The following is a 259,418-nucleotide window of genomic DNA, read 5'->3' on the forward strand; positions in this document are numbered from 1 at the left end:
CTGATGTCGCAAAATTCGATGTGCACAGTTCAGCTGTTGAAAGAACAGCTTTAGCTCAAATACTCCTCCTCAGAGAAACGCATATCCAAAAGCTTACTCACATGTCTATTTGGATATTCCATTGTTGCCCCAAACTCAGTATGTCCCAAACAGAACTCATCGTTCTCCATTTTGAGGAACTACCAATAATTACTCAGACGAGAAACATGAGGCAATGTCCTTTTATTTTTAAAACAGATTTATTGAGGTATAATAGACATACTTCAATAAACTGAAAAGTGACAAAGCAAGAGAGAGGCATGGACATATATACACTACCAAACGTAAGGTAGATAGCTAGTGGGAAGCAGCCGCGTAGCACAGGGAGATCAGCTCGGTGCTTTGTGACCACCTAGAGGGGTGGGATAGGGAGGGTGGGAGGGAGGGAGATGCAAGAGGGAAGAGATATGGGAACATATGTATATGTATAACTGATTCACTTTGTTATAAAGCAGAAACCAGCACACCATTGTAAAGCAATTATACTCCAATAAAGATGTAAAAATAAAAATAAATAAAAACAAAAATAAACTGAAAATACCTACCTGCTTTTCTATCACTATAGTTTGCAATTTTTAGAATTTTATATAAATAGAATCTTATAGCATGTACTCTTCTTTTACTCAGTGTAATTATTTTGAGATTCATTCATTCATTAAATACTTACTAAGCACCCACTCTATGTCAGGTGCTGTTCAAGGCACTGGAAATACAGAAGTAAACAAATCAGACATGGTCCCTGGCCTCAAGAAGCTTCTAGCCTACTACAGTGTGCTCCCTTACCCTCTATGGAGAATCCATACCTGCCTCCCTCCTTTAGCTTACCCAACATTATTCTCTCTTCCAATTTGATTTGTTGTTAAACAATATTACATCATAAAAGGAATTTTTAAAGAAAAACATTTCGTCTAAAATAGCTAGGTCTACAGGAATTCCCTGGCAGTTCAGTGGTTAGGACTCCATGCTTTCATCACTGCCGTGGGCCTGGGTTCAATCCCTGGTTGGGGAGCTAAGATCCTGCAAGCCGCATGGGGTGGCCAAAAAAAATTTTTTTTTAAATAGCTAGATCTTCTCATAATTATTTTGATTTTTCCATATGCTTTTCTAGTGTATGTTCATATATAAAAATTAGAAGCAATCTGAATGTCCATCAGTATGGAGTCATTAAATTCATACAACCATTAAAAATGATGAAGTAGATCTGTAAATGTGTGCATAGCATAAGTATATACTCAAAATCTGTTTAAGTCTTCTCAAACTTTAGCATGCATCAGAACGACCTGCAGGGCTCTGCATAGTAATAAGAGTGGGAGAAAATCTGAGCTCTGATGGAAAGTAGGAGAGAGGAAAAAAGAGGTAGGGAAAAAACAGCTAGAGAGAAATGGCCAAAGGGACTTTGGAAATGACTAAAATATTCAATTTTAAGTTAAGTTTTTAATTTTTTTAAGTTAAAATTTAATTAAGTTTTGCCCTCCTGTGCTGCATTTGTCTCTAAACATTTTGATATTTGCTTTGGTCAACAGTATTTTGGGGAGCGGAGGGATCATATGTGTCCAGTATGGGGTGATGTGGTGTGGAAAAGGTACAGCACATGCAGGAGGCAGGGACCAGGGCAAGGCTTGAGAATTCAGCAAAAGCAGGACTTCAGAATCAGAAGTAATTAGGAGAAATGGAAGTCCAAGAGTCTCTGGGGAGAAGGAGGGATGAAACGGTGCTCAGAGTCATTTTTAATTAAATATTATGAAGCGGTGTGCCCATAATGCTGGAGGACTTGGTGATACCATCAGCTGGGGAGTGATATTGAGCATAGACAACAAGGCCAGGTGTGACACTTGTATGTTTCAAATAATGGGGGCAGGGTCATGACTATAGCAGAGGGTTGAGACAGAATATAATTAAGAGAATATACTTACTCTTAGAATAGCCTCCGCCCCCCCCAAAAAAAAAACTGTGGTAAGTTTAAGTTGTAAAATAGATTAAGTAGAAAATAACTCCCTCAATACCAGCAAGGATTTCTTACTCAGTAAATGTCTAATTCCATACATAAGGAACGTTAACCTTAGGTTGCAATCTGTACCTTAATGCCACATGGCATCAGTGGTGGCTAAACAGAACAGCAGTAAGGTAAGAAGTACCTATGGTAACAGTGTTCTTTCTTTGTGCTAATAAATTAACACGGGCTCCAAAGTCAACAACCATTTAACATTCTGAAAAGTATTGTTTCGTGATGTATAAAATTTACTTTTCCACCAGCAATACAATGACTTAGCCTTGTGTGGAAGAAAGAGTGTACGGAGTACCCCGCCAATGCCTCCTGCAGGGCTAGGTACTTGCACATGTGCTCCCAGGGCCCCCTGTGCTTAATTCAGTCACAGCATTTATTATATTTTAATGTCTGATTGTCTATTCTCTCCAGTAGACCATGAGCAGCTTAGTCACAGGTCAGGGACTGTGTCTTGCATTAGGCCCTAGCATGTTATACATGCTCCTTAAAGGAACTGTTTTTGTAATAAGCGCATCAAGGGTTGTATGTGTCTTATACCAGCCAAAGAAAACAACACTAGGTCACAAAGTCCTTCTCTATAAAATGACAGAATTAAAATGCACCCTTGACAAAATCTCCTCATGTTGAGGGCATCATTTTTCTCAGATACTTGATATGTTGAAGTGATTTAGAACTTCCTGGAGTTTTCCCCCAAATCCACCCACTGTTGATTCAAGCATTTGATTCAAGCATTTCTTTAACAGAGGACAGCATCTGAAATCCTAGAGATCAGAGTCTCCCTTAAACATTGGAAAATTCCAAGCATATCAGAGATGATGGGATGATAAGATGGTGATTCTTTGGGGATCTGCAGTTTCCTCTTCAATAATAAGTCACTGTAAGTGAAAGGAGCCAGCACAAAAGGTCACATATCATGTGATTCCATTTATTTAAAATATCCAGAATAGGTAAATCTATAGAGACAGAAACAGTTTAGCGGTTGCCGGGGACTGTGGCGAAAGGCGAATAACTGCTTATGGGTATGGGCCTCCTTTGGGGGTGATAAAATGGTTTGTAACTAGATGGAAGTGATTCTTGCACAGAATTGTGACTGCATTAAATGCCACTGAATTGCACACTTTAAAATAGTTAATTTTATATTCTGTGAATTTCACTTCAATAAAAAGAATACGAGTCACTGATAACCTTGAGCTAGGTCAAGATATGTATCTAGGCTTTCCTGGTGGCGCAGTGGTTGAGAGTCCGCCTGCCGATGTAGGGGACATGGGTTCGTGCCGTGGTCCAGGAAGATCCCACATGCCGCGGAGCAGCTGGGCCTGTGAGCCATGGCCGCTGAGCCTGCGCGTCTGGAGCCTGTGCTCCGCAACGGGAGAGGCCACAACAGTGAGAGGCCTGCGTACCGCAAAAACAAAACAAAACAAAACAAAAAGATATACATCAAACTTCATTCTCTGAAGTTACAAAGAACATGGTGTTATCTGACTGCAGAAACTTAATGAGGGTCTACTTAAGTATCTTATTTATACTGGTTCTATAGTTCCAAAAAATCTCTTTGCCAATGGTCTTTAAAAATGATGATTCTAATAACTATAGGAGCTAACATTTATTGTGTGCTTTCTATGTTCTAGGTACTCTTCTAACCTCTCTGAGGACGTTAACTTATCTAATTCTCACAGTAACCCTATGAGATGGGTACTGTGATTATCCCAATTTTACACTTACCTGAATTTGGCCACCAGAGCAGTAAGTGGCAAAGCTGGACTCAAAACTCTGACCTGTCCCATTCAAAACCTATGCCTGTTGTTAATGTCTCTGGTTACACAATTGATACAGCACAGAGTGGTACATGCAACTGATCTAAAGAGACCTTGTGTGATAACCAAGCTCTCTATATGTTTTTCTAATAGCAAAAATATACCTGTCTAGTTTTCAAGTGAATGAATGCAATAATGGGGTCTAGTTGGTGAGCAACTCCCTTGAAAGAAGAGATGCCGGACAGACTTGATCCAATTAAAGGGGACAAAGCCAGAATGGCCCTTGTAAGTTCCCAGTCTCTTGGGAAATACCTTGAGAATTCTGCTGATGCCTTTTTCAATCAGACTTTCTAATGGCACAGATGCTGTGCACCCAGGTCCCTGTGTTCCTTCCCAGAAGTCTTCATCTCTAGAAAGGACAGGTGACACACTCTCCACACAGATGTTCTTGGCAAGATCAGCTGTGTGAACACTGTAATGTTGAAGAACTCCTGGCTTATTCAGTAATTCTGGCAAAAAAAACACCTCATGAGAAAACATTGTGGGCAAAGTCTCTATTGATTCTTAAAATGTTGTGGCTGAGAAAAATCTTTCATTTTTGGATGCGTGGCTATTTATTAATTCTGTTAAATACTCTGAAGTACCCTGAGGCATATATCCTCAACCTTCTAAATATGATGCAATCCTTGGACTTCAGTGTTCTGTAAATAATCTAGATCAACTGATGACAGGTGATGTGACCCTATGGCATAAGTTCTGGGCTTCCATCCAGCAGCATTTGAATAGTATGTGCTTTCAAGGTGGCCTTTCCACATCCAGAATCCACGCTCCACAACTTTAAATCTGTGACTCACCGCATCCTCTAAAAGTAGTTAATATGCCTGAAAAGGATCTGCAGATATTATGGAACATGCATTTCTGTGTTCAGCTACTTCTGTTGGCCAGAGTTTCTGCTTTATTTAAGGATAGTATTTAAAGGAGCACAGTGTCTCACTAGTTGAGGCCCTTTGGAAATGTCAAATATTAATTACTCAAGGGACACTATTGGAGGATTTGATGGTGAACACCATAAGCCTTAACATCTCAGTTAATACTCCCTTACATGTAGCATTGAGACAGAGAACAAATGCTTGCAAGATGGAGTGCAGTGCCCTTGTAGGAGGTGAATTCCATTTTTGAAATTCAAATCTCTATTGAATAACAGTGGTGGTAAGAAAAGTGTCTTAGTCAACATCACAGAAGATATCACCCCTCAATGTGCTCCAGACTTGCTTCACAACTACCTACTTGGCATCTATACTTGGATGTCTTAGGCAATCTCAATATGTGCAAAACTGAACACTTCATTTACTCTCTTCCTCCCAGACTTTTCCAATCTTAGTAAATGCCTCCATTATTCACCCATGGTTCAGGCTGCAAAGATAGAGGTGAGCTTGAATCTTCCCTTTCCCTCACAACCCACATCCAAATCCTTCAGATTCTTTCTGTCTACAGAATATATCTCACACCCAAGAGCCCTCATCCTCTTACACTGGCTACTGTAAGAACCTTTCCACTTGCTCCCCTGCTTCCACCCCTACTCACCAATGTCCATTATTTAACCAGAGGCCAGAGTGATTTTCTAAACAAGTCAGATCTTCTCACTATCCTACTCAAATTCTTCCAGTGACTTATCACATTTACAATCCAGTCAAAGCTATTTATTATAGCCCAGCAGGCTCTGCAAACCTCTGTGACAGTGCTTCTTTTCTCCGGGGTCCATTCTAATCTAACTGGTTTTCTTGCCCTTCTTCAAGCTCACCAAGCTCATTTCCATCTCACGGCCATTGCATTTGCTGTTCTTTCTGTGTAGAATATTCTTCCCCAGATGTTTCCATGGCTCATTCCCTTAATCCTTTCAGGGCTTTGCTTAAATGTCACTTTTTCAGTGAGGCCTTCCCTGACCATGCTATCTAAAATAGCCCTTCTACATTTTCTATTCCTTTACCAAACTTTAATTTTATTTATAGCATGTATCACTTCTGACATATTTAAATATACATTGAATGCATGAATGAATGCTGTAGCACTCTTACCAAGAGTGCTAGGGAGTGAATTTTACCACCTAACATTGTCCAACTTTCTACAATACATAACGGCTATGAATGTTTTCCTCTGAATATAGTGCGTATATTTCTCTCAGAACACATTTTCCTCTGGCAGTAAAAAGAATACCTTAATCCTTTCAAACCTATACCTTAATGCTTTTGAAACTGAGTCCAAACTAACCATACTAACATAAAATTTCAAGAACAGAAAGGCACAAAAGCACCAACCTAGATATCGGAAGGAATAAGAATTAATAGCACTGTGTCACAGATTCCCACTGCATGCAAACATCTTTCCCCTGCAGCAGTGGAATCGCAAGATGTTACAGGAGACATACTTCAAAGGATGCCACAGGGTCACGGGTGGAGTAGGCAAAGAGTCAGGACTGAGTTACACCTTTGAAAGTGCTGCAATGCTATCAACTGCTAACCCACAGGCCCTGGCTTCAGTGAGCATAGGGATACTGGATGCTTTGGACTTAACGTGTCTCACTCAGTTCATTTCTGGGTCTAGCAACGTAGTAATGAGTCACACTCCAGAGCCAGGACTGGCAGCTGTTTTAGGGCTGCATGCTTCCGAGTAGAGCATTTACAGGGTGAGAAAATAGGCAGAGAAGAAAAAAACTAAAGGATGGAGAGCAGGGAAAGGGAGTGGCAGAATGGGAAAGAAGAGCAGGAGAGAAAGAGAGACTTGGTGAGCTGGGGTGGAGACGGGGGAAGGGTAGGTGTGTGTGGGATTCCATCAGACTCCCCTGGACCCCATTCAGGCTTGAGTTCTCAGGAAGCATCTCACTATAAGGAAAGTGTGGTCTCCTTAGATTCCTTTGCTTGCTGTATTCAAATTCAAGTTCTGCCACTTTCTAACTATACTGGATCTCATGTAAGCTACTTTATTTACTTATTTATTTTTTAAATATCTGTGTAGTGGCTTTTATATTATTTTATTTTTTGGCCCTGTGGCATGCAGGGTCTCAGTTCCCTGAGCAGGGATCGAACCCATGCCCCCTGCAGTGGAAGCACAGAGTCCTAACCACTGGACCGCCAGGGAAGTCCCTCATGTAAGCTAATTTAGATATATGTCTCAGTTTCCCCTCCTGAAAAAAAAAAAAAAAGACAATAATTCCTCCCTCAAGGATCGTTGTGACAATTAAATGAGATGCTTTCTGGAAGGGGCTCAGCACTGTTTCTGGCACAATCAACTTAAGCTATTGTTATTATTACTATCAGCAAGGGGTCACTATGAACAGCCTTTACAGATCTTTATTCTTGACTGCCAGGGACTGACTGCGGTTCCTATTGTTTCTCTAAGCCTGTGAAATGCAGCTTGTTACAGTTCTGCACAGCTGGGAATCTAGAGACTCCAAGGTCTCTAGATGAAAGAGAGGCGAAAGGCTGGCCTGTTACAAGTCAACGTGAAGAAACAGGGCAGACAGCCAGAAGCAAAAAGCCCAGGATTGCTACTGTTGTCTTCCTTAAGAGTTCTGCCATCTCAGGTTGTGGAAGGACTGGAGAAGGAGGCTGGGGTTTTATAAGCAGGTGAGACAACAAAAAAACACCTTGCCTGTGTAGTTTCTTGTTGACTCTGGTGTTGAGTCTTTGGGGATGAAATCACTACAGGGAAGTATTTCCTGTATCTCCAACACAATTTTAGAATTTTACATTGTTACCCTTTTTCTTCTCAGCCTTTATCGAATACCACCTTATACCCACAGGCCAAGCTAATACAGGGCCTAGATGGTCTGGCAAGGGAGTATTGATTTGATGTAATTGTCAACATGGAGATTTGTTTAAAGGGATAGAAATGATATTGGAGATCTTGTGGAGAAACCCTGTTGTGTTCTAGGGTCAGTGACAGGTGTCTGGACCTCCTGGGTCATGCCTCAGGCTGAGTGAAGCATACTCTGGGATCAGTCATGGGCCTCATCTTTCAGATTCCCCCAGTCTGCTTCTGGTTCCTCCCAAGCTCCCAGATCTCAGTTATACAGGCCCCAGGGGAGGGAGGGCGGCGCAGTTATTTCTTCCTACCTCATTTCTAGAGAGTGGGCCAACATTCCATTGTACAATAGTCCTGAGAGCCCCTAGGTTACATGAATTAAAACTATGTCATATAGATGTCTATGCATGTAGATGCACGGAGACTAGAGAAAAAATCCTTCATCTGTTAAAAAGGTGAGGTGCTGAGTGATCTTTTTCTTTTTCATTTTGCTCTTATTGCTATGATATTATTTATGTAAAAACATTTAAAACTCAAGAAAAGGAAAAACAAACAAATTCTCTCATCCATAACATGTATTTCTTTTGATGGTATGTGGAGTGGGATTTTTTTCAGAGGCTTTATCTCTGCCAGCTTTAGTTATTTAACTAGCACTTCTTATTTTCCCTTCCAAGATTGGTGATACATGTCTTACTCAGTCAAGTTGGTGGAAACCTTAGGAAAACTTGGTAACATACCAAGGTGAACAAGAGTTATGTATTCACAGATTGAGCTTCATAAATTCCTGTCTCCAAAAATCAAGCCCTGCTGATAAGGTGAGCTCCTGCTTGTTCAGAAAGGACATTCCAGAAAGAACCTAGGTTTGGGGAGCTGAGGATATGAGTCACTGACTTGAAAAACCTAGATAGCTTGTTAACAAAGGTTGTTAAAGTCAGGGGAAAAAACTCTACATTGGGTTGAAGGAGATTTTTCAATTTCAGATTACACAGCACTTCCAAATGAAGGGGAAATGTCAGAGATTTATTGTTTTCACTATCATAAGAGAACATCCTCTAAAAAGATTGAGATTTGGAATAGGTCATAAAAATAATCTGAAGGACATCATAATAAACCTGGGAGGTTATTTCCTGTTTTTAGCTGGCTTGGCTTGAAGACCTCACCACCATAAAAATGAATGTCATGTCTGATTTTTATTTGGCTCTCCGAGTCCCTTTATGCAATAAATTCATTCCTTTTCAACTCACTCTTACCTAAACTATTCATAAGGCAGTTTATAGTTGTTGATCTTTCGTGTGGTTGACCTTACCATCCACAAATTATTTTTGGATGCTATCATCTTCTGTTTCTATTTTACTCACATGCAACCTGTATTTTTGCAAGAGCTAGGCGGGGTGGGGTGGGGGGCTGCCATTTAAACCTACCATTTAATTACCTCTCTTCCTTCTTTTGGTGAATGTCTGAGTCAGCTACAAAAGTAAGTTTATTCATTCATTCAACAAACATTGCTGAGTAACACTGTTTTCAAGAAAGGAAATAATTACATAAAAAATTATACGCAGTGCACAGACAATTTAAGGCAGGATGTGGCACAACCAGCTAGAGGAATTTTGAGGAGGATCTTTTTCATCCAGGAAATGGAGGAAATGAGTGTCAAGATGGGAAGGGCATACAGAGTAGGAAGAACCACATGAGTAAAGTCAGGGAGGTAGGAAAGCACAGAATATATTCGGAGCGGGCAATGAGCCATTACTGATGTTTTTAGGCTGGGTAAGGTGCATGCTCAGAGGATGCATTTGGAATAGCAACAGTAAATATATACTGAGGACTTCTACATTTTTAAGCACTGGGACTACCCAGCAGTGGACAAACCAAACAAACAAAATCCCTGACCTCATGGAGCTTATATTCTAGTAGAAAATGATAATCATTAAACAAAAAAAACAAATAAAGTATGTAGCATTTTAGGTAGTGACAAGTACTATGGAAAAAGCTAGAAGGAGAAAGAGATTGTGTGCATGCCTGATATTGTAAAGAGGGTGATCAGGGAAGGCCTCAGTCAAAGCCTTTTAGCCTTCCAGCTAAGGCCTGAAGTGAGAGCTTGATCCCTGTGGGATAACTGGGACAAGAGTGGCAGCAGCAAAAACAAAGGCTCCCAGGTGGGAATATGTTTGGAATGTTAGGGGAACTGCAAGGTGCCCGTGTGCCTGGGGCTGGGTGAGGGAGGGTGAAGAGGAGGAAATGAGGTCAGAGGTGGGGCCTCATCATGGGGCCTCAGTCGCCACTTTAAGGACTTTGAGATGGGAAGATCCACTGGAGGGTTTAAAGAGTCGAGTGTCATGATCTGACTTGAAATCTTATAGCCACTCTGGATGACTGGAAGATTATTTGCTCGAGAGTCTAACTTCATTGGTTTAAGGAAGGGCCTGAGCATCTTCGTTTTAAAAGTGTCCCAGGTTGAGAATCACTCCTCTAGAGCTTGCAATATGTTCTCTCATTCATTCTCTTAACTTGAGTCTCTCAACAACTCTGCAATGTGTACATGAGGAAACTGAGGCTCAGATAGGCTTACGTGACTTTCAAGGACACATGGCCTGGAAGGGGTATAGCTAAGATTTAAACCCAAGTTGTTGACTCTTAGTCCAGCAGCGATCTTTCCATCACACACTGATATTGTCAATGGGACCTTTTTTTCCTATCAGTTTGCCACTAATATTTAGGAATTTTGGTGGATTTATCTTATATGCTAAAAACATGCAGGTATTACCTCTAGTAATTTTTGGTTAATACTATCTTTATGCAGCTATGATTCCATGGTCTGTCACCTTAACTACCCTCTTGCCATTAGGTCATGTTACTCTCCTGCAAAAAAGTGAGATATACACTCAACTTCAGCTATGTTCTAGCCTTGTTATTTGGCCAAAATGTCAAATTCCCATTGGTGCAGCCACTATGGAAAACAGTATAAGGGTTCCTCAAAAAATTAAAAATAGAACTACCACACGATCCAGCAATCCCACTTCTGGGTATTTATTCGAAGGAAACAAAATCACTATCACAGAAAAGATAGCTATACCCCCGTTTGTTGCAGCATTATTTACAATAGACAAGATGTGGAAACAACCTAAGTGTTAACTGACAGATGAATGAATAAAGATGTGATATACATATATAAGAATATTATTCATTAAAAAAGGTAATTCTGCCATTTGTGACAACATGGGTGAACCTTGAGGGCATTATGCTAAGTGAAATAAGTCAGTCAGATAAAGACAAATACAGTATGATCTCACTTATAAGTGGAATCTGAAAAAACGCCAACCTCATAGATACAGAGAACAGATTGGTGGTTGCCAGAGAAGGGAAGAGGAGGGTAGGCAAAATGGGTGAAGGTGGTGAAAAGGTACAAACTTCCAGGTATATGATTAAGTCCTTGGGATGTAATATACAGCATGTGACTATAGTTAACAATGCTGTACTGTATATTTGCAAGTTGCTAAGAAAATAGATTTTAAAAGTTCTCATCACAAGAAAAAAAAATTATAACTCTGCGGTGATGGATGTTAACTAAACTTATCGTGGTAATCATTTTGTACGATATATCAATACATATATCAATCATTATGTTGTACACTTTTTTTTTTTTGGCTGCATTGAGTCTTCATTGCAGTGCGCAGCCTTCTCATTGCGGTGGCTTCTCTTGTGGCATGCAGGTCCTAGAGCATGCAGGCTTCAGTAGTTGCAGCACTGGGGCTCAGTAGTTGTGGCTTTCGGGCTCTAGAGCACAGGCTCAGTAGTTGTGGTGCACGGGCTTAGTTGCTCTGAGCCATGTGGGGTCTTCCTGGACCAGGGATCGAACCCATGTCCCCTGCATTGGCAGGCAGATTCTTAACCACTGCACCACCAGGGAAGTCCCTGTATACCTTAAACTAATACCATGTTATAATAACATTCATCTCTACATGAAATTATCTTCTTTTCTTTTTTAAAAAAAATATGCTTATTGTCTGTCGCCCAGACTAAATAGTAAATTCCATGAGAGCAGGAACTTTGTCTTGTTCACTGTTGTATCCTTACTACCTAGACTAGTGCTTGGCACAGAACAGGTGCTCAAAAAATATTTGTTAAATAAATGAACATGTAAAATGACATTCATGCTGTTTGTTTTGACTGGGTCCCCAAAGGACAGTAGATAGATGCCAAATACCTGTCTATCTAAAGTCAGATGTTGGTCCACCATGTAAGATATGGCAAGAAATGGTGGCTCCGTATTATTTGTCACTCATCTCCAGCACATAGAGGGGGTGTGAGTGAGGGGACTGATGACTCATGCAGGGTACTGCTTTGAAGATACTTGAAACCTACCCACACCTCCCACAGGGAAAAAAAGAGATGCTTCCCCTTACCTCAAGCTATGTGAGAGGAGCTTTCAGGGAAACACTTGGAGAACTTGATATATGTTGTCTGGAGTCTGGGGGAATACAGGGAACTGGGATCTGATACTTTCCTGAGAAAACCAAAGGCGATTAGAGACAGAGAATGCTGCAAACCAGCTGCACGTTCACCAACTGTGGATACGTGTGAGTCTTTCCCAGGAGAAAGTGTACTTATGTCAGCAACTTCCTTTGTTATGCACCAAAAACAAGATGGATTAATGGGATGCTAGAGGGATGGATGGCTGGATGGATGGATGTGTGATAAATCAAGTGTAGCAAAATGTTCCCAGGGTTGGTGATAGAAGCCATTTTACCAGACTTTTTTTTTTTTTTTTACGCGGGCCTGTCACTGTTGTAGCCTCTCCCGTTGCGGAGCACAGGCTCCGGACGCGCAGGCTCAGCGGCCATGGCTCACGGGCCCAGCCACTCTGCGGTATGTGGGATCCTCCCAGACCGGGGCACGAACCCGTGTCCCCTGCATCGGCAGGCGGACTCTCAACCACTGCGCCACCAGGGAAGCCCTAGAAGCCATTTTTAAAGAGAGTCCAGCAAGAAGGCTGCTTGGCTGAGCACCCAGAGGATCCAGCTGAGGGTTGAAACCTCAGAAACCCAAGGGCTGAAAGCTAGGATCATTAGTGACTGTCTGGAACTGACCATGCATGGCATACATCTGAGACATCTGAGAAGCTCTGTCACCTTCCCCTTCACAACCCAAACCTGGAGGAATCTAAAAGCTTGACCAGCGAGTAGTTAAGGAGGAGGAGGTGGAGATGTAAACATAGAAAACAAAATAAAAGTAGTCTGTGCAACTACCCCCATTGCATGTTTCCAGCCTGAAGCAGGACTGAGCTTGGGGAAAGGAAAAGCTTTAACCGGGAATGAAGTTTGTTTGACCTTCATGTGATTTCATCCAGGGCAGAAAAAGAAGCAGCCCTCAGAGGATTTGCAAAGACAGTGAAGTAAAAAATAAAAGAATTTTGTGCTCACACATTACTGAATCCTGATCATGTAATAAAACGCACAAGCCTAACAAAACCCAACCCTGGATGAAAGAATACTGATTTAATTAATATCATATCACATGTTCACTTATTCAACAAATATTTATTGAGCACCTGCTACGTGCCAGGCATTGATTTAGGTAGTGAGGATACAACAGTGAATAAGACAATCATTTGATATAAGTAGAGAAGATTTATTTGTTTATTTAATTTCTTTTAAAAAATTGAAGTACAGTTGATTTATAATATTGTTTTAGTTTCAGGTATACAACATAGTAATTCAATACTTTATAGATTACATTCCATTTAAACCTATTATGAAATTATGGCTATATTTCCCTGTGCTGTACAATATATCCTTGTTGCTTGTTTATTTATTTTTATTTGTGTATGTATGTACGTATTTATTTATTTTGGGCTGAGTTGGGTCTTCATTGCTGCGAGCAGGCTTTCTCTAGTTGCGGCGAGCAGGGGCTACTCTTCTTTGGGGTCCACGGGCTTCTCATTGCAGCGTCTTCTCTTGTTGTAGAGCACGGGCTCTAGGCACGTGGGCTTCAGTAGTTGTGGCACGTGGGCTCCAGTAGTTGTGGCACGTGGGCTCAGTAGTTGTGGCTCGTGAGCTCTAGAGTGCATGCTCAGTAGTTGTGGCACACAGGCTTAGTTGCTCGGCAGCATGTGGGAACTTCCCAGACCAGGGCTCCAACCCATGTCCCCTGCATTGGCAGGTGGATTCTTAACCGCTGTGCCACCAGGGAAGGCCCTATTTATTTTATATGTAATAGTGTGTGTCTCTTAATCCTATACCCCTATCTTGCCCCTCCCCCCTTCCCTCTCCCCACTGGTAAACACTACTTTGTTCTCATACCCATGAGTCTGTTTCTGTTTTGTTATACACATTCATTTGCTTTATTTTTTAGATTCCACATATAAGTGATAACATAAGAGTATTTGTCTTCTTCCTCTGTCTGACTTACTTCACTAGGCATAATACTCTCTAGGTCCATCCGTGTTGTTGCAAACGGCAGAATTTCATTCTTTTTAATGGCTGAGTAATATTCCATTGTATATATGTACCACATCTTCTTTATCCATTCATCTGTTGATGGGTACTTGGGTTGCTTCCAAGTCTTGGCTATTGTAAATAATGCTGCTATGAACATTGGGGTGCATGTATCTTTTTGAATTAGTGTTTTTGGGTTTTTTGGATATATACCCAGCAGTGGCATTGTTGGATCATATGGTAGTTCTATCTTTAGTTTTTTGAGGAAACTCCATACTGTTTTCATAGTGGCTCCACCAATTTATATTCCCACTAACAGTTTACAGGGTTCCGTTTTCTCCACATCCTCGCCAACATGTGTTATTTGTAGGCTTTTTGATGATAGTCATTCTAACAAGTGTGAAGTGATATCTCATTGTGGTTTTGATTTACATTTCTCTAATAATTAGTGATGTTGATAATCCTTTCATGTGCCTACTACCCATCTGTATGTCTTCTTTGAAAAAAATTTCTCTTCAGGTTCTTCTGCCCATTTTAAAAATCAGGTTGTTTGGTTTTTTTATATATAGTTATATGAGCCGTTTATATGTGTTGGATATTAACCCCTTATTGACTATATCATTTGCAAATATTTTCTCCCATTCCGTAGGCTGTCTTTTCATTTTGTTGATTGTTTCCTTTACTGTACAAAAGCTTGTAAGTTTAATTAGATTGCAATTGTTTATTTTTGCTTTTATTTCTTTTGCTTTAGGAGACAGATCAAAAAAATATTGCTATGATTTATGTCAGAGTGTTCTGCTTATGTCCTCTTCTAGGAGTTTTATGTTTTCAGTTCTTACATTTAGGTCAATTTTGAGTTTATTTCTGTATATGGTATGAGGAAATGTTCTAATCTCATTCTTTAATATTTAGTTTTCCAGTTTCCCCAGCAAAACTTATTGAACAGATTTTCTCTTCTCCATTGTATATTCTTGCCTCCATTGTCATAGATTAATTGACCATCACTGTGTGGGTTTATTTCTGGGCTCTCTATTCTGTTCCATTGATCTATATGTGTGTGTTTGTGCCAGTACCATGCTGTTTTGCTTACTGTAGCTTTGTAGTATAGTCTGAAGTCAGGGAGCATGACATCTCCAGCTTTGTTCTTTTTTTTTTTTTTTTTTCCCATGCTGTGTGGCTTGTGAGAATTTAGTTCACCAACCAGGGATTGAACCCAGGCCCTCAGCAGTGAGAGTGCAGAGTCCTAACCACAGGACTACCAGGGAATTCCCTCCAGCTTTGTTCTTTTTTTTTAATTAAAAAAATTTTTTTTCATCTTTATTGGAGTATAATTGCTTTACAGTGTTGTGTTAGTTTCTGCTGTACAACAAAGTGAATCAGCTATATGTATACATATATCCCCATATCTGCTCCCTCTTGAGCCTCCCTCCCACCCTCCCTATCCCATCCCTCTAGATGGTCACAAATCATCGGGCTGATCTCCCTGTGCTATGCAGCAGCTTCCCACTAGCCATCCATTTTACATTTGGTAGTTTATATATGTCAATGCTACTCTCTCACTTCGTCCCAGCTTTCCCTTCCCCCGTATCCTCAAGTCTGTTCTCTATGTCTGCATCTTTATTCCTGCCCTGCCACTAGGTTCATCGGCACCTTTTTCCTAGATTCCACATATATGCGTTTGCATACGGTATTTATTTTTCTCTTTCTGACTTACTTCACTCTGTATGACAGACTCTAGGTCCATCTACCTCATTACAAATAACTCACTTTTGTTCCCATTTATGGCTGAGTAATATTCCATTGTATATATGTGCCACATCTTTTTTGTTTTGTTTTTGTTTTTTGCAGTACGCGGGCCTCTCACTGTTGTGGCCTCTCCCATTGTGGAGCACAGGCTCTGGACGTGCAGGCTCAGCGGCCATGGCTCACGGGCCCAGCTGCTCCAAGGCATGTGGGATCTTCCCGGTCCGGGGCACGAACCCATGTGTCCTGCATCGGCAGGCGGACTCTCAACCACTGCACCACCAGGGAAGCCCGCCACATCTTCTTTATCCATTCATCTGTTGATGGACATTTAGGTTCTTCCATGTCCTCCAGCTTTGTTCTTTATCCTCAAGATTGCTTTGGCAATTCAGGGCCTTTTGTGGTTCTGTATAAATTTTAGGATTATTTGTTCTAGTTCTGTGAAAAAAGTCATGGGTATTTTGATAGGGATTGCATTAAATCTTTAGATTGCTTAGGGTAGTATGGACAAGTTAAAAATATTAATTCTTCCAATCCAAGAAAATGGGATATCTTTCCACTTCTTTGTATAATTTTCAAATTCCTTCATTAATGATTTATAGTTTTGAGAGTATAGGTCTTTCACGTCCTTGGTTAAGTTTATTCCTAGGTACTTCATTCTTTCTGATGTGAATGTAAATGGGATTGTTTCCTTAACTTCTCTTCCTGATAGTTCACTATTCGTGTATAGAAAAGCAACAGATTTCTGTATATTAATCTTGTATCCTGCACCTTTACTAAATTCATTTATTACTTCTAATAGTCTTTTGGTAGAGACTTTAGGGTTTTCTATATATAATATCATGTCATCTGTAAATAGTCACAGTTTTTCTTCTTTCCTTCCAATTTGGATGCCTTTTATTTCTTTTTCTTGTCTGATGTGGCTGATGTGGCTAGGAAAGTAGAGAAGTTTTAAAAGTCATTGAGTGTAATGGCAACCTTCTATATCTTGATAGAGATTTGGGTTACATAGGTACATGCATTTGTTAAAACTAGAGCTCAGTATTTATTTATAGTTTCTTTTCATGCAAAATTTACACATAATAACATGCACAAGTCTAAAATGCTTGCTGAGTTTTGACAAGTGCATGATCATCACAGCTCTGCTTCCCTCCTCTGTCAGCAGATAACCTGCCTGCCATTTCAGTGAGAAAACAGAAGCCATTTGGCAGGAATTCCCTCAACTTATAAATGTAGCTGTATCTATCCTTTCTTCCTTTCCTTTTGTCATTGTAAACAACATATCCCTACTCCCATCTGAGGTCAATTTCTTCCCCCGGCTTTTGCGTCCTATCCCTCCCAATCTTCTCAGAGGCCTTGCTCTACTGAATTAACCCTCTCCTCCAGAACTCTCATTTCAAGGAGAGAGCTTGTTTAACTATTAATGCTGGATTCTCTCTATTACCTCAGAGTCCTCACACATGCCATTTCCTTTCCTTGGAACAACTTTCCTACTTCTTCCCCCTCACTTATCATAACCCCTACTCACCCTTCAGGTGTTTGCTTAGATGCTGTTTACTTAGATATGACTTCCCTGACCTTCCATCCCACACTATGGTAGAACCTATTGAGCTTCCTGTTTCATGACACTCAGCTCACCTGTATTTACTTATTCTATGTATGTCTTGCCCTCAAGACAAACATGGTCTCTGCCCTCAGTGTCTTATTAACTGCTGTACTTCCAGTACTTAGCATAGCACCTGGCACATTAAATATTTGTTGCTGAATGAAAGAATTAATTAAAATTCAATCACATCATCTGTAAATGTAATGTTTTAAAATGTCTTCTTTTTCTTCATAGGTTTAAATTTTTATTCTAATAGCTATTGCAATCTTTCCCAGGATTGTGTTAAGTTAGAAGGGCATTGTGACATTTTTGTTCTTATAATTTCTTATAATTCTGTTCTGAAAATTTAAATCAATGTCTTGTACATAGAAGATTCTCAGCAAGAACTATTTCATAGTCATAAAAATCCTACAGTGTGGAAAGATCCTTAGAGATCCTATATTTCAATTTCCTCACAGGAATTCCCTGGTGGTCCAGTGGTTAGGACTCTGCACTTCCACTGCTGGGGGCACGGGTTCTATCCCTGGTCCGGGAACTAAGAACCCACATGCAAGTAGCACAGCCAAAAAAAAAAAAGAAGAAGAAGAAGAAAAAATTTCCTCAGGTCATCCTTTAAGGAAGAAAATCAAAGTACTATGGTATTTTTATGACTGTATTATTACTGCATTATTATTATCTTTTTACTCAGATGGGGGTATCTTATGGCTAGAGACCATAGGGGAACATCCTGAAAATTCAGAGTTCTTTTTATCTTTCAGTTGTGAAGGAGTATGATAATCTGTTAGTTTATAATTTGTATGTGTTTATTTATTTTTGGTTGCGTGGCATGTGGGATCTTATATATATACACACACATGCACACATACATGTAAAATTTGAGGAGGCAGCAGAGTTAAACCTAAATAAATGAGAGAGCTCTACATACAAATATAAATGTTTCTCCTTAGAAATGGTTTCCGCTGCCAGCCTTGATGTAAGTCTTATTAACCTACTATAGTTCCTTTCACCAGGTCAAAATATAGTATCAACTTAAGTACAGTTAGGGGCTCCACAGACCACCTCTTCTTGGAGTCCTAGTCAAATAAAACCAGACTACCAAGTCAGCCTAACTGAAAAGGCAATGCAACTTTTTACTGATGTCTCTTGAAGCATAACAAAGCAAACTTCTTAAAATTCTTTCCCAGCTGTGAATCTCCGCACCACTCTCCCTCACAGGAGCCACCTCTACTCTCTCCCTTCACTTAAGTGTGAGTTAGCTTATGTAGCTTTTTATTTTTCTTCCTCACCCTGGAACTGACCAGCAAGCAATAACTTTCAGGGTTTGTGTTGGAGGGTGTGTTCGAGGAGATACCCAGAGGCAATCCGCTATGCTTACCAAGTGTCCAATTTCATGGCAGTCTCTTTCCTCAAGGAACAGTTAATAGGCACACTGGAAAAAGCAACATACCAGAGTTGGGTATGTTACCTGTTGGGTGGTGGGATACAGACTCTGGGTAAAATGAGGGGTTCTGATATAGGGCAAATCAGCCTGAAGGTGAGCCTAGAAGTGGACCTGGACCTTGACAGAGAATTACCAAATCAGTATTTGTGGAGCCTCCTGTCTCCATTTCTCAGTGGTGGCCGTTCTGGGGTGTTTTCCTTTACAGTCAAGACTCCCTTTAGCCGGCTAACATAAGAAAGGATCATATGTACAGTCAGCTAAAAGCTCTTCCAGTATCACTAAGAGGTAGTTTGAGATAAGTAAGTGGTCTCTGAGGTCCCTGAAGACTAAAAACCGAGTGTCCTGAGTCCCAAATGGTCCCACGCTCCTCTAGTTTAGCAGTCCAGAGGGGCAGTTAAGTCCCGCGTAAAGTGCACAGTGGTTATGGGCACTTGCTCCTGAGAATCTCCAACCGGCCTCAGCATCCAGATCAGCCAGCTCTGGCTCGTTTACTGCCAGCTCACGCCGCCTGCGGTCACTCCGCCCACTGCCCCCCTCGGTCTCCTCCCCCTTCTTTCCCTTTTGCGCACCGCCATTTCCGCCTACGGCTTTCTCCAATTTGGGCCCTCCTCGGCTTCCGTCCCAGATGATCCCTCCGCGAGGCTGCCGCCGCCTCCTCCTCCCGGAGCTGGAGCCGCCTCCTCGGCCAGTGGCGTAGCCGGACTCTGTGTCGGGGCCAGATAGGGGCGGAGGTCTGGAGCCCGGTCTAGACCCGAGCGGGGGGCCATGGAGAAAGCGGCCCGAGGCGCTCTCGACACCGACTAACGCGGGCCCGTTGCGGCTGCAGGCGCCATGGACCGAGCCCCCGCAGACCAGGTACGCGGGTTTGGGCTGGGCCGGCCGGGCCGGGAGCTGGGGGTCGCTGCTTCCTCCCGGGCGGGCCCTGGTCTCCGAGCGTGGGCTCGGACGGCCGAAGCCTTCGGGTTTTTGCTGGCGCAGACCTCCTTTCCCCGGGAGCCTGGCGGCGCCCCACTCTCCTGCATTGTTCCAGCTGCTGTCTCGAGCTTGGGGGCTTTTCCAGCCCCGTTCCCCCCGGGCTGGGGACTCGCTTTTGCCCTTCCTCCCTGGCTTGGTGAAAGGGGCCAGAAGACTCCCAAGTTGTCCGTGCTCTCCCGAGAGAGGGTTTATAACTTCCAGAGAATACCACCTCCCCCCCCGCCTTCCCTTCCCTTCAGCTCTGGAATGTGTTTTCAAGGTGGAAAGGCTTTTGAAGGTTTCTCACTTAGAAAAACTGTCAGAGAATGTGTGATAACTACAGACGAAGGTGGGGGGAGGTTTATGGGCTTTTTTAGGATCTACGTTTCCTTGAGCGAAGCATTGTTTTTGCAGTGGTTTTAGGGAGGTCTTCCCTTTTAGATATGAAATACTACGGTTTCCCTTTGCCCTTCTAGCCAACTATTTCGCAAAAATAAGTGTTTTTAAAAAGTCGATATTATATTTTAAAGGTGTAGGACCGAAGCGCGAATTCATTTCCGAGCCCGTTTTCATATTCACAAAGCAGTCCCATTAGTGTTTTCAGTTGCATCAAATTATTGATTATCCAAGCCAGTAGGTGCTGGGAGGCTGGGATGGTGATAGTGTTAAAAAAATAATCTAAAATAATAGTTTTCTTCCCCCACAGAAGTTTCGGTATTTTCCATCCTGAGACCTGTGTGAAACGATTTAATTTGATGAAATCTAAGTTTACTCACTCTCCATTCCCCTCCAGTTGAAGGCCTTGCCCAGTGATGAACTAGGCAAATAGATGAAGGAAAAAGAGAGACTAGGGATTTGCCTAATTACTTTACAAATGGATAATTAACACCTGAATAATGAGACCAGATTTCCCAAATTCCTGTATCTGTATATATGTAGCTAGTGAGAGCCAGTTCTGATTTTAAATCGGGCTCTTTTAGCAGGCAAAGAGCAGCCTCCTGGTTGTGTGTGTGTGTGTATTTTTATTTTTACAAAATCTTTATTTAAAAAAAGCTTTATGTGAATATGCCTCTGAAAACACAAATGAGTTTTATGAAACAATATGTGTATTTACCGAAGCAAAATTGATTGGGGCCCCTTGGCAAATACATACAGGCTTTCCTGTGACCCAGGGTATTTTATATACACTCTATATCCAATTTAATGAAAAACAATTTTTCAAGGTATCTATCAAAAGTGTCTGAGATTTGAAAGCCTGACAAGTGAATAGGAAATTTTCTTGAATGATTTTTTTTGTATGTGTGTCACTAATGAAAGGGTTAAACATTTTGGTCGTTCTCTGTGATGACAGAACTGTAACTAGTAATGCTGCCATATGTATACTTATGGTTCCCTTCATCCCAGAGGAAATGTAATGAACTATTTAGATGGTAACCCTTAGCATAGTTATTTGTGTGTGATTATCTTAACAGCAAGTGCTATGAGCAAATTATTTAGAGAGCCTCTTCATCTTTCATCCTGTATCTTTCCAAAGTCGACAACCTATTAAAATCTTGTAGAAATTTAAGGTTCAGAGAAAAATCATAAATGTAGGTTTTCCGTTGAAGAATTTTTCTTTTTTTTTTTTCCCTCCAATACCTCTTGCCTCTTCCTTAGCCTAACCTTAAATGAGAGAATAATTTGAATCAATCCCCCTTTCCCCCCACATGCTCACAGGAAGCTGAGACCCCAGGAAGTGATGCCTGGTTCGTGCTGTAGGGAGTTAATTCAGGGATCCATGGATGACCTGGAAGGAGTCTTCTTCGTTTTAATTAGCACTTTTCTGGGGCAAGACTCCATTATTTTCATCATATGCTCATATTCATCATTGAAAAAAGGCACAGAACCATTCATTTCATGATAGATTAGGGGCTAGAACTGAGATTTGTCCACTTTGTGGAGTTTTGATTGTTTTCACTATACCACTGAGTAATGCAATGGCTTTTCCAAGTTATTTGGAATGTACTTTTATATTTTTAATAACGAAGTGAATTTAATAGGTAAAAGTCATTAAAAACAGATGCCATATGTGCTGAATTCCCATTTTTTTCTCACAAAACATCTATTTTTTTCATTTTAAACCATTGTTGGTTTATATTTAGAATTTCTGGGAATGTCTACAGCATTAAAACTTATAATATTGTAGTGGTTAGCCATTCATAGAAGTTTGATTTTTAAAAAATAGTACTAATACACACTTTCTGCATTTTGTCTTAATCTAAGCGAAATCCTTGTAGTATTGCACAAGTGTAACTTAAGAAAAAGACTCAGCATGTTTTGCCTGAAGGCATTCATGTTGCTGTTGTTGAATTACCTCTTTTTAAAAAAAAAAAATAAAATCTTTGTATAAAAGGATAAATTGTGTGTGCGTTGATTAAGATTATAAAAAATAAGTTACTGGGAATACATGCTAGCTGATAGTCTTAATTGTAGTAATGACTATTTGAAAGAATGTTATAACCAGAAGGGAATCTCAGGAGTATTCTCTTTTACCAAGACTATATTAAATCAAAACAAGTAGCTTAATTTTAATTGCCAGAGTTAGTTCTAAGAACTACTTGGTATTGTGCCTTTTTGTTGTTGTTGTTCTTAAGGGAAAAAAAGCTGGTATAAAGGGATGTGAAGCATAAATCATGGAGTTCATTTTGTTTATAAAGTCTTAGTGTTTCTATTTTTAGTAAATTTAGGACAGTGTTTTGAGATTTTTTTTAAATAAACAATAACCTTAGAAGTAACAGAACACTTGAGGTTTACTATTTCATTTGTATTATCAAATAATTTAAACATTGGCTTGATATTTAGTACATTAACGTTAGATAAGTTCTTTTAAAATAATTTGCAAAATTATTGATCAGTGATGTCTTTAATTCTTAGAAAAGCAAATGTGTAATAAATGCATATGGCTTCATGCAAAGTGCTGATTACCAATAAAGATATAAAATTATTTGGTTTATAATTTTTTTCTTTAAATAATTTATAAACTTCAAATAATATCAGCACTGCAAACTAAATATATTCTAGATAAGTTACTCTAAAATGTTTATTATTCAGCAATACTTACAGTTAGCTTTTATAGATCTAAGTAAATGATTGTCTTAACAGATTTTAAAAATAATACTTTTGTAATTAAAAAGAAGGTAAATAGTGCTCATTTACTGAAAATACCATTTGGAAATTTTAAAAGGCATTTTTCCCTAAGCTTTTAAGTCAAAGAGGAAATATAAAGTAGAATTTTAGATTTTTGAAAAAGTAATAAAATACTACACATGACAATGTATGGGATGTGGCTGAAGCTTACTCTGAGGCAAATGCATAGTCATAAATGTTTTCATTATTCAGCATTTTGAAAGGAAATTAAAAATTAAGCATCCAAGGCAAGAAGTTTGGGGGTAAACCCTTCAAAGAAAGAGAGGAAAAAAATGTAAAAGCAGGAATTAATTAATTAGATATTCCAAAAACTAGAATTAAATTTAGAAAGTTGGATGTTAGAAAAGTACCACCAGACTTTAACAGGATTAAATGTGGTCTATTTTAAGAAAAGGGGGAAAATGTATGGATAGGAAAGCAAGTGGTCAGAGTCTAAGGTAAACGGTTTTTTTGTTTTTTCAATATTTTCTAAAGTCTTGGCAGAACTCATATGTATAACTACTGTGATTTGTTTTGGCAAGTGGTTTACTTTCAGTATAAAACCTTCCAACCAGAAAACAATAAAGCCAGCAGGTATCTCTGAAGGATTTTTTCCTTCAGAAGACATTTTATCTTTGGCCATGATATGTAAAATAATGTTTGATATATCATATTTACCTTAACATAGGAAGAATGTGGAGGGTTTCCATGGTCATATTTTTTCTCTAGGTGTGTAGTACATACTGACATTTCACTGTGGGAGCGTGCCGTATTATGTTCTACTTCAGTTTTGATTTCAAGTGAGTGTCTTTTTTCTGTTGCTTAATTTGGGAATATTATTCACACTCTTCTGAATGTTCTGTCTCAGAGGAGTTTAGTATGCATTTTATGTTGATGTGTGCTTCGTAGTAATGTTTGCCCATTTTCCCTAAACTAGCCTCGTGTGGTGCTCTCTTCAGAACATGAACTCAGTGCATGTTTGTTGAATTATATATAGGCTCTCAGTGATCTGAATGCGTTTGTTCAATAAACTTTTAAATAAGGTTTTTATAGTTTTTTGTTCTGATAAATTCTTGGGTTTTCTAGATTATTCACATCAAAGAAATTTTATTGATGTTTGTTTTACTAGATGCAGAATTTTAAATGAATGTGAAACAGCTTAAGTTTTGTTTTTTCAAATACAGGTTTCTGGGATTATGATTTTTCATTAATTTGGAAAATTCTGAAATAATTTCTGAAAGATAAAGAAAATTTTATTGTGTAGTTTTTTTTTTTTAACAAAGAGTAGTACAGGAATAGATTTTGTTCTGTGTTTAGACTTCTTTCATATTTATATTTAAGGAGACAAAAATTTGCTATAAATTTTTTTTTTTGCTATAAAATTTTTGATTTCTAAAAAACAGATCATGGCAAAAGTAGAGAGACTAAACAGAAATTCAAACTGAGGCATATCATTGTATGAAGTAACTAGTCTAATTTTTTCATAACATTTTGTTGTCCACTATGTTAAAACATTTTTTCCTTTGATCTCTATGCTAATATAATTGAAATATTGCCAGAATTTGTTGCTTGCTTAACATATTGTCTCTATGGGCTTTATTATATGGAATTTAAAAAATATTTTGGGATTTTTACTTTTCAGGCCTGAGAACAACTTAGGCTGCATTTTGATGTATGACACTGAAGGCCCCAAAGTCACAATAAACAACTTATAAAACCATACGGAGTTGTAACTATAGGAGAAGGTTTGCCAGTCTGTTCCTACTAGTGACATCTTCTGTTTGTGCAGCTGTTGACTACAGCAGCTTCTCTTTTTTGCTAAAAACAAAGGATCGTTTCAGTGTTTGTGAGTTTTATTGTTGAATGCCAATATCTAGAATTGCACTTAGAATAGAAACCAATACAGACTTTAATTTTTAAGGACATATACTGTGTATATGTGCAGATATTAGTTATAAATTATGCATGACACTTTTTGAATAGTGGGTTGCCTAAATTCATAAAACATATAGAGTACAAATGAGACTAGGCATAAAAAATTTGTGGCACTGTCTCCCCTCCCCTGCGCGCCACCTGGCTTGTGGGATCTTTGTTCCCTGACCAGGGATGGAACCTGTGCCCCCTGCAGTGGAAGTGGAGTCCTAACCATTGGACTGCCAGGGAATTCCCTGCACCTTTTGACTTGAGCAAGAATTTGAATTTGTTGTTACCAAAGTAATTTATGAGTTGGTATTACTTGGGGGGATCAGGAAAAGTTATTTTTAAATTATTTCTTTATATTAGTATTATTCCTTTTTTTCATATTGGGCTGAGAATTTCATATAACTGCATACCTTGCATTAAAAAAAAACCTGGTGTCTTCTAGTCCAGATTTATAAAACTGTTCAGGTTCTCATATGTTCAAAGGTTGATATTTTATACCTTATGTAAATAAGTTTTGAATCATGTTGACTATCACAGTGACAATCACTGACTTACACTGTTAACATTTGTTTTTGCCTCTTGTGTTGAAATTCAAGAAACCAACTCCAGTTCACAGATATTTGTGAGTTCAATGACGTTATCAACTTCAGATTTGGTTAGTAGTACAGAAGTAGGCTTCAAAGTTAAATCAGGTGGGGAGGAAGGATATTGAATTGATACTGCTATATAGTTCAGATTTCTTCCCCCAGACACATATTACTGAATATTTACAGTGGACTCTTTGGAGAACAGTTTTTCTGAAAAAGGCTCTATATTTAGCATATCAAGTCTTTTCTTTAGATTTTCTTGGATTTGCTGATTACTTTTGTGAGAAACATGCATGAAATTTATTCTGAGAAATATGCCTTGATGGGAGTTTCTACTGAATGCCACCCTGGTGGGGAAAAAGTTCTGGTTAGGGCTATTGCTTTCAGGTAGTTGATTTGAGTTGTTGAAAAATTGGATTGCATTCCACTTACTGGTTTTGCTAAGAAGTGTTTAATATCTTTTTAGATTGTAATGTTTGTGGCTTTTAACATTCTGCTTTTACAGAATGTGCCTATAGATTATTTCTTTGTATAATTAAATTTTAAAAATTTGTTGTTAAATATAACAAATATAGAAAGAAAACTGCATAAAACCAGTGTACAGCTAAATGAATTATTGGATGAATACCTCGTATCACCCAAGTTAGGATATAGAACTTTGCCAGGTACCCCAGAAACCGTACAGGTGCCTCTTCCCAATCACAGCTCCCTCTTTCCTAAGAGTAATTCCTATCCTAATTTTCATGGCTCTTATTTACTTTTCTTTATAGTTTTGTCACCAACTTGTACATCCTTAGTATGGTAGTTTATTATGTCTGTTAAACCTCTATAGATTTATAAGGAGAGATACAAAATAAACTAAAATGGAGTACGTAGACTGGATTACTTTAGTTTACTCGGCTTGTCTACTGGGAAGCTGAAGTACTCATTTTTTCCCCAGTTTAACTGTGAAGCAAAAGTTTTTCTCCCTTATTTTTTTTTTCATTTATTGTAGACATTTTCCTTCCTTTTAATTTAACCATACTAATCTAATTTCCTGAAATGGACAGAAATAGACTATTTTTTAGACTATTCAAACAAATATAAAGTATCCTTCAGAACTCTGTTGAGTGATTTTTTTTCCCCTAACAAAATTAGTTAAAAACACATTGTTTTGTCTGAAGAGCTAGTTTGTTTTTTTTACTACCAGCTTTATTTTTGGACTGTGAGGTACAATTTCCTTGTATTCTTGATTGTTTTAACAGCTTTGGTTATGTAAGGAATGACTTCATTGAAATCTAGTAACCTTTGATAACTTTTCTCCTATTTGATGGCTTTGTTTAAATAACGTAATCATATTTAATTATTTTAATTTGACCTTGCTATTCCTTTGAATATCTTGTGACATTAGAGACCTAATTACTGTTTGTAAAGACTGTCTCTTTTATTGTTAAATTGTGAATTTGTATTATTTAAATTTTTGTTCGTTTGTTAGTAATGTGTTTCACTTTCTCTTTGAAGAATGTCAAGCTGTCAGCTGAGGTAGAACCCTTTATTCCCCAGAAGAAGAATCCTGATACATTTATGATCCCTATGGCACTCCCAAATGATAACGGCAGTGTTTCTGGTGTAGAACCAACTCCAATTCCCAGCTACCTGATTACTTGTTATCCATTTGTTCAGGAAAACCAGTCCAATAGGTAATTTGTTTACTATTATTTTCTTTTGGTGGGGGAAGAAATGGGTAGGGAAATATAGAAGTTGGCAAAGGATACTTCTTAATTTTTTCTTTTGTAACTTTTAAACATTAACCATTTCTCTGTTTTCTAAGAGGAGTAAATAAAACCAAATGATGTAGAAATTTAAAAATTGTTAACATGGATTATTGTTATTTTCTCATTCTTTCTAAGAGAAAATGGAGTTCTTTGTATGTGTCTCCTATAATAAGTCATTGAAATTTGTTTGAAATAAATTGACTCAAAGGGAGAAATGAATTATTCAGAAAGAGGGGTGAACAGAAATCCTTTTTTGAGGATAGGCATCTAATCATAATTGCCAAGACAGTCTGGCATAAGAAGAATATACCAAGGGGTAGCCCTTAACTTTGAAGCTTTTGTGTCTAGTTAGCATGTATGTGTTTAGACTCTGATTGTAGTTTAAATTTAGCTTCTGTGCTGTAGTCACAGGGTGATGTAGCAAAATGCTTACAGTTTAGATAATGTGTGACCTAGTGTTTAGGGTGTACCTTGTGATAGTCACGATAGCCTTTCTAACCCTGCTTAGACTGTCTGAATGATTAGCATTTCATTGGTGTCGTTCATTTTATTGCTGTATAAAAGTACTTTCAGCCTCTTTCGAGTTATATCACGCACAAAAAATTGTACTTCTCCAGCACTCTGGGGTAAATGGATGAGGGGACTAGGCTCTAGCCTTTGCCCAGCCACCCCTGAGGGCTAAGGCAATCAATATTTCTACACGTCTATAACCATTGTGGCACACTAGTGTGCCCAGGCACATTCGTTGAGAAATTCTGGTTGTATGAGATAACGGATCACTAAATTACTGTCTCAGATATTAAATATTCAAGTTAATAGTCTAAAACTCTTAATAGTTTTGGGCATTAGGCAAACAGTAGAAGCTAAAGGAGTCTTCTCAGTTGAGTCAAGTTAACATTATATTAAAAATCTTTGACCTGTATTGGATTATGTTTGAAGTGATTTGTAAACTAGATTAAAAATACTATTCTGCATTTGACAAAGTGGCCAAGTGTACAGTATGATAAATTTAATTTTTCTTACCTTACCAAATAATCTTTGAGAATTCATGAGTAAGCCAGCCATCAGATTATTTGAAAATATTTTTAGAATTGTGGCAGGGAGTATTTTTCCCTTTTGCTTTGTCATGGAATAGTGAGGAAAAGCTCTGTACTCCAGCCCCCTATGACCCCTCATTTGTCAGCAGCAACTGTCTGCAAGGAGAATTGCTGAGACAGGAAGGACTGGTGCTTTATAGGAAGGGATTGCACTAGGAGAACTCTAATGCTGGAGATAGATGGTAGTGAACAAGCTTGCCTTTTTCTTCTCTTCTTTCCCTTGGACCTGGTGCCTGCTTCCATTGCCAAGGAGGGGAGCCAGGGAAAGAGCTGGACTTGGCCAGGTGGTTAGGGGAGTATGGTAGAGGAGTAGGAGGCTGTGGGCCTGAGCTAAAGAATGGGAGGTGGAAGAATCAAACACCCGTTGTAAAGATCACCTTACACAATGATCACCTTACCCTGCTTTTTGCAGAAGACTGTCACAGTTGTTACCATTGGATGGGAACTTTGGACTGCCTTTAGTGGCAGATTCAGCAACTAGGTGTTTTAACTTTTAAGCAGAAATACCTTGAGGAGGTTGAGGGGAGTGTTACAAATAAGAAAGGTCCGTACCAAAATTTTTAAATTTTGGAATGCAGTAAGCTATCAGGTTGAATTCCTTTTTACTGTCAATTAAATTGTTATTACATGTACATAAAAATCTCTAGTTACAGCAAGGAAATTTATAAAACGGTAATTTTATCTCTTTCAGAATTACTATGAGGCTACTATTTTGTACTGTTTTTTCTTTTATTAAAATACGTTGAGATTTTGTTTTAGCATTACTTTTAGACATACATGTCAATAGATTTTTTTCTTTTTTGATTTGGTTTTACAGACAGTTTCCATTATATAACAATGATATACGATGGCAACAGCCTAATCCAAACCCTGCTGGACCATACCTTGCTTACCCCATTATATCTGCTCAGCCACCTGTTTCTACAGAGTATACATACTATCAGCTGATGCCAGCACCATGTGCCCAAGTTATGGGTTTCTATCATCCTTTTCCTGCACCTTACTCCAACACTTTTCAGGCTGCAAATACTGTCAATACTATAACTGCAGAATGCACTGAGCGTCCAAATCAGCTTGGACAGGTCTTCCCGTTATCTGGTCATCGAAACAGAAACAGTAATAGAGGACCAGTGGTACCAAAAGTAAGTGACTGAATTTGATTGGCTTTTGTGTTTGATATTTCTCTTGTTAGTAATAGTATAAGTAATTTGCTACTTGTATTGATTAGCCTTTAATCCTGAATTTACCTTTTAAAAAACAGTCAATGGTGTAGCATTTATAAAATAATTTTTTTTCCATTACTTTTGGTCCTCATTCTTAAATGGTGATATGATTTACAGTCATCTTCCACTTCCTTCAGAGAGTTTACATAAGCATAATGCACAGATATTTCCAAAGTATTTTAATTTAGTGATAAAAATTGCATAGTGACACCAGTTTTAATAAGTGATTAGTTTGGGTCCTTTGCTAGCAGTGTTGAGTGGCTAATGCACATCAAGACATTTCAGTCTTCAGAAATAAGCAGGAGATATTATGGAAAAGAACATTTGTCTCTTCAACTTCATTGTTTCTGTTCTGTCAATTTTTAGTAGGAATAGCACTTTGTTATTCAAGGGATGCTTTATTATGTGAATACAAGGTCTCCCAGGGCTAAAGAAAATTAAAGATAAATATGGGCAATGACCTTTTGTCAGCACCAGCCTTTGACTAAATTAAAAAAAAAAGACACAAAGGCCTTGAAATCACAGGAGGATTAAGGTTAATTCTAGGTGACTGTTTCTTAACTAAAAGGTTACTTTTCTATTGAGGCCATGATATCAAAGCACATAAGAAAAACCATGTTCCTTTTCAGCACTTTTGAGCTAATAGAAGGCAGAGGGATTAGATGCATTTTATGACTTATTGTCAAGGAGTTGATGCTTTCCTAGATTCCATTAGCCTAGCCTCTTTGGTGAAAAGTCTTTGCTATCTTCTGGCATACTTTTAACAGATTAAAATACAAACAAGCAGCAGAAGTTGCTTTGAAAAGTATTTTAGTCTTTGTTCATGGAAACATTCTGGATCAAGGGAAATCCTTTTGGGACCTCTGAGAATGAAAAGAAGACAATAGTATATAACTTTCAGAGTTTGAAGTAACATGATTTCTCAGAGTGCATTTCCAGCACTTGAATCTAAGAAGTTAAATTTGGAGTTGTATAAATTGCTATTAAGTGATGAATACCCATATTTTTTAAAATGAAGGAAAGGATCAGCTTTTTAATATTTTCTTTTTAAACTCTTAAACAGAAATTTCTTTTGTAATTCATTGCTAAAATTTCTCTTTTGGATAAGTTACCATCCTTTTTATTACCCTTTTAAATAAAAATTTGCAACCCCTAATTTGTCATGATTATACTCTTATTGTTTATTAGATATTGATTGAGAAAACTAAAAATGCAAATGACAATTAAAATGAATTTATATTTTATTATAGTAATATTAATGGTTATTTGAAAGTAGTATATAAATGTGTGTATAATACATTATTTACCCTGTTATCATTGGCTGCAGATAATTTCATGAAATCCTAACACAGTAACCCTGTTTCCTCATGGGTTGGGAGTCACTAATTTGTAGCCTACATTTAAGTATCTTTTATAAAGGATGTGTATTTTATAATATTTAGTACATTGAATAAGATCTTAAGTTTTTTGTTTTTTTTTTTTACTTCAATCAGCAACAGCTTTTACAACAGCACATAAAAAGCAAAAGGCCACTGGTGAAAAATGTAGCTACTCAGAAAGAGACAAATGCAGCAGGTCCTGATAACCGATCAAAAATTGTGCTACTGGTAGACGCTTCACAGCAAACTGGTAAGGCAAGATTTCTTACATATATACGTTATAGGTTTTTAAAAAAATTTATTTTATTGAGGGAATTCCCTGGTGGTCCAGTGGTTAGGGTTCCACGCTTCCACTTCAGGGGGCATGGGTTTGATCCCTGGTTGGGGATCCCGCATGCTACATGGCAAGGCCAAAAAAAAAAAAATTATTTTATTGAAGTACAGTTGATTTACAGTGTTGTGTTAATTTCTGCTGTGCAGCAAAGTGATTCAGTTATATATACATAATACATCCTTTTTTGTTTTCTTTTCCATTATGGTTTATCACAGGATACTGAATATAGTTTCTTGTGCTGTACAGTAGGACCTTGTTGTTTATCCATTCTATATATAATAGCTTGCGTCTGCTAATCCCAAACTCTCCCCATCCATCCCTCCTGCATCCCTCTTTCCCCTTGGCAACCACAAGTCTGTTCTCTATGTCTGTATACATCACTGATTTTCATCTGTTGTCATGCATTGACTTTATAATTGTGGACTCTACCACTTTTTTTTTTTTGTATTTCGGCCATTCTGCGAAGCAAGCAGGATGGTTCCCCCACCAGGGATCGAACCCGGGCCTCCACAGTGAAAGCTCCAAATCCCAACCAGTAGGCCACAAGGGAACTCCATGGACTCTACCACTTTTTAGGATTCTAGGCTTTCCTCCATTTATCCTGCCACTTTGTGAAAATCTCTAGGAAGGATAAAACAGTCCATGTCCTTAATGTTCTTTCAACTTGCATGCTGGCTTATGTACAGTTTTGGGCAGGATTTGATGTTTCCTTATCCCCTTATAGTAGTGGAGCAGTTCAGAAGTCAGAGATGGAATTTTGCAGACATAGAAATTTGAGGGACTCATTTTGGTAGAAATCAGAATTGTACGTGTTTTATAGCTAGATTAAAATCCTTTTTAAAACATCCTAACATCCTATACTATCTTTATAGACGAAGTTACCAAGTTTTCTGCACCGTATTTTAGCGTAGATCTGAACCAGATGTATGAGTGATACCTATATCCTCAAATAAGTAAATATTTTGGACTAGTTGGATATCATTTTGTCAAAAGTGTTTTAGAGGACTGTATAAGCATTAAATTACAAAGCTTTATCCTGGTAATAGATAAGAATTAATAAATAGTCTTAAAATATTCTTGCTATTTTCCAGTTTATATTGTGAAATTTCATTTTGTATCTCTGGTCTCAGCCTAATAGCTATAGAGTAGATGGCCGTCTTCTACTGTACACCCATTGTGATTAAAGAAATCCTTATTAATGATCCAAGGCTAGGAATTAGATCTGTTCAAAGGCATATTTGCTTTTTACCCCCTATAGTTTTCACAAAAATACTGTCTGGCTTAAAATGAATTAGGTGGTACATACATTCTTTCATTTGGACTGTACCTTTTCTGTTGGACGTCTGTTCAGTTTCCTTTTACAATTGCTTAGGTCTGTTAGGAGCAAGAAAGGATTTGGGAATCAGTTAAAAAACAATCTTGCTGATAGTGCAGTCATTGTGTGATTTGTAGGGCATAAAGCGATGAGATTAACAGACTGACAGATGGTTGGAGTGGCTATGGGAAAGTCACAAGGTAATATATGACAACATTTTCTATGTTTTGGTTGTTCCTAGACATAGTGACCCATTTCTACATGCTTTGAACCCTGGAACTGCTTTAAAAATTTATCCTAACGTCTTTGGTTTGCTCATTAAGTGTCCACAAAGACAGCCTTCTGAAGCACAAGAATTAGAAAGTGAAAAGATGAAGATATAATTTGAGTAGAAGATTATACCTTCTATCAGTATTCTTATTCTTTAGTTTGTTTTTAAGTTATCAGGATTAATTGGTATCAACTACAGGTAGAATGAAAATTTTAAAGGAATTTGTAACAATTTTTTACTCTTGAACACAAGGTCATATTATTTAAGAGTTTAGTAACATGGCTAGATATAAGATAATATACAAAAATTAATTGCATTTCAGTGTGCTGCCAACAAACAGAATTTAAGAAAAGATATTATTTACAGTAGCAACAAAAATACAGTTTCTGGCATAAACCTGACAAAAGATAATAAGACATTGATGCAGAAAACTGTAACTATATTATAGGACATTTAAAAAAATAAATAGCATGCTCATTCAGGACAATTTGATGTTGCAAATGGCATTTTTCCCCTAAGTTAGTCTATAGATTCAATGCAGTTCTAATCAAAATTCCTATGGTGGGCTTCCCTGCTGGTGCAGTGGTTAAGAATCCACCTGCCAATGCAGGGGACCCAGGTTCAAGCCCTGGTCCAGGAAGATCCCACATGCCACGGAGCAACTAAGCCCGTGTGCCACAACTACTGAGCCTGCGCTGTAGAGCCCGCGAGCCGCAACTGCCGAGCCCTCGCGCCGCAACTGCTGAAGCGCGCGCGCCTAGGGCCCATGCTCTGCAATGAGAGAAGTCACCGCTGTGAGAAGCCCGTGCACTACAACGAAGAGTAGCCCCTGCTCACCACAACTGGAGAAAGCCTGCGCACAACAACGAAGACCCAATGCAGCCAAAAATAAAATAAATAAATTTATTAAAAAAAAAAAATTCCAGTGGGGAGTTTTTTGGAACTTGACAAACTAATTCTAAAATAAAGGAGTGCACTGGCCAAGACATCCCTGGAAAATAACTTTTCCTCTAGATATCAAGACCTATTAAGCCATTTTATTTTTTATAGGCTTATACAAAAATATAGTATATAAAATTCAGTATGTGAAAATCAAACAGAACAGAGAGCCCAGAAACACATATAAGGAAAATGACAAAGATAGCCTCACAGACCCCTAACATATACATCATGCAAATCTATTCCAGATGGATTAAGGGCTTAAATGGGAAAACCACATGTAGTAGAAAATATAGCAGATATCTTTATGATTGCATGGAGAGAACTATTTCTAAAATTAAGAATTTCTGTTTATCAAGCGTGAGTGAAAGAACAAGGCACAAATCTTGGAAAAGATTTTTACCATGCATGTAACTGACAAAGGATTAGTGTGAGGACATATAAAGAATTCATAGGAATCAATAAGAAAATGATCCCACCTTGTGCTCAGGGCCCCTGGAATGCAGTGCTGCCAAGGGGCTGAAACAGTTTGGTAGAGCTATAGGAATATTTGGACCCAGTTGTCCTACTCAGGTGAATGTATCCAAGTGGAATCTCCCCCTAGAAAGAAAAGGAACTGTTTGATTAAAGGTGTGTACACTGCAGCAGCACCAAAAAAAAAGCACTGAAAACTTCTCAATGTCCAGTAACGGGCAACAAGTCAAAAGAAGTCTCCAGGACATCCACTCAGTGGAATAATTTGGGGCCTTCATATATTATAATTAATGAAGAACATAATATTAAACAGTGCAACTCAAAAATTATATTGGTTCTGTATAAAAATTATATATGGAAAAAATTGTGTATGTGAAAAAAGGCTCGTGGAAAAAGGAATATTTGTGATAGGAGATTGTAAGAGGTTTTTTGATGTCTTGTAATTACAATTTGTGAAATACAAAAATGAGAAACAGGCAACTTAGTAGAAAAATAGGCAGAAGTCAAACAAACCAAAAGTAAAATTAACAAGTATTTTACAGAAAGGAAAATGTGAGTGGCTAAAACCATGAGAAAAGATTCTCAATCTCGTTATTAAGCAGAAAAATGCAAATTAAAACCCACGATGAGCCATCTTTTTATACCCAACAATTGGCAAAAATTATAGCCTAGAGGACAGTGTCAAGTATTTGGTGAATATGTGCATCAGTGGGGATATATATATACTGCTGTTAGAGTGTAAACTGTTTTAACCACCTTCGAAAATGATTTGGCATTACCAAGCAAAGTTGAATATTATGTGTATCCCCTAAGGCCTAGTAGTAATAATCTTAGAGAAGCTTCACGTGCACACACACACATTTATATGTCTATATAAGAATGTTTACAGCAGTATTGTTGTTAATAGCAAAACCCCAAAACAACCCAGGTGTCCCATCAGTGGTACAAAGGATAAATGCATTTTGGTATATTCATACACAGACATTTTAGATTCCAGTGACCTTAATGATTACAGCCACATGCATCAGAATCTCAAAACCAGTCACTGTTTGGAGGAGGAGGTAGCAGCAGGGGGAAGCAAGTCACAGAAGAATATGGACAGTATGAATTCATTTTAATAAAGCTAAAACTGCAGAAGTATATGATTTATGTTTTTGGAATACAAAAATCCTTGGTAAATCTAGTTTAAAAAGTGAAGGAATGGTAAACACAATTCAGAATAGTGGCGACCTCTGAGGGAGAAAGAGAATACAGTGGTGGAGGAGGCATGCAGTGGACTTCAAAGGATTGGTGATGTTCTATTTCTTAAAATAGGTAATGGTGGTTTGCTTTAATTATTCTGTAATATTAATTATACAAATATTTTAGTTATACAAATATTCTCCTTTCATACTAAACACATTTTATAAACCAATTTCTCAGGAACAGCTTACCTTTTGATGATCTTTTCAAAAGTTTTCACCTGTTTTCTCTGTTTACAAAGTTAGGTATCTTTGTTTTCTTACAATTTTAATGATAACAAGAATTGATCAACTTGTCCTCAAAAAGAGTTGTCACACTTTCCTTGCCTTACAGATTTCCCATCAGACATCGCTAACAAATCTCTCTCAGAGAGCTCTGCCACGATGCTCTGGAAGGCCAAAGGCAGGAGGAGAAGAGCATCCCACCCTACTGCTGAATCCTCTAGTGAGCAGGGGGCTAGTGAAGCTGACATTGACAGTGATAGTGGCTACTGCAGTCCCAAACACAGCAACAACCAGCCTGCAGCTGGGGCTTTGAGAAATCCTGATTCTAGCACCATCAGTGTATGTGGCATTACTTTGATTTCCTCATCAGTCATCTGTGTCAGTATTATCTTTGTGTCCTCTGCTAAAGCTGAAGTATCTATTTTCATGAACAATTCCTATAATAATAGGATGGTTAAAAATGTATTTTGTATGTTTTATTATTAATATAAGAATACTCATTTATGCAGAAGTATTTTTTCTAAGATGATAATAAGCATGCTTCACACTAGACGGAATTATGAAATGTTTTGCAAGGTATATGGTGTTGACTCTTAAGCGGAAAATAATTGTCTTTTTTGTTTCTATTTTTAGCATGTGGAATCATCTATATGTGCAGGTACTTACTTTCTGCATAGTGTTTTTGCTATACTTTCTTCTTTGTCCATGTCACAGCTTTGTTTTTAAGCATGAGGCTTGCTGATGCTGCAGAAAAATTAGAAATCTTCCAAGGAAATTCAAGTTAATTTGAAAGTGTAGTTTTGTTGATGAAATTGAGAAAATTCCAGCTAGAGCTATTCTGAAAGATGACAACTTGTATTACTAAGAACTGGAATACCACTTAAAGTTTATGGAAAATTTTTCAGTATTACATTTATAGTGACTGAGTTTCAGTATGTGAAGTTAGGGGGCCCTTTAGGTTTTGACATCTTTATATTTTAAAATCTCATTTATTACAGGTGGTGTAAATTGGTCCAGTGTAACTTGCCAGGCAACTCAGAAAAAACCTTGGATGGAAAAAAATCAGACATTTTCTAGAGGTGGAAGGCAGGCTGAACAAAGAAATAATTCACAGGTAATTTGGATTAGGTTGGAGAAATTTGAGTAGTGTGAGATGCATTATTATAAATGGTATAGTGGTTTTGAAGGGCAGTGTCCTTAATTTTTGGTGATACATATTGTGGTGTTTAAAATAACATGATATCTGTAACTTTTAAATGGCTTAGCCAATAAAATTATTATTTAAATAATGAAACAAAATGGCAAGATGTTGAATGTAGGTGGGACGTATATTGTACCATTTTCTACTTTTCTATATTTAAGAAATATATTTGTATATTTTATAATTTTAAAAAAGAATACTCTCCAGTCCTGCTTCATCTTCTGTGACTGTTTCTTATCCATATAAAAAAATTTAAAGCATTTTAATACCTTAAATACTGATTCTTTGAACTTTAGGACTGTAGCCTGGTCCACGTGTCTTTAGTTGACTATAAACACCACAAGCCATACTCGGTGCTTGTTGCAGTACCATAGTGATGGCTGCCTCTGCCATAATGTGGCCAGACGGGGCAGCTTCCTGGTCTTGGGGAGCAAGACCTAGCTGCAGTACAGCAGAGCGAGTTATATACTGCTACGAACTTCTAATAATTGTCTTCCTGCGTTGGTTGTCTGTGATATCAGGGAGGTGTTGATTGGTCAGTATTTTTCCTTTTTAATTTTTAGATAGAGTTCCTGGATTCCTTAAATCTAGTTAAGGAATTAAAGTTACCATATGAATAGATCTGGATGAACTGAAGTAAGTGTAAGTTACCAATGGATTGAGGAAACCGAATACTTGCTGGTGTGCCTTTGCTTCCCTGACATGAAGTTCTTCAGATGTACCCTAATGTTAATTAGGCTGTCGGGAAAGCAAGTAGAATAATGTCCTCTTCCCTATGGTTATTGCGAAAATGAGTCATTGTTGTTTGTGGCAGGCTTGTGAGGCAGTCTACCTTTATTTGATTAAAAACAAAAGAGCTAAAACAAGACTTGTTCATATAGATTAGATAAACAAAATCTACGGAATGTTTGGTTAAGGACTGAAATTTTATATTGAAATCGTAACTGCTAGGCCTGCCAAGTTTGCAGTCTCATTATTGGTACTTTTGGTATCAGTAGCCCACTAGAGAGGAAATAATACTGATACAGAAAAACATTTTATCTCTGCCTCAAAACTGATGCGGAATGGTGAAAAAACACAAAACTTTCAATTATAGAAACGCATAAACGTTTGTTTATTTTGTCTCCCTTCATTCCAAAAGAACTGGAGCCAGATGTTGAACAATGTGTGTGTTTTCTTTTCTACTTCTGAGACTTTGTTATACTTTTCTTAAGTGTGTAGCTTGATTTTTGATATGCAGAACCTTTTCTTTAAGTCAAAATATTTTCCCCCTTTGCAATTTCTGATTGTTTTTAGGCTTAAAAAGTCTTTTAGAAATCTAGTAAATATTCACTTGTATTTTCTGCTGCTTTTTTACAGGGTAATGTTTTCAAAACTTTTTTATCTGAGGTTTTTTTTTGATGCATGGTACAACATAATGAGGTCGATTTTCACAGTAAACCAGTTGTCTTAACATTGTAATCCATTATTTTTTCTGATTTGTGCTGCCCTTTTAGTCATTTGCTAATTTCTTATGTCTTGGGTCCTGTTTCTGGGCTTCTTTGTTCCATTTATCAGATTTTTGCACCTGTACCATGCTGCTTTAACTACTGTACAATGCAGTGATTTTTAATGTTTTTACCAGTGTTTTAACATTTGAAACAGCAGATTTTTTCTATACTGTGATGTGCCCTTAATTGTAAATGAGGGACAGAATGTAAAAACGGCTTTATTTTGTGAATAGGTTGAAAAATAAAATATATGAAAAAGGTTATACAATGAACAATCTCATTTTTACCCTGTCTCCACTTGTCGTCTTCTCTTCCCTATATCTGTGTATTTTCCCAGAGTTTTTTTTTTTTAACAACTCCTAATGTTGTATGGATATATCCTTGTTAATTTCTGAAGTCCTGTCGTTGGACACTTGAATTATTTGTAAACTACTGCTGTTAATAGATGTGCTGCAGTATTAATTAGAAATCTGTGTGTATAGCAGTAGAATAAATTCCTAGATAAGGTATTGCTGAGTGAAAAGATAAAGTCATTTCTGTTATTTGGTAAATAACACCAGATTGTACCATTTTGCATTCTCACCGATAATGTGGAGGGTGCTTATTTCCAAGTAGCCTCAGTAATCATGTGTTTTCAAGATTTTGGATTTGTGCCAGTGAGAGAGGAATAGTGTATTAAAGCAGTTGAGTATCTTTCCATATGTTTAAGGGCCGTTTGTACTTTTCTGTGAACTTGTCATACTCTTTGACCATTTTTTGTATCTTGATCTATTTCTCTGTTTTTGTACATTAAAAAAATTTTTTTTAATTTAGAAATTTTTATTTTTCTTGGGCCGTGTGCCTTGTGGGAGTCTCGTTCCCTGACCAGGAATTGAAGACAAGCCCCCTGCAGTGGAAGTGTGAGTCCTAACCACTGGGCCGCCAGAGAATTCCCTGTTTTTGTACATTTTTAAATCAGTTTGATCAAGCTCTTATCAAATTTTTTTAATTTCTGGGAGCCGGTAGTCTGTTATATGAGTTGAAAATATTTTGCTAGATTTTCATTTTTGACTTTGCTTATTATTATTGCCATATACAAGTTTGTTTTAAATAGCATTAAGAAGTTTATTTTTATAAAGGATTTTGCCTGTTTTCCTCCAATGTGTTTATGCTCTTGTGTTTTTTTTACATTTAAATCTTTATTCCATTTAGAGTTTGTCTTGGTAGGTGTTGTGAGATATGGGTCCTATTTTGTATTTTTTAAGTGGCTACCTAAATCTCCCAGCACCATCTGTTGACAAGTCCATTACTTCACCTATTTGAGATAACTACCTTTATCACCTATTAAATTTCCATATATATTGAAATCTGTTTCCAGATTTTCTGTTTTGTTCCATTGGTTTTTAAACTAATCTATCAACTTAGGGAGAATGGATTGCCTTTATGATATGGCATCTTTCTAGAAAAACAATGTCTTCCTGCTTTTTTTTTTTTTCCTTTAATTTTTTGGCCGTGCAGTGCGTCATGCAGGATCTTAGTTCCTTGACCAGGGATCGAACCCAGGGCCCTTGCATTGGAAGCGAGGAGTCTTAACCACTGGACCGCCAGGGAAGTCCCCTGTCTTCTTATTTTTGAGTTACCTTTTTGTGTTCTTCAGAAGTATTGTATAATTTTCTGAAAATAAATTTGTACATATTCCTCATTTGTCAGTTCCTAGTATTTTTCTTTTTTGTTATGTAAGTGGAATATAAACACCTGAATCTTTAGATACTGATTTTGTGCTAGTCATTTAAGAATCTTAATATGTAGCTGTAGCTGTAGTTTCTGATTTGTTCCCTATGCCCACTTTCTAGCAACAAAACTCTTTTTTCTTAGAAGAATTTTTTTAAAAGGGGGGGTTATTAGTTCATTCCAGGAGGTAATGGAAATACTTGCATATTTGGTCCTCATGAACTTCGTTGGGACCATTAGCTTGGGGGTTTTAACTTAATCCTGGAACTTTATGTCTCCAAGTACAAGAATCAAGTTGCATTTATTTTTTTAAAAAATTGTTTTTATGTTTGTAACAACATTAATGCATATATACTAAGGCTGGTTTACAACAGGGCTTACATTTTTTTTTTTTTGCGGTATGCGGGCCTCTCACCGCTGCGGCCTCTCCTGCCGCGGAGCACAGGCTCCGGATGCGCAGGCCCAGTGGCCATGGCCCACGGTCCCAGCCGCTCCGCAGCATGCGGGACCCTCCCGGACTGGGCCATGAACCCGTGTCCCCTGCATCGGCAGGCGGACTCCCAACCACTGCGCCACCAGGGAAGCCCAGGGCTTACATTTTGATATAATTATAATGCTGTTTGGAGGGCAGGTTTACATTTACTTGTTTGTGATAGTGACTGTACAAAGAAATGAAGAGTTCTACTCAAGAATTATTCTCTTGCTTCTATTCATCCCAATATTGGGGCTTGATTATTGGTTTTCATTTCAGTGTTAATAATTTATGTGAATTCAGTTGTTTCTTTAGTACCTAGACATTGTAAATTGCATTTGTTTTAGCATCCTTGTATAAGCTGCTTTTTATGAGCCAATTTAAAAAATATTTTATTATGAAAATTTTTAAACAGACCTTAAAGTTGAAGCAATTTTATAGAGACCATTCATATAGTTACTAGCTTGATGCTATCGAAGATTTTACAGAAATTTGCTTCATCACATATGTATTCCTCTGTCTCTATCCATGTTCATGAGTTTATTTTAAAATGAGGTAAATATTTAAAACCACGGAACTGTTGGGTACCTGACAAATTATCAAGTTTCTTAACAGATGCTTATAGTTATAGGAAGTAGCCCCATTGTGCGTATTCTAAGGAAGATTACATTTGCTATATGACTATCTTCTGGCCTATAGTTCTGCCATACAGCCTACTCCCAAGAGAGTATAAAAATTCTGTTTCTTAAAAAAAAAAAAATTATGTTTCTTATCAGCAAGTCTTTTTAGACCAGTTGCTTAGCATGGGAATTGCTAGGTGCTTCTAGGTCTTTGTGTGCATATTTTTGATTTAATAATCCAAAGTCTATACGACAGCACCTTCAGTCCAGGTCTGCTTCACGTTCTGTGTATTGTTAGAATTCTTGGGTAACTGGTAAAGAGGATCATACTTTTCACATCTTATCTAGGTGTCGTGGTTCAGAGGCATTTCATCTAAGTTGCATTAGGTACTTAAGAGAGGGAACTTGGTTGTCTTAAGATTCTTAACGTGCTTAATGTGTTTTTTTCTTGCTTTTATGATAGTTGAACATTTTGCGAATGGGTCAATAGAATAATAATAATTTATGTGATTGAATGACACTTTTATTCTTTTAAATCTGTTTTCTTATAAACAAGATTTAAAATGTTTAATATTTCCTAGGAATTAAAACACAATAAAACTACAGATATTAAAAGACCTACGATAGTTTTATAAAAAGGTAATACTCAGTTTCTCCCAATGGTAATAACATCTTGCAACTATAGTGCAGTATCACAACCCTGATATTGACATCAATATAGTCGATTCAAAACAGATCCATTACTGCAAGGATCCCTCATTTTGCCCTTTTATAGCCAAACTCCCCCTTCCCTTCCCCACCAGCCTCTCCTTAACCCCTAGAATCCACTTATCTGTTCCCCCTTTTTATGATTTTGTCATTTCAAGAATGTTGTATAAATGAACTCATACAGTCTTTTCAGGATTGGCTTTTTTTCACTTGCATCGTTTTCTGAAGATTCATACAGATTTTTGGGTATTTCAGTAGTTTGTTCCTTTTCGTGACTGACTGCTGTTTTATAGGATGCATATACTACAGTGAGTTTACTCTCCCAGTGAAGGATATCTGGGTTTCCAGTTTTTGGCGTTACAAATAAAGTTGATATAAACGTTCATGCACAAGGGAAAAAAGTAACATGCACTAATTATCACATTTTTGTATTTTCATTATAATGACCTTATTTGTCAAAAGTTTTAACCTTTTGTAATAAGTTATGCACTTTATGAAAATTCATTGTGCTGTATACTTTGGGGTACATTTCTGTATGTTATACTTCAATAAAACATTTTACTTAAAAGTAACATATTTCCCCCCCCTCTGGGGTTTATTTAGGTTGGATTCAGATGCCGAGGACATAGTACTTCCTCAGAAAGAAGACAGAATTTGCAAAAGAGACAAGATAATAAGCAGTTAAACCCCAGTCAGTGTCATAGAGGCGACCCAAATTCCGAGTCTTTATATTTTGAGGTATTTTTTCAAACTGTATATTGTTATAGTACGATTATTGCCATTAAGAAATTAATTAATTTTTCTTACATTATGATAAGTACTTTTTATGTCTTAACATGTGACTGCAAGTAGATTGTAAGTTACTTAGATGTATTTGTCTTGTCATTTTTATCTTGGTTATATATAGTTAGTCTAACATTAACTTTATTAATGTTTATTTTCATAAATTTTTGTCATGAGTATTCATTTTGAGGTAACATATGGAGGTAGAACTTAGTTTTATGTGGACTTCACCTAGTTTGAAACTTTCTTCCTAACTTTTATTATGTTTGTTGAATCTATTTGTTAAGTTTTCAAATTTAAAAAGTTCAGTCTAGTCAATTTGTGCTGCTAGCCAGGGGAGTCTTGAAGAAGGAAGATAAAAGGCTATTTTACTTTTTCTAATAGGCAGACAGTTTATATTCTAATTGCAATGTTTCTATTATTCATCTAACTGGTGCTCATTGGAGGCTTGTTGTATGTTTAAAGTAAGGTGCTCTGCATGATACATTAAGGTGAATACACACACTGCCCTTAGGGAGGTTGCTGTGTAATAGAGGAATGTAGACATGTACACACCTGATACTTCTTGGGTGTGGTTGAAGTTGAAAGGAGAAATAAGTCCCTTTGGGTTTGAGGCAGGATAGGGATAACATTTGGAATAGGTTTTAAAGAATGAGTAGAATTTGATTGTGTCAAGATGGTGAACAAACATCCCAGGTAACTCATTTTTGTTATATAGTTTCTATAAAATGAGTTAATAGATGGAGTTTAAATATGCTTGAGGCCAGAGGCTTCAGATGAATAATATGTTAGATAAGCTTAGTAATTGACCTAAAGGACTTGAGGCTTCAGCTCAAGTAGTGTATCAAGAACAGTACATGTGGCAGATTTTTTATTTGCACTTAATCATATGATTGGTTCCATACTTATATTTAGTTAAAAATAATAGATATAAATTTCAGTGTAAAGGAGGATATTGGTTAAGAAATTACTTTGAATAGGGAATTTATTTTTATTTTTTAACTTTTAATGTTATTGACTGGTGTATGTAGTAATGGGACAGGGAGTATATTAATGAAATTCATACTAAGCCATTTGTTTAAAATCTTCTCAAAATTATGTGAAATGTGATAAAATCCTTTTTGAATTTCTTTTTATTTACTTACCCACCTTAGGGTAGAATTATTAATAAAAATGGAATAGTAGATGCAGAAATCTAAAGGATGGACACGTGTGGATGTATCCCCATCCTTGAATAATTAAATTAGCTATGTTTTAGCATGTGAGAAATGAGATTTCCTTTTTAAGACTTTTAAATAGTTTAATATTGAGTTAAAAAATTACTTCCCTGTCATTTCATTACTCTTAAGCATTATAAATGTTGTTCTTAAGAGTTTATTGCTTTGAACTCTGTTTTTACTTAAAATGTGGAACTATTTCAGGATGAAGATGGATTTCGAGAACTAAATGAGAATGGAAGTGCTAAAGATGAGAACATTCAACAGAAGCTTTCTTCAAAAGTAGTAAGTGACTCTTTTAAAAAAGATAAGCAAAATATTTGAACATCTTTTGAGCTATGGCAATGTTGAAAAGAAATATTACAGCTAAGTATAAAGACTTGTATGGCAGCATGGTATAGAAGAAGCACTGTATTTAGTACTGATCTTTAGTATTTCTTCTCAGCATAGCCAGAACAGAGACACTGTCCTTTGAAATCCATAGTTCCATTACAGGCAAGGAAATACCATTAATTAAATGACATCATAAATCATATAGTCCATGCTAAAATTTCCCCAGTTGTTGCAAAACTTTACCTTGGAGTTATTTTGTTTTCAGTCCAGGATCCAGTCAGTTATCACCTATTGCATTTTGCTGTTTTGTCTCTATTATTTTCCAGTCTCCCTGTCTAGAATGATCCCACCGTCTCACTCTGTTCTTTATGTAATTGAATCTTCTGAAGAGTCTAGTCCAGTTATACTGTAGAACATCTCACATTCTAGATTGTCTTTCCTTATGATTAGACTTTTATGGAATCACTAACAAATGTTTTTCTCTGGTTATCGTAGTTGGATGATTTACCTGAGAACTCACCAATCAATATAGTTCAGACACCAATTCCCATTACAACCTCAGTTCCTAAACGTGCAAAAAGTCAAAAGAAGAAAGCTTTAGCAGCAGCCCTTGCCACAGCTCAAGAATATTCAGAAATAAGTATGGAGCAAAAAAAACTACAGGTATGTATTCATTTTTACGAACAAATATGATAGTTTATTTGGTAGGTTTTGGGGGATGGATGGAAGACTGACAAATATAATTATCCTAAACTGTCACATTTTCATACTAAAATGAAAAATGTTTTCATGTTTACCTTGCAGGAAGCTTTATCAAAGGCAGCTGGGAAAAAGAATAAAACACCTGTACAACTAGATTTGGGGGACATGTTAGCAGCTCTGGAAAAACAACAACAAGCCATGAAAGCACGGCAAATTACTAATACCAGACCTCTGTCATATACAGGTGATATCATTAATCCTGGCAATTTGCTATTTGGCTTTGGTAATGTATTTTGGAAACTGTTAATCTAAATTATATATACCTACAAAAATCCAGAGTCTGATTACTCAGCAGCTTCTCTCCTGCCACTAGTAGCCTCCTAACTATTACCTGCCTTTCATTCCCCCTAACCCCCAGTCTGTCTTAAAAGGAGCGCTCTTTTTCAAACACAAGTTCAAAATCCTCTAGTAGCTCGTCATCTCACTTGGAGCGAAGCCAGGGTCCTAAGTCATATCTTAGCTGGTCCTGTTACCTTTCTGCCCTCATCACCATTCTCCCCGGCACTCACTGCTCTAGCCACGTTAGCCCCCTTGCTGTTCCACAGACACATCCAGCATGCTCCAAGCTCAGTGTCCTTGTGCTTGCTCTTTCCTTTACCTGGAACTCTCTTCCCTCAGGCATCAGTATAGTTTGTTGCATCAGGTCCTCCAGGTCTCTGTTCAAATGTCGGTTGGTATATGTTATGAACCAACCAAATTTTTCTCTTCTTCAAAGGTGTCAGTAAGAATCACAAGTAATTTGGCTCTATAACTGTTAAATTATCCAATTTAAAACCAAATGGAAAACATAGGAGTGTTAATCAGATTTTGTGTGTATGTGTGAGAGAGAGAGAGAGAGAAAGGGAGACAGGGAGGGAGAGAGGGAGAGAAGTGGGGGAAGGGAGGGCGAGGAGGGGAGGGAGGGAGAGAGAAAATGAGCTGGCTTTCTGCTGAAACAGTAATTTATATTTTAACAAACCTCGTCAGAGTTACAGCTCAGCACCTTTGACATGCTCCCTCATTTCTTTTCATAGTCTTTGTATTTAGAGGATGAGGAATAAGATAAAGGGAAAGGCACCATCAAAAAGCACTGATGTTGAGGGGAAGAATGGAATTTTCTCTTTCCTCGGTTCCTATGTAAAGGGTCTACTGCTTTTAAACAAAAATATAAGTAACAGTTTATAACTTTAATCGTGTGTGCAAAATGTTTAAACCTATAGCTAGTTACCATCCGGTATGAACCTTAGCTTTGAGTAACTGTTAGTAAAAATAATATTGAGTGCATACTGAGCTTTAGAGTTGCATGCTGTTGAGATGAGGGATGTGGCAGTAACATCTCACTAAGAGTAAAGGACTCTAGGGAATGGAACTGAGTTAGTGTTCCAGAGGCAGTGTGGTCTAGTGGCTGCATGCAGGGGCTTTGGAGTTGAGCTGCGTCTTGAATCCTGTTCTTCCATGTTTTTCCTTGGCAAGTTATTTAATCTTCCTGTGCTTCACTTTCCTTACATTAAAATGGAGATAATACAGTACCTGCTTCTGGATTGTTTTGAGGATTGAATGAGATGATACATGTAAAGTGCTTAGAAGAGCGTCTGGGTTATAATCATTCAATAAAGTTTAGCCAGTTATTTTGGGAAAGAGATTGTTAGGCTGTGATAACTTCAAGTGGCTTATTATTACAACTTTGGTTTGTTTAGCACATTAATATATACAGATGTAAGTATCTACATGCAAAGTGTGGTGTCAAGAACTGTGGAATTACAGATAGGATTAAGATATACCTGTGGTCAAGGAGTTTATAATCTAGTCTGAGAGAAAGACATACCCACATAACTAATAAAAAGCAGTGCCTTAGGAAAGATACCAGCAAAGTTTTAGGAACTTATAGAAGAAAGACTGATTTATGTCAACAGGGATGTATGTTACAAATGCCTTCATATATGATAGCATTTGGACTGGGCTTTAAAGGGGGAGTAAGATTCTTGACAGATGGAAGTGAGATTAATCTCTAATCTATCACCAGTGTTTAAATTGGGAAGTGTTGATTACAAAGAAATCAGCTTTCTTGGGAAGTCCAAAAGAAGGACGGGACTATGGCAGAGATGTAAAAGGATTTTAATGAATTAGTAGGGTTTTTTAATTGGTGGAATGTGGAAACAGGTCAAAGATGACTCCAAACTCTCTGACTTGGAGGACTGTGGTGGGGGTTAGGTATATGACGCTATCCAACAGGATAAGGATCACGGAAGAAGAATTTTCTTGGGAAGAACAGACTCTGGCCCTGTTGTATTTGAAATGCTGGTTAGGGAGGTCCTGGTGGTTCCTATTTAACTTATAGTTAGGTATGTGCAGTTCAGGTTAGAAGTCAGTGAATTTCAAATAGAGATGATTGTTGTAGCTGTGGAAATATATAAGATTGTCAGGGGAAAGAAAAATTAGGAAAAAGATGTTCAGGGATAAAGCCTTGTAGAATGCTCAGAGTTAAAAGACAGAAGGAAGAAGAACCAGAAAAACAGGTTTGAGAAAGAGTGAGAAAAATGGAACGTAATGTCACAAAAGGTGAGGATAGAATTTTGAGGAAGAGGATGTGGTCTTTGGTAACAAATGCTGCTTTGCTCTAGAATAGAGCAAAGAATCAGAGTTAGATTTGGCAGTTGCAAGGTTTTATGTGATCTTGGCAGTAGCAGTTTCAAGAGAGTGGGTAGGGCGGAGGCCAGATTATAATGATTTGGGAAGTAATGAGGAAGAAAGGGGAGTGATGGTATCTTAGAAGCCAGTTAGGGGACAGGTTTTGTTAGTTTGCCTGTTTTTTCTTCCTTTTATATAGAGGAGATTTTTAACTTCTTTTGGGGAGTTAGGGAAAAGAGTCAGGGGTCAAGTCAAGGAGGAACTTGAAAGATGCAAGGGGAAAGTAATAGAGCAAAATCCTTGAGGAATTAATCCTGAGATGGGATTATGAGAAGAGGTGGTTGGTAAGCCTTCGGTGGGAGTAAGGATGCCTGCTGCCTCCTCTCATGTGGCTTAGAAGTTTATATTGGAAAGCATCTTCTCAGGGAAGTAGCAGGAAAGCTTTTCTGCTAGAGTGAGAGAGTTGAGATTAGAGGCTAGGTCTGCTGAAGGTTGGGTGGTATCCACGGGAGAATGAGGGTAACAATCAATCAGGCATAAAAGAATTGCTGAATAGTACTGACAGTGCAGCCAAGAGGGGAAAATCATCATTCTTTACTGACAGGCTGAAATGAGGAGAGGAGTGATAGACTACTTATCTTATGTAAGGGTCATTGTTAGATTCATTAGGAATGAGGAGAGGTACAGAGTTTTGAAATTTCAGAGGTAGAATGGTTCTTTGGAGCTGTATCTGAGGGATACTGCACGGCCATGTACTGCTCCTGCTGTTATGATGTCTGTTTTCCACAAGAAGAGGATGTTGTTGTTGTTATAGGTTTATTATTAGAAATTTTGAAAATATGTGGAGTTGGCCATAATAGTAAAACTAATGTTCTTGTTTGTTTTTAGTGGTCACTGCAGCTTCTTTTCACACTAAAGACTCTACTAACAGAAAACCCTTAACCAAAGGTCAGCCCTGTTTGACATCCTTTAATTCTTTGGACATTACTTCCTCTAAAGCGAAAAAAGGAAAAGAAAAGGAAATTGCAAAACTAAAACGGCCCACAGCACTTAAAAAGGTAAAACAAAACCTGGGGATATTTATTTTACAGTATAAAAAAGGGTTTAAATCGTTTTGCAAAAGTAGTTGTAGCGTTTTGGCCAACTGATTATTGTGAAAAGTTCTTAGACATGCATGTTTATGATGACTAGTTAATTTAAGGTTGGGGATCTCAGCATCATGACTATCTTTCTGTGTTGACCAAGGCCCTGGGGAATGAGTTCTGTCTATAAGTTTAAAAGTTAAACATTTAGGTATCCAAAAACTTAAGACCCTAGGTATCAGAAGCCTGGGATTCTAGTACTAACTTCAGTACTTATTGTGTAGTTTTAGCAAAACTTTCTTATCCTCATCTTCTTTATCTATAAGTTGGGTATAATATCTGCTCTGTTTAACTCAGTACTGTTATTAGGAGGAGTGAATGAGATGATCTATGACCAAATAAATCTAACATAACTATGTGACCTGGTTTCCAAAGGTTTTATTTTATCCATTTTGGGGGAAACCCTAGTTTGTCTACTAGGATTTAAAGAATGAAGCAGATGTGGTTTGATAGCTGTAGTATTATATTGCCTTCCTTTATTTTGGATATAATACTTCTTTCAACTGCAGTGCCTAAAATTACATTCACCTTTTTGCCAGTCAGTTTCTACATAGCCAACCAAAATCCTTACATCCATTTTTTAAGTGAACACTACTATTCCTGTGTAATAGTGACCATTTTAATCATTCAGTACATACTTAAAGAGTAATTAGTAATTAAAGACTGGTAATGACTTTTAGGTTATTTTGAAAGAAAGAGAGGAAAAGAAGGGCCGTTTAACTGTGGACCACAGTCTTTTGGGATCTGAGGAACCAATAGAAATGCACTTAGATTTTATTGATGATTTGCCGCAGGAGATTGTTTCCCAAGAAGGTAAGATCACCTCTTTCCCCCTTCTTCTTATAAGATGGTCTGAAGTATTTTAATTAGTAGGTGACAACATATCACTAGTTATTCTCCTAAATATGCTCCATATTTTATCTAAATTTTTTAATCTTTGAGAGTGGTTTCTTTTGAAGATGCTTCTGTAGAGAGATATTTAAAGGGCAGGGAGGCAGGTGTTACATAGTAGGTCTATGGCATTTTTGAAGCTTAAATCCTGAATTTGTTGTAAACCCTCATAATTATGATCTTACTAATGCATCCTCTGTAACTGTCACAGTTCCTTTCATCTTGCCTTCTTTTATATCTAGAACACAATTGACTTTCTTTGCAGGACTACAGTTGACCCTTGAACAACGCAGGTTTGAACTGCACAGGTACACTTGTACACAGATGTTCTTCAATAGTAAATACTGCAGTACTACTCAGCCATGATTGGTTGAATCCACAGATAGTGGAGGAACTATGATACAGAGGGCGGACTATAAATTATATGAGGTTTAAATCCCCATATTGTACAAGGGTCACCTGTATATTTTATTGAATAGCTTTTGTTGATTTTCTTCCTTGCTTTTGTGAAATTAATACATATGCCACAATGAGTAGAGAATTGCAAAGCTTGTTGTAGTGTAGAGTCCAGTTGGTCAGTAAGATTCAGTCCCGTACAATGGGTAGCCAGCACATGATTTCAGATGGGACCTCAGCAAAACTGCAGATGCCTCCTAAAATTTATACTACTGTGGAAGAAAGATTTTAAGAGAAACCTGACTAGGTCCCTATTTCTCCTGGTATTTATTCTTCAACTTTTGGCAAAACATTTAAATCTGATATACACATAGATTTAGTAGCAGTGTTCCCTTGTGTTTAGAAAATAAGTTTACTTCTTCTAAGAATTGTTCCAATATGTTTGGTTAGGGTTCCCCTTTACTCTCAATTAAGTATCGTTGCCTTTGTATTTAGGTGTATCTGTTTATGCATTCCTTCAACAAGTGTGTGTTGAACATCCATCATATGTACTTCAGTAAGTGGGGTAGGGATGGGAAGGTCAGGAAATGTCATAAAGATATATAGTGGACTGGCCCTGTTACAAAAAGTTTACAATCCAGTAGAGAGATAAGATATATGTGTAACTTTGCAGATTAATGGACTGGACAAATACTAACTCATTTCCTGAGTTTTAGGGCTGTTTAGAAAAGAAGCAGTAACTAAAGGTGGCAGTTGAGTCAAGAGGTGGCATCTGCAAACGTGGCTGCCTGAGCACAGGAGCAAAGACCAAATGAAAGAGAAACGGGTGGTGCCTGGAGAACTGGGAGTGGTGTGGAGAGAATGAGTGAGGTAGAATTCATCATTGCCAGCAGCAATGGGAATTTTTAGACAGTTAAAAAAATTATTTCTAAGAAATAGGTGGAAAAATAGAGATGAAGGAGATGGGTAATATGATCTGGAAAGAGTGCAGAAGAGGATACGTCTTTTGTTCTTCAGTTTAGATCCCCTGGGAATACATGTTTTAGATAACTTGGCCTTCTTGCATCTCTTCTGTGGAGACTTGTAGGCTATGCTTGATGTTTTTCAGAGTATATTTTAAGACATAATAGGAAAATTTGATTTTTGTAGTATATGAGAAATGTTTGTGATACGAACAATGCCCAACTTGGTAGCTTCTGGAGAATTTGGAAGTGATAACAAAAGGTAACTGCCATTCTAAATTATGTTGAAGAGTATAGAGCTTTTCAGCATTCAGAATTTCTGAATTCTTTCCCCTCACCCCACGTCTCCACAGATGCTGGACTGAGCATGCCCAGTGATGCATCCCTCTCTCCAGCAAGTCAGAACTCTCCGTACTGTATGACACCTGTGTCACAAGGCTCTCCGGCTAGTTCTGGGATAGGCAGTCCAATGGCATCTTCGACGATAACCAAAATCCACAGCAAAAGATTTAGAGAGTAAGTTTTAGTCTCATTATTGAGGTTGAATAGCTTAGGTATCCTGACTGTAGTTCTGAATATAATATTGTCATTCTTTCTTGGTGGGTTGAACAGATAGAATACCAAAGATCTTTAAGTTCTGTCAGATTTTGTTTAACAACGGGTTTTATTATATGGAAAGTATTTGCCTTCCGTCAGCTGTCAGTGTTCATGTAAAAGTGATTTGACAGTAAATACATTCTTTTTATATCAGCTAGTGTTTATACCCATGAAATTTTACCTCTTACAGCTTATGTATTATACAGAATGTCATACTGTGACATTTTTCCTCTCCAAATGCTTTTGCTTTTTTGTTTATATTATTGGCCCTTCAAAAAAAACCTCTCTAACCAATTAATAACAAGTTTCTAAGATCCTCCTACATGTAGTGAACCTGTTACATAAACCTATTTGGTTTTTTTTGTTGTTCTTTTTTTTCTTTTTTCTTTTTTGCGGTACGCGGGCCTCTCACTGTTGTGGCCTCTCCCGTTGCGGAGCACAGGCTCCGGACGCGCAGGCTCAGTGGCCATGGCTCATGGGCCCAGCCGCTCCGCGGCATGTGGGATCTTCCCAGTCTGGGGCACGAACCCATGTCCCCTGCATCGGCAGGCGGACTCTCAACCACTGTGCCACCAGGGAAGCCCTAAACCTATTTGTTTTTAAGCATATATTTCTAAGTTTGAAAATGCCCATCTGTGAATAACCTTGAACTGACAGTTATTGCTGTGAAGGATTTTAGAATGTAAACATTTGTGTAGGTAAATTAATTTTACCTTTGAAATTAAGTTTACCTATGAAAGAATCCCAGGGTGAAGGTAAAATGTGTGTGAATCCAAACCACATTGGTTTGTTCTGTTCCTTTGTTGTTTTTGAGCAAATACTTGTTGCCTAGGTTTGGGAAGTTAATTAAATATCACATGTGTGACAAAGGAAATACTTGGAGAATAAAATCTTACATATGTGTGAAATAAACAGCTTGGAAGAAAAGCAGAGTGAAGAAAATTGCGTTTTTGATGTTTTATTCTTCAATTGCATTCTTTAATTTTCTATACTTTATGATAACCTTTCCTCAGCCTGTCCAGTTATATCTTCTGTTCTGAAGTAATGTCATACTTGCACTTATTTAAACACTTTTCACATAAACGTTAAAAAAATTTCCAAAGCAGAACATTTTTTTTCACTAAAGGAAGGCAGGCCTAGATTTTCCCACCATATAATGTATCAGTAATTTAGAACTGGTAATTTGCTGGCCCGGCATTCCTAGATTAGAAATTTTACCAATTTTCCTTGTTAAGTACCTGCTTATGGTAGAGAGAGATTATGGATGAAAACTAGCAAAGTGGAATATGTAAGGAGTTTACTTAAACTAGAATGACTTCCTTATCCTTGAAATTAAGTACTATAGTGACCTCACACTACTTGCTTTCTGGTTTTTGCGTTGTAGCCATATATGATATGATCTCACAAAGAGCCTCATTCAGTTACTTTGCCTGATACAAAGCCATATGACTTTTACCTCAAGACCTCTTTGGTTTTGGCTTCAGTTTAACTACTGAATTCATCCGCTGTAACCATAGATTTTCAGAGGTAGAGGGACCATTGAGGCTGTCATCCGTAACTCCTTATTTTTATGGTTGAGGAAGCCAGTGCTGGAGACTGTGATTTATCCAAGCATGGAGGATGAATGGTTGGTATTAGGGCATTCAGTTAGCTTTTATGAAATTAATTTGTTTCTTATTAGAAGCATCTTTAGTATTCATTGGAATGAAATAACTTTATACATTATCTCCTTACCAAAAACATTATACCTGTTTATCTAATAGCAGGTTAACATTTGATTTATATCCTTAGGAATTTAATAATTGGGTGTTTGATTAGTACTTCCCCGAGGTTAATCTGTCCTTTGCATAAAAGCCGATCTGTTGTAATTCAGGAAAACTCTTCTGTTTTTCTAATTGACTGAAGGATTTAGGAGATTTTTCAAGACTTGATTTTTTAATGAAAACCTGTTTACTGGATGTATTTTTTTCCTAAAATAATTTTATAATTACCTACTTTTGGGTTCCTTTACAGGTACTGTAATCAGGTTCTTTGTAAAGAGATTGATGAATGTGTGACTCTTCTTCTTCAAGAGCTTGTCAGCTTCCAGGAACGCATCTACCAAAAGGATCCTGTAAGAGCAAAAGCGAGGCGACGGCTGGTCATGGGTCTAAGAGAGGTTACGAAACATATGAAGTTAAACAAGATCAAATGTGTTATAATTTCTCCAAATTGTGAAAAAATCCAGTCCAAAGGTATGAACATTTTACTTTTGAAGTGTTTTGATATTTATGTAGTATAATTGTAGAATATGCAGTGAATTTTAAAGTGGAAGCCATATGTCTTCTTTAGCAGAGTTTAGGTGTAAAACATAATACTGAACATGAAGAAAGAAAATGAAATGTTTCAGCACCGGAGGTAGAGTAATAAAATTGAGATCAGATTGTAAAGAAAATTCCCATTTATGAACACTAGTGAAGGATTTAGTTGGGGCCAACCAAGTGTCCGCTGTGTTGTGATCAGAGTGGGAACTACTAAGCAGGCATTTCTTTACCTCTGCAAATATATTCTACTTTATTTTTTTTAACATCTTTATTGGAGTATAATTGCTTTACAATGATGTGTTAGTTTCTGCTTTATAACAAAGTGAATCAGCTATACATACACATATATCCCCATATCTCCTCCCTCTTCTGTCTCCCTCCTACCCCTCTAGGTGGTCACAAAGCACTGAGCTGATCTCCCTGTGCTATGTGGCTGCTTCCCAGTAGCTATCTGTTTTACATTTGGTAGTATATATAAGTCCATGCCACTCTCTCATTTCATCCCAGCTTACCCTTCCCCATCCCCATCCCCATGTCCTCAAGTCCATTCTCTACGTCTGCGTCTTTATTCCTCTCCTGCCCCTGTTCTTCATAACAATTTTTTGGTTTTTGTTTTGGATTCCATATATATATATATGTGTTAGCATACAGTATTTGTTTTTCTCTTTCTGACTTACTTCACTCTGTATGACAGACTCTAGGGCCGTTCACCTCACTACAAATAACTCAATTTTGTTTCTTTTTATGGCTCAGTAATATTCCATTGTATATATGAGCCACATCTTCATTGTCCATTCATCTGTCGATGGACACTTAGGTTGCTTCCATGCTGACTATTGTAAATAGAGCTGCAGTGAACATTGTGGTACATGACTCTTTTTGAATTATGGTTTTCTCAGGGTATATGCCCAGTAGTGGGATACCAGGGTTGTATGGTAGTTCTATTTTTAGTTTTTTAAGGCGTCCGTACTGTTCTGCATAATGACTGTATCAATTTACATTCCCACTGACAGTGCAAGAGGGTTCCCTTTTCTCCACACCCTCTCCAGCGTTTATTGTTTGTAGATTTTTTGATGATGGCCATTCTGACTGGTATGACGTGATACCTCATTGTAGTTTTGATTTGCATTTCTCTAATGATTAGTGATATTGAGCATCCTTTCATGCATTTGTTGGCAACCTGTATATCTTTGGAGAAATGTCTATTTAGGTCTTCTGCCCATTTTTGTATTGGGTTGTTTGTTTTTTTGATATTGAGCTGCATGAGCTGCTTGTAATTTTGGAGATTAATCCTTTGTCAGTTGCTTCATTTGCAAATATTTTCTCCCATTCTGAGGGTTGTCTTTTCATCTTGTTTATGGTTTCCTTTGCTGTGCAAAAGCTTTTAAGTTTCATTAGGTCCCATTTGTTTATTTTTGTTTTTACTTCCATTACTCTAGATGGTGGGTCAAAAAGGATCTTACTGTGATGTATATCATAGAGTGTTCTGCCTATGTTTTCCTCTAAGAGTTTTATAGTGTCTGGCCTTACATTTAGGTCTTTAATCCATTTTGAGTTTATTTTTGTGTATGGTGTTAGGGAGTGTTCTAATTTCTTTCTTTTACATGTAGCTAGCTGTCCAGTTTTCCCAGCACCACTTATTGAAGAGGCTGTCTTTTCTCCATTGTATATTCTTGCCTCCTTTATCAAAGATAAGGTAACCATATGTGCATGGGTTTATCACTGGGATTTCTTTCCTGTTCCATTGATCTATCTTTCTGTTTTTGTGCCAGTACAATACTGTCTTGATTACTGTAGCTTTGTAGTGTAGTCTGAAGTCAGGGAGCCTGCTTCCTCCAGCTCCGTTTTTCTTTCTGAAGATTGCTTTGGCTCTTCGGGGTCTTTTGTGTTTCCATACAAATTGTGAAATTTTTTGTTCTAGTTCTGTGAAAAATGCCAGTGGTAGTTTGATAGGGATTGCACTGAATCCGTAGATTGCTTTTGGTCATATAGTCATTTTGACAGTGTTGATTCTTCCAATCTGAGAATGTGGCATATCTCTCCATCTGTTTGTATCATCTCTAATTTCTTTCATCAGTGTCTTATAGTTTTCTGCATACAGGTCTTTTGTCTCCTTAGGTAGGTTTATTCCTAGGTGTTTTTTTCTTTTTGTTGCAGTGGTAAATGGGAGTGTTTCCTTAATTTCTCTCAGATTTTTCATCATTAGTGTATGGGAATGCAAGAGATTTCTGTGCATTAATTTTGTATCCTGCTACTTTACCAAATTCATTGATTAGCTCTGGTAGTTTTCTGGTAGCATCTTTAGGGTTCTCTATGTATAGTATCATGTCATCTGCAGACAGTGACAGTTTTACTTCTTCTTTTCCAATTTGGGTACCTTTTATTTCTTTTTCTTCTCTGATTGTTGTGGCTAAAACTTCCAAAACTCTGTTGAATAATAATGGTGATAGTGGGTAACCTTGTCTTGTTCCTGGACTTAGAGGAAATGGTTTCAGTTTTTCACCATTGAGAGTGATGTTGGCTTTGGGTTTGTCATATATGTTGAGGTAAGTTCCCTCTATGCCTCCTTTCTGGAGGGTTTTTATCATAAATGGGTGTTGAATTTTGTCAAAAGCTTTCTCTGCATCTATTGAGATGATCATATGGTTTTTCTCCTTCAATTTGTTAATATGGTGTATCACATTCATTGATTTGCATATACTGAAGAATCCTTGCATTCCTGGGATAAACCCCACATGATCGTGATGTATGATCCTTTTAATGTGCTGTTGGATTCTGTTTGCTAGTATTTTGTTGAGGATTTTTGCATCTATATTTATTGGTGGTATTGGCCTGTAATTTTCTTTCTTTGTGACAACTTTGTCTGGTTTTGGTATCAGGTTGATGGTGGCCTTGTAGAATGAGTTTGGGAGTGTTCCTCCCTCTGCTATATTTTGGAAGACTTGGAGAAGCATAGGTGTTAGCTCTTCTCTAAATGTTTGATAGAATTCACCTGTGAAGCCCTCTGGTCCTGGGCTTTTGTTTGTTGGAAGACTTTTAATCACAGTTTCAATTTCAGTGCTTGTGATTGGTCTGTTCGTATTTTCTATTTCTTCCTGGTGCAGTCTCAGAAGGTTGTGTCTTGCTAAGAATTTGTCCATTTCTTCCAGGTTGTCCATTTTATTGGCATAGAGTTGCTTGTAGTAATCTCTCAAGATCCTTTGTATTTCTGCAGTGTCAGTTGTTACTTCTCCTTTTTCATTTCTAATCCTATTGATCTGAGTCTTCTCCCTTTTTTTTTTTTTTTGATGAATCTGGCTAATGGTTTATCAAATTGGTTTATCTTCTCAGAGAACCAGCTTTTAGTTTTATTGATCTTTGCTGTTGTTTCCTTCATTTCTTTTTCATTTATTTCTGATCTGATCTTTATGATTTCTTTCCTTCTGCTAACTTTGGGAGTGTTTTGTTCTTCTTTCTCTAATTGCTTTAGGTGTAAGGTTAGGTTGTTTATTTGAGATGTTTCTTCTTTCTTGAGGTACGATTGTATTGCTATAAACTTCCCTCTTAGAACTGCTTTTGCTGCATCCCATAGGTTTTGGGTCGTCATGTTTTCATTGTCATTTGTTTCTAGGTGTTTTTTGATTTCCTCTTTGATTTCTTCAGTGATCTCTTGGTTATTAAGTAGTGTATTATTTAACCTCCATGTGTTTGTATTTTTTTTACAGATTTTTTCCTGTAATTGATATCTAGTCTCATAGCGTTGTGGTCAGAAAAGATACTTGATACGATTTCAGTTTTCTTAAATTTATCAAGCCTTCATTTGTGGCCCAAGATATGATCTATCCTGGAGCATGTTCCATGAGCCCTTGAGAAGAAAGTTTATTCTCTTGTTTTTGGAGAGAATGTCCTATAGATATCAATTAAGTCCATCTTGTTTAATGTATCCTTTAAAGCTTGTGTTTCCTTATTTATTTTCATTTTGGATGATCTGTCCATTGGTGAAAGTGGGGTGTTAAATTCCCCTACTGTGATTGTGTTACTGTAGATTTCCCCTTTTATGGCTGTTAGTATTTGCCTTATGTATTGAGGTGCCCCTGTGTTGGGTGCATAAATATTTACAATTGTTATAGCTTCTTCTTGGATTGATCCCTTGATCGTTATGTGGTGTCCTTCTTTGTCTCTTGTAATAGTCTTTATTTTAAAGTCTGTTTTGTCTGATATGAGAATCGCTACTCCAGCTTTCTTTTGATTTCCATTTGCATGGAATATCTTTTTTCCATCCCCTCACTTTCGGTCTGTATGTGTCCCTAGGTCTGAAGTGGGTCTATGGTAGACAGCATGTATATGGGTCTTGGTTTTTGTGTCCATTCAGCCATTCTTTGTCTTTTGGTTGGAGCATTTGATTGGAGCATTTAATCCATTTACATTTAAGTAAATGGTTGGAGCATTTAATCCATTTACATTTAAGGTAGTTATTGATATGTATGTTCGTATTACCATTTTCTTAATTGTTTTGGGTTTGTTATTGTAAGTGTTTTCCTTCTCTTGTGTTTCCTGCCTGAGAAGTTCCTTTAGCATTTCTTATAAAGCTGGTTTGGTGGTGCTTTACCAAAGCAAAGAATTTGGTGAATTCTCTTAGCTTTTGCTTGTCTGTAAAGGTTTTAATTTTTCTGTCAAATCTGAAAGAGATCCTTGCTGGGTAGAGTAATCTTGGTTGTAGGTTTTTTCCTTTCATCACCTTAAATATGTCCTGCCACTCCCTTCTGGCTTGCAGAGTTTCTGCTGAAGGATTAGCTGTTAACGTTATGGCGATTCCCTTGTATGTTATTTGTTGCTTTTCCTTTGCTGCTTTCAATATTTTTCTTTGTATTTAATTTTTGATAGTTTGATATGTTTCTTGGTGTGTTTCTCTTTAGATTTATCCTGTATAGGACTCTTGGCGCTTCCTGGACTTGATTAACTATTTCCTTTCCTATATTTGGGAAGTTTTCATCTATGATCTCTTCAAATATTTTCTCAGTCCCTTTCTTTTTCTCTTCTTCTTCTGGGACCCCTATAATTCGAATGTTGGTGTGTTTAATGTTGTCCCAGTGGTCTCTGAGACTGTTGTCAATTCGTTTCATTCTTTATTCTTTATTCTGATCTGCGGTAGTTATTTCCACTATTTTATTCTCCAGGTCACTTATCCGTTCTTCTGCCTTAGTTATTCTGCTATTGATTCCTTCTGGAGAATTTTTAATTTCATTTATTGTGTTGTTCGTCATTGTTTGTTTGCTCTTTAGTTCTTCTAGGTCCTTGTTAAGCATTTCTTGTATTTTCTCCATTCTGTTTCCAAGATTTTGGATTATCTTTACTATCATTACTCTGAATTCTTTTTCAGGTAGACTGCCTATTTCCTCTTCATTTGTTTGGTGGGTTTTTACTTTGCTCCTTCATCTGCTGTGTGTTTTTCTGTCTTCTCATTTTGCTTAACTTACTGTGTTTGGTGTCTCCTTTTCGCAGGCTGCAGGTTCGTAGTTCCTGTTGTTTTTGGTGTCTGCCCCCAGTGGCTACGGTTGGTTCAGTGGGTTGTGTAGGCTTCCTGGTGGAGGAGACTGCTGTCTGTGTTCTAGTGGATGAGGCTAGATCTTGTCTTTCGGTGGGCAGGACCTTGTCTGATGGTGTGTTTTGGGGTGTCTGTGACCTTATTATGATTTTAGGCAGCCTCTTTGTTAATGGGTGGGGTTGTGTTCCTTTCTTGCTAGTTGTTTGGCATAGGGTGTCCAGCACTGTATCTTGCTGGTCATTGAGTGGAGCTGGGTCTTAGCCTTGAGATGGAGATCTCTGGGAGAGCTGCCTTTTTTTTTTTTTTTTTTGTGGTACGTGGGCCTCTCACTGTTGTGGGCTCTCCCGTTGCGGAGCACAGGCTCCGGATGCGCAGGCTCAGCGGCCATGACTCACGGGCCCGGGTGCTCTGCGGCATGCGGGATCCTCCTGGACCGGGTCATGAACCCGCATCCCCTGCATCGGCAGGTGGACTCTCAACCACTGCGCCACCAGAGAAGCCCTCTGGGAGAGCTTTTGCCGTGTGATATTACGTGGAGCCAGGAGGTCTGTGGTGGACCAGTGTCCTGAACTTGGCTCTCCCACCTCAGAGGCACAGGCCTGACACCTGGCTGGAGCACCAAGACCCTGTCTGCCACACAGCTCAGAAGAAAAGGGAGAAAAAAAGAAAGAAAAAAAGAAAGTAAATTTATTAAAATAAAAAATAAGTGTTAAAAATAAGAAAAATTAAAAAGTAATTAAAAAAAGAGAAAGAGTGAAGAGACCAACCAAACGAAAAAACACATCCACTAGTGATAACAAGCACTACAAACTATACTTAAAAAAAAACTAAGAAGAACAGACAAAACTCTAGGACACATGGTAAAAGCAAAGCTATACAGACCAAATCACATGAAGAAGCATATACGTACACACTCACAAAAAGAGAAAAATGAAAAAAAAGTATATATTGTTGCTCCCAAAGTCTACCACCAAAATTTCGGGATGATTCACTGTCTATTCAGGTATTCCAGAGATGCAGGGTACATCAAGTTGATGTGGAGATTTAATCCGCAGCTCCTGAGGCTGCTGGGAGAAATTTCCCTTTCTCTTCTTTTTTCGCACAGCTCCCAGGGTTCAGCTTTGGATTTGGCCCCGCCTCTGAGTGTAGGTCCCCTGAGGACGCCTCTTCCTGCCCAGACAGGACAGGGTTAATGTAGCAGCTGATTGGGGGTTCTGCCTCACTGAGGCCCGGGGTACGGAGGGGTACGGAATGCAGGGCGAGCCTGCGAAGGCAGAGGCTGGCGTGCCATTGCAACAGCATGAGGCGCACTGTGTGTTCTCCTGGGGAAGTTGTCCCTGGACCACGGGACCCTGGCTGTGGCGGGCTGCCCAGGCTCCCGGGAGGGGAGGTGTGGATAGTGACCAGTGCTTGCACACAGGCTTATTGGTGGCTGCGGCAGCAACCTTAGCATCTCATGCCCATCTCTGGTGTCTGTGCTGATAGCCGTGTCTCACGCCCGTTTCTGAAGCTCCTTTAGGTGGTGCTCTGAATCCCTTCTCCTTGCACACCCTGAAATAATGGTCTCTTGACTCTTAGGCAGTTCCACACTTTTTCCCGGACTCCCTCCTAGCTAGCTGTGGCACACTAGCCCCCTTCAGGCTGTGTTTACACAGCCAACCCCAGTCCTCTCCCTGTGATCTGACCTCCAAAGCCCGAGCCTCAGCTCACAGCCCCGCCTGCCCCAGCGGGTGAGCAGACAAGCCTCTCGGGCTGGTGAGTGCTGTGCGGGAGTCTCCTCTGTGCGGGAGTCTCTCCACTTTGCCCTCTGCACCCCTGTTGCTGTGCTCTCCTCCGTGGCTCCAAAACTTCTCCCCCGCCACCCCCCGTCTCCGCCAGTGAAGGGGCTTCCTAGTGTGTGGAAATTTCTCCTCCTTCACAGCTCTCTCCCAGTGGTGCAGGTCCCGTCACTATTCTTTTGTCTCTGTTTTTTGTTCTTTTTTCTTTTGCCCTACCCAGGTTCGTGGGGAGTTTCTTGCCTTTTGGGAGGTCTGAGGTCTTCTGCCCGTGTTCAGTAGGTGTTCTGTAGGAGTTGTTTCCCATGTAGGTGTATTTCTGATGTATCTATGGGGAGGAAGGTGATCTCCACATCTCACTCCTCCACCATCTTGAAGGTCTCCTCTGGTGCACCCTGCCCCCCCAGCTCTTCAGGCAGGCCTGGAGCAGGGGCACTAGCCCCGCAAAGGAGCAAGTGAAAAACCCAGCAGTGGCGACCTGGCAGCTGGTTCCCGGAGGTGCTACCGTGTAGCTGGATGGCTCATTTCTGGCCTATTCTACTTTAAAATTTTTGTATTACCCTCCTTTGATGGCTCTTTTCTCTAAAAAAATTAGGAAAAAGGTACAGTTCTCCTTCTTGGTCTTTGACTGTGGACAGGAGTCAAGTGTAGGCCAAAACGTATTTCTCATTATGGACCCTAGGTTATGTAGGCCCATACAAACATAGTACCGTGCTTTGATTCTGAAGCCAAGGTCATTACGAGTGGTCTTTTAAAGGTCCAGTTAATAGTTTCCACCGTCGATAAAAAGGATAGACTCTGCTAACCAACTTTTTTTGAACGTGTTCCTTAATGATCATGCTACTTTTGAATAAGCTGAATGCTTCCCTGCTTCTCTAGATAAATGAGAGATAAATATCCTCTTTTATGAAGAGGATATGGATTTATGTGAGCATGGTCTGTGGCATTCTTAATAATAAATGGCCCTACTTTCTAATCATCCTAGAAAGTTTACAAATCAATTATTCTAAAAATAAATTATTTTGATAAACATTTCTGTCTTCTAATTGATGTATGGTTGACCTTTCCAAATCATAATTATTTTGAATGAACCTGAAAACATTTGGGCTATGTGACTTTATGATATCAATCAAAATTTTATTTAAAAATGTTTCTATTTTAGGAAGAAATACAATCTAATTTTGAAGGTCTGCTTTCCATTGTCCCCTTATAACTATTTATTTGCCACTATATTTAAAACAATTTCAAAATCAGTTTCCTGTCCTGAACACTTGGGTACTGAATTGGTCATTAGAGGGGTATATTATAAATATATTAAACAACATAATTAATGCTCCTCAAAGAAACACTTTCAAATATTTTTCCTTTTACTATTGGGGCATTCTGATCTTGCCAGAGAGACAAAAATAATTACGTCCATTGTATGAAAGAGAGAAGTTGAAAGACTCTCTCAAACTATGTAGTAATTAATAACAATACCTAAACATCTCCTATAAATCCCAAATTCCAGATCAGTTCTTACATAATGGTTATGATATATGCATTTTTACCATAGTTCACTGAGTTTTTCCAATTGGGAAATCAAACTCTCTCTTATTTAATATAAGCCAACATGATTGTAGAAACAATATGACAGCAGTGACTAATGTCAGAAATGAAAATGGGCTCTCTAGACAGTTATCCTACCCTATTTCAGAAAAAAAAATATAATTTGTAAGTTTTGTATCCTAAAATTAGTGTTCAGGATAGAACATGATGATTGTATGATGCAGCAATATTTTATATTCCACTAAGAAAGAAAAATTCTATCAATCCAAAGATTCCATTGATTGTAAAATGCTACCCTAGTTCAGAGTTGTTAGTATGTGGAAAAAATTTTGCATCTTAAAATCAGTTAAATACAATATTAAAAAAAAAAAGATACATGTCTCTGCCTCTGTTTATGGTGGAGATTTGTCTCTGAGAAACCAGCAGTAACAGAGGCTTTTGTACTATGTCGTGCACCGTTATTTGTCGTTTTTCATGGAGGAGCCATTTCAGGTGATTGGAGTAGACAGAGGCATCAAGTAGCAGTAGCAGGCAGAGGGGAAAAATACCAGTAAAAACAGTAATGTATAATCGGTCTTATTGCATGTGATAGGTTGCTTACTTGAACTGAGAGATTAGATAAAGGAGTCAGCCACTATTAACAATTTTAATTAATTTTAAAAAACGGAAAATGTTTATTATATTGAAATTTGACTCCTGCTATACTAGTCCCTGTGGAGAAACAAAAATACTAGCATTAAAGGAATATAGTATTTAACTGGGAGAAAGAAAATATGTACGTAATATCCAAATATAGTACAAATTCAGATAGGAAGTACAAATTCAGATAGGAAAATGTGGTTAACAGCCTAAGTGCCACAAGCATTCATGGACTCCTTTGCTGCTGTGTTTTATGCTGTCGGGTGCTAAAATAGCTCCATTTAGGAAATAACTAAAAACTTCTATACATGTTGATTTCTCAGGTGGCCTGGATGAGGCTCTCTATAATGTTATAGCCATGGCACGGGAACAAGAAATTCCTTTTGTGTTTGCCCTTGGAAGAAAAGCTCTAGGACGCTGTGTGAACAAGCTGGTTCCTGTTAGTGTGGTGGGAATCTTCAACTACTTTGGTGCTGAGGTAAGACTTAGAAGATGCAGTCCCTCACTGCCCACCCGCCATAGTACATCTTTGGACACGTGCCATTGTTATGTTTGAGCATTTGGAGAAGTGATATGATGACTCTCCAGGAATGAGTGGAAAATTCTTGAGTATTACATTTCCTTTTTTAGTGTTGAAAACATTTGCGTAAGTCAATCCTGTAGCATTGTGAAAAGATTTTAGCTCGTATTTCTGCTACAGTGATTTTTTTTTTTTTCCTGGGTTCAGATATGTACTACTTGACAGTATATGTAACTGCTGGGTAAAGGTATCCAGTATTGTACAAAGTAAAACAAATTTCTTCAGTCTGTATGTTGGGTACATTTTGTGCTGCTAGGAGTCAAGAGAGAAAAGAATCCTTTATTTGGAGAGAATTTTCCTTTGAAAATGAAATTCCTAAACCAATTGAGAGAATAATTCTACACCCATGATATTTGTCTTCCTCTCATAGTCGACTAATACAAACTTTGCCCATAGGAGCTGATAAATGATAAAGTAAATGTTATTTATTTAGAGTAATGCTTATTAACTGATAACATTTTAAGATTGGTGGGGTTTTTTGAACGTGTCGGGTTCTTTTTAGAACATCATTTGACTTGTGGCTTTTACATTGAAACATTTTCAGTTGTACTTGTTTTAAATTGTATACAATCTGTGCATACAATAACTTTTTTATGAAGTTGATTCTAAAGTATTTTGTGACACAACTGATGGACCATTTTCCCTCTTCTCAGCCATACTATTTGTGTATATTTAAGTGTCTATCTTTCCTATCCAGTCACCATATTGAATACCCCCATTCCCCTATCCATTCAGTTCCTCTCCCACTACCCATTAAATTACCTGTCTACCCACCTACTCTTTACGATCATGTAATTAATATTTGTCCTGCCATTAGAAGCCCATGCTTTCCTCAGTTATAGATATCACACTGCTTTGTCATAGTTAATGTGTTTCTTCATGTAACTGTGAATTCCTCAAGGGTAGGACCCTTGTCTTTTTTTTTTTTTGACATCTTTATTGCAGTATAATTAATTTACAGTGGTGTGTTAGTTTCTGTTTTATAACAAAGGGAATCAGTTTTTATCTCCTCCCTCTTGCGTCTCCCTTCCACCCTCCCTATCCCACCCCTCTAGGTGGTCACAAAGCACTGAGCTGATCTCCCTGTGCTATGCAGCTGCTTCCCACTAGCTATCTATTTTACATTTGGTAGAATATATAAGTACATGCCACTCTCTTACTTCGTTCCAGCTTACCCTTCACCCTCCCTGTGTCCTCAAGTCTATTCTCTGCATCTGCATCTTTATTCCTGTCCTGCCCCTAGGTTCTTCATAAACATTTTTTGTTTTTTAGATTCCATATATATGTGTTCACATACTGTATTTATATTGTTCTTTCTGATTTCACTCTGTATGACAGACTCTAGGTCCATCCACCTCACTACAAATAACTCAGTTTCGTTTCTTTTTATGGCTGAGTAATATTCCATTGTATATATCTGCCACATCATCTTTATCCATTCATCTATCGATGGACACTTAGGTTGCTTCCATGTCCTGGCTATTGTAAATAGAGCTGCAGTGAACATTGTGGTACATGACTCTTTGAATTATGGTTTTCTCAGGGTATATGCCCAGTAATGGATTACTGGGTCATATGGTAATTCTATTTTTAGTTTTTTAAGGACCCTCCATACTGTCTCCCTAGTGGCTCTGTCAATTTACATTCCCACCAACAGTGCAAGAGGGTTCCCTTTTCTCCACGCCCTCTCCAGCATTTATTGTTTGTAGATTTTCTTTTTTTTTTTTTTTTTTTTGCGGTATGCGGGCCTCTCTCACTGTTGTGGCCTCTCCCGTTGCGGAGCATGGCCTCCGGACGCGCAGGCTCAGCGGCCATGGCTCACGGGCCTAGCCGCTCCGCGGCATGTGGGATCCTCCCGGACCGGGGCACAAACCCGTGTCCCCTGCATTGGCAGGCGGACTCTCAACCACTGCGCCACCAGGGAAGCCCTGTTTGTAGATTTTTTGATGATGGCCATTCTGACTGGTGTGAGGTGATACCTCATTGTAGTTTTGATTTGCATTTCTCTAATGATTAGTGATGTTGAGCATCCTTTCATTTATTTGTTGGCAATCTGTATATCTTCTTTGGAGAAATGTCTGTTTAGGCCTTCTGCCCATTTTTGGATTGGGTTTTTTGTTTTTTTTGATATTGAACTGCATGAGCTGCTTGTAAATTTTGGAGATGAATCCTTTTCAATTGCTTCATTTGCAAATATTTTCTCCCATTCTGAGGGTTGTCTTTTCTTCTTGTTTATATGGTTTCCTTTGCTGTGGAAAAGCTTTTAAGTTTCATTAGGTCCCATTTGTTTATTTTTGTTTTTATTTCCATTTCTCTAGGAGGTGGGTCAAAAAGAATCTTGCTGTGATGTATGTCATAGAGTGTTCTGCCTATATTTTCCTCTAGGAGTTTTATAGTGTCTGGCCTTACATTTAGCTCTTTAATCTATTTTGAGTTTACTTTTGTGTATGGTGTTAGGGAGTGTTCTAATTTCTTTCTTTTACATGTAGCTAGCTGTCCAGTTTTCCCAGCACCACTTATTGAAGAGGCTGTCTTTTCTCCATTGTATATTCTTGCCTCCCTTATCAAAAATAAGGTGACCATATGTGCGTGGGTTTATGTCTGGGCTTTCTATCCTGTTCCATTGATCTATCTTTCTGTTTTTGTGCCAGTACCATACTGTCTTGATTACTGTAGCTTTGTAGTATAGTCTGAAGTCAGGGAGCCTGATTCCTCCAGCTCCGTTTTTCTTTCTGAAGATTGCTTTGGCTCTTCGGGGTCTTTTGCGTTTCCATACAAATTGTGAAATGTTATGTTCTAGTTCTGTGAAAAATGTCATTGGAAGTTTGATAGGGATTGCATTGAATGTGTAGATTGCTTTGGGTAGTATAGTCATTTTCAGAATGTTGATTCTTCCAATCCAAGAACATGGTATATCTCTCCATCTGTTTGTGTCATCTTTAATTTCTTTCATCAGTGTCTTACAGTTTTCTGCATACAGGTCTTTTGTCTGCTTAGGTAGGTTTATTCCTAGGTGTTTTATTCTTTTTGTTGCAGTGGTAAATAGGAGTGTTTCCTTAATTTCTCTTTCAGCTTTTTCATCATTAGTGTATAGGAATGCAAGAGATTTCTGTGCATTAATTTTGTATCCTGCTGCTTTACCAAATTCATTGATTAGCTCTAGTAGTTTTCTGGTAGCATCTTTAGGGTTCTCTATGTACAGTATCATGTCATCTGCAGACAGTGACAGTTTTATTTCTTCTTTTCCAATTTGGATACCTTTTATTTCTTTTTCTTCTCTGATTGTTATGGCTAAAACTTCCAACAGTATGTTGAATAATAGTGGAGAGAGTGGACAACTTTGTCTTGTTCCTGATCTTAGTGGAAATGGTTTCAGTTTTTCACCATTGAGAGTGATGTTGGCTGTGGGTTTGTCATATATGGCCTTTATTATGTTGAGGAAAGTTCCCTTTATGCTTACTTTCTGGAGGGTTTTTTATCACAAATGGGTGTTGATTTTTGTCGAAAGCTTTTTCTGCATCTATTGAGATGATCATATGGTTTTTCTCCTTCAATTTGTTAATATTGTTCATCACATTGATTGATTTGCATATATTGAAGAATCCTTGCATTCCTGGGATAAGCCCCACATGATCGTGGTGTATGATCCTTTTAATGTGCTGTTGGATTCTGTTTGCTAGAATTTTGTTGAGGATTTTTGCATCTATGTTCATCAGTGATATTGGTCTGTAGTTTTCTTTCTTTGTGACATCTTTGTCTGTTTTGGTATCAGGGTGATGGTGGCCTTGTAGAATGAGTTTGGGAGTGTTCCTCCCTCTGCTATATTTTGGAAGACTTGGAGAAGCATAGGTGTTAGCTCTTCTCTAAATGTTTGATAGAATTCGCCTGTGAAGCCATCTGGTCCTGGGCTTTTGTTTGTTGGAAGATTTTTAATCACAGTTTCAATTTCAGTGCTTGTGATTGGTCTGTTTATATTTTCTGTTTCTTCCTGGTCAGTCTCAGAAGGTTGCGCTTTTCTAAGAATTTGTCCATTTCTTCCAGATTGTCCATTTTATTGGCATAGAGTTGCTTGTAGTAATCTCTCAAGATTCTTTGTATTTCTGCAGTGTCAGTTGTTACTTCTCTTCTCTTTTCAGTTCTAATTCCATTGATTTGAGTCTTCTCCCTTTTTTTTGATGAATCTGGCTAATGGTTTATAAATTTTGTTTATCTTCTCAAAGAACCAGCTTTTAGTTTTATTGATCTTTGCTATTGTTTCCTTCTTTTTTTTTTTCCATTTATTTCTGATCTGATCTTTATGATTTCTTTCCTTTTGCTATCTTTGGGGGTTTTATTGTTCTTTCTCTAATTGCTTTAGATGTAAGGTTAGGTTGTTTATTTGAAATGTGTCTTGTTTCTTGAGGTAGAATTGTATTTCTATAAACTTCTCTCTTAGAACTGCTTTTGCTGCATCCCATAGGTTTTGGGTCGTTGTGTTTTCATTGTCATTTGTTTCTAGGTATCTTTTGATTTCCTCTTTGATTTCCCTTGTCTTTATATCCCTGAAAACCTTTTACATTACTCGAGGATGAGCAGGTAATAAATGTTTCTTTAATTAATTGTATGGTTGATGTATATCTGCCTGTTACGTTAAACTTCATGTGAGAATTTAGGTGCTAAGTAGTTCTGTGATAGAGACACATAATAACAATGTACTCTTTTGTTCACTGTTAGAGTTTATGGAATAGGAATGGAATCGGGGTCAGAAAAGGGGGATATGTTTGTTTTTAATTGTATTGACTTCTTACTGAACTATGTATATTAGGTTATATGTATGATATTATATTATAAAATGTTTGGCAGTTTTGTTTGTACATTGCTTTTCTTGCCTTCTCCATTTTGAGGTAGTAAGTTATTGTTTAAACCAAAACACATTCATAAAACGGAGGTAAAGGAAGTACTGCTATATTGTCCAGAGTGTCTACTCATAGTAATGTAGTGCACCTACCTTATATTTACCATGTAATAATGCTAACCTTTGAATTAAGCTTTCTGTCTTTACCCTGATATTCAAAGCTTTTATTCCCTAATAGCTTTTCTCTTCAATTTTATTTTCTCTTCTTCTTGTGTATTGTTTTATTCCCAACAGTTTCTGTGTTTTATTTATATTGTAAAACCAATGTTAATCTCAAAATCTCAAAATTGCATATCCATAAGCCTATTTTCTTTTTGTTGGCTGCACTTAAGTGCATGGTTTATTGCAAACAAATATTTATGAAGTCTCTTACATGTAACTCATGGGGGCTTTTTTAAATCAGAATCCATCCTCCTTTTTAAAAATAAGTAAATCCTGAATATATTTTTGATACTACTAGCACCCACCCCTTTTCAAAAATCAATACAGTTAGTAGCAGTGTTTATTGTACCTGTATTGTACTTTAAACAGTTTAAACTGCAGCCGGGTAAAGCACATTACTTATGCTTTTCCTGCTTAAGTTTAGTTTTTAGAGATACATTATTCCGTAGTAATATGACACGTTTGCCATGCATTCGTGTTGTTATGGTTTATATTTAAATGACAGTGCCTTGTTAAGAAAAAAAAAATGTGCTGTACTTTTTCTCCATTGTCTGAAAACATAATTTTATATATATAATTAAACATACTCTTCCAGGTGGCCAGGTCATATTTACCATCTAAAATTTTTTACTTAATGTGTGGGTATGTTGCATTCTGATACTAAATCAAGACATTAAACAGGAGTAGAATGTTGTTGAATTGTGATGTAAGAATCACTAAAAGTCATTTGATGTAAGAATCACTAAAAGTCATTCTTTGGTTGTCTTTCTGGTGACTGTGAAAACTTCAGTTTTCTTTAGACATTGCTAGATGTCATAGTTATTGAAGTACAGCTTTAATGCCTAACGAATTTTGCCATTTATTAACACAAATGTGCTCTGTCATTTACAGTTTCATTGGGGTTATTAATTCCATTCATGTTCATTCTCTTTTGCTGATGGAAGAACTTCTGGTTAACTCCACATTCTATTTCCAGGTTCTTTATTCTATTTTTATAATTAGCCTTTCATCATTTTCAAGGCTGCAGCTAGCCATACCATCACTTCTTTTTGGTCTTATTGTAAAGAGTTCTTTCAACAAGCAAACATGATAGGGAACTTTTCATTCCTGTGGAGACTGCCATCTGCTTCTGCATCCTTTGATATCACCCTGCATACACTCATTCCCTTATATTCGAAGCCATATAAGATTCTTCACTGCTCCCCAAACAAGCCTTGAACTTTATTAAGTCTGTACCTTGGTTTATGGTTTTGCATGCTTGGCTAAGAATGTATTGTCTCCACTCCTCAAAACTATACCAGATTTTCAAGGCCTACATCAGGTGTCATATTCCTTTATGAATTCTTCACTGATGCCCAGCAGTTAGATGTTTCCTCCCAAAGCTAAACCACTTTGTACATGTCAAGGCATTTAAGGTATTGTCCCCTGAATCATCGTCTCCTGTCCTCTCCTTTCAGCCATATGGAAGGTTCCTTGAGAGCAGAGGGGTGGTTCCAGTAGTCTTGGTACCCACTATAGTGCCACATGCTAAAGGGTGCAGTTGTTGAATTGATAAACTCTGTAAGAACTTTAATATAGCATATTTAGTGGCTAGTACTGAATCAAGAAGTTGCCTCAGACTTGTGAGAATTAACTAAACAATATATGTAAGTTACAGAGTATTTTGTAAGGTTCTGTGGTTTGCATACCATTTGGATTTTGTGCTGATAGAAAGTGTATCCAGTCCTGAAACAGTAGAGGTATTTATTGCTAATGGTAGTAATAAAGAGTATAACAAAAAATGGACTGGGCAAAATCTCTTTCTTTTTAGAGCCTGTTTAATAAGTTAGTAGAACTCACTGAAGAAGCCAGGAAAGCATATAAAGATATGGTTGCAGCAATGGAACAGGAGCAAGCCGAGGAAGCCTTGAAGAACGTGAAAAAGGTGCCACACCACATGGGGCATTCTCGGAATCCCTCTGCAGCAAGCGCCATTTCTTTCTGCAGTGTTATTTCTGAACCCATCTCTGAAGTCAATGAAAAGGAATATGGTAAGTTATTACATACCATTTTAAATGACTGAAATTTTGAAATAATTTAATGATTAATGTCATTTTAAAAATGACTCTCCATGCTACCTTTTGTTTTTATCTTCTTGATTATTCAAATTTTGCTCACATTTTTGGTTTAAAAATTGTATTACACATGTCCATTGAAAGTTAGAATATTTGGGGCTGAGAGTTTCTGTGAGACCCTGAAATTAGTCACATTTCCAAAATCTTAAAAAGAAAAAAGAAAATCCCAAAGGGATTTAAAAAGCCAAATGTACCATTCTTCTGACCTATCACTAAGTAAATAAATAAATTCTAGGAAGTTTTATTCTAATACTTTATACTTGATTATTAAAATTTTGTATTTATTGTGTAAACAAAAGACCTGAATATTCAATCTAAACTTATCAAACGTAGACTTGTGACATTTGTCTTGAGTTAAATCTGATGGTAGTGAAAAGGACTTATAGACTAAAAACAGTATTTATGTATAAGGTTTAAAGTAACAATAATTACTGTACTCTGCATTTTAGTAGTTTCCTTGCAATGTTTCTATGATACTTTGAACACTAGCACTAGAATACTAGATTACTTTCTTGATCTAGTTTCTGTTTCATTTCCCCTGTTCTTTTTTAAAAATAGTGCAGCCACCTCCTTCACCTTGGCTTCTTGTTTTTCTTTTCTCTTTTTAGTCGTATCTGAAAGTTTATCAAATAGCTTGTTGCCACCTAAAATGTAACATGTAAAAAATTGAGTCATCGTTTTCTTCCTTTCTTCCCACACTTCTCTTTCCTGCTCTCCTTGTCTGTGATTGTAGTTAAATGTTTGGAATGCTTTTGACAAAGCTGCAGACCAGAGGCAACTAACAAGTTATTGTGCACCTTTCAGAAACTGTTGGTCAGGCAAAGGTGATTCTGGCTTAGAGGCAGAGATGTTTCTTTGGTTAAAGTGATACTAGTTGAAAGTAAAGAAGATAAAGGGCCAACTTTGTAAATGAAATCATTTCTCTATATAGTGATTAGTGATATGCCAGATCTCAAAGGTAAACTGCAAGGTAAATTCCTAAAGCTGTGGGTTTGGGGAAATGACCGTGATCTTCATTTGGGCACATAAAAAGAAAAGTTATAAAAAGAACCTCTCAAAGACTTAGAAGATGTTTTCAAAACACCAGATTTAAAGTGTTCAAAGATTGAAGCCTTGGCTTTTCCACAGTCTGCCTAGGGTATTGAGGCATAATTGATTAATTTCTGAGCCTCAGATTTGTCTTCAGTAAAGTGAGAAGGGTTTGTCTAGATCATGTATAACGTTTCATTCAGAGCGAAAGTTTTGTGAGCTAATGGCTGAATTCTAAGAAGGGATTTAGACAGAACCTTAAAGATTCTGGCCTATGATCTGATTTATGAGGACGCCAACAAAATAAGTGGAAATAATCATAAATAATTTGCTTTGAGAGTAAAGCACAAAGTTACTCTGTCAGTATCAGATGTATTCAGCAACAGACATAAAACCCACTAATGGGGCTTCCCTGGTGGCGCAGTGGTTGAGAGTCCGCCTGCCGATGCAGGGGACGTGGGTTCATGTCCCGGTCCGGGAAGATCCCACATGCTGCGGAGCGGCTGGGCCCATGAGCCATGGCCGCTGAGCCTGCGTGCCCGGAGCCTGTGCCCCGCTACGGGAGAGGCCACAACAGTGAGAGGCCCACGTACCGCAGAAACAAACAAACAAAAAACAACCCACTAATGTGGCCTGAGAAATTAGGGTATTTAATTATTTCACAATGTTGTCAATGTCCCTAGTTCTTTCCTTTTTTCTATTCTTCCATTTTCAGTCTGTGGCTTCTTATTCTTATGTTTATCATCTCATGTTCATAAATGGCTGCAGTGGCCCTGGGCATCACAACAGTTCAGGCAGGAGGTTCAAGCAGTATGCTCTTTTTATCAGTGAAGGAAACAATTTTCAGAAGACTTTGCCTTTTGTTTCATTTGGCCAGAGCCGACCATGTGACTGCTTTTAGCTGCAAGGGAGATGTGGGCAAGAGAATATCTGGCAAAGGGGAATGGGATAGTCATGATAGTCTAAGAACTATTTTAATTCTTCCCATGGGACTGTGTTCAAGTCCATCTCAGGTTTGGGGGTTCTGTTAGCCAGGAAGAAAATGGGGAATGACTCTTGGGTAGACAACAAATAGTGTCTCCCATGCCATTCTGGTGCAAGATTTCTAAAATGTTTTCTTGTGATTTCCACAGTCTAAAGAGAAAACAAAGCTGGGAAAGGGGTGCTAAACATTGGTAGAATAGAAAGGTTCCTATGATAGTTCAGTCTTACTGTTCTTTGTGTACACCGTAATTGTTTTCTTTGCCTATGTTTTCCTTCCACTGGAGCTGAGTCTCAATTTTGTCATACTTACGTGAAACAAATAGTTTCAAACATAAATCCCAACTAAGCAGTACGTTCTTTGAGATGGAAACCTGACACCTAATGGGCACTTGACATATAATAATAATAGCTCACTTACTGAATTCTTACTAGGCACTTTTATTAAGACATTTAATCCTCTGAGCAGTCCTAGGAGATAAGAAATATTATACTGCATTTTACAGATGAGAGAACTAAAATGAAGTGAGGTAAATCACTTGCCAGTGTCACAGAGCTGCTAAGTTTGACTCTAGAATTCTTAGTGTGATGTGAATTCCTTGTGTGTTGCATGAATTTCCAGTAGGACCATACAGTAGGTTTTCAGTAACCCCTTGTGAGGGGAGGACTACCTCTATCTATCTTGAGTTTCCGGCTCATTCTCTGCCACCACACCTTCTTCTTTAGGGTCTTGAACTCATCTCTGTGTTCCTCTACTATATACAACTATCTAAAGATGGACAGCTTCCCTCTGTGTAATGACTGATGGGAGAAATACACACACCTCATCCTCTGACAAACCAACTAGTGTCAAAGTTGAAAAGGTAGTTTCACAAAGAACCAACTAAGAAAACAGGAAAGCATAGAGGGGTTAATAAGCAGCTTTATTGACTAAATTCTGCTAAAGTAAACAATTCAGAATCAGGGTAGGTTTGGATCAGTAACATTTCCAGGTTTGTTGAGATCTTTGACCCTGCCTTTACATTGCTTCCTAATCCCTTCTTCAGAAGTGGGCTTCTCGATGTGCTGTTCTGGCTTTAGACTCCTGTATTCAGCCCAACCCCCTCCCATCCCCTGCCCGCTCCTCCAACCAAAGACGGCATTTTCATACTCGCTTTGTTTCTCCCCGTCACAGTTATGTGTTTGTGTGCTCATTAGTTGTTGATCAAGCTTCACCTGTTACTTTAAGGTGGAACCCTGGACCCTCCCCGTGGATATGTGACCTCAGTGGCTCTTTGATCATTGTGACAGGTCTCTTGATGGCTAATCACAGAGTCCCTTGTCTCTGCTTCCAAGGTCATATCTCCCTTTTCTTTCCAAAGGACCTGTCTGGCTTTCAGCTCACCTACCTAGTAGCTGAATGCCCAAGACAGAGCCTGGAGAGAGATCAGCCCTGCTCAGTCTTCTGACCACCTTTCTTTTTCCTGTTCCTTTGACTCACTGTTAAGGGAGAGGTGGGACTTTTTCTAAGACCCCACATGAATTCTTATAGTACTTTTGAAAGAGGAAAAAAACTGTCGGAAGGAAATATGTGTACCTAAATTTTGTAAATTGTATGGCTTTTGAAAGTTATTTTCTGCATAATTACATATATGGGTGAAAATTTCCATTTACTGTAAAGGCTTATTTTCCCAGCACATACTGTATGCCAGCCACAGGAACACAGAGATGAGTGGGAATGAGGAGGGAGGAGGGAGTAGAACAGAAAACAAAAAACAAATGCTTTTGAACCAAATATGCAGAAAGTGCTGTGGGAGGGAGTTCAGGTTAGTGACGGTCTTAGGAAAATCAGGAAAGGCTTCACAAAGGAACTGGCATTAAAAGTTGTCAAGAATGAGTAGGAGTGTGAAGGGTAAATGAAAACACATCTCATACAGTATGAAAGAACAGCTTACGCAAAGCAAAGAATTGTAAACAGAAAGGGGATGACTTCTGTGAGCAGTGAGAATTCAAAGTGACCTTGAGCATGGAATGCATGGCTGGGGGTTAAAATGAATGGGACCAGAAGGATAGACTATGAAGGGCTTGGTTACTAAACTAAGGAGTTTGGATTACTAGGGTAATAAAAAGCCAGTTAGACAGTGATGTGGTCAATTCACAAAACCAATTAGAAAGGTATAGTAGATGTACAGCAAGATAAAGGAGGCTTGAGCTAAGGCAGTAGTGCCCAGATTTAATAGTTTTGGGGCTAGAAGTGACATGGTATAGTTATGAGTTCAATGGAATGAAGGGATATATATAGTAAGGGAGAAAGATAGGATCAAGGATTACTATAAGGTTTCTTCTGCTTTGAGACTGAAAAGGATGTTATTAACTGAGAAAGAATAAAGGAAGAGGACTAGATTTTTTTGTCATGTGGTAGGAGTGCAAGTGGAAAGACCTGTTCTACATTTGAAGTAGCTGCAGGAAAGGAAGGTTTTTTTCCCCAAACCATGCGCCCTGACTTCAGGTGGCCAAAATATGGTCTGTAGCAATATATAATTGATGGGGGGCGGTCAAGTTAAGTATATTTGTATGAATAGGCTTGCTTTATCACTACAGCTTGATCATTATGCCTGTAAAATGCAAATAGCAGCTACAATGCAAATAGAAAGGGATTTTTATTTTTTAAGAAAAGGTAAAAATAAGTGGGACTACACCAAATCAGACAGCTTCTGTACAGCAAAGGAAACCATCAACAAAATGAAAAGGCAGCCTACTGAATGGGAGAAAATATATTTGCAAATCATGTATCTGATGAGGGATTAATAACCAAAGTATATAAATAACTCATACAACTCAATAGCAAAAAAAAAAAAAAATCCGATTTAAAATTGGGCAGAGGATCTGAATAGACATTTTTCCAAAGAAAGACACGCAGATGACCAACAGGTACATGAAAAGATGCTCAACATCACCAGTCATCAGAGAAATGCCAATCAAATCCACAATGAAATATCAGCTCACAACCTGTTAGTTGGCTGTTATCAAAAAGACAAAAAATAACAGATGTTTGCAAGGATGTGGAGCAAAGGGAACCCTTGTGCACTGCTCCTGGGGAATGTAAGTTGGTGCAGCCACTAAGGAAAACAATACGGAGGTTCCTCAAAATATTAAGATGAGAACTACCGTATGATCGAGCAATTCCACTTCTGTGTATTTATCTGAAGAAAATAAAAACACTAGCTCAAAAAAGAGGTATTCACCCCCCATGTTTATTGCAGCATTATTTACAATAACGAAGATACGGAAACAACTTAATGTCCATTGATGGATAAATCGGTAAAGAAGATCAGTGGATAAAGAAGATGTGGGGTGTGTGTGTGTGTGTGTGTGTGTGTGTGTGTGTGTGTATACACACACCCACACCCCCACACACACCGTGGAATATTATTCGGCTATTAAAAAGAATGAAATCTTGCCATTTGTGATAATAAGGATGAGCCTCGAGGGCATTATGCTAAGTGAAATAAGTCAGACAAAGAAAAACACCGTATCATCTCGTTTATATGTGGAATCTTAAAAACAAAACAAAAAATAAACAAAAAAAACCCCAAGAAAATCCCCGAAGCTCATAGATACAGAGAACAGATTGGTGGTTGCCAGAGGCAGGGGGTGCTGGGCGTGGGCGAAATGGGTGAAGGGGGTAAAAAGTTACCACCTTCCAGTTATAAAATAAATATGGCTTGGAGAGCTAATGTACAGCATGGTGACTACAATTAATATTATTGTGTATTTGAAGGTTGCTAAGAGGGTAGATCTTAAAAAAAATTTGTAATTATTAATGGGGATGGATGTTAACTAGACTTCTTGTAGTGATCATTTCTCAGTATATGCAAATACTGAATCATTATGTTGTACACCTGAAACTATAATAATATAATGTTTTATGTCAATTATACCTTAGTGATAAAAAAATTAAATGGAAAATAAAATAAAACGTACAAAAAACAGGTGGGAGAGTTCTTCATCTCCTGATTCCTAGTACATTTTTTGCTCTAAACTGACTACCTGTTGTTAAAAATAATTTAGATTATCACCACTGTATTATATAATAACACTTGATTATTTTTTGGCTTCAAAGTCACTTAGTAAGCCAGGCAACATACATATGTTATAAAACACATTTTCACAAATATTAGAACTACATGCATGGCATCTTTGCTTATAGATGGAAACACAAGTTCCATTACAGGCCAAAAGACAGCTCTGACTTGCTAAAGGAGCACAATATAAGCCTGTTAAATCAGAACTATTTCTTTGTCTTTTTTTTTCTGATGGACATCTTGGCTCTGCCATCTGTGACTTGTGGATCCTTGAGCCCAGGACACTTCAGGGCCAAAAAAAGTTAGGCAATTCGTTGATTTTTATGAATACATGGATTTTATATATTAGAGTCAGTGAGCTCCTGTTAGTATTAGATCTTTTACATTCTGAAGCATTAATATGCTTATTTTGGCCTCTTTGTTTCTTTATGTTAAATGTGCTGGGGTTTTTTGAGAACTGTTTTCCATTTATAACATTCCAGTCAGTTGGTGAGCCAACAGATTTCTGTAGTTTGTTCTTCTCTCTTGTAAGAGTTGCATGATTCTGAAACAGTGTTCTGGTTTTTAAAAAATCTGTTTGATATTTGCAGAAACAAATTGGAGAAACATGGTGGAAACTTCGGACGCATTGGAAACATCAGAAAATGAGAGAGAAGTTTCTTGTAAGCACAGCACATCTGAAAAACCCAGTAAACTTGCATTTGACACAGCCCCTGTTGGTAAGCAGCCATCATCAGTGGCTGCAGGCAGTACTACCTCAGCTACAAACCCTGGAAAACCAACAGTGAGTGATAAAGAGGACGTGAAGCCAGATGACCTGGAATGGGCCTCACAGCAGAGTACAGAGACCGGCTCTTTGGATGGCAGTGGCCGGGATCTTTTGAATTCCTCCATCACCAGCACCACCAGCACTCTTGTACCTGGCATGCTGGAAGAAGAAGATGATGAAGATGAGGAGGAGGAGGAAGATTATACTCATGAACCCATATCTGTAGAAGTGCAGCTCAACAGTAGAATTGAGTCTTGGGTCTCTGAGACTCAGAGAACGATGGAAACTCTTCAGCTTGGAAAAACCCTTAATGGTTCTGAGGAAGACAATGCAGAGCAAAGTGGGGAAGAGGAAGCAGAGGCTGCTGAGGTGCTAGAGCCAGGGGTGGATAGCGAGGCCTGGACTACTGACCATCAAGCAAGTCAGGAACAGCAGAAGCCCAGCAACTGCAGCTCGCTGAGCAAGGAGCACTCTGATTCTAATTATACGCCCCCAAATCTATAACTCAGGAAATGTCAGCTATCTATCTCCAGCTATGTAAGGGTTGCAGCCATTATCTTTCATGCTTCATCTCAACATTTTGCACTGTCCAGTATTTAATATATGTACTTAATTCCTGACAGATATTTTTGTAGCTGTCTTTCACTTGTTTTGTTATGATCCATAGCTTAGCTTTTAATTAGCATCTAAGTGTCTTTCTAAGAACTGTACGGAAAGTTCAGAATTGTTTCAGCTTATTTTGTTATGGAAAATAACGATTTAAAAAGAAGACCAGATTTTAAAGAAAGTAAATTTAAAATGCCTGTTTAGTCATTTTGAAGGTTAAAGGCTAAGCTTCTAAGAAAAGGAGCAGTTACCAGTGTTTGCTTCAAGACTATACATCCTATACTCTAATTTGTCTGACCAAAAAGTTGTTTGGGCTTCTTTAGAAAAGAACTGGAGGTAGAGTTAGAAAACTAAAAAAATGGCTGAGGGTAACTAAGTTCGCAAAGTGTTTTGTATTAAAAATGGATGCACCTTTTATTTAGTCCACAAATGCTTATGTCAGAAGTCACTGATCATGGTAATTGATTAAAGTTGGGACGGGCTAAGACAGAGCCTCCAATACTTAGGCTAGCAAAGGAGCCACCATGGTAGATTAGAGCTGGCCTTATTTGTGGAAAGTTAGGTATGTTTGTCTTTAATAGTGAGAAGTCACCCATAATAGGACATTCTGGGTTCTGTTTCACATTTGCTTCTTACTTACCTCAGGAATGCTCTTGTACATAGTCGTATTTGCATAAAATTAGGCAAATTTTGACAGGTGAATAATTGTAACCGGTTGTATGACTGCAGCACTTAATTGTAAACTATCCAGAAGCAGAGTCTTATACTGGTGTGTTCTCTTGCATGCTTCTGATTTGGGATTCTCTGGACTTAAAATATGGATCTGATTGAGTATTCATACTTTGTCCTGAGTGAAAAACCGTTGCACCTTTTAAGAAAAATATTTTGTCCCTAACCTTGAGCACCTGCCAGGTAACAGTGACCACAGTTACTGACGGGAGTCAGGGAAAGGAACTTCATGCAATTGTAACATGTATCCTGATAATCAAGGTTTGGAAGAGGAAGTTTTGAAGAAAAGAGAAAGTTCTAATTGTGCTGAAACTATTAGATGATTTTAGAGTGTGGAGATAGGCACAGGTATTAATTCTTGATCACTGTTACTTATCTATACCCTTCACCTGGAATGTTTGTACCTCCTTGGGTGAAGTTAAAGTTACTGAGCTAAATGTTTTGCTAGTCAGTCACCACCTGGTAGTGACCTCTGCAAGTTTATAATGGTGGGAGAATTACAAATTACCTATTTTTCTGTCTTCCCTCCAACCACCCACCACGTCCAGTTAACCAACACACGTGTCTGTGTGTACACACACACACACGCATGCCAGCTTTACACTTCCGACTCTGATAAGCAGGCACAGAACTGAAGAGGGAGGGGTATTTTCCCTGCCCAGGTTTTATGGGGCAGAGCTTTGCCTCACAGAGGTGAGAGGGAAGAATTGGGCAGATTCTTTACTGAATGCATTGGGACTACTGTTCTAGTATTGATGTATTTATTGATAATCCCAACGTTAATTACTGGAGAGACCAGATTCTTGGTTGATGACTTAGTTATTTGTGAATTGTGAAAGTTTAGGAGCATTGCTGTGTAGGAAATGTCAAGTCTATCAACTCTATTAGCGTGCTAAAAGGGGACGTTATTGTACTGTCCTGCCTAAACTGTTCTTCAGTATAGACTTCTTAGGCACAAAGTATCCAGTACTTAAAGGTATGTAGCATGTAAGGAATGAAGCCTCTGAAATAGTAATCATGGATTTATATGTGGCAGATCCTACTGTCTCTGTACATTTGGAAGTGTTAGTTGGTTTAAAGAAATGATAGAGGTTTTGAACTACTGACAATCTTAAAAGTATATTGAAAAATTTTGCATACTTTTTAATGGTGTAAATTTCCTTTGCTTGGTGTCAGTGATTCAAATAACTCTTGATCTTAAGGTAATGAGTGGCTTTTCAAAGGTTTCTTATGTTTTATATCTCTACTGAATGAGAATTGTCATTTTAGATTTTTTGACATTTGTATCAAAAGGGAAGTTGAAGAAATCTTCAGAACACCAGTAACTTTGAATTTTGCTATAGACTTCAGAAGTGTTCAGTTATGTGTTTGATAAACGCTCTTGCACGTGCAGTATCTTCTGCCAGCAAACCCAAGGGACCATGGCCTTTTTTATATGAGACAGGTCACCTCTAGAGGACAACCCAAAATTTATTAAAGGAAGTGCTACTGTGTAGAACGTGTGCTTAAATAAGTATTGATAATGTCTTTATAATTCGTTTCCTTTTGATAAATTCTGGAATTTGTGTATATTATATGCAGGCAGAGGTGTGAAAATTAGGAAAGTGTTTTTTGGATCTGGGGTGAGTAGCTCTTTGGAGATCTAGAGAGATCTAATGCTAAGAATAAAGGTTCATCATCACAAGAAATAAAAACCATAGTGATTTTTTTTCTTCATGTGTAGAGGTGGTTTTAGTGGCAATAATTAATATTAGATTTCTATTTCAATACATAAATATATTAATTAAAATATGAATTGCACCCCCAAAACTAGATTTCTGCTTCAGTAGGTTTGTTTGCTGTGAAGATTACTTCTCAAAAGACAATGTTCATATTAGCTTAACTTTTGGTTTAAATATGTTTGTAAATGTTGTAATATATTTCTTTTGACTAAACGGAAAAAATGTGTTATACATTGAAAAGTTTTTAAAGGCTCTGAATGGATGTCATTTTTGCAGAGATGGTATTTTATATGCTTCCAGTATTTGGAAAAGAATTAGTCAAAAGGAATTCACATAGTTCAAATATTGAGAAATTAATATCCAAATAATGTAATAGTCTGATTTCTTAATAAGCTTGGGGAGGTGGGTGGGATGGGAATTACAGTGTGCAAATGAGTAGTGAGCTCCACATTCATTTTTCAACTCTTTAGCACAAAACTGTTCAATCCTAACACATTGTTACTTTAATATATATATAAAGAAGTATTACTGTTTGTAAAGCTGCTGTTTGCTTAAAAAAAAAAGACCTGTCATTTAAGTATTTTCTGTATGTTGTGTCAACAAAGTAGAACATTAACTTATCCTTTAAACACTTTATCTTTTTTTGACTTAAATTTTTTTTGTGAAATAATATATCTTCTTCCTCCCTTGTTCCTTCCAACCTTTACACACATCACAGAATCAGCCAGACTGTTTGCCTAATCTGAATTCTAATTAATGATAAAAATTTAAACTTTGTTGGCACATCACACCTTAAGAGGATTTGTATTATTTTGTAATTTAATTTCTAAGTATACCACATGAATTTATAATTTACTGTCTTAATCGTAATGCTCTAATTAAAAACTAGCAAAGTTAGTGTGAATTATAACATGAAGGGATTTTCATCTTGATAGGTCTTTTGCTGTATGAAGGATGATTGCTATATCACATTATAGGGGTAATAACAGCTTTTTTGCACTATGTAAATACTAGTGGAAATTCTTCTGTAACTAATAAAATGATTATTGAAATGTAGTCTATCATTTCAGAATAGGTGCTTGAGGAATTCCTGACTTGTCGAGCATGTAGGATAGAGAAAAGAAGAGTCCAGCTTGTGGTATCCCTTAGTGCTCTCATGGGTTTGCCCAAAGAAGGTATAATCTGCAGGAAGGAGTAACTAGTAAAAATCTCTATGGTTGGTGTGATCTGTGGCATGGGTCTAACCATCTCACCAGAGACCATCTTAGTGTTAGGAAAAGGCTCCTACCAATTCCTTCTCCTTTTTATGCTAGTTACTCTGTGCCAGACATTGTTCTAAGCCGTTTCCCAATATTAACTTACTTAATCCTCACAGCAGCCCTATGAGGAAATACTATTATAATTTCTCACTTTTTAGATGATGAAATAATCATGGAAATGTTAAGTAACTTGCCCAAGCTCCACAGCTGGTAAATTAGCAGATCTGGGATTCAGACTCAGTCCTGTGGTCAAGTCTATGCTTTTATTCACTGTGTCTTCTATGTTATGTCAGCACAAAATGCTCAATGTGTGCAAACTAAGCAGGGCTTCCCCTCATCTTCATGTGTCTTCTGCAGTGTGAGATCTGCCGGGACTGAACTGATTGCCTCAGAGACTGGATTTACTGAGCCTCACCTGATCACCCTTTGCCTGGAGTTGTCTCAGACCTTGTCACTGTATCACAATGAAGTGGAGGAAGTTCTGAAAACTCATCTGTTAGAAAATAGTAGGTTCACTAATTTTCATAATGAAAAATTAAGTTTTGATGATCACAAAGAGAAAGGAGGGATGCCTCTCAGTTGTTATCAGGATAGTTCCCTTTCTTGGACCAAAATTTGTTCTACTGCTGACAGAGTTCCTTCCCTAACAGTGATCAGGTTTTCTTAGAATTGACCAGAAGAGGGTGTGCATGGCCCCTGAAAACAGTCAAAGGCTACCATGTAATATTAATAACTTTTTTTTTAAGTGAGGAGAGAGGGAAGAGAAGTATCCTGAACTATGGGCCTGACCATAAAAGGTGCTTAGTTCTGAGTCTAAGCTCAGAACTTGGGAGCCATACACATAAGTATTTCATTTTAGAAAGAGAACACCATCAAAAGACATTTAGATCACACGTTAAGTAGTTCAGTTATTTGAAATGTCTAAGTTATCTTAGCAATTCAGTATTTTAGCTTAACATGGGTTCTTCTAACACGTATGAAATATGACACCTGGCTTATTACATTATAGGTAATAACGGCAGCCTTGTGGATCACAGGGCCAAAGCACGTTTCGCCGGAGCTCCCACAATGCAGAGTTTGGAAAAGGGGGAGATGTTTCTATTTTGGACCCTGTCTCAATCTCTTTTATTTCCCCTCACCCTGCTCCTCCCATCTTTCTGACACTTTGAGTAATTATTTGGCAACCCTCTGGTAAGGAAAGAGATTTATTCTTGCAGAAATGCGTTGGGTAACTGTGGCTATAACCTGGCTGCCTGTATTCAAGGTACAGAGGGTTAGAGCAAATAAGATACTGAATTGCATGAAGTTTGGAGCTCCTAGCTGAGCAACCAGAGAATGCAATTGTGACTTAGCTGTGGTTTGGGGCCTGAAGTAGTACAGGTTTCTGTGGAAGGAATGAGTGCTTTGTCTTCTCAGAAGCATCAGGCTTGGTCATAGCCTTGAATTACTAGAGGGCACAGGTAATAACCACAGCCTTCCTATGGTGGGATTCTGATTTAAGGCAGTGTTGGTTGCACCCTTATCTATTAGAGGAAGAGTGATGTGAGTAAAAGTGGTCCTACTTAGGTGTACAGTTTCCCCAGATTATCTTTGCTTCTTTGTTTACGTGAGTTGGAGCATTTTCATTGCTTTGTAAACCCTCTGCTTGAGAATAGGATAATGATTGAAATTTAAGCAGTTAATTTTGTGTGTTAGCTCTGGTTAAGGAGGAATAAGAGAAAGTTTGAAAATTATTGGTTTCTCAATCATAGGAGAAATATTAGAGGTGATTATCCCTGTCATTGTACTTTTTCCTTGCTTTCTCCTTCCTAAAACCTGTCTTGTAAGGCAAATGGTGATTCCTCATAAATGCTCTAATATTTGTAATAAGGAAGGTAAGAAAGATCTGTGTTCCTACTTTACAAATATTCAAACACAATGATGGCCAAGAAAAAGGATTCAACTAGTTAATTTTTACTTGTCCCTTAGTACTCAAGATGCACCATTTAAACTATTTCATAACCTTTTAGTTAAGGGGATCAGCAAACGGCATGCAGCCTGTGAGCCAAGTCAGCCAGCAGCCTTTTTTTGTTGTTGTTTTCTTTGTACCGGGTCTTAGTTGCGGCAGTCGGGCTCCTTAGTTGTGGCATGCGAACTCTTAGTTGTGCCATGCATGTGGGATCTAGTTACCTGACCAGGGATCGAACCTGGGCCCCCTGCATTGGGGGCGTGGAGTCTTAACCACTGCGCCACCAGGGGAGTCCCGCCAGCGGCCTGTTTTTATAAATAACGTTTTCTTGGAACACAGCCTCACCCATTCATTTACATATTGTCCATGACTGCTTTTGTGCTACATTGACAGAGTTGAATAGTTGTGACAGAGACCATCTGGCCCTCAAAGCCTAAAATATTTGCTATCTGGTCCTTCACAGAAAGTTTCCCAGCCTCTCAAATTGATAATGATGTCCAACAGCACTTGAAACTTGTTTAGTTTTTCCCCAGTTCTTCCCTTTATTTCTAGGGATGATACATCTGTCATGGATGTACTAGAAATAGTATAAAGTTCTACCCAGTGGTAGAAGGCATGTGGCTGCCTGGGAGGAGCATCATTGGAAACAAGCCCTGCTGCTTTGTCCGTACAGGGCTTTGGGAGGCCTGGGCTCATGTTTCTCATTCTCTACTCCCTCTGGACCATTGGCCAAGTCCCTTGATTCTCTGGTTCACCTTTATCAACGAGGGATGTGCCGGTTGAGTCAGTTATCCTCCTTGGGGAAACAGCAAGTCCATTCCTTGGTCAAGGGTGGTCCTGAGTTGGACCAGGCTGGGCACTTTCCAAGGCCACCATAGCCAAAGGCTGCCAGTACCCTCAGAGCAGCTTGGTACCCAGAATGGGCCATGGTAATTAAGTCAATCACCCTAGTTTCCTCAAAAATCTGAACTGAAGGCCACAGGAAGTGAATGGAGTGGGTGTGCCAAGACAGTAGAGAGGCTCCTGATGCCGAAAACTTGGCCTCTGTGCACCAGTGCCAAATCAAATCCCAGAGACGGAGTTTTAGGTAAAGTAGAAAAGAACAACGTTGTTGCTTTGGCAGGCAAAGGGGGACACAGTGGAGTTGTGCCCTGAAAAACTGTGTGTCCCAACCCAGGAGGATTTGGTGAGGAGTTTTTTTTTTTTTTGCGGTACGCAGGTCTCTCACTGTTGTGGCCTCTCCCGTTGTGGAGCACAGGCTCCTGATGCGCAGGCTCAGCGGCCATGGCCCACGGGCCCAGCCGCCCCGCGGCATGTGGGATCTTCCCAGACCGGGGCACGAACCCGTGTCCCCTGCATTGGCAGGCGGACTCTTAACCACTGTGCCACCAGGGAAGCCCCTGGTGAGGAGTTTTATAGCAAGGGTTCAAGGGCAGGCTTGCTAGTAAGGATCAGGGTGTGTGCAGGGTCTTCACTCCTGTAATCTGGTCTCAGGTGGTCTGATGAGCTTCTCAAGGTTATCAAACTGTCATCTTCTCTGGAGTGAAGAATGCTGACGTCTTCCATTTGTTGGGGGTTTTAGTTCTGTAAAGAGCTCAAAGAGATTGTTATGTGTATCCCTTGAGGCAGAACCAGGACCTGCCCCAAGGCTGCACTGTTGTTTCTTGCCTGCTCCTGCCTTGTCTCTGCATCCCCTCCCTTCCCTGTTTGGCAACTGTTCGAATCTGTCTTGTGGAACTCAGGGAAGGTCATGGAGGCTGGAGGCTGTTCCCTACAAACAAGAAACGGGACACAGAAAGGCTTTCGTGCCCAGGAGCCCCTCAGGGTTCTGCTCAGTTTCACCATGAGAGCAACAGAATAAGGATCTGCCTTCTATGCTGACAGCTTTGCCTTTTTAGCCCGTTCCTAGGCCTTTGATCACTACTGTTTTTTCTTAATTGTAGAGAGCTTGTCTGTTTTTAACAACCAACAGAGTCTTCCATAGGTGATCTTTAAGGTTCCTTCAAACCCAAATGGTCTGTGATTCTATGAAGAGAGGCGTTCACCATAAATGCTTTGAGAACTTTCCACCTTTGTGGTTACATGTGGCAAGAACCAGCATTGTGTCAGGGTGGGTGGCTGGGGGCATAAAGAATGGTACCAGGGCTGCAGCAGGGACGCAAGAGCACCTGGAGGGTGCTCTCTCCAGGCAGAGCTGTAGGTGTGGAAGCCTTTCAGCCTCTCCAACCACCACCACCTCCATTACACTCAGATAGGGTGTCCAGAACCAACTAGCCCAAAACCTTGAGCCCTCTTCTTCCCACACGTCCAGTCTGTCGGGAAATTCTGTTAGTTTCATACCAAAATATAACCAGAATTCAATGACTTTTCACTCCTTCCTGGCTTCACCATCTCTCACATGGATTCTTGCAACCATCTCTCCCCTGGTCATACTGTTTTCACTCTTGTGCTCCTGTGGTCTATTCTCAACACGGCAGCCATAACAATCCTATTACAAACCTAAGAGATCATGTCACTCCTCTGTTCTAAGCCTTCCCATGGCTCCATCTCACCCGGAGAAGAAGACGACTTCTTCCTTATCTACAGTGGTCCACATGCCTGTACACTCACACAGAGACCTCCTCTGACCTCCTCTTCTGCCACACCTTTCTGCCCACCCTTGCTCACTCTACTGGCCTCCTTGCTAGGTCTGGAACATGGCAAGCATACCACTGCCTCAAGGCCTTTGCACTCTCTGTTCCCTCTGCTGGAAAGTCCATTCATCCCGCACCTTCTTTGGGTCTTTGCTCAAGTGCACCTTTACAGTGAGGCCTCAGGGGAGTCAGGGGCTACCCTATCTGAAATGGAACAGTCTTTCGTCATTTTATTGCCCAAACCTGCTCTTCCCCTCCGCCACCCATCTGTACTTACCAAGCTCTAACTTCCTCTAGATTTTATTCATCTTGTCTCTCCTCCCCTACTAAACCCTGTGCAGGCAATGACTTAGGACTGTTTTGTTTCTGCTTACCTTCAGTGCCTAGTACAATGCCTGGCACAAAATAGGCACTCAATAAATCTTTCGGATTAATGAATGAAAGAAGGCTAAAGCAAGGAAATCAGCATTTGCAGTGCAGCCGTGCTCTGTGCAGCCACTCCTACTCTCTGACTTCCTGACAACCCCTACTTCCCCTTTTGTTCATGGTCTGGGATTGGAAGAAAAACTAACCTAAATCTCAAAGGGAAAAAGCCTTACCCTAGAATAGGGGGGCTCCTAGAGTTACTCTGTATTTAATGGTCCTGTGTTGCTTGTAACTCAAAACATATTGTAGGTTTAGTACCTAATGATTCCTGTATACGCGGAGGTGACACATATGTGAGACATTTCTATGAGGTTAAATGGGGAGGGGGCAAGAATGCACAAGCAACTTCCAGTGTATCTGTAACGTTTCATTTTTAAGCTGTATGATCAGTACTTAAGAGTGTGGTATATTATTCTTTATATACTTTTTACATGCTTGAGATATTTAATTAGAATAACCAAAAGGAACAGGCCAACTAAAATGCAACCACTTTCTATTCTGTAACTGACTTCCCACACTTTGTACTGAGTCTGCCTTCAGTACATTGACAAAGAAGATTAGTGGTAGAAATGGAACTAGAAGTCAGGATTAAATCCCTATCTTGATTGATTTAGCAAATAGTTAGAATTTGTTAAGAGCCAATAGCTACAAATTTTATCTTCTTCCCCATGAACCAGAAACTGTCTCACTTCATCCATCACCTGGCCTAACCCTCCCCCAGGTAATGAGAAATATGGCTCACACCTATGACTTTCCTATCTGCTCTCCAGCTGGAACAAGGTGCTTTAATCTTCATGGAAAGATTGAAGACTGTGTTGGCAACCCACTTATCTGGTTTCCTTAGCAACGAGAACACAGTATTTAAAGTGATGGCTTCCCTTGCTCAGAATAGAAATTGAGTAAGCCTGATCCTGGTGCCCTGGGTCTGCTCAGGGCTGCTTTACCTCTTCAAAGACTCTTTCACACCTGTTCAGGTAGCAAAACTCTAAAGGGACAACCACCTAGAGTATAATCATAGCAAACACTCTGGACCTGTATCCATAGCCAACTCACCCTTGCCAGTTATAGTGGCCCCCATCTACAATCCCTGGAAATATTGACCAAATTCTCTTTTTAATTCAAGAATTGAAGAAAATTTTTCCATGTCCTTGTAACTTCTACAGCAATTTAGGTAGGCTGCCACCAGTTTCCATGAAATCTGAGCAAGAATCAAGATGATGAAGCTGCCCAAACATTTAGGAAAAGCACAAAGGAAAAAAGAAAAGAACGTTTAAAGGAAATTGCTATTAAAGGACTGTGGCCAAGCATCTACTGTCTTGTCAAACAGAGTTGAACAGGTTTCCTTACTGTCAGACTTTTTATAGCCTCTAATATCCTAATGCATTTTGACTCTCCATGAGGGGAAAGATTTATTATATGTCAGGCAGCAATTCCTCAACATGTTGGACCATGGAACATGTGATTATTTACTTGGCCATAGAGAGCTTTCTCTGTGGAAAAACTATGAACATCCTGGAGGCTGGTAATTAATGCTAACTTTGAGGCCAGTGGGGCATCAGTCCACAAACTGGATGCTGTGCTTGGTCTTGATGGTGGCAGTGGCAGCATTGACGTCTTCGGAAACCATGTCGCCATGGTACTACAGGCAGCAAGCCAGCCATGTATTTACTATGGCAAGGGTCGCATTTCACCATCTGGTTGGCTGGCTCAGAGCAAGCATTGGTGAGATTGGCTTCAGAGTTCATAGTTTTCAGATTTCCTGGGGAACTAGCTTTTCATGTAATGTGCATAAAAGCATGTTGCTTAAGCTATGAAGGTCCAGGAAGATGGGACACACAGGGACTCCTGGACTGCTCTAACTCAGAGGTTCTCAACCAGGGGTGATTATCTCCCCAGGGGACATTTGGCAATGTCTGGAATATTTTTTATTATCACAACTGGAGAGAGTGCTACTGGCATCTAGTGGGTTAAGACCAGAAAAGCTGCTAAGTATCCTACAATGTACCGGACAGCAACCCCCAAATGTCAACAATACAGAGGTTGAAAAACTGAACTAAGAATGTCAGAATGCTTGATTCGTCCTGAATGGGTTCAGGGACCCCAGTAGACTCACACTGTGCAATCCGTGCTCTTGACTTGTGTTTCTGACACATGTTTAGACATTCTCTAATGTTCCAGAGTGAACTTAACCAGGCACATCCAGATCCTCTGGATAAAACGGCCCTTCTCTCCCACGTACCCTGGGGAAGAGGATGAGGAGAGTTCACCCAGAGCTTCTGATCACATGCCAGTGCCCCCTCCCACGCCTCCTATTTATTTTCTCCCATCACATGGGGAGGCATGTGAGGAGCGAAAGGGCAGGGAGGCACGTCTGGTAAGGGCTGCTCAGTGAATGCTCCAAGAAAAGCATGAGTCAAATGCTCACGGAAGGCCTAGGGTATGAGCTGGTCTGGCCCTGACCACACAACGGACTCAAGCACGAGTGGTGAGGACAACACCACAAAGTGGAATCCAGTCACCTGCCCTGGTGAGCAGTGTCCCTGGGGCAGAGGCCTTAAAGCCTCTGCTTGTTACTCTAAACTCCTTCTCAGGGAACTGCTGCCCAGGCCACACCCCTCAGGAGGATCCCTGGACAGGGGCTTGGAAATGCATGAGCAGCCTCCATATTCCCAGAGAGGAGAATAGAGCGCAAAACCCCTGCCTACAGAAGATTTGCTCTTTTTATTTATTTTATTTTGTTGTTGTTGTTGTACACGGGCCTCTCACTGTTGTGGCCTCTCCCCTTGCGGGGCACAGGCTCCGGACGCGCAGGCTCAGCGGCCATGGCTCACGGGCCCAGCCGCTCCGCGGCATGTGGGATCTTCCGGGACCGGGGCACGAACCCGTGTCCCCTGCATCGGCAGGCGGACTCTCAACCACTGCGCCACCGGGGAAGACCCTCGCTCTCTTCTTTAAGTCATATTTTGGTTTTCCCAGGAGTGAGGAGATCCCCGGATGTGGGACTTAATTTTAAAACCGAGACCGTCCTGGCTAATCTAGGGAGAGTTGGTCACCCTACTGTTCCTAGACATAGGGAGACTTATTAAGTCACGAAGAGAAGACCCTTTATTATATTGATATTTTAATTGGATTCGTGGAGTATTGATGATTATGTGCCCGTGACTGAGTTAGGTGCCTTGGTGGAGTCGAGAGGAGCACAGTAGTCCTGACCCACACATGGTTGTGTGCTGAGAGTGTGTAAACAGTTTGCTTGGAACTCAGAACATTTTCCCAAAGAAACCACACTGAAGTGCTGGTTATACTTCCAAGCTAAACCCCAGAAGCCCCAAAATATAACTCAGAGTTGAAATGATAGGAACATCACCCCTTTCCACCACCACCACAACCACAGGAAGCAAAGCGGCTGGAAATGCAGTGTTTCAGCTACCTGGGTTGAAACTGCTGCTGTGATTTCCCCTTGTTTCTAGGAGAAAGTGCCTATCGCTCAGGATGATAGGTGCACAGTCACAATTTCCTGGCCCCTCCTCCTAACACATGCAAGTGAATACACATGTGCGTGTACACATACACAAGTATGTACGAGCTCTGTTTCTCTTATTCTTTTTTAGTGAAACCTAAATTAATGAGCTTTTATTATAGGAGAAGATTGTCAGTTGTGTGAACATCAGTACTCTACCCATTCCTTTAAAAATATTTTGAGCAATAATAGATTACAAAATTTTCAGTAAAGATAATGGTCAGTAACTTTATTAGTTAATTAATTAATTTTTGAAGTAGAGTTGAATACTTAAAAATATTTACAATGTTTGTGTTAATTTCTGCTGTACATCAGTTATACACATATATACATTCTTTTTTGTGTTCTTTTCCATTATGGTTTATCTCAGGAGATTGGATATAGTTCCCTGTGCTATACAGTAGCACCTTGTTGTTGATCCATTCTAACTGTGATACAGTAGCTTGCATGTACTAACCCCAAACTCCTAGTCCATCCCTCCCCTTCCCCCACAACCGCCCACCCTGGCAACCACAAGTCTGTTCTCTGTGTCTGTGAGTCTGTTTCTGTTTTGTAGATAGGTTCAATTGTGCCATATTTTAGATTCCACATATAAGTGATATCATATGGTATTTGTCTTTCTTTTTCTGACTTATTTCACTTAGTGTGATAATCTCTAGTTTCATCCATGTTGCTACAGATGGGATTATTTTGTTCTTTTTTGTGGCTGAGTAGTATTCCATTGTATATATGTACCACATCTTCTTTATTCATTCATCTGTCAGTGGACATTTAGGTTGTTTCCGTGTCTTGGCTATTGTGAACAGTGCTGCTATGAACGTAGGGGTGCATGTGTCTTTTTTATTATCGTTTTGTCCGGATATATGCCCAGAGGAGTGGGATTGCTGGATCATGTATGTGGTCTGTTTCTTACCCAAACTCCCACCCCAGTGTGACAGTGTGAGAATCAAGATTTCCTGGTGTGATGTCAAGCCAGTGGCACTTTCCTTTGCTGGGGTGTTCACGTCTCAGGGAGGCCTATCTGTGGCCTCCAGATGCTGATGACTGGGATGGGGAAACCCAGCAGACTCCCTAGAGACTGTCAGAGAGAGACACAGGGCTGGCAGCATGTGGGTGAGGACATCGCAAGCAGAGCCCAAGGCAGAGTTTCCAGGACATAGGATCTTTGGTATGGAGAGAACCAAAGAGATGATTCAGTTCAAGTCCCTCATATACAGATGGGGAAACTGAGGCCCAGGGAAGTGAAGGGACCTGCCCAAGGTCACAGACTTTTGGAGGCATATTAAAAGAACCCAGATTTCCAAATCCCCAGGCTCTTGCCACTCCACCCTTTGCCTCAGAAACTAGAAAATCCCCTAGTTTATTTATTTTGGGCTGCTTGGGTCTTCATTGCTGCACGCGGGCTTTCTCTCCCTGTGGCGAGCGGGGGCTACTCTTCGTTGTGATGCACGGGCTCTAGGTGCGAGGGCTTCAGTAGCTGTGGCACGTGAGCTCAGTAGTTGTGGCTCGCGGGTTCTAGAGTGCAGGCTCAGTAGCTGTGGCACACAGGCTTCGTTGCTTCGCGGCATGTGGGATCTTCCCGGACCAGGGATCAAACCCATGTCCCTTGCATTGGCAGGCGGATTCTTAACTACTGTGCCACCAGGGAAGCCCCCAGTTCTACTTTTGAAAATAAATTCTCTAAGGAAAGCTTTGTTTTCTGGCCAAAATAGTTGTGCTTGCTGAGCTGGGGGTGATAGAACTCCTGAGGAAGAGGTTGCCAAACTTTACTACCCCATGACATTGCAGACCTTACAGCTTCCCTGCACCTGGAATCTTCTCTAGCCAAGCAGAAAATAGCAACAGGGCAGCACCACCAACCACCAACAGCTTCTACCATCATCACTGTATTTACCTCCACCAGTTGCAGAGGGGCTGCCTTTCTCCTGGCCATTTTCTTACCTCTGTATATGTCCTTAAGCCCCAAGAGCAGTGAGACCACTTCCTGTGGGTGTGCGATGGTGTTAGAAGGGGAAGTATAAGCGCTTTGCTGAGAGATTTCATTCTGGTGTTTCATGCTGCCCTGGCCGCAGATGTCTGCTGGACCCTTCAAATCTCTTTTCTAACCTGGAAATGCCCCTATCTCCCTCAAGGCCATGCTGCTTTTTGCAAGGGCCTCAGGTGTCCGGAGTGGGTGGACGTGCTCTGGATGTTCAACTATGATGTTAGTAATGTGTGGGATATGCAGGGTGGTTCGCACCTTACAAAATGCTTTTGGGCAGGTGATCTTGTTTGACCCTGTGAGGAAGGTAGGGCAGCTATTCCTGTACCCATTTAATCGATGAAGAAACTGAAAATAAATCTGATCATTATTCAGATTTATCCAGTGGCAGAGATGAGGTTAGAACCAGGGTCTCCTGGATTCAGTATCTTTTCCACCAAAAATAGAGTAGTCTTTTAAAATATTTTAATTGTTTTTAACTAGAAAATACTTACACATCATTCAAAATTCGAAAGGTACAAAAAGGTGTACAGTGAAAAGTAAGTCTCCTCCCTGCTTATCAGCTCTTCCTACCCCCAAAATGCAACTTCCTAGAGACACAGCTTCCAGAGCTAAACTAGACACATACTGGCAATATATATGGCTACATGTTAATAAACACATATATTTGTGTGTATAAACATAAAGGAGGGACTGCTTTTATTCACTTAAACAAATGTATTTTCCACTTCTGCATGTGAAGCTGCCTTCCCTAAGGATCAGTATCGCTCCTGTGGTTGGGGGGAGTTAAATACATGCCCTCTGGAATCAGGCAGATCTAGGGCAGAGCTGGCACTGATCACATTCACGTAACATAACCTTTCTCATCTGACAAATGGGTGTAATAACTCCTAACACAGGGACTTCCCTGGTGGTCCAGTGGTTAAGACTCCAAGCTCTCAATCCAGGGGGCCTGGGTTCGATCCCTGGTTGGGGAACTAGATCCCACATGCTGCAACGAAGATCTCTCACGTGGCAATGAAGGTCCCGCGTGCCGCACCTAAGACCTGGCGCAGCCAAATAAATAAATGAATATTGAAACCAAAACAAACAAACTCCTAACACATAAGTGAGGCAGCATCTGTAATGTGTTCAGAACATAATACATGTGCTCAATAAATGTTGGCTGTTTCCTATGTGCCTACTGTGTGCCAGACCCTGTGCTGGTACAGGAGAAAGGAGATTAATAAAATGAGGTGTTGGCCCTTAGAATGCTTATCATTTAAAATAGGGGAAGGAGATCTAATAAACAAACAAATTATAGTACAGCAGAATGAACAGAAGCACTCAATCGATTAGAGGATAAGAGTACAGACTCTGGATTCAGACATTCTGGGGTTCAAATCCCATCTTGGACAAGTTACCTCACCCTGAGCTTTTTTGTCTACAAAACAGGAGTTGTGAGGATTAAGTGAAATAACGCACAGCACTTAAAACAGTGCCTGGCACGTGATAGACATTCAATAAAGAGTGATTTTAATAGTTATAGTATCTAATTCCACATATGAATAAATGCCACAGTAGGAATACGTACCAGGTGTCAAGGTAGCAGGGGGAGAAGGGGAGCATTACAATGACACGAGAAACATGGCTGTAGCCCCTCCATTGGGATTCCCGCCTGCCGGGCCCTGTTGCTGGCATTTCACCTGGGTCCTCTCACTTAATGCTCGCAGCCTTGCTGTGAGGATGGCATTACTCCCTTTTCACAGAAGGAAACCAAGGCTTCAGGAACTTCTGCCAAGGCAGAGGCAGAAATGGCAACTTCCTTTTCATCCTCCTCTTGCCACCTGGCTCCCCAAAGAAGAGAGTCACTAAGACCAGGACGTCGGGGACCCAGGGTGCTTCCTGGGTGGATCTCTCCTTGCTCTCCAGTGTGTTCCAAGTCCTGCTGTGGCTCTGGGCCTGGGCCAGAGCAGGAACAAGGTGGCCACTCCAGCAACCTCTGGGGACCCTCAGCGTGCACCCATGGCCACTCAGTTATGATAGACAATGAAGACATGCCGGACCCCGGACCCACGCGGTTCAGGAGGATTGGGGTTCTATCTGTACCTGCTCTCGCCTTACCAACATCTAAGTTCCGGGGGGAGACTGGAGGGAAGTGAGGCAGAGACAAGTAGTAGGGGAGGGAGTAATTGGGCACGTTATTGAAGGAGGGGGAGGATGGGCCCTTTTGGCCTGGCAATCTCGGGGGGTCCTCTCGAGGGGCTCCTGGTGCCACTGCTGTGATGAACGCCGGCCTCAAGCAGCACCGGCAGGGCTCACACAGAGGCAGCCGAGGCCACTGTTGAGTTGGCAAAATGCCAGAGGGTAGCTTCTGCTGCTGTCATCACTGCTGTCGATGTTACCGTTTGCATCGTTTATATGGTACCTTCTAGTTTCCCCAGCACTTTTATACCCACCATTTCACTTTATTTCATAATTGATTACAAGGTTTATGTACAGTTGGGATGTGTTGGTGTGGGGAGGCTGGGAATGGGTCTCCAATTTTCTACCTTCTGCAGTAGATTAAGTAGGTATTATTAGCCCCATTTTAGCAATAAGGACACTCAGAATGTGAACACTTAAGTGTCTTGCCCGAGGTCACAGAGCTTATATGTGGCCAAGCCAGGGGTTTCATCTGCAGGGTTCTCGTGCTAACATGCTGTGATGCTACATGTTGATCCCTTGTGAGACCCTGCACAGCTTCCGCCCTGTACGAAAGGGCCTCTCGGTTTTACGTTCTTTACCAGCTGGGACTAGCCTGTGTCCCACAGCCTGAAGGAATAAGGTTCTCATTGGCAGATCTGGAATTTTCTCCTTTCCATGTTCTAGGGACACTCCCCTCACCCAACCTTTGGCTCCTGTTGTGGACTGAATTGTGTTCCCCCCCCAAATTCACATATTACAGCCCTAACCCTCAGTGTGACTATATTTGGAGATGGGCCTTTAAAGAGGCAATAAAGGTTTAACGAGGACATAAGGGCGGGGCCCTAATTGGACAAGATAGGTGTCCTTATAAGAAGAGGAAGAGACACCAGCATGCTGTCTCTCCGTGCATGCACAAAAGAAAGGCCACGTGAGGACACAGTGAGAAGGCAGCTATCTGAAAGCCAGGAAGAGAGGTCTCACCAGAAACCAACCCTGCCAGCACCTTGATTTTGGGCTTCTAGTCTCCAGAACAGTAAGAAAATAAAGTCTGGTGTTTAAGCCACCAGTCTGTGGTATTTTGTTATGGCAGCCTGAGCACACTAATATAGTTCCTATGACCAAATCTCCACCCTCCATCTTCACCATAAGGCTTGGAGTCCATGTGATTTACACAAGTGATCACCTAGCATTTTCCCCATTACTGTGTAAACTCTTTTGTCTCTTTTTTCTCGCCTTCTAAGCTCAAATCCTTCACCTTCAAGTTAGTTGGGCTAACTTAGCTGCCCTCTGTTATTCTGTTTCTTATCAGCTTTTCTGTGGCCCGCTAGATATTATCCTTATAAGACACTAGGTCTCTTTTCTTCTTTGATTCTCTTACAGTTGCCCATGACTTATTCCGTGTTGGTGGAACCATATGTACAGATGTGGAAACATATGATTTGGAGTCTCGGCTCTACCATCTTCTAGCAGAGGGCCTTGATCAAGTCTCAGGATTGCTGGAGTAAATGGATTAGTGTACTCGAATGGGGTGCGCCAGTTGTGAAGTGCTAGTCAGTTGCACAGTGCTATCGTAGTTGGTGGTGTAGGCGAAGGTGGTTTAAGTGAGCTGCTTGGAAGAGCGCCCTCACTGATTTGTGCATGGACATTAGGCCATCACTGAGGAGCAGTATGAAAAACATCCCTGTGAAACTCCTAAAGAGCATTGCTGATGTTCACAAAAGAGCCGGCTGTGTTTATTTAAACAAAAACTTTCAAGAGAAATTTGTAGAGAAATAGCTTGTGATCCTGAGACGCAGGTTTGTTTTCATCAGTGAACACCAGGAATCGTGGAAATGATCATGTTTCCCTCTTTGTCTTGGCTGCTTGGGAGCCAGGAGTTAAATCGACAGCCTATTTCTAGCAAGTTTACTTGCCCTTCTGTCAAACACTTTATATACTATCACCACTGCTGTCACCTTAATTTCCTTGTTTGTTATCTTCACTTGGTTCTTCAGTGTGTTTATTTCACAAGTTAATGGATGAATACATTCTTGTAAAGATAAAAAACTCAGAATTATACAGAGCATGACTTGAAAGTATTCATTTATTATTTACGGTGTGGTACTGTCTATATTTGTGGAAACAGCCTCAAATTCATCTGGAACAATATTAGGAATAATCAGGTTTTAAAAAACAAATGAAGAAAAAACTTTATTTGAAAGCTTACTATCATGCTAGGTACATTTGCATATACTTTCTCTTTTAATTCCAACAGCAACTCTATAAGGTAGATATCATATGCCCACTTTATAGATGAGGCAGTTGAATGAGGTTAAGTTAGTTGTCCAAAGTCTTAGACAGTAAGTGGCAAGGCTAGGAATGAAACTCAGTCTGAGATTCACAGTTTGTATGTCAGCTCGTTTGTTTGTTTGTTGTTGTTGTTTTAAGTATCTCACCTCTCTAGGGCAGAAAGTAAAATTACAAAATTTAGGTACAACCAGAGTGTGTGTGTGTGTGTGTGTGTGTGTGTGGCGGGGGGATGGCGTTGGGAGTGGCTTATGAATTGCTCTTCATTACACCCACTCCTCACTCTGCTTCAAGCCACTGAAATTATTTAGGAATTCAGCTAAGAGCCTTTTTTCCTCCTTAAGTGCCAACAAAGACCTGGCCCACGATGGCTGATCTTGTGCCAACTCCAGGTGAAAACTCAGCAAAGGTCAGGTGTAAGAGCGGGTAGCCTTTAACCTTCCACCATTGACCTTCCCCTGCTGATCAATGGGCGGCAACTGTCAGGCCAGGATACAGGGGTGGCCTCTCTCTTTTGGGAAGAGGCAGTGGCAGCATCTGTATTGCCAATAGTTGGTTAGGGTCTGTTGGAAAGGAATCTGCTCATCTCCCACTCCTGTCCTCAATCAACACCCCAACAAGGGCAAATTCTTATTGCTCTGTAACATGTTTGCCTGGGCCCCTCCAGGGCCACTGGTTCAAGTAATTTGTACTGGCTTCCCTCCTCCTCATTGGCCCTGGCCAGAGGACGCAGCTACTGACATAAACACTGACCCCTGTCCCAGCTAGCAGGCAAGCTCAGTGCTATTTTCATCTGAATTCCCAGCATCTTGGAGAAAGAGCTTGGCCATTCTTATCATCGGATCCCTGAGGAGGGAGGTGAGCCTGCGGGCTCCTTCTGTACCCTTCCTTCGACTTGGGCTCAGAAGACAAAGGTGAACTTGAGTGCTGTTGGGGACACAGCTTCCCTTTATGCTGCCGCCAGGCCCCGGGGGCTGCCTTCTCTCCAGCACTGAGGCCCTTTTGTCCTGCGGGGCACCCACGGCCTGACTGCCCACACTGTTAAAGCGCAGTTTCGTATCCCTCCCCCCCTCCCCCGTGAGTCCCTGGGCCTGGAGAAGGGCTTTTGAGTTTCGCGAGCGCACACTGGCCCTTTTCTTCTCCGGGCGCCTGCAGCTTAGATGCGGAGCGCCTGGCAGCCTGGCGCTCAGCTGCTCTTTTTCAGGGAGGCCGTGCGAAAGCGCGCACAGGGCGCTCTTTCGGCCCCGGGTTTCCCGGGACTGGTGCTCAGCCCCCGGCCTCCGGCAGCGCAGGACGAGCCCACCCGTGCCAGAGATCATCCGGGAAGCTGGTCGTCCAGCTCTCATTCCAGAACTTGTAAACAGGCATCCTCGTTGACCCAACTCATTCTGTATACGAGGATATTAAATTTTTTTCACCATAATCCTATTATTAGAAGTTTCAGACATGCAGAAAAGTTGAAAGAATGATAAAGTGGATACTCATATACCCATTATCTAGAGTCTGCAATTAGCATTTTTTGTATGGAAGGGTTTAGCTATAAGAGCTAGCACTGCCCTATGGTGTGTGTGTGTGTGTGTGTGTGTGTGTGTGTGTGTGTGTGTAGAAACCCAAATACCCCTCCCACCCCGTTTGTTAAATTATGGCACATTTGCACAGTGTACTGCATAGCAATTAAAATAACATGGTACATTTAGTGACGTGAAAAAATGTGGGTTTTCTGTTAACAGAAAAAAAAAGGTAGAAAACTGTATGCACAATATTATGTTATTTTTGTTTGAAAAAATGTTCATGACTAGGGAAAAAAAACCACCCTGAGGTTATATATTATAATATTAACAGGATTGTGTCTAACTTAGCATATTAGTGAATTTGATTTTCATCTCTGGCTTGTTTTTATTTCTTTCAATGAAGTATTTCTTTGTAAGGTGAAAACATGGATTTAAAACATGTATGGAAAAATGGATTTAAAACAAGAGGCCGACATGGCTCTCTGGGATTTTCCAGCACCATTTACTGTGACAGGAGTCCTGGGCTGTTCCGTCTCCTATGCAAACATTGCTGCATCGCTGGTCCTGGCCATTTAGAGCTCCACCAGCCTGACACAGGTTCCCAAGTATGAGCACCAGGCTCTCCTTTCCTTCATTGTCCCTGCTCTCCTGCAGCAAACTGGACTTATCCCTCTCATCACTGACTCGTAGGCAGAGAGGTTCTTAGCCACTAAAGAGTGAGAGTCCTATCATGCTATTCACTTGGTCCCCTCCTGGAAGTAAAAGTCCTGGGGGATGAAATTCCTCTTCTTCAAGAGAAGGCCAGGGCCTAACCCAGGGGCTGTATGCTGCCTGTGGGCCCCTGAGTTCTTTCTCTGTGAGAAGCCTGGCCCCAGTTAGACTCCCAGGAGAAGCTCTGCTTTAGTTTGGGTTCCTCAGGAAACTTTAGGACCAGCTGGATAATATTTTCATCACCATACAAAAAATGGCAGTTTCAGAGACAACAGCAATAAGAGTCACTCTATACACATATTTTTAGCTCACAAAGTAAATTCTTACATTCTCTTACAGTGGTTCCCAGAGCAGTATCAAAAGTCATTTGGAGATGGACATAGGGTTGCCGAGTTTATTTTGCCATGTAAAATCACTTAAAATCTACTATTTATGATTACAATTACTTCATAACAGAAAAGACATTTTACCACATATACAAAATAAAAAGAATAATCTCGAAAAAACAAAAATCCCTAGCATTTAAATTTAACTTTATAAAATTCTAACTATATAAAGTATACCTCTCCGTCTATGTACTTTTTTTTTTTTTAACATCTTTATTGGGGTATAATTGCTTTACAATGGTGTGTTAGTTTCTCCTTTATAACAAAGTGAATCAGTTATACATATACATATGTTCCCATATCTCTTGCATCTGCCTCCCTCCCACCCTCCCCATCCCACCCATCCAGGCGGTCACAAAGCACTGAGCTGATCTCCCTGTGCTATGTGGCTGCTTCCCACTAGCTATCTACCTTACGTTTGGTAGTGTATATATGTCCATGCCTCTCTCTCGCTTTGTCACAGCTCACCCTTCCCCCTTCCCATATCCTCCGTTCTCCAGTAGGTCTGTGTCTTTATTCCTGTCTTACCCCTACATTCTTCATGACATTGTTTTTTCTTAAATTCCATATATATGTGTTAGCATACGGTATTTGTCTTTCTCTTTCTGACTTACTTCACTCTGTATGACAGACTCTAGGTCTATCCACCTCATTCCAAATAGCTCAATTTCGTTTCTTTTTATGGCTGAGTAATATTCCATTGTATATATGTGCCACATCTTCTTTATCCATTCATCTGATGATGGGCACTTAGGTTGTTTCCATCTCTGGGCTATTGTAAATAGAGCTGCAATGAACATTTTGGTACATGACTCTTTTTGAATTATGGTTTTCTCAGGGTATATGCCCAAGTGGGATTGCTGGGTCATATGGTAGGTCTATTTGTAGTTTTTTAAGGAACCTCCATACTGTCTCCATAGTGGCTCTGTCAATTTACATTCCCACCAACAGTGCAAGAGTGTTCCCTTTTCTCCACACCCTCTCCAGTATTTACTCTTTCTAGATTTTTTGATGATGGCCATTCTGACTGGTGTGACATGATATCTCATTGTAGTTTTGATTTGCATTTCTCTAATGATTGATGATGTTGAGCATTCTTTCATGTGTTTATTGGCAGTCTGTATATCTTCTTTGGAGAAATGTCTATTTAGGTCTTCTGCCCATTTTTGGATTGGGTTGTTTGTTTTTTGTTATTGAGCTGCATGAGCTGCTTGTAAATTTTGGAAATTATTCCTTTGTCAGTTGCTTCATTTGCAAATATTTTCTCCCATTCTGAGGGTTGTCTTTTCGTCTTGTTTATGGTTTCCTTTGCTGTGCAAAAGCTTTGAAGTTTCATTAGGTCCCATTTGTTTATTTTTGTTTTTATTTGCATTTCTCTAGGAGGTGGGTCAAAAAGGATCTTGCTGTGATTTATGTCATAGAGTGTTCTGCCTATGTTTTCCTCTAAGAGTTTGATAGTTTCTGGCCTTACATTTAGGTCTTTAATCCATTTTGAGCTTATTTTTGTGAATGGTGTTAGGGAGTGATCTGATCCCATACTTTTACATGTACCTGTCCAGTTTTCCCAGCACCACTTATTGAAGAGGCTGTCCTTTCTCCACTGTACATTCCTGCCTCCTTTATCAAAGATAAGGTGACCATATGTGCGTGGATTTATGTCTGGGCTTTCTATCCTGTTCCATTGATCTATCTTTCTGTTTTTGTGCCAGTACCATACTGTCTTGATTACTGTAGCTTTGTAGTGTAGTCTTAAGTCGGAGCCGATTTCCTCCAGCTCCTTTTTTTGTTCTCAAGATTGCTTTGGCTATTCGGGGTCTTTTGTGTTTCCATGCAAATTGTGAAATTTTTTGTCCTAGGTCTGTGAAAAATACCAGTGGTAGTTTGCTAGGGATTGCATTGAATCTGTAGATTGCTTTGGGCAGTAGAGTCATTTTCACAATGTTGATTCTTCCAATCCAAGAACATGGTATGTCTCTCCATCTATTTGTATCATCTTTAATTTCCTTCATCAGTGTCTTATAATTTTTTGCATACAGGTCTTTTGTCTCCTTAGGTAGGTTTATTCCTAGATATTTTATTCTTTTTGTTGCAATGGTAAATGGGAGTGTTTTCTTGATTTCACTTTCAGATTTTTCATCATTAGTGTATAACAATGCCAGAGATTTCTGTGCATTAATTTTGTATCCTGCTACTTTACCAAATTCATTGATTAGCTCTAGTAGTTTTCTGGTAGCATCTTTAGGATTCTCTATGTATAGTATCATGTCATCTGCAAACAGTGACAGCTTTACTTCTTTTCCGATTTGGATTCCTTTTATGTCCTTTTCTTCTCTGATTGCTGTGGCTAAAACTTCCAAAACTATGTTGAATAACAGTGGTGAGAGTGGGCAACCTTGTCTTGTTCCTGATCTTAGTGGAAATGGTTTCAGTTTTTCACCATTGAGGATGATGTTGGCTGTGGGTTTGTCATATATGGCCTTTATTATGTTGAGGAAAGTTCCCTCTGTGCCTACTTTCTGCAGGGTTTTTATCATAAATGGGTGTTGAATTTTGTCGAAAGCTTTCTCTGCATCTATTGAGATGATCATATGGTTTTTCTCCTTCAATTTGTTAATATGGTTTATCACATTGATTGATTTGCGTATATTGAAGAATCCTTGCATTCCTGGAATAAACCCCACTTGATCATGGTGTATGATCCTTTTAATGTGCTGTTGGATTCTGTTTGCTAGTATTTTGTTGAGGATTTTTGCATCTATGTTCATCAGTGATATTGGCCTGTAGTTTTCTTTCTTTGTGACATCCTTGTCTGGTTTTGGTATCAAGGTGATGGTGGCCTCGTAGAATGAATTTGGGAGTGTTCCTCCATCTGCTATATTTTGGAAGAGTTTACGAAGGATAGGTGTTAGCTCTTCTCTAAATGTTTGATAGAATTCGCCTGTGAAGCCATCTGCTCCTGGGCTTTTGTTTGTTGGAAGATTTTTAATCACAGTTTCAATTTCAGTGCTTGTGATTGCTCTGTTCATATTTTCTATTTCTTCCTGATTCAGTCTTGGCAGGTTGTGCATTTCTAAGAATTTGTCCATTTCTTCCAGTTTGTCCACCTTATTGGCATAGAGTTGCTTGTAGTAATCTCTCATGATCTTTTGTATTTCTGCAGTGTCAGTTGTTACTTCTACTTTTTCATTTCTAATTCTATCGATTTGAGTCTTCTCCCTTCTTTTCTTGATGAGTCTGGCTAATGGTTTATCTATTTTGTTTATCTTCTCACGTCTATGTACTTTTGATATTATTACTATTTCTCTATAAATTGGCAAAAACTTTTTTAAAGACAAGCACTGGTTTGGGAACCAACATTTGGGAACCATTTCTCCATCGTTTTTGATACGTACAATCACCCACTTGCAAGTGCGAAAACTGAGTTTCAGAGATCATCAGCTCATAAGTGGTTGCACTAGGATTCAAATTCAAGTCTGTCTGCTCCAGACAAGTGATTTTCTCCTGTTCCAGATTGTGTCTGTGTAACCAGGCTGCTTTGTGGTTCTTCCAGGAAATAGTTGACAGAAAACAGGCCTGATTTGCTTTTCAAAGTCTTGGCTAGACTTGGGTCACCAGAGTAAGCCCAGTGGATCAAATTTTGTCTTTGATCCAAAAATCACTGAGCTCATCAGATGGTATTAGCCTTTGAGAAGTTCCTCCCTAATTTCATTATTTGCTTTACCAGCAAAACTATCCTTACAGTTGGTTTCAAGGGCAGGAACACATATTAGAATTCTAATCTACCCGTATACATCTACTGACTGATGCCTGAAGTTCCTCCAGTTCAATCATCTCCATTGATGTATTTGAAAAAGAATATCATTAAAAACTTGGGAATAAAGTAAAAAAGAAAAGTGAATAGTATATCCTTTCAATGTTATGGTGAAGCATTGTTTAACAGACTCAACCAAGAATTCTTTAATTATCCAGGGAATGTAGTTGTGTCTGACTTTGCTTTTTACTATTAATTAAGGACTCAGGCTCTGAAGTTACATGTTAACTTGTAGACTTTGTCTAGAATAGAGGCAAATTATTTTTGTCCAGTAGAAAAGATAATCCCAAAGGTTATGGTTTTATGGCCCTGTAGAACATTAACCAGTTTTGTCCCTAGGTTGGCAGACTTATTTCATTACACCTTTCCTGGTAGACTATATAAATCCCTGTTCCTCCAATTCCCATTTGAAACAGCCTTACCATACTGCTGGTTTCATCCCTCTTTGATGAGCTGAATAAAATCTATTTAAAGGCAGTTACCACCTATACCACTTTAAAATATTATCAATTATTTGCCTCTGTGAATGAAGAATCTGAGAACACATTTTGAGAAGTTGAAAGATACAGTATTTGGGATGTGAGGAAGATGCGGGAGAGGGTGCATTGGGGGGAGGGGAGATTAGCTAAACTTCTCAGGACAGTTGTACGAGAATACCTTCACATAGTTCCTTTTTTCTCATAGTTGCTTTGTCCTTGAGCAGTGGCCAGTAAGCATGCCTTGCGAGAAACAGGATTTACAAAGAATAATGACTGGAGAAGAGGTTGAAAAGCTAGTTGGGGTTAGCCATGGTGAGAGATTGGAGTTGTACCCTGTAAATCATAGGAATTATTAAAGGTTTTAATCCAGGAACTGATAGGATCGTAGTTTTGAATTAGAAAGAAAGATAATTTTGATAAGAGTATATTGGATGGGTGGAGGGAGAATCTCAGTGAGAGATGACCAGGGTTTGACTTGTATGTGAACATATATGAATGGAAAGTTGAGTATAAAATCAAATGGCAGTTCCAAGGCAGAACAGACAGATTTGGTGAGTGATGAGATGTAGGAAATGAAGAGAGGAGAGAGTCTGAGATGACAGTTGGATGGATGGGAGGATGGTGATGTTGATCAAAGTCTGTATTTTTGACCTGCTGAGTTTGAAGATTGCCAGAAATTTGAACTTAAGAGTTTGGACTAGAAAGAAAACGAAGTTTAGCAGTTCACTGGTTATGAATCGAAGCCATGGACATGCATATGAGTGTTGAAGAAAAACATATCATTGGGAAACCTCTCCACTACTTCACTGGCTAGGGAACAATTGCATCGTTCACCAGAGGGCATCCTCTTCAATTACAGTACGCTACTGCCATGAACAGAGCTGCGCAACGAACAGTGAATAGTCCATGGCTTTTCAGAGCCATGAAGAGTTCACTGTCCACCACCTTGGCAAAAAATATGCATTTCCCACAGCCATTTTACTTTGTGGAATTGGAGGCTTAGGAAGACAAAGCACATTTCTTAAATGTATGTTGCAGGAATGGAAGATTAGACTAGAAACACTTCCTAGGGGTAATGCTGCAGTCCTGGCAAGCACAGGTGATCTGACCCAAACTTTACACCCCTCGTGCCTTCCTGTCTATTGACAAGCTTGATAAGAGCAGAGCTGAGTATGGGACAATTTGTCTACCTTATTTTTGTCCCTCCCCAGCTCTGCTTTCTGCAGTGCTTTCTCTTGACCTCCATGCCCCACCTGTAGGATCAACATGATTCCAGGCTGCAAAAGTAGAGAGCAAAGTGTAATTAATTCCCATGTATCCATCATCCTGCTTTAATAATTATCAGCACACAACCATTTTGCTTCATTTGTGCCCCATTCCCCCTACTTTTCTCCCCTGCTAGATTATTTTAAAGTAAATTTCAATGATCACATCACTTCATCACTAAATACTTTCATATGTATCTCTAAAAGATAAGGACTTTTGAAGCGGACATAATTTAGGGAAAATTTTAAGATGTTCTAGATTAGAGTGTATAGGCTCAGTATCCATTCAGCCTTGCTGTTGTTCAGCTCTGCTTCTCCCTTGGACCTTTGCTCTGATAATAATGGCTACCTCATAACAATGGCCTGCTATATGTCACACACACCCATTTAGCCCTTACAGTAATGCTACGTGTATGACAGACATTATCTTTTTTATACAGATGAAGAGAAACTGGGGCTCAGAGAGGTGAAGTAACTTGCCAAAATGACATAGATGGTATAAAGGGAAGACTAGAGACCAAAGCATTTTTTGGTCAAAAGAAAAACTTGTTTACCTTGTTAAGGAGGTTCTGTAAGGGAGCCCAGGCTTTTGAAAGCTTAGCTCACACACACACAAAAAGTTTCTGTTCAGTTTTAGCCCCAGTTTCTCTTTATGTATAAGAAAAATAATGTTGGGACTTCCCTGGTGGCGCAGTGGTTAAGAATCCACCTGCCAATGCAGGGGATAGGAGTTCGAGCCCTGGTCCGGGAAGATCCCACATGCCGCGGAGCAACTCAGCCCGTGGGCCACAACTACTGAGCCTGCACTCTAGAGCCCGCGAGCCACAACTACTGAGCCTACATGCCACAACTACTGAAGCCCACGTGCTCTAGGGCCCATGCTCCGCAACAAGAGAAGCCACCGCAATGAAAAGCCTGTGCATGGCAATGGAGAGTAGCCCCCGCTCTCTGCAACTAGAGGAAGCCCACGTGCAGCAATGAAGACTCAAGGCAGCCAAAAATAAATAAATAGATAGATAGATAAATGTCTACTATGCAGCATTACTGTAAGGACTAAGTGGGTGTGTGACACAGAGTAGGCCATCATTATGAGCTAGCCATTATTATTAGAACAGAGGCCAGAGGGAGGAGAAGAACTGAACCCTACCAAGGCTGAACAGGTATTTAAGGGGAAATTTAAATCGATATTTAAAGAGAATAACACAAAATTACCAAGGTTACCAGGTTTGCACTTAGTCCACTCATGGTGGAAGAACACCGATTTTCTCTTGTGATTATCACATCTGCAGAAGCCATCACATATCTTCACTCATCAGTATTGCAAAAGCAGTTTGGGTAGGGAGTGTGTAAGTTACAGGAAAGGCTCACGATATCATCTAATTCTGATATCAGAATTAGATGGGGCAAACTTTTTCTACCATTTATTTATTTACTTATTTATTCAGGTTATTGTTGTTGTTGCTTTTTTAATCTCTGTGTGCAAAATGCTTCTTCCCCCCTGATTCTTAGTACTAAGTGTCTGTATTTGTTTCTATTGTTGCCATTAAAAAATTGCCACAGATTTAGCAGCTTAAACGACACAAATGTATTATTTTAACTTCCCACAGGTAAGTGTATTTCTGGCCACCAAAGTCCACATCTGTCCCACGTGCAAAATACACTCACCTCATCCCAAATTCCCCCAGAGTCTCAACTTATTACAGCATCAACTCAAAGTCCAAAATCTCATCAGCTCATAAGGTTTAAATCTCATCATCAACTCAGGTATGGGTGAAGCTCTCGGAATGATCCATTCTGGGGCACAATTTCTTTCTACCTGTGGACCTGTGAAATTAAAGAAACAATTTACCTGCTTTCAAAATATAATGGTGGGACAGGCATAGGATAACAGTTATAGGTATTTCAGTTCAAAAAGGGAGAAAGTGGAAAGCAAAAAAGAGTCATTTGTCTCAAGTATTTCTAAATCCAGCTAAACAAATTCCATTAGGTTTCAAGGTCTGAGAATAATCCTTCGTGGCCTGTGGCTCTGTCCCCTGGACTCATGGCTCTGCCTTCTGTCATCTTTCCTTTTTCATGAAGGGTAGCGTGGGTTTGCAGCTGGGAGTAGTTTTATCAGCCTGTTTCCTACCTATAGAATTTTTGGAGTTTGACAACCTTCAACTAGAAGGTTTGACAACCTTCTTTAATTTTGGACTTTCTCTGTCCATTTCAGTTCAAGCTGGAAGGGTTTCTGCTGGCATGACATTCTCAAGAACCTTGTGGGTCTCCCATGTATGTAATGCGGATTTACTCCCTTAGACAAGAGGCTCATTCACAAACCTTTCCTAGGTAATCCCATTTCTATTTTTGGCTTTTGTTTATATGGCTGAGAGAACAGACCTTAAACTCTCTAGTTTGATTGAGGGTATTTATGAGGCACATCCTTAATCCAAGGGCCTTTTGTGACTTTATTCTCTGACCTTTTGATCTTTCCAATATGTCACACCTTCAGCTTTTTCTGTAGAGTGCACATTTCCAACAGTGAATCTTTTAATTTTAGCACCTTGCCATCCAGATACTCTGAGAGTTTTCAAAATGATAAAAATCCTGGTTCTTCTTTGTTTAACAGTTCTTCCCTCAATTTATCTCTTTCCTCTTACATTTTACTAAACCAGCAAGAAGAAACTAGAACTCACTTTCAACACTTTGCTTGGAAATCTCCTCTGCTAAATGTCCAATTTTAGTTTTTACAAATCCTGCTTTCCGCACAACTGCAAGACACAATTCCACTAAGCTTTTCTTTTTTTAAAAATTTTATTTATTTATTTATTTATGGCTGTGTTGGGTCTTCGTTGCTGTGCGCAGGCTTTCTCTAGTTGCAGCGAGCGGGGGCTACTGTTCATTGTGGTGTGCGGGCTTCTCATTGTGGTGGCTTCTCTTGTTGCGGAGCACGGGCTCTAGGCACGTGGGCTTCAGTAGTTGTGGCACGTGGACTCAGTAGTTGTGGCTCACAGGCTTATTTGCTCTGTGGCATACGGAATTTCCCGGACCAGGGCTTGAACCCATGTCCCCTGCATTGGCAGGCAGATTCTTAACCACTGGGCCACCAGGGAAGTCCACCACTAAACTTTCTGCCACTGTATAACAAGGATTCTCTTTCCTTCAGTTTCTAAGGGCTTGTTTTTTAGTTTCTTCTGAGACCTCATAGGCAGTACCTTTAAAGTCCATATTTCTAATAGTAATCCACTCAAAAGAAATCTAGACTTTTAAAATCATTCTTCCAGCCATTGCCTGTTGCCCAGTCTGAAAGCCACTCCATTTTTTGTATTTGCTACAGTGGCACTCCACACCTGGTATCAAAATCTGTATTAGTTTTCTATTGCTGCCACAACAAATTACCACCAACTTATCTTCAACAACGTAAATTTACTAACTTACTACTCTGCACATTAGAGATCTGCCATGGGTCTTACCAGGCTAAAATCAAAGTGTTGGGAATGACATATATACACTATTATGTATAAAATAGATAACTAATAAGAACCTGCTATATAAAACATAAATAAATTAAATTAAAAAAAAAGTGTTGGCACAGCTGCATTCCTCTCTGGAGGTTTTAGGAAAGCATCGAGAGTTTTGTTTATTTGTTTTTTGTTTTTGCTCATTTGGGTTGTTAGAATTCAGTTCTTTGCAGCTGTAAGTCTAATACCCCTGTTTCTTTGTTGGTTGTCAACTGAGGGCCCCTCCTAGCTTCCTTGACTCATGGTCAGCCTTCTCCTTCTTAAAAGCCAATAACGGCAGGTTGAGTCCTTCTCAGGTTTCAAATCTCTCCTCCTTTTTCTGTCTTAAATCTCCCAGCTCTTTCCACAGCTGGGAAGGGTTCTTTGCTTTGAAAGTGTCATGTGATTAGCTTGGGCCCACCCAGATAGTTCCCCCATCTCAAGATCTGTAATCTTAATCACATTCTGTGATATTGTGATTTATAGCAAGAAATATATATTTGGTCTAAAACCTATAAAATTTCCCAAGTGATGAGAGCATCAAAGTTGTCTCTTGTCATATTGACGAAGTGAGTTTTGGAAAGCACGTAAGAATGGGAGCTGGTTGCCAAGGGAGGCGAGCATGTCATTAGAGGGTTGGAAGTTTTAGTTCTAGCCCTCAGCCTCTGGGGAGGGGAGAGGGCTGGTGGTTGAATAGACTGCCAGTGGCCAGCAATTTAATCAATCATGCCTATGTAATGAAGCCTCCATAAGAACCCAAAAGTATGGTGTTCTGAGAGCTTCCAGATTGGTGAACACCTGGAGATTTAGAGAGCGTTGTACACTCAGAGAGAGCATGGAAGCTCCATGCCCTTTCCGCACACCTTGCCCTATGCATCTCTTTGAGCTGACTGTTCCTGAGCTATATCCTTTCATAATAAACCAGTTATCTAATAAGTAAAATGTTTCTCTGAGTTATGTGAGCTGCTCTAGCAAATTCATCGAACCCAAGGAGGGGGTTGTTGAGACCTCCAATCTATAGCCTGTCGGTCAGAAGCACAAGTAACAACCTGGGCTTGGGATTGGCATCTGAAGTGGAGGGCAGTCTTGTGGAACTGAGCCCGTAACATGTGCAATCTGATGTTATCTCTGGATAGAAAGTGCCAGAACTGAGTTGAATTGTAGGACACCTAGTGGTGTGGGGGAAACACCCCCCCCCCCCGCACACATTGGAATCTGGTGATTAGACCACCTTTTACATTTGCAAAGTTTCTTTTACCATGTTTCTGATATTAGGACATGGATGTCTTTGGGAGTCTTTAGTCTGCCTACCATACTGTCAGCACCCATATCTGAACCCAGGTTAGTCTGACTATGTTTGGACTTTTTTCACCAGACTCCGTAGTTATTTCCTAATTGCCCAGAGGCTCTGCTCATGTTGTACCCCTGTTCTTGCCACTGTGTTTGTATCAGATAATAATGCTTTGGGCCATAAGTAACAGGTACCAGATAACCAAGAGCTGCTTGAGCTGCTTAAAGCAGTAAAGGTTTATTTTTCTTATATAACAATGTATCTAGGGATGATTGCTGGTCTTGTTGCAGTGATTCAAGGATTTCAAGACCATTGGCTTGATAACTTGGTTGGTCTTTCTTTCATGATTGCAGTATGACTGCCACAGCTCCAGATGGCACATCCACATTCAGGATAGGAAGACGAGGGAAAAGGGAGGGGAGGCTCCAGTTTTCTCTGCCCCTTTTGTCAGGAAAGGAGGTGTTTTCTCAGAAGCCCCCATGAAACTTTCATTACATCTCATAGACCAGAACTGTGTCACATGCCCTGACACCCTGCAGTTGCAAGGAAGCCTGAGAAAGTGGGTATTCAGCTTTTCCCGGTAGAGGTGGGCAAAGGAAAAGAGGATTGGAAATGAAGTTTGGATTAGCCAACTCATAATGCCAGAGTTTCAATGGGTCCAGGACCCTGTCTTTGCCTTCTTCTCTTGCCAGTCCACAGTTAGAATTGGAATCCTGCTCCTGGGTCAGACACCTCGTGATGACTGTGCTCTGACCACCTGTCCAACACCCACACACTCTTTGTAAGATATCCCTAACCCCAGTTAACCACTTAGAATGCCATCTGCAGGGATCTGGATGCACTTCCTGTCACTGTCTGCTGCTGGCCCTGGAAGCACCTGACCACCTTTCAGAGGCCTAGAGACTCCACCAGTCCCTTTGGCTATGTACAAATAAGCTTCTGTTCTGACAGCACCTGTTTTTAAATGGGTCATTTTAAAGCTTTGTGTGTGTGTGTGTGTGTGCAACATGGTGCATGTGCATACAGAAATAAGGGGAAATGGGCCACGTTGACTAAAGACGTTTTTTTTCTATGCTAGCTTTAAATTCTATTTAGGTAGAGGTTCTTCTGAAAATATTACTATGGCAGAGATACTATTTTCTATCACAATATCCATTCTCCTCTCCTTCCTCAGTAACAGACTATGATTTTATGTGCAGCAGCCATGCACCCAGACAAGAGACTTCTTCATTCTCAGATAAACAAGACTTCATTTTCTCTAGTTGCAGCCATGTGACTAAACTCTGGCTAATGTGATGTAAGTGGAACATTCTGTTGGGCTTCTAGGAGGTTTCTTTAAAGAGAGTGGGCATGTCCTTCTTTGTCCTTTCATCCATTTTGCTGCCTGGAGTGGAGATGAAATAGCTGGAGCTCTATCTGCCATTTTGGACTATGAGGAAAAGAGATATACTTTAAGGTTGGCCAAGAGCTGACACTCTCCTTGGACTTCCCACCTCCAGGGAAATAAATTTTTTTGTTCAAGCCACTCTTCTTTAGAATTTTTGTGTTATTTTCAACTGAACCTGACCCTAAGTAACTCATCTATTTTTCGTCTGCATGATGTCTAACTCTACATAGCACTTTCAGGTACATTATCTCATTTTCAACAGATGGGAAAATATCCATTTTCCTGTGCTGTTTCTAGCTGGCCCTGGTTCCATGAGAGCCAGTGAGGGCCAACAGCAACCATCAGAGAGCTGTTTACCTACCAAAGTTGAAGACTGTGGGAAAACTGGAAACATTTGGTTCAGGAGGCAAAAAGAAGATGTTGCTTTCAGAGTTAATGACAACTCTGGGGAGAACTCTGCCTCCGTTTTTCAAAGCTAGGCCGTGACTCTCGGAGACTCAACCCTTGTTCACTATCTCACTACCCCATGTTTAAAAGGGTATTGGTCTGGGGCTTCCCTGGTGGTGCAGTGGTTAAGAATCTACCTGCCAATGCAGGGCACATGGGTTCGAGCCCTGGTCCAGGAAGATCCCACATGCCACGGAGCAACTAAGCCCGTGCACCACACCAACTGAGCCCTCATGCTGCAACTACTGAAGCCTGCATGCCTAGAGCCTGTGCTCCACAACAAGAGAAGCCACCACAATGAGAAGCCATTGCAATGAGAAGCCTGCGCACTGCAACAAAGAGTAGCCCCCACTTGCTGCAACTAGAGAAAGCCCGTGCGCAGTAATGAAGACCCAAGGCAGCCAAAAATAAATTCTTTTAAAAAAGGGTATTTGGTCTCTGCCAAGAGCTTTTTATGAATATTGTCTTGCGGAAAATTTTTTTCCTGAAACAGCGCTTCAGCAGTGCTTTCACGCCTCACTGATAGGCTGTTGGACTCACCCTCAGTGGAAATTCTTCAGGAGTAGGTATTGCCCAGTGACTGTTCTTCAGGAGTGGGTCTGCTTTGTGATGGACATGGTATCAGTGGCTGGAGTAGGAGTCCTAGCCTCTGGTGCCACCTGCTCCGCTTTGTTCCAAAGTAGCAATTGGTCTACCATCTCCCAGAGTTATTTTTGTCTTGTTCTATCTCCACCCCCCTATACTCTCTAGCACACCCTTCCTCCACCCCAAATCCCACACTGGGTTCTCTTCCAAAGCTGGGCAGGCATCTTTGCCCAGGTCCCCTTCTCCTCCACTCCTCTAAGAAATCCTAGCAGGACCTGGCTAATTCTATCATGGCCCAGCCTGACCCAGCACTTCCTTGAAACTACCTGTTCCACCCAAGTAGCCCAGCCAGGGCAGGCTGTCCCTTAAACTGACACTTTGATTCACAACAGGCTCCCTTGGAGGGGGGCAGTGTGTCTCAAAGCAGAGGAGGCATACACAGTGGCCTAAGCAGAACCCTGCTTTCCAAGGGCAGTGATGAGAGGGGTTAATGTACTCTGATGGTTTAACGACAATAATGGTTTCTCTTATGTATCATTCATATTTTTATTCCTAACAGTCCTGTGAGGTATTTCAGGCAAATTTTATAGGTATGATCTCCAAAGAGGAGAGGGGAGCAAAAGCTGACATGTAGTGAGCACCAAGTATGAGTAGTTAGGTTCTTGTGCACACTGGCTGTCACCCTTCCCAGCAGGGAAGGGTACGTGCCTGAAGTGAGCCAGCACTCAGTTCTACACGAGACCCCCCATGGGGCTCGCACAAGCCAGTAAACTGGAGTGGCTTACTATAAACTCGGAACCTTGACTGTGTCTTCTGTAGTGTGGAGACGGGATCTAGACTTGAGCTCTCTGGTGTCCTGGGCGGCAGCGGAGCCCAGTGGCTACCAGCACAGGCTCTGCAGCCAGGCGGAGCTGCTGGAGGGATCCTGGCCTCATGTTCAACAGCCAGGGGACCTTGCCCAAGTCGCTGACCTTGCTCTGAGCCTATATTCCACATCGGTAAGGCGGTGATGAAAATTGTGCCGGCCTCCGACATCTGTTGTAATGATTGAATGTGAGTGCAGGTAAACTGTCTTTTGTTCCATCATTAGTAGCTCTTGTTAATATTATTTTCATCATTACTAACTGAAGAGGACGTTCTGACATCCTGGGAGAAAGGAAGCCATCGGCCTTGCCCACCCACCCACCCACCTGGAATGGAGATCTTACTCAGTTAAGGAGCCTGTTCTGGGGCTGTTGGGGTAGTTTTTCAGCTTCCGTCTTTGGGCTGAGAGCTGCCCAGCCGGCCTGGCTGGGCCTCTGAGGCTGTTCCCCACTCCCCAGTTGCAGATCTGGTTTCTCTCACCCTCATAAAAGGCCCCGGCAGAGATGCCTACCAGAGCCAAGATCTCCAGGGTCCCTAGGGACAGAGAAGCAGCCCACGGTGGCCATGGCTGCTTTCTTATCTTACCTGGTCCCACTTGGTTCCCCTCCCTCTCCTCCCCAGCCCTTCTAGGATTCATTCCTCCTGAGGGACGGGGGCTGGTCTGAGCCCCTGGAGTGTGGCCGGCACAGTGCCTGCCTGGGTGAGCAGGCCGCCTGGGCACCCCGTCCTCCAGGCATGAAGACCTCAGCCAGGACTCACACAAGCCGGGCGGGCTCCTGTTTATCCTTCCTTCTCCAGGCCCACACAAGTGTTAGGAAATTGTTTCTCTGAACAGTGTTGGCTTTCTCAGCTTCTCCTACTTTGTGCTAATTTTTCTTTTTAGCTGCCTTGGATGGTGTAGGCTGTACTCTGTAGGGGGTAAGAGTGCCAGCTTCAGGGGCAGGCAGCCCAAGTTCCAATGGCCTTTCTTTACACTGCCAGTCATGTGCTTGGTGAGGCATGCCCCATGTCTGGGGCATGGTGCCAAGTGCCTTACAGGGATTAGGATTATCTCAGGAGCTCTTCTAACATCTCCACTAGGTGGCTGCTCCTAACAGGTGAGGGCATTCAGGCACAGAGAGGTAAACTAGCTTTCTCAAGACACCAAGGAAGGGACCCTTGTGAGAGAAGGAGAGAGGTGGGGAGGAAAGAAAATGAGGAAGGTTACTTCACAGTCCTGCCCAGAGCCTGTCTCCTCAGCCCCAGGGATGTGGAGTCCAGCTGGCTTAGCCACTCTTCAGTTTTGCCAGGAGGAGGTGTGAGGGCAGGGAGGGAAGGTCAGTGAGCATTGACGGGAAGATTTATGAAGATGCAAAAAAAGGCCTTCCCAGGGAAAAACCATCCTAACAGTTTTGGTAGGTGGGATGTGAAAAGGTGCAGAATTTCTGTGGGGGAGGAGGAAGCCAGCAAGGATGCCTTTTCAGCTGCTTACAAGTAACCATTTAATTCAGAACCTGTGTTTGGATCTCAAGGGAACTCAGGCCACCAAAGTCATAAAAACACATGAGCCTAATGCAGCCTTGTGGGCAATAAGACGGTGAAGGTGGCATCCCTGATTCCCGTGGCTGCCGGTTTGTTTTGATTTTTGGATTAATGTTCAGTTTCAGATGCAAGAGCCTTGGCCCACCAAGAAATGTAACCTTCAGCCGAGATTTTCTTGTCTCTTCTGATATGTGCTTTCACATCCTCTCAGTGCTTCAGCAGTTTCCTCTTCTCCATTCCTAAAAGAACCTGCATTTCCCTTTCTCAGCTCCCTTCCTGGCTTCCTGTGTGCTAAGCCTCTTGCAGTTGTCATCATGTCTTCAGAATGCATTTGATAGGTACAGGAAGTTGCACCAGACGGGAGATGGAACCAGCAATCAATAAAAAAAGAACTATGTTTCTAAGAAAAATGCATCATGTCTTCCCCCAGGAGTTGTGTACCATATGTCCTAATATCCGTGGAACAATGGGTCTAATTTTTAGCTCTTCTGCTTGGCTTTCCCGGTCATCTCAACAAAAAAGAAAATGGACCTTTTAACCTGCTGCCCAGCTAGCAGATGATTTACACTAAAGATCGCCTTTCCCTTTAACCCTTTCCTCAGATATCACAAAATAAAATCTCTCCTTTCTCTCCCTCCAGCTTTATTTCTCCTGGCTACTAGTTTAGTATATTTATGGTGCATGAGTCATCAAGCTGCCGCCTGATTGGATAAAAACCAAGCACCCCTGAGACCATCAGTCAATTACAGCTATTCTCAGCTTCATTCACTGATTTATTAGCTTGCACACACAGAGAGAAATTCATTCAGCAAAGTTCATTCATAAAAATTTCAACACTCTGCCTATCATCCTGCACATCTCAGCCTTCTGTTGCAGATAGGCTCCTGAAAGAAGCTCTGAGGGGAGTCGGGGAGGGAGGGAAGCTCGGAGCCAGGGTGGGCAGGCTGGGAGGGGATCTGAAGAACACGGGGGGATCACAAGTCCCTGAAATAATGCGGAGCAGCGCCTGTCACTAGCACTCCTGGCTTGTGGCCCAGAAGGGATGCATGACAAGATCTTCCAAGAGAGGGCAGCCATCAGAAGAAACGAACCCAGGCACAAGGGCCTTTGGCCCACATATACATTTTCTTTGCTCCTTTTTTAAAAAATGAGCAATCACTGGAACAAGTAAAGGGTTAATGAGCCAGACATTGCCCCGCCCTGTGGGAACCGGAGGGAGCAGGTTTGAAAGTTCCTGTGTGCAGAAGGGGAGGCTGGGGGGTAGGGGGCGTTAAATATTTCTGCAAGGCTCCCGCACCGCCAGCGATGCGGCGGGACCGGCTGGCCGGGCGCGCGGCCCCGTTCCGTGCCTAAGAGTTGGCCGTGAGCGGTTGCCGCCACCGCCGCGAGCCTGGGTCCAGGCTTTCCCAGCAAGGAATCCGACGCGAGAACACCGGGTGCCGCCGCTGGGCCAGGGAGGGACTGAAATCAGCTGGGAAGGCGTTTTCCCCTGGGCTGTTACCCTCGAGGACCCGGAGCCGAAGCGGGCGAGGGCGAGAACGGAGTTGGAGAGGTGGCAGCCGCCAAGTTGCACGGGGCGTTGAGGCATTTGCTTTCCGCACTGTTTATCTAGCAGACGACGAGGCGATTTATGCAACAGTATCCTGTTTCAGCACTGCCAAGGCTATGCGAGAACGCGGTCCGGACAGCCTGGCAGGACTCGTGCTGTATGTAGGACTCTTCAGGCACCCCGGGATGCTGCACAGGGCCAAGTATAGCCGCTTTCGGAACGAGTCCATCACGTCCTTGGACGAAGGCAGCCCCGGAGGCTCGGGGGGGAACAAGGGCTCGCCGCAGCCTCCCTACCCCGCCCTGGCACCTCACGTGCCGGCTGAAGATGCCACCTTGGCGTCCCAGGAGAGCCCCACCCCACTGTGCACCTTGATCCCTCGCATGGCCAGCGTAAAGCTGGCCAACCCAGGCACCTTGCTGAGTCTGAAAAACTTTTGCTTGGGTACCAAAGAGGTACCTCGACTCAAGCTCCAGGAAAGCCAAGACCCGGCTCCCAGCAGCCCGGCTTCCCCTGAAACCAGTCTGAATAGGGCCATGCCAGCACCTCCGCCTCAGCGGGACGCCCTGGGGCACAGGGCGACCTCTTTAACTCCTGATGCCTGCCCCCTTCCCGGCCCTGGGGAGCCAACCCCCGGGAGCAGGCAGGACAAGCACTTTCTGCGGCACCTGTTGGGGATGGGCATGAACTACTATGTGAGGGTAAGTCCATTTTCCTGTCTGCACCCCTTCTACAAGGGGCACCTTCTCTGCTTTCTGAAAGGGGCTGCACATCACCTGGCCGGGTTCTAGGTTTGGATAAGACATTGTGTGGCTGGAGGGAGGGGAGGAGGGAGGCTGAGCTTACAGGTTTCCTTACAGATATCTGGCTTGTATTGGAGTCACACAACTTTTGGCTCAGGGGCATGAACTGGTGCTAGCTCATAGGTAGTTGCCAGGTGTAGGGGCAACTTCTCATAGAGACAGCTGAGATGTCCCCACTGGACTGATCATTCTGGCCAAGAAAACTCAAGAATTTCAAATCTAATTAGTGATTGAGACCCCATAAATTTTACTGGCCACTGTGCTTCAGTAGAGATTTTTGTGCTAGAGGAATACATGGTGTGTAAGGGACTTGTATTATTTTTGAAAATCTAATTCAGCATTTAACAAACACTTCTCAGAACATGGCTGAGCTTCTAGCCTTCTGCTAGGAGCTAGTCCTAGGTCTTCGGTGCACATTTTTTGTCTTTATTGCCTACGCTGTGCCCACTGGTCCTTGCCCATGAGCTATGTGCAAAATCAAGGTCTTTACTGGCCTTGCATCTGCCCTTTTCCATTCCAGATCTGGGTAAACGAAGAATAGAAGATTTGGCCTCTGCCCTTCTAGAGTTCACATTTCAATCGGGGAGACCAACAAATGCATGTGAAATAATAAGAGGACAATATTTAGCAATAGATATCTGGTGTGAGAATGCTGAGGGAATTCAGAAAAAGGGAAAGGTTGTTGTGGTCTGGGATTCATTCATATGGGAAACCTTCAGGAGAAGGTGCATCTTGGAAGAGCCATCAGATTTTTATTGGCAGAAAAGGGGAGACTCCTGGCAGGGCAAGAATATGAGCAAAGCCCAAATGGCAGGTATCACTGTGGTGGCTGCAGGGGAGCATCACACTGGGCGTAACTGGAGAAGAGAGGGGATGCTGGAGGGTAGTGGGTGATAGAGAATATGGCTGGCACATAGTTTATGCTCAAACAAATTTGAGTCAGATAAAGACATCCAGATCTCGGATAGCTTGGGGAGGAGGGAGCAGCTGACCAAAGCTCTTAATGCTGTACGGGGAGTTTGTAAACACTCTGATTCATAAACAGAAACCATCATAGGTTTGTAGGCCAACTATAACGTGATGAAAGTGGCTTCAAAAAGATCAGTCTGTGCATTTATTTTAGATGGACTGAAGCAGGGAAAAATTAGAGGTTTGGAGGCCGATAAGAAAGATGCTCTGGGAGTTTAGGCACCAGGGGATGGGAACATGGATTAATGTGAAGATGAGAGAAAGGAGACGAATGTAAGAGCCTCTGTGAGAAGCCTCAACAGTCTTGGGTGACTGAGCAGATCCCTTCAGATCATAATACACATAACAGAATGGTGAACATTTATTAAGCAGTGGGTAGATTGCTGAGTGTGTTGTTGCTATTTATAGAGGTTGTGGATGATTATTGATAAAGGAGTTGTGAGGAATGAAAAATAACTTCAAATGTAAGCCTCAGAATGGGATTGGTGATGTCAGTGATAGAAACAGAATGAGTTGGGAAGGGGGTCATGCTAAGTTTGCTTTCGACATGTTATGTTTAAAGGGATGATATCTAAGTGGTACTAATTTGTAGGTAGCAATCGTATAAGACTAGCATTCAGGTGAGAAGTCTGATCTGAAAGTAGACATTTAAGAGATAGCCCAATAAATGTATCACACACAGGCAGTTAAGGTCTCAAAGAAGGCCAAATAATGAACACTGGAAGGGTTCCAGTGAGAGCAGGCTAGGGCAGCCTAGGCGAATTGATAACAAAAATCTCCAAGGAAGGTACATTTATGGGACACTCAGCTCTTACCCTCCCTCACAGTGACACAGCTCAAAATGGAAATAGTTACATGTATCTACTAAAAGTGCGTGGGCAATTCTCATTGGTCAAGCTTAAGGATCTTCCAGGCTCTAATGGAAAAATGTGACTCTCCAAACCCATCCTTGGCACCTGCCTTCCCATCACCTAGACATCCTCTGCCGTCTGCCTTTCCCTTCCTTCCCTCTTGTACTTCCTTCCACCTCCCCACACCCACACACCTGTACAATTTTAAATGTGAAAGAATTGCTGTGTGATCTCCATTTTCCTTAGGGAGTGTCGCCACTGGCATTTTAGATTTTTAACGAGGATTCTGACTGCCTTTTCCTGGCAGTGATGACTGACCCCAGGAAAAGTGCCGACCCCATGATCCATGTGAATCATACTAGGCTGCCAATAGACAGTGACGTGACACCAGTTAACACCTCTTTTAGGAAGTCAAAATACATGGACAAGCCTACTGTATTAATCTTTATAAAACCCTACTTTGAAAGATGGAAGGAACTCAGAAGTTATCAAGTTCAGTGCCTCTATGGGGAAACTGAAGTCCAGATAAGTGAATTCTTTTTTTTTTGCGGTACGTGGGCCTCTCACTGTTGCGGCCTCTCTTGTTGCGGAGCACAGGCTCCGCACGCGCAGGCTCAGCGGCCATGGCTACGGGCCTAGCCGCTCCGTGGCACGTGGGATCTTCCCAGACCGGGGCACGAACCCGTGTCCCCTGCATCGGCAGGCGGACTCTCAACCACTGCACCACCAGGGAAGCCCGAGAAAAGTGAAATTTTTTAAGGCCACACAGGTGAGTCAAAAAGAGAGTTAGCACTAGAACCCAATTGCCCCGTGTGCCAGTCTTTGCTCTTTTCACCACAGTTTTTCATCCTGGTTGAGATCCTTCTCAGAATTCTTTTAGGTGTGATGTGAACCAATTTTAAAAGACAAAATGCCAACCTATTAATTTACAGTGAAAAATATTGTGCCAAGTAAACCAAAATTGTGATCCCATCTGTAGGAAAATGCACACGAAAGATTTAAATCAAAGGTTTCTTGGTGATGATGGAATCAGAGCAGAGAAGCAAGAGAGACATTCTTTTTAAAAAAATTTATTTTATAAAGGTAACATTTGTTTATAACATTATATGTTTCATGTGTACAACATTATATTTCTACTTCTGTATACACTACAGGGTGCTCACCACCAAAAGTTTAGTTTCCATCCATCACCATACAGTTGACTCCTTTACCCATTTCGCCGCCTGCCCCTCCCCCTCTGATACCTGTACTCTGTTCTCTGTATCTACATGTTTTGCTTTGCTTATTTTTGTTTGTTTGTTTTTTTATATGCCACATATGAATGAAATCATATGGTATTTGCTTTCTCTTATTATTTCGCTTAGCATAATACTCTTAAGGTCCATCCACATTGTTGCAAATGGCAAGATTTCATTCTTTTTTATGGCTAATATTCCAGTGTGTGTGTGTGTGTCTGTGTGTGTATATGTGTGTATATATATATATATATATATATATATATATATATGCCACATCTTCTTTATCCACTCATCCATTGATGGGCACTGAGGTTGCTTCCATACCTTGGCTAATATAAACAATGCTGTGATGAACATCGTGGTGCATATATCTTTTTGAGTTAGTGTTTTGAATTCTTTGGATAAATACCCAGAAGTGATGTTTCTAGATTGTATAGTAGTTCTATTTTTAAATTTTTTAGGAACCTCCATACTGTTCTCCATAGTGGCTGTACCAATTTACATTCCCACCAACATTGTTTGGGGGTTCCCTTTTCTCCACACCCTCTCCAGCATTTATTGTTTGTAGATTTTTTGATGATGGCCCTTCTGACTGGTATGAGGTGATAGAGATATTCTTGATGGCTAGTGGACATAGGGGCAACTCTTTTAGGCAAAAGGCAGCCACATATTCTACTCTCTTACCCACATCATGTGACTGCTCCTCTCTTTGCCCAAATTTATTTTATTCATTCTTTCATCTATTGAGAAAATATGTACTGTGAACCAATTATGTGACAGGAACTGTTCCAGGCCTTGGGCATACATCAGTGAATTAAGAGACCAGGTCTGAGCCCTCATGGAACCTACATTCCAGTGAGGGAAGTTGAGCCATGATTGAATAAAAAAGCAAATATAATATGTCACATGTAATAAGTGCTAGGGAGCAATAAAGCAGGGGAAGTAAGCAAGGCAGTTATTGGGTAGAGATGGAGGATACTGTATTCTTTCTGGGTAAAAATGGCATAGTTAGAGCTACTTTTAAGTTTGTCTTGCATCTTTTATCTTCATATTAGGGACTTAATTTGCCATCTACTCTAAGTTAGAGTTGACTTTGGATTAAGTATCCTTTTACAAAGGACTCTTCTTTTGGTCTTATGATGTAGAATCAATTTGACAGCTGAGAATACTTGATGAACCCTGAGCACCTATTTCTGAGTAACTTTCTTTTAAGCTCAGAACTTGAACCCCCGAAGGTCTCTCAAGGAAGGTGGGCTAGCAAACCATCCTTTGAGAGATATCAAGTTAGAAATGGACAGCCAGACTGGGTCTGGGCAAAGTAGTGAGGTGGGTGAAGCCTGTTAAATGTGGCCAAATGGTGACATTTGTTCCCACCATAAGATTAAGTTTCATTTCTTTATGAGGTCTTCCCAAGTCACTTCATCTAGCAACAAACATTCATGTGGAGGTCTCCCAGGTGCCCAACGTGGTCTGTGCATGGTGAGCGTGGAAAATATACAACGTGACCAGTGCTCGCGTGTCTAAAATGAGGGGACTGGTCTGTATGGCCTTTAAGGTGCCCCCATCACCAGCATTTTTCTTCTTCTTCCAGTTTTATTGAGATATAATTGACATACAGCACTGTATAAGTTTAAGGTGTACAGCATCATGATCTGACTTACATACATCCTGAAATGATCACCACAGTAAGTTTAGTGAACATCCATCACCTCACATAGATACAAAATAAAAGAAGAAGAAAGAAATACTTTCTCCTTGTGATGAGAAGTCGTAGAATTTACTCTCTTAACCACTTTCATACCTAATGTACCATCACCAGCATTTAAAGGCAGTAAGGCTCCTTTCTCCACATGGGAGGTATTTAAATGTTCGTTTCCTTTCCCACACCCAGTCCATAGATTGCCTACAAATTAAAGACTAAGTAAAGTAGAGGCAAAGAAACTAACCTGGATAGAACTGCCACAGGTAAGCACAGTATTTCTCACAATAACCCTCTGAGGAAGGCTGTTTTCTCCAGGTGAGGGCACAAAGACCCCAAGAGTTTGTCATCTACCCTACACTTTACACCTTACGTAAGTAGCAGACTGAGAATTCAAAGCCAGGTTTGTCTCACTCCAGTGCTTGTCTCCTTCCCACCGTCTCCCCTCACCTCTGAGCAAGTCAGGCAGTTCTGCAGGTTCATAAATGGAGGAGCACAGATGAAGGACCACGCTGGGCAGGAGAACTTTATTATAGGACCAACCCATAGAATTTGTCCTCTTGCATTCATTTGCATGATTTCAGTCTCCTCACTTCGGCCTCACCCAGCCCAGCCGTTTCCCCAGACTGTATTAGTGTCCTAGGGCTGTTGTAACAAGTATCACAAACTGAGTGACTTATAACCAGAGGCATTTATTCTCTCTCAGTTCTGGAGGCTGGAAGTCTGAAATCAAGCTATCGGCAGGACATGATCTCTCTGAAGGCTCTCAGAGAGGATCCTTCATTGCCTCTTCTAGCTTCTGGGGGCTGCTAGCAATCCTTGGCATTCCTTGGCTTAGGAGACGTGACTGCAGTCTCCGCCATCACCTTCACATGGCTTTCTCTCCTGTGTGTCCAAGGACACCAGTCATTAGATTAGGGCTCACACTGCCCCATTATGACTTCATCTTAACTTGATTATATCTGCAAAGGCTCAACTTTCAAATAAGGCCACATTCATAGGTTCTGGGGGTTAAGACTTCACCTTATCTTTGCGAGCAATGCAATTCGACCCTTAACAGTCCCCAAGAACATTTACTGCAATGTGTTTGTCCACAGAGACTTTCTTGGGTGTTGGGCTCATCAGCTTTGTGTGCAAATATGATCTTTTTTACTTCCTTTGTAAATCTCACGGTATAGTCTCACCACCCTGAAGCTGTAGACTAGCGTTGTCTGCTGTCTACAATAGATGTGGTCGACAGTACTACAATGTTCTGTCTGCCCCAAGTGTCTTTTCTGCAGGAGAGCACTGGTCTAGGAATTATGAGATCTGGGTTAAAGTAATGGCTCTGACACTAGCCAGCTGTGTGACCTGGGATGAGTCATTTCACCTCCTCATTTTCTCATATTTAAAACAAGAGTTTGAATAGAATGCTGCCTAAGATCCTGAGACCCCAGGTCTCCTTTCCCACTGGTCTGAAATCTCCTTCTATCAGGATCTCTTTTCTGAAGGAAATTACTTTTCACATCTTTGCCTTAGTAGAGAAGAGATGGAATGTCCTTAGCACCCTCTTACTAACACTGAGCTGGCTTCACCAGGAAAGCAGAAACATTGCACTGGCATGGGTGCAGGTGGTCAAAATTTTACAGAGATGGCGAGATAGGCGTCACATGGAACAGTATCCAAGTGTGGGATTCCAGAGAGGAGCAGAGGGCGGACAGGTCCAGGGGGCAGGCCAGGGGGCATGATGGTGGCCGGCACTCTGGGGCCGTGGCCTAGGTCACGTGATCTTGCTGGCCGGGTCGTGCTGGGGCTTGGTGTCCAGTCTGAGGTCTATAGGAGCAGCAGGAGTTAACCCTTCTCTGTTGTCTCTGGACAAAAGTGATAAGAGAAAAAGGCCCTGCCACACACATAGACAGTCTGGTAACTCTAACCTTGAAAGAGGAAGGTTCCTAACCCTGGGAAACCCTTGAAGAGACTGTCCCATGGTTTATGCAAAATAAATGCAGACCTTGGTGGTGTGGATCAGGTGCCCACAGCTAATGGAGGTGCTTTCTGCCTCCGCTAATTTCGCCTTTTTCAAAGCTATTGGTGGTTAAAAGGGACGTAATACGGGTGGGAGGAAATAATTCCAGCTAAAACTGGCAATTTGGCATGGAGGGTATTATATTTCCTTCCTGTTTCTTTCTTGAAGTAGATGCAGAGGTAGATTCTTCTAGAACTTAGGAAAATCCTGGTAGGTTTGACCTGTTGTTCCTATTCTCTTTAAACTCTCACACATCCCTTGATCTGACCAGTCCTTGACCACCCCTGACCACTAGAGCATTAATTGGAATACAGAGTTTCAGAGATCACCAGGTCCAAAACCTTCATTTTGCAGTTGAGGAAAGAGGCTCAGAGATGTGAAGTGACTTGCCCCAAGCCACACAGCAGCTTACTGGTGGAGCCCAGACAAGAGCTCCCAGTTCTGTCTACAACAGTCTTTTTTTTTTTTCTATTGAAGTATAGTTGATTTATAATGTCGTGTTAGTTTCAGGTGTACAGCACAGTGATTCAGTTATACATATATGTGTGTGTGTGTGTGTGTGTGTGTGTGTATGTGTGTGTGTTTATAACTGATATATATATTCTTTTTCAAATTCTTTTCCCTTATAGGTTATTACAAAATATTGAATATAGTTCTCTGTGCTATACAGTAAGTCCTTGTTGGTTATCTCTTTTATATATTGCAGTGTGTATGTCCAACACTCTATTTTCTGCCCCTATCTTGCTTCACCTTCCCTCACTCCCCAGAGTAAATGCACTATGTCAAACATGTCTACTTGATTGAAATGTTGAGCGTATGTGTTTTTTTAAACACCAGAATAAAAACTTTTTTCTAATAGGAAAACTGTTTTTAAAAAGCAGTGAGAAGGAAAAAGAGAGCAAGGAAGAGTGGCAAGGAGGCCAAAGTTCAGTGGCTTTGCCAGTTTTACCCTTTTGTTTATGGAGGTCCCTGTGGGTGGCAACGTGTCCACGTTGGATCAGGACTTGTACAACATGCATGGACTGGCCCCGTTTCATTCATCTTCTGAAACCCTTTGGGGTCATTTCCCTAATGCGGCTTTTCCTCTCACTTCCATTTTCATATTACTTTAGAGCCAATACCATGTCATCACATGGGTTGGATTGAACCAACCCTGTTTCCCAATGTGACAGTCCCATCATGAGGAGAGTGATCTAAATGATACACCCAGCTCACAGGGCAAGGCCATTTCACAATTTCTCCCCCACAGCAGGAGTATGAGGTAGCTGGGGTCTCTTACCCTCTCCTAAGAGATACAAGCTTTGGATCTCAGGGAGGTCTGGTCAGATTTGCAATGAAGTGTTAAGATCATGGTGACCAAAAGATGCAGGCCTCAATGCTGCATGCAAATAGCTACTACATGAAAAGATTGCATCTGAAACAGGAGAGTTTTGTGAAGGGGTATTTGGAAAAGTCAAGAGACCTCAAGGAGCTGGATTTTTGAAAACATTTGTTGGGAGCATCATATGAAAATGTATTGATAGCATAGCAATGATGATAAAGAAGTATAAATTTGCAACCATTAGCTCGGGTGTACAAGGGATGTCATTAAAATATATATATATATATATGTATATATATATATATATATATATATTTAAAATCGCATGAAATCCAACACCAAGCCTTCTCTTGTTTGTTTGGCAATACTGTCAATTTTGATCACTATTTGTCCCCCAGTCTCAGGATCACGTAATGAATCAAGGGGCTTATTTTGCACCCCTAAATGGGGGAAAGGTCTCTGAGCTTCAGTTCATTGCTTATCGATGGTCCCCTAAAGGCAGGAGCACCCCTGCATCTAGACCTCCATTTGTCCACTAGGATCTTTACTCATTCTGGGAGCCCCTTCTGAGAATCCAGCCTCTCTAGCTGCCCCTCCAGCCGTTCCCCACCAGAGGCCTTGTACTTCCCTGGAGCCTGGCCAGGATGCAGGTTGGGGGTCTGTAACGCTTAGAAGGCCCACCAATATCTACCACCCATCACCTTCCCATTTATGCCCCTGAAGAACAGGGATGACAGATGGCTAAAGCAAGTTCATGGGAAACCCAGAAGCAACCAGCAACCAAAGGGGTGTGATTGTGGGAGGACACAGCACAAGGGCAGGAAGGAGAGGGCAGACACTTAAGGCTAAGGAAGGATGGAATGAAGGAGAAGGAGCTGCTCGCATTTGTCAGGGTTAGACACCGGCAGTTGTCAAATGAGGCCGAAGGCAGTTCTTGGGAGGAATTGGAAATCTTGTTGCCCGTGGGAGGTTCATGAGATTGAGAGAGGGAGGGAGAGAGGGAAAAGAATGCAGAGTACAGGCAGTGCCTACCCAGAAAAGAATCTGGAACACAGAGGTCATAAAGCAACATTTTAGCGATGTATTTTGTTTGGCCAAATTAGAAAAAAAAATTTTTCTTTGGATTAGTGCCAACGTTTAAAAACGAAGACATTCCATATAAAACTCTGGATTTCTGTCTTCTTAGAAGAGCTGGCAGCACCAGGCTGATCACATGTCAACAGATGACCAGAGCTGGGGGCTGAGCCACGGTCCCACCCAGTTTCACTCACTTACATCACCTGTCTGCCCCCCCGAAGGTGGCTGAGTTTGCATACCCACCTGTAACGTTATCTTTCATTTTCCAATTCAGAATACCTGGGAGAGAAGCTGAGAATGGCTTCCTTGTGGGCAAAATAGCAGGGCTTCTTTCTTTTATGCAGGGCATGGGACAGAGTACTGGGAATGGGTGAGACCCAGGAGGCCGGGATCTGGCCTTCTCAACTCAGAGAGCCTCTTCCCATCCTAACAAAGTTGCAGGGTTTTCAAGAGTGGTGGAGCTCCAGGACTAGTACAGGCTGTCCCTGTTTTGTGAAGATGTGTCAGGCAAGGTTGGTTTGTATATCAGTTCTTTGTTACAATGAATTTTCCCAGAGAAATAATGTTAAAGGTTGATAAAGTTTTCTCACCTGGCTAGGGAGAGGATGAGATGAAGGTATATACGTACAAAGCTTAGCGCAGAGCTTGTCACGTGGTAAGTCCCAGGTGGAGGGAGGAGAATGAACTTTCAAAGGTCTAGGTGTGCCTCTGGGCAAAAGAAATTTGAAATAGACTAACTTTGGCGTTTTACCATGTCCTTTTGGCATCTTTTCTCCCGACCAGCAGTGCCACCCCCATGGAACTTTCTTCCCTAAGCCTTTCCTACGGTGCTCACCAGGACAGGCCTGCCCTCTTCTCTAAAGTTGCCTAGTATTCCTTTACTAGTCAGCCTTCCTCTTCCCTCAGTGCAGCAGAGGGAAAAGCATTTGCTTTTGGAAAATATTTATTACTTCATCGCATCTTCATTGTAGTATTCCCCAAAGTTTGCCAAGAGCCAACTACATCAGTCAAAAATACTTGCTAAAAGTGTAGATTCTCTGCCCCGCCGTCCCCATTCTGAACTTGCTGGATCAGAATCTCTGAGGCTGGGGCCCTGAAACCTGCATATTAAACAAGCTTCCTATGCACAAATTTTCTGATGCACAGAAAATTTGGGAACCTCTGCTGAGTCGAGTTAGTGCAGTAGTTCTCAGCCAGGGATGATTTTGCCACTCAGGGGACATTTGGCAACTCCTGGAGACATTTTTAGCTGTCATAACGGGGGAGGGGGAGGAGGTGCTACTGGTCTTTAGAGACTAGAGGCCAGGGATGGGGGCTAAACACCCTACAGTGCACGGGAGATCCCCCCCCAACACAGAATTCTCAGGCCCGACATGTCAATAGCACTGAGGCTGAGAAAACCTGAGTCAGAGGGATGAAGCACGTAAACCTGGGCTGTGCGTTAGGAGGTAATTATGACTAAAAGAATCAACACCTGATTCAGCATTTGACTTGTAAAAATCTAACCTAACATAGTTCTAATTTTCTCAGGCTTTCTCCTTTACCCTCTCTTAAATCCACAGAGTCTCTAAAATTACAGTTCACTCTCTTACCTCCACCCAGGCAATACTCCTTTGGCTTCCGTATCAGGATCTCAGATGGTGGGAATGAGAGTCGGGGCGGGGGGGTGGGGGGGCTACGTTGTTATGACTCAGCTGTACATCAGGTATGTCCACATTGGCAGCAGATTCGACACTCAGGTGTGCTCTGGGCTAAGTGGCATTTATAGGCTAAGTTGGTATCCTAACCAGGGTATCCTACCATTACTTGTACCTTCATTTCTATAGGGAAATGCCTTCAGGGTTTTAACAGCTAACTTACAAGTAGATTTTAAGAACTGAGCCTGTCTTGGATTGGAAACTTCCTCTAGTTAGAGGGAAGGAAGTGCCAGAAAGCAAGCAACTTGAGCAAAAATTCTGTATGCTCTAAGTGTAACCCCAGAAATTAGATTTTTCCCCTCAGTGTCATCAGAGAATAATTTATATGAGTCATTCACTGGGAAATGGTGAAATGTATAATTCAATTTTTTTTTTACCTAGTGCCAACTCCAGGTCCTTGAAAGACATTGTCCCTCCCTGTCCTCTCTTCTCAGTATGGCTCTTTTTTTTTTTTAACATCTTTATTGGCGTCTAATTGCTTTACAATGGTGTGTTAGTTTCTGCTTTATAACAAAGTGAATCAGCTATACATATACATACATCCCCATATCTCCTCCCTCTTGCGTCTCCCTCCCACCCTCCTTATTCCACCCCACTAGGTGGACACAAAGCACCGAGCTGATCTCCCTGTGCTACAGCATGGCTCTTTTAACCCTGGACTCAGGACTCAGATTGATTCACTGACTACAAAGTTCTGTTTCACAGTGAGTTAAGTGATCCAAGTTCACAGGGCTCATGAGCGGCTGAGCAAGGACTACAATTCAGGTCTCCCGACTCCCAGGTCAGGGCTCTTTTCACTACCTTTTGTGAATAAGATGTAACCTTGCATGAGGAGGTTACAGTATGAAAGAAGAGCAAAGGTGTCCACACAAGTTCCTGTAATATAAGGTAGGGCATAATAGATGACACCAAAGTGGCACGAGTAAAATGTGTGGGAGTGCAGGGAGGAAAGGGGACTCCTTTGAGGTGATTATAGAAGGTTTCTTGAAGGACGAGACATCTTAACTGAGTCTTGAGAAATGGGTGGAGTTTCCATAGACAGAGATGGAGGAAGAGCATTATAGGCAAAGAACATGACAGGGGTGAAGGCATGGAGGCAGGAAAGTAGAGGATGTGTTTGGGGAATAGAGAGTAATTGGATTCAGTTGGACAGTGTGTTAGGTATATGCTGGAGATCAGAGCATGGGCTGGTGCTATAACAAATTTGTATAGTATCTGAAAAGTTGGGTTTTCCAACAGGAAACTATTGAAAGTTTTTTGAATAGGGGAATGACAAACTCGGAGGTATGTTTTAGAAAGATTCTATGGGCTGCAGTGCTCAGAGAGGGCCCAAAAGGAGGGAGGCTGAAGAAAGGAAGCCCAGGTGAGAAGCGGGTTGGGAACAAAGGCAGTGGCGATAGAAACAAGGAAAGATGTGAGAGCCACTTGGTGAGGGAGGGCGGAGGCCGGAAGGGTTTGGGCATCAGGGGTGAATTCCATTTCACATGTGCTGCTTTCAAGGTGACCTCAAAGCCTCCAGGTGGAAATCTCCCAAAGAAAATAGAACGGTTAGGACTGAGGAGAAATTATCTTTGTTGCTGTTGGTATCAAGGCCCAGGGAATGGACAAGGCTACCAAAGGGAGAGTGTAGAGCAGGGGGAGAAGAGGGTTTCGGGGATGCCACATTGAAGTATTCTGTGGAGGGGGAGGAAGAACAGGCCTTGATGATGGAACTAGCAGCATGAGGACCAGGGTGGAGAGGGGACAGGGTCGCCTAGGGAGAAGGAGGACAGAGTTCTGAGGAGAGAGAGGTTGAATGAAAGAGTGTCAAGCCCATGAAGGATTCAAGGAAGATAAGAACTGAGAAAGAGCCATGGTGTGTCCTTTCATCTTCTTACTCCCCCTCTTCACTAAGGTATTCGGATTCAAGCGTTGCCAACCAAGCACAGCATTGGATGCCCCACACTCGCACTCTCTCCCCTTGCCCTCTCAGTGAGTGGCATCTCCCACTTGTCCAAGTCAGAGCTACTCACTCTGTCATACTCCACACAGCTTGCAATTATCAAGTCCGGTCAACTCCACCTTTAGGACGCTTCTCATGCACATCCATTTTTCTCCACCTCCACTGCAGTTTCTAAGGTGGAGACTACAGTAGGCAGCATTTTCAGACTCAATGATCAGCTTCTGATGGAACTGTTTTATGAGACACACTTTGCGAAACTCTACTGTTGTAGCTTGAAACTAGGAGATGAATAATCGTAATATAAGGTGGGAAATGATATACACCCATAGAAAATAGATACATCAGTGTACTGAACTCTTAGAGGCAGAGACAACTTCTAGCTGGGTGGTCAGGGAAGGCTCCCAGGGGAGATGCCATTTGAGATGGTCCCTGAGGTTGGATAGAAGTCTAACCACAGGGACTATTTTTTAAAAAGGTACTCCAGATGAGGGGATGTAGATAAGGAAATATAGGTTATATATAAGAAAGAGCACTGATTTCAGGTTGACTAGAGTAGAGGCTGCTTGGGAAAAACCAGTAGATAGTAAACTGAGATTTGAGCCAGATTATTATTATTTGAGCAGGCCTTGAATATCAGGCTAAGGAGTCTAGAGGTTGAAGCAGAGGCATGAGGATTCATTTGTGCTAGAGAAGGGAGTGACTGGAGGTGGGGAAGCCCTTTCAAAGTTTATTACAGCAATAATCAAGGTGAGAAGTGTCTATATTAGGGTCTTGTTAGAGGGAGTGAAATAAAGAAACACTGGTAGAGACATTGTAGAAGAAAAATTTGAAGAGGGCAGAGAAGGAGGGCAGATTCCAATCCAACCTGAATGAGGCTTTGAGGTAAAAGGCTTGGAGTGGGATGGGAGGACATGCCAGTAGAAGACACGGAGGATGACAGGAGGAGAAGCAGAGTTGAGAGGGAAGAGGTAAGAGGTTCAATTGCTGACACGTGAAGCTTGAAGTTGCTGAGAGTTATCTAGATGAGAGGGAGGTGTCCTGCAGGTGGGCAGAGCTGGGGAGAGCATCAGGCCTGGTGTGCGCTATGTGAGTCAAGCCAAGCAATTGGGCGTCCTTATATGACAATTGTCCCAGTGAGGCAGAGAGAGTTTAGGTGATTTTTGAGAGTGGTAAAGAATGGAGGGTTTCTTAATGTTATATAGTAGAAGGTCCCTTCTGTGATGAAATGTTTCATATATACTTTTGACTCAAGTTAAAATTCTATAAATGTGCTTTTGTGTTGTAGAGTCAAGGCCTTTTCTCTCAGTTTTATACATACAACGATTAATATCCCTTTTCATCATTCTTGCATAAATTCTACTCATAGAATTTATATAGTTTCTCATCTACATTCCTCCTTTCAGTTTTTTTTAAAGTGAGGTGAGTTCTCAGAGACATCTTCAAATCAATCTGAGTGCAGAATCAGTTTTATTTAAAAAATCTTTTAGAGTTGTCTTATCCACATCTAATTTAATATTATTATTTTAAATTAATTTATTTATATTTTGGCTGTGTTGGGTCTTCGTTGCTGCGCGCGGGCTTTCTCTAGTTGTGGTGAGCAGGGGCCACCCTTTGTTGCGGTGCGCGGGCTTGTCATTGCGGTGGCTTCTCTTGTTGCGGAGCACAGGCTCTAGACGCGTGGGCTTCAGTAGTGCATGGGCTTAGTTGCTCCGCGGCATGTGGGATCTTCCCGGACCAGGGCTCGAACCCATGTCGCCCGCATTAGCAGGTGGATTCTTAACTACTGCACCACCGGGGAAGCCCAACATTATTTTTAAAAGCATCTTGTCTTCATAAAGTCTTTCTAAAGCTTTTGACTTAATTTTCAGATAAATTATAACATTTAAAAATCATATTTTACCATTTTGTTTAATAACTACTTAGATGATGTGATTTCAATAGCAATTACAACTTCCATATGCAGGTATGGCACAAATACAACGGGGTTCTTGGTCAGTCCACAATTCAAATGGTGGCAGCAGAAGATGTGGACATTCCAGTACCCTGCTGGCTGCAGCAAGTTAGTTAAGTGGCAACCAGATAGCAGAGTTTTATTGTAGTATTGTGTGTTAACAGTACAGCAACTTGGTTTGTTGATATGTCTCACAATGCATTTCCAATTTTTGTCATCACATAGAAACGCTTTGTTGCATGGTTGTAATCAGTGAGCATATTGTCCATTCTACTTTTTTCCTACTAAACTTGACAACAACATCTTGCCCTTGAAGAGCAAACAGCATTTAATGAATTCTGTTGTACTTAGTCTCCAAATGGCTTCTGTTCAGGGAAAATGATGTACAGAGAGTGTCCGAAGGCAAACTAGGAAATAAAAACCACAGCTAGGAATACGGCAGATATCCTGACTACCCATGAAGAATCCCATTCAAGACCCTGTTTTTAAGAGATGAAACTGAATCAGCAGCTGTAAGGGTATCTCTGGGGATGGAAGTTTAAATTTAGAAACTCATCTATGGCCCTAAGCCTTTCCCTTAATAAAGAAAACCAGAAAACACTTGGGGTTTGAGTTCCCCTCACTGTTATCAACATTTTTACCAGCTTGAGACGAAGAAGGCCCTCTTTTTTTTTCTCTTAATAACGTTCTGCATTTTATAGGGTGAGCTTTGCATCTCCATGTAATTTTGTAAACATTAAGCAAATAGAATAAGTTTGTTACAAGGGCAGATGTAATTTATTCTCAGTAGCTTTTGTTTGTCACTTGGAAAAAATACGTATCTTTCTCAGGTGCAACAATATTAAGTATTAGAAATGTGCTCTACCAAAAACCAATTTGGCTTTACATAGCTATTTGTCATACTCAACAAAATGGATATATTTTAACTCTTATTTGCCTGGTGCTCCTACGGGTGCAAAGACTTCCCGGATTGTGGTAAATGAGGTTGTTCTCTCATCTGTATTTTTTTTTTTTTTGCGGTACGCAGGCCTCTCACTGTTGTGGCCTCTCCCGTTGCGGAGCACAGGCTCTGGACGCGCAGGCTCAGCGTGCATTGCTCACGGGCCCAGCCGCTCCGCGGCACGTGGGATCTTCCCGGACCGGGGCACGAACCTGCGTCCCCTGCATCGGCAGGCGGACTCTCAACCACTGTGCCACCAGGGAAGCCCCTCATCTGTATTTTTTAAAAATGGAAAAGTCACGACTATAATAAGGAAAAAAGAGCTATGAGGACTAACTTTTCTGAGTTCTTTTTGTTTAATCTAATTTTGTTCTTTATTGTATTTTGTGCAATTGGGAAAAATTCAATGCAGAAGGTTAAAGGTGAACACCCCTTCTGTAGGGTAATTGCCACTATTAAGTTTGTTTTGTATTCTGTCAGACTCTTCCCCTAAGCATTGCACATTTATATATACACACAGGCAGACTGTGTCAACACATACTTGTTGACACAGATGAAGATTATACCGGGCACCCTGTTCTGTATCATGCTGGGTTTTTTTGGTCTCTGACTGTAGATCGGGGCACCCTCCTGTGTCAGTACGTGCTGACCCTCAGTGCAATGTAGTGTCCCAGAGGAGGGTCCGTGCTTCTGGTCATTCCTCTATTGAGAGACAATTCCTGGCCCTGAGAGGGAGACCTCTCCTTTCCTGCCCCGTTCAGCTTGATGTCTTCTGTCCCTCAGCTGCTCTCCTCACCGGCATAGCTGCTTGCCCAAGCCCGGTTCCCCAGGAGGTGGGTGCTCCCAGCCCAAGGGGGTCCTGGTCCTCAGCATAGGGACATGCTCTTCCACTTATTCTGTAGCTGGGGACGCTGAGATCCATCAAGACAGACCATTTCCCCAAGGAAAGTGAGAGAAACTTAACTAAGATTAGCCACCTTGCAACAACTCACCCCGGCGTGTGGGAGCACGTCTGTCGATGTGAATGTGTATGTTATTTTGGAAAGCAAAACCTGTGGTTTTGTCTGATGTATTTCTATTAGAGAATAGCACCAGAATTAAATAAATTCAGGTGTGCCTTTTTTGGCTGGCAATTGGTTCATTCTAGTATATAGACTAGCTTATTTAGGGCTAGAAAGGATGACCTCATTTTAGGCTCTTGGTCTCTCTTTCATCATTCAGCTCCAACTTAGCTTCTAGGAGTCAAAACTGGTCATATGTGATTACCTTTGAACTGATGAGAGAAGGTGTGGACTTGGGGGCGATATCCCTGGGCAGGCAGGATCCTCTCCCTCCTGCCCACTGACCCGAGTGGCTTTGCTGGGGACTGCCGCGAGGCCTGGTACTTCAGCCAGGAACAGAACCTGTGCGGTGAGATGGAGGAGAACCTTGGACCAGAGGCTCAAGTATTTTTATGCTGGTTTTCTTTTGGTTTTCTGAAAGGGTGTTAAAGATGCTATTCAGGCTAAATGAAGAGATACTTGGAAAAAGTTTTTGATTTAAAAAAAAAATGTCTTGGAAGTACTGAAAGTTTGAAATAAATGCTTAAAACTTTCAGAGTAGCTCTAACTGTACATCCACCCCTATCTCCAATTCCCCGTCACGCACATCACGGGTAGACAGTTCATGGGAGCTCACACATGCCTGGCTGTATAATGCTGGGCTCTCTGGACCTGTCTGAGTTATTTCAAATGTCTCTTCTCAATCCCTTCAAATACAGAGATGAGTTTAAAAAATATGTTAACCCATGTGGAGTGGCTCTAAGCTGTTCACTCAAAAACAAAGAAACCCTTCTTCAACACCAGATCTTTTTTTTTTTCCAGTTTTTTTTTTAAACATCTTTATTGGAGTATAATTGCTTTACAATGGTGTATTAGTTTCTGCTTTATAACAAAGTGAATCAGTTATACATATACATATGTTCCCATATCTCTTCCCTCTTGTGTCTCCCTCCCTCCCACCCTCCCAATCCCACCCCTCTAGGCGGTCACAAAGCACGGAGCTGATCTCCCTGTGCTATGCGGCTGCTTCCCACTAGCTATCTACCTTACGTTTGGTAGTGTATATGTCCATGCCACTCTCGCGCTTTGTCACAGCTCACCCTTCCCCCTCCCCATACCCTCAAGTCCATTCTCTAGTAGGTCTGCGACACCAGATCTTAAATTCTTTATCTTCTGTGACAAACAGTAATAGGTTGCAAAGTTCTGTGAAAATAAAAGGCTAAGACTTCAAGCGCCACATCACTGTGCCTGGTCCAGTGATAGGAATGCTTTGTGGAGGGAATATTCAGAATGCACAGCACAGAGAGAGGGCAAAAAAGAGGGGAGAGAGCCATGCAGCAAACCCCAGCGTGACACAAGTAAGGGATTCTGGCCTGCGGTGTGTGGTGAATTTGCAAATCTCCCTTCAGAAAATGTAAGAATCGGATTTGCCAACTAGGCTATCAGCTATAAAGAGAAGGAGGAGAGGAAAGGGAGAGGAGGAGGAAGCGGAAGGATGAGGTGGGACGTGAACATTGCTGTGGGAGGCCCCTGGGTCCTGACAAGGAGTGAGTATTGATCCTGGAGGCCTCCAGGAAGAGTAATGTGCATACTCACAGGTGATATATTTATTTCTGATTTATACCCTGCTGACTTCCAGAAAGGTTTTGACGTGGCTCACCTGCTAGTGAGCTAATGCTTCCTACACACACTGAGCAACCCTGAAAAATGAGAGGGCAGAAACTCTGTGAGTCATCACCCAACTGTCTAAGTGACCTAAGAGTGGGGCTGTTTTTCTGAATGAGGTGCCCACAGATGCTGTCAGCACCACTGGTAGGAATCCTGATAAGTCAGGCTCATTTAGTTGGCCTCACCAGGAAATCACTGAACTTTTCAGATAACTGAAGTTTCCCCCTTTAGAAGTCAGTCTTCTAGAACTTAAAATATTTTATATGGAAACCTCTGTCTAATGAATATTATATGCTTTTTTCTCTTCAGAGATGCTTGATAGCTGATTGAAAAAAAATTCTTGAGAGGGAAATGCCAGACTTTTTTCTCTAGATCTAAGTTTTATTTTTTATAACAGTTTTATTGAGATATAATTCACATACCATAACATTTACCCTTTAACTGTACAATTCAATGTTTTTTCATATATTCTCAGAGCTATGCAACCATAACCACTATCTGGTTTTAGAACATTTTTATCACTCCAGAAAGAATCCACGTACCCATTTGGAGTCACTCCCCATCACATCTTCCAACCGCTGGTAGCCGCTGGTCTACTTTCTGTCTCTATGTATTTGCCTGTTCTGGAAATTTCATATAAATGGCACCATATAACATGTGTCCTTTTGTGTCTGGCTTCTTTCACTTAGCATAATATCTTCAGGGTTCATCCATGTTGTAGCTTGTATCAGTACTTCATTCCTTTTTTTATGCCTGAATATATTCCATTGTATGGATATACCACATTTTGTTGATCCATTCATTAGTTGAGAGACATTTGGGCTCTTTCTATTTTTTGGTTTTTATGACTAATGCTGCGGTGAGCATTCATGTATAAATTTTTGTGTAGACATGTGTTTTCAACTTTCTTCCGTCTATATCAGTGAGTGGACACAGATTGGAATGTAACCTCACTATTCTTCTGGTGGAAATGGAGTCTTCATTCTAATAATCGTGGTGCTATGCTGGGGCCCAGGGCCTCAGAAGCTAATGAGTGTGGTGGGTTAGTTGTCCTGAACTGCAAGTCCCCAGATGGCTGAGCTTTTTAAGTTTATATGTCTATTTTTTACAATTTTTCAGATTTCTTTACTCAGTCACCTATCACTCTTTGCTTTTGACAGTGAGCCTGCCTCCAGAGGAACCCAAAACTTCAATGTGGGTTTCTGAGCTCCCAAGAGGGCCACCTTTTATGACTGTATCTAAATCAAGAATAAATGGGCTCTGAGAATGTAGGGACCATGGAGCAGATTCAGATCTAATTTCAAAACCTGCAGCTCTGTCCAGCCATTTCTCTGTCCAGCTTGGAGGATAGCCACCCAAACCTATCCACAGACCTGTGATTATAAGATTTAAATGTTGTTTGTTGTAAGCCACTATGTTTTGGAGTGGCTTGTTAACATTAATGAGGCAATAGCTGACAAATATTACTGTGAAGTCATTAAAAATCATATTTTTGAAGTTTTTTTGGATAATTTGAGACAAAGGTTATATTATAATGCTAAATTGAAATGATGGTATAATTATGAAATTATTATATAATTGAACTTATGAGATAATGGTAACTGGAAAACTCAGGATAGAAAGTTACTTTAAAAATGACATTAAAGTATATTTTTTATATGTACATTGTCCAAAGGAATAAAATAAAGCATACCAACACGTCAATAATGACCATTTCTGGTTGGTATAATTATGCTCAATTTTAGCTTTTTTATTTTCTGCTGTGAAATAGGAGCTCAATTAATATTGGCTAAATAAAAAGTTGAATAAATAAATTTCCACAGATTCAAAAAAAAGAGTAAATAGGTTCTGAGTGAAGGACTGAGGTGCTTTCCTAAGAGAAAAACACAAGCATAAGCTTTAAGGTTAACTTAAAAAAGTCGCTTTGGGCATTTACTTCTGTATTCTCAGCCACGTTCAGGACATTTAAAGTTGTCAAGGATGAGACTTCCATTTAAGGTGTTATTGTAAAGGCTCTACTTTTGGGTGGTAGGGATTAAAATGTTACTTTTGCTGGTATATAGGAAAATCTATGTAGGAACTACTGAACTGATTCTAGTCCTGGACCTTTTCACAGAGCTCTCATTCGGTAGGAAGGGAGCCACAGAGGAGCCCTGAGTCCTCAGCTGCCATCTGCAAAGCACAGGTTAGAAGGCCTCTGTATCACTTTGGATTAGGTTATCACAAAGGCTCAAATAACTGGAGTTTAAACAAAACAGAGATTTACTGTTTTGCTCATGAGAAAAAAATCCATAAGTAGGTAGGACCAGGGCTACATAGTGGTTCTATAGTCATTAGTAACCCAGGCTCCTTCCATCTTTGTCCATCTTTTTTTTAAAAAAATTAGTTAATTAATTAATTAATTTTTGGCTGCGTTGGGTCTTCGTTGCTGCACAGCAGGCTTTCTCTAGTTGTGGCAAGCAGGGCCTACTCGTCGTGGTGGCTTCTCTTGTTGCGGAGCACAGGCTCTAGGCATGTGGGCTTCAGTACTTGTGGCTTGCGGGCTCTAGAGAGCAGTCTCAGTAGCTGTGGCGCAAGGGCTTAGTTGCTGTGTGGCATGTGGGATCTTCCTGGACCAGGGATCGAACCCATGTCCCCTGCATTGGCAGGCCGATTCTTAACCACTGTGCCACCAGGGAAGTCCCTGTTTGTCCATCTTTAACACATGGCTTCCATCGTCAGACTCACTTATTGCAATATGGCCGTGGGAGCAGCCCCCATCATGTCCGTTTTCCAGGAAGCAGGAAGAAGGAAGGGCAAGGACAAAACTGGTGCAACCCCTGGCTGAGTTGGCCCCTTTTAAGTAGTTTTCCTGAAGTCCTATCCAATGACATTCTCTTACATCTCATTGGCCTCCTGGCTTCAAGGGAATATGAGAAATGGTAGTTTTTAAGCTAGATACATTGAGGGTTCTGTTAGTATGGAAGAAAGAAAGAAAGGAAAAAAAGTGGGGAGGAAGATATAAGCAGGCAACCCAGAGTCTGCCCTGGCCTCCTAGGAACTCATGGTTTAGGATGGACAAGACCAAGGCAGGTCATCACATAGTGTTACACACAGAGCTGTGCAGAACTTTACAGCTGCCCGTCCCTGGATCACTTCAAAGTGTGTAGGTGTAGATTGTTGAGAAGGATGTTTTTTGGTAATGAATTGTCCATCTCAGTTCTTCAGTGGGAGGACCAGAGGACTTTCTGGAGGATATGGGATTTCAGAAGGATGTTAAAGGAAACGATGGTATGAACAGAGATCCTTTTCAGGTGTTTTGGGAATGGCTGGTCTAGAGCCATCTGTGTGGTATTACCTACTCTTCTTGATTTCTATTTGTGTCCTCAGTGGGTGCTATTTGATGAGGTGTTCAGGACAATGGTTGGAGGTTTGGAGCATAGTTAGCTGCTGGGGAAGGAAAGAAGCTTCTTGATTTCCATGAGAATCTCAAACCTGAACTAAACTCACATTATTAGCTATTATTATTAATAATAATAATTATTATTTTTTTTGTGTGTGTGGTACGCAGGCCTCTCACTGTTGTGGCCTCTCCCGTTGCGGAGCACAGGCTCCAGACGTGCAGGCTCAGCGGCCATGGCTCACGGGCCCAGCCGCTCCGCGGCATGTGGGATCTTCCCGGACCGGGGCACGAACCCGTGTCCCCTGCATCGGCAGGCGGACTCTCAACCACTGCACCACCAGGGAAGCCCAGTTAGCTATTATTGATTGACCTCTCTCTGCCTCTAGAATCTTACTTTCTGTTCCCTTTTTTTGATTAGTTACAATGAACTATATATTCTTGTAGAAAGTCATTACTTAATTTAATAACTGATGGTACTAATGAGCCACCTCATGGTAATGGACTTTAAAGGAAAGTATAGATCTTCCTGCTCTCTTTTCTTTCTCCTCAGCTAAGAATTCTGAGATTTTTTTTTAAATACAAGCTATAAAATAAGCAAACTGAATCTGAGAGTCTATTTGAGGTACTTTCTGAAGGTGTCACTTTAAGCAGTCTAAAGGCATTGTTTGAGTTTGATTCACAAATTCACGTTAGAATTCATTGGGAACTTGATGTCTATGATCGTGAACAGATCAGCAAATGTCTATACTTGTTTAGAGCTTTGTGACCTTGTTCAAGTCACTTAAATAAGGGGTTGGGGAAAAATAGTCTTTTCCAAAGCAAAAGTATTATGAGTCTAGGGTTTTGTTTCATTTTGTTTTTTTCTTTCAAACATTGACTCGATCCAATCACAATGCTCCTGTGATTTAATTCTGAAGCAACCCTGTGGTTGCTGAAGTGGTAAGATCTTGCTGCTGTCCAACATTAACGGCGTTTCCACTTAGGCGAATTTAGGCTTGGTCTTGACTATTTAAAAGAATATTTAAGAATCTGCAAATAACATCCAGACATATGAGAGGGCGAATGTTTCTTCCAACTTTGAAAGCTGTTTAATTTGGGTACTTGGGAGACTTTGACTCATTTAAAGAAATTATTTGAATCAGGCCTTACATATTTCCTGGGTAGTCTACACTTCTGCCTCCCGGGGACCATGATCTCACCTTCTTCTGTTACTGTCAACCTTTCTGTCATATGAGCATGAACACGCTCAAGTCTGTTCCATCCTTAAAGTAAACTCCTCCCTTAGCTTATCTTTACTCTTCTGTTAAAACATAAAGTTCTCAAAACAAAAATAACAACAAAAGCGCTCTGCTCGTTGGTTTACTCCCTCACCTCTAGACCATCCTCTAAGTGTCCTGCTCTCTGACTTCTACTGTTCTGCTTTATTGATATTGGTCCACTAAAACCAACAGTTAAAACCAATAGTTGCCAAATTCCAGTGGACTTTTTCCAGCCTCTAGCCTATTGGTTTTCTCAGCCGCCCTGAATTCAGTTAACAATCTCTTCCTCTGTAAAACTCTCTGTGCCCTCAATGTCTACTGTATCATACTCTTCTGGTTCTCCTTGTACATTTCTGACTTTCGTTTTGTGTCTTTAGTGGACTTTCCTCTGCCTGTGCTTTAAATGCTGAGTGACATCAGATAAACCACTTAATATTTTTATCCATGAAAAGTAGAGGGGTTGAAATGGATAATCTCTAAGTTCCTTTCAAGCCCTCGTATCCTTTTAGTCATATTATCTGGAGTCAGAATTCACTGACTTGAGCTACAGAAAACTCTTGTGTTTCATGTACAAAGAAGTGTAATGAGAGATTATTAACATTTGGGCTGCCGTTCTGCAAAGGCACATTGTTAGCTGCTTCTTTTTCAGAGAAATCATAAAAGCTGAAAACTAGTATGGCATCATTCAGCAGTTTATCACCAAGTGGGAGACTGACAAATGTGGTTTGTGGTTTCAGCATAACTGAACAACTGACCATTCATATAGGACTTCAGTGCCGTGACTGGGAAGGAAGGTGGCGTGAATGAGGTTCTCTGGCCACCATGGCCTCCAGACATGACCACACACTGGGCATGGTTACAGTCCTAGAGAGCTGGAAACCACTGTCATGTGGATGCTTCTACTGTGGACATCATGTTTGACTAAACATGGCAACTGATGACAAAAATGTTGGCCTTTTTCAATTGGCCTTTTCCAGTAATACTTAATTAAATGGTACCCAGTTTTTCATAGTAGTTTAGTTAGATGTACTGCTATCCGAGATTTCAGATTACTTATTGAGGGTAAGATTCAATTTGACAGGCAGGGGCAGGAGCAAAAGTTTAGGGGTCTTTGAGTCTCTCCTGGGATGGGTGCAGACACTGCTCGGTGGAGAAAAGTGAAAAGAAGAGGAAGTTTGATGGGGCTGCTAAAGTTTGTCTACCTTGTGGCAGTACTTGCAGATGCTCTCATTTGTGAGTGTGTAGTGTTCCTTCAGTAAGTGTTTAATTTTACAAAAACTCTATGTCCTGAGTACTCAAGGCTGAGTCAGATTTGTGGGATTTGGAGGTGTGGGCTATACTTTAATTTTTTTGAGATGCTCAGAACTGAGAAATAAAGACATAAGAGCTCAAAGCTGTAGCATTTTAAGGGGATTTATAGGTTTACAGGAGAGACCATACACACACCATCATTATTAGATTATATTAAGTTCTTAATTAGACAAGGATACAAATATATCGGTAAGTCATCCACTAAGCCATTCTGCGAAGGTGTTGCCTTGGCTATGGCAATAACCAAATTAAGGCCATAGCCAGCAAGATGGTGGATATGTTGGATCATTGATACAGTAGACAGGGCCCTACACCATTTCTTGAGCACACACCCAGAGTACCCTCTCCGCCTCTGTGCCGGGGCCCATCCCTCTGCTGCCCTGTATGGGACGCACAGAGCTGCTGCCCCTAGGCACCTCTGAATGGGAGCCTTAGAATACCAGATGAGCACCCAGTGGCAGACCTGGGAATTACATTAGCTGTATCTGCGCAGTGATGGTGCTGGCGTTTTGCCTCACCTTCGGAGCAAAGGACATCCAGCAGCACTCTCCTGGGAAGCAGATTAACTTCGGTGAGTCACTGCTTTTCCATCTCATTTATGATTCATGACCTGGGCTATATTTTTAGCTTGTATTTATTTGGGTCTGTGAAGTGGGCTGGGTGGAAGTGTTGTTTGGAAACTTACGGAAGAATGAGGAGAAATTGGCATCACACTTAATCTTAGGTGGCCTGAAATTTGGTTATAATCATCAGACATCCTGTGACCATTTATTGAGAGCCTACTGTGTGCCATGTACTGTGCGGGACTCTACGGATGCAAGGTAAATGGGACCCAGATGCTGGCCACCAAGAGCCCATTGAATTATGTGGACAGACAGTGACCTAGGTAACTAATATACTGTAGCCCCTGCCTATACCTCCAGCCATATCTCTGGACTTTAGTCGTATTGAATATCGAGGGCTTTTGGAGCACCACTTATTCTTGCCCTTTACCTCTTGCACATGCTGTGCCCACTGCCTCACACCCTCCCCCATCCTCTCCTTAGTTGCCCATCATGACTCACACCAGCATGCCTTCTTCTGAAACATCTTCCCTGACTCCCTGAGGCTGGGTTGGAGCCCCTCCTACATACTCCCGTAGCACCTTGCATCCCAGTGTTTATCACACTCCTGTAAAGAGTGTTCTTGATTGAGGTCCCTTCACAGTAGTTGAGGCTTATTCATCAGCTCCCCAAACTAGGAGGCATCCCAGGATAGTCACTGACTTTTTCTGAGCCCTTCTGTCACTGTGCTCAGCACCCCACCTGCATTACCTTATTTGAGCCTCATAATAAACTTATGAAACAGACAAGTCATTGTGCCTGTTTTGCAGATGAGGAAACTGAGTCCTTGAGATGTAAGTTATCTGCCCAAGGTGTCACAGCTAGTACACATGCAAAGCTGAGTTTCAGACCCCACCTGCCTGACTCCCAGAGCCCATGCTCCAAGACTCTATGGTCTGTTCCTTCTCCCCCTTCATGGTTGCCATATGGGTCAGGATAGACTGGGTCATTCTGTGTTAATAAGCAATCCCAGCATCTCAGCGGCATAGACGATAGTGTCCAGAAGCATGAGGACCTTCCAGGGAATAAGAGAAAGACTGCCTTTTTAACCACAGGTCTCTAGTTAAATGGCTGTTGGGATCAGTTATTCAGTTGTTCTTCCTGTAAGCAGCACTGCTAAGGCTTCTCCTCTTCTGAACATGTTAATGCTTTGACACAACTTATGATTTCGCTGGATCCACCAGGAGAGAGTAGTCAATTGCTATGTCAAGGGCAACATAATCTGAATAGGGCTAATATTCCAAATCTCATTTTTATTATGGGGGCCAGTCCTCCAGGTTAGAGGCCTTCTCCAAGAACAACAGAAAATAGCATTCTTGATTCCCTAGGATTATACCTACACAGCGATAAAACTCTCTTAAAAGTTTCTTAGGAGACTGGGTCACAGGGCCAACATTTGATCTTCTCCACAAAGGACTTAGCTTGAAGCTATTGGTTACAGCTTTTGAATCTCAACAATATTAAAATTGAATGTAAGATATAAGGCCCCCGAGGAGTTTCTGCAAAGAGCACACTGAGAATATTTTTTTCATGGAGAATTCACCTTTTTACGATGCAGTGTTTATTTCTCCAGAACACAAAGGGTGATCAACACCGTGGGGAACTTACTGTTTTAGGTGATGGTTGCAGCAATCAATCCTCAAGTTCCTGTAAGTTATTATAGAATATAAAAACATCTGCCACCTATAGAGGATGCCTGGCTTTCCCACTCTTTCTCTTCATGCTATAATGAAAAAATATATATATATATATATTAAAAAGAGAAATATATATATATATATATATATATATATATATATATAAAATGACTATTTGGGTAGGTGAGTGGAGGAGAGATACAATGCAATGTCTTCAATCCATAAGTTTTCAGTTCCCTGAATTCATTTTCATTTTACATGTCTCCTTGGACTCTACCCATCATGGAACATAGGGCACTGCAAGGAGGTAAGCATCACGGGGAATCTTCTCTTACCTGACCCAGGTACTGTGGGGAAATTGCACACCTGAGTCTCTTACATTGGTGTTCAACATCACTGTGCATTAGCTTGTGTTTTTTATAGATGTAGGGCTTGGAGACTCCCCTAGATGGTCAACTTCTCCAGGTCAGGAAGATGACGTGGAATAGCATAGCTTTAAGCATCCAAAGATCTGGGTTCTCCATGAACCAGTCCTGTGGCCCTTGAGCAGAGCACTGAACCCCTGAGAATCAGTTTCCCATCTGTAAAAGTGGTATCATACACCCATTCACGTTCTGTCACAGTTTCACCGTGAGGATCAAATGAGATAACACTTGTGAGAACAGACAACGTAAATCGCTGTTCCTACAAAAGCTCATGATCACGTACGATGACTTTTCTGGCTGTGCCCAGCAGCAGAAAGAGCCATTCGTGTCTCCCAAGACGTGGGTGTAAAGTTATTCCTAGGAGAGGTCAGAGCCCTCCAAATGGTCTCAGTGTGGATTTTGCTGCAGGGATGACCCTCAAAAGCTGACTGACTGTTCTGTGCTCAGGTCTGTAGGCAGAGATGAAACCTCTCTCAGTTCAAAAAAATTCCTGAGTGTAAGGGATTTTCCATGCAAGTAGGACTGTTGGTATGAGATGCTGCACAGCCGCCTCGTGTAACGCAGATGGTTGTCATACTTTCCTTGCCCACAGACAACCAGTACTCTTTTTCAGATGAATTGAAAATTTTTTTTGGTTGCTTGTAGGCAGCTTATATCGTAGCATATTAGAGTGTCACAAAATGCCAACCAGACCAAGATCTTTATTGCTTACCTGGGCTTCTGGCCCTCAAGACACTCTATTTGCAGGATCCTGGTTGCCCACTGTTAAAGAGAAACTTTTCTTCTGAATCAACTTAGAAATGCCCTTATTTAATTTTAAAATTCCCCAGGAGATTATATTTAAGATGTTTTCAGTTCTGCTTGCCTTAGGGTAACTAGGAATGGACTTTTTTCTTTTTTGGCTGTGTTGGGTCTTGGTTGCTGCACGCGGGCTTTCTCTAGTTGCAGTGAGCGGGGGCTACTCTTTGTTGCGGTGCATGGGCTTCTCATTGCAGTGGCTTCTCTTGTTGCGGAGCATAGGCTCTAGGCATGCAGGCTTCAGTAGTTGTGGCACACAGGCTCAGTAGTTGTGGCTCATGGGCTCTAGAGCGCAGGTTCAGTAGTTGTGGCGCATGGGCTTGGTTGCTCCGTGGCATGTGGGATCTTCCTGGACCAGGGCTCAAACCTGTGTCCCCTGCATTGGCAGGCGGATTCTTAACCCCTGCTCCACCAGGGAAGCCCCCTAGGAATGGACTTTTAAAATATAGGTGCTCTCTCCATCTGCTGCAGGCGAAGGAGTCTACTTAGTGGGGAAGGAGCATAGAAGGTGAGGATCTGGGCCAGAGTGATAGGGTTTGCTCCCTTCACAGCCCTGCTTTGGCTTGGACAGGAAACCTGGAGAGAGAGATCTTGTTTTTGGAAGGAGAAGCAGAACACACAACTTACTTTAGGAGATTCCATCTTTGTAAACATTAAGGACTCGGAGGATTGAAATTCCCTGGTTGCAAAGACCCCAAGTGGGAATGAATGACCAAATCCAAATTTTCAGGCTTTTGAACCTGGAGCAGAAGGAGTTTTCATCAGGGTAGATGTTTGGATTTAAAAAAACCTGTTCAATTTAATCAACCAAAATTTATTTTGAGGGACTGCTGTGTACCAGACAGTACTCTAGGTGTTGGAGAGAAAGCAGTCCTGCTTTCCGCTACTAACCTTCTAGTGGGGGAGACAGACTATGAACAAACAAATACTGACTGTTGTCAGCAATAAGTGCTCTGAAGAAAAGCGAATACAAGAAGACAAAGAGTGGTGGAGAGCAGGAAAGTGTCAGCAGCCCTGTGCTCTTGGAGAGGAAGTTTTAAAGGTGCTGTAAGATCATCTAAGAAAAGGCAGTGTTCATAGACTCTCAGACATAGAAAATAAACTTATGATTCCCAAAGGGGAAAGGGTAGGGGTAGGGATAAATTGGGAGTATGGGAGTAATAGATACACACCACTATATATAAAGTAGATAAACAATAAAGATTTACTGTTTAGCATAGGGAACTATATTCAGTATGTTGCAATAACCTGTAATGGAAAGGAATCTGAAGCTGTACACCTGAAACTAACACAATATTGTAAATCGACTATAGTTCAATTTAAAAAAAAAAAAAAAAAAGAGGAAGAAAAGGCAGTGTTTGCTAAAACCCCTTGTGCCTCTTCCCTTGAGGCCTGTCTCACTGATCTCCCCCCTGAACTCGCTCCCCGGTGTTGCTCCCCTTCCAGAGGCAGAGTCCTCCTCCCCAGTGTCCATCTGCCCAGGTTTGCATAGATTGGTGCTGCACTAAACAGGGAAGGACTTTCCACTCCCTTCTCACACATGCAACTTCTGACTCACACCTGGCACAAGGAGGGCTTTGACCAGCTTCACTTCAGGATTATTTTAACTGGAAATATACCTCTTTAAGAAGGAACACTTTACAGATGGACCAGTTAGGATGCAGGTTATTTTGAGACTTCCTGAACATTATTTCTTGGCTACTTCATTCAAATAAATTGTTTATTGCCCTGTAAGAGGTGCTGGGGATAATGATGACTAAGACTCACTGCCTGCCCTTGAGAAGCCCACAGTCCAGCAGCGAGCAGGCATAGACATTTAAACAGATAAATTGCAGCACCACTGGGTGAGTACAACCTTGTGGTGTGACCAAGATGTCCTGGGAGCCCAGAGGAAGAGCGATGACCCCTGCCTCAAGAGTGCTGAAGATTTCAAACAACTATGATTTCTGAAGCCCCATCCATAGATTGATTATTCATCCATTCACACGTATTTTCTAAATAATTTATGTCAGGATCCCACACTGCCTGAAGATATTATTTGTTGGCCTATTATTGTTGTTGTTGCTTGATAATAGTTCTATTGATATATAATTACATTCCACACAGTTCACCCATATCAAGTGTACAATCCAATGGCTTTTAGTGTATGCACAGTTGTGCAACCATCACCAATATCAGAACATCTTTATCAACCACCAAAGCAACCCTGTAACCTGTAGCACTCATACCGCATCCCCCCAAACCTTCCAACCCTCCTTTCTAGTTCTATAGATTTGTTTATTCCAGACATTTCATATAAATGGAATCACACAATATGTGGTCTTTTGTGACTGTCTTCTTTCACTTAGAAAAATATTTTCAGGGTTCATCCATGTTGTACCATTTATCAGTAGTTCATTCCTTTTTATTGTCAAACACTATGCCATTGCATGATATACCACTTTTTATTGATCCATTCATCAGTTGATGGATATTCAGGTGTTTCTACTTTTTGGCCATTATGACTAATGCTACTATGAACATTTGACTGCAAGTGTTTGTGTGAACATGTGTTTTCACTTTTCATGGGTGTATATCTAGGAGTGGAATTGTTGAGCCATATGGTAATTCTTAGTTTAACTTTTTGAGGAACTGCCAAGCTGTTTTCCCTCATGGCTTCACCATTTTACATTCCCATTACCAACGTATGAGGGTTCCAGTTTCTCTACACCTTTGCCAACACTTTCCATTTTCAGTTGTTTTTTTTTTTTAAATTATAGCCATTCCAAAGGGTGTGAAGTGGTATCTCACTGTGGTTTTGATGTGCAGTTCCTTAGTGATGAATGACGCTGAGCAGTTTTTCATGTGCTTACTCGCCATTTGTATATCTTATTTGGAGAAATGTCTGTTCAGATCATTTGTCCATTTAAAAATTGGGTTATTTGTCTTTTTATTATTGAGTTGTGTTCTTTATGTATTCTAGATGCAAGTCCCTTATCAGATAAATCATTTGCAAACATCTTCTCCCGTTCTGTGCATGGTCTTTTCATTTTCTTGATAGTGTCCCTTGAAGCACAAAAGTAATTTTTATGAAATTCAATTTATCTGTTTTTTTCTTTGTTTGCTTGTACTTTTGGTATCATATCCAAGGTCCTGATGATTTTTGCCTATTTTCTTTTAAGAGTTTTATCATTTTAACTCTTATATGTAGGTCTTAGATCCATTTTGAGTTTATTTTTGCATATGGTATCGAATAGAGATCTGATTTCATTCTTTTGTGTTATTCCATTCTGTTAATATCCAATTGCTCCAGCACCATTTGTTGAAAACATTGTTGTTCCCCCACTTAAATTGTTTTGGTGCCCTTGTCAGAAGTCTACTGACAGGAAATGTGAGGGTTTATTTTTGGATTCTCAAGTCTATTTCACTGATCTCTATGTCTTTCTTTATGCAATTAGTTGAGTTAGTTGATCAGTTTGAAGAGTACTGCTACCTTAACATTAAGTCTTCCCCATCTCTGAACTTGGAATGTCTTTCCAATTGTTTTGGTCTTCTTGAGTTTCTTTCAACAATATTTTATAGTTTCAAAGCATAAATTTTGTATTTATTTTGTTAAATTTATTCATAAATATTTTATTGCTTTGGATTCTATTACAAATAGATCTTTTAAATTTAAATTTTGGATTGTTCATTGTGACCTGTTAGTTTTAAAATTTAGGAAAATTCATAAATAAAGTCTTATTTCTGACTTCTCTTGAAAAATCAGACCTGGTTTCCCAAATGACAAGAAGTAGCTAGAGTACTTTGGGTTTTGTCTTTCTTGTATGCCGTATAGTTCCAGATTTGCCTGTATCTGGCTACTTTCTTCTACCTGGATCCACTCACTCATTAATGCCTTAATTATTATTATTATTTTTTTTTTTGCGGTACGCGGGCCTGTCACCACTGTGGCCTCTCTCCCACTGCGGAGCACAGGCTCCGGACGCGCAGGCTCAGCGGCCATGGCTCACGGGCCCAGCCTCTCCGCGGCATGCAAGATCCTCCCGGACCGGGGCACGAAGCCGCGTCCTCTGCATCGGCAGGCGGACTCCCAACCACTGTGCCACCAGGGAAGCCCAATGCCTTAATTATTAAGCATTGAGTTTTTGAGCTTTATGATTATTCTTTTGGAAAATCTAAGTTAGATGAGATTCAGTTTGAAAAAAAGGATTAATATGATCTAAATCCTTAATATAATTATTTTTATACACACATCCTATCTTTTCTTAAAAGTTATTCAAGCCCTATTTTACTCATTCATCTCAGGAACATTGGTGAGCTAGGCTCAACACTGAGGATACAAACAGACACTATTCCTGTCCTAAAAGAGATACACACACATTGACCAATAAAAGCCATATGGACAATTAATGTTTTATGAAAGGTCTTCTGGACATCCATACAGTGTGTGGAGGAGGGTCCAGAGACGGTAGTGGTGGTCAAGCCTGAAGGTAAGAAAGGAGGAAAAGAGGAGAGGTTTCATGTAAGTGACTTTTGAATGATAATAGCTGGAGACCTTGTCCATTAAACTAAGAAAGTAGGATCTCTTCCTGAAGACTGATGTTTTCTCCAAAGTGTTAATTCTTGGACCAGCTGTAGCGGAACCCATGAATGCTTATTAAAATGCAATCTCCTGGACCGACTGAAGCAGAATCTGTCAGAACCCTAGGAATCTGTTTTTTTAAATCTGCCATTGAAGTTTCTCTGTTGACTCTGAAGTTCTCTAAAGTTTGAGAAGCTCCGCTTTAAGAAGGTGGGGGGTCTGAAGGGTTTTAAGTGGGAATGAGATGTGATAGGATGGAGTGATATCCTGCTAGACTTGCATTTCAGTAAGGTGCTGGCTGTACTGGGAAAGGCAGATTCAGAGGGTAGGACACTCCTTCGGGGGATTGTGTTCTAAATTCAACACCAGGGTGAAACTCAGATAGAGTAAAGAATGCACTGGGTAATCCCTGAAATCTCTAACACTTGTGTACCTGGACCATCCAGGCTCAGTCATTCACTCGTATTTCTGTTTGAATTTGCAGAGGTCCCCTTTTCCTGGGGCAGTTGAGGTCAAAGTCTTTGAGGAGTAGGGTTGGGGGCTGAAGGGCTGAACGAAGGGACTGATCTCTTATGTTCTGCCGGCCAAATGGATATAGTAGTTGAATTAAGTGCATTGAATGGATGTGAGTCCACTCTATTGCAGTTGAGAGACACAGTTTGCCTAAACTAGGGTGGTACAATTTGGGGCAGAGTGTGGAGCTGAGGGGAGAAGAGAGGGCAGATGTGAGAGATGATTGAATTGATGGAACTTGGCCCCTGGTTGGATGAGGGGTTTGAAAGAAAGGGAAGAGGTGCGTTTTCCAGTTTGTACAAAGAGGTAGATGGTGATACCATTGGTTGAGATCAGAAATGAAAGTAGAGGAATAATTTGGACTTGTTGAATTTGAGATGCAAGTGGAATATTCCTGTGATTATACAGATCTGGAACCTGGGAGAGAGCTTGGGTTGAAAATCCGTGTGCCATCAACATCCAGGCAATAAGTGAAGGCAAAGGAGTATACGTGGTAGAGATTGATTTTATTGGATTGGAGTAAAACTCGGGAACCAGAATTTTCTAAGCTTCCCTGGCGTTTTAATATGCGGTCAGAGTTAAGAACCAATGGTATAGAGTGACGGGAGAAGGGACATTGTTTAAAGAAAAGACAGGGGGGGAAAGGAAGCAGCAAAGGAGACAGAGAAGGAAGAGTCAGAGGATAAAGATGGGGAACCAGAGAATACTCTCAAGAAAACCAAGGAGAGACGCTCCAAGGAAAGAGAAGGAGGTGGCTAGAGGTCAGCAATGGCAGTTGCTCTGGATAGGTGAATTGGAGACCAGAACAGGTCACAGTGGACGAGGAGATCATTGGTTTGCTCAGGGAGTTTCAATAGAGTCTTGAGACCAGAAACTACTGTAGTGGGTTGAAGCATGAATAGAAAGTAAAGAAGTGGAGACAATGTCTCAAGGTATGAAGAGAATGTCCTCTCCCCATTCCCCCAGACATTTTTTTTTTTTTTAATGGGAAAGACTCGATGTTATTTAGAGGTGGCAGAAAAATCCTGCAGTGTCTTCAGGCCACATTGGTGGCCTCTACCATTGTTGAACATTTATTGCATGAAGGTCAGACCCTTGTCATATCACATTTGATATACTGTTCTTCAGTGTTCTGATTGTTTCAAAGTGTCATTCTTTCCCATCTTATTAAGTGCAGGGCCAATGCCTTTAACCTTCTTTTGAACAATATTTCTCCATTCTCCTAGCACAGGGACAGGCACATTCTAAGGAAGGGAGTATGCCATTGAAAAAAAGGGATTTAACCCTACTTAGTAATTTATAAATTGTGATCCCAAGAGGTTAAGTGGTAGGCCTTATTTAATTTTTAAACTCTAAAATAATACTATCTACTTATTTTCAAACATAAGCAATACAAAAATGTAAAGTAAAAGGCTGCCTCTGTCCCATTCCCAGAGGTAACCACTGTTAACCGTGTCTTATGTATCCTGCAGACATTTTTTTCTGAGGATATAAGAATATATATCCTTTTTCTTTAGGTCTTTTGAAGTCATCCTTCTGTAAGAATCAGGTGAAAATTTCCCATAAGTTAGCTCTCATTCCTTTTCTCTGAAAACTGCAGTAATTTCTTCTCTGGAATGCGAAACCCAAGATACGCAGGCCATGAATAGGCTATCCATCTCTCCCTGGAAGCAAGTGGCTGTAGCTCAGACAGTACAAAAATATTATGAGTGCCTTGGGGCACGAAGGGAGTGCACGAGCCGGGAGCTAGGTGAGCCGTCTGTCGGGTGCTGAATGGGAAGGTTGTCTGAGTGTCGCCACGTTCTCGCCGCTCCTGGGTGCCTCTAATAAAGCTCTTCAGTGTCCTCTTCTTATCACAAGGTCAGGAACTAGGGAGTGTCTTCTGCCTCATGTGCCACCTCCTGCAGGCCCCTGAAGAGCTTGGATTCATGCCTGCTCTTACCGTGGGGCCCCCAGGCTCGTTACCTTCTTACACACCTGGGAAGACCAAAGGAAGAGTCAGTGGGAGCAGCTGGATGACTCTTTTTCTTTTTGCTTTTCCTGTTCCACAAGGCTCACACAAAGGTTCCCAGAAATGGGCTGTGGCCTCCAGAATAAGCCCTGATTCAGTCTCACTGAATACATGAAACCGAGCCAGGCACTTCCCTTTAATAGGCCTTAATTTCTTCATCTATTTAATGGAATTAACAATGACTAACCTCATAGAAAGGAAAGATAAATCATCTCTTTCATGGTTGGCCTATCCTCACGGGGCTGTGTTTCTTAAGAACAGAGAGCACGTCTTATGCAGATCTACATTTAATAAATGAATAAATAAGTGAATTTAATAAATGAATGGGTTTCTTAAGAACAGAGAGCATGTCTTATGCCGATCTACATTTAATAAATGAATGGGAGGTACTATCATCCCTAGTTTATACTGAAATCAACAAACTGAACTCCTCATCCCTCGGGCCTGGACATTCAGCCACTTTCCGCTTGGGCAGTCATCAGGTACCTGGATGAAGATGCAGACAGATTCTTTTCATGCACTGCCCTCTCCCTGCTTCCACACAGCGATGGTTTCGGAGTGGAATGGACTGAATGAGTCAAAGGGAAGACCAGCTGCATCTGGGCTTCAGGGTCATTGTGGAAAAAATCAGGCATTGCTTTTCTCCCTTCACGTTGCCCAGAGTGGCTTCTTCCTCACGTGCCCAGGGTCGGCGGGGAATGTGCTTATTGTCACGATCACCTCAGGCTAGGATTCACGTTTATCACAGGGAGGTTGGCAGAAGGTGTGCCACTGATGACAGACAAGCGTGTGAAGCAAAACAGGTTTCGAGGAAGGGGAGGGGATCGGAAGCAATGCCTGGGGCTGCCTTAGAAGGAAGGGCATGAGGTGGTTATTGCCATGAAGCGTGGTTAAGAACAAAACCTTGGAAGATTCCCCTCCTCCCTGACTTGCTCTCCCACTCTCTACTAGAAACCCCTCTCCGCATTGTTAACCAGAATCCCACCATGGGTGCTTCACTTCACTGGGCTGAGGATGGCATCATTTGACACCCTCCCTCACGTGGCTGTTGAGCTGCATCAGCCTTGGAGCATTTCTGTCCCAGCTGACATTTTTTTGCCTCTTTCTCCGCATCCTGTTCAGATCCGCAGCCTACTCTCCTCCCAGTTGGAGTCCCCACCATCAACTTTATCGCTTAGGGTGCTCCCCACGACCACACCCCCCAGCCCTGGAACACCTGGGGAGTTGGGCCCATTCTCCCCACCTTCCTCTTGAGTCTCTTTCTGAGTCCTCAGTTCTGTCCTCCTCACTCATCCCCCAGGATGGGGAGAACGGTCAGACCTTCACCTCTCTCTGCTCATTTTAAAGCTCATGTTGGAGCTGAACAGTAGAAGCTTTCTCCACTCTTTCATCCAGTATTTGTTGGATGCAAACTCTATAGCATTCACTGTGGCCCAGGCGTTGTCCCAGGTGTTGGAAATACCATGGCGATCATGGTCCTTACTCTTACGGTGCTTATGGCCAAGGGAATGAAGACAGGTAACAAACAAGCAAATTGACAAGTAAACCTGATAGTGGCATGAAATAACAAATGAGGGACTGTGATGAAGGGTGACAGGAGGGGGCCTCTGAGGCAGTGACATTTGAATTAAAACCTGAAGGACAAAAAGGAGTTAGTCCTGCAGTGCAGTGGGGGAAGAGCTAGGCAGAGCTGGCAATGGAACAGCAAGTGCAAAGGCCTTGTATTTGGAAAGTGTTGGGTGTATTTGAGGAATAGAAGGAAAGCCAATGTGGCAGCAAAGTGCACAGGGGCAGAGTGACACAGATGGAGTTGGAGGGGTAAACAGGGGTCAGAAAACACAGCGTTTAAGTGTTTATGGCAACAAGTTTGTTCTGATAATAAATGCCAGAGGTTTTAAGCAATGGCGGGACATGGCCTGATACTCTTTTTTTTTTTTTTCTTTTGCTGTACGCGGGCCTCTCACCGCCGCGGCCCCTCCCGTTGCGGAGCAACAGGCTCCGGACGCGCAGGCTCAGCGGCCATGGCTCACGGGCCCAGCCGCTCCGCGACATGTGGGATCCTCCTAGACCGGGGCACGAACCCGCGCCCCCTGCAAAGGCAGGCGGACTCCCAACCACTGTGCCACCAGGGAAGCCCTCGTGACAGTTTTGAGATGGGCTTAATACCGTGCTACATCTAGCTTTCCTTTCCTATTACGTCTAATGGTTTATTGAACAGAAATCTCTAGACATCGCTTACTTCCTTGAGGTACTCAAGCCTTGGGATGTTAAATGTGATTGGGACAGAATAAAATGTTAAAAAAATTTTTTCTCAATACTAGATCCCGCAGGAGGGATATGATGACCAGGAATCTGGCTGAGAATGGCCAGGTAATTGTCCTGGCCAGCACGCTCTACCCTGCATGAGGCTCTAAGCAACACTTGGTGCACTGACTTCCTCTTAGGATGTGAAATCTGTAGAATTCGCTGAGAAATACTGCAAGAAGTATCTGGGGAGGCACCCCCAGCTCCTGCCATCTTTCCACAAGCAGAGGGAGGCTGCAAGGCTTGCAGAGGAAAGCTAAACAGGAAGCAGATCTTTTCCAAGGAGCCTACAGATCACTTTCAATCAGACCACTTGGCTCTCATAACATTTCCGAGCTCATTCTCAGAGAAACACTCTCCCTCGTCAACTGAGGCCCTGCTAAGAGGATTACTCCCACTGCCTCACCTGGCAAAGCTACACAGAAGACTACTAAGTCCCTACACTTAATGCCTCTGCATGATTCCAGAATCCAATTTTCAACTATCAACTTGTAATTTCCTGGATACCCCACCAGTGTCTTTCAGTCAGTGGGTCCTAAACCAACTCATCTTCCCCTCTCCTGGCTTTCCTGTTTCTGTTAATGGAATCACTGTTCCCTCTGTTACCCTGGCTGGAAACATCTGAGTCATTCTTGACTCATCCTTCTCTCTTATTCTCTAGATCAAATCAACTGCCAAATGGTGTAGTCTCTATTTCTATGATGTGACTTGAATCTGTCCCCTCCTTCCTACTGCCACCATCCCTCCTCAGTGTGAGCTGTCATTACTTCCCTCTCGACAGGAGCATCCTCACTTTTTCTTCGCCATGAACCCACCTTCATACTGCTGCTGACATTAAAGCTCCTCAAACACAGACGATCCCATCACTCTCTTTCCAGCAGCCTGATGGCTCCCGCTGCTGCCACATTAAATATAAACCATCTTTTAGCTTTATAAGTCTCAATGCCTTTTCCAATACTCCATGTTCAAGCTAAATGTACTCATTCCTGGTGTAGGACATGACATTTTTTCCCCTTGAACCCTCTGAATAAATAAATGAGCTTGCAAAAAAAAAATAAGACCTTCCTATATTACTGTCCTATATTATCTGCACTTATATGCTTATTTTATCTCCCTAGAAGATTTGATATTCCTGTATTACCTTTAGTTTTGCTTCCTCTGATCTCTGAGCGCATGAATGTATCAGGCACTGCTCTTAGAACACCTGTAGGAAACAATTTTACTCTCACAACAATTCTGATTGTATCCCCACGTTACTGTGACAAACCTGAGATGCAGAGAAGTTGAATAACTTGCTGGGGTTCCATAACTAACAACTGGCAGAGCCAGGATACAGATTCACATGGTCTGGCCCCAGAGCCCAAGCTCTTAACCTCTGAGCTCACATTGGTCAGGGATGACAGCTGTATTCCTGATATCATATTTTGGATTCAGCTGATGTGTTATAACTGAACTGCAGTTGAAGGCCTGTGTCCATTAATGGTCGGAAATATCAATGGTAGGCTGAGTGTGCAAATGTAATTTGATATCAGGGGCTGATTTACGGTGTTTCCCAGGAAATCACTCTGAAGCCAAGAGCTATCTTTGTGCTATTTTTTCCTACTTGTTCTTTTTTTTTCTTTTCTTCTTCCAGTACATGGGCTGTATTGAGGTGCTGCAATCAATGAGGTCACTGGATTTTGGAATGAGAACCCAAGTTACAAGGTAAGAGAACAAAAATGGGACAGACTTTGAGGACTATAGTCTAAAGTCACAAGAGTTTCTCCCCACAGGAATTTCATACAAGGTTTCAAAGGCATCGTGGGTTTTTATTCATAAGGCTGGAAGGTACACCAAAGCCCAGTGACCTTCGATGAGTAGCTTTGCCTCATCACATGAAAGATTTCTCAGTTGTGTGGCGGAGCATCTGCATTTCATAGGAGAACTGACAAGATGATGTAGTCAGAGAAATAGCTGGTTTCCCAGATACTAAATGTATTTAAAATAATGTCTAGAAATAGGACATTACAGAATCTCAGACCTGTCGAAGAAGTAGCCGAAAATAAGAACAGGGAAAAACTTTCCACATCAGCAAGCCCAAGCTCTCCCCATTTATGGCATCCCTGACACAAGAAACTCTTACTCCTTGTCTGGGTCTCCCTCCTCCATGTAAGGTGAGCTGGATGAAAGAGTTGAACCCGGGGACCCTTACCCAGGGTGGCCTCCGGCAGCTTAGGGCAAGAACCAGAATCATTATTACACAGAGCACAAGTCAGAAGCAGAAACACAAGGCATGGTTCTTTAAGGCCAGGTTCAAAGCAAGGATGGAAAGGGGAATAATTGAGTGCTGAGACTGGTAACTGGGAAAATTGTGAGGTGAGGGAGATGAGGTGAGAGGACTGGATTTATAGGAGTGATTCAGGATGAAGACTTGGGCATCTGCAGTGTGTGGTGCCAGTATGTGTCTCAGGGGCAAGCTGCAGTGCCTGTCTGCATCCATGGTTGCAGGCCACAGTTTCCACAGGTGAATGTTCTCATTATGAAGAGAGGATAACTTTTCCTAATGCTCATCTTATGGAAGTCCGAGGCCTTGAAAAATTGTCCTCTTGACCAAAAGGTTTGGGGAAAGGAATACGCTCTTTAGGAGAGTCACAGTTTACAATGATGTACGGTATTAAAGACCCTGAGAAGTCCTGTGCTATAGTTTAAAAAGCACTAACTTCATCTTGAGATTTTCTAAATTTATTTGGCCCCAGAATTCTTTTTTTATGTAACATAAATGAACATTCCATGTATCTCTGGGGTTCCATGAAATGATCTTTAAGAAATGCTATTGTGGACTCTTTTGTTTACAATGCATCAAATCTGTCTTTCCAAATTTCTCACCAATCCTTGGTATTCCCTCAGGAGTTAAACAAATGAAATCTAATTCTATTTTTCTTTTTTTTTTTTTCTGTATTCTTGGTGCCTATTTCAGTCCTTGGCACCCGGAAGGGGCTCAATGGATATTTATGGAGTAAATGCGTGACTCCACCTGACTACTTTCCAGGGTTTGGAAATGGCTACATCTTCCCTCCCTTTTAAGCCTTCTCTTTCACATTCTCAGGCCCTTCAACTATCCTTTAAGCGAGAGGGTTTCTAGATTACTTCCTACTCTCTTAGCCCTAATTTGGACACATTTCAGGTTTTATTTCATTCTGATGATGCTTAATCTGGAGAAAGCCCTTCCTCCAATCCTGAGCTGGTTACAGGTGGGAGGAAGAGGGTCGCTACCCCAGGTGACTGGAGTGGGGATACAGGAGAAAGGAATGCCACTGTCCATACTTGAGGATGACTGATTTTCTGTTCATTCCCTTATCCATTCATTTTGACTTGTTCTCCTTCACTTGAGTATTTATGGAGTGCTCATCAAGTGCCTGAAACTCTTCAAGAATAAAGGAGGCAGATGCCTCTGACCTCAAAGAACTTACATTCTACCTGGGGAAACAGACTATGGCAAGGAAGCAAATAAAGAGACAATATACTTTCAGGTAGTAATAAGTGCCATTACTATAATGATAAAGCAGGGTAAGAGGATAGAGATGTAGTAGGTGGGCTTTTAAATTTTATTTTATTATCTAGTTATAAATATACTGTATATTTACTTAGAACATTTAGAAAATACAGATAAGTATGAAAAAGAAAATCACTCATAATCTCACCTGGAAGTAATGTCTACTAACATTTTGTGCTTTGGAAAAACCTTCTGATCTTTTCTTCCTTACATGTGCTTACAGTGATTTTTGTAGAAAATCTGAAAAATATTTGCTACTGTTTCTCCCATGTTGGCCATTTTCCTGTTGCTAAATATTCAGAAGAACTTTTAATTGTGGTAAAATACGTATAACAGAAACTTTACCATTTTAACCATTTTTAAGTGTCCAATTCAGTGGCATTAAGTGCGTTTCATCTTGTTGTGCAAACACCACCACCATCCCTCTCGAGAACTTTTTCATCTTTTCAAACTGAAACTTTGTATATTAAATAATAACTTCTTATTCCCTTCTCCCCCAGCCCCTGGCAACCACCATTCCACTTTCTGTCTCTATGAATATGACTACTGTAGGTACCTCATATAAGTAGGGTTATATAGTGTTTGTTTTTTGTGTGACTAACTTATTTCATTTAGCATAATGTCTTCAAGGTTTATCACTAGGTCAAACAATATAAATATTTTGAAGGCTTTAGATCTGTATTGCTAGGTTGTTCTGCAGAAGAACCATATACTAGTTGATATCCTCCCTCCCATCCATGTATCTATTTTTTGTTACTATCTGTTTTTATTTTATTTTTTTAATTTCTATTTTATATTGGAGTATAGTTGATTTACAATGTTGTGTTAGTTTCAGGTGTACAACAAAGTGATTTAGTTATACATATACATGTATCTATTCTTTTTCAGATTCTTTTCCCATATAGGTTATTACAGAGTATTGAGTAGAGTTCCCTGTGCTATACGGTAGGTCCTTGTTGATTATTTACTTTATATATAGTAGTGTGTATATGTTAATCTTAACTTCCTAATTTCTATTTTTAAAACATCTTTATGAATTTGTCAGTCTGTATTTTCCTACTGTTTAGTAAATGGTAAAAGACTATTTCTTTCTCTGCCATGAAGATTCGGTTCATGACTAATATACAGATCCAAGGGGAGGTGTCTGGCATAGTACCTGGACATTATTCCTTGTAGATGTGTCCGTATGAGATTCAGGCATGGCAAATTGTGCTCTGGGCAGATTTGTGGAAGCTTGAGGGTGGCTCACTTTCCATAAACCTCTAATTCCCACCCTACTTCGCAAATATTTACTCTTCCTTCTCTTAATTTTTCCTTCTTTATCTCCTTCTCCTTTCTTTTCTCAACTTACATAGGTATTCACATTCAGCCACTATTCAAGTTGCTCTATTCCCAATTGCCTAAGATGTTATTAATATATAACTGTTGAATCAGGTTTCAAATAGTTTACAATTTGAATTTCACATATTCACAAAGTTTCATTTAACTCATAATCCTACTTAACCCAAGAAAAAAATTCAATGGACCAGTGAGAATTCTATAAGAAAGATCTTTATTTTGTGTGACCACAGGTGTCTCCTGACAGTTACCATCAAGCAGATTAATCAGGTGTGACTGCTGATAAACTAATGTAGCTAATTGCCACTACGCATACAAACAGGTGTATTCAGGCTGATGTCCTACCTATGTTAATTGATCTTACCATGTCTCTACTAGTTAGTACATTGTTCCAGTTAATAGACAGACGGCAACATGAAGTTCCTGATAATGAAGGAGGAGCCATGGTTAAGATACAACAGTTGGGTCAGTGTTTGAAACAGAGGACAAAGATGGAGTCAAATTCTTCTCATTATGAGGGACCTTTCTGCCAATTGTTTGAGGGCTGAATCCATAGGACCTCTAGAACACAGAGAATACTCCGAGCAGAGAAAAGGACAAGGAGGCCATGTACTTTGTCGGCAGTTCCCTGGATTACAACCTTTCCAAAGCTCTCATCACACTTCTTGGACTCCAGATTTATCCACTAATTCTCACCCAGGCATTTATCCACTTGACTGATTTAGGACCACATCTTCATTTTTAGTAATCTAGTGTTCATGCGAAAGGGCAAAGGAGGAGGTTTTTCCTGATAGAAAAGAGAAACAAGATGATTAGGAAGACAAAGGCTCACAGTGATGGTTGTCTTCAGAATGTCTGGAAAACAATATCAAAAGGAAATAGGAGAAGGGGAAAATGAAAATCATACTAAGGATGACATAGTCATTCCTCTCTCCTATAAAAATGTTCTCAACATGATTTTTATTTTTTAATTGTTGGGGGGGAGTGGGAACTCAAAACTTTTACTAAGATTATCTCTATTAGAAACTCTCATTCTACTAACGAGGAGATGAAATTTAGATTTAGTAACTTGCCCAAGGTCACACAGCTAATAGATGTGAAGATGGAACTTCAGGTTAAGGCTCCAGGATTAGGAAATTTTGCTCTTTGGCACTATTTTAATATGTCATGATGGTTAAATGATACTTTTCCCTTTAATTTATTATTGTAGAGAACTGCATTAATAAGTTTTATAATATGGAACAATCATTGAATTCCTGCTGTAAACCCTTCTTAATTGTCATGTCATCATAGGTAGCAGTTACATACAACTTCTTAATATTTTATTTCAAATTTTTGCATTATTATTATTATTTTTTCGCGGTACGCGGGCCTCTCATTGCCGTGGCCTCTCCCGTTGCGGAGCACAGGCTCCGGACGCGCAGGCTCAGCGGCCATGGCCCACGGGCCCAGCCGCTCCACAGCATGTGGGATCTTCCCGGACCGGGGCACGAACCCGTGTTCCCTGCATCGGCAGGCGGACTCTCAACCACTGCGCCACCAGGGAAGCCCTTTGCATCCTTATTTTAAGTGAGTTTTCTTTTTTGAACTATACTTAGGAAATTTTGGTTTCAGGAATACATTAGCCTCATAAGAATGATTGCAGAACCTTTCCATATTTTCTGTGCTCTGACACAATTTAAACAATGTTGGAATTATCTGCTACTATAAAACTCTTTGGAACTAGCCCAAACAACTCTCAGAGCTTGTTAGATTTTTACCTCCATTGTCAAATCTTCCTTTTTATTAGTCTTTTCAAATTTTTTTTATCCTTTGGTAAGGTAATTTTGGGGTGGTTTTACCCCAAAAGTTGGGCATTTTATCTTGATTTTTCAAATTTGTCACATAATGTTAGCCATAGTATTCTCATCTAATTTTCACATAGCCTCTATATATGTGATTATGCTCTCTTCAACATTTCTGATTTGTTTGTGTGATCTTTTAAAATCAGATTTGCCAGAAGTTTGTTTATTTTATTGCTCTTTTGAAAGAACCAGGTTTAGTTTTTATTATTCAAATCTACTTGGTCTTTGATTTTCTAATTCATTTATTTCCTCTTTATCTTCAGTGTATCTTTCCTCCTTTTTAAGTTTATTTTATGCTGTTCTTTCTTTAATTTCTTAAGATTATTCTTTCATAATTTCTTTATTTTTATCTTTGTCTTCCAGTTTTATTGAGATATAATTGATATACAGCACTGTATAAGTTTAAGGTGTACAGCATAATGATCTGACTTACATACATCATGAAATGATCACCACAATAAATTTACTGGGCATTCATCATCTCATATAGATACAAAATTAGAGAAATATAAAAATTGTTTTTCGTATGATGAGAACTCAGGATTTGCTCTCTTAACAACTTCCATATATAACACTCAGCAGTGTTAATTATATTTATCATGTTGTACATCACATCCTAGTACTTACTTACCTTATAACTGGAAGTTTGTGCCTTTGACTCCCTTCCTCTAATTCCCCTCCCTTCACCTTCAGCCTCTCATATCGACAAATCTGACCTTTTTTTTTTTTTTTACGTCTTTATTGGAGTATAATTGCTTTACAATGGTGTGCTAGTTTCTGCTTTATAACAAAGTGAATCAGTTATACATATACATATGTTCCCATATCTCTTCCCTCTTGCATCTCCCTCCCTCCCACCCTCCCTATCCCACCCCTCTAGGTGGTCACAAAGCACCGAGCTGATCTCCCTGTGCTATGCGGCTGCTTCCCACTAGCTATCTACCTTACTTTTGGTAGTGTATATATGTCCATGCCTCTCTCTCGTTTTGTCACAGCTTACCCTTCCCCCTCCCCATATCCTCAAGACCATTCTCTAGTAGGTCTGTGTCTTTATTCCCGTCTTACCCCTAGGTTCTACATGACATTATTTTTTCTTAGATTCCATACATATGTGTTAGCATACGGTATTTGTCTTTCTCTTTCTGACTTACTTCACCCTGTATGACAGACTCTAGGTCCATCCACCTCATTACAAATAGCTCAATTTCATTTCTTTTTAAGGCTGAGTAATATTCCATTGTATATATGTGCCACATCTTCTTTATCCATTCATCTGATGATGGACACTTGGGTTGTTTCCATGTCCTGGCTATTGTAAATAGAGCTGCCATGAACATTGTGGTACATGACTCTTTTTGAATTATGGTTTTCTCAGAGTACATGCCCAGTAGTGGGATTGCTGGGTCATATGGTAGTTCTACACAAATCTGACCTTTTTAATGAGTTTGTTTGTTTTTGCCATGTAATTGACCTACAACATTATGTTAATTTATGGTATACAACATAGTGATTTGATATTTCTATACATTTCAAATTGATCACCATGATAAATCTAATTACCATTCATCATGGTTTTTAAAACAAAGATAAAGAAAACAAAAACCTCCTTTGATCTGAAACACACACACACACACACACACACACACACAGAAGAAATCATGTCACTAAAACCTAAAGCCCACTCCCTCCCTTCTGCCCCATTCCATTCCATGGGGGAAGAAAACCCCGAGCAGTGTTTTTTGGAACTGCTGCTGTAGACAGTAAGCAGGCTGTTGGGGAGATTGGTAGTAGGTAAAGCAGCAAGGAAGCAGAGATCATAATTCAGAGGATGTTGTAATTGGAGTAGTTTCCTGTTTGGAATGTTACTGCTCCTGAGCCCTGATTCTGCAAATTTAATTCACTGTCTTGAAATTTTGATTCTTTGGCTTCAACAGGACATGAAAGGCAGCTCTTCAGAGACAAATGCATACTTGTGTGTGTGTGTCTTTGGTGTTAGCAACTATTAGATGCAAAGCAGATCCAAGATGCGGCTGAACACTTACCTAAAGTCCCGTGGATGAGCTTTATAAGAAATGTGAACAAGCAAAAAAAAAAAAAAAAAAAGAAATGTGAACATCAGGAGGGGAGGTTTTAAGTATTCTGTAGAGGTCAAATATCTGCGTGCTAGGTGGCTAAATTAAGATATCAATTTGTCTGAAAATAGGCTGGCCTTTATGTAAATTTCCTGAGGAACGTATGAATGAGGTTGATTGCAGCTATGCATGGATGAGTGTATCAGTGTAAAACTTGGAGTAACTGTCCGGCATCTGGTGTGTGGGTTCTGTGTCGACCTGTGAGGAGACCATGCAGTGAAGTGTGGGATTGCAGCTCACATGGCAAGCAAAGTAAAGACACCAGAGCGGGGATAAAGGGCCGAGTTTATTAACTTGCCAGGCAAGGGAACATACCCCAGCGAAGACATTTACTGAGTGGCAAGGAGAAAAAAAAAATCAAGAATGTTACAGTTCTAGTTCATAGTGGTCATGCTAAAAATTGAAAACGAGCACTTGCTGAGGCAGAATGTACGTGGTTGGATAAAACAAGTTTCATTGTTCATTGGTCAGGAAGGAATGTAAAGGCCCCAAGAAGGGTCTGGGGTCCCAGGGCCAGGGCTTATGACCTTTATCAGCTGGTGAGAACAGTTACAACACATAACAGTCAAATCCTCCTCAGCAGGCACCGGTGTGAATGGACATACTTCCTCCCACACACGTGGGGACGTCAGGGAGCCCTCATGGAGGTTTTGTGTGGTGTGTGTCTGAATGTGTGGACAGTGACCACCTCTGCTAGCTTCAAGCTATGCTACTCCCGGTTCCTCACAACCTCGTTAGGACTGAGATCTCACTTCTCAGGTATCTGAAATGAAAAGCCAATTAAATTCCTTTTAGAAGTCTTCAAAGATACAGTAATTAAAAAGAATTCCCAAGCTGGGACTTCCCTGGTGGCGCAGTGGTTGAGAGTCCGCCTGCCAATGCAGGGGACACGGGTTTGAACCCTGGTCCAGGAAGATCCCACATGCCGCGGAGCAGCTAAGCCCGTGCACCACAACTACTGAGCCTGCGCTCCTAGAGCCCGTGCTGCACAACAAGAGAAGCCACTGCAATGAGAAGCCTGTGCACCGCAATGAAGAGAAGCCCCTGCCCGCCACAACTAGAGAAAGCCCACGTGCAGCAACGAAGACCCAATGCAGCCAAAAATAAATAAATAAATGAATAAATTTATTAAAAAAAAAAGTTCCCAAGCAGTTGGGAAGGATTCTGATAGCATGACAGTCAAACCCACAGAGAGAGGGTGTGAAAGTCAAGGGCACCTTTTCCTTAGAGTCATTAGCACAATGTCTCTCACATGCAGGTGCAGTTACTATTTGAATGAGCACAGGTGAGGCCAAGAAGTACAGTTACTGAGGCAACCCACAGAATGGAAAAAATATTTTTTCAAGTCATATATCTGATAAGGAATTAGTATTCAAAACATGTAAAGAACTCCTGCAACTCAACAACAGGAAACCAAACAACCCTATTAAAAACTGGGCAAAGGACTTGAATAGACATTTCTCTAAAGAAGACACACAAATGGACAATAGGCACATGAAAAGATGCTTAATACCAATAATCATTAGGGGAATGCAAATAAAAACCACCATGAGATAGTACTTCACACTCATTAGAATGGCTATTATTAAAAAAGAAACCAAAAACAACAAAAAACTAGAAAATAAATGTTGGCAAGGTTGTGGAGAAATTGGAACTCTTGTGTATTGCTGGTGGTGATGTAAAATGGTGCAGTTGCTGTGGAAAACAATATGGCAGTTCCTAAAAAATTAACAATAGTATTACCATATGATCGAACAATTCCACTTCTGTGTATGTATCTAAAAGAATTGAAAGCATGTATTCAGACAGATATTTGTACACACATGTTCATAGCGGCATTATTCACAAACTCAAAAGGTGGAAGCAACCCAAGTATCCACTGACGGATGAATGGATAAATAAAACATGGTATATACATACAATGGAATATTAACCTTTAAAAAGAAAGAAATCCTGCCAGTTGTGACAACACAGATGAACCTGGAGGGCATTATGCTGAGTAAAATAAGCCAGACAGAGAAAGATAAATACTACATAATATTACTTATACGTGGAATCTTTTTTGAAAAAGTCCAGCTCATAGCAACAGAGAGTAGAATGGTGGTTGCCAAGGGCTGGAGGGCAGGTGGGGAAATGGAGAGATATTGGTTAAAGGGAACAAACTTTCAGTTATAAGATGATTAAGGTTTGATGATCTAATGTATAACAAAATGACTGTAGTTGATAATACTGTATTGAAATTTGCTAAGAGAGTAGATTTTAAGTATTCTCACACACACAAAAAAAGGCAAATGTGTGAGCTGATGCATGTGCTAGTTAACTTGATTTTGGGAATTCTTTCACAATGAACACATCTATCAAACTATCATGTTGTACGCTTTAAATATATTATGACTTTATTTGTCAATTATACCTCAGTAAAGCTGAAAAAAAGGAAATTCTGACACATGCTACAACATGGATTAACCTTGTCTTAGTGCATTTGGGCTGCTATAACGAAATACCATAGATTGGGTAGCTTATAAACAACAGATATTTATTACTTACTGCTCTGGAGTTGGAATATCTGAGATCAAGGTACCATCATGGTCAGGTGAGGGCCCTTTTCTAGATCACAGACTTATTGTATCCTCGCATTGCAGAAGGGGCTGGATAGCTCTGCGGTACCTCTTTTATAAGAGCACGAATCTCCTTCATGAGGGCCCCATCCTCATGACCTAATTACCTCCCCAAAGCTCCACTTACTAGTACCATCACCTTTGGGGGGTTAAGATTTCAACACACAAATTTTGGGGAGACACAAACATTCAGCACACTGCAGGCCTTGAGGTCATTGTGCTAAGAAAATAAGTCAGTCACAAAAAGACCAATACTGTATGATTTCATTTATATGAAGTGCCTAGAGTAGTCAGATCCAGAGATAGAAAGCAGAATGGTGGTTGCCAGGGGTTATAAGGGGAGGGAGTTAGTGCTTAATGGGTACAGAGTTTCAGTTTGGGAAGGTGAAAAAGTTCTGGAGATGGATGGTGGTACTGATTGCACAACAATATGAATGTATCAATACTTAATGCCACTGAACTGTACACTTAAAACTGGTTAAAATGGTAAACTTTATGTATGTATGTTTTACCACGATTTTTGAAAAGTATCAGTTACTAGATGAGTTATATTTTTGAAGTATTCAATGTTGTCTGTTTATTTTGCTGAAAAGGTGCAAAGCCAGTAAGAGAAGGACAACTGAAGCATCAGGACCTATTTTCTAGCAGGTGCCACAGCTGAGAGTATTAGGGAAGGAGTGCATAGTGGCCTCTTCTAACTTCTTGACCGGGAAACCCAACCAGAAACCATGCTGGTGTAGAGGGCTGCTGTAGGACAAGAGGCGAGAGTAGTTAACAACAGCTGACATTTGTTTCGCTTGCCCAGGGCTTTTACATTCATGTTTTCTTATGAACCACACAATCACCCTGAGAGAAGGCACTGTAATTCCCCATTATGAGCAGGGGGAAGCTGAGGCTCAGAGAAGATAAGTGACTAACCCAAGACCACACAGCTCTTTTGCTGGGCTCAAACCCAGGTACTCTTAAACCAAATCCTGTCCCTACGGCACTTAATGTTTCCTAGTGACATTGCTTTGGTTTGAAGCGAAGTAACTGCTCTTATAGCTGAGAATAGACTAAGATGCTGGGAGACAATTCAGGCAGTAAAGGCAAGCCTGAGTCATCTTTATCCACATTTTTTTTTTGGCTGCGCATCTCGGCTTGCGGGATCTTAGTTCCCTGACCAAGGATTGAACCCAGGCCCCGTGCAGTGGAAGCACAGAGTCCTACCCACTGGACCGCCAGAGAATTCCCCTGAGTTGTGTTTAAAAATCACTTCTAACTGAGAGAACAGCACGGCTATGATCATTACCATCGCTGATGTCAGGTCTCTGTGGAGCATCTAATTCTTAACACTTTTTCACTATTTCTTTCTGATTATAAAAATTAAATGTGGCTCATTGTGGGGATTGGAAAGTAGGGTAAAAGAAAAGAAAAAACACACAAATCACTGGAGGTAATCAAGAGTAACAGTTTGGTATAAGGTTTTTCCAGTCATATGTTTGGAAACTAAAGTGAGATTATATGGTGCTTATTAATTTGTGATGTGTTTTTATCATTTATTATGCACATTTTCTAGGTCATTAAGTATGACCAGTACTTGCTTTGACCTGAGCTTTAAGGTGGCAGAAACAATTTTAAGTGCATCTACTTGCCATAGGTGTATTTATTAAGAGTCTTTTGGCTTTAAGTAGCAGAAAATGACTCTGCCTAGCTTAAGCCAAAAGGGGGATTCTTGAAAGGATATTGGGGCAGCTCATGGAAGCTGAGGATCAGTGAACAATCAAACCAATAGAAGGGTACGGTCAGGGCTGCCGAGACCTCAGCAGCAGGAGTGCAGAGACTCCCCATCTCTGGTTTTCTCAGTTCCAAATATCAAATTCCTAGGTAGGATGGTGATTGGGGCCTAATCCTGAGCCACTCATCTTTGGCCAGGGCAGAGTTGCATTGGGGCATTATGGTAGTTCTGTAACACTCATATATTGAGAAGGGCATTTGCTGGGAGGAGGAAAAACAGCTTGTAAAAACAGCAGTAGTAAATGCAGTAAAAAATGGATTCCTACCTCAAAGGGAAAAGAACACAATAGATCAATTTCTTCGAACACCTTAAAAAAAAAAGGTTGGGAATATATAAATCATCCCCCAAATGCTTCACTAAAATCTAAGGGTTGCAAAATTGTTAGTCAAATGTTTGATGTTATTATAGTTAGTGCATTAATTTTTGAACATAATTCAATTGAGCTGTATGTTTAAGTGGTGTTTGGATATTTCAAGAAACTTTGAAACTATATGTATAGGTATTGTATATGTTTATGCCTTTTTTATAGGATGTAGGGCATTGTTTTAGTGTTTTTGAGATATTTATAGAGGTTTATAAAATGGTCATTAGTTTTGTTCTACAACAGGCTGTTTACAGCATCTATATTTGATTTGCCAAGAAATCCTTGGTCAGGAATGAAACTCCCAATTACAGTATTTTTTCCATGGCAAATGTGATCCACTTTATGAAATGGTATCTAAAAATATGTTGCAGCTGAAATCAGGGCCTGCTAATTTATCCATATGAATCTATAGAAACTTACAGATGTGTAGACATTATTGTATGAACACACACACACGTACGTTCTCTCTCTCTCTAACAGGCAATATACACACAGTCAGTGACCTAAGTGAGAAGAGTTAGCTATCTGTCCATGTCTAAGTATGGATTATAGTGGATGGCCTCAAGAGTTTGAGGAGAATCAAATTAATTCAGAGCTTAAAATGCATGAATGTTAAAGCGTATGCATTTGGGGGTGACCCCAGTATTTTTAGCTTTAGTAATTTTTTCCCCCAGACCTTCTCTACCATGCAGAGTTCAGTTGAGAATACTTTCTGGTATCTCCCTTTTGTGGCCCTCTTCGGTTTCCTTTAGAAGTCAGTACTGAATGTTTGTAACACCCCATGCATTTTCAGCTAGACTCTGTGTAAATGTCTCCAGGACCAAGAAACGGGGTTTCTGATTTTGATTTTAATGGACATAGTGGTCAGCTCCTGCTATGAATAATTTAACAATGCAATAGAATAGGCCTTTTGAACCATTGCTCCTGGAAACACCAATGCTGTGTTGTACAGGCGCTTCCTGAAAACAGTCCAGAGTGGGCCCCAGAGTGTGTCTGGCCTAGAAGGCCTTGGGTCCCTATGGTCCTTTTTCAGTGGGGCAGTCAATCGCAAGGGCTTCATCATCCATCATCTTTGGGCCCTGGAAGCCTATTCCATGGGCCTGATAGGTTGCAGAGCCACAGTGACTGGGGCATAGTTGGATCAATAAATATTTATTGGTTAACAGAGAGGTTTCAGGGCTTTTCAGGCCTAGATCACATTTCTTTAGATGATTCTGGAGGTCTTGAAGGTCACTGCTAGTAGAGAAAAGCAGAAAAGACCTAGACATTCTACAAACATGGAATCTGGCATCCTGAACTAGACCAAATTCCAGAACGAGGAGCTCTTAGACAATTGAGTCAGGTCCCTGGCTCCATGGTAGAGCGTCTGGCACATGGACCCCATTCGTATACATTGTTGAACAAAGGAATGAAAATAAATTCGCTGAAGATACTCAGTTTAATTCAGAGAGCCTTGGGGTCCAAGGAGTTGATTCAGATGAAGAGAAGGATTTCTTGATCCCAGGGAACTGGCTGTACTTCAACCTCTTTCTAGTTCAGGGATTCAAACATGGTTTTCAACTTTTAGGAAGCAGTCTACAGAGCAGTTTATTATTAATTAATAGCTACAGTCAGCATCATAAAAGTTAACATTTATAAAAGATATTACTAGTAATCCTATTTTGCGCATGAGAATACTGAGACTTAGAGAAATAATGGAACTCCCCTAGTAAGTTAATAAGTGGTGGAACCAGTAATCAGGGCTGCCTGACTCTTGTGTACTATACCTCAGTCAAAATGAGAGGATTCTAAGGAACAAAACTCAGGGCAATGCTGAAAGCCAGAAGTGACAGAAGAAGGAGACATCCAAACCTCAGGTTAGAATTTGTCCTAGGTTCAAGACACCAGATCCCTTGTTTGTGAGTTCTCTCTGGAAGGGCCTTCATAAAGATGCTCAAAAGTACGTAGGTGAGGATACTTTTAGTATCCTTTTCTGATCTCTACTAAGGAAAAAAATTGTGTCAGACAGTGGTTCTCAAACTTCAGCACACGAGAGAATCAATCACCTGGAGGGCTTGTTAAAACACAGAGTGTTGGGCCCCACTCCCAGAGTTTTGAATTCAAGAATTTGCATGTCTGACAAGGTTCCTGGTGTCGCTTATGCCACTGGTCTGGGGACCACACTTTGAGAACCACAGGTGTAAGGGAACCCTATCAGTTGTTTCAAAATGAGTTCTCTTAGTTGGACCACGGATCATATGGAAATCCCTTATTTTTGAAAAGGTGGATCCCCAGAAAATCCCAAAAAGCATCTGGAGGTTATTTTTGCTTTTAAGAAAGGAAAAGGGCAAAGCCTAGGGAATACCAGAGCAGCGAGTTTTAATTCTGATATATGTATGTATGTATATATATACATATCTCCAGAAAAATCAATGTTACAGTTCCTTTTAGGAAGAGTGAACTAAATGGGAAGCACTCAGAATTCATTAAAAACTAATCTCAGCCTGAAAGACTTTTCTTTGATAAAAAGAGAGCTTTGTGGCCAAAGGAAATACAGGACAGTTGGCATGTCTCTCCACCTGCCAGGCAGATTTGTTCCGTTCCCCGTCAGGATTCTCCTTAGGAAAACTGTGAAATGCCTAATGGAATAAATGCAGGCTCTGACCCCTTTTCTTAAACATGAGTTGGAGCTTGTGAGAGCTGCACCTACTCTAGGAAAATGTGCATTTTCACGTATGTTCGATTAATAAGAGGGTGGATCTTTTTTTTCTTTTTTTTTTGCGGTACGCGGGCCTCTCACTGTTGTGGCCTCTCCCGTTGCGGAGCACAGGCTCCGGATGCAGAGGCTCAGCGGCCATGGCTCACGGGCCCAGCCACTCCACGGCATGTGGGATCTTCCCGGACCGGGGCACGAACCCGTGTCCCCTGCATCGGCAGGCGGACTCTCAACCACTGCGCCACCAGGGAAGCCCGAGGGTGGATCTTTTTGATCTGGATCATCTGAGCCACTTACGAGGATTTTCTCTGATTTTTTTTTTCACTGTCAGCTGTGACAACGCAGATTCTTAAAAAGGAAAGGCATCCTCTAGTTAAGTGTTTATGACAAAGTAAAGTATCATAATTCTGGCAGCAGCTCATGAGCAGGACTTAGGCTGGATCTAGAAGCAGACTCTGAGATGGAGAGTCAAATGCAAAAGGTTTGCTGGGAAGAGTCTCAAAATCAACACTTGAGGGAGTGAGGGATACAGGACTAGACCTGGTAGGGCAGCGGGGGAGGCTTGAATAGTGATGCTGTCTCAACAAAGGCTTCAGCAGATCTCGTGGGTAAAGAGATCGGGCCTTCAAACCCCGTATTGACTTGTCATTGGTGCTTACTGCCTCCGGGGAGGGACATATCTGTGGGCTAGGTAACTGCCTTAAGGAGAGGACAAGTTCTGGGGAAGGAACTCAGCTGTGAGCCATTAGCAGTGAACACTCCAGCAACAGGGGCAATGACTACCTTTGTTCTGAAGGGGGATCTGGGTTATGCAGGGGGACAAGGGTCGTACTTTGTTTCAGTGCCATAGAGCTGTCTAAACATTTACATATTGAACATTCAGTATATCCAAGGCAGGTGCCATGGGGTATCTAAAGAAAATCAGATAAGCATTCTGCCTTTATAGAAATGTGAACTATCCATTGCTACTTGCATAATAGACATAATTGGACCTCTTCTACAACATATTATTTATAACATTCCAGTTATAATCATAGAGTACGCTGCTGGGTACTAGGTATTGTAAAAAGCAGGTTAGACCCAGTTCTCAAAGCAGACAGACATTTTAAGGATAAAGCAATAATAATGGCTAACATTTACTGAAGCATTGTTCAAAGCACTGTTATTATTCCCACTTTATAAATTTAAGAAACTGAGACATAGAAAGTTTAAAAACTTGCTCAGGGGCTCCCCTGGTGGCACAGTGGTTGAGAGTCCGCCTGCCAATGCAGGGGACACGGGTTCGTGCCCCGGTCCGGGAAGATTCCACATGCCGTGGAGCAGCTAGGCCCGTGAGCCATGGCCGCTGAGCCTGCGCGTCCGGAGCCTGTGCTCCGCAACGGGAGAGGCCACAACAGTGGGAGGCCCGCGTACCGCAAAAAAAAACAAAAACAAAAAACCCAAAAAACTTGCTCAACATGATAGAGCTTATAGGAGACTGCTAGATTTTGAATTCTGGCTGTCTGATTGCAGAGCCCACTCAATGAGCCTTTCTTCATTCTATTATCATAGAAGAGTTATAGATAAATTAAAGTGCTCCACTTTTTTCCCTTTTAACAATTATTTATAGTAATTTTACACTTTTGTTTATTTCTGTATTCCTGCAAGCACTTTGTACTGTATCATGTACATGATATCATGTCACTTAATGAAGCTTAGTTGATATAAAAAAAAAAAGAAGAGTGTCAGTTCCCCTATCCCTTCACTGAATGCTGGTAGGAGAAACAAAGAATGGAAGATGATAATTAACAGTATGTAGAAGAAGTTCCATAATCCTTATATTTATACAGTAGAAGATCCATCTCTCATAAAACCCAGCTTCCTGTACCAAGATACTTAGCAAGTCCAAAATACGTATAAATAATCTTTGTCTGTGAAGATTAAAAGGTTGTGTTCTAATGTTTTTTCTTCCATGTACAAGCTAATGGCTGACTGTGACCCCAAGGCCTCTTACATTCCTTTCTGGTTTGCTCCAGAGGAAGGGTGAGCAAACCACCTGCTACCTGATTTTGATTCTGCCACCTTTTGAGCCAAGGATGGTTTTTGACTTTTTTAAATGTTTGGGGGGAAAATATCAAAGAAGAATATTTTGTGACATGTGGAAATTACATGGAATTCACATTTGTGTCCATAAGTGTTTCTGGCACACAGGCATGCCCATTCGTTTATGTATTGTCTGTGGCTGCTGTTCAAGCTACAAATGCAGAGGTGAGTTGTTGCGACAGTCTGTATGGCTCTAAAAGCCTGACATTTTCACTCTCTGGTCCTGTATAAAAAGGCATGCTGACTACTGCTATGAAGAGATTCTCAACCTGACTTAGCTCTGTTGGAAGCACTTGAGGGAGCTTTTAAAACTCCCAGTAGTCCCACCCTCACCCATTAAATCAGAATGTCTGGAGATGAGACCCAGTCATCAGGATTTGTTAAAGCTCCCCTGTGTTTCCCCAATGTGCAGCCAAGGTTGAGAACCACTGCCTAGAGCATGAATACATTTCGAGGGGCAGATGGACTAGGCTTCCCAGCATACAGGCGGCCAAATGGGAGAGAATGCAGGTCACTTATCACCACCCATGTGTGCAGGGGGTCATGTGAGCAAAGATGCTCAGGACCTCCAGATGCCCTCTGGTGAAAGCCCTTCCTGTGAGGAGATAGCCAGGATAAAGGGGACAGAGTGGACAGGAGAGGATTATACCAAATATCTTTCCCAGCATATTGACTAAGTTGAATACAAATTTCTCGCCGAATGGAACATCATGAAATGTGCAGGTAGTGTAGCCTTCCCAACCGTAGCTGCTAGGAGCAGGTGACCTAATTCCTTAGCATCCACTAATACGGCCATCTGGTTGAAGCTGTAGAGCACAGAACCAGTCATACTGTGCAGTGAGTTCAAGTAGAAGTTCTAATCCGCTATGTGGTCCTTGAACTGATCTGCTTCAGAATCACCTGGGAGGCTGTTAAACTGTAGACCTATAGAATCAAAATCTCAAGAACAGTCCCAGGAATCTGCATTTTGAACCAGCATCCCTGTTAATTCTTAAGAACTTTGAAGTTTAATCGCCATGTACCTAAATGGTTATCTCAGTGAATTCTTAGCAGATGTGCATGCCAAAGTTGTCCGACCAGTGGATTCAATTGGCTAAGCCAGTTACTAATTCCTTCCAGAGGCACACACACACACATTTAAAAAAAAATGGACTTACCAGATAAAATCTATAGTATATACACCAAATGGCCCATAAAAGAAGGGGTTATGGGGCTTCCCTGGTGGCGCAGTGGTTGAGAGTCTGCCTACTGATGCAGGGGACACGGGTTCGTGCCCTGGTCCGGGAAGATCCCATATGCCGCAGAGCGGCTGGGCCCGTGAGCCATGGCCGCTGAGCCTGCGTGTCCGGAGCCTGTGCTCCGCAACGGGAGAGGCCACAACAGTGAGAGGCCCACGTACCGCAAAAAAAAAAAAAAAAAAAAAAAGAAGGAGTTATTTTTTTTTTAAACAGTGGTGGAAGTCATACACTCGTTCTACCCATTACTGTCTTGCTCAACATTATAGATACCTCTGGTAAACTGTTTTAAGTATCTTAAATGGCACCAAATCTTCCTTTTTTGAAGATAGGCCTAATTTTTGGAAGTAGATAAACATCATTTGGAGTGAAATGCGACGAATAAAATGGGTGATTATGTTGGATCTGTTTTGGTTTTTTAAAAAATGAATTTTGGTTCTAAAGTGACCACACTGTATGATCAGTACACTCTTTAACCCCAAAAGACATGCCTTCATAATATTTTAGTGTATTTTGTCTAAAACAGAGTTGTTTTAGTTTATTCTAAAGTAAAGGAGAACAGTCTTTTGGATTTACCAATTCCAGTGTGTTTTGTGTGAAATCAACCCCATTTCTCTGTTGTCATTTCATATTTGAAGGTGTATAAGCCATCAGTATGGGGGTGTGTTTGCATTTTGAAACATGTGATTCTATTACAGGAAATCATTGTGGGGATAGGAGAAAATCACCACTTCATTTCTGTTTACTGGGGAGATACTTGCAGGGGAGGTGCCATCCTGGGGACAGGATGGTCTTTCACTTCATTAAAGTGCAGTTGATGGGTCAACCTTTGCATCAGAGCCAAAGGGCAGAATCACAGAGTAGACAGAACAACCTGTGTTCTATGGTGGCTTGTGTTGGGTAGAATTGCAAATGTACTTTATAATCAGATTTTAAATAGAATCCAGGTTGAACGGAGTGGTGAGATAAGTCCATGTGAGAGTAAATGCTGTGGGCAGTCCTGAAAGGTTTGATTTGACCATCTGGGACCTGAAGTGCCTATTTCTAAAATGAAAGGATATATTTTACGGGCTGTGTCGACCCTCCCAGAGTGCATGGGCGATGCCCCTTGATAATAGCACAAAGGGAGTTTGAAGTTTTCCATTTTCCGCTGGTCTAGGGGCATTGACTGCACTCATTGTGTGCTTATCGCCATGGAGGCAGGCTCATGTTCTAGAGTGTCCTGTCTGGGGCTTGCACACATTCTTGGATGTCTTTAATTTCACCAAGCTGAACAAAATTGAACACATAGATCACTGAGGCTTGATGTTCTGAAGGCAAAGATTTCAAAAAAGCAGGTACTAGTTTCCCTAGAACAATTGGGACACCGTAATACCACACTGATGTGGAGTCTGAATTACTTACGAGTCCTCTCATTCATCAATAGGAAAGCAGTTTGAGACATTCAGGTGACAACTTGTCCCTGCGACATTGTTAACTGATTTCTTTAAGGGTTCATGTTGGAGACGAAAAGTAAGGGAAAATCCCTGTGCCTATGGGGATAGTTGCTTTTAACTGCTCTGCTGGGCCATTTGCCTGGTCTCATGTGACACAGTTTCTGGCTTTCCTATTTCCTGAAGAACTGTATTTTGACATTCATTGGAAACATTCTGTCCCACAGGCCCCCATCCTCCCTTAAATGCTCCCCTTTGTCTTGGATTAGGATATTGCCTTCCAAATTTTAAAAAACAAAGATTGGGCAATATTGCTCCCAGAGGAGCTTAACTGTTTAAGAGTTAAAGACACAGAAAAATTATAACTTCTTAAGTACTGTAGTGGCCAGGGGTTGATGAAGAAAGGTGCCTTTGTTTGGGTGATTAGTTTGGACTCTGTTAAAACAGACAAAAATATCTTTTTTTGGTCTTATGGCGTAGGCAGGGTTTTATATGCTTAAAAGCAAATCTTCAACTGCATTCTCATTCTCTTACATCAGCCCGCTTCTCCCCTTCCCTCTCATGTGGCAAAACAATAAACAAAGTGACCACTGTTGGTGCCGTGGGTCTCTCTCTCTCTCTCTCTCTCTTTCTGGTACAGGCTCCCAGGATGGAACTCTTTAGCCGTTTAAACTCTGAAAAGTCTTGCTCCTCTAAGAGAGGACGATTGCTGAATGTTTGCTCGCTGGAGAATGTCCCATGGTCGTCAGCTTCCAAGACGCTCTGCAGAAGTGCAGGCTGCTTGAGCAGCTGGGATGGTGGGGGGCACCCCCGTCCTGTGAGGAATCCCTGCTTCAGGATCTCTGTTTTCTTTTTTCTCAGTATTTGTAAAGTCAGTGCTTTAGGTCGGAGGGTGTGTCTGGAACTCCAGGAAAGCATTGAAAGTACTATTTGTTCTTGAAAATGTTACAGTTAATCTCTTGGTCGGAGTCTGAGGGGAAGAAAAGATCTTTGTGAAGAAAGGCAACAAATCGCAAGCACGTATGTGTCTTCCCTGACTAGGGTTTCAGATTTGCTAACACTGATAACAGCAAAGAAAGGAGAGTTTTGAGAGGTTATTTTAAAGCGGTGGTTCTTAACCTGGGATGTGTGGATTCCCAAGAGGCCCACAGATGGTTTTCCAGGGATGGTGCTGAGGGCCGGTGGGTAGGGGTGGGATGGGCCCTCTAAAATTGAACAGAAACATTTGTACAAATAGGCCTTTTATTGAAGAGAGACCTATGATTCTCCTTAGAGTCTCAAGTAAAAAAAAGTAATAACTACTTTATTTTTGGTAGCTCTTTTCCTCTGTTATGGCAAAAGACACATAAAATAAAATTTACCATCTTAATTACCACTTTAAAGTATTGGGTTGGCCAAAAAGTTCATTTGGGTTTTGGGTTTTTCTATAACATCTTACAAAAACCTGAACGAACTTTTTGGCCAGCCCACTATATAGTTCAGGGGCATTAAATACGTTCACATTGCTGTGCAACCATCACCACTGTCCATCCCCATAATTCTTTTCATCTTGTGAAACTGAAACTCTGTACCTATTAAACAGTAACTCCCCATTCTCCCCGAGACCCTGGCAACCATCATTCTACTTTCTATGATCTTTGACCTACTCTAAGTACCTTATGTAAGTGGAATCATGCAGTATCTGTCTTTTTGTGACTGGTTTATTTCACTTTGCATAATGTCCTCAAGATTCATTATGTTGTAGCACATTGCAGAATTTCCTTCCTTTTTAAGGCTGAATAATATTCCACTGTATGTATATACCACATTTTGCTTATCCATTCACCCACTGAGGACACGTGGGTTTCTTCCATGCTTTGGCTGTTGTGAATATTTTATTTATTTATTTATTTATTTTTCTTATTTTTTTTGGCTGCATCAGATCTTAGTTGCAGCACACAGGATCTTTTGTTGAGGCATGCGGGACCTTTTCATTATGGCACGTGATCTCTTTGTTGTGGGGCTCGGGTTTCTCTCTAGTTGCGGTGCTTGGGCTTCTCTCTAGTTGTGGTGTGCGGGTTTTCTCTCCCTAGCTGTGGTGTGCGGGCTCCAGGGTGCGTGAGCTCAGTAGTTATGGCATGTGGGGTCCAGAGCGTGTGGGCTCTGTAGTTTGCTGCACGTGGGCTCTCTCATTGAGGCATGTGAGCTCGATAGTTGCGGTGCTCGGGCTTAGTTGCCCCGCGGCATGTGGGATCTTGACCAGGGATCGAACCTGTGTCTCCTGCATTGGAAGGCAGATTCTTTACCACTGGACCACCAGGGAAGTCCCTAGCTATTGTGAATAATGCTGCTGTGAACGTGCGTGTACAGTATAAATACTTTTTAAAAGCAAGTTCATAAGCACAAGTTTCCCCTTGTTTCTTTTGAGTTGTATATTAAGAGACTTTCTGAATCTGTGAAGCTTCTGGTGCCTCAACTTACTTTAAAGTTCTGAGTGAGTGTGCCTTGCACACATGTGTGTTCTTCCCCTGAGGGCATGTGGCCGGGCTCTGGAAGTTCTTCTCCTCCCTAAGGAGATAACAGCCGCTGTATAGAAAGCAAAGGGCTGGGGCATCCTCATGGGCCTTCTCCAGAGCTGACCCCTACCACTTTGCCTTATTCCCTTGGCAGGTTACTCCAGCCACAATGCAGAAGGATTGGCCAAAAAGGAGCCTCTTTGTGTGCTGGGGAGTGAGCAAGGGAAGGACCAATGTGTTTCTCCTCCCTAGTTCCCAAAGTCTGGGACTCCCTCCTTTTCATGCACTTGGCATTATGGTCCCTCCCTGGATGAGTGTGGATTTTGAAGTCAGACTTGGATTTGCATTCTGTCTCTCCCACTATCCGTTGCATTATTTGGAGGCAGTTATTAAAATTCTTTGAACTTTAGTTTCCCCATTTGTAAAATGGGGATAAAATACCTACCGTGAAATGACATTATTAAGACTGAGAAGACGTACATTAGGTGATGAGTGCTGAGCCTGACCATATAAATAGGAGCAGCTTCTTCATTAAAACCCAGGCTCTCTGCTACAAATCTAAAGGTAGGGATTTCTAATGTGAAAGCATTGCTAAATCTGGTCAAGGGTTTTTTTGTTTGTGAAACTTTGTGGAGTGGAAACCAGCAAGTCTACCAAGCAAACTGAAAAGATAAATCTGGACTTAGTGGCTATAAAGATGGAGGCATTAAAGGCTAAGCGGGGATGCGAGCAGAGAGAGAAATAAAGATTCTGTTATTATCTATAACGTGAGCATTGTCCCATCTCTGCAATTGTTGGCAAAAGAGAGGCAGGCTGTGTCACTCCATCGGGACATCCTTGACATGCCCTCATTTCTCCACAGTACATGAGCAAAACTCCTGCTGAGGAACTAACTTTGCATTCTTTTGAATATTTTAAAAGATTTTTTATGCAATCAACTGTACAATGAAGGAAAACATAACACTGTTTACATCTAAACATCAATAGAATCAAAAACAGGAAACAGCAAATCGCACACAGAAGACACCTAAACCAAGTCACTGTTTATATGCTCTTTCTATGTCAGTATTTATACAGAATTAATTTTATATAGCTGCTACCAGTGTGTATATGCCATTCCAAGTTCTACTTTTCCCCACTAATTTGTATAGATTCCCCCCATATTTCTGTAGTTCTCATACTTAACATTTCAAGTGGCAATATTTATATTGATTTGTTTTATATCTATATCACAAGCTTTGGGGTTGGTTTTTTACTCTAAAATAAATGTTTCTTTTACATAACTACTCAATGCTATTTCAATACAAATTCCTCCTCCCTTGTCAAAAGCTCTGATAAATATTATGACATTTGTCATCTTTTATGAACTTTATCTCTAGAAAGATTGTATTAATACTAATCAAGGCCACCAGCAATGGATAAATATACCTGAAGTGGAATTATTCCCATTTCCCCCAATACTGGCTTTGTAATTTTCTTTTCTGTGAATGTAATAAGAGTGGAGCAAGTATCTTATAGTTGCTTTAATTTTTAATTCTAAAAGTATAATGAATGTCAACATTTTCTTGTTTCTTAAAGCTGAACTATTTCTAACTCCGTTTGTATGAATTACCTAATCCAGGAATTGGCAAATGACAGCCCTTGGGCTAAATATGGCCAGTTGCCTGCTTTTAGAAATAAAGTTACTGGAACACAGCTGTGCTCATCTGTTTACATGTTGTCTACTGCTGTGGTTGAGCTACAGTGGCAGAGTTCAGTAGTTGCAACAGAGCAAAGTCTAAAATATTTACTATCTGGCTCTTTATAGAAAAAGTTTTCAGACTCTAATCCCATCTCTTAGCTCTTACTCACTCTTGTTCTACCACAATTTATGCTCCTGCAATATCAATGTCAAAGTACTGTAGTTCCCCACATGTTGTGATAATTTATGTTTTCGTGTCTTTACACATGCTCTTCCCTCTGTCTGGAATTTCCCAACTCCACCCTGTCAGGAAGGTTCAGCCTTCCAAACCCTCCTTGAGGGGTGCTCATCCTAAAAAGCATTCCCTTTAATTCAAATTCATAACTTTACTTTTTGTTAGAAGATATTGACAGTTGGAATGAGAATCAAGAAAACAATGCCTGGAAAAGCAGTTTATAAAACTATAGGTGCTATATAGAAGTAACAACTTCTAATAATAACTATTATTATACTTGGCAGCATCAGTGCCCGCCTTTGTTTCTACTTTTATTTCAAACCATTTACAGGGAGCTTTTTAGACCAAAGCACCCCTGTTGGCTCTCATGGAGTAAAGGATCTAAGAACACCTTTCCCATAATCTCTCTTTGTTAAATACCAACAACATATTTGGGTGCCTGGACTAGTTATTTTGGCAACACCAGAGGCCAATTCAGATTAATTAGATGTGTCAGCAATTACTGACTAATCATTAAGATGACTCAAAACATCAATCAACCAACCAAACCAAAAAGACCAACTCTCTGAGTTGTCCTGTTTGACTCCACAAAACAAGTTTGGAATCCTAGAGAAGCAATAAACATAAAATTCTGAGAAGATATGCTAAGGCAAAAAGCCTTTCTATCCATTGGTTGCAGGTAATTATGTTGAGAACATATATACTATGTATATAGATCTAACTATCTATCTATCTTTATTTATATATCTTTATATCTATCTATCTATAACGTATATATATTTTTAATGGGTCTGCATTCCTCTCTCTGCATCCCCTGCCTTTGGGAATCAAAATCATCTCATAGAAAATATTTTCATGAAATCTAATATATATAAAAACTGTATATTGTGTGTGTGTGTGTTTGTGTGTGTGTGTGTGTGTGTGTGTGTGTGAATACAGTGTACTAATTTAAACGATGATGTCCAGTGGATCCGGAAGGAGTTTAGAGATTTCCATTTGCTTTGTGAAAAGTTTGATATGTGTGTTGAAAGCCATGAAGTGAAGGTTCAGATTACGCCACGTGAAAGCTTGGGTGGTTCTGAATGCTGAGTCCCAGAGACAAAAGCTCTTAGTTATAACTGCATTTCTGGAGAGGAGGGCGCCAGTTCGTTCACCACTTCCATTAAGGAACAACTACTTCTTTTAGCGGTGCTTTTCTCTCAGGAAGTGCAATATATAGTAAGGGCAGAAAAATAAGCAAAGGAGGAAATCTGTTATTGATTTTCTTTTCTTCTGTGAAATTACATGAAAGCTCAATGGCTTGGAGCAGTAACCTAGTCAATAAGGCTCCATTTGAGACCACCTTGAAGTTCAATTCTCTCTCAATCCTTTTAAACTTCCTCTAGTGTTGGATTCTTTTGTATTTAATTATCTTTGGTGCTGAGATACTATGAAGCTTTTTTATTCATCACACCATAGAGGATTTTGCTAAAGGTAAAACTGTGAAGTATTCCCAGACAGTAAAGTTCCATCAGTCCTTTTTGGTTAGAAATCAATAGCACTGAAAACCAATCCTTAAAAGCCAAGGAAAAAAGATGAAGAAGGTGAATAGTAGGACTCCTTACTGTAAAGCAATTTTTCAATATTAGGGTGTTGCTGGATTTTCTTGGGTTTGAGCTGCAGAGAGACTAAGCTCAGTGTTTTCTCCAGTGGGAGTGGGGAAGGTCATTTATGTCAGGCTCACCATTATGTGAGTGTACATTTTGGTCATAATACTTGCTAATGTTTATTGAACATTTACGGTGTGCTTGATAGTATGCTGAGTCTTTATATGGTTTCTGTTCTGTAGGGAAGCAATAAGTCGCCTGTGTGAAGCTGTCCCCGGGGCAAATGGAGCCATTAAAAAGCGAAAGGTAAATATTGGTGTTTTTTTTTTTTTTTAGTTTCCCTAACTATGGGAAAGATAGTATCAAAATAGTTGTTAGTTCATTCCACCACATGACCCAAGGTCTAGAATGGCCTTGATTATTTGACATGCTATCTGAGATGCACTCAAAGTTGTTCTTGTCCCTCAAATTTTTCTGACTTGCCAGACACTGTCTGAAATGGTGATGCCCGAGGGTCAGAGTGGAGAAAGCACCTGGGTCTTTTCAAGTCATAAAATCTCGTTGCAGAGCTAGGTATTTACTTACCTTTGAGCATGGTATCTCATCTCTCCAAAACTCCATTCTTGTTCCTGTAAAGTTAAGCTGTTGAACCAGATGACCAATTTTGGTACCTTCCAATTTCAATATTTTATAATGTATGTATTCTGCATTTTAACATTTTAGACTTTTAGGACTCCATGGCCTATTTTCAGATGGAAACAAGAGTGCTGGTAGAGGTAAGGGTAATAAATGGGTAGAAGGAGCTTTTCATGTTGAAAGAAATCATGAGATTTGATGTTAGACTTGCACTTAAATCCTGTCTCTGCCACCTACTAACTGTGTGATCCTGATCAAGTCGTTTCACCTTTCGAATCCTTGGTTTCCTCATTTGTAAAGTAGGAGAAAATAGCCCTTAGTTTATAGAATTATGTAAGAATTAAATGAAGTGATGTGTAAGTGTCTTGCTTCCATTAGGCTTTCAACGCTAATGCTAGTTAGTATTATCCCTAGAATACTTAGTTGCTTTGAAAAGTCCAAAGGGGAGGTGCAATGGCTCTTAAGATAACTATATAAATTATAGAAGTATAGACTGTTTAAGAGGGGAGGAATTTTTAGAGATTTCCCAGTTGAACCCTCTCACTTTGCCAGCTGCTAAACTGTGGCTTAGAGAAGAGACTTGCCTTGAGTCACTAGGAAGATCAAGGTCAGCGCTAGCTGAAGAAGCCAGGTCTTCAGAGTCCCGGCTTTACTGCTCTATTTCCATACCACCCTGCCTAATTTTTTATCATTACTCATTATTTTGCATAGGACTGAACCCACTGTCACCCAGAGTGACTCAGATGAGCCACATGATCTGGGAAACTCTGAAGAATGGCTCTTGAATTCTACTAGAACTCCCATTTCTAGTTTCTCTGACAGAACCGATGGTCTGTTTGTAGCCTCTAGCCTCCTCCTGCCTCTCATAACCTCTGTGAATAGGAGGTTCCGACTGGAAGATCCCAACAAACAGGCTTATTCACTTAAGACTTTCTCATTTCAGGAGTAGTGGGAGTCCACACTCCAAAACAAAATAAAACAAAAGCAAACCAGGCTATCATCTTTCCAGAAAGTACACATGTAAAGAAGTAAAAAAAAAAAGAAATTTTTGAGCTAATTCCCTTTGATAGCTAGTTTTTTTATTGAGTACTTAATACATGCCAGGGACTCTTCCATGCACTTTATATTTTTTATATTCTTTTTCCTCCCAACTTGAAAAATTGTGGTAAAATACACATAACATAAAATCTACCATTGGAACCATTTCTAAGGGTATAGTTCAGGGATATTAAGTACATTCATACTGTTGTTCAATCATCACCCCCATCTATCCCCATAACTCTTTTTTTTTAAAGAAATAAAGTAATTTATTTGAAGAACAGAATATACTTAGAATTGTTTGCTTCTATAAAGCCCATTTCCCCCAAGCTTTAACTTCGAAATTTCATATTAAGCAATGAAGTTACTTTACACAATCTAGTTAAACAATTTATTAGGGATAGTCCCGTAACTCTTTTTTTATCTTGTAAAACAGAAAGTTTATACTCATTAAAAAACAACTTCCCATTCCCACCCCCCTCCAGCCCCTGGCAACCCCCATTCTACTTTCTGTCTCTATGATTTTGGCTACTCTAAGTATCTCATATAAGTGGAATCATACAGTATTTGTCTTATTATGACTGGCTTATTTCACATTACTTCACATAATGTCCTCAAGGTTCATCCATGCTGTAGCACATGTCAAAACTTCCTTCCTTACTAAGACTGAATAAATATTTCATTGTATGTATATATCACATTTTGCTTTCCATTTATCTGTTGATGGACACTTGGGTTACTTCCATGTTTTAACTATTGTAAATAATGCTGCTATGAACATGGATGTACAAATATCTCTTCAAGTCCTTGCTTTCAGTTCTTTTGGGTATATAACAAAAAGTAGAAATTGCTGGATCATATGGTAATTCTAGTTTTAATTTTTTGAGGAGCTGCTGTACTGTTTTCCATAGCTGTTGTACCATTGTACATTCCTACAAATAGTGTACAAGGGTTTCAGTTTCTCCACATCCTTGCTAACACTTGTTATTTTCCCTTCCTTCCTTCCTTCTGACTAGTTATAGGTCTACACAGATTTTCTATTTCTTCATGATTTAGTCTTGGTAGCTTTTATGTTTCTAGGAATTTGTCCATTTCATCTAGGTAATCCAGTGTGTTGACATACAACTGTTCATAGTATTCTCATAATCCTTTTACTTCTGTTGAATTGGTAGTAATGACCCCACTCTCATTTCTCATCTTACTAATTTGAGTCTTCTCTCTTTTTTTCTTAGTTTATCTAGCTAAAGGTTTGTCAATTTTGTTGATCTTTTTGAAGAACCAACTTTTGGTTTCATTTTTAACATTTAAAAAACATAAATATTCATTCTGTAACAAAATCCATAACTTACAGAGTGTTGTTATGTTATTTTTAAAGCCTCCAGCTAAGTTCCTATCAACAGTTCTTGGCAAAAGTAATCTTCAGTTTTCGGGAATGAATATAAAACTGACCATCTCAACATGCAGCCTCACATTGATGAATCTTGACAACCAACAGGTAAGATCATGAATGTCACTTATAGTTTAATATATCATCTATTTTTCTAGAACAGTCTGGGCATAATGAAGAGAATAAAGTTTCAGACAGTGTGCCTAAAACTTAATAAGACATGAGGGAAAAAAATCTTCCAAGGATTTATGTGTAGCAATAATTAGGACAACAGTATTACTAACCCATCACTGGGGCATTTAACTGTCTACATACTTGCCCCTACCTATCGGCTTTGTAATAAGAACTAAGGTGCAAAGAACATATTAAGTACCATTTGGAATATACTTGAGTCAGTCATTTATTACTCTCCGCTACCCCTCTCCAAAGGGAAAGAAATTCCATCATCAGAACTAACAGACTGTGTGTTGCACTGGGGATGCACATGAAGGACAGAGGGGAAGGGTGATGTTAGGGTCAATGTTCTAGCTAACCGAAATTTAAGCAGAAAACATTTTCTTCCAACCCTTAAGATTGAAAAGCCTTCTCAAATGTTATTGTGTAAACAACTTTTTCATCTTTGATGATTTATGATTCTATGGTGTGCCTGAGTTCTCACTATAAACATTATTTCTCAAAGAACAGCATTGTTGAAGCAAATATAAAAGATATACAGGCATTGCGCTAAATACGTACTTTAAACTAGGACACTCTTTTTTGACTTATTTTTTAAACTAAATTCCTTATATCAGGTTAGTTATGTATGTTAGAGTCTAATTTTTCTTTGTCTAATATGTAGTGATTTGAGGTTCTTAGTATTTAAGTTTTTACTGTGTGGAGTGTTATTGATCAGGGCTCACGCAAGGTTTAACGTGTACTTGTCAGTGATAAAAACAGTAAGAGGCTTTGAGGTCACATGTAGGTTGAAAGCCTGGCTTTGCCACTAACAAGCAAGTTACCCTACCACTCAATTTTCATCATCAGTGAAATGAGGATTATAGTCTTAAACATAGAGTTTCTGAGAAGATGGTCTTAGCAACAGTATGTGTCTTTTTGGGTTATTTAGAGGATTAAGTAAGATCATGTAAATCACTGGATGTAAATCACTCAGCACAGTGCCCGTTGCATGGTGCATTTTTCCTTGAGGCCTTTTCATATACTCAGTACTTAGCAGGGAAAGCATATTGTAATATGTAAAATTATAAAATTGTCAGTAACATATAAGTACAGTTATAAACATTTTGATTTCCATTTTTTACCAAAAAATTCACTTGCAGTTTTTTTTTAAAAATTTTTCTTGGAGTATAGTTGATTTACAATGTTGTGTTACTTTCTGCTGTATAGCAAAGTGAATCAGTTATGCATATACATAGAGCCACTCTTTTTTAGATTCTATTCCCATATAGGTCATATACAGAATATTGAGAAGAGTGCTATATAATTTATTTATTTATTTATTCATTCATTTATTTTTGGCTGCGTTGGGTCTTCGTTGCTGCACGCAGGCTTTCTCTAGTTGCGGCGAGCGGGACTATTCTTCCTTGCGGTGTGTAGGCTTCTCATTGTGGTGGCTTCTCTTGTTGCGGAGCACAGGCTCTAGCAACATGGGCTCATAGTTCTGGCTCACGGGCTTAGTTGCTCCACGGCATGTGTGATCTTCCCTGACGAGGGCTCGAACCCGTGTACCCTGCATTGGCAGGTGGATTCTTAACCACTGTGCCACCAGGGAAGCCTCCCTGTTTTGTATAGTAGGTCCTTATTAGTTATCTATTTTATATATAGTAGTGTGTATATGTCAATCCCAATCTCCCCAACCCCGCTTCCCCCCACCCCTAGTAACCATGTTTGTTTTCTACATCTGTGACTCTGTTTCACTTGTGGTTTTGAGGTTTTCTTTATTTTCTAAATTCAAAAGCAGAATAAAATACATTGCTTACACAGTAGTATAAAGCACCATAGAGGAAAATGTTTAATATGAAACAATTTTAAATAGATTCCTGTCTGGTTGAATCAAGATTGGTTATCCAAGAGAGATGATACCATTGATATCTGACAGCAGAACATATGGGGCTGTACTTGGAAGATGCAGCCAATCTGGGTGGAAGGTGAAACATTAATTGTCCTTCGGATGCTTTGCCCTCAAGACATTTGTGGATGTAAAATTTATTTTTAGTTTTCACCCATGTGGATGGTACCAGGGATGCTCAACTCTTTTAGTTATAGGATTTCATTGAGTATAGGAACCCTTGAATTATCTGAGTTTTGTAGGGGAGGAAGAGTAGGCAAAGCGAGAGCCATCATGATGACAGCTGTGCAGAATTGAATGAGCATTTTTAAAAATGGCTCTTTCCATGGGTGACTGAAGTGAATTGGGAATTTAGGAAGAAGAGGGTTGTGGTGTGTATGGTGGAGGGCACGTTATTCTCAAAATCTCTTTCCCCTCCGCTACCCTCTTCCAGGCCACTGCAGTTAGAGCTGGTATTGCCACACGTCCATAGTCTTTCAGGCGAATAAAAGGAGGGACAGTGGGCATGGGTGGCTTCCATGACCAGTAGTTACAGCAAAGAGCTGCTTTGGGGAGTGGCTCACATCTTTTCTGCACTGGTGGCATCGAATGGGCTGTGTTCAGCCCACCGCTGGAGTGGGGACCAAAGTTAGGATCTCACTGATATTAGACCCAGGGGCTGATTTTTAAAAATAACTTTGAACTATTCTGCAGACCTGGGGAGAATGGCCACGGGGATGGGGTTTGGGGTGTAAAAAAGATGTGCCGCTCTAGATGCTTAAACTCAATAAGCTTTATACGTTCCTTCAAAAGGACAGCTAAAATGTCCAAGGGATAAAGGCAGCAGAGAAGTGACCGTGTGGATGTAGCATGAGAAAATGATTTATCAATTAAATTTTCCTTAAAGAAAACTAGCCTCTGAAGTTCTAAGATAAATACAAGTATTCTCCCCTCACCCTTAACTTCAGAGATGTACTTTGGACTGAAAACATGAACAGCTTCAAGTTTATAGATACATTCATAGATGACAGAGCATTTATGGGTCAGATGGTTCACATTTATCTTCAGTCACTGAGAACATCAAGAATGTAACCATTCACTCCCAGAAAATGTCTCACAGAACCTCAGAGGCAGAAAATAAGATATTAAACATGCAAACATGCAATGCTTGCAATTTTTAAAACTTACCATATTTGGGGATGGGAAAATATATTTTGCAAAAGCAAGTTATAGGGGTTTTTATATAGTCCTTGTCTTAAAAATTCAAGCAACAGGGCTTCCCTGGTGGCGCAGTGGTTGAGAGTCCGCCTGCTGATGCAGGGGACACAGGTTCGCGCCCCGGTCTGGGAAGATCCAGCCCGTGAGCCATGGCCGCTGAGCCTGTGCGTCCGTAGCCTGTGCTCCGCAACGGGAGAGGCCACAACAGTGAGAGGCCCGCGTACCGCAAAAAAAAAAAAAAAAAATTCAAGCAACAGACTTCCTTGACATACTTTAATAAGGCGTTAAGCAAAAATGTCAGTCTGAGTAGCTCCTACTCCCACTATTTCTCTACTCGTTTCTACACTCCTATCATCGACTCTAACAGCTACTGAAATTGAGACGGGTACTAAAGAGATAAGGTAAAACGGGCAGAAAATGGAGACATCCTTTAATCTCCAAGAGGAGAAGCAATTCAAACACCTACAGAGGCCAGGCAGGTAATGCAAACTGTCCAGGTTCATGAACACACAATGGTGCGAGCACAGTGATAAATGATGAGTGCTACTTGGTCTCCATGTTGGGGAGACAACACTGGGGAACATCAGATGCTTCCGCTGGGACTATAGGTCAAGGGCTGCCAGGTCTTCCACTTTTGGGGAAAAAAAAAAAGAAGATGGAAATCTGGGAGTTTTGCTGCTCTCTCTGGATTATGAGATGTTGGTCTTTAATTAAGAAATTAAAATTATAAGCATGAGCCAAACAAAATAGAGGCGTTCTTGAGATGAGCCAATGTGGGGCATCTGATCTAAGCAAACATTTAAAGTAACTATGGATAGACCTAGAAAGCTCTGCACAAATCACACTACACACTCATAAGTTTAAGTTAACTCTCCCCATTCCACATCCCCATCCTCTCCCCCCATCAAAGAATCAGGATTACAACGTCCCCAGAACTCCTTTCTTTAGTTTATCTGTTTATATAGATGTGTGTATATCTTCAGTTAATCCTCACAATGTATAAGATTCATCCAATTATCCTTATTTTCAGTTCAGGATCCTGAGGCAGAGAGATTAATCTACTCAGTTACAGAGCTATAAGCAGTGGAGCCCAGATTTGAATCAGGTAGGCTGGTTCCAGTCTGTGATTTAACTGTAACATTTAAAAATGTTACCATTTTCTACCTCTAGTAAATATTAACAAGTATTAATTTCAGCGGTCTCTCAGGTTATCGCCTAGTTTGTTTTTTTTGCGGTACGCGGGCCTCTCACTGTTGTGGCCTCTCCCGTTGTGGAGCACAGGCTCCGGACGCGCAGGCTCAGCGGCCATGACTTACGGGCCCAGCTGCTCCGTGGCATGTGGGATCTTCCCAGACCTGGGCACAAACCCGCGTCCCCTGCATCGGCAGGCGGACTCTCAACCACTGCACCACCAGGGAAGCCCCCTGCCTAGTTTTAAGACCAACAAACCAACCATCAGGAGTTAGAGAGTCCAGGTCTTTCTCCCCAAAATGAGCCTTCAAACCCAACAGGGAGTGGTTTTCTTTCCCCCTCCTCTTGCTCCCTACTTGATCCCTAAGAGAAAGAGAATTACACTTCCTGGTTTGTAGATCTGTTTTTTTCTGAACCTATTTCCCGTCATCTTTATCTGGAGGTAAATGCAACTAGTCAGTTCATGTGTACTGGCACCCTTTTAATTTTTTGTCCAGAGTCCTGTTAATTCACATCACACAAGCAGTTATGTATCCAGACTCATAACTGCATCTACAAGCTGTTTGAAAATGCAATGAAAGAAGTGAGCCGTGTGAGAGGAAGCAGGATTAAGATGTTTTAAGTGCCAACACTTAACCTTCTATCTAGTGTTCGCCCATCTATCTCACCTCTCCCCGCCAAGCTCATGTGTGAATTATGATCATCCTTGTCAGTGCTATTTTTTTTTTTTTTTTTGCAGTATGCGGGCCTCTCACTGCTGTGGCCTCTCCCGTTGCGGAGCACAGGCTCCGGACACGCAGGCTCAGCAGCCATGGCTCACGGGCCCAGCCGCTCCACGGCATGTGGGATCTTCCCAGACCGGGGCACGAACCCGTGTCCCCTGCATTGGCAGGCGGACTCTCAACCACTGCGCCACCAGGGAAGCCTGTCAGTCCTATATTTTACAGAAAAGAACACCCCTCCCTAAAAGACAGGATGACTGTTAACATAAATAAGGCTCCAAGTTGTCCTGCTGTATTGGATGTGTCCTTTACTGCCATAATGGAGCAAAAACATCTGGTACCTTTGTACTGATCCTAAGACCTGTTGGTATATTCAGTTTTACTGGGCACAGACTCCTGACTAATTATTATTCACACAGAACATCAACATCTTAAGAACCACAGTAACATCCTTATTGATTTGGCAGTTTTTCCCAGGTTGGCAAATTCTCTTATAGGAATTTACTAAGTTTAATTTCCACAAATTAATTTGTAATCCGGTATTTGAAGCTGGAGCACGTTCCCTTATAGTCATTAAGTTTAAATCATAAAGTGATTGCAATCATACAATAAAACCAGTATAACACAATAAAAAGTAGTATTAGAGAAAGTATGTATGCAATACCATTAGCCAAACAAAATACACAGAACAAGAAATTTTTATTATCCTCAATGCTGGTGCATAACCACTAACAAGCTTAATTAGAGGAGGAGACAGAGGGAAACTTCAGATACCGAGGTGGATTTCTGGGCAGGTTTAAAACCTTTAAGGGTTGTTCATGAAGTCTTTTTTAGGTGTAGGGCTTTCCTTTTACTGGACAATTTTCACTTAACAGTTCTTACATTATGAAGTTCAACCAGAGTCTTTTGCCTGTAAAAAATGAAAAACAGAGAGCAAGTAAAACACAATATTTCTCTAGTATATACGGATGTTAGAAATAGTGTTTTCTTTGTACTTTCACATACACATTGATGTCTACATTTGAAACTTAATTATTAAGGACATCTTAATTTTTGACTTTTAAAAATGTTCAAGACAATGAATTTTCTTGAATTAAAGATTACAGTAGCTTTAAAAATGATCAAGATACATGTACAAACAAAATCTCAGATGCTCTTGGAAACACATTTTAAGATATAGCACACATGATACATATTTCTTTTGGGGTTTGATTATCCTTTCGGGATACTGAAGAATACTCGATTTATTTTACACTAAAAATTTAGCTTTTGATAACCACGGCTTGGATAGATCACAAAATGGAACCTGACAGTTTTCTCAATATGCTTTCAGTCCAAATAACTCAAAAAACATCTCATGTCCTAAGCTGGATAAATTAGTTACTTTTCCTCATATAATTAATATCAGTGGGCTCTTGTACTGGCAGTCTATCTTGGTCATGACTTACTCTTGCAAAGCCATCCCTTACAGGAACATGTATTTTCCTCAATGCAAGGAAATTAAATCTGGATCAATAACAAAGTCAAAGCCATAAATGTTTCAGGACATTCTTGAAGACAGGTTTCAACAGTATTTAGATCCTTTTTCTTTAACAATTTCCTTTTTCATAACTGTGCAGTCGCTACTTTATTCTACAAAAAAAAAAAATTTTTTTTTTTGAAGACCAAGTTTTTCATTGGCACGGAACTATTTGGAATGAACCCAAGAGACAGTGGAATGCCAGGTCTCTCCTCAAGTAGTTTCCTCCTCTCTTCACAGCGTTTAACTACTCTCTATCAATAATCTCATCACAGCCGAGCTCTTCGGTCAGACGATTGACAACCATGAGTGAAAAAAGCTCTTCGATAAAAGCCAACTGATCAAACGGGGTCTTCTCATAATGCATCTGAAACCCGCCATCCAGAGCTGCTTCTCTTGCTCTGGAGGTTCTCAAAAACATCTTGTTGGCTTCTTCAAGGGCCGCTGATACTCTGTAGCCTGCACCACTCAGCTGCTCCTCTTCCGGATAGTCGTAGTCGTCCTCCCAGTCATCGAATTCCTCGCCCTCGTCCTCGCTCTCGAAATCAGGGCCCGCGATCTGGCCTGGCTGCTCCCCAGGGCCGGGCCGGCTAGCGAGGCCTCGCTGCCCCAGCGGCTCCGCCATTGGTTGGGCGGCCTCCTCCTCCATCGGGCCTTCCTCCTCCAGCTGTGGCTGGGCCCCGGCGCGGGAGGGGTTCAGGGATGGCTCCCGGCTCCCGCCGCCTACCTCCATCTGCGGAAGGTCACTCTCGCCAGGCATCACATCCATCTGTAGGTCATTGCTTTCCTCATAGAGCTCGGACAGCTCGTTCATTTCAGACATTGTGCAAGCGGCTCAACCTCTCCGCAAGGCGTTTTCGGCAAGATCGGAGCTACGCGGCCGTGAGGTTCTGCGCTTGCGCAAGCACCGTGCGCTTGCGTGACCTTGTGCGTGTGCGCGACCCCCAGACACCGCCTACCCCTCGGAGCGCTGATTGGGGGCCGGCAGCTCGCAGTTCCACCCCGGGAATGTTCCCGGGGCTCGCTGGTTGGCTTTCCGTGCGTTCGAACTTCAGACCTAGATGCTGTACGTGCAAGAGCATTGCTTGACCACTGCCTTACCTAACCGTTCTGCTGCTTACGCTGCGATAAGCTTGAAAATACATGGCTCTGTAAGACCCCGTACTCCTCCTCCCTCATCGCCCCCCTCCTTTCTCTCCCTCTTTCTGCGCCTATTCTATCCCCCATCCCCAGGCAGTCGCGTCTCTTCCTCGGTTTTATCTGTCTTTTATCTGTGCGCTAATGACCGCTAAATCCGCACTTCCAAACCACACGTTCTCAACCGCAGATCAACATATTTAGAATTTATCCATTCATCTCTCCTGTTTTTCTCATTTTAAAAAAAGTTAAATTCACAAATAAGCATATTATCGGTGTTCTTTAAAAAAACAGACAAGAAATACATAGTCCCATTGCATTTCGCAGGAGATAAAGGTACACTGTTACCAGTTTGGTGTGTATTCTTTAAACCCTTTTTCTTTACTTTTACATGAATCTTTATGTCCTCGTGGAAAAAAATCTTATTTTTTTTACGTGTCTTACATAATTGTCTTCAACTGACAAAATAAGCAAACAAAAAACCCTCATCAATGTCTTGAAGATTTACCTGTTAGTATACATAGACATATATTTTTTCATACTATTCTATTTGTATAGCTATACTGTAGTTGACCTAACTATGCACAAGTAACTTTCTGTATTTTGATATTATAAACTATGCGTAATTGAACATCCACATGTGCCAGTATTTTTCTAGAATAAAAACCTAGAAGTGCAAAGGTGGAATTTTGGGGTATGCATACTTTGGTTTTTAGTGAATGTCAAATTGCTCTCAAAGTTGCTGTACAAATTTAAGCTCTAGCCAGCGGTGTCTGAGAATATCCACACCATTACCAGACATGATTTTGTTGAACTTTAACAATTTTATCCATTTAATGCCGTCTTGTTTTATTTTTTATAGCCTTAATTTATTGGAGATTATCTTTCAATATGTTTATCGAACATTTCTATCAATATTACCTCTGAAAATTAAATGGTCTTATTTTGGGTTTATTTCTTTTTCTTATTGATATAGGACTTTCTTATAAACTCTGTATATGAATACTTTGTTTCACATGTTACAAATACATTCTCCCTCTTGTTTCTTGTTTTGGGGGTCTTATACAAAAGTTTAAAAATGGGTTTTCATGCAATCAAATCTAAGGGTTTCTTTCCTGTCTTTTTCTTTCTATTAAGATGGATTTACCTACCTCAGAAATCATAAGCATAGTCTTTTATCTGTCTTCTAATGTTTGTATAGATCTTTTATGGATCGAACATTTATTTATAAATAGCATGAGGACAGGATTTATTTATATATTTTTTTCATATATGTAGCTAATTCAGCCACCTCCGCTAATTTAATCACTTGTCCTTTTGTCTGCTATTTGGTGCCACATCTATCATAGACTAAAAAACCACAAAAGTGTCAATCTGTTTTTAGACTTTGTAGTCTAATGAATTTCTATAGTTTTATAATATGTCTTAATAATAAGGAAAATCTTGTCTCTTTGTTCTTTAAAAAAATTGCCTTAGCTCTTCTTGCACATTTATTCTTCCAGTGTGAATTTTAGAAGTAGTTTGAAAAGTTTCCTGAATGGCATTGGTGGAATTTTTATTGGAATTGCATGGAATTTATAGATTAAATTGGGGGAGAATTGACATCTTTACGGTATTGTCTTCTCATCCATAAAGGTGATATATGTCTTTCTACTTGTTCAGGTCTTATTTGTACCCTTCAATGAAGTTTTCCAAAAAGTCTTATGTGATTCTTATTAGTTTTATACTTAGGTTCTCTTGTAAAATGTACCTTCCCCCTCTCCCCCATGCAGTGTCAAATTGGCTATTGCTAATACATGGGAATGACATTGAAATCTGTATATTGATTTTGTTTTTAGTAATCATTTTAAACTGAAACATAAATATAGAAAACATAAATATAGAGTAGTGCACAAATCATAAGTGTATAGCTTGATTATCACAAAATGAACATGTTTGTATAACCACTACCCAGATCAAGGAACACCATTTGCAAGATTCTAGAAAACCACTTGCTTTCTCTTCCTTTGCACCAAAAGTCACCACTATCCTGACCGCAAACAGAATAAAATACCTGCTGCTTTTGAACTTGATATAAATTCAACTGTGCAGTATACAATCTTTGTGACAGGTTTCTTTTTGCCCAAGAAATATATTGTTGCTATGTAGTAGCCCCTTGTTTGAATACCACAATGATCATTATTGGGATTGTTTCCAGTTTGGGGCTATTGTGAACAGGGCAGTGATTATCCTTATTGAGAAGATCTTTTGGTGTATGTATTTACACAGTTCTTTTGTATATACATCTAAGAGTAGGATTTCTTGGTCATCATATGTAAGCAGCTTCAGTAGATTCTGTTAAGCAAATCTGAAGACAGGATTAGCCAATTGGTGCATCGTTGTTTTAATGAACCCTCGAAACAGTATGACAAATACATCTCTGCAAGTTGGTCATTACACTGTGGTTTCCAAATAAGCAAGCCTAGAATCTCAAGTAAAAGAGACAATCTTCTTGGCTAACTAACGCAGTTCACTTGGATTGTCTTGCTTCATATCGAAAGTCTTAATATTAGTGCCTTAGTAAGAATACTTTTGGTGGCAGATGACTAAAACTCAATTCAAACTAACTTATATAAAATTAAATAAATAAAATAGAAAAAATACATAAAAACATAAAGGGATGGGGGGAATGTATTGGTTGAACTGATGAAACACACATTATCCCCTGACTTTTGACTGTTTTTAACTCTCAGCTCTGACTTTTCTCCAGAGGGAAAGCTTCATTTTCCAGCAGGCTTTTCCCACATGGCAGCAAAAGATGGCTCCTAGAAGCTTTGGGCTTATACTAAGGTCTTAAATGGCAGGGAGAGATGCATTCTATTATTCGTCTCAGTTCCTCCCCAAAGATGTTGATTGACTTTGCTGTATCCAGCGGGATGGTGTTTTCTGATTGGCTAGGCCTGGATCATGTATCCAGATGCAGGGAGAGGGGTTGTGAGATGGGCATCTCAAACCCACCTGAACCTCATGGTCTAAGTGAGATTATTATAGAAAGTGGATTGAGTGGTTTCCCAAGGCATGCCGAGCAGGCAAAAGCAAAACAAGCCAATGTATGTACGTTACTGTTAGATGGTGTGTAACTAGGTATAATTAGTTTCTAGCATTATACATGTTTAATTTGTTTATGTTTTCCAGATTATTGCAAATCATCATATGCAGTCTATTTCATTTGCTTCTGGAGGGGATCCGGTAAGTATGAATTCATAAAAGTTCTTTTGTGCCGCGGAGCGGCTGGGCCCGTGGGCCGTTGGCCGCTGGGCCTGCGCGTCTGGAGCCTGTGCTCCGCGGCGGGAGGGGCCTCACCTGTGGGAGGCCCGCGTACCGCAATAAAAAAAAAAAAAAAAGTTCTTTTTATAAGAGTTAAAAGAACTTCCATGTAAAGCATATTAGCCACTACCTGTCGTTTCCAAATATCTTATTACAGTTTGTGAATAGCCACATGTAGCTGGTAATCAAAAATTTGGTTTTGACAGAATATTTCCTGTCACTGATTTTTTTTTAAGTATTTGGATTAGTAGATGAATTTATAATACTCCATTGTGTTATTATCTGAGAAGCTTCTTGTAGATAATATCCAGTTCATAAAAAACAAGCATGTCATATGTGTTTTGCCGGTCCTCCCTCAGAATTCTTTTCAGCGCAGAGTTCCAGGCAGATCCTACTAACCAGCTGGATTTGGTATACAAGGGGAAGCCTATTTGCCATTCTAGCCGTCAACCAAGGCAACTAAATCTAATCCGAAACGAGCAACTAGGTTTGCAGAAACTCATGGAGGGAACGCTGAGCTGGGGAGAGAAAACTTGCAGTTCCTCCCTACCAAGAGGCCATGTGATGCTCATTTCCCATGAATTGTGCGGGACTGAGTCAGTGCTGTCCCTCCAAGCCTTCTTTGCAGAGTGGAGGGTCATTCCCTGACCTCCAACTGCATCCACTGTGGACCAGAGCAAAAGGAGAGGGTCACTGAAGCTAGGAAGCCTGTGACTGACCAAGAAACGAATCTGTTTAAACTGAGGGAGGAGGAGGAGGGTTTTGCTCCTCTGTGACATTGTGACATTTTTCTTGTACCTTGAAATATAGAGTTGACCCTTGAACAATGCAGGGATTGGGGGCCCCAATCTTCCACCAAGTCAAAAATCTTCATATGACTTACTGTGGGCCCTCCATATCCCCAGGTCCTCCATATCCGCCCTCCATCTGGCCTTGTAATCTGGCTTCAACAGCGACTCCAAGGATGTGTTTGGTAGCAGAGAGGGTTGACTGCCAGTCTGAAAAGGCCCACATTGTCTGTTACTTCTCTTCCTAACCCATTATAACTCAACCATCCATGAAGGAACTCGAATACTTTCCTTAAGCAATTTAAAGTAATGAGTTCTATAAGAGTAGTGTGAAAAATAATTGTTGCTGTTTGCCCTAAATTTTCCTTTTCAAGTTTCAATGATTGCTGTCATTTTAGAATTGGTATGAAAATCTTTATTTTACCCTAGGCATGCCCTGCGTGGTGTCTACCATAGTTCTCCAGAATCCTAATTCTTTTTAGACTGTCTTTATGTGCCTTCAGTTCTTTATTTCTTTTGACCAACCAAAGCACTGCCCCTACAAAGACAAACAGGAAAGAATTGTGGCCACTGTGGGAAAGTTTGTACCTACTGAATTGAGTGGCACCCTTGTGCTCTCTGCAGCTGGAGAGAGAGCCTGCTGGTTTTAAGTGGAAAACTGGAGTGACCAGAAGCCTTGGCATTAGAGGCCCCCCGAGTGAAGTTCTACCCTCAGGTCAGGGAGGTAGAATGGTGGAGTGCCAGGCTCTGGAGTCAAGTAAGACTTGACTTATTTAGACTCTAAGCTTCAGGGTCCTTATCTGTAAAATGGGGAATGATCACCCTTGCCTCAGGTGCTGTGAGAATTAAGTGGAATGGCGCATGTAAACTGCTAGCACAGTGCCTGGCACGGAGTGATAACTGTCACCACTGCTGCTAACACATGTCTGTATTTTCTTAGGACACTCACTGAGATAATTTACAGCTTCACGTCAGATAACGGTCCAAGGGGTAGGCAACCAGAAGTCTCCGTGGCCCAGTGTAGTACCCATTCTTTCTACCATTGTCCCTCCAAAGTTTCAAAAATACTGGGTGTTCCTCTCACCTCTCCACGCTGCTCACCCTCACTTTTACTCTCGTCTCATAAACAGTTTACTTGTCTTCCTTCTTTCAGCCCTGAAGGCAGTTCTTGGTAACGCTTCTGTGTCTGTATATGCTTTCTTCATCTCAAGAATGCATTATGAGTATGTCAAAATTAAATATATTTCTTAGATTCCCCCCCCCCCATCTGTGCTTTACTTTTAACATCCTTTAAATTCTCCTAGATATTTACAGTTATAGAATTTTAGGACTGTGAGAATGTTGGAGACTCTTGAAGATGAGGAAACTGAGGTCTGGAGAGGCCCCATGACCTCTTTCCCATCAACTAATATAACAGACAACATAGCTAGCATCATGCCACCTCTTCAACTTTAAAATGAGCAGCCAAGCCCCTGGCAGTTGTGGCTTTGCTTCTAAATTATATAATGTAAAGCTCATAGATATGACCTTATTTATTTATAAGATATTTCAAATCTTTTGTCTTTTTGCATAAGAGAGATTTACTTAGGTGTGTGTTATTTTTTAAAGTAACTGAAGGCAAGTTATGCTGGCCCTGAGATCCGTTTCCTGTATGATTCATTGTGGGTTATTAAGTGATTGTCCTTGAGGGTATTACAAACATGGGCTTTTATTTCCTGCCAGTTGACTGCATCTTTCCTCTAGAGAGTCATACTTCCAATCTGCAAATGGCATTGTGTGTATTTTTTTTCCTGAGAACTGAGATAACAAAAAGCATCTTTAATTATTAAAATCTTATTCATCAGCATACTGTTTTCAATAAAAGTCAGAATTACCAAGTAGCTTTTTGTTTATTTGTTCTTCCAAAGCCAGCAACATCTCTTTTTTTTAACATAAGTTTAAATGGTGCTATTATCTTTCTTTTAAAGTTTTTAATTTTTATACAATTTTTAAAGGTAAAGTCCATTTACACTTACTACAAAATATTGGCCCTATTCCCCATGTTTTACCATACATCCTTGATCCTACCCAGTAGTTTGTACCTCTCACTCCCTGACCCCTGTATTGCCCACCTGCCCCTCCTCCACTGGTAAGCACTAGTTTGCAACACATCTCTTTTTGAACTCCTTAGGTTTTTCATGGGTTCGCTTTCTCAAAAATGATCTCTCCTTTCCATATATTGATCAAATAAGTGCCTTGTATTTTTGCCCTTTTATTCCGTAAGTTGCACTGCACACAGGCAAGCTAACAACCATAAAACCCATGTCTCTTTAATCAACTTATTTTCTGATGTATGTGGTATCTGTTTGGACAGCAGGGAAATCATGGTGCCACATCCTAGTCTGTGACACCTTTGTGACTGCGTAACCCCTGGTATTTCAACTTTCAACACAGGAGAGTTATAGTTCCTAACCATTTTTTTGTGAATGTTTGTCCTAACATATTCCCTACTGCATTCTCTTTTGTTCTTAGTGGCATGGTCTGCCTCTAAATTTTTAATCTTCAAATTCTCTCCCCAAGGGGCAGAGAATGTGGACTCCACACACAGTTGCTAAATATATAGTGTATATTTGTTTATGTTCCCTCCTAGGATGGCTTTCCTTTGCTCTTTAAACAGAAACCTTAGTATCGGTCCTTGCCTGAGTATCATATCCTAAATGTACTCTTATCATTCAACAGTAACAATGCATTCATTTTAAATGCAATCATTTTCCCTTTTTTATAGGATACTACAGACTATGTTGCCTACGTAGCTAAAGATCCAGTTAATCAACGAGGTATGGAAAGCAACTTCTAGATTTTCTTAAGAGCTGGTATATACCAACTTTAAAAAGTAACAAGCAATTATTTTCAATATGCAAAGTGATGAGAGTCACTAGAATGCTCTACTGGGGTCTAGAAATATTAAGTAACTCTGAGTTTGAAATAAATAGCCCTGCTACCAGAGCAAAGTAGAAAAAGTATATAGGTGGGATTTAAATCCCACCAGTCATTTGAGCCATTTACATCCCATAAACCAAAAGGCTTATCATCTATTTGTATAAGCGAAAGAGAAGCTGTTTTGGTTATAATAGACGGGGCTGGCTGCCACATCCCCAGCGGACAAATGAGTTACCCTTGAGACCGAAACCAGTGACGTCATTGGCCTGCAGTGGCCTTGGCAAGTGTGTGTGTGTGTGTGTGTGTGTGTGTGTGTGTGTGTTTATATGCATTGAGCCTGTGCACTTGCTGTTCAGGAGCCTGGCATGTCACTCTGTCTGGCATTTTCTCATCTTTTGGATCTCAGTTTAAATGTCTCTTCTTCAGAGAGACCTTCTTTGACTCATATACTACCATCTCCAGTAGTATATGCCACCCTGCTGTGTCATAATACTTTATTTCTCTTCTGTTGACAGTCATCCCACACTTTTTTTATTTTATTTACTCACTTGTTTATGTGTTTAGTGTCTTTCCTTTCTACTGAAAGCTCCTGGAGGGCAGGAACCTGTTTATCTTATTCACCGTTGTTTCCCAAGCACTCATCACAATGCCTTGCACATAGGTGATGTTCCATAACTATTTTTGTTGAATGACTGAGCGAATGGAAGAGTGAGTTGATTAGTTGTCTTATCCCAGGATTTGGCAAGGTTACCTAAGAAACTTACCTTCCAGCCACACTTTGGATCAGGGGCCTGAAGTTAGGCCATTGAGCCTCTGCAGACAGACATGCAGAGTGTTGCTTCTCATTCCTAACTCTGGGACATTCAGACTCCTCATAGGGATGAGTGTTAGGTTGCTTCTCCTCCTTAATTAGAGCCTATGAATTGAGCAGCATCCCCTGTCACCGCAGGGGTAGAGTTTGCCCCCCAAACATTTATTAAGTACACATGGAGTGGAATTTGGAAATTCAAAGAGCTCTAAAGACACAGAGGCGGAAATGTGCGTGGCGTACTGGGGACAGGTGAATAAAACGCTAGAATGCAGATTGTGTTTGGAGGAGAAAAAAGTCAAAAGGGCATCTAGAGGGCAGATAGGAGAGAGCTAATAAGTAGGAACTTATTCCTATGGGCCAAAGGGTGGAGAAGGCTGTTTATAAAACAGAGATTTAGGAAGGTTGGTTTGGCAGCAGGATGCAGTAGATGGATTCAGGGAGGGAGGGAGGTCAATCTGGAAGCGATCGTGATTGTCAGAAATGAAATTATGAGGACCAGCTGCTGGCATAGGACCTGGCACAGAGTAGATTCTCAGTAAATGCAGGCCAAGAGAACATGGCTCGATGAGATGGAAAGAAGGAACAGGTGACAAATACTGTGCAATACTGCATTAAAATAGACTCTAAACTACATAATAAAGAATGGATATTACTCAAAGAGTAGATAGAAGAGACAGGAACTAGTGAAGGGGAAACGGGGGGAGTAGGAACAGAACACAACAAAGGATACCAGAAGAGCAACCTCTTTTAATCAGGCCTGAGCTTCCCTAAAGAATAAAAGTATGCTATTTTTGGGAAGGTCTCTGAAAAACAAAGCCCTTTCTCTCAACCTGAAAAGGGCAGGGTGAAAGGAAGAGCAAATAGATCAGGAAATCCAGATGTTTAGTAGCTTTTCCATCAGTCACTGAATATCTCAGGCATGTCATTGCTCTTCAGTAAACAGCAGGAGGCGTTCAAAGATTCTGCTCCTTGCTGAGGCTAATGGTGAGCAGGATCCACATGCTTGCAAATCTCCCTGCTTGCTTAAGTGAAATACGAGAGGCAGAGCAAATACGATGCAACTCGTTCACTTTTTTTTTTTTGTAACATCTTTATTGGAGTATAATTGCTTTACAGTGGCGTGTTAGTTTCTGCTTTATAACAAAGTGAATCAGTTATACATATGTTCCCATATCCTCTCCCTCCCTCCCACCCTCCCTATCCCACCCTTCCAGGCGGTCACAAAGCACCGAGCTGATCTCCTTGTGTTATGCAGCTGCTTCCCACTAGCTCTCTACCTTACGTTTGGTAGTGTATATATGTCCATGCCTCTCTCTCGCTTTGTCACAGCTTACCCTTCCCCTTCCCCATATCCTCAAGTCCATTCTCTAGTAGGTCTGTGTCTTTATTCCTGTCTTACTCCTGTCTTACCCCTAGGTTCTTCATGACATTTTTTTTTTTTCTTAAATTCCATAACTTGTTCACTTTGAAATCTCCTGTTCTGGTGTCCGAGTAGTTCATCAGAGCTGAGTTGCTAGAAGGGGATCCACGGGGATCCCGGCCTGGGGATTCTGCAAAGGCATTTATGAGAACTATTGACTGAGCTCATGGATGGGATTTGAGAGTTGAGAATAGATTCAGAAATGGTTCAAATAGAGGTTTCATTGTTTTCTTTTTTTGGTCCCCAGCCCATGTATAGGAAGTAAGAAAGGTGCTGGAGTCAGACAGTCTGGGTGGGAATCATAATTCTTCCCCCATCTCACCATAGGCCTCAGCCAAGCTGTTTCACGTCCTGAACCTCTGTTTCTTTAAGTGGGAGAAATAACATCTACTTGCTGGTGTTATTGGGGGGAGTAACTGAGGTAATACGGGGAAAGCATCATTTCCTTTACAGTCTCTTCTCATCTTTCTTCTTTAGGGAAACAGTTCTGTTGAGTAGCTAGATGACTTAGAAATCTACGGTGATTTTCTTGGGCAAAAAAGTTAGCATCTCCTCATCACTCCTTTTCTTGTCCCCTCACCCCTTCTCTTGTTTATCTTGGTTGGGAAGCCTTCTGCGAGAAGCCACTCTGTTCACGACATACCCACTGCTTGCACATCCCTCTAGTGTTAAATCCTTCCCCCTCACCTGAGCCTCTGGACTTTAATTTCTGTACAAAGGTACCAACACAGCTCTTGAGTCCACAAATAATTATTAATTACATACTAATTTACAATGGGCTGAGGTAATTGTTGTGGGAGAAAAATAATTCCTGGCCACCATGGGCTCATCATCACGGGGGAGAGAAACAGAAGCTGTAGGGTGTGCAGGAGAAGTAGAGGAGCATAGGGAATAGTGCCTGGAGCCTGGCAGGTGCCCAGGTAGGCTTTGTGCAATAAGTGAATAAAGGCGCAGGTGGAAGAGCTGTGCAGTGAGAGCCTGGGGCTGTGGGTTTGGATGGTGGGTAAAGGTGGGATTGCAGGGAAAGCAAAGAATAGAAGTAGGGGAGCCATGGCTGAAAAGGTAGGGAGATTGTGGAGGCTTTGAATGCCAGCCAAAAGGTCACTGGGAGCTATTGAAGATTTTGAGCTTTATAAAAAATTATCCTGGCTTCTGCCATTCTACTGAAATTAAAAAATAATAATTTTTCTGGCCTTTGTATCTGTAAAGGTGATATTGGAGGGCAGGAAAGCAATCTGGAATTGTAAAGTCCAATTTGGAGGACGTCTCATTGGTCCTGGGCAGGGGTGATGATGCTTTAAACTGCACTGGGGGAAGAAGGGACAGTCTGGACAAAATTGTGAACTAATAGTACTTGGGAGCTATTTAGATACGAGCATTGATTTAAAAAAAAAAAAAAAGAAATCAGATGATCCTGAGGATTTAATGAGATATTGTATGCAATGCAAATCTCTCAGTGCCTGGCTCATTATAAGTATGCTATAAATGATAGCCATTATTATTACTGTCCTGAGCGATTTGAAGTGGTGTGCACTAAAGAAACAGGGAGTTTTACAAATAGGAAAAGCAATCCAATAGAGAAATAGGAACAAGAAAGTTACTTACTGTGTGCTCACCACATGCCAGGCATTATCAAGAGTATTTAGTCTGCATGGTCTCATTTCAACCTCACAACGATCCTATGAGGTAGGTATTAATGTTACTCATTTTTTGTAGAAGCAAACTCTGGAATTGAGAAGAGATGGTTTTACTAAGCTCACCCAGCTAGTAAGTACCTGGACCGACTCCAGGTCTGGAGCACACAAGGCACCAAGAAACATTAAAAAAAAAAGTTTAACCTTACTAGTAATCAAAGAAACACAAATTATAATTAGATATCATACTTTGTCTTGATAAAAGGTAAAACGTGATTTAGAGTAGTAGGAACTCTTGAACACTGCAGATCCAAACGTTTCAGAGAGCAAACTGACAATTTGCATCAAACTTTAAAAAAGGTAAATACTTTTGAACCAGCAACTTCATTTCTAAGGAAATAAGCCATGCACAAAGATTAAGCAGTAAAGCTCACTGTCATGTGTTATTGATACAATAGGAAAAAGAAAATTCAGTATTCATAAATAGCAAATTATTTAAATGAATCCATAGACTGCACTACCATGCAGCAATTAATGTTACTGAGTACAAAAAGCAGATTATGAAACAATGTGTATGGTATGATTCCAGGTAACTTTTTGGAAAAAAGATAGGAAAGACAAATGTGGCACATATATACAATGGAATATTACTCAGCCATAAAAAGAAACGAAATTGAGTTATTTGTAGTGAGGTGGATAGACCTAGAGTCTGTCATACAGAGTGAAGTAAGTCAGAAAGAGAAAAACAAATACCGTATGCTAACACATATATATGGAATCTAAAAAAAAAATGGTTCTGTTGAACCTAGGGGCAGAACAGGAATTAAGACACAGACGTAGAGAAACAGACTTGAGGACAGAGGTGGGGGAAGGGGAAGGGGAAGCTGGGATGAAGTGAGAGAGTGGCATGGACATATATACACTACCAAATGTAAAATAGATAGCTAGTGGGAAGCAGCTCCATATAGCACAGGGAGATCAGCTCGGTGCTTTGTGACCACCTAGAGGGGTGGGATAGGGAGGGTGGGAGGGAGGCTCAAGAGGGAGGAGATACGGGGATATGTGTATACATATAGCTGATTCAGTGTATTATACAGCAGAAACTAACACACCACTAAAGCAATTATACTCCAATAAAGATGTAATAGAAAAGAAGACTGGAAAGACACATGCCAAAATGTTAATAGTATGTAGTTATTCCTGGATAGTGAGACTTATGTAATTTTTATTTCCTAGAGTCTTTCTATTTTCTAAAACTATTATAATGAATATTTATTACATTAGTAAAAAGAAAAGAATGTTATGATTCCTTGAATAAATACAAAAAACAGTGAAATCAGAAAGGCAATGTTGTAAACTTACCTGGTGAGTTTGGTTCATCCAGGGGAAAATGTTCAGTAGAAAGGAGACGCCTAGAGGTTTGTGGGGCCTGAGGAGAGACAGGCCTTCAGGTGCAGGTTTGGAAAAGCTGCAGCTTCTTAGCCCTAAGGGTGAGCTAGATCACTGAAGGAAGAACCCAGAAAGAAGAAGGCTGAGGGTCTCAGGGAGTGGGAGAAGACCAAGAGATGAGTATCCGCTAAGATGCACGAAGAGCAGTTTCTCTGGGAGAAGAACCTGGGAATGTCTCAGACTGAAGAAGAGTTAAGGGCAATGGAGGTAGAAAATGCCATTCAGTCCAGCAGTTGACAGGCCACTGGTCACCATGGGAAGCACAGTGTCTCAGTGCATGGGTCAAGGCAGGAGCCAGACCTCAGGGATGAGGAGAGCCAGGGGGGAGCCAGGCTTCATGCTAATAATCCTGAATGCTCCCACTGTCTCCCATCTGCTTGATTCACTTATAGCATTAGTGCATTCAAGGCAGGGAAGCTGCCACTTTTTCCATCTTGGCTAGGACTCTTTAGTGAACTCCTTATTCTATAAAAGGCCTTTTCTGTAGAAAAGGTAAGTTCCAGTAAGAGTGTTTTGAGTTTACCTAGTGACTAATACAACCTGCCCCTGTAATTGCTGTAAATGAGGAAATCTCTTCACTTCTTACTCCAAATGTGTACAGTCCAGAAAGGCTTAAATGTTTTCTCTGAATCTAGTCTGTGAAGAGGTCCCAGTTTACCTGAACTACCTGGATATAGGAAGGCCATGGTCCTGAGTCTCTGAAGAAAGCAAAAAAAAAAAACCCAAAACCAAAAGAAAGCAAAAAAAAACCCCCAAAACAAACCAAACCAAAACAAAAGAACACTGTAAAACCAATTTAAATTAACCCAATTATGTATATTTATGTTTATGGTTATAAAATACATGCGTTATGGTCCTAGTGACATTCTGAAACTATGGACTGGACTGCAGGCTAGCTTCTTCAGGCTGGTTTCTTCCTAAGGGGTGGTAGGCTCCGCGCTTCAGTCCCACAGCACCATCTGGTGGTTGATCTGAGAAGCTGCACTCTTGAATTTCTAATTTTCTGATAAAAACCAAAAGCAACAAGCAAACGAGCAACGAAAACAATAAAACTGGTCCATTTAAATATAAAACAATAAAGAAGGGCCTGTTATTCTTGAAGAATTGTTTTCAGCCTCTTGTCCATGACTATCCAATTAGGAAACCACATGAAAACGACAGAATAAGAATCCAAGATTCTTTTAAATCTTACTTAATATAGTACAGTACCTGATACTAAGAATAGAATTGTAGGTCTATCTGGCTACGAGGCAGGATGAAAAGAACCCAGGTGTGTTTCTGATTCCAGATATGGAGATCAAGGCTCAGGCCTCCATGCAAAATTATCACATCACTGGAAAGTCAAATCCTTTCTTGGGGAATTGGGACTTTTTATATGCTGTCTTTCTTCCTTCCCATTAGCTAAAGATTGGGAAATTCCTGGCTAAGCTGGTGCTTATCTGAATTTTTGGAGATGGGTCTAGCACTGGGAAAGGGGGCAAACCCATTCCTATTCTGGCTCATGACCAACCTAGAAAAGAACAAGGAGCATTTTCACAGAGCAGCATGTGAGTGGCAACGAGAGCACCATCAAAATGTGTGTTTTCCCTGAACTTGGTGAGGCTGCACAGGATACCTGCACAGGGTCAGACTTTTTGTCCAGTTGTTTCTTTCATGGAGATAGGCACCACTGTGTTTTCTTTCTGTTTAATCCAAAAAAAAGTAATATGACAGCAATAAGGTCATCCAGAGCAAAGCAGAAAGTGTGTTGGTAGCATCAGCCCAGGAACAGGAAAAAACCCTCAAGTATCAGAGTCAGCAAAGTTGAGAGAAATAAAACATTTTAGGAGTACTTGAGAAGTGGTAGAGGACAGTTAGTGGGTGGGTTGATTCATTCATTCCTGTGCCCACGTGCCTTGCCCTGTACCTCAGAGGGTTTAAGCTACTGCGACTGAGGGAGGATAGGATTTCTATAAAGCAAGAAGGGATTCAGAGATCACGCAGGGCCCTGTCTTGGCAGGTGAGGACCTTGCTATAGAGTACCTTATTCACACAGATTGTGGCATAATTAGAACTTGAACTGGGATCTGAATCTTTTCACAGAGTTTTTTCAGCCATCTTTGTTCTCACATCCCTCTCATGGGAGGTACACTTTGGTCTTCCTCCCTCCTTCCCTCCCTCCCTCCCTCCCTCCTTTCCTTTTCCTGCCTCTCTCGTTATCTTTTCCATCTTTATCTCAAGACATCTTGATCCTAAGAGAAAATAAAATTACAAAAATTGTTTCCATTTTGATATGATTCCTGGTCTTGACTTCATTTTTAATTGGACCAGGAATTTATGGATGAAAAGAAAAGAATTCAAGTGAATTACCTTTTCTTCTCAGAACGTAACACAACTGTTTTGGCTCCACCAGAGGACACATCTCCAAGGGCGCTTTGTAGGTTTAAGGATATGAGGCCTGACCAAGAAAGAGGAGACCATTTTCACAAATGTCCCAAGCAATCATCTGTACCACTCACTGGTTGTGAGATGCTGCCCCACAATGGTAACATTGAAGACAATTTCTCACAGTAGAATTATGGGTGTGATTAGAAAAATCAGAATTATTCATTCTTCACGTATTTTTAGAACACATTCTATGTGTTGGTCCCTGTGTGAAGCTAGTGTAGAGAAAAAGAAGGGGCAATATACAATGGCAGTCTAAAGACAGACCAAACATTTTCCTTTGGTAAAAAGGATATTAACTTATAGATATTCTTAATTGCGTTTTCAGAACTGTAATTGGCTCCTAAGTCTATTTCAAGATCCAAATTGCTTCTTTAAAGGGACAGCCTTGTAAGAAATGATAATTAACCCTTTTGGAGATTTGACACCTTAGCATGGTTTGATTTACTGATGCCACCCCCTGCACGCACGCACACGCACGCGCGCGCACACACACACACACACACACACCCCTTCCCAAAGTTCAGAGACATCAATTCTTTAAGTAAATGTTCAGCTAATTCTGAAATGAGAATTATCTGAGATTCCTTGAGATGATATCAGCATAAAGCTAGGAAACACCATTGTAAGTTCTACCTTAACCCACTGTTATAGGCTCTGCAAATTCAGTTAGAAGTGAATGAATTTTCTTTTACTTTAAATAATACAAAATCCTTTTCAAGACAATGCAAAGCCTAAAATCACGCTTCCAAGTCAACACAGTTAAATCATTCCATCACGACAGGTATCCTCCTCTCCTCAGGTATCCCTTTTAGTAAAATGTTCCAGTGTTGGTTCCACAGTTCCACCATCTCACAGCTTCCCTGGTATCTAAGCTATTTTGCTATGTACTCACTTAAGCCTTTCCTATTCTCAGAGAATAGCTGACAGTTTTTACAACATTCTTGTATATATTGAACCATTATCAAGCTTTTCCTCATCCCTCAGTTCTTCAGGCTATACAAACCAATATATGTTTTAAAAATTTCTCATGAGACTTTATTGCCTATATCTTTAAGTCATCCTTATGACTCTTTTCTAAGCCGTCCTGAGGAAACTTCAAATTCAATTCAGGTTTTGTATTGTCAGGCCCTAAGCACAACACCATACTCTAACCAAGGCAACTGATATTCCATATGATGGGGAGATTAATTTATAGTCCCTGAACACAAGCTCTGGTTTTTACGCAGAAGCAGCAGCAGCGGCTGTGCCAATTCGTTTGTGATGTTCCATCAGCTGCCCCCTCCACAACTTATTTCTTTAATTTGCTAGTGATAACTAGCCCTTTCCAGTAACTGTCTTTCAAAGAAAGTGTCTAATAAAATTTTTAATATCTTCTAGTAATGTCAGCTTCATGGAATCTTGGTCTGGATGTTTATTGGAGATAGTTCTTTAATAGGATTTCAAAGACAGGGATTACCATACCATCACCGCTTTCTAGTAGCAATGACAGGGAAAAGGGATGGCTAGAGGAGGGGGTATTCTAAAGCCCCTCTCTTCACCAGTAGCTCATCCCCCGTTTTGTGGGGGGAGGTTTAGAGAGTTACCCTTTCTCAGTCATCTGTAGTGTACCATGCAAAGACAAGGCTGTAAACCTCATCTTCCCGTCAGGTTGCTGCCTTAAGCATCTTCTGTATTGAATTCTAGAGCTAACACTGAACATGGGTCACATTATTAGTCAAGATCAGTCTGCCTTTATTAAAATGTGGGCCCCAAATACCTGCCTCCAGGCCAAAATTTGTAAGTGTTTTGAGATACTTAGTTGTCAAATATGAATGTTTCTTCACTTTGATGCATATGAAATATGAAGTATGCCATTTCAGAGCTGAAGAGAGCTTATAAACCTACTTTTACTCAATTACCAGTTCATGTTCTGGAAGTATTTTGAACTTATCTAATCTTCTCTTACTGAAAATTTATTGTAATTTTTTTGTGTGTCCTCTTGCAGCCTGCCACATATTGGAATGCAGCAATGGAATGGCCCAAGACGTCATAAGTACCATAGGGCAGGCTTTTGAACTCCGGTTTAAACAGTATTTGAAAAATCCTTCTTTGAATACTTCTTCTGAAAGGTCAGCCAGGAGTTCTATAATTATTTGACTTATCATATTTTGTTTCGTTTTAAAATTAATATGGCATTTTAAATTGACTAATGAACTTAGTAATTTTTTTAAAAAAATAGGTACAGTTTCAGTACAAACTAATAGTGACATTTCTATTTTTCTTCCATTCATATTTGTTCAGGTATTTCCTCTTGCTTTGAAATAGAATTAGAGGAAACACTAAAAGTGAGAAGGGGTCGACCCTGTTTCTCTGATGGTATACAGAGCTATGAATTAATTAGGTAATGTCATACAATGAGCATGAACAAATTTCTTAGGTTTGTTTCAACCCCAGATCCCTTGCAGATCAGTTAAAAAAATTAAGAAAGAAGAGCAAAATAATAAGAATCAAATGTCTGTGGCAGGAATTCCTATTAGTTTGTTCATTTGCAGTGCAAATAGATCAGCTCCAGCCGGACTGTGGCAGGAGTAGAACATGACATGACCCAGGGATCTGGTTGTTCTGTCTAGTCCACAATGAAAGCTGAACCCTTTTCAGGCCTGTCAGACTCCACCATGTGTGGAATGCAGTGAGGCCCCTGACTTGCAGAATTCACGCCCAAGAAATAAAATATTTGGACACTTTTAAATGCATTTCTGGAACCCCCCTAATTTGTCATTTTGTGTATCAACAGACACCGGGTTTGGAGATCTCCCTGTATGAGGTGGTCTAGGGTAGCAAAGGGGAGGGGCTACCAGCGGGCCTTGTTGTTGAATTTTTCCTAGGGTAGCACTTACCTCTTAGTGCTGTTATTTTGTTGACATGTAATGAACCCAACAAAACTGTGTGGGTTGTCAGTGGAATCAGCTCAATTCAAATGGACTTGATTTATTCTTTCTCATAAGAAACTTTTACTAATTCCAATTTGGAAGAAAAATCTGGTTTTTTTTTTTTTTGCTCTGTTTCAATTTTAAAAACAATGCATGTTTACACAAATCTCCCCACTTGCCACATATGGTTCTAATATTTCTTTATGAATCTCACATACTCCAGATTTGTGCAGACAAGTTAGCTGGCCATAGCCTTCTATTTTTTTCATCTTGGTTTAGTAAACTGGGCCAGGCCCACTGCCCAATATTTAAATTTCCTTTGAGCAAAACATTTCCAAAATGGTACAATGAAAGAGTGCTGGAAAAATCCAGGAGAACTTTGTGTTTTTATCCGATTGACAAAAACAACTGACATTCAGGGAGTTCATATATATATGTGTATGTATATATTTTATCACGGAGAGGAGACACAAAAGCATCACCCTTGGCACTTTCTGTTGGCTTACCCCACTTTAATTGTCTACAGAAACCTAACAATTCAGCCATCTGGTTGCTTCCATCCAGATGTTTTCAGGATGATTTGCATGGTTCTGTTCACTCTACATCCCCTACAGCATTTGAATTCCCACCCAGCCTCTTGGGGATTCTTTTTTCCCTTACAGTGAGGAGGTGCACGTTGATGACCATGCTGAGGAGAGAGAAGATCATGAGTATTACAATGAAATCCCGGGCAAGCAGCCGCCTGCAGGTGGTGTTTCAGATGTACGGATCAAAGTTCAAACCACAGAACAAATGGCTTACTGCCCCATACGGTGTGAAAAGTTGTGCTATTTGGTAAGTAACATTTTAATGCTATTAGAACTAACAATGCAGTTCTGTCCTTACCACTGAGAGCTTAATTTGAGGATTACCAAATGCTAGTTTAGAGAAGGTATCATCTTCCTCAGCACAGAGCCAGAGAGTGAATCATTGTCGGAACCTGTACTCAATAATTTTTACTCCCAATCCCCCAACCTCATCCTCAGCAAGTGACCTCACATCTCACTTCATTGGGAAGACAAGGACGGCCCAACATGTGATTTTCAACTTCACCCTTCCGCATCTCCAAGTCTTCCTGTGTTCTCCTTGGTTCTCTTCCTTAGCTACTGTCTCCATGGCGAATCTTCTCCCTGAGCTCCTGATCCCATCCCCTCTTACCAACTCTGTGCCCTTGTTCTGTCCATCAACCTCTGTCTCAGTCTTTACTCTCTGTCTGTCTACTTGTTCTTTCGCTTCTGTCTGCAAATAAACTCGGACTCCTCCAACTCATCTAATAATGTCCTACCTCTCTCTCACCTTCCTTTCACCCACAAACTTCTAGAAAACACTGCCTGTATTTCTGCATTCACATCCACACTACACTTCCAAAATCTGAACTCTGCTTGACAACTTGATAGAAATTTCTTTTACAGTGGTCACCAACTTTTTTTTTGGTCACCAACGGTTTAATTGTTAAATCTATTTCCTTCTTCAATATTCTGAATCTGTCTATAGCCTGTGATATCTGTTGGCTGCCTCTTTTTTATTTAGACCTCTTCTGTTAGCTTCTAAACATTTTCGTCATGTCATTCTCATTCTGCATCTGTAGTTGCTGCTTTTCTTTCTTTTTTCATGTTTTCTAACATTTTATTGAGTATATTCAAACTTACAAAAAAGTTGAAAGAATTACACATGAACACTCATATACTCACCACCTAGATTCTACAATTATAATTCTACTCTATTTGCCCTGTCATCCTATGTTGTTAGCTATCACCCATCAATCCATCTGATTTTTGATGCGTTTCAAAGTAAGTTGCATCTTTCCTTTTTTTTTTTTTTTTTGTGGTACACGGGCCTCTCACTGCTGTGGCCACTCCCGTTGCGGAGCACAGGCTCCGGATGCGCAGGCTCAGCGGCCAGGGCTCACGGGCCCAGCTGCTCCGCGGCATGTGGGATCCTCCCAGACCAGGGCACGAACCCGTGTCCCCTGCATCGGCAGGCGGATTCTCAACCACTGCGCCACCAGGGAAGCCCACATCTTTCCTTTTTATATCTTGTTTTCTTGCATGCCCTCCCCTGCAAACCCAAGCCTTACCACCGTGGAATCCCTATCCAGTGCTCTGCCCTTGGCCCTGGTTTCTCCTCTGACATGCCACCTGTGCACACACCACCAGCTTCTCTGTCTTCAGCCATTACCTACCGCTCTAGCTGTGATGCCACAAGCATTTCATTGCTTGTTTATACCAAAATTAGACTCAGCATTTTACCTTGACTTCAAGCTAGATCCTTCTCCTGACGTACTCATGTTTATTAATGGCACTCCTATTCTTTCTCTGATCTACAGTCTTTTGTTTTCTCACACTTATCAACTCAGTCTTCAAGACTTAGGATCCTACCATGAAGGTATCTTAAATCTACCCAACCTTTTTCATTCCTGTTGCATCTTTCTAAGTTCTGGTCCTCACTTGCCCAGATGATTCTGAAAGCCCCTTCCTTGTCTCCAGTTTCATTCCTTTAAACCCTCTTGCATGGTATTGCTGGGTTAATCTTTCTAAAGCAAAGACATTGCCCTTCTCAAAGGCATCAGTAGATCCCATACCCTTACAGAAGAGAGCTGTGTGTATATGGGATAATTGAAGCCTTTGATAGCATGAGATTTTTCAAGGATGAAAAGTGGGTCTGGCACAAACCTTAGTAGAGTGGGGCTCCAATCTGCCAGTTCACGGTTAAATAGAGGTTTGCTAAATGGCCAGTGTTTATATAAGTGTCCTGGAAATCACACTTTCTGGCTGAGCTTGGATTGAATCCTGGAATGTGACCTCCCAAGCCAAGGTCTATAACCCTCAGGATATAGACCTTACATTTATGACCTCCCCCACCCTAATCAGACCCACCTCTGCAGTTCCAAAACAGTGCACTGGGAAGGGAGGCTATACTCCCCGTCCAAAATCTCAGTTTCTTTTTCCCACCTGTCAGACACTTCCTGTGTCAGAAAATGGAGTTGTCTGCTAAATTCTGCTGGGAGCATTATTAGTGTTTTGTGTGTTTTTTGAAAGTTTATGAACGTTTACTGTGTTTGTAAATGTTTCACAATTTGTTGTTTATACAGCCGGGAAACTCCAAGTGCAGCAGTGTGTATGAGAACTGTCTAGAACAAAGCAGGGCAATAGGTAGGTACAATTGCCCTTCCCCATCTGCCACTCGCCTTATTTCTTCTACGTTATATGGTCGTGTGTGGCCCTTGCTCTTAAATAGTTCATGGGAAAGTCAGGTGTATATAACCAAACATGTAATGCTTCAGTTGCAGGCTTCCCACATTCTGAGAAGCACAGAATGCCACAAGTGTGTCAGTTGAAAAGCTATGGTTCTCCCCTGCTCCTGTGTACTCTTCCACACTACAATGCTGCTTTATGGAATCTTTCACTGCTTTTTTTTTTTTTTTTTTTTTTTATGCGGTACGCGGGCCTCTCACTGTTGTGGCCTCTCCCGTTGCGGAGCACAGGCTCCGGACGCGCAGGCTCAGCGGCCATGGCTCACGGGCCCAGCCGCTGCACGGCATGTGGGATCTTCCCGGACCGGGGCACGAACCCGTGTCCCCTGCATTGGCAGGCGGACTCTCAACCACTGCGCCACCAGGAAAGTCCCTCACTGCTTGGATATCATGAAAGCTCTCTTACTGGAAAGGTGATTTCTCTACTCAAAACTCAAGGCAGTTCCATTTCAAAGAATATCAGACAATAAGCTAATATGAAAATTGATGCTTGTCAGATCCATTAGGATTAAGAAAAAACCTTTATTTCTGCTTGGCAAAGGGAACAAAAAGAAATCTGAAATGTGAGAGTCCCAATTAGAGGTTCATACACCCCGTACTTGCCAGGGCATTAAATGTCTTATTACTGCATGTGATAACTGACATCAGGCACAACATTTCCACAACACAAATGTAGGGCATAGACTCTCAGGTTGGAAATATATTTTCATAAAAACATTCTACTGCTAGTTAGTCATTTTATTCTTATAAATTGTTGAAAGTATTTATTTCTTTGGGAAGGACAATTTTGCAGCTTTAGAGGGGGAGATAACTGGACATTGTAAATAATGCAGTGGAGGATAGAGTTGGAGAACCACACTTCGGAATTCAAATTAAATTAGCAGACACTTGCCAACTAGAAGGTAGTTTCTCACTTCCAAGGATATCTTCATATTTCTTATGGAATTTTGCCAGTGTAACCCATGAATTTTATTATTTCTTATACAGTGGGGGTACATGAGGGTCTTGGTACAGTTGTGATTACCACTTTCCTCCACCCTGCAAAAATAATCAGAGTAGTGAGCAGAGGCAGTATTTTAAATTCTTTAAAAACTTGGTTCTTTTTGAAGGAAGTTAAAATTCGATGCCACTCTTTAAAGGAATTTAAAATTCCAAATGAATTCTTAATAATATGACTAAAACAAATTAGTGTCAAGTGTAAATGTCTTTTTAAAACTGTGTCCTTTAGGAGCTGCAGTTCCTTCCTTCGTTCCTCTTTTCCTTTACCCTAGAGATTCCTAACCTAGGATTTAATAGTCAGGAACATACCACATGTGCTTTGTAGTCTTGTATCCATTTTCTGCCTGTGCTGAAGCTCACTTTGAACTGTCTCCACATCCTGTTTTTTCTCATTCTGTGTTCTTCATTTATCCAACAATGCACTCAGTGGGTGGGGCCCTGAGCTGGGTGCTAGGGATGGAGACACAATTGGCATTCATGTCTTTTGCAGTTTAGCCAGAGGGCATACCTTAAACCAGTGCTTACAAATGTGATGAGCGTTTCAAAGCCCAGGATGTTATGGGAACAAATAACAGGGAAACCTAACTTAATCTGGGAGGCTAGAGAGGGTCTGCCAAAAGGAGTAACAACCAAACTAAGACCTGAAGGATGAGTGGGAATTATCCAGGCACAGAGAGGGAAGTGGGAGGGGAAGGGAGAGAAAGAGTATAAATGAGTACTGGTATTCCTAAGTGTGCCAGGACCAGTTCCCAGATCACTGCATTGAGAGGGTACATGGAGGGGGAGAGAGAGTTTTGGATCTAGGAGAGAGTCCTGTGGAACTCCAGAATGTTTCGCCCTGCCCCAATACCTCTTTTCCCGCAGCTCATCCCTCCTCCCCATTAAGCAGTCGTCATGGCACGCCCCGCTGGCCTCAGCCACCTAGCTTCTGAAGGGAACTCACTGAACAGGAATCCTCGACATTTCTAGAATGATGTTGAATGTTCGAAATCACGACACTACCATCAGAGAAAAGGGGCAAGGTCTCCTTTCTTTTTTTTTCCTCAGAAGCTTTCACCTTGATTTTTATTTTACATTTTTAAAGTGTCCTTCCCCTCAAAGCAACACTATTTCAACTTTATTCAAGATTTTTCTTTTTGTAAGTATAACCTTGTCATAGAATCCAATTTGTTCTTTCTGTTTATCTTGGTTTTATTTCTCCTTTAAATTAACAAACAACGTAACCCCTTATTCTTTCATGCTTTACACATGCCCTAAGCCACTATCAGATCCAAACTCAAGAACAGACTTTTGTAATAAACACTTATTTGGAGCCTGGAATCTATTTTTCCGTAGAATTAATTTTAGCCATGTTGGCTATCTCCTAGACAAGTGACCATATTCTACTATTTGGTTTCCTATACTGGAGCTTAAGTGTATATGTTGTAATGACAAATACAACAATAGGATATTCTATTGTAAGCATCTGTTCTTTAGTTATACGCTAATTGTGGAAGAGTCTGGGACCAATACTGAGCTTCAGCACACTGTCTTCCTTTTTGGTGGCAATAAGGTAACAATTCATGGCTGGGAACCTTTCAGAATCTCGGGGAGATGAGAGATGATGTTTATAGTTTGGAAAAAACCCTCCAGCTGGATATCCTCTTCCCCTGAAAATCACTGAGCTACAGCATTGTTTTCTTAGAAAAGCAGGTTCTAACTTCCAGTGGGAACCAGAGTGCTAGGAAGCCATTTCCCCAGACCTCAGCCACTCAGCACATAGAGGGATTGAAGGACTCAACCCCTGCTCCAGGGGCTGTGACAAGTATAAGTCCCTCCTGCTGTGACAGGAAGGACTTTCCTAACTCAGTGTCTTTTCATCCACAGACACCCAGAAGTCAGGGGTTCCTATCTTGGGGCCTGCCTATGACTACTTGGGTATGTGTTTAAAAGTGATCTGAGGGCTCCCTGGTGGCCCAGTGGTTAAGAATACACCTCCCAATGCAGGGAAGATGGGCTTGATCCCTGATTGGGGAACTAAGATCCCACATGCCATGGGGCAACTAAGCCTGCGTGCTGCAACTACTGAGCCCACGTGCCACAACTACTGAGCCCGCACACCACAACTAGAGAAAAGCCTGCGTGCCGCAGCTAGAGAAGCCTGCGTGCTGCAACTAGAGAAGCCCACGTGCCACAAGATCCTGCATGCTGCAACAAAGGTCCTGCGTGCCACAACTAAGACCCGATGAAGCCAAATAAGTAAATAAATAAGATCAGAAATTTATGACCAGTCACCAAATTAACAGCAGTTGCCAAAATAGCAAATAGACAGTTTTTATGGCTTTTCCCAGAGATTCACACATAAGCATTTGAGAGACACCTATACAAACATTTTCAACAAGTTTTGGCTTTTTAATTCAAAGACATTTATTTATTCAAATATTGACTTAAAATTTGAATTCTGGTGTATAATAAGTACTGCAGTAGGCTTCCTGTTGAAGGAGTTAATTATATTTATTGCCAGATGTGTAAAAGATCCCTGTCCTTAATAATAAATTCCCTTGTGGAAAAAAATAATTAGCAAAATAGCATACTGTTTCCCCAACCTTCAAGTCAAAATGAAAATGTTGATATTTTTAATCAAAAAGATGTTAAATTCCCACAGACCCTAAGGGCTAGCACTTAAAAACTTTGGTACCTCCAGTATATACACCGTGTATGTATTTATTTTCTGCCACAAATCTTCTCTTAGGCAGGTTGGATAGTTTCTCAGAGTAACACTTTGCACAAAGAACTTTTGGAATGCATGATGGCTGGCATGTGTAGTTAAGCTCTGAATAACCACACACTTTATCCTAGAAAGATTTTAAATTTCAGCATGGGGTGAGTTTGTTTGTTTGTTTTTTTAAATTTAAGACAACTTTGCTGACTTAGATATAATGGTGCATTTGAGAAAAGGGAATGGTAGTTTTTAAGAGAGACTGTATAGATATTGATGCTTTTGTTTAACCCTGTGGGATGGTGAACTTGATGTGGTCAGCTCATGCCAGTGCTCTGTGAGGGGCAGATGAGTCAGCGCCTTGCGCTAAGCGTTGACTTGGGGTCTTGAGAGCGTGGTGGGGTCACATTTGCTAAGAAAGGAAAACTGGGTAGACATTCAGTCATCTGTTCCTTCAGCTGACATTTTCCTTTTGAGCATCTGCTTCATACCAGGCATTGAAGATGAAGAAGATACTCAGAAAAATGGGCTCTAGTCTCTCCTCAGGACTCAAGGAATTTTCGGTCTCAAGGGGAAGACAGGGAAGTAAACAGAGACCTACAGTTTATTATGGAGTGGCACCTTACCCAGCCTGGGGTGGGGGGTGGGGGAGGAGGGAGGACTCAGTGGAAAGCTTCCTGCAGGAGGGGGATTCAGAGCAGAATCTTAAAGGACAAATAGGAGTTAGGTCAAGAAATGGATGGGAAGGATGTTACAGCAAGAGACAAGTGTCATGTGCAGAGGCCCAGTAGACACACAACTGAACAGTGAGAAGAACGCCTGCTGCAAGGCAGGCACTATGCTCAGTGAGGGGCTTACCCACATTCTTTCATTTAATCCTCACAATGTATTTTAAGCTCGGCATCCCCATTTTACAGGTATGAAAACTGACAGAGAGGTTAAGTAACTTGCCCCTGGCCACAGAAATAGTAAGAGATACCACAGGGATCTGTGGAACCCAGGTCCATGTTAATTTAGAAGCAGACTTCTTACAAATACTGTTCATCATATTCCACTTTCAGTAAATTTTTTTTTTTTTTTTGCGGTACGCGGGCCTCTCAGTGTTGTGGCCTCTCCCGTTGCGGAGCACAGGCTCCAGACGTGCAGGCTCAGCGGCCATGGCTCACGGGCCCAGCCGCTCCACGGCATGTGGGATCTTCCCAGACCGGGGCACGAAGCCGTGTCCCCTGCATCGGCAGGCGGACTCTCAACCACTGCGCCACCAGGGAAGCCCTCAGTAACTTTTTATGAGCAGGCACTCCTAAATAAATATTAATTCAATCATGCATCAGTTCTCTACACTGTGCTAATATATTATGCATGTAGTATAAAACACACACAGAAATAGAAAATTTCAGTTAAAGTTAATGATAGACATTTTTAAAAATTGTCTCGCTAGTTATAGTGGCTGAATACTATCATTAGGTAATATCTCAAGGTCTGGTATACATTTAGGGCATTATTGATAAAGAAAACAGACATAAATCCACATTTCAATCTTGATAATTTTAACTGTTAGGAGGCCGAAGTTCTGATCTAATTAGATTATTCTTGTTCATAAGCTCAGAGTGTAGCTAAGGAGGAGCTTGTACTCAGTAAAAGAATGATCTTCAATCCTTGATCTTTTTGCAGTGATCCTTTAGCCACTTGTCCATTTGTGAAAGTAAGTTTAGTTTAAACTGGATAACATATTTCATAAATCCACTTAAAAAAGTAAATGGAAATATGTTGCCAAAAGCAACAAAGAAACGAGGGGCCCTATTGCCCCTTCCTCTGTCAAATCCCACCCTTCCCTCAGAATATTCCACGTACAGATTATGATGTGGGACAGGGTGACAGGCAGGACCGGACAGAGAGGAGCAAAAGAGGAGCAGATGGTAGGACTGTAGTCTTGACTGGGCTCCCCCTATCTGGTGTATTCTTAGGTTTCCATACTTGTGTTATAAGAATCACAGCACTCTTCACCATGCTGTGAAATCCAGTGGGACGTTGGTCCTTTGAAGGGGTTTAGTTGACTGGAAGGACTGATGTTTTACGGTAAGACAATGAAATAACAATGTCACTGCTTTAGGTGCAGCCTCATGGGGATCTTGTATATGTATGGCCAAAACTATAAAGGTACTTGTGTAAACAGAAAGACAAAAACATTCTGTCCTGGCATTCTCAGGACAAGACCAGTTGAATGGTACAAAGTACTTCATGCCGTCAGGTAGTGAAATATGGTGCTGTAATCCATTCAGGCCGTAACTATTTGTTGATGTGATAATGTGTTCCAGGCATATGCTAGAGGCAGGGGCTGCAGCTGTCAGCAAGACAGGATGTGTGTCTTCGTAGAACATGCAGTCTAGATGCAGTACAGATATTAAGAGACAATAACATAATAGAATTAAGTACTCTTGTGGTATGGGCTTCAGAGGGAAGCAGAGAGACATAGTCTAGTCTGAGAAAGTCAGGGAAGGCTCTCTTGAGAAAGAGATGTTTAAACTGACCTCACCGAAGGATGAGGGTGCTGGAGAAGGGGAGGGAAGGGGGCATGTCAATCAGAGAAGATGGCCTTACAGTGGGGATTCTAGTGCAAGAAGGCTGATGTGAGCAGGGGCAGAGACTGGGGAGGACAGGGTTGCAGTGGAAGCTGGGTGCCCGGGAGCAGGGCCTGGGGCTTGTTGAAGAGTTTGAGTTGTATCCCAAGAGCAGTGGGAAGCAGTGAATGTTTTTAAACCTCTGAGAAGTAGGATCAGATTTTCAGTTGTAAAAAGATCATTTTGGCCACATGTATGGAATAGAATGGAGAGGAGAAGGGAGAGTAAGGGGACAGAGGACGTAACCTGAGGGGTGAGTTCTTTCCATTAGATGACAGAATGAACATCAGCAGCTGGTGCAGGGCTGTGCTTGGCGAAACGAAACTTTGGCAATAAAGGGAAGACAGACTTCCCACTCTTAATAATTTAAAATTAAGTAACGAGTATTTTGAAAAGCGGTTGCAATAACTAGTAGATATTCAAGTTCCACACGGCACGTGTGGTTTTCTTGGTTCCTGGGCTGCAGCTCTGAGCGGTGTCGTGTACGGGTTTGTGCTGTTTGCTGGCCAGTCAGCGTCCTTCCTCCGCTGGCTCTTCCTCTTTCACATCTTCCTGGTTTGTCTGCTGTCTGCTGTTGAAGCAAAGGGTCAGCTGAGGGACGGGCAGGGAGGCCAAAAGAGGTGCTTTCCCTCAAAGACTGGTGCTTATTTTGTTTTTACAGGTCAAATCTCAAAGTCAGTATTCAATCCTTGCATGGGATGGGCATGGCTTTTCCCTTCCTGTCAATTCTGGACTCAAACGTGATTTTATTTCTTGTTTCCAAAGCAAAAACACTGTACATTGATCTTTACTCACTATAGGTAATGCACACGAGAGAGGGGTACAGTCCCAAAGAGACACGTCATTGATGAAGCCCGCGTGCCGAGTGGATCTCTTCGACGACCCCTGCTACATCAATACACAGACTCTTCAAAGCACGCTGGGCTCTGCCGGAAATCAAAGTCCAGCTCACCCACTGGGGACCCCATGGTACCGTGAAAGTAAGTGGCTTCTCATTGCCTGTATTAGTTTCCTGTGCTGCTGTAACAAGTTACCACAAACTGGGTGTCTTAAAACAAGAGAAATGCATTCTCTCACAGTTATGGAGGCCAGAAGTCCTAAATCAAGAGGGCAGCAGGGTTGGCTCCTTTTGGAGGCTCTGGAGGAGAACTGGTTTCATGTTGCTCTCCTAGCTTCTGGTGGCTGCCAGCAATTCTTGGTGTTCCTTAGCTTGTAGACATGTCACTCCAATCTCTGCCCTCGTCTTCACATGGCCTTACCCCTGTGTCTCAAATCTCCCTCTTCTTTCTCTTATAGGACAACACCTTTCTCTTATAGGTAGGCCCAAAATCCAGGAAGATCTCATCTCGTGATCCTTAACTTAATTACATGTGCAAAGACCCTTTTTCCAAATTAGGTCACATATGCAGGTACCAGGGATCAGGACTTGAGCATATCTTTTGGGGGCCACTGTTCAACTCACTATACTGTCTCTCATTTTAAAGAACGCTATTTCCTTGGCCTCATTTTTCAGAGAGTTAAAAGTATTCTTTCTTACCTCAATCCCTCACCACAGTTAATAAAAGTTAGAACTTTGTGGCGATGTTACGGATTTCAAGGTTTTGGAACTTTGATTTTGAATAATCTTTTCAAACACTTTAAATTGACTCCAACTTTTGCTTTCTGCTCTGTGCTTTTGCTGAAGGAAGGGCTGTCAAAGCCAGGAGATAATTTTGAATTTGTTTGTTTGCATGGGGAACAATGGCCACTGTTCCAACTCTGTTTAGTGATGGTGTTAATTTTATTCATTTCAAAACCCCTTAGTAAGTCATCTATATAGCACTAAAATAAGGTGACTTCTTTCTTCAACTAGGTACTGTGAGTAAAATACAGTAAGACAAACATCATTTTCCTGCCAGATTGCTTCCAGGGGTAAGTCCATAAACAGGAACATAAATAAATAAAAGCAAAACAAGCCAAAAGCCTACAATCAACTAAAGAATAAATTTAAAAATGCTTTTCATAAAGTACTGAAGCTTGTTGGGTTCAGAGATTGGTGTCAGATTTGGCTCACTCCAAAGACAGAGAATCAGTCGCTGAGAAAGTCCTTTCACTAGCCCAGGAGGTCACTCTAGACTGCCAAGGGTGACTTTCCAGCTAGTGTGGCTGCGGTGACAATAAAGTTTGGAAGGAGATTTTGCTGAGGCTGAGCTTCACTTGACCACCTTAACTCTCTAGACTGAGACAAAGGTTTTCATTACCAGCCAGGTGGCAAGTAGGCCATCTTTTTGGCAAGCTTTCCAAGATCACTCTTGGTGGCCAAACAACCCAGTCGGGTTCTTTAGAAGCAGACTCTGAGTTGTAGCTGGGCATACAGGGTCTTTATTGGGATCAGTACCAGGAAGGGAGGGGAAGAAAGCAGGCTTGGGCAGAGGGAGAGGTGGAGCAACCATGCAGGCCTGACAAAGCCTCAGCCAACCCTACAGAGAGCATGTGGGGGCCCGTTAGAGTTGCCCCACATTGGGCCCAAGGGCAGGGCCTTTTAGCCCCACTTATCTCAGTCTTTGGATGTGGGCCATGAAGGAGGGCAAGCCATTGGGCAAGCAGCTGTCTGCAGCTGAGGCAGACCCTGAAGGGGTGGTCAGCTGGAGACCAGCCCCAGTAAAGCACCTGGGGTACTTGGTCCTTCCTTGAAGTGGGATCTGGGTAGTGCATCTCCATGTCCACCACAGAGAGCATCTTGTGCCATGGATGATGGGGTATGCAATGAATTCAGATTTCTGCAGTGAATTTAACTGTTTAATGTAGAGTAGCCTGTGTGGATAAGGTAATATATGTTAGAGGGACAGTGTTTTGAAAAAAAGTTTCTGGACCCCAGGGTTTTTTTTTGTTTGTTTGTTTTTTAGGATAAATAATTGTATTTATTCGGGCTTCCCTGGTGGTGCAGTGGTTGAGAGTCCACCTGCCAATGCAGGGGACACGGGTTCGTGCCCCGATCCGGGAAGATCCCACATGCCACGGAGCAGCTGGGCCCGTGAGCCATGGCCGCTGAGCCTGCGCGTCCAGAGCCTGTGCTCCGCAACGGGAGAGGCCACAACAGTGAGAGGCCCGCGTACAGAAAAAAAACAAAATTGTATTTATTCAAATATAGTTTTATTTTTATTGGGGTATAGTTGATTTACAGTGTTGTGTTGGTTTCAGGTGTACAGCAAAGTGAATCAGTTATACATATACATATATCCACTCTTTTTAGATTCTTTTACCATATAGGCCATTGCAGAGAATTGAGTAGAGTTCCCTGTGCTGTACAGTAGGTCCTTATTAGTTATCTATTTTATATACAGTAGTGTGTATATGTCAGTCCCAGTCTCCCAATTTAGTCCCTTCCACCCCGCCTGCCTTGGACCTCAGGTTTTGGAAATAACTTTATAAGAGCATACACTCAATAGCTTCCATTTCATGGACTTTTCAAAGCAACAATTTTTTTTTTTAAGATGTTGGGGGTAGGAGTTTATTAATTTATTTTTTATTTATTTTTGCTGTGTTGGGTCTTCGTTTCTGTGCGAGGGCTTTCTCTAGTTGGGGCAAGTGGGGTCCACTCTTCAACGCGGTGCGCGGGTCTCTCACTGTCACGGCCTCTCTTGTTGTGGAGCACAGGCTCCAGACGCACAGGCTCAGTAGTTGTGGCTCACGGGCCTAGTCACTCCGCGGCATGTGGGATCCTCCCAGACCAGGGCTCGAACCTGTGTCCCCTGCATTAGCAGGCAGAGTCTCAACCACTGCGCCACCAGGGAAGCCCCAAAGCAACAATATTTTATTAGAAAATACATTTAGTGGGTGGCCCAAATTATGTAATCTGGGATATTCCTTGATTTACAACTCCAGTTCCTTTATAAGCAAATCTTCAATGTTAAAAATCGTTATGGAACTTCCCTGGTGGTGCAGTGGTTGAGAATCTGCCTGCCAATGCAGGGGACATGGGTTTGTGCCCTGGTCTGGGAAGATCCCACGTGCTGCGGAGCAACTAAGCTCATGCACCACAACTGTTGAGCCTGCGAGCCACCACTACTGAAGCCGCGCTCCTAGAGCCCATGCTCCACAGCAAGAGAAGCCACCGCACTGAGAAGGCTGTGCACCGCAACGAAGAGTGGCCCCTGGTCGCCGCAACTAGAGAAAGCCCACGTGCAGCAACGAAGACCCAATGCAGCCAAAAATAAATAAATTAAATAAATAAAATTTAAAAAATCGTTATAACTCAAGCAAAGAAACTTTGCCTCTTGTCATAGACAATTCAATAATATGAAAGGCAAAATTAATCCATAATAACATTCCTGTCATTAGTTGAAAGTAAGTAAGGCTTGTTCTGTCTAAAACTATAATGTCAAAATGCGTTTTCATTAATTCTAGCCTCTTTCTTTTTTCATCCTTTTTCCCTCTCCCTGCCTTGGTGGCAATATGTTTAATAATTTAGGCCTCTGGTTCTCTCTCACTCTTTATTTCCATTTGGGATTTAATGTACCATAGCCCTCCTGGACTTCTTGCTACCCCTTTGAGGTTAACTTCAGTGTATCACTGCTCCCTCCAAAAAGAATTAACTCCAACTCCAAAAGTATAAATAATGTTGATTTAAGAAAATCTAGTAAGATGGAGTAGGGATAACTTTATATATAACGTCTTGCAGAACGTCTTAAATACACCTCTTAACGTTTCCCCCCTAATGTTTCCTCCTGTTTCTTTCCTTCCTCCTGCAAAAATCCTCTTTATCTTCTTTAGGCATACTTAGCCTCCCTTACCCAGATTAGTTACTAATTAGTTCAGTAAAACAAAACAAAAACAAATCCAGAGACATGAACCTAATATATCTCAAGTATGCCTTCAGGGCTCCTCAATTCATCCTGTCACACTGCCAACATAGGAAAAGCTCTAACACAATCTTTAGTCTGATCAAACATGGCAGAAGGAAACCATTAGTACTGAAACTAATTTTTGTATTGATTTATTATTAGTTTCAGTCTTAGCTTCCATAACAAAGAAACCCCCCTAAATCCCATAGTGTAAAAAGGACTGAAGTTTATTTATTTTAGCTAATAGCCCAAAGATGGATGGTGTAGGACTGGTGGGACAGCTTTGCCATTGTGACACTTGGCTTCCATCTCTGGTCTAAGAGCTTCAATTTGGTCTAAGGTCTTCTATCTTTAGTCTAAAAGCTTGAGCTCTCACCATCCCATCTGTATTCAGCCAGTGGGAAGTAAGAAAGGCACGTGGAGTGCGCACATGTTCCTTTAAAGGACATGACCCAGAAGTGGCAGACATCATTTGTTCTTACCTGCCATTGGCAGAACTTAGACATGGGGCCATACCTAGCTTCACGTTACTCTAGCTGGGTGGCCATGTGTCCAGCTAAAAATTAGGAATTCCATAATGTAATGAAAGGGAGAATAGATATTGGCACACAATTAACTGTCCCTGCCACTGCATACCTTTCTGCCACTCAAATATGCATGAGCTCTTTTCACTTAGAACATATTTGCCTTCTCCCAAAGGGAGACCTTGCAAATACCCCAAACAGTTACAGCATCCAGCCTAAAGTCTGTGACATCCGGGTGATATGAAGTCCTCTCAATCAAGATTGGATGGGGATTCTTACTATTTGCCAAGTTGTCTGCCCTCTTCCACACCCAAAATTAGTGATGGAAGAGGAATAAGATAGCCTCAATAAAAACCCACATTCACAAAAGGGAAGCAGGCAAAACACACAGTGGTCATTGGTCCATAGTGATTACCAAATCCTGCCAGGCAGTAATTGTGAAGACTCCCTGAGCCGGAAGTGGAGAAAGTGATTTGCTTGGCCTGTGGTTCAGTGTTATGGGAGGAATCTCCTTGTCCATTGTTATCTGGGTTGTTCCTGCTGTTATCCTTCATGTGTCCATCTAAAGTAGATGTTGGAGAAAGTGCCTTTCTTGGGGCTTCGCCACTTGTACAGTTTATTTCCTGTTGATGTGGGTTTGAGAGATTGGAGTTTGCTTTAGAGGCCAAAAAGCCATAGACAAGAAGGGATTGTCATTTCTTTGGCAATGTATCTTCCTTAAAAACTTAGTAGGATTTCACTCAGTCCATTTAGAGTCAGTTCTACATGAAATTTCCCATAATATTCCTTCACTGTCCTTTTATTGCATGAAGAATGCTTTCTCTCTTTCCTGTTATTTGTAGTTTCTGTGTTGTTTTTTCCTTGATCACTGTTCTTTGAGATTTATTAACTTAACTGTTGTTTCCAAAGGACCCAGGTTTTGTTTTAATCTTTTTCTATTTTTTTTGTTTTCTGTTTCATTGACTTCTATTTTTTAATCTTTATTATGTCTTCCTTCTACTCTCTTTGGATTAAATTTCCTCCTCTTTATCTAGCTTATACTAGATTTTCTTCTATTGCCTTTATAGTTTTATTTCCAAATAAAATATTTATTTCACTTGAACTTTATATTTTCTATGATGTAGGGGGTCTAACTTAATTTTATCTATGAAAGTGAACTAATTTTCAAAACAACATGGACTAAATAATGTCGTCTTTCTCTAGTGCCACTCTCCATTTTACTAGATTCCTTCTACATGTGTGAATCTGTTTCTGGGCCTTTATTCTGCTTTTTATATTGGCCCACTTGCTTGTTGTATACCAGTATATTAATTACTATATACGAATTACTGTGACTTTTTAATATATCTTAATAGACATGTAATTTTTCCTTTGTATTACAGATTAATTTTTTTTCTTAGTACCACCTTGATCTTTCACTTAGGCTTAACATTTTATGTTAACATCTTATTTTACCAACTTTTTAGACACTTTATAGAGGTGAATGAATTTTTCCCCTCAGTAATGCGATAAATTTCTAGTTTATAGTTTTCACACACCCAGTAATCCATACTGATAAATAATATACAGTTGATTCTCATAATATGTGGGTTCCATATTTGAGAATTTGCTTACTTGCTAAGATTTATTTGTAATCCCAGAATCAGTACTCATGGCACGTTTGTGGTCATTTGTGGATATGTGCAAAGCAACAAAAATTTTGTGTCACCTAATGTGCACATTCCCAGATGAGGTCAAGCAAGGCGACACTCTGCTTTCTTGTTTCAGCTCATACTGTAAACAAGTGAACTTTTGTGGTCTACTTAGTGCCACATTTCCCACATTTTTGTGCTACCTCTTGATGACCTTGCTGTTTAAAATGACCCCCAAGTGTAGTGCTGAAGTGCTGTCTAGTGTTCCTAAGTGCAAGAAGGCTGTGATGTGCCTTACAGAGAAAATATGTGTCTTAGATAAGCTGAGTTCAGGCATGAGTTACAGTGCTGTTGGCCATGAGTTTAGTGTTATTAAATCAACAATATATACTAAATAAGGTGTCTTTAAATCCAAACACACATAAAACAAGTTTATATAATGATTGATTGATTGATAAAAATATTGTGACCTGAAGCTTGGTAGTACTTAACCCTGCATTTGTCCTAGGGGCAGTGGTTCCGTTTTCACTAAATCAGTGTTCTGACAATTTTATAAAATATAACTACTTGCATAAAGAGACTGCTTATGGTCCTCCAGAATCAGAGATGGAGTCTTATAACACGTGAGGAGAAAAGGGTAGGCTTTTCTTCCCACAACAGAAAACTGAGGACACTTTTCTGACAAAAGTATATCCCTCTTCTGAATTTCCCTTTAGTTAGGTGGCTATCTTGACTCTTGTATACATTTTTTATTCTATAAACAGTGTTTTTAATTAAAAAGTAATACAAATACTCATAGAAGAAATCAAAATAATAAATAATGCTATTTTAAAATATGTACCTTCCCAAGGCTTAACACCATATACAGTTCCCTAAGATATTAGGAGTTCCTTCTGACTACTTCCAAAATGTTAATGCATGGTTAAGTATTTAGCTATCTACTTATGTACCTCTGTCTGTCTACAGATAGATCTAATGATCAATCTATCTAATCATCCTTCTTTAAAAATAAATGGAGTATCCCCTTCTGTACTTGTTCTTTTTCACTCTATTTTAGAGATTTATCCAAAGTAGCACATAATATTTTGTAGTTTTCTTTTTTCCAGTTTTATTGAGATAAAATTTGACATATAACATTGTATTGGTTTAAGGTATGCAACATACTGATTTGATATATATATATATATATATATATTGCAAAATGATTACCATGCTAAGTTTAGTTAACATCCATCACCTCACATAGTTAGTTTTTTTTTCTTTGTGATGAGAACTTTTAAGATCTACTCTCAGCAACTTTCAAATATGCAACACAGAATTGTTAACTATAGTTGCCGTGTTGTACATTACGTCCCTAGAACTTATTTATCTTATAACTAGAAGATTGCACCTTTTTAGCATTTCCTCCATCCCTCACTCTCTGTCTCTGGCAATCACCCATCTGTTTTCTGTTTCTATGAGTTCTGTTTTTTTGGATTCCACATATAAGTGAGATCACACAGTGTCTCTCTTTCTCTGTCTGACTTACTTTATTTAGCATAATGCCTTCAAGGTCTATCCTTGTTGCAGTTGGCAGGACTTCCTTCTTTTTTATGGCTTAATCATATTCCACTGTGTATTTATATCATCTATTCATCTGCCAGTAGATACTTAGATTGTTTCCATGTCTTGGCTGTCAGAAAGTTATCATAAATGGGATTGTTTTCCTAATTTCTCTGATAGTTTATCAGTGTATAGAAATGCAAGTAATTTTTGTGTATTAATTTTGTATCTTGCAACTTTACTGACTTTGTTTATTTGTTCTAACAGTTTCTCTTTTTTTGGTGGAGTTTTAAGGTTTTCTATATATAATGTCACCTGCAAATAGGACAGTTTTACTTCTTCCTTTCTGATTTGGATGTCTTTTATTTATTTTTCTTGCCTAATTGCTCTGGCTAGGACTTCCAATACTATGTTGAATAAAAGTGGTGAGAATGGGCATCCTTGTCTTGTTCCTGATCTTTTATACCTGGAATAAATGCCACTTGATGCTTTTAATGTATTGTTGAATTTGGTTTGTTAATATTTTGTTGAGGATTCTTGCATCTATGTTCACATGTGATACTGGCCTGTAATTTTCTGTTCTTGTGGTATCCTTGTTTGGTTTTGGTAGTAGTGTAACACTGGACTTGTAAAGTGTGTTTGGAAGTGTTCCCTCATATTTTTTGGATGGGATTGAGAAGAATTGATATTAATTACTCTTTAAATGTTTGGTAGAATTCCCGAATGAAGCCATCTGGTTGTGGACCTTTTTTTTTTGTTGGAAGGTTTTTGATTAGTTGTTCAATCTTCTTACTAGTAATTCTTCTGTTCAGATTTTCTATTTCTTCATGATTGTCTTAGTGGGTTGTATGTTTTTAGGGATCTAAATCTATCCATTTTTTCTAAGTTATCCAATTTGTTGGCATAAAATTGTTCAGAGTAGTCTCTTATGATCCTTTGTATTTGTGTGGTATCATTTGTAATGTCTCCTTTTTCTTTTCTGATTTTATTTATTTGAGTCCTCTCTCTTTGTTCTTGGTCAGTCTAGCTAAAGGTTTGCTTATTTTGTTTATCGTTTAAAAAACCAGCTTAGTTTCTTTTCTATTGTATTTTTACTCTCTATTTCATTTATTCCTGTTCTGATCTTTGTTTTTTTCTTTCCTTCTATTAAATTTGGGCTTAGTTTGTTTTTCATTTTATAGTTCCTTGAGGTGTAAAGTTAGGTTGTTTATTTGCAATCTTTCATTTTTCTTATGGAGGTGTTAATTGCTAAAAACTTGACTCTTAGAACTGTCTTTGCTGCATCCTATAAGTTTTGGTACATAGTTTTCATTTGTCTCAAAATATTTTAATTTTCAATTAAATTACTTGCCTCAAGTTATATTCTGACTTCTCCTTTGATTTCTTCTTTGAGCCATTGGTTGTTCAGTGGCATGTTTTTTAATCTCCATGTATTTGTGAATTTTCCAATTTTCTTCTTGTAATTGATTTCTAGTTTCATACCACTTTGGTTGGAAAAGATGCTTGATATGATTTCCATATCCTTAAATTTATTAAGACTTGTTTTGTGGCCTAACATGTGATCTATCCTGGGGAGTGTCCCATGTGTGCTTGAGAAGAATGTGTATTCTTTTGCTTTTGGATGGAATGTTCTGTAAATGTCTGTTAAGTCAATCTGATCTAATGTGTAATTTAAGTCCAGTGTTCCTTATGATTTTCTGTGTGAATGATCTATCTATTTTTGAAAGTGGGGTATTAAAGTCCCATACTCTAATTGTATTGCTGTTGATTTCTCCCTTCAGGTCTGTTAATATTTGCTTTATATATTTAGGTGCTCCTATGTTGGATGCATAAACCTTTTTTATTTTCAATTGTTTTATAGTATTCTATTGTATGAGTGAATCATAATTTGTATAACCAATCCCTTATTGATGGACATCTAATTTTTCCCTGTCCTTTGCTAGTATAATGATCAATACTGTCAAAAAAAATCCATTTACATGTGCTTTAAAAAAAATTGAATGCATCAATATGCTGTCTTCACAGTTCACATTGGTTTCTTTAAATGTCTTGTTCTTTCTTTCTCATTGGAATTACTTGCAATTGTTTAATCCAGATTTTAGATGTTAGATTTTTTTCTCTTCCTTAAACCATATTCCCCCATTTCAAAAGTTTTACTCACCAGATACATATGGGTGTGGATATTCATATATATCTTATGTTTTCCTGAATTTCTGGTTGTGACACTGTGTCTTTAGTTGCTAATGGGAACTCCAAGATGACATGATTATTTTCTTCCATGATTCCTGTCACTTTTTTCTTTTTTGATCTCAGTTCAATCCAGAGTGATTTAAGCAACCTTCCTTGTTGCTTCCTTAACTGTCAGTACTTCTGAGAAAATATAATTATATCAAGTTAATAATTCATCAAATAGTATATGGAAATTATATATAATTAACTGTATTTAAATTATGATTATATTTTTCAAAGTCAACTTTATGTATGAAAAGGAGTCCATACTAGACAATGCACCACAATGTTAAAGAGTGGTTGTATTTGGTGATAGGATGAAAAGTGATTAATTTTCTTTGTTTTTCTGTGTTTACCAGATTTTTTAAAAAAATGTGTAACTTTTAAACTTAAAGCAAAAGTTTAAAAAATATGTTAGATATTCTGCTTTTAGAAAAATTATATTTTCAGCAAATGTTTGGATGATTGAAATTGTGCTAATTTGGGAAACTATGTTAGGAAAATAATGTCCATATCCTCAGGCTGGCCCATGATCTATTGCCTCTTTTCAAGATGATATAATGTCTGTTTTTCTTTTGTTTTGTTATTGTCCAAGAGTGCTCCACAATCTCAGAATAAACCAAAAACCATCATGCACTAAGATGTGTGCACCTACATACACATGCATGCATCTCCCTCACACTCCCACACTTTCTCTCTCACGTACACAAACACACACACAACTACTCATCAGAAGTTCTCTATTATGCCTGAAAGCAGGCAGCACTAAGGCCAACTACAAATATTATTCATCAAATCTGGACACATTTCTTCAGGCTTTTTCTGGTAACCATAGATAGAACCTGATTGTAGAGGAGAATATGTTTAGCCATTAGATACAGACTGAAGATATTTTGAAAAAGTTATATTCATGAATGCTGCATCGAAATTCTGATATGCAGAGAGAAGTTCTTAAATAGTGCCAAAACTATAACATATTAATAGGAGACTGGATTATGTCTACAGGGCACTTGTTTTGTGTAAGTTATAAAACTTAAAGTCAAGAGGATTTCTCATTTGTGAGACCCCTGTGTAAGGACATGTAACCATTCCTTTGCATTTATAAAGAGGAAGCTGGTTTCTATGCAAAAGATCCTTTGAATTTAAAAAGACAAAGTCTGATTTCTATGGTTATTTTCCTAGTAAATTTGCCATATTAAACATACAACTTTTGGGAATTCCTTGGTGGTCCAGTGGTTAGGACTCCATGCTTCCACTGCAGGGGGCACAGGTTCAGTCCCTCACTGGGGAACTAAGATCACACATGCTGTGCAGCACAGCCAAAAAAAATACATAAATAAGCAAACATACAACTTTTATCTGGATTCAGACCTGAGAATTTTGTGTTATTACTTCTAGAGATGCTGTATATCATCCTGATAGCTTTGCTGTCTATTTAGGGACCTTTGTGGGTTATACAGAAGTAGAGTGGCTAGACCAGTTTTGAAAATTAAAAGATTTTCTCATCCAAGCCAAATTTTAGAGTGTGGTGATTAAGAACCTGGGCTCTGATGATAGATCTCATTTCAAATCGCAGATCTACAACATATTACCAGTGTGACTTTGGGTAAGTCATTTAACCTTTTTAAAGATCCATTTCCTTCCCATTTAATTTTGAGAGCCAAACAGGATAATACATGTAAAGCATTGAGCAGTGCCTATCATACTCAATAAATGTGAGCTACATAATAATTGTTATTACTGTGAGTACCAATAATACTATAAAGGGCTACCTGGATGTACCTTCTCATCCCCAGTGCTCTCAACTCTGGATAACATTTATTCTGTAGAGCCATGGGAACTTGCCTCAGGCCATGCCTCCCTGATGATTACCTTCTTCTACTTGATCAATTCTGCTTTGTCCAGGCAGGGGAATTACACAAACAGCAAAGTGGTCATTTACTAGGAATGCTGTAAGCTTCAGCACGGCTTTAAAGTTGATGGACAGAAGCATCTCTGAAGCACATTAGTAATTTGGTTTAAAAGAAAAAGCTGAATATTAAAAAGTGGGCATAGCCCAAAGTTACTGTAGGCATTTTCAAATCATTTGAGAATGTTTTAGAAGTTATCTATAGTCCAGGTACAGCATAAACCTCTTTCTCTTTAACATACAGCCCATGGGACATAAAGAGACTCTCTCTGCACTTATGAAAGCAGTTCTTATGGGTCAGTTCCATTTCTCATTTGAAAGGAAAACTGCACCTGGACAAGGCTTTCCTGGTAACAGAAGCCAAAGGCAATGTTTGGATCTACCATTAAATTAGAGACTGTTGGAAATTCTAGAAACAAAAACCCCATTTGTTCCAGAAATAGCACTATTTAAAGAGTGCCTGGCACACAGTAGGTCCTCAAATTATATCTGGTGAGTGAATGAATGAATGAACAAAAGGATGGATGAGGAGGTAACTTGGTGGTGTCTCTCTTTGTATTTTGACTTCAGAGGCACCAGAAACTGTTCAGCCAGGTGCCACGGCCCAGCCTGCCAGCTCACATTCTTTGCCACACATTAAGCAGCAGCTGTGGAATGAAGACTGCTACCACGGCAAGCTGAGCAGGAAAGCAGCAGAGAGCCTCTTGGTAAAGGATGGGGACTTTTTGGTTCGAGAGAGCGCAACATCTCCTGGCCAGTATGTGCTGAGTGGGCTACAGGGAGGCCAGGCAAAACATCTTCTCCTGGTGGATCCCGAAGGCAAGGTATTATTGACCCCCGTTAGAGTTTCACAGGATCTTGTGATTCAGGTTACTCTGAGTGATAGGTCTAAAGCCTGATACTGAAGAGTGTTTAAGGTTAAGGGTTTACTTTTTCTTGAACCCTCCAGCTAGAGCAGGAAGTGGTAAATAGAGGCTAGTGGAGGGGTTTGAGTGGGAGCCACCCTAGAGGATCACTTAGAGGACAGCCTCTTTCTGCCCTTCTCAGTGCAGTTCAGTGAGTTAAATGAATACCTCCTACATGGAAGTACAGGGATTCATAGTTAACTATTGATCAGTATCACATACAGAGTCCTTGCTCTCAGGGTGTTTATAATTTCATAAGACGATGCTTAAATAATTATGGATGAATAACATAAGAATGGTTCAACCAAAGCATTATGGTGTTTCTCAGGATAGAAGGGGGTGCTCCGATTGAGGCAAACTGAAAAGGCTTCTTGCAGGGTCTGACACGTAAGAGGAACCTTGAAAGAGGGCAAAAGTTTTAAAGGGAGACATTTGGAGCATAAGGAAGGAATCACAGCAGCAAACAGAACGGTAGAATGGTATTCAATAAAAGAGGTATGGCTAGAGCGGAGGATACCTGTAGACAGAAATGATCCTGGACAAAAAACAATTATCAAAATAGTAATAGTAAGTTCTTCTCTATAAATAATTACTATAAATGTAAGTGGATTAAACTTCCCAAACAAAAGATGCAGAATAACTGGATGGAGAGCTAAATGGACAGGATCCAACTATATGTATGCTATTTATAGGAGGCTCACTTTAGATTTAAGGACACACATAGGCTGCAAGTGAAAGGATGGAAAAAGATATTACATGCAAATAATAACCAAAAGAGAGCAGAGGTGGTCATACTTTTATGAGGCAAAATATTTATAGGAATATATATGATAGAATGTATCAAAAAGTAACACGGCAAAAAGGTTGCTTGCAAATTTGGATTAGGTGACAGTGTTTACCATTTTCCTAACTGGGAATGATAGTTGCTTTAAAAAGGTAATGGGGGAGGGACCTTAAAGATGGCAGAGGAGTAAGACGTGGACATCACCTTCCTTTCCACAAATACATCAAAAATACATCTACATGTGGAACAACTCCTACAGAACACCTCCTGAATGCTGGCAGAAGACCTCAGACTTCCCAAAAGCAAGAAACTCCCCATGTACCTGGGTAGGGCAAAAGAAAAAATAAAAATCAGAGACAAAAGAATAGGGACGGGACCTGTACCTCTGGGAGGGAGCTGTGAAGGAAGAAAAGTTTCCACACACTAGGAAGCCCCTTCACTGGAGGAGACGGGGGGTGGATTGGGGGGAAGCTTCGGAGCCATGGAGGAGAGCGCACCAACAGGGGTGTAGAGGGAAAAGCGGAGAGATTCCTGCACAGAGGATCCGTGCTGACCAGCACTCACCAGCCTGAGAGGCTTGTCTGCTCACCCGCCGGGGTGGGTGGGGGCTGGGAGCTGAGGCTCGGGCTTCGGAAGTCAGATCCCAGGGAGAGGACTGGGGTTGGCTGAGTGAACACAACCTGAAGGGGGCTAGTGCGCCACAGCTAGCCAGGAGGGAGTCCAGGAAAAAGTCTGGAATGCCTAAGAGGCAAGAGACCATTGTTTCGGGGTGCGCGAGGAGAGGGGGTTCAGAGCACCGCCTAAACGAGCTGTGGAGATGGGCAGGAGACACGGCTATCAGCATGGACACCAGAGACGGCCATGAAATGCTAAGGCTGCTGCTGCAGCCACCAAGAAGCCTGTATGCAAGCACAGGTTACTGTCCACACCTCCCCTCCCGGGAGCCTCTGCAGCCCGCCACTACCAGGGTCCCATGATCCACAGACAACTTCCCCGGGAGAACATGTGGTGCCCCTCAGGCTGTTGCAACGTCACGCTGGCCTCTGCCTCCGCAGGCTCGCCCCGCATTCTGTACCCCTCCCTCCACCTGGCCTGACTGAGCCAGAGGCCCCTAATTAGCCACTCCTTTAACTGCCTCCTGTCTGGGTGAAGAGCAGAAACCAGAGGGCGACCTACATGAAGATGGGAGGCCAAATCCACAGCTGAACCCAGGAGCTGTGCGAACAAAGAAGAGAAAGGGAAATCTCTCCCAGCAGCCTCAGGAGCAGCGGATTAAATCTCCACAATCAGCTTCATGTACCCTGCATCTGTGGAATACCTGAATAGACAACGAACCATCCCAAAATTGAGGCGGTGGACTTTGGGAGCAACTGTAGACTTGGGGTTTGCTTTCTGCACCGAATTTATTTCTGGTTTTATGTTTATCTTAGTTTAGTATTTAGAGCTTATTATCACTGGTAGATTTGTTTATTGATTTGGTGGCTCTCTTCCTTTTTTTAAAATATAGATATATGTATATATATGTATAGATATATGTATATATATGTATATATATATATATTTTTTCCTTATTCTCTTTTTGTGAGTGTGAATGTTTATTCTTCTTTGTGTTATTTTGTCCGTATAGGTTTGCTTTTACCATTTCTCCTAGGGTTCTGTCTGTCCATTTTTTTTTTTTTTTTAGTATAGTTTTTAACACTTGTTATCATTGGTGGATTTGTTTGTTAGTTTGGTTGCTCTCTTCTTTCTTTTTTTTAAATTTATTTTTATTTTTTTAATTACTTTTTAGTTTTTTAATTTTAATAATTTTTATTTAAAATTTTTTATTTTTTTTTCTTTCTTTCTTTCTTTTTTCTCTCTTTTCTTCTGAGCCTTGTGGCTGACAGGGTCTTGGTGCTCTGGCCAGGTATCAGGCCTGAGCCTCTGAGGTGGGGGAGGCAAGTTCAGGACATTGGTCCACCAGAGACCTCCTGGCCCCACGTAATATCAATCGGTGGAGCTCTCCCACAGCTCTCCGTCTCAAAGCTAAGACCCAGCTCCACTGAACGACCAGCAAGCTCCAGTGCTGGACACCACATGCCAAACAACTAGCAAGACAGGAGCACAACTCCACCCATTAGCAGAGAGACTGCCTAAAATCATACTACGTTCTCAGACACCCCAAAACACACCACCGGACGCGGTCCTGCCCACCAGAAAGACAAGATCCAGCCTCATCCACCAGAACACAGGCAGCAGTCTCCTCCACCAGGAAGCCTACACAACCCACTGAACCAGCTTTACCCACTGGGGGCAGACACCAAAAATGGGAACTATGAACCTGCAGCCTGTGAAAAGGAGACTGCAAACACAGTAAGTTAAGCAAAATGAGAAGACAGGGAAACACACAACAGATGAAGGAGCAGGGTAAAAACCCACCAGACCTAACAAATGAAGAGGAAATAGGCAGTCTACCTGAAAAAGAATTCTGAGTAATGATAGTAAAAGTAAAGATGATCCAAAATCTTGGAAATAGAATTGAGAAACTATAAGAATGGTTAAATAAGGACTTAGAAGAACTAAAGAGCAAACAAACAATGATGAACAACACAACAGATGAAATTAATGATTCTCTAGGAGGAATCAGTAGCAGAATAACTGAGGCAGGTGCATGGATAAATGACCTGGAAGATAAAATAATGCAAATAACTACCGCAGAGCAGAATAAAGAAAAAAGAATGAAACGAATTGAGTACAGTCTCAGAGACCTCTGGGACAACATTAAATGCACCAATATTCGAATTATAGGGGTCCCAGAAGAAAAGAAAAGAAAGGGACTAAGAAAATATTTGAAGAGATTATAGTTGAAAACTTCCCTAATATGGGAAAGGAAATAGTCAGTCAAGTCCAGGAAGCACAGAGAGTCCCATACAGGATAAATCCAAGGAGAAACATGCCAAGACATATATTAATCAAACTATCAAAAATTAAATACAAAGAAAAAATATTGAAAGAAAGGGAAAAGCAACAAGTAACATACAAGGGAATCTCCATAACGTTAACAGCTGATCTTTCAGCAGACATTCTGCAAGCCAGAAGGGAGTGGCAGGACATATTTAAAGTGATGAAAGGGAAAAACCTACAACCAAGATTACTCTACCCAGCAAGGATCTCATTCAGATTCAATGGAGAAATTAAAACCTTTACAGACAAGCAAAAGCTAAGAAAGTTCAGCACCACCAAACCAGCTTTACAACAGATGCTAAAGGAACTTCTCTAGTCAGGAGACACAAGAGAAGGAAAAGACCTACAATAACAAACCCAAAACAATGAAGAAAATGATAATAGGAACATACATATTGATAATTACCTTAAATGTAAATGGATTAAATGCTCCAACCAAAAGACATAGACTGGCTGAATGGATAAAAAAACAATATTTGCTGTCTACAAGAGACCCACTTCAGACCTAGGGACACATACAGATTGAAAGTGAGGGGATGGAAAAAGATATTCCATGCAAATGTAAATCATAAGAAAGCTGGAGTAGCATTTCTCCTATCAAACAAAATAGACTTTAAAATAAAGACTATTACAAGAGACAAAGAAGGACACTACATAATGATCAAGGGATCAATCCAAGATGAAGATACAACAATTGTAAATAGTTATGCACCCAACATAGGAGCACCTCAATACATAAGGCAAATGCTAACAGCCATAAAAGGGGAAATCGACAGTAACATAGTCATAGTAGGGGACTTTAACACCCCACTTTCACCAATGGGCAGTTCATACAAAATGAAAATAAATAAGGAAACATAAGTTTTAAATGATATTTTAAACAAGATGGACTTAATTGATATTTATAGGTCATTCCATCCAAAAACAACAGAATACACTTTCTTCTCAAGTGCTCATGGAACGTTCTCCAGGATAGATCATATCTTGGGTCACAAATCAAGGCAAAGTACATTTAAGAAAATTGAAACCATATCAGGTATCTTCTGTGACCACACCACTATGAGACTAGATATCAATTACAGGAAAAAAATCTGTAAAAAATGCAAACACATGGAGGCTAAACAATACACTACTAAATAACCAAGAGATCACTGAAGAAATCAAAGAGGAAATAAAAAAATATCTAGAAACAAATGACAGTGAAAACGCAATGACCCAAAACCTATGCGATGCAGCAAAAGCAGTTCTAAGAGGGAATTTTATAGCAATACAACCTACCTCAAGGAAAAAGAAACATCTCAAATAACCTAATCTTATACCTAAAGTAGTTAGAGAAAGAAGAACAAAAAAACCCCCAAAGTTAGCAGAAGGAAAGAAATCATAAAGATCAGATCAGAAATAAATGAAAAAGAAATGAAGGAAACAATAGCAAAGATCAATAAAACTAAAAGCTGGTTCTTTGAGAAGATAAACAGAATTGATAAAGCATTAGCCAGACTCATCAAGAAAAAAAGGAAGAACACTCAAATCAATAGAATTAGAAATGAAAAAGGAGAAGTAACAACTGACACTGCAGAAATACAAAGGATCGTGAGAGATTACTACAAGCAACTCTATGCCAATAAAATGGACAACCTGGAAGAAATGAACAAATTCTTAGAAAAACACAACCTTCTGAGACTGAACCAGGAAGAAATAGAAAATATAAACAGACCAATCACAAGCACTGAAATTGAGACTGTGATTAAAAATCTTCCAACAAACAAAAGCCCAGGAGCAGATGGCTTCACAGGTGAATTCTATCAAACATTTAGAGAAGAGCTAGCACCTATCCTTCTCGAACTCTTCCAAAAAGTTGCAGAGGGAGGAATACTCCCAAACTCATTCTACGAGGCCACCATCACCCTGATACCAAAATCAGACAAAGATGTCACAGAAAAAGAAAACTACAGACCAATATCACTGATGAACATAGATGCAAAAATCCTCAACAAAATACTAGCAAACAGAATCCAATAACACATTAAAAGGATCATACACCACGATCAAGTGGGATTTATCCCAGAGATGCAAGGATTCTTCAATATACACAAATCAATCAATGTTATAAACCGTATTAACAAATTGAAGGATAAAAACCATATGATCATCTCAGATGCAGAAAAAGCTTTTGACAAAATTCAACTCCCATTTATGATAAAAACCTTCCAGAGAGTAGGCATAGGGGGAACTTACCTCAACATAATAAAAGCAGACGTGATAAACCCACAGCCAACATCATTCTCAATGGTGAAAAACAAACCATTTCCTCTAAGATCAGGAACAAGACAAGTTTGTCCACTCTCACCACTATTATTCAACATAGTTTTGTAAGGTTTAGCCACAGCAATCAAAGAAAAAGAAATGAAAGGAATCCAAATCAGAAAAGAAGAAGTAAAACTGTCACTATTTGCAGATGACATGACACTATGCATAGAGAGTCCTAAAGATTCTACCAGAAAACCACTAGACCTAATCAATGAATTCAGTAGAGTAGCAGGTCACAAAATTAATGCACAGAAATCTCTTGCATCCCTATACACTAATGATGAAAAATCAGGAAGATAAATTAAGGAAACACTCCCATTTACCATTGCAGCAAAAAGAATAAAATACCTAGGAATAAACCTACCAAAGGAGACAAAAGACCTGTATGCAGAAAACTATAAGACACTGATGAAAGAAATTAAAGATGATACAAACAGATGGAGAGATATACCATGTTCTTGGATTGGAAGAATCAACATTGTGAAAATGACTATACTACTGAAAGCAATCTATGGATTCATGGCAATCTCTCTCAAACTACCAATGGCATTTTTCACAGAACTAGAACAAAAAATTTCACAATTTGTATGGAAACACCAAAGACCCCCAATAGCCAAAGCAATCTTGAGAAAGAAAAACGGAGCTGGAGGAATCAGGCTTCTTGACTTCAGACTATACTACAGAGTTACAGTAATCAAGACAGTATGGTACTGGCACAAAAAAGAAATATAGATCAATGGAACAGGATAGAAAGCCCAGAGATAAACCCATGCACATATGGTCACCTTATCTTTGATAAAAGAGGCAAGAATATACAAAGGAGAAAAGACAACCTTTTCAATAAGTGGTGCTGGGAAAACTGGACAGCTACATGCAAACTAATGAAATTAGAACACTCCCTAACACCATTCACAAAAATAAACTCAAAATGGATTAAAGACCTAAACGTAAGGCCAGACACTATAAAACTCTTAGAGGAACACATAGGCAGAACACTCTATGACATAAAACACAGCAGGATCGTTTCTGACCCACCTCCTAGATAAATGGAAATAAAAACAAAAATAAACAAATGGGACCTAAGAAATTTAAAAGCTTTTGCACAGCAAAGGAAACCATAAACAAGATGAAAAGGCAACCCTCAGAATGGGAGAAAATATTTGCAAATGAAGCAATTGACAAAGGATAATCTCCAAAATATACAAGCAGCTCATGCAGCTCAATATCAAAAAAAACAAACAACCCACTCCAAAAATGGGCAGAAGACCTAAATAGACATTCTCCAAAGAAGATATACAGATTGCCAACAAATGCACGTAAGGATGTTCAACATCACTAATCATTAGAGAAATGCAAATCAAAACTACAATGAGATATCATCTCACACCGCTTAGAATGGCCATCATCAAAAAATCTACAAACAATAAATGCTAGAGATGGTGTGGAGAAAAGGGAACCATCTTGCACTATTGTTGGGAATGTAAATTGATACAGCCACTATGCAGAACAGTATGGAGGCCTTGAAAAACTAAAACTAGAACTACCATACGACCCAGCAATTCCACTACTGGGCATATATCCTGAGAAAACCATAATTTAAAGAGTCACGTACCACAATCTTCATTGGAGCTCTATTTACAATAGCCAGGACATGGAAGCAACCTAAGTGTCCATCGACAGATGAATGGATAAGATACAGAAGATGTGGCACATATATACAGTGGAATATTACTCTGCCATAAAAAGAAATGAAATTGAGTTATTTGTAGTGAGGTAGATGGACCTAAAGACTGTCATATAGAGTGAAGTAAGTCAGAAAGAGAAAAACAAATACCATATGATAGCACATATATATGGAATCTAAAAAAAAAAAAAAAAGGTTCTGAAGAACCTCGGACAGGAATAAAGATGCAGACATAGAGAATGGACTTGAGGACATGGGGAGGGGGAAGGGTAAGCTGGGACGAAGTGAGAGAGTGGCATGGACCTATATACACTACCAAATGTAAAATAGCTAGTGGAAAGCAGCCGCATAGCACAGGGAGATCAGATCGGTGCTCTGTGACCACCTAGAGGGGTGGGATAGGGAGGGTGGGAGGGAGACACAAGAGGGAGATATGGGGATACATGTATATGTATAACTGATTCACTTTGTTATACAGCAGAAACTAATGCACCATTGTAAAGCAATTATACTCCAATAAAATGTAATTGGGGGGACTTTCCTGGTGGTCCAGTGGTTAAGACCTTGCCTTCCAATGCAGGCAGGTGTGGGTTCGATCCCTGGTCAGAGAGCTAAGATTCCACATGCCTCTGGGCCAAAAAAAAAAAAAGGAAATATAAAACAGAAGCAATATTGTAACAAATTCAATAAAGACTTTAAAAATGGTCCACATCAAGTGAAAAAAAATCTTAAAAAAATAAATTAAAAAAAATGTAATTGGGAATGAGAAAGTTGTTTACTGAGGGATCCAGAATTGAAAAGTATCTTTATTTTTCTTTATTCAGCAGTTACCTCATTCAAGGATATGCCTGTTTTTACCCTATGATTGTTTATGCCTTTCAGGAGAACCATTATCATTTAACCTAAATACATTTGTATTTCCTTTTCAAGGTGAGGACCAAGGATCATGTATTTGATAATGTTGGCCACCTTATCAGATACCACATGGATAATAGTTTGCCAATCATCTCTTCTGGAAGCGAAGTAAGCCTTAAACAACCAGTGAGAAAAGATAATAATCCAGTACTTTTGCATTCCAACAAATGACAGTATGGAAGTACCATCACACTGATACTTCAGGAAAGTCCATTTTGTATTAGGACACAAAAATAATTCACACTTGGTTTCTAGATAAATTAGAGCACAAACTGCGAAGTGTATCTTTCTGAGACCATCATGGACTAGGTCCTTTATAAAACAAAGAACTAACAAAAATTGATCTTCAGAAAGTGAAAATCAGAAAAGGGGAAGAGGATGGGTCCCTTTGAAAAGAAAGTATACATATGCACGGATGTCACTTTTTAAGGCCATATTGCATTGATAACAAGCTTAAAAAAGCACAATTAAAATTTCACGTGCTGAAGACAACTTGAATGAACTGCTGGGGCAGTGGTATGTGCCTTTCAACTTGATAATTTTGGGGACATTTTCATATTGGGGAGATTAGTTCTAAATGTCTTCATATTCTATAACTATAGAACCATTTGCCAAAAAAGTTTTTCCCTTGTTATAAAAGTAAGAAGCCATTTGCTTAATAGTTACTGACTTTATTACATTTTCTGTTTGGTAACACTTTCACCTCAGTGTTAAAATAAATTTGACATTGAATTTGGACTGTGTTTATACCAGCGGAATCAAATCAAGGGCCACTGAAAGCATTGGTCAGCTTCATTGGCCTGTCCCATTTGCTGTTTAAAGGGCTGGAGCCCAAATGTTTTGTCCTAGTATTTCTCAATCTTTGCTATTTGGACTGTTTGTATGCAACATACGACAAACTAAAGAAGCCAAATCTATGTCATTTCTGATTTCATCGTATTTCTCCCTCCTTGCCTCTCCCCCTCACCCTTCCCCCCAGAAAAGAGCTCATGAGTGCATGGATTTAAAAGATGGCAAACAAACCAGTGTTCTTCATATTCAGTCTCCAAATTGGTTCCATTCTTATTCAAAGCACCGAATTTATTTTAAAGCATGGGGAAGTATCCCCTCGATTGGTGGTGACTGAATCGTAGGCCCTCATCTGCATGTATCCTTAGCACCTTTTCTAGATATGACCAGGCAGAGTGTACCAGGGAGAAAACACTGAATGAAACAATTGGAAAGGTTTGACACATGCAGGCACACTTGGTAAACCAATGATGTAATGAAGCGTTATGTAAGCAAAAGCACTGGACTGGGCCTCATTGTGACCTTGAGCAACTTGCTGAACCTGTCTGGACTCCAGTTTCCTTGTCTATAAAATGAGGGAGCTGGGCTAGGTGAATTCATAGGTCCATTTCAGCTCTAACATGATATGAATTTATAAAAGGCAAATTTTTCATTTATTAGGGGTCAGTGTTGATAACCAGTCTGTATAATTAAGCTTGAAACTGCAGCTTTTTCCTTTAGTCTGTGTCTGTGCTCATTGAGATCATCATTCAGATAGCAGAGATCTGGAGCCTTTCAGTCAAAAACACTGAAACTTTGGAAAAATATAAGTGATGGTAGTAGAAGTAGATTTGGTTATTTTGAGGGGCAGAAAACGGCTTCGGTCTCAGCCCTCTACCTGCCTTTACATATAGAGATATGGCCATTATTTTAGAGTTTTTTGTGTTTATTTTTTTTAATCTTGAGTTATCTGGACAATTGCCTTAATTCCACTTCACTTTGGATGTGTAGATACAACTTAATGTTTGTAATTGTGAAACGTTTGCTAAGTTTTAAGTAAAATGAGAGAAACTTCTTTCACAGAGAAATCATCAGAAACCAAGCACACTGAACTCTAGTATTTTTATGTGAAGGTTTATGCTTTTAGTTTACTTTGACTGCCATTGGCTTCTTAGATAGGTTTGTTTCCTTTTATACAACTAGGAAATAATGTATCTTTCCTCAATTTTGCATACACTGTAGTTCTTGATTATTTGTCCTCGTAAAGGGGATGAGCATGGGTGTAAATCAGCGAAGTTTATGGGTGATCTTATTATCTTAACAGAGACAGAGCAGGGCTGTGGTCTCATTCTGGTTGAGCAGAGTGATAACTGGGTGGCCAGAAGAAGTTCTTGATAGAAGATGAGGCAAAGAGTATAGCTGGCGTGAGCAGGACACATAGATGGTCAGTGTTTGACTGTAACGGTGTGGTAGTTGGATGAGCAAACACCACACTTGCAACAACGGGCACAGTTAAAGGGAAACAACAAAATAAGTGTTTGCCTGCATGCTCTTTTAATGTCACATCCTTATCTTCATCTGTCTTAAGGTGGAAATCCATTTGCATATAAATACCTGTAAACAACTTAAAAAAAATAAATGGTTATTGCTTTGTGATGACTGACAGTATATGTCTGTTGTTTGGGATTTGGAAAATTTATCGTCTGTAGGATGTATCAGGGTCCTGACAGGAAACAGCTAGCTCACTTAAATTGGGTGACTAGAGGAGAGTTTGATAAAGGGACTATTGACAAAGGTGTGGGTGAAGTATGGGGAAGCCACGAGGGAGGATGCAGTGGTCTTCAACCAGTAAAGGAGTAGGGGAGGGAGCAGTAACAGAATCTGGAGGGAGAGCTGTGTGAAAGGGCTGCCTTTTAGGAGCTGTGGCCTACAGAGGAGGCACTTAACCAGCCCTGGGGACTCCACTGGGAGGAGGCTAAGGGGCATTATGCTCAGTGGAGGAAGGATAGCCTTTCAGCAAATGATGCTGGAGCAGCGGTACATCTGTAGGCAAAAGAATGAACCTCACACTTTATGTAAACATTAGCTCAAATGGATTATGGACTTAAGTGTGAAATGTAAAACTGTGGTAACTTTTAGGAAAGAACAACATAGAGGAAAGTCTTTAGGATATAAGGCAAGGCAAAGAGTCCTTAGACATGATCTGTTAAAGGAAAAACTGGTATGTTGTACTTCATCAAAAGTACACATTTTTGGGAATTCCTGGTGGTCCAGTGGTTAGGACTTTGCACTCTCACTGCTGAGGGCCTGGGTTCAATCCCTGGTTGGGGAACAAGCCAAAAAAAAAAAAAAAAAGAGAGAGAGAAAAAAATACAAATTTTTGATCTGTGAAAGCTCTGATAAGAGGATGAAGGACAAGCTGTGGACTGGGAGGAAATATTTGCAAACCAAATGTCTAGAATAAATAAAAAGCTCTTAAAACTCAACATAAAAATTCTACTTAGAAAATGGGCAAAAAACATGCATAGACATTTCACTGAAGGTATACAGATGGCAAAAAGCAGGTGAAAATATATTCAACATCATTAGCCAGTAGGGAAATGCAAATTAAAACCACAATGAGCTATTACTACACACATAACAGAACGAGTAAATGAAAAATAACGACAACACTAAATATTGGCTAGGATGAGAAGAAAGTAGATCACACATACATTCCTGGGGAGACTGTAAAATAGTGCAGCCAGTCTGAAAAGCAGTTTGGTAGTTTATTAAAAAAGTAAACATACAACTGTAAACATTCAACCCAACAATTGTATTCCCGTGCATTGATCACAGAGAAATTAAAACTTACGTTCACACAAAAACTTGTACAGGAGTGTTTATAGTAGCGCTGTTTGTAATGACCTAAAACTGGAAACGTCTTCAATGTTCCTTCGGTGTGTGAATGTTATACAAACTGTGGTACATCCGTACCATGGAATACTACTCGGCAGTAAAAAAGAACGAGATGATGAGATGCTGATACAACCACTTAGATGATATTCAGAGAATATGCAGAGCAAAAACAAGCTAATCCCAAAAGGTTATATACCATAAAATTACAGTTATATAACATTCTTGAAATGTTGTTTCTATAAAATTATTGAAACGGAGAACAGATTAAGGAAGGAGTCAGTAGGAGAGAGGGAAGTGAGTACAGTTGTAAAAGAGCAACATGAGGGATCCTTGTGTGATTGAATTGTTTTGAATCTTGACTGTATCAATGTGGATATCTTGGTCGTGTTACTGTACTACAGTTTTGTGAGGTGTTATCATTGGTGGAAGCTGGGTAAAGCTTACAGGAGATGTCCCTGTGTTATTTCTTGCAATCACATGTGAATCTACAATTTTCTCAAAATAAAAAGTTTAAGTTAAAACAAGTTGGGAGGTAAAAGTTAGATATGGCAAGAGATTTTAAGAAGATTGCCACTTTAACCCTTGGCAGATTCACCGAATATACTAAATCCACCGAACATGGTGGTTGGCTCATCTTTGCAGTCCCAGGTCCCATCCTTCTAGCAATAGGAGGGGCCATTTGGCTGAGCTGCATGAGAACACCTTCATTACCTACTCAAATGTAAATGTTTGATGGCATCTCCAAAGATACATTGATAAGATCAAAGGGTGGCAAACATAGATGGTCAGCTCTGTCCAGACCCCCTCAGATCCGCTGAGCCAATTCTGTGTGTTTTGCTCCTAACTCCCTGCACAGGTGACTGTTGATTCTAAGGACAACCTCAGGCTAGGGGAGCTGCTTTGGGTTACCAAGAGCCAGAAGTGCTCATGGACTTCCTCTTCCCCTTCCCTGGTGCAGGAACAGGAAGGCTTAGCCAATTGCCCCATCCTGATTATGCTCCAGAGCTCCCTGTAGGGTCAGGCTGGGGCCAGCACTTCTCCTGAAACCATATCCCTGCCTGGCTTCTTCCCCTTCCCTGTCCAGCTTCCTCACTCCCTAACAGCTTGCTCAGGGAAGCCCTTCCTTAGTAAATCATTTGCACTCATTTTCATCCCAAAGTTCACTTCTGGGAACCTGACCAAAGATAGAAGAATATCAAATAACTTTAAACATGTATCCCATTACTGGACAATAATATCTAAGTGTTCAAATACATTAACATTTTAAATAAATCCTATAATTTCTTATAAATGGTATCATTATGTTGTATTTTGTTAATATCCATTGAACATGTTATGTAAGCATATAAAGTACACACCGGTTTTATAATCTTGTCTTGGTACTTCTTTCTTTCCTTTTTAATCTACTGTTTCAAGAAGCAGAAGCAGAGTGTGGCATCTGGGAGGGTCTGCATTCCACGTTCAAATATAATTTTTGCAGCTTTGGATCTTTATCAAATGGTCATCATCACTTTTCTAATAGCTTTTACTGGTTTTCTGATTAAAAACCTTGATGCTATGGAAACTCGTAAGCATTAAATCCAGGCAATTGGCTCTCACACTTTTGGCCGGAGAGCATTGAAGAGGCAAAAAGACTATTGTTCCACATACCTTTCATCCCCCAACTCCTTCTTTTTCTTGTCGTGAAAAATATGACACAGTGACGATAAAGAACTAGAGAGGAACAACAGGAATTGTTTACTCACTTCTAGGGGAGGAATATGATGCTGTTCCTATGATTTTATATTCCAAAATACTGCCCTATACATTTTTCAAAAAATGAGTAATTTTATCACTTGCCTTGATAATACATTGTTAGTTATTTAAATAGAATAAATTAATAGCCAACACATTTCAATAAAGCATAAGCAAATTTCAGAGGAATTATAAATTGACTTTAGTAATAGATTACTAGTGACAAAAATTGAACCTCAACTTGGATATTAAAGTCGTTATAGGAAAAGTGTAAATTAATATATTAAAGCAGTTAACGCTACGTGCAGTTAGGTTAACCAAACTCACAACAAACTTAATTGGTATCGATGGTGCCAAGCAAAGCTGGTTTATAATTAAGAAGCAGGAATAACAGCCCTTAAAAACCATGACTTCCTGGGAATGGTGCTATTAACATCCCTCTCCCAAAAGTGGGAATTTCAGTTATCTTCAAGTGTGCATGAGCAGGAACTTTACAATGTTGCACATAGAAATGATGAATAATCCTTCTTGGTAAACTTAAATAACATGCTAACTTTGATTTACAAATTCTAAACATTAGTAGCCCCTAACATCTTACTTGGTAGATTCCTATTAGGTAAACCTTAGCTGTATGTAAAAATAAAAACCTATAAAATTGCAAGTTATTTTCCCATGATAACTGGAGAAACGACTTGTGTGTTTGTGTCATTTAATGACCCATCAGGAATATCCTTAAGGTCCATCAGTGGGCCATGGATCATGTTTGGAGAATCACTGGTCTAGACTTTTCAAATATAACCTGTCACAAATGCATCTTAGTCATAAACATTTGGTTGCGAAGAACGGAAACCCACCTGTATTAATTTCCTAGGGCTGCCTCAACGAAGTACCACAAACTAGCTTAAAACAGCAGAATTTTATTCTCTCACAGTTCTGGAGGCTAGAAGTCTGAAAATAACGAGTTGATAGGACCATGCTTCCTCAGAATGCTCTAGGGAAGAATCCCTTGCCAGTTTCTGGTGGCCCTGGATGTTCCTTGGCTTGTAGCAATGTAACTCCAGTTTGTTCCTCTGTCTCCATGTGGCTGTCTTCTCCTTGCGTGTCTTTCTGTGTCCTTTCCTCTTCTTTTAAGGACACCAGTCATTAGATTTAGAGCCCATCCTCATCCAATATGACCTCATATTAACTAATTACATTTGCAAAGACTCTATTTCCAAATAAAGTCACATTCTGAGTTCTGGGTGGACATGAAATTTGGGGGAACGCTATTCCACCCCTTACAAGCTTATTCAAATAAAAAGATGTTTTAAAGTTCAGATTATCACAGAACCAAGGAAAAGATGAACTGTCAGCCTTCATAAAGCACAGGAACCAGGCAGATCCATGGCTCTGAGTGGCAGAAGTTCATGATCGTCATCTGTGTTCCACCATATACATGACACAGCTATGGAAGAAGCATATTTCCCATAAAATACAGAAAATGTAATAAAAATCTGCTTCTGTAGGGTTACCACTTGACCCAGTTTCATGGAGTCATTTCTGTTATCTGGGAAGGGAATATGATTGGTGCAGCTTGGGTCTGGTGCTCACCTTTGACCCAATCAGGTATGGCCAGGTCTTTGAGTGGTGGGGAGGTGATGGTGGTGAGGTCATAGTGGCTGAGGGCAGGTGTAGATTCTGTGATAAGTAGCTTAATCAGGGAAGGCATTTTGACACTTTATGTCATTATTAAGCCCCTAGAACAGTGCTTGGTACAAAGTAGATGCTCAAAAAATACTATTGAATATACAACAAATAATGGTTTGATATTCCTCAAATAACACTGTTAAATAGTGTTTCTACATTTTTAAAGCTCCTTCACACAATCTTATTTCATCCTTTTTACAATCCTGCAAAGCAGTTATTATCACTCCTATTTCCAAATAAGACTGCTCCACAGAAGGATTAAATAAATTGTGGACAAAAGCTAGTAGGTAGGAGAGCTGGAACTTGAACTCAGATCTTCTTTAAGTTCAGTGCTTTTTTGAGGATAGCACTCCTTATTACAGGATGGCATTGCTTTGACCTGATAGCTCTGACACCAAAGAGAAGGTAGGAAAAGGAAGGAATGAGGGTTTAGCTGCACCTTTATAAATGATCTGAATGGGAGGGACCACATCTCAACAACAGGCATTTCCCCTTGAAATGTAAATGAGTCTGATAGAGATAGCCCCTCCCAGCTCACAGATGTGTCAAAAATGCAGGATAAACATTGACCCAACATTCTACAAATAATCTTTCCAGCATTCAACGTCTTTGGCAGTTTTTCTCTCTTTTTCCGCATTTGTCTTTATTACCCCAGGATGCCTCTGTGTGCTTGTGTTTCTCTGGATGTAAGTTCATTCCTTGTGCGTTTCCATACCTTACCTGTGTAGCATGCCTTTCCCATCCCTCCAGGCTTCAGGCTCTTCTATTGGCTATCTTGTCCCAGCCTACTTCTCCAATCTTATCTCTAAATACAAGAATCCTTTACTTTTGCTGATCTGCCCTTCATATTGCAATTACTCTTGCTAATCAACCTGCCTGTTGACTCTTCCTCATCTTCCAGGAAATTTCCCTGAGAGATCCTTCCTTACATGTTCACTTTTCCCCAGAATTATTACTATCTACCCATATTGCGTGTAGTAAACTACTTTTTTCTGTGTTATCATTTGTCTTTTTATGTAAGCATCTTGCACCTCAGAGTGTGGGTGCCTCGCTGGCAGGGGTCCTGCCTCTCACTTTATATATCAAGCACCTAGACCAGGAATTAAACACGATAGGCCATCAAGAAATTTTCATTGATTATAATATGTCCATAACTCCACTCAAATCCATTTTTAAAAAAGGCAAGGGGCTCTGATTTATTTTTTATTTTGATTTATTCTATTTTTTTGTGACTTAGGTGCTTAAGTCTCACTTATATTTTATATATAGTGATGAGCTCTGGATTTTGAGATAAAGGAGCTGGGTTCAAAATTCTGTCTCTGTCTCACATTAACTGTGTAACCTTGGACACTTTTATTATTATTATTATTTATTTATTTTTCATCAGTTTCTTACACTGTAAAATGGGATCCTAATACCTGTACTAGCCCCTCACAAGGTTGTTGTGAGGAAAAGTGAGCTAGTGTCTGTGAAAAAACTTACCAATGTCTAAAGCACTATGTAAGGGATTATAAACACTGTCTCCTCATGTGCTTTCCTGCCTTAACATCTTTTCTTTTTTCTTTCATCTCTCTAATAAACAGTCATTTGTGGGCAGGGATCATTTAGCATTCTTGCTGTAGCATTTCATCTTAACCCTTAGCACAGGACGCTACACGCAGCTTGCTGATGGGCTGCCGTGAGACGTGGAAAGCCCATAAGCCTAGTTCTCACTAACAGACACCTTGGCTCAGATTTCAACAACTGCCATTTACCTGAATGCTTTTTATTTGCTTTTTCTGGCACAAAGAGCTTTCATTTTATTTGTTGGTTCATTCATTTACTCATTTATCAAGTTTGTTTTGAGTGCCTACCAGGGGCCACAAAGCAAAGTAAGTGCCTTAAGATATTGACGTTGGACTGAGTGAAACATTCACATAGCAACTAGTTATATAGTAGATAACAAGGATTATAATAAGACATGTACACTGTGTCCAAAGGGGGGAAAGATCATTTCTACCAAGGGAGGGAGGTGTGTGTCATGAAAGGCTTCAGAGGAGGTGCTCATCTATCTTGAAGACTGAGTAGCTGGGGAAGTTAAGTGGGGCAATCAATACAGGTGAAAGAAATAGCTTGAGCAAAACAAAAGCACTCTGGGAATCACGGGCAGCTGGGTCAGAGATTTCACTCATCTGTTGCTCTGGATTGAGTACCTAATGTGTGCCAGACCCTTATGCTTAGTGGATGGGGTTATAGGGGTCAGTGTAGGGGTGGGATGGTGAGGTAGCAAATGAAAGCTAGCCAGATTGTGAACAACCTTTAACAACACTTTTACTCCATAGTAATATATATGGGAAAGGGTTAAGAGGATGTACTACCAACTCCTTGATATTCACTGGAACCCTTTTACCCCAGGAAGGTAGATACAATAACTGACTTTACCGCAGACTGGGCAGCTCTGTCCTAAAGGACAGGTTAACATATACCAGAGTGACAGGAACATTCGCACTCGAGGAAATTCAAGTAGTGAATAAACATGTAGAGAATGTGTCATCTCATCAGTAATTAAAGAAACACATTCAAACAAGGCGGGACCTAGTAAGCAAGAAGACAAAGTGAAACGACCTCTAAGGCTGTTAAGGTAATGGGGAAGCAGGCACCTTAGAGAATCAGAAGGGCAAATACAAAAACCTCCAAGGTGGGTTCCTTGGGGAAAGTGAGGGAGTCAATGTGCTGCAGCTGAGAACTGGGATTTAGGAGTGGAGAGCGCAGGGGGCACGAGTCACTGCACTAGGTGGTGTGGGGAGGGGCAAGGAGTTCGGGCAAAGCCGGTTCATCCTAGGAAAGGGCAGGAGGCCAGGTGCTTGGGCGTCTCTATGCAATCGATAGGCCCGCCCCCTCTAGAGTCAACCCTTCCGTAATTGGCTCACGGATTCACCAATGGGCACACAGGAGGAACTTCCCGCCACCTCTGGCGCCCGCTTTTAAACAGCCGTATAGTATTTGCAACTGCAGGAGGACTTCTCAACCTAGCTTGAGAAAGGCGGAGACTTCCGCCTCTACGCCCTGCCCCAAGCCGGCATGGCCCCGCCCACCAGGCCCGCTTCTAACCAGCGATTGAAGGAGCCGGCTGCTTCTCAATGGCCTCGGGGTTCCGTGGGTTCAGTTGCGACTAGGACAGACAGAGCTAGCGGGTTGGAGCCTGGGTGAGGGGTTTGCTAGAAGTTGGCTTTCGGCGGGAGCTAGGGTGTCTCCGCGGTGACAGCATCCGTGGCCTCCGGTGAGTTTCGCTTCTTGGCTGGGCTTGGGGCTGGGATAGGAGGAGGTGCGGGGTCCTTGGGATTCTGGCTGAGGCTTCCCGGAGGACTGACCCGTCCCCTCCCCAAATCCCGCGGTGGTGGACTGCTTGCGGGTGGCGGGGCTCCGCCTTTGACTTTGAAGTGTCATCCAGACCCCAAGATCCTACTTAGAAGTGACATCTGGGAAGCCCTCCTCGCCTCCTCCAGGCCGCTAGGGTAACGCTGAGACCCGACCCTGGGGACCCCCGCCGTGGTCACCCTGGCGCCGTGCCAGGCTCACAGTGGGTTCTCTGTACACGTGTGTTGACTGAGTGCATGTAACGCTGGCAGCCCAAGCCAGCAGCCCCAGGCCTCCTGGGCTCCGTGCAGCTTGGGTCTCGCGGTACCTGTTTGCTGTGCCATAGTTGACGCCAAACGGAGTTCCTTGGTAGGGCCCTGGGTTTATCTTCGTTCAACCTGTGGTTGCCTGCTTGCTGCATCCTCTGGGCACCCTGAATGTATTTGTCCGAGCTGCTGTCATTAGCACTGATCACAGATTATTGTCATCCTTTGTTTTTATGTGTGTTTCTTTCCCTTCACCAAATCCTGATGAACTTTGTAATCTTGAACAGTGCTTGGCAAGTAATTGTTAAATGAATAAATAGGCTTCCTAAGCCTGGTATTGCAAGTCTGAAACAGGCTAGTGTGCTCTGGCTATTTCCATTCTAGAAAGGAAGCTAGCATGTAAGCAAGTAAGTAGAATTTCCTAACTCTCAGGGCACTTAAAGACGCTTTTGTGGCACTTAGCCTTTTCTATCTTACAATCATGAACTTGAGTGTGATTTAAGCTGAATTTCACGTATCTTTCACAATGCATGACAATTTATATGCACCTCCTAGATGTGAATGCACTCAACTAAATGAGAGGCTGAAATTGAAGCTATAAGAAAAGTATAAGAAATATAGCCTGAAAGTGCCAAAGAATGACTAATTTCATGGGGGGAGGGCATCTTGAAGAAAGTGGCATTTTCATCCTAGAAAAGATTGCAATATTTGAAGGAAAGTTTCCCACACACTGCATATTCACCTTTTCTCAGATATACTGAATGCTGTTTATTCCTTTAACCTCTTTTGTAGCCGGCAGAGTTCTATTCATGAGTAACATGTCATGATAAAAACAAAACTAAGATGTATTGATTGGTACACAGTGCTAAGCGCTTCATGTACATTAGTCTTGTGAATCCTCGTAACCAATCTTTGGTGCAGGTACTGTTTTTTACCCCCATTTTATTAATGAAGAAATGGAAACAGTTGTGCAAGTTTACACAGCTGTTAAGCAGGAGAGCCAGAACTGAGCCCAGGTTGTCTGAATGAGTGCCCTCATTCTTAACCACTTAACAGCCATATTGTGTCCTTTAAGATCTGTTTCTAAAGTCTTTCCGTGAAACTTCTTTCAGCCTTATTTTCTTCTTAGCATAGTTAATTTGTACTTTCCTCTATTACAGAATGTATTACAAGATATCATTTAACTATTAATTCATATCATTGTTTCCCTAAGGGACTGTAAGCTTCCCATGGCTCGTAGCATGTCTTAGATACATCTAGGCTATAACCTGGCCCACAGTAGGTGCTCAGTAAAATTTTTATTGAAATAATAAATCTGTAGAGAGTAACATGAATGTATTATATTCATTCAACAAATATTGGTTGTGTGCAAAGGGTGGGGGAGATACATTTAAATTCTGCCCCCAGAGTGCTTAATAGGCTATTGGATGAGGCAAAAACAATGCTACTTTTGCTTTCTAATGTTTTGTCCAATTAAACACACATTGGTCTTTCTCATTGCAAGGAGGGCAAAGAAAACACAACCAGCGACAACAAAATGAGTAATGAGTGGGACATATGACAGAACATAGCCTTGTAAATAGGTTCAGAAAAAGTTATCTATCTAGGAAGAAAGTATTAACCATCTTGCTATTAAAAAAAAAGCATACTGTACACTTATTCTGCATCTTGATTTTTTAAATAGTCAGTATATATAGAGATATTTCATTATTAGTGACACAGTATTGCCAATTTATTCAAAAGTACTTTTACTAGGGAAAATGTTCTTTTTCAATATATTAATATTGATAGTTCTCAAGATGGTTTTCCCAATTCATACTTTCATCAGCAATTCATGAGGATGCCTGTTTCCTATAAAATAGCCACCACTAGGGCTTCCCTGGTGGCCCAGTGGTTAAGAATCCAGATGCCAATGCAGGAGACACGGGTTCAAGCCCTGGTCCGGGAAGATCCCACATGCCGTGGAGCAACTAAGCCCCTGTGCCACAACTACTGAGCCTGCGCTCTAGACCCTACGAGCCACAACTACTGAGCCTGCGTGCCACAACTTCTGAGGCCCATGTGTCTAGAGCCCATGCTCCACAACAAGATAAGCCACAGCAGTAAGCCCGCACACCACAATGAAGAGTAGCTCCTGCTCACCGCAACTAGAGAAAAGCCCGCATGCAGCAACAAAGACCCAATGCAGCCAGAAATAAATAAAATAATTTAAAAAAAATAGCCACCACTAGCTGTTATCATGTGTTTTTTTTAATTTAGTGGTTGAAAATCATATTTCATTGTTTAAATGGCGCTTTGAATTCTTTGTGAGATTAAGCATCTTTTCAAGTTCGCTGAGTATTTGCATTTCTTTTTTTTAAATGAAATGTATCAGTTGCCCATTTTAAATTGAGTTGTCTTTTTCTCATTTCTTTGTGAGAATTGTATATTGGGACTTTCTCTTGTGTTTTGCAAGTCTCTTTCTCATTATTATTTTACCCTTTGATGATATATTTTTTTATACATAATATTTGACTTGCTAATGATTGTTTTGGCCATATACAGTTTCTTTTTGTATGTGTGTATAAGTTTCCGTCAAGTTTTTCCTTTACGGCTTCTGGGTTTATTATCTTGCTAGTTTTTTCTTTTTAATTTAAGCAGCCTCTTTTATTGTTCTGAATATTATAGTAAAGTCTGATAGCAGTAATCAGTAGCGATTAATAAACAGAAGAAAAGCATTAGCTTTTATTTTAAATTTTAGTTAAATACTAATTACCTTTCTAGTCTCCCTCTTTGTTTTTTAAGCCACAGTAAGTTTATCAAATTTCCCTTAATGCCTAAAATAATTTCTTATGGTCTCTGGTAATTTGCACTTTTCAGAAGGAAAGCTAATTTGTACCTTTTCCTCCCAGTGGAGAGAGTTTGTTCTTTCAGATATTTTCAGATTTCTTCTTTAATGACATGGTTTGGATTTAAAATGCCATTCAAAAAAAAGATATAGTTTTGTCTTTTACATTTTCTTCACATAAAAATGAAAATAGGGAATTCCCTGGCGGTCCAGTGGTTAAGACTCTGCACTTTCACTGCTAAGGGCCTGGCTTCAATCCCTGGTTTGGGAACTAAGATCCTGCATGCTGTGCAGCCAAAAAAAGAGAAAACTAGACTTTATTAAAAAAAAAATGAAAACACCTTGTAGAATTCATTATTCTCTGAGAAAAAGTAGTTCTTTATTTAAAATAACTGTATTTAGCAATAAGCTCTTGTAAATCTTAATGTTCTTTTTCAGTATTCAACAGGAATTGATTGATGGCAGATTGGTGAAGTGTTGGAAAAAAAAAAAAACAACCCTCCCTCCTTTTACTTAATAAAAGGGAAATTAACCCAAATTCCCTATTCTGGCTTTAACTATAAAATTCAGGGAAAGGTGGAAAATACCATAAAAATTAGAAGCAGGAAAGATTATTTCTGCCTGGAGAATTCAGGGATATCTTTAAGGTCCAGCTTAATTGCCTTTCTTTTAAGGAGCAAGCATTTACATGGGCTTGTATTTTCATAATCTATAGATTCTATAGACTTGATGTTCACTTGAAGTAGTGAAAAAACCCTAGAGACATGAGCTTGTGTTACTGTTTTTCCCTCACCATTTCAGCTACATTGTAGGCTCTTTACCATATTCAGGTATCCATCTTATGCTGGTATACAAGAGGTTTCTTGTAGCTGCTGGGTGGAGACAAGGTTTAGAGTCCCCAAGCCTCTCTATTTTACCTCTCAGTGAAGGAGTGCGTGTGTCCCTTCCTCCATGTAGCCCTGGCACAAAAACAGAAAGGAGCAGGTCTGGTCTAAGAAGCAGAGGCTGGAAGGGTTTCGTTGATGTGAGGAGTCTGAATTCATAGAATTAAAAGGGATGGGTTGGGTGTAGGGAGCGACCAGAGAGGGGAGGGATAAAGAAGGTGGACTGCAAATTAGAGTTTGGCCGAGAAACAGTCCTTGTAAAACAAACTAAAACTTATGGGGATTTTCAGCATCGAAATTCATATTTGTGTTAATCTGTAATACCATATTTCATCTATTATAATGTGCACATTTTCTTTTCACTTTTGTTTTTTGCCGCTCCGTGTGGCTTGCAGGATCTTAATTCCCTGACCAGGGACTGAACCCAGGTCACGGCAGTGAAAGCGCCAAGTTCTAACCACTGGACCGCCCAGGAGCTCCCTTCTTTTCACATTTTAACATCTACAAAGATGATATGATATGTCATGATTTAGTTGGCCACATCTTTTTCTTAGTGGTACAGACCAGAACTGTGTCATACCATCAAGGGCACCTTAGAGCTGATGAAGAGGAATATCTTTTGATATAGAGCTTTTGGCTTACATAAAAGTTTGTGATGTTAGTTCTCTACCGTCAACACGAGGGAGCTAAGTTCTTTATGGTAAAATATGTTTGGATTGCCAGGTGTATGCTTCTCATTCCACTTCCAGTTTAATGACATTTTAGAGCCTGAAAAGTGAGTGTATGATCTGTGGCCCAGCCTCACATCAAAGTGCATTTCATTGGCATGCACAAGAGTGGACTGAATAGAGGACAGCATTAGGCTGTGTAATTGATGATGCTTGCCTACTTTTTTGTCAGGATTGTTCAGAGTTTTGAAATTCTGGGTAGTTTCTGTGTAGTGTCAGGATCCCTAAGTATAATTCAAATCATCAGCAGTCTTTTGACCGTAAGTACTTGAAAACCCATTTCCTGCTGCTGCTTCTGCCACAGCAGTGACCATTCTCCAGGGAAGTCTTGCTGCTGCTTTGGGACAGTGTCATAGCTTCACATCCTTCACTTCTGTTTTTCCTGAGTATTTTTTGCTAGAACTTGATTTTATCAAGCTTAAGAGCAGGACATTTAACACATATACATATATATATATATATTTTAAATTTAATTTTGGCTGTGTTGGGTCTTCGTTACTGTGTGAGGGCTTTCTCTGGTTGCAGCGAGCGGGAGCTACTCTTCGTTGTGGTGCGTGGGCTTCTCATTGTGATGGCTTCTCTTGTTGCGGAGCACGGGCTCTAGGTGCACGGGCTTCAGTAGTTGTGGCACGTAGGCTCAGTAGTTGTGGCTCGCGGGCTCTAGAGCACAGGCTCAGTAGCTGTGGCGCATGGGCTTAGTTGTTTAGCAGCATGTGGGATCTTCCTGGACCAGGGCTTGAACTTGTGTCCCCTGCATTGGCAGGCGGATTCTTAACCGCTGCACCACCAGGAACGTCCTAACACATATTTTTGTTGTGTGCTCTGTGGAGTTTACTGGATTGTAAATGTTTTTTGGGGAGCAATCATTAACTCAGGATTTAGTGGCTCTCTTTCTGAAAAACATGACATTTGGATTTGTGATATTCAGAAGATGAAGCAAGTTGTGGAGGATGCTACCTGTGCCATCTTTAATATATCAAATTAGAAACTTTGAGCGTATTCTTAAAATTTGTATGTTTTGGCATATTCCTGGTTCATTATTATTATCTTATTTTTGTGTGTGGACAAAAATCTTACTGTTTGAGTTATTCTTTCCAGACCACTAGAAAGGTCTAGTTGTAGGTTTATTAGCTTTCGGCATTTTCTCATTTTCATGAATTTCTGTCATAACAGCTATTTTCTGTGAATCATGATTAATTTGTAAGAATTCTCTTTATAGTTGGAATACTAACCATTTGTCATACATTAGTTACATCTATCTTCTCCCCAGCTGCTCCTGTCTGTTTGTGTATGGCATCTCTTATGTAGTTTGGTCTGGGGAGATTTTCTGGGCTATTTAGAAACCAAACATCTTTTTGTTCCCGCAGGAGGACCATGTCACTAGACTTTGGCAGTGTGGCACTGCAGACGCAAAATGAAGATGAAGAATATGACAAAGAAGACTATGAAAGGGAGAAAGAGGTAAATTATTCAGAAAAAGAATTCTAAACCCAATCTTAAACAATTTTGTATCCTGACCAAAATTACATCATTTTGTGTCATTTTGAAGGATTTATGGTTCTTTTTTTTTTTTCCAAAGCCCCAAAACTTGATCAGCATCTGGACTTTTGAAAGGTAGATGAGTGGAATGCTTCCTTCTTTTGGACAAGAATGAAACATAACTGTGTACGATGCCCTAGATAGATGGTTAGATTGCTGAAGCGCTTTTCATTTAGGAGGTAGCGGTTGGTCTTGGGGCAGAGGCCTACTTGCATGGGCGAGCCCAGCAGGTTCCCTTGCTTCGGGTAGCCTGCATCCGCGTGGGGGCCGCCGGTGAACAAGCAAACAGGCGAGTAAAGCAATCTGTGTGAGGGCTGATTTAGCACTGACAAATAACAGGGAGACAGGGTAAGGTGATATTAAGGCAACCAGCCAGGAACTGGTGAGGGAAGACCTCTCGGAGGAGGAAATGTTTGAGTTGAGCCTTGACTCATGAGAGGGAGCAGCCTCACAGAAGCCCGGGAAGGATGCCCTAGGCTCGGACACAACCAGTGTAAAGCCTGGAAGTAGGCAGCAGACCCTGCATATCTGTGAAGCAGCCAGAAGGCTGTGGTATCAGGACTGTGTGAGCAAGGGGTGAGTGGTGGAGGTGGGGAAGAGGTGGTCTGGGCCCGGTCACGGCGCGTCAAGGGAGAGTGTTTGTATTTTATCCTAGGGGCAGTGGGAAGCCAGTGGAGGATTTTAAGCAGGGAAGTGCTCTCTGACTGTATTATTTGCGACGAGATTACAGGAGAAAAGGAGTAAGAGGAGGAGATCATATTTGTGTGTGTGTGTGTGTGTGTGTGTGTGTGTGTGTGTGTGTGTGTGT

At 40.5% G+C, this 259,418-nt stretch overlaps 4 protein-coding genes across 11 annotated transcripts in view; 3 read left to right on the forward strand and 1 right to left on the reverse strand.

Annotated features, from left to right (window-relative positions):
- The first annotated feature begins 19,382 nt into the window (after positions 1-19,382).
- On the forward strand, positions 19,383-82,078 carry SECISBP2L (SECIS binding protein 2 like). 2 transcript variants are annotated; one of them, XM_029238160.1, is made up of 18 exons: positions 19,383-19,678; positions 26,953-27,131; positions 29,121-29,445; positions 31,020-31,155; positions 35,814-36,043; positions 36,338-36,362; positions 36,703-36,818; positions 42,509-42,643; positions 44,110-44,190; positions 44,734-44,901; positions 45,043-45,184; positions 48,496-48,665; positions 49,430-49,562; positions 51,352-51,514; positions 53,609-53,829; positions 63,708-63,862; positions 70,831-71,050; positions 77,799-78,594. In XM_029238160.1, exons 1-18 carry the CDS (start codon positions 19,655-19,657, stop codon positions 78,479-78,481), a joined length of 3,306 nt encoding a protein of 1,101 aa, XP_029093993.1. In that variant the 5' UTR covers positions 19,383-19,654; the 3' UTR covers positions 78,482-78,594. The 2 variants fall into 2 exon arrangements, with proteins under 2 accessions (XP_029093993.1, XP_029093992.1); XM_029238159.1 differs by having other exon boundaries at positions 19,470-19,678; positions 35,814-36,082; positions 77,799-82,078.
- Positions 82,079-115,749: 33,671 nt separating this feature from the next.
- On the forward strand, positions 115,750-243,386 carry SHC4 (SHC adaptor protein 4). Of its 2 annotated transcripts, XM_029239132.1 has the most exons (13): positions 116,652-117,236; positions 156,173-156,243; positions 181,829-181,892; positions 184,636-184,755; positions 195,653-195,706; positions 199,337-199,388; positions 209,217-209,340; positions 210,804-210,975; positions 213,272-213,332; positions 220,549-220,722; positions 225,556-225,563; positions 232,979-233,230; positions 241,960-243,386. In XM_029239132.1, exons 1-13 carry the CDS (start codon positions 116,652-116,654, stop codon positions 242,113-242,115), a joined length of 1,893 nt encoding a protein of 630 aa, XP_029094965.1. In that variant the 3' UTR covers positions 242,116-243,386. The 2 variants fall into 2 exon arrangements, with proteins under 2 accessions (XP_029094964.1, XP_029094965.1); XM_029239131.1 differs by lacking the exon at positions 225,556-225,563 and having other exon boundaries at positions 115,750-117,236; positions 220,549-220,728; positions 232,977-233,230; positions 241,960-242,678.
- Positions 190,503-192,222, reverse strand: EID1 (EP300 interacting inhibitor of differentiation 1). The gene is made up of 2 exons (XM_029239133.1): positions 191,271-192,222; positions 190,503-190,732 (listed from the first exon to the last, which is right to left on the reverse strand). The coding sequence occupies exon 1, from the start codon at positions 192,162-192,164 to the stop codon at positions 191,589-191,591; it is 576 nt and encodes a 191-aa protein (XP_029094966.1). The 5' UTR covers positions 192,165-192,222; the 3' UTR covers positions 190,503-190,732; positions 191,271-191,588.
- An 8,726-nt stretch (positions 243,387-252,112) lies between the features above and the next one.
- The window catches only part of CEP152 (centrosomal protein 152), a 163,543-nt gene continuing 156,237 nt past the window's right edge, over positions 252,113-259,418 (forward strand). For all 6 annotated transcript variants that reach the window (XR_003796092.1, XM_029239614.1, XM_029239616.1 and 3 more), the window contains exons 1-2: positions 252,113-252,289; positions 258,439-258,532. Coding sequence is in view for 5 of the 6 variants with exons in the window: in XM_029239614.1 (XP_029095447.1) it covers positions 258,446-258,532 (87 nt within the window). In the remaining variant the exon portion in view is untranslated. The remainder of the gene's footprint in view (positions 252,290-258,438; positions 258,533-259,418) is intronic.

The sequence above is a fragment of the Monodon monoceros genome, unplaced genomic scaffold, assembly GCF_005190385.1.
Source record: "Monodon monoceros isolate NGI ecotype Baffin Bay Population unplaced genomic scaffold, NGI_Narwhal_1 Super_Scaffold_21, whole genome shotgun sequence".
Taxonomy (NCBI): Eukaryota; Metazoa; Chordata; class Mammalia; order Artiodactyla; family Monodontidae; genus Monodon; species Monodon monoceros.

Excerpts from the sequence above, each read along its gene's own strand:
- SECISBP2L (XM_029238159.1), top strand. The coding sequence starts at position 19,655 with ATGGACCGAGCCCCCGCAGACCAG. Across the intron at positions 36,363-36,702 it reads GGAATCATCTATATGTGCAG|GTGGTGTAAATTGGTCCAGT; the intron begins GTACTTACTTTC and ends CATTTATTACAG. Across the intron at positions 45,185-48,495 it reads CAGACCTCTGTCATATACAG|TGGTCACTGCAGCTTCTTTT; the intron begins GTGATATCATTA and ends GTTTGTTTTTAG.
- SHC4 (XM_029239131.1), top strand. The coding sequence starts at position 116,652 with ATGCGAGAACGCGGTCCGGACAGCCTGGCAGGACTCGTGCTGTATGTA. Across the intron at positions 210,976-213,271 it reads GTGAAAAGTTGTGCTATTTG|CCGGGAAACTCCAAGTGCAG; the intron begins GTAAGTAACATT and ends TTGTTTATACAG. Across the intron at positions 233,231-241,959 it reads TGGTGGATCCCGAAGGCAAG|GTGAGGACCAAGGATCATGT; the intron begins GTATTATTGACC and ends TTCCTTTTCAAG.
- EID1 (XM_029239133.1), bottom strand. The coding sequence starts at position 192,164 with ATGTCTGAAATGAACGAGCTGTCCGAGCTCTATGAGGAAAGCAATGAC.